The sequence below is a fragment of the Anser brachyrhynchus genome (genome assembly GCF_964034855.1).
Source record: "Anser brachyrhynchus genome assembly, chromosome: 1".
Classification (NCBI taxonomy): domain Eukaryota; kingdom Metazoa; phylum Chordata; class Aves; order Anseriformes; family Anatidae; genus Anser; species Anser brachyrhynchus.
The window spans coordinates 155,227,185-155,486,072 of NC_137694.1; the positions used below are offsets into that span (position 1 = coordinate 155,227,185).

Below are 258,888 nucleotides of genomic sequence, written 5' to 3' on the forward strand. Positions count from 1 at the left end.
GGTGGCTTTCCTGGGCCTGCGGGTCGCCTTCAGTATAAGGAGCCCCCCCCCCCTCCAAATCCCTCCGTGCTCCCGCTGCTTTCTGCCCCGGGCAGCGCGGCCTTGGGACGAAACCACCCCAAAATGGGGCCGCTCGGACGGGACCCCCCCGTCAGCCTGCCGGGACCCTCCTTGCTGCAGTTTTTTTGGGGGGGCAGCACCCACGGGAGGCGCCGCCGTGTCCCTCCGTGGGAGGCTGGGGAGTGCCCGTCGGGAGCCCCCCAGCCGCCTTTTTCTTAGCATCGCATCCTTTTTTTTAATTATTATTATTAAATAAAAGAAAAATAAAAACGAACTCGCTCTTCCCAGTGCTACCTCATCGCTGGTGGGTGAGCGGGTTTTAATTGAAAAAGTTGACGTGTAAATAGGCTGCAGAGGCACGTGTTTCTATAGAAACAGCAGGGAAATAGCTTTTTTTTTTTTTTAAATAATAATAATAATAATAAAATAATTTCCTTTTCCCATCCCAGTTTTGGGTTAAACCCCATGGGGGGGGTTACGGAGGGAGGGGAGCCGCAGCCCCCCGTCGCCGGCCGTCGCCCCCGGGGCGGGGTGGCTGTCCCCCGGGGGTGTCCCCGCTCACGTCTGGGTGCTTAAGCAGGTGTCGCGTGGGCTCCCCAAGCCCGACGTGTCCCCCGGCGCAGCGAGGGGATTAGGCGAGAGCTGTGCCAGCCTGTGGGCAAACACCAGCCCTGGAAGGCAGGGGCGGCGGGCCGTTTTGTTTGGGGTTGTTCATTAGGGCCGTAATGAACGCTCCTCGTGTGCGCCGGGGTCCTGCCGGGGGTGGGGGGCTGCGGGGGGGTTGCGGGGGGGGGGGGGGGTTGGGGGTCATTTTTGGCCGGTTTGACGGCTTGCAACACCAGGCGGTGAGGCTCCTCGGGGAAATCCCAAGCCCCCCGACGTGTCCCGGGTGCCCTGGGAGGGGGGGAAGGGGAAGGAAAAAAAGGGGGGGGGGGGGGTGAGGGGTGTGGGGGGGTCTCGTCCCGGTGCCGGGGGCCGTAACCACCCGGTCGCTGTTTGCCGGCAGGGGAGAAGCCCTTCAAGTGCGAGTTCGACGGCTGCGACAGGAAGTTCGCCAACAGCAGCGACCGAAAGAAGCACTCCCACGTCCACACCAGCGACAAGCCCTACTACTGCAAGATCCGGGGCTGCGACAAGTCCTACACCCACCCCAGCTCCCTGCGCAAGCACATGAAGATCCACTGCAAGTCCCCGCCGCCCTCCCCGCCGCCCCCGGGCTGCTACGCGGCCGCCGGGCCCCCCGACGGGCCGCTGCCCCCCGAGGCCGACCCCGCGGCAGAGCCGCCCCGTGTCCCCTTGTCCCCGCCGGTCACCAACCTCAGCGAGTGGTACGTCTGCCAGGCCGGCGGGGCCCCCCGACGGCCGCGCACCCCCTCCAGCCGCGCCGCCTCCCCGGCCTCCGAGGGGGACGAGCCCCACAGGACCTCGGGGGGCAGAGCCGCCCCCTAGGGCCGGGCCGGGCCGGGGCCGAGCCGAGCCGTGCCGGGCCGTGCCGGGCCGAGCCGAGCCGTGCCGTCGGTGCCCCGGCCCCGTCCCAGCCGCCTTGGCACCGCGGGCTGGCGTGGAAGCGCCGTCAGGTTTGACCCGCGCTATTTATTCCGTGTACGAAACCCTATGGTGTTTGTACGGTAACTAATTTAATTAAAGACACTCGGACCTTCTTCTTCCTTTTTTTTTTTTTTAATTTTTATTTTTATATATTTTTTATTATTATTTTTTTTTTTTCGAAATCTCTCTCCCGTTCTGCTGCGCACAGGAACGCCGCCACGCCGAGCCACATCCCCGGCCCCTGCGGAGCTGCCCCCGGCCGTGCCATAACGGGGGGGGGGGCGGCAGGGACCGGGGCCGGGCGGGGGTCGCACAGGCTGGGAGCGCCCCCAGCCCCTCCTGGGCAGCCCCCCGGAGCCCCTCGCAGCCTCCTGAAGCCGGCACCTGCTGGGGCCGCCGCCTGCCGAGGGCAGGGTGCGCTCCCCGTAAATGAACTAAAGGGGGGTTTGACCCCCCCCCCCCCGTCCCCGTCCCCGCAGCTCAGCCCCGGTGCGATCGTTGCCGAGGCGCTGTCGGTGCGGCCCCGTCCCTTTCCGCCTCGGCCGCGACCATGTGCGAGAGATTTGGGGACGGGGAGACAAAAGGGTGCAGCGCTCCCTCCCCGCTCCTCCGCGGTCTGTACGCTCACGGCTCCCCGGACACGGCCGGAGAATAAAATCAACCCGCTGCTGCTTGACAACTGTGATACTGTGATGCATTATTATTTTTTTTTTTTAGATGAAAATAATAATAATTAATAATAATAACAACAACGCGAAAGCTGACGGCGGTTTCCCGTTGGCTCGCTCCCGGTGCTTATTTCCCCTGCTGCAAAACGCAAGGTGCCAGCTCCCCTCGCAGAGAAGGACGGGGGGGCACCGGCTGGGGGGGGGGGTGCGGGTCCGGGGGCGTTTTTGTCATTTTTATTATTTCCCGTGTTTCAGAGTGTTGTTCCCCCCCCACCCCCGGCCCAGCCCCTGCCTGCTTGCACCCCTGCCTTCCCCCGGGGCTGGCGGCCGGGTCACCTGGGAGGGGGCACCCGAGAGAGCGGGAGGGGGGGGGCGGGATGGGGTCGGGGCTCCAGCCCCCCCCCCGGGACCCCCCAGGGGCTTGGGGGGGCGCAAATAACCCAAAGGGCGCTGGCTCTGCCCCCGGGGCTGCGGGCCGGGAAGTGGCAGCCTCTCCCCTCCCCCAGGGGCTGTGGAAATTTGTTTTGTGTGCCGTGAATGGTTGATGTGGTCTTGTCATTGTTAATAACGTGTACGCGAACGCGATTATTTTGTACAGTTGAATTAATTTATTTTCTGACATCATCCTTCTCTCTCTTTTTTTTTTTTTGTTCCCCCCCTCCTCCCGGAAGAGTACAGAGCACACCAAAGAAAATTCTATTATTAATTTTGGTGATGGATTGTTGTTTATGATGCTGTGGTTTGTACAAAAAAAAAAATCATTATATTTTTTAGCTTACTTGAATGAACAATGTAATGTGAAACAGACTCTTCCTGCATGTCCTCTGTGCGGTGTGTTGGTGATGATATATATATATAGTTCATAGAGCTATTATATTATTAGTACAGTGCATGGTGCTGTCACTCTGGAAGCCTTTAAACGTTGTCTTCGTATTGTGTTGGATATAAAGAAGCAGACATTACTTTAAAAAACAAAACCGAGAAAACTTGAATAGACAATAATTTTTTAAAGTTCGTTTGATTTGCTTCTTATTCGTTTTTTTTTTTTTTTTTTCCGAAGCCCATTTGAATAAATAGGAAATAATAAAGTAAGGTACGGACTTTTTAAAGAATAATTTATGTAATGTAATCTTATTAGAGATATTTTCGTGCTGATTTGTAAACGAACTTTTTAATTTATGCATTTTTTTCAACAACAGATTGCACTATACATTACTACATGGCAGGGTTTATAAAATACGGCTCTGGGGGATATAGCACTATTTTTATGTACTCGCTACACGTAGGGTCACACACTTGCCCATCCGTTTTCTGACACATGATACCTCCTGAATAAAACCGTAGCAATTAAAAAAATAAATAAATAAATAAAAAATTCCCCCTCCCCTCTGTAAACCCGACAAAAAGCAAAATATTTAAAAAAAAAAAAAAGAAAAAAAAAAAGGAAGGCGATGGTACAAATGAATAAAAACCTTATTTCTCTGTCTCGCACGTGCCTTACTGACAGGCGAGGGCCGGGCAGCGGCGAGGGCTCGCACGGCGGGGCCGAGGCGGGGGCGCAGCAGCGCGGAGGCGGCAGCCGGGGCGGCCCGGGGCCGGAGCCGGGGCCCGCGGAGCTTTTCCCGGCACAGCGCCCGAGACCCGCCTGGGTTTCCTCTTCTGGGCTTGCGGCCGTGCCCACGCGTGGGGGTTTCCCGCGGGGGCTCATGGACCGACGTCCCCCAAGGAGGTCGGCCCCGACGGGGGGGGTGGGGGGTGCGTGGGGAGGTGGGTAACACGCAGGGGAAAGTCAGGCATTTGTATTTTTCGTCTCTCTCAAGGACAGCTAACCGAAGCATCAGTACCGACAAATCCAGTCAATTACGGTGTTAATATTTCTGCCGGAAAAAATATGAAATAAAATCTTCCTGGCATCCGGTCTCCTCTCACTGACAGCGAGTTAAGTGTCTCTGGTTTCCGGGAGAAGAGACGGTGGAGAAACCGTATGCCAGAAGATGGTTCCGAAACACGTTTCACGCCAGGCTAGCAATCATGTCAGGAGATCGCGTGAATGAAAAAAGTTTTCAGGAGCTGCGAGAGAATACGCATTTCCCTGGCAGCGACTTCGGGAGGGAAAAGCTGAGGGAAACCTGCTGCTGGAAAAAGACTGGGCAGAGCTCTGCCAACGTCCTCGAGGATTTTTTTCCTTTCTTTCCCCTCATTTTCCTCATTTTCATTTTCTTTCTTTCTCTTTCTTTCTTTCTTTCTTTCTTTCTTTCTTTCTTTCTTTCTTTCTTTCTTTCTTTCTTTCTTTCTTTCCTTCTTTCCTTCTTTCCTTCTTTCCTTCTTTCCTTCTTTCCTTCTTTCCTTCTTTCCTTCTTTCCTTCTTTCCTTCTTTCCTTCTTTCCTTCTTTCCTTCTTTCCTTCTTTCCTTCTTTCTTTCCTTCTTTCTTTCTTTCTTTTTCTTTCTTTCTTTCTTTCTCTTTCTTTCTCTCTCTCTCTCTTTCTCTCTTTCTCTCTCTCTTTTCTCTCTTTCTCTCTTTCTTTTTCTTTCTCTCTTTCTTTCTCTCTTTCTTTCTCTCTCTCTTTCTTTCTTTCTTTCTTTCTTTCTTTCTTTCTTTCTTTCTTTCTTTCTTTCTTTCTTTCTTTCTTTCTTTCTTTCTTTCTTTCTTTCTCTATCCCTTTCCCTCTTTCTCACTCTTTTTTCCTTCCCCCCTTTCTTTCTTTTCTTCCTTCATAAAATAAAATAAATAAAACTAGCCCAAGATTTTTTTTTTCCACGTAATTTACAGATGCTCGAAGATGACTGGTCAAAATGTCAAGAACAGTTTCACCAAAAGGTTATAGTGTTTTTTAAGTCAGTTTTGTTAAATGTGGTAAAGGTGAAACAGGTTGCAAAGAGTTGTTTCAAGCAGAATGACAATAACCAACATACGAAGCAGAAAAACACTCATAAATGAGGGCTCCAATCAATGGGAAAACTTATAGCTCTCTAATGAAGTTTCTTGTGAAAAGGAGGGCGACACAAAGCCACCGAGACATGAATCATTCATGGGAAATATAAAAGATAAAAGATATCTGACAATGAGCAGAACCTTGTATAGAGTGTATAAAACAAGTTTCCCCTTCTTATTTTCTGCTTTAAACCGCACAATCTCCCGCTCCTAGTGTTCTCTGTCCGGCCTATAGAGTTAAAATTGACCAGTGCACGTCCTGCGCCACTTCAAAGTAATTTAGCCCAGAACGGAAGGCTTGGCGCTTGGACAATCTTCATGGTGTGTTAAGATTTCTATGGCAATTGGCAAGCAAGACGTTCCCATCTGAATATGGCTCAAAGAAAGCCACTTATTGACACTGAGTTGGCCATCATCAAAGACTTCATCTTTTCTAGGCAAAACGTGTTCCTAACAAACACTGTTTAAATCATCTACCTTTGTATTCAGGGCTGGGAGACATCTCGCCACACACTGCTGCCGGCGCCCGGCCCTCCAAAGGGCAGAGCCGCGAAGTTTGAAGGGGCTCCGAAATTTCGGGAGTGTGGGAAATGACTTGGGGGGGGGGGGCCGGGGCCCGGGGGGGGCGGCGGGCCGTGCCCCCCAGCACGCACGTATGCGCGGGGGGGACACGCGTGTGCGCGCAAATACACGCGTGCACGCGCACATACACACGTGTACACGCGTGTACAAGCATGTACACGCACACATCCACGTATACACTCCCCTCACACACCCGTATAGCCCCCCCCCCCCCCCCCTCCCCGGTCCGGGACACCCAAAGGCGGCCCCGCAGCCGCCGGCACACCCGCACCCACGCTCCCGCATTCACCCCCACAGCACGCAAGTGCCTAATCAGGCAGGGAGAAGTTCAAAGGCAGGTTCTTTGAAATTCAAACTACTGCTTTTATGGTACATCAACATGGAGCGTTAGGATTGCTATGGCAATGAGCGCAGCAAAAGCAAGCTGCATTTAAAATAGTCCACCTCGATTCGAGACACTCTATTAAGATACAGTTGCGGTGACCTTTAGTTTCATGCCGCGTTAGCGCAGTCAATTTTCACTTCATCAGAACGCCTCATATTTTTGGCCTCTCTCCCAGCCCCCCCCCGTTCAAAGCCCCCCCCCCCCCCCCCCCCGTTTCTTTTTTAGGACCCGTGGCGGCATCGCCCCCTCCAAGCGCAGCAGGTAAACAAACAGGCAGATACGCGGGGAAGAAGCTCCCGCTCCGGCTCTCCTCCTCCCCGGCCCCCCTCTCCTTTTCCCACCTAAGCACTTTTATTTGCAGAGCGATTGTTCTTTGTTTATTTAATACAAGTGCTGTGTGAATGGTGAAAAATAAACACGATGAAAAATAACCAAACAGATGATTCCGCCAAGTGAAAAAGCCCGGACTTAAAAAAGTGCGAGGCAGTCACCGCTGAATGAGAAACCCTTTGAAGTGGAACTTATTATAGGAAGAATACTTTTTGGTTTCCCTAACGACGCCGCTGAATTGAAAGGGCTCTCCTTTGTCACCGATTTGTTCTCCTTTGCCGGGATGCCCGCAGAAATTACTTCCATGGGCTGCCTTAACATGCAGCCTGCAAAGCGGGAACTTCCCCGGCGCAGACTCGCAGACGCCGCTCCCCTCGGGACAAAAAACCCGCAGCGCACCCCAGCCTCTCGCCCGAGCCCCCTCTTTTGGGGGCCCCTCGCCCCGTGCCCCCGCCGTGGGCTGGGGGCGCCGCCCCGACCCCCCCCCCCCCCATTCCCCGACCCCCTCTCCGGGGGTTTTCCCAGGCAGAGCCGGGTTTAATAAGGGCCGTTTATTACGGAGCCGCTTTGAAGGGTCGCCCCCGGAGCCCCCGCGCCCGTGAAAAACGTGGAGGTGACATTTGCACCCCGGTGTAAGAGGGGCTCGGGGGTAGCTCGGTGAAAGGCGACTCGTTTGTCTCGGGGGCTTGGAAACAGCCTCCCTCCTTCTCCTTTTGACCACATGGCATAACTCAAAAACAATAGTTCAAAAGTAAAATGGCATCGTGGTGTTCAGCCGCAGACAGGCACCCATCTAGCAGGAGAGAAAAGGGATAGTCCGCAGCACAATGTGCTTTTTGTGTCGGACTCTGTCACAAGGATTTCGTTGTTTGCTTTAGAGGCTGCGCCTGTTATACTTTCTTGAAAGTGCTTGTGTTAAACAAGAGTTATAAGTCATCCAAAACAACAAACATTTTGATTTTCTTTGCCTAAAGGGTTTTCCCTGGCCGTGGGCACCGTGAAAAAATAATGTACTTGCTGAGAAAGGAGCACCAGTAGTAGCATTACAAGCGCAGTGCATTAAATATTGAATGACACCAGGGGAAAAAAAAAAAAAAAAAAAAAAAAGAGCTTGTCGAGGGGCACTCAGCCTTAAAGTCTTTCTTCAACTTTGTCTTCAGCGCCTGTTGGACTATTTAAGACGGTGTTAATTAAGGGCTGCAGCTGATTCCCCCGGCCCGCAGCTTTGTCTCTGTCAATAGCCCCTCTGAACCCGGCTCTCTCCTCACGCCTTGGCTCGGCGGAGGCTGTGGCACGGCCCCGGGGCTGGGGGCTGGAGGCAGCCCCGCTCCCAGCCGGGGCAATATTTGGGGGGGGGGCCGGGGCCAGGCGGCGGCACTGGGAGCCGGGGCACGGCGCCGGAGTGAAAGCCTGTTTGCACATTGCCCGGAGCCTGTTTGGCAAACAAGAGGCGGGCGAGCTTAATTTGTTTCAAATTAATCGTTTTCCAGAAAAAAAAAAAAGGGGAAAAAAAAAAAGGGAAAAAAAAAAAGGAGAAGAAGAGGAGGCAGAGCGGCCCTCCCCAAAACCCGACGGGAGGAGCCCCGGGGGGGGGGGGGGAGCTGCGCGCCCCCGACGCCCCGCGTTGTGCCCACGCGTGGGGAGGCGTGGGGCGCGTGCCCGCGCGTGTCGTTGCGCGTGCCCGCGCCGCACCTTCCCGGCCCGCTGGGCGCGCGCCCGGGGCACCGCAGGGCCGCGCGTCGGGGCGGGCGGTGGCACTGCGACCCCCGCGCGGATTTTGGGGAGGGGGGCAACGGGACAGGCGCGGGTCGGACCCTCCCCATTCGCTTCCCCGTCCCCAAGGGCATCCGGGGAAGGGGGCGGAGGGGCCGCTTGTGCAGGTGGAGAGGGGCCGGAGCCCCCCGCACCTTCTCCCCCGGCCGGGACCCCCCCGTCCCCAAAGCGCAGGGGCCGGGCTGGGGGCACCGAGCACCGAGAGGGGCGGGCGGGGGGGGGGGGGCCCATGCTCTGCCCCGCCGGAGGGGCGAGGGGGGAAGAGCCGAGCATGGGGCTGGGAAATCCAATAGGCGGATTTTTCCTCTTTTTTTTTTTTTAATGTCTGCGTCCCCCCTCTCCTCCTCCTCCTCCTCCTTTCACACGGCGAGCCCCGGCCAAAGCGCTCCCAATGGCCTTTCAGAGAAGAAAAAGCCTCCGAGTGAAAACGGGCACGCATCCCCTTCCAGGCACCTTGCCAAAAGCTCCCAAGCACCCTACCTGGCATCCCAGCTTAAGTTTCTCGCAGAAGTGCGGGCGAGTGAGCGGGGGGGCCGGGAGGGGACGTGTTGGTGGGGGGGTGGGGTGGGGTGTGTGGGGTGTGGGGTATGTGTGGGGGGGGTGGAATTACAGCCGCCCCGCAGCAGCAGGCACAAGTTCAGAGCTCCGCTTCCCCCCTCTTTAATTAGGCTGGGGAGAGCCGCGGAGGCGCCTGGCTGAGGTGCGGCCGGGCCGAGCGAGTGAGTAGGGGGCTCAGCCCCGACGGGACGGGCACCAGGGGCTGGGGAGGGGGCGAGCGGCCGCCCCCCGGCCGGGGGACGTGGGGCGAGGGGTTTGGGGCAGGGTGGGTGGGGTGGGGGGACACAGGGGGTGTCCCCTCCCCGTCAGTGCCCTCCGGGCAAGTTTGGGGAGGCCGGTGGCGGTGCTGCAAAAGTCAGCCTGGAACAGCTGTGACTTCACCTATTAGCCCCGATGTCTTTCCGAGGAGATTGGCGGAGTTAAACATCCCACAATGGGCGCTCTGGGGCGTCTCCAGCCTGACCTCTACCCGGTTTTAATAGTTTCATAGGAACTTCATTAAATCAATTACTTAGTGAGCACATCATCATTTATTTGTAATTAGCACTGAAGAGCTTGATTTTTGCAGCAGCCCGCAGCCCGGTTCCCAGCGGGGTTGGCCATGTACTACAAGCACTTTTGTTTGCCGTGTGTGTTGACTCGTGGTATTATTATTCGGCCGCGACAATAAAAGTGTAATCTTCACGTCTTAATCTAGCGTTCGGGGGGGAAAGGAAAACAAACACGGCGAGGACGAGGCGCCGGCCCCCCTCCCCAAAATCCGACCCCCCCCCCTCCTTCAAGCTCTGCCCGGCGTGGGGCAGCGGCTCCCGGGGCGTGCGGCCCGGAGGGGGGCTCAGAGGGGCGGGTTTGGGGCCGGGGGCCGGGGACAGGGGGCGAGGAGGGATGAGGGTCGCGGCCCGGGGGCTGCGAGGGCGTGAAATGAGCGCTGCGGCTGCGCGACGGCTGCCCGCGGCCGGGCAGGGCGGCTCTGCGTGGCCGTGGGGGGGGTGGGGGGGGAACACCGCTTTTTTTGGGGGAGGTGGGACAGCAGCAAGCAGCCAGGCCTCCCCGCTTGCCCCGCAGGAAGCGCCCCACGCGTGGAGGTCCACGCGTGGAGCGCCCCACGGCTGCCCCCAGGCGATGGCCCAGGGGCGGGGGGCGACCCCTGTCTCCCACGGCCCCTTTCCCCCACGGCCCTTTCCTTTCCCCCACGGCCCCTTTCCTTTCTCCCACGGCCGCCGCGTCCACGCGTCCTGCGTGGGGTGCGTGGGGAGAAACGCCCCGATGCTCGACCCTCAGGTGCTGCCCACATGTCGGGCGCTAAACCTCCTGTTTCCCCACGGAAAACCGCCGAGGTGCGTGGGGTGAACGCGCCCCGGGCCGGGGGTCCCCACGGACCCCCCCCTCGGGTGCGAGGGCTGCGGTGCCGGGACGAGCCCGGGTCACGCGTGGGCTTTGGGAAGGGGCCGAGTGCGGGGCGTTCAGACACGGGGGGATGGCTCGGGAACCGTGCGGGTGCCGGTGGTGCCAGTGCGTCCCCAAATTAACTCAAAAAAGGGAAAAAAACGACAAAAAAAAAAAGCAGCTGGGACTCGGCGAGGCGCAGCGCTTGCGCCTGCTGCTCGCCGGCAGCGCCGACCCTTGCAAGAGCGGGGCGCGTTGCTCCGTATTTTCAGTATTAAAGCCCCTCACCGGGCACGCGAAGCGGATCAAATCCTTTCCGCTCGCAAAACATCTGCTGGGAGCCCGGAGTCAGAGGGGGCGAGCAGCCTTTTCCCTTCGTGGCACCGCGGCGACGGTCGCGGAGAGGCTGCGCGGGGTCTGCGCGGGGTCTGCGCGGGGTTTGCGCGGGGTTTGCGCGGCGGAGCCCTCCCAGGCGAGCAGGGGAAATGGGGCAGAGCCCAAAGAGTTGCAAAGAAAAAGGGCTGCCCTCCCGGACCCTCTGTGCCGGGGTGCTCGCCCGCCCCGTTCTGCCTGTCCCTGTGCATCCCTGCCCGTCCCTGCCAGCCCCTCCGGCCTGTTCCACCCCCCCGGCCAGCACCCCCTGAAGCTGCTGATGGCTCGCAGGGCGTTAATTCGCCTTTACCGGGGGCTGCACCCTCTGGCATCCACCCTTTCACCCTCGATAAGCAGGAGAAAAGCTGCCCCCTGGAGAAACGGGCAAGGAAAGACCAGACCCCCAGGGGCTGCCAGGACACCCACCACTGCCACCCCGAGCAGCAAAAAGGGTTTGAAAGTTGGGGGCCCGGCTGCTCCCACCAGTAAACACACTCCGAAATCTCGTACAGCAGCTGTTTAACATTTCCCTACCCAGTTATTAAACGCAAAAGGGAGTAAATTAAAACGGCAGAGTAAAATGAAATAAAAGCCCTCTTTTCATTTTGCTGAGAGACAACACCTAATTAAGGAATATTTGAATCCCACAAAAATGCAGACTCTCCGCGGTGACATAAAACTTCTCGTTCAAAACCGCAGCCGAACGCAAACCAACCCGATCCAGCCCAGGCCCAGCCCGGGTCCCAGTCCCGGCCTGGCACGGGTGCGGGCTCGCTGCCTTGATGCCACCCCAAACCAGATCCTCTCACAAGGGTCTTCCTTTGGCCTCCTAGGTTGTGATTTTTGGTCCAGAGCAGCTTTTCAGATCACAGCACCAGCCTCTGAGTTACACAGCCTTGCCTGACTCCCAGGGACAGCCCTGGGACCTTTTTTCCCCCCAAAAGAAAGAGTCTCCTACTGAAGGTGCCCATCGTGCATTCATCACTGGGAACCTTGGGGTATTTCCTGCCAGGCCATCACCCGACCGAAAGCTCAGAGCAATCCGTGGGGGATTTTACCATGATCTTCCTCCCCCCACCCATTTACTTTGCCAAGGCTGATGGTCCTTTTCGTGTTCATAGCCTGCCCCACGTGCATTTGCGTGGTGCTCACAGCAGGATGCTCAGAGGCAGCACCCAGGGGTTTCAGAGGTGCGGTTTTAGGGCTGGACACACACACCCCCACGTGAATCTGCTTCTAACCAGCCAGAAACAGCAAGCAGGAGGAACGGGAAGATCTTAAGGCCGAACACAAAGAGGGACCACGGGCGCAGAGCGCTTCCAGTGGGTAGCAGAGCAGGGAGGCGAACAGCCCCGGCTCCTCAAGACATCCATCAGCCGGCGAGCTGAGGATTTAGCAGCATTTTATAGCCATTTAAATGGGGCTGCATTCGCTGTTTTGTAAGCCACCATAAAGCAGGAGTTTATCCTCTCCTTGGCTGCTGCAGTTGTGCTTTGTGTCCTCCCCAAAGCAAGGCCATTTCTGCAATTGCAGCTAAAAGCCGACCTCGCGGGCGATGCGTGCCCGGCTCCCAGCACTCCCCTCCACACGGGCACCGATCCTGTACAAATACCCTCGGATCGTGCTCGTTAGAAGAATGAAACCCACAGGCATTTTTCCAGGACGGAAGGGAAAGAAACAACAACCTTGGGAGGAAGGCAGTGGTGGCGGCACGCGGCTGCCTTCTCCCCTGAGCTCTCCGAGGACACAGAGGCCATGGCGCAGGGTGACAGCAAGGTCCCTTTAGCAGCAGATGCATCTTTGCCTGTGTCCTGCTTTGTAGTACTTGCTTTATTTTTATTATGGCACCACTTGAGGGGCTGTGTCCCAAATTTGCTAGGAGTCAAGGCTTTGCTCCCTCCCTTTCGCGGTTGCCCGTCTGCTGAGGAACGAAGTGTCACACCGTGCCCGTGTGTTGGATCCCAGTCGGATTAAAAGGAAGGGGGGTGTGGTGGGGCATTTGATTTAAAATTCGACCCCGAGCTCCAGCAAAGACAGGGCCAAACCACGCCGTGTTGCCTGGGCTGAGCCCACCTTACCGACACGGGCAGCGGGGGGGCGACTGATGGCCGGCCTCGCAGGTGCGTGACACAAGCTCCGGCAAAACAGGGCTGGAAAAATGGGGGTCACCTCGAAACGGCAGCTTGCAACCACATCTAAGCGAGGTGATTGCTTCTGAGCACAGTGAACCCAGCCATTTCCTGATGCCAGCGCTGGATCTGCCGCCCGCATTTGCATCGGCGGGCTGCCCGAGCCCCGCGCGTTGGGGAATTTAAAAACAATCATTCTTATTTTCTCCCTCGTTTCTGAATGAACCGGGCTCCTGCAGGAAAATAGCAGGGGGGAATATATTTCTGTGCGGGGATATAGCATTCTCGTTGAGGCATTTGGAGAGTAAAAGCATAAATGTGCAAAGCTGTGAAGAGATAATACACGGGGAAATGTTTTTTAAAATATAGAGGCAAAACCAGGATTACACTTTTCCAGAAGCAATTTGCAGCCTGCGTGGCAATGAGAACCGGTGTGGCAAGGGAGAAACCTGGATGCGAAGGCATAAATGCCACGGGGCTCCTCCGGCCGCCATTTTAAGCAAATCACCTCAAACCTTGAGGGGCGCACGCACAGACACGGAGGTGTGTTCACGTGTCTTCGCAGCACGCTGCGTGGTCATTCCTTTGTTTGAGGAAGGTTTAGGCATTTTGAAGCCCTGATGATTCACACCTAGCCATGGGGTTTTGATGGTTAGGGTGGCACCCGGTTCATGCCCTGGCGATGGCGTTGTCAATAATTCATTTAAATGACCCGCGGGGACGTGCGGTGCATTAAGGACTCCTTACGCCCTCCATGCATATTCAGATTTTGACTCCTGAGGATCTGCAGGCTCACTTTGCCGAGGGACGCTGTCTCTCCGCCAGGTGTTACTAACTGAGGTAGTGCTAAAGCAGCAAGCGGGGTGACGGGGGAGTATCTCACGTAGCTGAGCAGGGCCAGAAACAGGTCGTGGACCAAACTCCGGTGAAGCTGACAGGCGCTCAGCTATCGGGATGTTGTCTTTCAGTCAGGGATTGTTTTAACCTCAAGTCTGTCTTTGAGTGCAGAGACTATAGGGGGATCTGCTACGCTGAAGAGGCAGATCTGTATTGCTGTGCTATAAACGTGCACACAGGACAGTGTTTTGGGGCGGTGTAGGCTGAAGTGGGTCTGTCTGGTTACGTGTGTGCAAATCACTGGATGCATACACCTGCCAAAAGCCAAAAGCAGAGCGGGATCACGTAACTGACTTCTTCCTGAATGATACTTCTTGCTGCTGAGCATCGTTTTGCAGTCCTGGTTATTCTTGCTTGTGAAAGCCTATGGTATTTTGGGTCTCTTTGGGACAACATTAGGTTTTAATTGACAGTATGGATTTCTAAACAGCCAGTCCTAACGGTGCCCCCAGGACCAACCAACATGGCACTGGCAGGAAGTAATAATTCCCTCAGTGGAAGCTGGAAGGGATATTTTCTCCCGTGTCAGAGAAATATAAAGTTTGCCTCCAGTCTCCTGCAAGAGGCACCGTCTGTGCACAGGGCAGGGAGCTGGACAGATAAGCACCGATCCCGACAGACCCCCTTTGGGGCAGATCTCTCAACCTCACTCCCAGCTCAGTGCCAAGTGGAGGCAACGAGGAAGATGCCCTGCCTTCCTCGGGGCTCAGCAGGTTTGCTCACATGCGTGAGGCTGCTGGAAGGCGGCCGTCCCGCAGGCGCGCCTGAGCACCACGATGTCTCCTGGATGCTGCTGCCGCCCTTTGGCTGGCATACATGCCACAGCAGTCCAATTTTCTGGGCCACCATGGGCAGGCGAGTAGCAGCCATCCTTTGTTTGCTTTAAATGATTTCAAGCACCAAAATAACATCTCTTTTCCCCAAGCTGCCGGCAAACCATGCAGCCTCCTGGCAAAAACTCTCCTTGTTCCTGGTCGGCTTGCCTTGTGCTCTGCCTGTTCACCTATAGATGTTTCTTTCCAAGGTGGGTGAGGCTTTGTTTTTATTTTTATTTCATGTTTTCAAGTGGAAAATCGCTACCTCTGGAAGCCCAGAGCTGGCACTGCCTGCGTGGAGCACTGGTGGTGCTGGGGGCTGCCCCTGGCTCATGGGCTGAGTACCTCTCATTGAAGGTCAGCATCTGCACATGAAGGGGAGAAAGAGACGCTTTTAGAGGCTTTTTTAAAATTTATTTTTTTTATAAAGCACTCAGCAGACCCCAGCATTAAATGACCATGAATCTGGGAAACCCAGAACCTGTGACCCGCACCGTCTCTGCTACAAAACGCTGAGCAGAGCCGTGCTAATCGTAATGTTTCATCAGTAAGGTGCAATTTTCTTCTCTGTCGTCCCCAAGAGAGCCATCTATGAAACTGTGGCAGAGAGGCGGTGATGGTCCTAGAGCCACCCACTGTCCTGTTACATCACCTTGGAGAAGCCACGATACCTCTCCCTCTCTTCCACCCCCTTCGTTTTTTAGGTCAGGATCATTCTCGCTGTTTGTGCCATAGGTAGAGCCAAGGGGGCTCCTAAATCGTGGTGGTGGTGGTAGGAGCAGCAGCAGTAAAAATAGTAATTATAATTATATCAAGAGACTGGGCTGTAGCCAAAACAAAATCCCTTTTCACACATTTCTATTTAGATGTAATCTATAAAACTGCATTTTTATGTCAACACATTGGCAATGCAATAACCCTGTCGTGGAGGCTGGAATAGGCATAGGCACAGACATCTGCATATTTATTCTATATCAGCTCATTTTTATGTGTGTGTATAACGACATGGCATGTCAGGATTTATTCTCCTGTGTTCACTGGAATATATATATATACATAGCAGTGTGTCATTTGCACAGTAAATGCTGAATGCCTTCTGTTTGTTATTCTGGGTGGTGCACAGGTAGCCTAGCCTTTTTTTTGGCCGTGTACAAGCTGGTCCAACTCTTTTATAGCACCAGAGGGGACCGCCAGGCTTGTAACTTCACAGAGGCAAGGAATTGGCCCTTGCCACTTGTAGCTTTGAAAAAATTAGACTAATTGCATGAGGTGCTACCACTTCCCTCCTCTGATCTGGCATCTCCCATGGCAGCAGATTGTCTCTCTGGCTCATCCAGCCCTGGAGTCAGGCGGTTGTCAAGAAATGACTTTTTCCCCTCTGGTATTTTGGCTCTAGATCTCTGGGTTGGAGGACACATTTTTCAGCACCTGCTAATAATTTTTTAACAGATGCTAGAAAGGAAAGTTTCCAAATACGGCAGATACAATCTGCTGTAGCCTGGGTCAAGCATGGACCACTAGGTTCATTTGCCCTAGAGATGGGGGACTAACAATAGCCATTGTCTTAGCGAAAATGTTGTCTTCCTTGACGATGATGGTCAAGGCACCACCTCTGCAGCAGAGTGGAAGCATGCTGTATGCAAGGTCTCCTCTTTCAGCTGTAACACTGACGGGCTCCTCCATCACTTACAGGCAGGAGAAATCCACGCTGCCGAGAACAATCATTTGCATTTATTCAAACAAACTTCTATTTAAAATCCAAAGGAAACACCGGGCTGGTACAACACGTGCAGGTTCAAGTTGCAGTACAGCCACAGGAGGAATTCAGGAGCCCTGGTCTTCACAGAGATCAAGTCTAAAACAACTTTTGAAACAAATACCCACTGCAGTACTTCTGGCAACTCGCAGTCCCATGAGTGCCACCACCCTTTGCTAAGCAAGTCCCCTGCCCCCTTCCCCGTGTTTTTCTTGTGATAGCGTGTGTGTTTTCATCCACTAAAACTATTTGGTCTCATGGCCTTCCCTGGTCAGCAGGAAGCAATGGGACCTCAGAATGACTCTTGAGAGGCAAGAGAAATAAATAAAAGAAAAGGAAATTGAAACAATAACAACGAACACACCATCCAGTGCAGTTTTTCATTAGGCTCGGAAGGCAAATGACAACAGGCATGGAAGGCTGCAGAAGAGACAAAATGTCTCACAAGGTTTTGACACTCTCACATGGTACTGTTTAGACAGAAATACTCGTTTCTCTCTTTCTCCTGCATTCAAAGCTGATGTAGAGCTCAAAGCAGGAGAAATGTAGAAGGCTGGGTATTGAGAGAGTGCTTACTACAGCTGGGGCTTCTTTTACCGTCTTTTCCCAGTGTGTGTGTACATAATGACATATGCATGATATATATATATGATGTTAGTTAGGCCTCTGGACCTTGTCTCCCTCCAAGCAGTCCTCACTCATCCTCATCCCAGCCCACAGGTGATGGGCACGTTTTTTCCCTATCTGAAGCTCAGAAGTCATCTGTAAGCTCTCTTTCTGCCCACTGTAAAAAATAATCACTTTCAAATATACCCAAAAACAGAGGGTCAGAGCCTTAAGGTGAAGTCAGAGTGCCCAGGTGAATGTAATTTCCCCAACCCACTTTTTATTTCCCCTTCTTGCGATACTCCTTTTCAAGTTTGGAAATTAAAGTTATTTCCCTGCCAATGTTTTCTGCTCCCATGTGGCAAACGTTCCCCTTTCCAGTGGAGCAGGAGCCAGCATGGCTGCCTTGAGCGTGCATCAGCTTTGTGTATCCTGTCAACTCTTCTGTGGACAAAGTGAACAGTCCTGAGATCTGTTCTGCTCTGCCATAGCCCACTGATGTGGCACCCCAAGCTGTAGTACATCATACAGGATCAGGAGGCAAAGTACTGACTGGCCGTGTTCCCTCATAAATAAGTTTTTGAGGATGTTTGCCTATTTTATCTTATCTATGAAATATTTTCTGACTTTTAAGCTGGGATATACTAAAAAGTGTGGCTTAAAAACTGAAGCACATACTTCAAAATTATTGCATCTCAGTGACTACTCATCTTCTTTGCTCAGATCATAGATGAAGGGGTAATTTGTCCTAACTGCTAGTTTGGTGCACCTAACCTGGGATCTGAAGACAAACTTGCCATCAGACAAGTCTTTTGGGCTTGTTCACCAACCTACATAGCCGAGGGTTGTGACCTGAATGGTGGGAAGTCAAACTGCCAGACCCATGTTTAGCTGCTCTGTAAATGCTGCACCTACAGAAAAGTTCCAATCCATGGGTACTTCAGTAATGAACTGGAAAGTAATTGAGGTTTTCTGACATCTTTCTCTTTGCCTCTATTAAGGGGCCTGCTTGTGGAGTCAGTAGCTCTAAGTCCCGAGGAAGCGTGGCAGATTGTTTTCCTCTCCCTTTAGCTTTGTTTTCATATCCTGCGCTCTGGAGAAGAACAAGTCTAATATTGTCTGTGTACTGTTCCTTTTCCACATAGCTTGAACGTCACAGCCTCTGCTGAACAGTCTTCAGCTATCGCAAAGGATGTAGAAAAAACACCCTCTTTGCCTCACATGAATACATCTTGGAAAGCTAGACCTTAAATGCGGTTTGGGTTTTTCAGTCTGAAGGTGTATTTTTGCATACTAAGTTAAAATAAATGTAAAACAAAACAAGATTTCATCTCATAGCATAGGCGAAGTGCCAGCTTCCAAAATCTGTATTTCAGGGTATGTTTTAAGTTTAGCTTCAGTCTTCAGATTGTTGTTTACTCTGCTGTCAGCAGACTTTTGCTTCTGCTATACTCCTGCCCTTACGATGCATGTATTGATGACTGCTTAACTCTTGCCAGAGCTCGTCTCCCATATTGTGAATAAATTGCAGCTTGAAGTTGCCACTTTTTGCTCACATCGAGTTATTGCTGTTGTATTTATTTTAGTGTTACTATGGCTCTGCCATGACGGACTTTGAGTTGGATTTCTGCTCCTCAGCAATTAGATGAAAAAATTATGGTGACTTGTCCTCTGATATGCCACCTATAAATGTAGTGATATGATTTGACATATAGCTAGTCAGGTAATCGCCAAAGACATATGCCAGTTGGGACAAGCCCAACGTGCTGAAAAACAGCTGAGAAACCCATGGCCAGGCATATAACTCGGGGCATCATGCACCCCTTCAACTCCTTTCAAACAAATCCGACAAGTATCCCAGGCTTGTGATATCAACATCATCATCCTCTCTGCCTCTGTTCTAAGCAAAACCTACAGCAACTTGTTTTGGGGTGGTGTGAGCTGGTCCTGCGCTAAGAGGGGTTACGCTGCACCCTGCCATGACCGGCACGCGGTGTGGGGCTGGGCCGCTCAGAAACATCCACAGAGAGGCAGGGGTCAGGGATGAATGCAAACCATCCCACACCGATCTTGAGACCTGATTGAAGCCAGGTGGCCATTTCTGCAGTCCTTACTCAAGCCAGGCTCTCCTTGTACCAGCGAGACTTTGGCCTGGGTGAGGACTGCAGATCTTGGCCTCTGATGTGCACTGCGGTGGCAGATTCCTGCAGAAAACTGCGGCTGCTGCAAGGCCGCCGCTCGGGGCTGTGCCAGGAGAGAGCATGGGGGAAGGGACACTTCCAAATGAGAAATGGACTTCTGTTTTTTTTTTTTCCTTTTAAATGAGCGATTTGTTGGCTTCAGGCAAATGGCAGAAGGTTTTACTGAAAAGGCTTCTTTATGGGATTGTGGTTTTGCTTGGGGTAGCTGCGAGAAGTCTGTAAACCCCAGGAGCTCGGGGAGTTTGACAGGTTTGACAGGCCTTCCTGCTACTTGTGAACAGGAGGCTGGGACGAGTGCTCCGGAGATCACCGCCCCGTTTTCCATCAAAGCGTGCTGGCACGGCAGAGGAAGAGCGAAGCTGCTTTTTCCCCCCACTCCGTTTGCTTATTTGGAGGTGATCTCAGAAATTTGCATTTCTGGATCTTTTAACCTCCGTGTGTTCTGGGCTCTCCTCAGCATCACATTCCTGTCGGCCTTCCTGGGCTTTGGATTAGAGCCTCCTGCCGAGCCCTGAGCACCTTGAAGGGGGCATGACCACAAGTATTAGCTACAGCAAAGGCTGGGGTATGCTGGCTCCGAAAAGCAGCCCTCTCACATGGATGCCAGCAGCACGGCCATGCCTTCCCGGGCCTGCTTATCCTGCCTTGCCCCACATGCTGCCCTGGCCTGAAGTGGTGGGCAGAGGGGAAAAGGAAGATGGAAATCATTACCCTCCTGTTCCACTCTGTGCCCTCAGTCCTGCCCTGATCCCGTGAACACTCGCTGAGCTTGCAGGGCCTGGGTTTCTGGATTTTTGTCGCTGTCGGCCTGCTCAGACCGTCACTGGCCAGCAAGCCGCTGCTGGGGTCGCTGCCCTGTGCTTGTGGCACAGGGGAAGCCTGGAAAGAATCGGTAGTTCATAGAAAATGTACACGCAAAGAGGAATTTCCTTTTTCTTTGAAAGGCTGTAATTTAATTTAAAAGGAAATCCAGAGACAACTTCCTGGGAAATAAATGGCTTTTTGTAAATCTCTGCGGTGAAAGGCTGCTTAGCTGAAAATCAGCTGAATTCTTCTTACTCTGCTTTCTAATCTGGCCTTAGTTCCTAACCCAGACCAAAGCTTCGGGAACTGCAGTGAGCTCTGACACTGCTGAGGGCTGACCAAACCCAGGAGATTAAGTTAAGCTCGCGAGCTGAAGCCAGCCTCCGGGCTGTATTGATCACACAAGCTGCAACAGCCCTAGGAGCCGACCTGATCCTGCTAATACCTGAGCACCCAGAGTCTCCTGCCTCCAGGACCCCCAGCCCTGGGGAGGTCCCTTTTGGGGGACCGTAGTTCCCTGCGCTTACTCCTGGCAGAGCCTGGTCTATCCCCCTGGTCTGGCTGACCCAGGTGGAGGCTCACAAGCTTTATTCAGCACCAGCTTAAAACACAGAAGCATCGATCCCATAGGCAAAGCACTGGAGAAGGCTGGTCGGGCTGAAGAAAAAATAAAAGCAAGGCTTTTGGTGCAAATCCTCCAGCTCCGTTCTGCTTTTCTGTCTCTTTCTGGTCTTACTGAGGCCTTGTAAATACCATGTTATTTCAGACATTTCATACTCATATAAAGCTAGCTGCTGGTTCTCTGGTCTCTTACCATTTCCAAATACTGTCGTGCGACAAGTGTTTCTTCCCCCTTCTGGACATTCGTGAAACTCTGGGGCTTCTTCCACACCACCTAGTCACCAGCTGGCTTCTCTGAGCAGGTAGTCTCACCCTTCATATACTGCTATTCAATTAGGGTGATGACCACAGGCCCCAAATGACTATGTTAGGGCTGTGCAAGCACAGAAAGAAGTGACCTATGCCCCAGAGTACATCAGCTGAATAAACAAGGCAGAGGAAATAATAATGGTCCAGTTGTACAAGGGGGAACCGAGGTACACAGAGTGTGCTTGGGGGAAGCGAGCCTGCCCCGGCGGTGCTGGAGCATCCCCACGTGCGAGTGCCCTTTGCTTGGGTACGGGGTGTCCGGCGCTGCCGTTCAATGTGAACTCGGCTCCCACTCCACAAGTCATTTTCATTTTGCTGGGGCACTGAGCTGCAGCTCAGTAACTGACGTTAAGGGGAACTTTTAACACCTCAGCAGCAAATGGAGGAGAGTGTTTCCCATTAGTGGCTGAGGAAGTAGTGCTCCCGTAACTTCAGCCTTGAAAGCTAATGAAGCTCAGATTGTGGCCATGGCCTTTGAAGTACAGATGCCTGAGGTCAGTGCAGTTTTCAGAGGTGCCAGTGCTATGCTCTGTCAGTGTGTTAGTCTGGGCGAGGGCCCAATAACTCTAATCCTGTAATCATGTTTCTGTAAGCAACAGCATTTATTGTGCAGATAGAGGGGGATAGCTGCAGCAGTAATTAAATCAGGGGTATGCTATGGAGGAGAAGCCAATCCAACCCTGGAATATCATTTCCAGTAGAGGAAGTTACAGCCAACTACGTCAGTAAATAAGTAGCAAAATATTGGAACCATTTTAGTGAGAGAGCGCGGGGATAGAAATGACTTGCTTGGCCATCTAATCCATCCCCCTGCCAGTGCACTCGTGCTGGTAGCGCGGTGATGTTAATGCACTGGCAAAAGCCAGGCAATTCAAAGCGGTGGCTTGACACTCCATCCTTGGCTCACACTAACACGCAGGGGGTAAGAGAGCACAACGATGAGCTTGGCACCTTTGGCTTTGGATTTAATTCCTTCTCTCGGGCTGTTACACAACCTCAGGCCACGTAATATGCGTTTTATGGCTTCTAATGTAGACCATTACCTGCCAGGTATATGTGGGTTGTCAGAAGGACATGAAGGCATATTCCACTTTAGTGTGGTGGGGAATATATATAGGTAAATATGGCTCATCAAGGAGTTGGGAAGAGCCTCCAAAAAGCTGTTCTGCTCTACTAATTACTATCTGCTTAGACATTTCTGCCTTTTTTTTTTTTTTTTTACAACCTACTCAACTCCATTATTGATAAATCTTATGTATAGGTTTTTAAATCAGAAATCTTGTATATTAAAGAAGCAGTGTATATATATACTACAAACAACAACTATTTTTAAAGGGAGAAGTGAATGGGAGTACATTGTACTCCTTTCTTATGCAGATCTCTCTAACTTCAATGGGGGCTCTGTGTGCGAAATGGCCGTAGAATTGGTGATGAAGAATCCATGCTGAATACCAAGGAAGAATGGAAAATGCTTGTTTAAAGAAAATCCGATGGCACGCTGCAGACTTCAGTTGTACTGCACAGATGTGCACACATGCACGTGTACCTCTACATGTATGTATGTAGGCAAGTATGTATGTATATGCATATATACACACCCATTTCCTTTAGCTCAGTGCCTGAAAGTTCATTTCTGGGAATCCTGATTCTTGATATATTATTTGTAAACAGAGGGCCAGGGGACTGGAGCATTTCCTTGACTTCAATGGATGATGAGGCCTCAAGCTGTGAGCTCAGATTGGGACCTCTAAGTATCCCGCTGCTCCCTAACAGCTTGCTGAAAAATGACATAATTTGTGACATCAGCAATATGCTGTTTTAACAGAGGTTTGTAAAACGGTTTCCACCCATGTGTGCAGGACAAAAACACCGATCCTCACTACACCAGGCAGGCCCCCTTCTCTACTCCTCACCCACCTTGCGTTCCCCGTACATTTTAGGTATACGTTGCTATAAAGTCCTGACATTTGAAGAGAGATGGGAGGTTGTTTGGCGATATCTGCGCGAGAGCTCCCACCCCGTCAGTGCCAGGCAAGATGTCACTTTTCAGAGGAGTGGTGGCTGCCAGCGGGAGGCTCAGCGATGCAGATTTTAATACGGAGATTTAATTTCAAATACAATTCACAGTTTGTGCATGGCTGAAAAATGTTTCCTACCACCTGGATGCTCAGGACACCATTTTGGGATGAAATAAATTTCAATTCGGACAATGCCTTTTCCTTCCAAGTGATGACTTTGAAGCGTTTCACAGCTCTGCCAACAAGATGTTGTATACAATTCTAATAGCGGGAGCAGAGAATGCACCAAATTAAAAATCACCCAAAATAATATAAAAAAATATCCGATAGCCTTGGATAGAAAGATGTTAGCCTGAGATTGAGTCAAATGCTAGAGTTTTAATGATTTTTGCAAAGGATGTTTTATACTACAAAGCGAAAAGAATGATTTGCTTCTTGTAAATGATGCTGCGGGGTAATTTATTTTAAAATAAGATGCAAACTAATTAAAAAAAAAAAAAGGGATTTAAATACTGTCAGTATCTTAACCACAGTAAGAGGAGCACGCCTGCAGCTGGAAGAGGCTTCGTTGCCAGTACGGTGCAATAGGTGAATTCTGTGCCTGTCGGGAAAGACCCCCCGAGGGAGGTCTCCTGGCACTGACCGACCTCCTGGGAGCGAGGTCCATGGGAGAGGCCCTGTTACTAAAGCTCCCTGTGGATGGCAGGGGAAGGTAGCTGGGGAGACGGAGCACCTCCACAAGTGACAGACAGGGGGATGAGGCAGGCACCTGCCTGTTTAGGAGACCAGTCCCTGTTTTTTTTCAGCCCAGCCCAATCTGCTCCCAGAGGCAAAGTGCGCTGAGATTAGAACATGGTAGGTGTCGGTAAGACTCCATGTGAAAAAGTAGAGGGTTTTTGCCACTCAGTAGCAGTGTTGTAGGCCTTCCTCACAGAAAGAAGGAAAATAAAATGTATTTTTCAAGAGGAGAAACAGTCCATTGCTGTGGATGTTTAGGCAGAAGACCACGGTCATGAGCACAGCTGAGGAAAGCATAGAAGTAGAAGTTTCCTATTCTTCCTAAGCTTTTAGGTTTCTCTTTTCCTCATTTCTTGCTGCACCCCTGTACATTTTATAGCATCATGAAACCATAAAACTAGAAAGAACTTAGGGGTTTACCTTACCTGGCCTGCTCCAAAAAACCCTCATTGATTTCCTTTAGTGATTTACCGTGCAACTGGTCTTCAATTAGATGGGTTTTGTTGTTGATGATGTTATTTTAAAAATACTTGAGACGTTTGCATTTCCATTTGCTGTGAAGTAAACTGTTTTCTGCCTACTCTTGTGCCCAAGGACAACTCCACCGGGGAGGACAGGCATGCAGCTGCCCCCTCCGCCCCCATCCCTCGGCCACCCCTCAGCCCCACACCCCGCAACCATGGGTTTTGTAATGCCAAGAGGGACTCGCTACAGCCCTCTGAGGTTTTTTTGAGGTGGCAGTCTTCTGCTCAGGTTGGTAACCGAATGCACCAGACGGCAAGAAGCACAAGGCTTGCACTGGCATCTTGCTGGAGAGAGCACGTTGTGTGAGCTTTTGCCGTGGGCAGAGAGGGTTTGCCGGTGTACTGGGGATGACTGGAAGCGTGCGCGGAGGGAGAGCTGGGAGAGGTGGAGAGCCAGAGCTTGGCTTGCTCTGCCCGCTCCTCTCCACATGCCCAGCTGGGGGCTCGGAGGACCACCACCATAAGCCGGGCGTGCAGGCAGTGCGCTTCAGCTCTTTCTGCCCATCCACAAGCGGAGAAGCAAATTACGGTGTGGAGACACAAAATAATTTCCCGCTTTTGCCCGTAGCACTCGCTGGTAACAAACCAGCCCCGTCTCTCTGGTGATTTCTGGATTTATGCACATTTACTTTGGACGGAGGGAAAGCACGGCTCCTATTTTCATACTGGGTTCTGACATGAAATAATGGGGGGAGAGGAGAAGGAGGAGGGGGAGAAGATGCAGCTGCAAAAACAGTCAGTGAAACATAAAAATCCCTATTGTTTTGTTGTAGCTCTCAGTGCCCTTCAACTTCTGGGCACAGACAGGGCCCCCCCCTGCTCAGGTTCAATACACAGGGGAGCCTTGGGGCTCTGAGCTCCCTCCCTATTTTCCCCAAGCCTTGCTGTCAATTGTGCTTTTGTTCAAAGAAAAAATTTAGCCCAATGCATGCTAATTTATAGCCAGGGAGGCAATTAAAAAAAAAGTTTATTATCCTTCCCTCCTGCCCCTCCAATGGAGTGGTTTTTTTTGGTAAACTCGGCACAAACGGATGTCAGTAAGGGGGGGGGAACAAGGCCAGGAACCAAGCACAGATCTCTGCATCATTGACGTGTGAAATGGGACAGCCTTCCAATTCGCCCTGCCTGCCTGAGCTCAGGAACATGCACATTTCATGAAATCATAGGCACAGAGGCACAATACTGCACACTTGCACTGTACACCTCTCGTTCACGTAACTAGTTCAACAAACATTGTTTAAACATTGAGGAAAGAAACCTCCTAACATAGCTGCCGCGACAGCAAAGTAACCGTATAGTCCTTGCTCACCCTCTGCCACCAGTTTCCCTCTCCCTTGCAAGTATTTAATTCCAGCCACGGGCTTCTTGCTGATAAAGCAGGAGGCAGGACTCAGATCTGCAGCGATACATGCACCGCTGACTCTATCCGAGCTGCATCTCTAGGTAGGACCGGGCATGCAGCGTTAACAGGAAGAGCTTCTGGTGGCACCCCACAGCGCACCAGACCTGCACAAGCATCGCTGTATCTCAGGGACTGCTGCAAAAGCAAGCCAAGAAGGAGATCAGGTATCGGGAAGCCTAGACCAGGTCTTGCCAGCAGCATGAACTTGTCTGCTGTATATCTGAGGATACTGTGGTCATGTGCCATGCAGGGACAGGGTTTTTACCCTTAGCAAGCTTCGCTTTGGAAAATTCCTGATGCGTGTGCTTGCTACCACAACCTGAATAACGTTAGGAGTGCTAGCAGAAGTAGGAATAAAATCACAGGCGTAAGACCCAAAGCTAGGAGGATCTACGTGTAGCACCTTATGGTATTAGTTTTGCCACACAGATGTGGGCGTTTCAGGGTTAGTACGGGAAGTGACAGCCCAAAACAAAGTGAGGATATCTGAGTTCTCCCCCATGGGGCACCCCATTCCCCGTGCCCCCAAGCGAAGGAGGAGAGCCCCCCCTTCCAATGAGGGATGCTCACAGCTGGGGGGGAGGGAAGGGAAGGGGAAGAAAGGGTGAGGACCCCTGTTCTCCTTTCTCTTCATCTTCCTCATCCCCTTCTCCCTTCCCCATCCCTTTCTCCTGACAGCAGGGAAGAAAAGCAGAAAGGAGCACCCCAAAACTGCCGCCAGCACCCCTAGCCCTTGTGCCCCCGCACCCGGCTTGGTGCTAAAATCCCCAAACCCAGGGTGCAGGGAGAAATAGCAAATAGGGTAACACACCGTCCCTGCAAGCTTTTTTTCCCCCCTTGCTGATATTTATAATGGGATCTAGCACCCCACACTGCCCGGGAGCCTGGCCGCTCGCTGAAGGGACCGAGGGGGGTGGCGGTGGGAGGGCTGCAGCGAGGGGATGGATGAAATGCAGCCAAAGCCGGGCTTGCTTTCTTTTTTTTTCTCCCCCCCTTCCAACTCAAAACGAGAACTTACTGCCTGAGGAGCAGATACTCTGTCTCACTGGCTCGTAAAAAAAAAGTTTTCGAAGGCTGCTTTCCACCAGAAACCTTTATTTCCCGTTGAAGGCAGAATTAAGCCGACACGCGTGAGTGCGTGCTGCCAGAGCTGCGCCGCTCTGCGCCGCGCGTCGCGGGGAGAGCAGCGGAGCAGTGGGCTTCGGGCACAAACCCCACATTTTGGGAAGAGCCGTCTCAGGGGGAGGACTGGAGCGGCCCCAGGAACAAGGAGGGACCCTTAGGAAGAGTTAAAGCTCAGTGTCGGGTTGCTTCTTGATAGTGCAGAGAACATGCTGTTCCTGGAAGGGGGCTGTGGCTGGGAAATGCATCCCTTGCTAAAATACCGTTTGATGCTTGTGTTGAGGAGGAAACCAAAACAATCTCTTCCTTTCAAGCCCCGGTTTCAAAACAAAACCAAAAGAGAGAGAGAGAGAGGAAAAAAAAAAAGCCTCTAAATTTCCAACTGCAGCTTTGAACAGCTTTCCTAGCGATGTTTTCTTCAAAGCTCGCAGGCGGACTGCCCCTGTGCTCCCGGGGTCCCCCTGCCCTCCCTTCCCCCGGTAGGCTCAGAAGCAAATGCTCTGCTAAATAATTGCTAGAATTTGGAAAAAAAAAAAAAAAGAAAAAAAAAAAAAAGAAAAAAAAAAAGGAGAAGAAGAAGAAGAAGAAGAAGGGAAAATGCGCACCAGCATTCAGGTGCTAACCTACTTATTTGAAAGTAATTTATTTTCCATTTTGCCCGTTTTCCCCCTTTAAAACAGAACGCTGAAAGAAAGAATAAGTGCTTTAACATTTCAATGTTGTGCTCCGGTAATTACTTTTTCACTTTTCCCCTAAGTTCCAATGTGAAAACCTCACAGGGGGGTCTTTGCTGCAGCAGGGCTACAGTTCCCAATCCCAAGCGCAAGATCTGCAATTACAAACCCATTCGGTGCCCTTCCCTATCATTAATATGCACAAAATCCTGCTGCTAATCTTATAATCTGTTTTGTTTCATCAATTGCTTGCCTAGCACCGGGCAGGAAAGAAAGAGAGGGAAAGAGAAAGGAAGAAAGAGGGAAAGAATAAAGCCGGGAAACACGTAAAGCTTCCTAAAGTAAACTGAAAAACAAATAAATCGGATTTTATTTCTTATAAAGCGCAGGTCGTTAGGACTGTTAAATGAGAGCGGGGTTTTCCGCTGCAGGGGGAGCTGAGAAAATCAGGGAGAAACCTGACCGTAAACCCAGCGCCAGGAACCAACGCAAAGGTTTGCGACTCCTGCTCCTCCTGAACGAAGTTGCTGCAGCCGGGGGTTATTCGGGACCCCCCCCCCCCCCCGGCGCTGCCCCACGCCCTGAAAAAGCTCCCGTGAAACAATGGAGACGCAGGATTTTTGGAAATCCGCTCCCCCCTGCAGCCCCCCCACCCCACCCCGGCGGGGTATTAAGGGAATAAAACAATCTCCGCCACACGGGTCCTATTGAGATTAATGAAAAAATTATGCAAAAAAGGAAAAAAAAAAAGAGAGAGAGAAAAAAAAAAGAAAACCCAACGCCATATCTCATTTTCCTCTCCCTGCGCCAGGCCTCGCCTCCGTCCTGCCTTGCACCTGATGATTTATTAACACAATCTGCGGGGATAGCTACAAACGCGCCCAGCTCCGGCTTGTCCCCCCAGCTCATCGTCTAAGTAATTGTTTCTCATTAGTCCCGATAATGTTTTAATAGCGTTATCCATAATTTAGCCGGCCGGGAATTAATAACGGGGGGGGGGGTGCCCTCGGACTCACGGGGGCCGTGGCCGTGGGTTCACCAGCTCAGCCCCAGGTGCCAGCACCGGGGGGAGCGCTGCAGCCCCGACGGCACGGAGCGGGTTCTTTATTTTTTTTCCTCCCCCCCCCCCCCCCTTTTTTTTTTTTATTTTCCCCTTCTCCTCCCCTTCATTCAAGCAAAAATAAGCAAAATGTTTAAAAAGTGCTGCTCAGAGACGGAGGGGAAAAATAATAAGCGAGCAGATGGGAGGAATAAGCCGCTGCGACTCCATACGTAAAATGGCCATGGAGGCGGTGAAAAATGAAACTAAAAAACAACTGTTTTCTATTTACAAATTTAAATAAACAGAACAGCCTTCCCCGCGGTGTTTGTCTAAGTGCAGCAGCATTGCTGCTGTGTAGGTCATGAAAAGGTTGGTGCATAGTTTAAAACTTCCCATTCTGTTAATTTCTTAAAGAACAGTCGTTCATAGTCTGAGCACAAAAGCTCATGATTTAATGAGGAACAGAAACAAAATCTCTGATTGTTGGTGTTTCAAACTTCATTGGAGTCCTCTGGCAACCACAAGTTGATCCTCTGCAGCTTCAATACCCTTTAGCCCTCCATATAAGAGTACATGCTGAATAGAGGACAATGCCTGGTTGTTATGTTTATTTACCCTTACTACAAGCTGGGTTAACCTCTTCAAAACAGCTTTACTAAGCCCGTTAACCACACGGCCCACATGACCTGTAGCCGTATCCCTAATGTGATGTAAATCTGACTCGAGACCATATGCACAAGTTCTGCTGCATTGTGCCTCCGAAAACTACAAGTTTATTGCCGGCCAGCCCTGCCCGGGCTCCGCGCTTCCAGGAGGCAGCGGTCTCAATAGCGACCACTCGAAAACCAGAGGAAAGTCAAGAGTCTCTCATTGTTGGGGCAATATTTTTAATGGCTGTTGCACATATACAGAAGGGGGGCGACGAGAAGAGCGTACAGGGTAATGATTTTCATCGCAATTATTTCAGCTGGTGCATAATTATTCAGGGCTTTGCCCTTTCTGACAGGACTCCTGCACAGGGACGGGAAGAAGCGAGGGCTGAAGAGGCGACTGACCCGGTTTCCACGTGTTATTTTAACGGAGCTCGCCGCTTATGGTGTGCTGTTATCCTTTCATGAAGTCATAATCCCAAATCTGCAGTAATTATCATGATGTCGCTCGGTCCGTGATGTAACTTCATCGCAGGCTATGAGTACAGGAGCGAGCGGTGCTTCGAGTCGGGAATACTTTTCATAATTAGCAATTCTGGCAAGCAAATTATGACAGATCTGCAAAATGTAAATGAATTTCTGCTTAAGCGTGATGTATTTAACTTTTTTTTTTCTTCCCCCCAAGTATTATAGTCATCTTTTAAAACAGCTACTGTGGCCCCATGGTGAGAGCTTCATTTACCAGATCATTTTTTCTTGATGGCTGTGGCAAGCGTAACAATGTTCCGTGCCTGCTTCAGTAATGGCATGTCTATCATGCTCCCGTGGAAAGTAAACGCTCCCTGGAAAAGAGAGAATATAAACTTCCTGGAGGGACCTTTGGAAATCATAGCTTGTCTTTTTCTTTAAAAACACATCCGCTAAGCCAGATGCTGAGATCCCCCAGGCAGCTGGAACAAGTTTTAGGAGAGAAACTAAACGTGGCGAGGCAAACGCATTTAAAAAGAAATGAGGTGGGAGCTGGTGCTCTAAAGATGAGGCAAAAAAAGGGGGGAGAGAGAGAAGTAAAGGCAGGGGGTGCTTCAGCCCACGCAGCCTCTCCAGGCTCCAGCATCACCCCGTGAGCTGGGCTGCGTGCAGGGTGCCAAGAGGGGGGCACAAAATGCCACGTGGATGGAGGGCACAGCCACGTAGCAAAGGGGGAGAACCATCATCTTCCTCAGTAAAACAGACATAGGGCTCTGGGGAGAGGCGGGGGGGATTTCTGCATTCGGGGTGTGCGGAGGTGGTGCTGCTGCGCCTCCCCGTTAGGTCTCCCCTGCCTGTGCTCAGAGCAAGGGGCTGGGATGAAATCTGGAAAAAAAACAACAAACAATTGCAGTAATATCACAATTAGTGCCATAATATTGTCCAAATCTTCTCTGGAAACAATGGAAGGCCCACCTGCATGCTGCATGTAGGGAATTTCCCAGAACTGACCCTGAACTAGCCTGTACACCTCAGCAGCTGTGGTCGGAGAGCCAGAGCAGATCTGAGCTTCACTTCGAATTTCTAGGGACTTTGTGTTGCTACCGTGCTGACAAGTTTAACATAATTAACTATAAATTGCAGTTAAACAGAAGAACGTGCATTAAGTAGGGCCAAACCTGAGTCGTTACCTTGGATGTTTTAATCTATGCTTGTGCTGAAGAGGCAGGACCTTGACCGTATAACACTGTGCATCAGGATATACCGAAGTTCAGTGGGGGAAAAAAAAAATCTTATTTGTAATGCTCGTAGTACTTTGACACATTCTTGGAAAAACAAACCCAAAGTTATGATACTGAAGAATTTAGGACTGAGGGCCTGTCTCCAGCGTTGCATCCCTGTGATGTGCACGGGGTGTGCAGCTCTTGGTACGCTGCTGCCACCGACATGGGACCCCCGGCCGGTCCTAGATTTGACAGCGAGCGAGGCGAGGCGAGGAGAGGGAAGAAAGACAGCGGCGGGTGTGCATGTGCATGCCCAGGAAGAGCAACGCAGAGCGGAGCGAGCAGCTTATTGTTGTCTATTTTTCTTGGAAGAATTGATAATAATTAAATAGAGGAATCTAATAAACCAAGTGAAAATATTGCCCATTTACTGAAACGTTTATGAAATGCGTTGCTCCAGTGGCATATTTAGTTTGACTGAAGCAGTATTAATTAAATACTAAATCACATTGCAGAACAACTAAAACAAAAATCCATCTTAAACAGTAATCTCATACAAATTGATATCATTGCATGTAAAGGCAAGCTGTATTAAACCCATTAACAACCTAATAGTTAAAACTCTCATTTTATTCTACATAGGATTTCATACTATAGCTTGCAGCATTTTGGGGGGGGGGGGGTTACAGAATAACAAGACTGACAGACACTCGGTCGTCGATGTTTCAGACTGAATTTTTTGTTTACAGAGCAACCATTCAAACCTACATTAATAACAACAACAATATTGCTATTAATATTAGTACTAGTAATAGTTACAGTAATAATGATAATGAAAATAATCCACATCATGCCTTTTCAACAAAGGCAACACCTCGGCCATTTTCATTTACATTTTTAAACACTCACAAAAAATGCAGCCTCAAATTGTTCCATTTATCAACTGTTGTGAAAACAAATTAGGATCTAAATAAACATGTTATGACATTATTCTCCAGAATAACTCAGGTCTATGCCATGGTCTAAAACTGCTGGTTGGTGCAAGATACATTTTTTCACTGCAAGAAAAATGTACTTTAATTGTGCCTATTTTTCTATGAGCATTCAGTATCACAATAGCTGTCTAAAAGCAAAATTCCGACGTGGCGACAGTGACAAGAGGAGATATGTTAAGGTCTGGAAGTATCCTTCCTAGCCTTGTGAAATGGCTGAGTTAGGAGCACGGCTGTCCGAAGTAGTGTTGCAAACAGTCTGCGGAAAGAGGTGGGCACCTAGCAGTGGCACTTCTGATGGCTGGAGGACTGAGCCACGGGCTGGAGGTCCTGCCCATCCCCCTGCCTGAGTACGGGATGCCCTGAAGCTAGGCACCTTTGCAGGTGCCCAGGTTGAGCAGGATGAATCTGGGTCAGAGCGCCTTTTTTTGAAAGCAGAAATTAATGAAACAACATGTCTGTCCCCTGCTCATTACAGTAACATGTTTAGAAAGGAAAACGGGGTAGCAGTGTGTGGACACGTGAACACCGAACCGCTTCAGATGCGTGGTGCGTTCTCTTGTCAGTATGCAACTGCAGTTTCGGTTGTTACCAATCTGAATTCTCAAAGGAAAAAAAAATGTTTATTTTCTAACAGCAACGAGTAGCACAAAGAAGTTGGCTTCTCTGCCTGTTCACTCCGAGGCTTAATTTCTCCCTGCTAATTTACAGTGTTGAGCTGAAGTCCAGAAAAAGAAACCAATTTTAATGCCATTGAATATACCCTATTCACTGCCTCTCTTTCCACCCACAGGTTTCAACAGATAGGAAATACCAGTAATTACAGCTTTGTCCCCATGCTCTCTTTTCCAGCTCTGGTAGATGAAATTTGCCCTTAACATTCTTTTGATTTTCACCCACACTAATATAAAGAAAACGAGACTTTCTATAAACACCATTTACTTTGATAGTGCCAATCTGGGGATCGATTTAGTCATAGATCTAAATTTTCTTTTGGGCTAATTTTCTCAATGGCATCACATTTCCAGCCGGCACTCGGACTTCCAGCGGTTAAACTGTTTGTTGCACGGGGCGAGAAGCTGGCGGTGTGAAATGCAGGTGCACGGTGCAGGGCTGGGCTCCGCACTGCCGTTTGCATGGCCTCAGCACCATCGCTGTGCGCCTCCATCAGGGAAGGTGATTGGGAAATAGCAAGGAAGGCAAAAGCAGGCAGTCCTGGGAGTCCTTCCCAGGCGAGGAGGGGCTCACAGGTATAACCCTCTGGACAGCCCTGGGACGGTACCCAGAAACACGGTGCAGGAAAGCCCATTAGCTCCTCTTCTCCCTACTTGCTCATCCGAGCGGCCTGCTGGGGCCTCAGAGGCCTCCAAGGCCTCACTCCTCCATTGCCATCTCTTGATGTGGCCGGCGCCATATCACTTGCTGCATCCCATGGGGACTGCACTGTATCTGAATGCAATACGTTCACCACAGTGTCCAGCCCTCTGTTATTTCAGTAGTAACACTCACAAAAATGTAGCAGCTATTTCCGCAACGCACAGGCCATGATAGTCTCGGAAAAAAAGTGGGCATGGTCAGCCCCCAGAGCCACAACGATCCAGCTCACAGGTGAAGGAGGTGGTAACGCAGGGTTGACAGACAACAGTCATGTTCCCAGGCATGGGTTTATGAAAAGCTGACGGTGCAGGCTTATGAAAAGGGGTTAAGTTATGCATTAGGAACTAAATAACGAGGTAAGTTTCCAGGTGACTGTGGAGAGGCTGAAGAGATTTGGAACCAAACCTGACACGCATGGGTTTGGCAGAGCTTGTGCTCGTACCTGACGAACCTCCTATTGAGTTATTGTAGCCACTACCGAAACCACCTCAGGTCTAACAAAGCTCAGTGTATAACTGGGGGGGCTCTTCACTGGCAACTTAGAAGACAACTCTGGCCATGCATTGCCATGAATCATGGACACAGCTCTTGAATGTCTCACATCTATACATCATTTCTAGAGATTTCCTTCACCTATTGGAAATGAGCATCACATAGCAGAAGGAGTTTCAGCATTGATCTGTTAAATGCCATGGCCCAAGGATGAACACATCAACGCAGTGGTTCCTGGAACACAAAGACCTTTTCTTTGTGCGTGTATGTGTGTGTGTAACGGCATCCAGGGACTTCGGCCCTGTGAAACTTTTTGGGGTAGTTAAGAGCTTGATAAATCCATACTACCATCTTGTAAAAGTAACATGAATTTTATGGCAAGAAGCATTTTCTCTTCCTAGGAAATAAATGGCCAGAACTCAGAGTTAGAGATTTCTGTATCTGCTAGGGATCAACATGTCCTAGGGGGACCAGGAAAGGGGAAGAAACTACAGAGCCAACTCTCTTGCTAGCATTTATCATGCATGGAAGAATTGTGCTAACTTTGTGTGGACAGGATCTCCAGTGAGAGATCCTTTCATGTTTTTTCAGGCCAGGGAAAGTAAAGTCTCATACTTCTTCACCTCTCCTGAAACCTTTTCATCTAATATGCAATGTTACGTGGCTCATGTTGTTTTACTCCCTCCACCTTTTGCTTCCTTGGGTACCACCGGGTAAACTAGAGAAACAAGCTGGCTAAAACTATCAGGGTACACAGCACTTCAGGGACCGCACAGCTATTTGGCACACTTGTCTCTGAGCAGTGGCTTGGATGAAAGACAATGAGTTAATTAAAGTGAAATAATAATTGTTCTGGGACATGTGGGACAGCGATCAGACAAGCAAGTCCCCCTTGGCTGACAAGATGGAAGAATTAGAGGTACTCCCACACCTGGGAATGCTCGTGGTGTTTTCCTCAGCATTTGTTCTTTCTGTGCCTCTATGCACGTCCATCTGGATGGCTGTGATGAGCTCTCTGTGAGGGCTACTGCAGACCCTCAGTTCTTAGACCACTGGAAAATATTAATAACTTGCATCAGTGCTGAATGTCGGGATCAGCTTTCCTAAGGGGTAGCAAGTACAGAAATTTCAAAGTACCAATGAAGCCCTAAAAGATCCAGGAAGTCCACTGGCCTGCTGTTCGGTGACAGATGTGACTCCAAACACGAGCACTGGTTGTGAGGACTCCGTGCTCTGTTTTGCGAACCACTGCTGTTGCTACTAATTACCTAGACCTTTGCTAATAAACCTTTGATTTGATGCCCTGTTCTACCAGACCTCATTGTACATGTAGCCAGCAACTTTAACTCCTGTCTGACAGTGGTCAGGCCTTTCTTAAAGATACTTGTAAAAACTACATTAATTTTGTGGTTTGCCTATAGCAGAAAACAAAACAATCATCTTGCATCACGTGAAAGAACACAGCCAATGCTACTATGCTTGGTTGTTGTGTGTGTAAAGGTATGGACTGCTCCGGGCAGTCCCATGTGGAGACAGCCAACTTTTTCAAAAGCTTTTTACTCTGGGAACTTTGACAGGAGATTTAGGTTTGGCTTGGAGGTGATAGGGGATGCTGGTGAGAAGGTAAAGCTTTGGCATGGAGGGACCTCTGGTACTCTGGCCAGTGCAATAAAAAGGAGAAAGCCAAGGTCACATTCCATGAAATTGTAATACTGATAAGTAAGCATACGCTGCTGAATTTTGAATTAAATGTAGGTCTAAGATGGGATTTTGAATGCCTGTGGAATTGCCAGCAAATCTCTGCGTCTAGTTAGGTGACTTGCTCAGAAGACGAGCAGACCCTTGAGCGAGGGGAAGTCCTCACCCTTCCTGGCTGCTTCCTGAGATGATGTGCACCTAGGGCCTAGCAGAGGTGGGTGCAGGGGGACCAGGGAGCTCTGGTAACATCGGCCAGAGACTGTGTGTGAACACAGCCATTGTCCAAATAAATAATTACGGAAGTCCCCTTCCCACCCCTGTGACCTGTGGGAGCACTCTCAGGCAGATGCCAGGCTAAATGGAAAAGAGCAGAAAGGGCAATGCCAGGTGGCCAAACCTTGTGTGCCTCTGGCAAGGGGAGATGGAGCGCTCATTCAAACAAGCATCCTGAAGTCCAACAGATGCAAGAAACATCTCTGAACCACAGTTATCTGACAAAGATTTGCTCTTTTCATTGTAATGCAGTGGATCTTCCACTTATAAATCCCCAAAATCTAGTTATGTCTTTTTGGAGACCACAAAAATAGGTGGAATAAGCCCACTAAAATCTACCCAGCTCTGAGGCCATTATCTCTAATCCTGCACAATGTTAAACTGTCCTAAGGAAATGAGAGCGTTCTGTTCTGGAAGAATGGCAGATTTGCTCTTCTGAGGAGGGAAGGAAGCAGGTGGATGGCAAAGGGTCCTCCTAAAAAGCACGGCATTCAGGAAGATAATTCCCCCAGGGATTAAATGAAAACACACATTCTTTAAGCGCCCCCCTGCAGAGGAAATGTGGAAATCTCTGCTTTGGGGCTTAAGAAGAAGGCTTGGGTTTGCTTACAGGTATATGGACAAAAGAAAAGGGAGAACAGCTCGCAGCAAATGGAGCTGGGTCTGTGCCTGGGGGAGGAGTGATTATCCTAACCACAAAGGAATGACTTTCCCTTGAAACAGAAGGTTGAAAACATATTTTTGGGGAAGTCAAGAGTAGGAAATAAGCTAACAGCTGTGATGGTGCTGAATGCAGGTTTAATTAATTTTTTTTCTTCCGCAAGTTGTAGCCAAAGAGCCATTAGAGAGAGCTCGGTCATAATTCCACCTTTTTTTTTTTTTTTGATGAACTTCCAAAGGTTAGTGAGCTGCTAGGAGATGTTCAATGATATCTGGGTCAACTGAGCATGTTTTTAGGCTATAACAAAATAACGTCTCCCACTCCTCTTCTCCCACTCCTCTCTGCTCTCTGCTCTCTGCTGTCCTGCCTCCAAATCAGATCATCATGCATCTCTTGGCCTTCTCCTAGCATTTTTGCAGTAGGTAGGAAATGACAAAATAACTAGTGCAGTCACACAGGACAAACGGAAGACTCCACACACAGCAAGCTATACAAGCAGAGCTGTTCTGGTTGCGTATTTCCGTATCCTCTCCTTTGATCTCTTAGACGTTCACCCCTTTTCTGCTGTAACATTTTGTGAGGAAAGGCACTTAGAAACAAAATCTTTGGGAAAAATTAATGATCCCTGAAAAGGTTTGTCAAAAATTTCTTTTTGGCAAGAGGATATGCCCAGGGAGTCTCTGTGACCTACTGAAGCAAGGGGCGGATGGGGAGGGAGTTCTGCAACGTATGTATGTACAACAGCAAGCTTCTGCAGCCTTCTTGCTGATGTGAAGAAAACTTTAAATATCACCACCTTTTGTTTCTTCTTACCTGTGCAAACTTCCACCAGAGTGGAAGCAGTTATCTGGTTCAGAGGATGTGTCGCTTTGTAATGCCAGACACAGGCGGCAGCCTGTTTGTGTGAGATAGGATTCTGCCTCTTGGGGAAGATGAAAGGACACAAAAGGTCAAGAAAAAAAGAGCAACGGCAAGGTGAAATAGAGATTAATTTTTACCTCAAATAAACCCCTAATAGCAGTACAAGAACTCTGACAGAAAAGTCCTCTCTAGAGCTCAACAGGTAGGAAGGACTTTGTGATCCCTCCAGTCCACAGTGGGGCAGGAGAGATGAAGAACAGGGACCTACAAGGTCCTTTACTTCAGTCTTGAATCGTGTAATCTCCTCTGCCTGACATTATCGTTCCCAGCCCAGAGACAAGGGTCTGCCTTGCTCTCTCTGTTTCCTCTTGTGTGAGCCAGGCAAGCTGTTTTTCCATTTTATGGCTTGCCCCAAACTGCCTGCACTGCTGGGGACGGCCATTTAGGCCAGGATGGGCCAGAGGATCCTGCTCTGTCCAGCCACAGAAACTACTTCAAGCCACCGAGGTCTCCACTTTGCACTGAGCTAACAGCCTATTTAAGATCCCTGAACGAATGGCTGACACAGGGATTACGTTTTCTCTAGGTTCCTTCTCGCTGTGCTTGTTGCCTTCCTGTGTGCTCCTGTAGAGTAGGAAAGAATAAAATTAAAGAAACAGAAGACAGTCCTAGGAATATTAGTGCTTAGTTTCCATCCTCCGTCTCTGAAATGGATCGGGAATGGAAGAAGCCTAGAGAGCACACTGATGGAGATGCTGCTGCCAAGGAAATCTTTATTTTATAGCACAAAAACAGCTTGCTGGACACACATCATATCCAGCCAGTGAGCATCATGGTTATTACACAGAAAAATGAAAAGTAACTAATATTAAGACTTCAGTATCCTCAGATGCCCTTAATTAAGTCATTTAAAATTAACTTGAGTCTTACTGTCATTGAAGCAATTTGTTAAATACAGCCTAGAAAATATAATCTGAAGGTAGGTGCCTACAGGACACACAAAAAGCATTTGATACTAAAGGGGAAGGTGGCCATAAAATACAATGCAGACAAGAAAAGTAATAACAGCGAAGCTCATTCTGTCAACGGGAACGGAATCACCATTATTTTTGTATTCTGTATTTTTTCTAATTTCAGGTTCATTTTCTGAATAGGGTTGAGCAGCCATCCCTCACTGCGATTCTCTGTTTCAATTGCCTGAGCTATTGCAGAAGGCTGCTCCAGCCCCGTGAGAGCGGCAGGCAGCACAGAGAGGAGTGGCGAGGCAGCGAGGCTGCTGCTGCTGAAATTAACCGAAACAACATTTTGGCTGTTCAGGCCTCTGAATTCCCTCAGTAAGCCTCAGAAAGTGCCATCTGGTCTGAACATGACACCCCGTGTCAGGCCCTGCTTTGGAAACTGAGAGGGGCGGCCTGCGGGCGCTTGCTTTACCTCATAAGCACGGCCGGGAAGGGCTCGTCGTGGCCTCCGTGCTCTGCTTAGCGTTAGCAGCTTTTGGCACCGTGACAAGCTTTTGGCACTGTGACCCTCAGGAGGGTCACGTCCTGGAGGACGGGAGCTGCCCCTGGATGGACAGGGATGGAGGTGTGCAGCCACCGTCCTCCTGCGGCAGGCCGGCAGGGAAGCGACGTGGCCGAGAGCATCCCGGCCCCTCTGCCCCTGCGCGCTGGGCACAGGTCTCTGACGGGTGGAGGGAAGCAGATTTAAGATCCACTGAAGGCAAGAAAGTGTTTTGCATGAGTTTCTGCCCTGCTTAGGAGCTTTTGCGGCCCCACACAGTTAAAATCTGTCTCCCGCTCACCCCACCTGGCACAACTCCCTCAGGACTGATTGCGCCAGCGTAGGAACTGGTAGAGCGCAAGCAATTAGCTAATACGACCCCTTCTGCTCTGCGGGAAGGGCTCAAAACTTGCCCCCAGATGGGTCCTTCTGAGAGAGAAGCCTTCAGCTGTGACACAAAGCACACTTCTAACATCTCTTTCAAATAATAACATTGTACAGATAAACTTTAAGCATTAATATGGGCTCTATCGCTATTTATTTATTGATTTCTCTCTGCACTTAGGAAAGGTGGCAATGTCACACAAATCACTGAACCCCCTCGTGCTGCCCACTTTATGCAGCCAACAGCAAACCCGGCAGTCAGGAGCATCCATCCCAGTGTCACCAGCATTCCCCCAGCCGGGATCCTGGCCTCTCCACCTCCAGCCTCCCCTGGCCGAGGGGAGCGGGCCTGGATCCGTGCAGAGACCCCGGACACAGTGAGCTGTGTATTGAGGTGACACACCACAACGTGCCACTGGTCCCCGTGGGCCTCAGGGGTCCCAGACTGCCCTGCTGGCACAGGGCGAGTGGCCCTGCACGAGGGGGATGCTGCGGGGAGGCAGAGACCTCCCCAGGCCCCGGTGGGAGCTGGATGCGGCCCAAGCGCGAGGGCGCATCGTCTCCAAGATACAGTGGCTTGGGGTAGCTTGTCCCAGACAAAGAGCATTATAAGGGAGCCACTGCTGGAAATTTCCATTCCTTTGTTGGGTGGATGCTGTGTAAATAAATGCATTCCTAAGATTTTTCATAATCCCGGAAAGGTCTGTAAAAGAAGCTCTGCAGCCTGTCAAATCGCTAGCGTTCATATATATTATTCCTCAGCCGCTGAGCACACGATATACAATGGCACAGAACATAATACAAGAAACGTATGCCAAAGGCTTTCTTAGAAGAAGTCTGTGCATTCGCATACGGCGCGTACAGATATTTCTCCCGTTTTACTTGCGGGGATCTAAAATATTCAACCCATAATACGGCTTGGGTTTGTGAATTACCAACCTTAACTCTAAATAATCCTTACCTGACAGGCAACTTTGGTGGCACCATTTAGCTCCCTATTCTCTGGTCTGATGTGCAGGTGCTTTGAAAACATTTATAAATTAGTACACGGTGTAAATGTGTAAGCAACCTTTTACTTGACACTTCAGTTCTTCCTTCTGTCTGAATCTTATTTTAAAAACGGATGATTCAGGAAGATCTGGTTACAATAATGATACTGTGCCTGACGTATTTACAAGTCAAATGGCTCAAAAATGCACTTCCAAAGTCCACTTACTTGTCATATGCAAACAGATAAAGAAGGTATAGTCATGTATCTGGTGTATTGGTACTGTAAACACGGGGGTCACACACACAGTAAAGAGCAGTACCTTCACTGATAGAAGCAAGACCTTTTTCTTGAAATAAAGCTAGTAGTTTCTCCTACTAACTCTGCCCCCTCAGACTCAGTTAATCTGGATTTATAAACTCACTTCTCATTTAATGCAGCACAAATACTTCAGAAATTTAGAACAGAAGTCTACCAAAACAACATTTATTACCTTTCTTCTGCATTTTTGACCACACTCTGATGTTTATCTCATACTTTCATTTTCCCAACAGCTACCCCTGCTTTCTTTAGGATAAACTTTTTAATCTTGGAAATCACACCCCTAATAACACAGTTCTGCCAGAAAAATACTGAAATGATACAGAAATAATACTTTTCAGCACTTTTCATTTTTAGATCTCAAAGTTCTACACAAAAGAGATCATTTGATAAGTAATTTTATAAAATACAGAATGTACTTTCTCAACTTGTGTCTTTTATTTGTCCGAAATACATCAGTACCATTCACTTCCTACATATGCTATTTTTCAGGTTACAAAATATATTAAAAAAATACAAACAAAACAGCCTAGAAGCCAAACCAAAACAACCCCCCAAATAGGACTATCTCTGTAATGTAAGCCCAAGTAATTTTGGCCAGCAAAGTCTCTAATTTCCTTCTGTTTGGACACTGTCACAGCATCTCCAATTCTGTCATGCTCATCCGAGAGTCAATTTTTTACTAACTTCAGTACTCACATTTGGGGGCTGCTCTGCCAAAGCATTTCAGCTTCCAGGATGAAGGAGCCTTATTCAGCCTTCTCTCAAAGAAAGATTATTATGGTAATTGTCTCTCTCAAACTGGAACAGATTATAAAAGCTTATTACTGCTGTACTTTAATATAAAATACTGTCGACCAAGGGCAACAAACTTTTAAAGCAATTAACAGCAAACTGTGATCCCAGAGACTGAAGACCAGTAACATATCTACCATGCAAACTGCCACACAAACCCCTCACATTTATTTTTTCCAGGCTTTCAACTTTGATTAATAACATGGCAAAAGCACGCAAGCCTCAACCATATTAACCGCAGCTACATTTTCAGTCTCAGTGACATGAACATTTTAATAAAATAAAAGGAAAAGGAAAACAGACGAGGTGTTTCATTAGGACATGAGGATTACTAAAACCACTGCGTGGAGTATTTGTCAGGAGGTGGCATGGGAAGAGTTATTACTTACATTTTAGCATGTCTCTAGGACGCAGAGCCAGAGGCTCCCTCAGTGAGATGTGTTTGCTTTGGAAAAATATTAAGTAATCAGGCTGCCCAAGCTCTTCTTACTGACACATTTATAATACCAAAATGCAAACCCAGCTAAGAAGTTTGCAGGGAACACTGCAAGGAAAACTATTTTTCCAATTTTGTTATAAAGAGCAGCAATACTGAAGCGATGCAATATCCAGAAGTTCACAGAGTAGCCCGCCAGTCGTTCTTTCCTGATGACTACATGTAAAAATACACAAACCATTCAACCTGTCTGGTTAAAAAAATGCCCCAAGCCACTAACCCCCACAAATCTTTACTTGTGCCTGATTGTAGAAGCTTACAGCCTATTTAAAAAATGCTTATTAAAAAATAATAAATAAATAAATGGGTGATCTAATCAAGAAACCAGTGTTATGTTAATAAAATGACAGCTTCAAAACAAATCAAAATAATACAGAATGCTGAAATTTTAAGCATCTGTGGCTTCGATACTATGTGATACTGGGACTTGTTCAAATGACGAGGGTATTCCTTAGATGAGACTCTGACATTAAATTCACAGTTGAATTAAAAGTATTTAACAAATCATTGTAAAGTTGAATATTAAAGTTGAATTAAAAGTATTTTACAGGCAATAAAAATAAGCAATATTTGGCTATGTCACTTGGCATTTTTCATTCCGCATCTACCTGCCTACACGCTTGCTCTTGCAGTGCCTTTATAAGGATGCCTTTTGTAACAGATTCAAGCTTTGTAAAGCAGAATAACGTACAAAACTGGTTATAGGTTTTCTATTTCCAAATAACCAACAGGAAGACAGCTACCTTTTGAAACTGAGGGAGTAGAACAAAGAGATACAGGCATATAACATAATAACGGTGACCCTGAAATAACCGCTCAGGACGGCACCCAAATACGATAGTAATGGGTGTATTCGAAACACCTCGATACCGCAGACGGGCTCACCCAGAGAAGGGCAGACCCACAGCAAATACCTTGCCACACTTTTATCCTGAGATGAAAGCATTATTTCTGCTTTGACCATATTTAGAATTTGTAGCACACAACATCTGGGGCAGCCGAGAAGCAGGGGAAGAGGGACAGGGCACGCTCCAGCCTCCTGCTACCCACCAGCAAGCAAAGAAACGCGCAGAAGACCTCTAAGCGACACCGGAGAAAGTGAGAACCTATGCACAGCCTTATGCATGAGCTTTGTTACCAGAGATAATTTTTTCCCACTTGAATCACAGACATGCACGTGTAAACCGTTTCTGCTCGCCCGCGCTACCTGTTCTGACATCGGGACTTTGCTTTTTGGCTATCCCGGGTTTGGCTGTCACTAAGACAAACATATTTCGCTGCAACTTTTTTTCGTTCAAAAAGAGGCAAACTGGATTATAGCAAATAACCTTTAAGATAATTAACTGACAATGCCGCAACTAGCATAAAATCTTCCTTCAGGCGACCCCTAATTTAAGTATTACTGGCACAAAGTGGAGACAGATTGTGCATCACCACCGCAATATTTACATAGCAGAAACCCACAGAGCAGGAAACGTGAGACTCAATGATGCACTAAATTAGGAACAATCATATTCTAGCGTTAATTTGCTTTCCACTCCATCCAAATTTCAGGTCCAGCAATTGGTACAAATGCACATAAAACATTCCCATTTTTAATGATTAAAACCCACAATCTGCAAGCACTTCTGCTCAAAAGTAAATCCACTCGCTGCTGGGGACGTTTGCAGGATCAACCCCCCAAAAGTGAAGCAGTTTTACCAACGCAGAGATTTTCTGAAAACCATGTCTTCCTCATCTGTTTATCCCTTTCCATAAATGATGTCTGCACAAGCAGTTTGAGTCTTCAGCCAGGCTACCTGCCTCTTGGTTGCAAATACTGTCCTTTGACTGTTGGACCGGGATTCTGCGACACAGCTGAAGTAGTTTTAACTCCCTGATGCTGTAGATATATGCGTGTACTCAAAAGGCTCTGTATTCAGAAAATTAGAGTTAAAACATGGGGAAAAAAAGACAGCCAGGCTATTTGTAAACACGCTGGAAAGTGCCAGATTTATAATAAATACGCACTCTGTAGTCTAGATCCAGATCCAGATTTCACGAACATGACTTGAATGCAGCACGCTTTGTAAGACAAATGCAAACAGCCATCACCGATCTCTCTAAATTTTAAATATTATTCAAATTTGGTTTCCACGACATTATATTAATAAAATATTTACCTTTCCTAATCGCTGATGTTCTTCAAAAGCAGAAATCAGTTCCTGCGCCCACTTTACTTTTTCAGGGCTGGGAGAGAACTGTTCCTGGACAACAGCAATTTGGTTAGGGTGAATCACCTGCTTACCTACAAAGAAGATTAATAACACCAGAATCATGCACCGACAAACAGATGTTCAAACAAAATGTTCCAACCACTTGAGGCTCTCCTATGCCTCACAGACTTTCTGATATTTAACTAATTATTTCACTCGTTTTCTTTTATTATTTAACTGGACAACACGCAGATAGCCCTTTGCCAGATTTCTTAAGAAAAAAAATATCCTGAGCAATCCTTGCATTCACTATTGTTTAAAGGAACCCAGAACTCTTTCTCCTCCCTCCCTATTTCAGTCCATGCATCTTCCATCAGTTGTCTCAGGTGGAATTGTTTGTCCAGGGCAGTCAATAATGTTTGGGTATAATGCACCCCTGAATTTTAGCTATATAAATAGCAGCTCCAGCCAATCGTAAATAAGTTGCATTAAAATAAGTTTGGAAAACGAGGTTTGCAGAACTGAAAAGTTACCAGTCGCATCAGGATCATTCTTAGTATTGGCTTAGCATCATGAAATACCCAACACTGCTTACATTTTTTGTTGTTGCAGCAGTTTGCAGGTGCAAGTAGGTCGGGATATTTGTTTAGTCACCGATATATTAAACAACTGCCAGAGGTGCCCTGAAGTGTTACGAAGCACTTTTTTTTTTTTTTAATCCTTTCTTGTATGAACACACATTAGGAAAATAAAAATAGGTGTTGCCTTTTTTACTAGAGATTTTCCAATGTGAATAGACAGCCACATAATCCGTTCTAATCTGTTATTGTACTTAGCTACATTAAAACAAATACATATCTAATTTGTTTGACAGTTTTAAAAGTGTGGCACTTGACATTATTAGTCCATTGCTAAGGGAATTTCACAGACGGCGTGATTGCTGCACAATTACCCGCGCCGTGCCGTAAGAGTGTTTTAATAAAGCGAGGCTGCCGTAACTCCCAGCTCCTCAAAACCTCGCCGCCACAGGAATTAATCCCCTCTACGCCACACAGCAGAACTAGTCCCAGCGACGAGCCTGATCCCGTGAACCTCTCGTGTCTCCCAGCCCCACAGCACCAGCTGCAGTGGTCCCACGGAGCCTGGGCACCACGGGCACGGGCGAAGGGCTGGCAGCTGCCCCTGCTCCTCCGCTGGCCCTAGCCTGGTGCCCAGGGACCCCGGGGGACCCAGGGGACCTTGCATGGGCATGTAGTGGGTGATGGGCACTCGTGGGGTGACCCAGGGTGCCCACAAGTGCCCATGGGGTGCAGCAGAGCCCGGCGAGGCTTCCTGCATGGTACAGGATGGTTTGGGATGTACTTGTTGGGAGCAAGCTAGAAACAGGCACACTGCTACGTGTAATAGGTCTCACGCCTCGCCACACATCTGCGCCTATTTTAAACGACAGAGAGACTGGGGGAAAAAAAAATCGGTCACTGGGATTACTTTTATCGGACTGCACCAGCTCTCGGAGATAAATGTGCATTACAACGGAGTTTGTGAGCGCGGGAGCACGATCCGCTTGTTTTTGGTAAACAAATAGTAACGTTTAATGCTGCTGCATTTCTTTAAAAAAGCCACAGATAGTTCCATTTTGTTTCAGTCCCCATTAAACAATTGTTAGTTTATGATCTTCAGGGCACCCAGATATTCTGTTTGCAATTTCAATGCGGAAACTACTTAAAAATAGTTTTAAAATAGCAAAAAAAATAAAACTCCGTAAGATCTGTAGTTTTTGAAAGAAATTACATTCAGACAAATTCCCTTAACTAATATGTTTTCCATTAATTCCAATCAAAGGTATTTTAGTCAATTTTATTAAATGTGACCATTAATAAGCTTACGATGATCCTAATTTTTAATATGACCTATTCTAAACTAATTCTAAAATTGAAATGTGCACAAATAATTCCTGCAAAACCCTGTAAAGCCTAACCTTCTGGGAAAAATATAGAATATTTTTAAATTATACTTAATCTCTAATTATGACAAAAATAAAAATATGCATATACGATTTTTTAAAGTGTAAAACATTTCTGTAAAAAGATTTTCTTTTGATACAAGTATCTGTAGCTGGAAACTACACTTTGTATCGTTAAACTTTACCAAACAATTTACAGAGTATAAAATCAAACCTTTGATTTACGGCACTCAGTTGATTTTTGTCACAGATTATGTATCCAAATAACTGTATAATAGGCGTAATGCCATGCAGGAATGAAGCAAATATTTTAAGTGGAATTGTTGTTATTGACAAGTTACTGAGAGAGTGCAAAATTGGAAGACATTAAAATTTATGACCATGAAATCCTTTTTACAGTACCACTTGATATATCGTGCTTTAAGTCAATACCTGTCAAGTCTTTTAGGTAACTGTATGACGGTGTCATTTTAGTCTTCTACAAAAGACTGCAAAAAGAGAGGAAACCTATGCTGTTTCGTATTTATATCTGGCTTCTCAGCATGTAGCACAGGACTTTCTATAATGACAAAGTCAGCTGTTGAAGCTTATCGCAAGGTTTCCTAAATTTTTTACATAAATTTTCCTAAATCTGATGACCATTTACACAGGCTGCACACTGACTTTTAAGTCCACAGTTTAAGGCATTATAAAATGTCTTGCCAGGTATGCGTGTGTGTGCGTGTGTACATGTATATAAATATACATACAAAAGATGAATTACTTTGGCTAAATTACATTTGAAAACATTCAATTTTATGCAAACACACTCACCGAAAAAAAAAATAGACTGTTCAAAAGATAGCTGGAAAAGAAAACTCAACACTGACAGAGTAACCAAATACATGGTAAATTCTTGGTTACATTATTTAGCTTGTTTCAACATCAGCAAACAGACTTGATTACCTTAAAGACGATTTTATTGGTCTAAGTCCAAATACAAGAAAATCTAAGGACACGTAACTTTGCTGAGTACTATGGAGTTTATTATTAGTTTCGAGGGTGGCGGATTTGTCCCTACGCATGCAAGTGTGTGTTTTGCCAGTTAACAGGGCAATTGGCCAGCCTTAGCTCATTTTAGGCCTGTTGATTTCAGTAATTTTGATTAAATGTGAAAAAGTAGCAAGATGTGATCTTCAACTATTTTAAAATAACAAGAATCGTGTGTTTACAACTTGTTATTAAGGCAAAATTTCAGGATTTTAATATCACATTATCAGACAACTGTCGGTGACAAATAGGATCTATTTTATAGAAGGACATGGATTAAACTAAGGCCCATTCATAAATTTCTGTGATGAATATTAAATTGTAAATATTAAAATGTTTCATTTATATAGTTTTGGAACTAAATGTTTTTCCTTTTAGTTTTGAAATGGCATTTTATTTTAACTAAACCAAGAAAAAAGGAAAGATTAAGTAAACTGAAAGCAAAAAAAAAAAAAAGAACAAGTGAAACATTTTGAATAGTCCTTTGGATAGACTAATATGAAAAACTCTGTTTTGTTTTGACTTGAACAGATTTTTTTTTGGTAATTTTTCTTTTTTTTGGGCACCAAATCAGAAAACTCGATGCTGACCCATCTCTAATTATGACTGGAGCGTTTGTCAGGCTGCTTGCTGCATTTCTGAGATGTGTTGATTACGGTTGCGGGGAGGCAGAAGGCAAAGAGCTGTGAGTTTGTGTTAATGCAGTTGGTAGCTTTTACACATTTTTACTTCCCGTACAGGCGTACAGAAAGGCAAGACATCTTTACAGTCAAGTTAGAAATGAATTTGATGCCCTAAATTGCCACATGTGACGTTTTTATTTGTCTCCTACCTGGGCCCTATCCTGATGTGAAACAACTTCCTACAGAAAGTCAGTGGAGTCTGAAACACCATCAATGCTGTTTATGCTTTGCATTTCTGAATTTTCCAAACTGTCAGCCTGAGCAAAGTATTTAAATGCACATTAAGCATTCAAAAATAGTGCTCTCAAAGGTGCTGGGCATCTGCAACTCCATCTTCTGTCAACAGGAGGTTCAGATGCTTCAATTTTTCAAAAATCAAGCCCTTCCTTAAGCTAGAAAATATTGGTCTCGATTACGTAGCCATCAGCAGGTGCTACCATTCAGGAGCTCCATTATTTCCCCCACTTCAATAGCGGGCGAATCAAGGGTGGAAGTCCACACGGACAGAGATAATGTTCTGTAGCTGTGAGGAGCTCCCAGTTCTGCCTCTGAAACGAGATCTGCTTTTGCAACTGCTGAAGCCCAGCAGACGGGAAGGCAGAGTTAGTGCTGAAGAGAATCGATGGCTATTCTTTTACTGCCAGGTCCAGACCACTTAAAAGAACACTGGCTGTATTTGATTACTTTACTTTAAGATATCGTATGCCATTAGTTGTAAAAATACAGTTTGCTAGACCACATCATCAGGACCTATTCCTTTGCTAACAAAAACCGAGCGGCTATACGATTACTGTACATACATCCCGAACAACAGTCAGAGACAAATAACGTAAAACGTCAGTGCAGCATCCCAGAATTCTATAATGCATGTGTCAAATGGCTGATTTCTATTGCAAAAACACAATCTTTGGTGGCTGCACTATCCCACCAGGGTGTCCGAGTGATCTGGTACACCAATCACAGGGTAACAGTCCGCATTACAGGGCTCTGTTGCAAGGAGCCTGCTGGTCTTGCTGTCTGCCAATACCCGTAGGTGTCACCAGCACTTACTGGGAGGGGAGCCAGGAGATGAAAAACAAATCAAAGAAAATAATAAGAAAATAACTTTCCTGTAGCAATTAGTGTGCAAGGTTTGCTTAACAACTCCTTCACCTAAAAAGTACTTTTTAGCAACTGCTGTTTAAAAAATATGCAAAAGCGATCCAAATATTTTAAAAAGTGACTGAAGAGTGGCTGATGCAAAGTACAGCATCACATCTCCCATGCTCAGTGATGGGAGAAATCATATCCTGCACATCCCCTGCCCCAACTTCTCTTCAAAACACAGCCACGTGCTTCAAGGGATGTAAGCTTTAAAAAGCAGCCCCTGACTTTTCAGGCAAAATTTCCAGGCACAATGTTACAGCTGCTAATAAATGTAGGTGAGCTTGAGATTATTTAGTTTTTCAATAACTGGCCTGAAATAAAAAACCAACTTATTTGTCAAAGTAACAGTAAGCGTAGCAATCTGCTTAAATTGAAGAATATAGGCATTATTTTGCAACATCGGCAGAAGCCCATACCAGTGAAACCCATCGAGGCACCTTCTCTTGACTGCCTGCGGAGTCCGTCTTCATCTCGGAAATCGATGTAAACAAGGTCTATTGCTTGGAGGCCAAATGCCTTTGCTGTGACTATTATCTTTTGCCTGGCATATAGAATATCATGAGTTTCCTTACTGCTAGTTGCACCTACGAGAAGAATGAAAACAAACAGACAAAAAAGATGACGAGAGTGCTTTAAACCTTTCTATCTTATATATTTCCTACTTCAAAAAAAAAAAAAGGAAAAAGAAAGAAAGAAAGGAAGGAAGGAAGGAAGAAAGAAAGAAAGAAAGAAAGAAAGAAAGAAAGAAAAAGAAAGAGAAAGAAAAAAGTTTGAGATTTCATTTAACTGATTTAGAAAATAAAGTGGGATGCAAGGCTGTAATATCAAAATGATACTCTTGGGAAAAAAAAATAAGCTGCTTTAGCAAAAGAAATAAATCTCTCTTTCTACACTAGCTTATAAAATTCAGATTTTGATTCATTTCAAATCAGAAGTTGTAAGCCCGAAGTCAATGGAAGTCCTGGCTGGTAAGGACAGTTGAGTTGGGACTAACATGCAGTAATTATCTGATTGTATTATTGCATGTGCAGCGAGAAGCATTACAGCACAAGAAGCCTTATACAAATCGACATACTGGCTACAACTAAACGGTTAAAAAATTCACACTGAGAGCAGAATTGCACTTTCCTTGGTTGTGATTCTTGTCACAACGGATGTCCTAAGCTGAATATTTAAGCTTTAGTATTTGGATGAAAAATGATAGTAGCCGACTTCTGAGAAGAACCAAAAGTATTCACAAGACTTCATGTGTTCGCAGTGCACCAGCTAAGCAGCATTCTCACATGAAGGCTGGTGTGAAAAAATAATAATATGTTCCCTTTCCTTAGGGTCACTATTTAGACACAGATTTCCAATTTGTAAGGAATAATTTAACAAATCAATGCTAATTTTTTACATTAACATATTTATTTTTAATTTAAACGTCAATAACTCTGAACTATTATCTTTAAACTAAATCAGATTAATGAGGTAAGTGGCTTTGCATAAAAATGATTCTGAAATACTTTTCATTTTTGAGGAAGATGAATAATGTTTTCACATGAATATATGTTAGAGATTGCTGTATTGACATAAAACATTTTTAAATTTATCATTGTAAAATGTGACAGGAGAGTATTTGTGGAAGATGTCAAAATTGACAATAAGTGATAATTGACTGCAAAACAGAGATAAAGCAGACATCAGAATTTTAGGAATTTCAATGTAGTTCTTAGAAGCATATTTTTTATGAGCACTGTATTTTTAAATAATTTCAGGGACTCAACTCTTTTTTTTTTTCCCATTAATTTTTGCTATTGCATGGCAAGAAGCATAAGAAAGTGTCAGTGCCCTGTAATACATAGGAACCACGTTTTAATTTCCCAGTCATACATCCTACATTGAAAAAAAATAAGGAAAAAAGGGAAAATATAAAATGCAGAATCAAGTGTTATCATCACTTTACTTATTGCTGTCGGTAAAGCAATGGGGATAAATCACATCGGGCTTCTCCAATGCAAATGCCATTAACCCTTGTAGTAAACAGACAGGTAACAACCTATGCTGGCACGGAAATCCTCTCCTCCAAAGACGACTGCGTCCAAATGAAAGCCAACCTGGGATCCTGCTCTCAATGCTTCTTCACAGACAGCCTTCAAATGAGAGCATATCATTAATTTCTACAGAAATGCAGGAAGCAGAGAGACTAAGAGGATATTACATCAACTCAGTACTACCAAAATCTAGCAATCCTTCAGCTAAAATTGCTCCTATTAAGCAAAGCCGTTGTAGGTACTCGGCTGTGCACAATGCTTTAAAATGACTCAGCAAAACAGCAAACATTATCTTGCCCTAAGCACCGATATGCTTGCGCTGTGGAAATGCAGGACATCATAGCAGATTCCCGGCCTCTTGGCCAGAGCTTACCATAATGCCCTTGGTATTACCGCAATTGGTGTCTCAGACATTTACGCAACAATATGGGACAAAACCCTCCTCAAATGCTGCTTAAAAGCAAACAAAAAAGTATTAACTTTGAGTGGTTTGACATGTAGCATCCCTGCCCGAGGAAAAAAGAAAGAAGGATCAGAATCTCTGTTATTACATTAATAATTTGAATGGTTGAAAATGATGGTGGATACCTGATTGGATAAATTACCAATTTAAAGCCCTCTGCAACATCTAACTAAAAAGTAGCTGTGGAGGTTAAAAATGCAACAAGTACTGTAGAACATAATTAAAGTAAAAGCAAGCAGAATTTTGGTACTGCAGATTTATATAAAGATGTGCGTTTCCAGAATATTGCTATTTTATATTGATGTTTGTAATATTAATATTTGTTAAGGAAAAGGTATGCAGAAAGGGGCAGATGTAATTACAAACTCTGCTAGTGGGTGTTCTTACATGGCAGCCGGTGGGGCACAAAATTATTATAAAGCAGAATGCTTTAAAAGGCAACTCCGCTGCCAACATTAAGGACTGCAGCATTAAAAAAATCCCCTATAAAATACCGTAAGCGAATAAAAACCCCAGCCAGTTGCAAAGGCGAGTTAATTCTGCGTATGCGCCCCGAACGGGAATGTGCCTGTCTGGTGATGCTTTATTACGTGTGGGGAGGTACGTGGCTGCGCCAAACCAGCAGGCTGGGGCTGCCGGCAGCTCTCGAGCTGCTTCTGCCCCGCGTGTCCTCAGCTGGCCCCAAACCTTCCCTGTCAAGCTTTGGGGGGAGCCCCCCGTCCCTCGTGAGTGCGGGGGCTCTGCCACTTTGTCACCGTGCTGCCTGTCCTTTCTGAAAAACCTGGGCTGGGTATGAAAGGCTGGGGGGTAATCCATGTTAAAAAGCACCATAAAAATAAGGCTTGGTTTAAAATTACTCTTCGGATATTTAATATTTTTAAAGTTAATTGTACTTCTAACCTCAGCGTTAAAACACCCCATCACACACACAAAAAGCCGTAACGTGAAATTTGGTTGAAGTGTAGAAAACATTATAAAGATACCACTTTAGCAGTAGTGAAATGAGGATCTTTCTTTTTTCTAATTAAATGTTATATCAAAGTAAAGTTCGACAGCTACTAAGTAGTCTTTTATTGCAACAGCGTGAGTACTACAGTCCTTCAGAGAAGCAAGTTTCCACTCTAAGTCTGTTAAAAATGCTGATAGTAATGCAGAGGGGTTTCGTTAGTCGGCATGGACTATCTGGAACTGTTCTTCCACCGAAATATTTTGGATTTACGAAGGCCTTTGCAGTACAAACATGAGAGTTAAGCATACGGGTGTTTTAGGGGACTGAAAAATATGTTCAGTATTTTTTTAACCTCTCTTCCTTCAAGAAATCATGCCAGGAGTATGGAGGGCTCTGCTTATCCCAGGTGGCTGAGGGGGGCAAAATAGGAACGCTTCAACCGCATCCAGACCTGCTTACCTTAAAATTGAGCAACCCCACAGCAGTTTCCACAAAAGGGATAAAATTCATTGGTTCTACAAGTGTTCGGCCTTTCAAGTGGTGCACGAATCTGTCTGCGAACTGAAACTAGACAGCATGAGGCACACGAGAAAAAAGTACACACACGCACATGCAGCACTTTAAATCTTGCACCTGGCTGCAACACCCCCCAAAAAAAACCCACCACGAAACAAACAAAACAAAACAAAATAAAAAAACAGACACACACAAAAAAACCCACAAAACTCGTAACTAAAAAAAAGGCAGAAAGCTCTGGTGCAGGCCTGTGGCTGCGCACCTCAAGGTTTCAGGGCTCACTTGTGGACGGTGGGCGCGTGCCCCTGGCCCAGGCTGCGCTGGGTGCCCGACCTCTGCGCTCATCTTGCCTTGGGTCAGGCACCAGTACCGGTACTGGTACCAGTACAGGCACCAGCACCAGCACTGCCACAGCGCGCCGCCGCCCAGGCATCCGCGTTACTCGTTACGGCACCGCTACCCTTTGTTCAGTAGGCTTTTCTTCATAATTTTTAGCTTACCTAGGAAGGCCTCAAAAAGGAAGTTTAATTCTTTGAAGACCAAAGCTTTCCAATTTTTTCCATGAGACCAGTTCACAGCTAGCTCTGAGCTGCCAGTGGGGTAGCCCAAATTCCAAAATCTATCATCTGGAAACATACAAAAGCTCTTGCACAGATTTTTCCCCTTTCAAAAGGGGGAAAAAAAAGGGGAAAAAAAAAACCCTCGGCCCTATATTGTAAATCTATTATGTCGGTCTAGATCTAGCAATTTGCGTGGATATAAACACATTGCAGGTATGGCAAAAATATTGTTGTAAATAAAGACAAAAATAACATATGCATATATTTTAAATTTAAGGAATATTCGACTATTAATGGATATCAAAGGAAAGGGAATTTTAATCATCTCTCCATTCAGTCTCAGTTGGGTAAATCATATCTAAGAGATTTGCATAAATATAAACCATCAAAGACTTTTCATCTTCAAAGGGGGTTTCAAGACCCTATAAGCTTTGTACTGTAATCATCGCAGGTCACAACCCTGCAGGAATAAGGCTGCTATGGCAACATAAAAAACTAATGCTTAAGGCTTAGCATAATATTCTGACTAATAGAAAGGAAACTCATTTTAAAAGCTGGCAGCCTATTTACCAGAAGCTGGATTAGAGGTGTTATTTCCCCTTTTAGCTTCCCCCCACCGCCCCTCCCCAAAAGAAGGAAAATCTAATCACCGAGATCTTTAAAAAGCTTTCGAGCAATTTGCAGTAACTTTACAATTAGGCCAAAATAAATCACAGCTTTCTCCGACGAAGAATTCTGCCCTTCCCGTCCCTGCTTTGCATCACCACCGGGGCCCTCTCTGTAACTTTTCCTTGGAGGAGAGAATTCCACCCAAAAACGTGCTAGCAAGAAAAAATCAGTGCAATTCACACGTGCGAGTGTATGGTTGGGCAGGTACCGTGGCAGCACAACACAGTAAACTTTATACAGGCAAACACAGAAAATGAGGTAATAAAATTACATCAGGGTATATTCTAAAGACTCCTATCTGTTTTTTATTTTTTTCAGTGAAAAAAAGTAAAAAAGTGCTACTGCGTTTATATTTTAGGTGCAAGTTAAAACAGTGGAGCTCTTCTTTTATTTTAAAATATTTTAAAAGTCACACTCCTGAGATTTTTGATGACTTTTGGTTTTTTTTGCAGGTAAACAAAAAATAAAGTTTAATTAAACATTGCCTCCCTTCCTCTTCCTTTAAAAAATTTGCAATAAGCACCGCTACAAAAGGTAACTAGTGGAGAAGTTTCAATTAATTTTTTTCAAAAGGAGACGATTAAATGTTTCCGGCCTGGTAAAGTGTTCATTTCAGGGAGAAGGGGGGAAAGAAGAAGGCGGAGGGAAGAAAACAAAGCTCGGGGAGGGGATGAAGTAGCAGGCCCCCGCAATTCTTTCAGTTCCCGTGCACACCCAATAGTGTGTTGGGAAGAATGCACACTGTTCGGGATTTGTGGGAGAATTGTCCCGCCACAAAGGAGGGAGAGTTACGCTTGTTATAGTCCAATAAGCCATGCCAGTCAAACAAGTACCCACACTAGGGACAAAAGGAGAGCAAGAGATTCTCACACAAAAGAAAACAAGTAAGCCCATCTTTTAGTTGTGCATCAGCCTCCAGGTTTTATGCTCCGCATAAATAAAAATGAGGGGGGAAAAATAAACAGCTTCTCTTAGGCTGGGAGCCTGGAAAAAAAAAAGCAGGCAGGAGCGAAGCCGCGGGATTTCTGAAACGAGCCCGCGTCATTAAGCGGAGCACGCTCTTTGTGCTCGAGGGCTCGGCCGGGCGGGAGGGGAGCATGGTGCCGACAGCAGGCATTGAGACAGCGGCAACGACGGCCGGCCCTGAGCCCCAAGGAGGGCTGGAAGGGGCCGGGGGACCCAGGGGTCCCACCTTCACCCTGGCCCAGAGCCCACTTCGTGGCAGCGAGTGCCCTGCCATTTCGAGGGCCCTGCCATTTTGGCAGCGTGAATTTTCGCGCGTGACGAGCTACGCCCGAGGCTCGCAGGGCTGGTTGAATCAAAAGTTGGGCCATGGGGACACTGCTGATGGCGGGGCTGACACGTTTGCTCGGGGTGCCATCGTGTATTGCCTTCAGAGTGCAACAGGGGCTCAGTACCACGCCGTGAAGAGGCCCTGACACATCTCACGGCCTGCCAGCATGGCCGGCCTTCCGGCTGCTCGGCCAGCGCCTCGCAAAAACAGCGGGCCCAAGCACGCAATGTTGCTCCTTTACGGGCACTGTGCAGAAATAATGGCATACCCAAACAAATGTCCCCCTTCTTGACAATTAAAACAATTACAGCGTAATTAGGCCTATTTCAAAGTTTTCTTAAGTAATTTGACATGCCAGCCATTTACATTTCAGGTTTTTATTGGCTGAAAAGTCAGTCATGAAACACAAACACACCTGTCAGCAATTAAAAAGGAAGAAATAGAGAACTGCTCAGGAAATAATATCTGTGCTAATTAAAAACACTAGTTAAAAGCTTCCTGTTTGTTCCTCCAGTTGCCCCAAGGAGTGACCTTCCCCCCCCAGCCCACTTTTTCACATGTTGCTAACATGTTTTCCCCATCTCCCGCTTACCAGGCATGTGGCTAAGGCACACGGCCGCAGACAAGCATTTCGCGTGGCAGAGTATCTAGACAAGAGTCAAGAGACCGATGCAGCCATTTTTGATAATATACTCTCTCATCAATATTGAGTCCTCATTGACTGCAGGAGAAATAAACCCCATGTTCTTTGCAAAGGTGAGATGCTCCACGTACACTTTTTGTTATAGCACATCTCACACACATTTAAACAGATGCATTTCCCAGTTACCTTACCCAAGCAACAACATTACATGGTATTTGAGTCACATCAGAGTCCTTCTCTCCACCTGGCTGAACTCTGCCCAACAGCTTCAGTCAAAAGCTACTACATTTTTGGTACACACATATTACTCACCCATCTTATTTCTTCGACATTTTCAACCTTTGGCAGCATCATGCTTGAAGGAAGGGTCTTGGACTGCAAAAGCGTCTCTAGATCTTCCTCTGCAAGGCCACTGGACACGGAGTTTATCCTAACACACTTCTCAGCATGGCCGAAGTCAAACTCTTCAAGTGTTTTCACAACTGTCAGTCTTGCTTCTCTCTGCAGTAAATACATATATATTTAAAGGCACCAAAAAAAAAAAGAATCTTATTTTCTATCAATGGAAAAGCATGCTGAGCAGAAAACTTGCAGAAGCAATGTGGAGAAAAAGCTAGACAGACAGTATATTTCTGTCCCCAACATGTCTGTCACTTCTGGTCTTTTATTAAAGCAGTCATCACCAGCACCTCGCAATTCTGCTTTTCTCATTTCTTTATAACTAGCAAATAAAGTTTTCATGTCTAAATATTTCTCCACCACCACTTGTAGAAAACATGACTTCTGTGTCCACTGTTACTGAACATGTCTAACAAATACAAGTCTGTATACTAACCATAATGTGTTGCGCTGTCTGTACTCACAAAAACAGAATGTTAATACACATGCATAAAGCAATTCATTTTTGTAATTCATCTTCATATTGCCTATGCTCAAATAGCATGGATGTCATTCCGTATAGATGTACATCTACTTCTATGGCTTTGCTACATAAATTTTCCTTTTCTACATGTATACAGAGCATATTAAAGCTCACAACAGAGTTCACAACTTGTCTGTGAAAATAACGCCAAAATAATTTGTAGATTTTCATGAACCATGTAAAAAGATATTCTCCTGCTGGCACAAAATAAAATCTCCAAAGATGCCTGCCATGGCCACTCACTATTTTTTGTGAATGTGAATTTGAAAGTCTGTTGAATATTTGATTTGCATTAAGAATACCTGGGTGCTTTTCTGAAATGCAACACTTTTACTGGCCTCAAGAAGAGGAGGGGCAGGGGCAGGAGAGCACTTGGGCTCCCCACTTCCTGCCCATTTCAGTTTCAGCAACAAATTCCTCCCACTTGCCAACAGCCCCTAACAAATTCTCATTGTCAAAATGAACGCTTATCAAAAGTAATTTCATTTGTGAAGAGCTTTTATGATCCTAATAAAACTTTAAAGCTCCTGAGTCGCAAATGTTAAGAAACAACTTTAACAATATGCAGTTGCTGGAGAGGGATTCTTTGCAAGAAAACAGGCAAACTCGGAGGGGAAAAAAATCATCAAAGTTAATACCCAGGCTAATACGAATCAGTGAGACAGCACATGATGGTAGAGTTAAACCAGACGGCTACAGATCTGCGCCTGCGGAGGGGCCAAAGAGGTTTCCAGAGGTGGTGGAAGCGAGGCAGTGGGAGGAACGGTGGTGTGTGGGTGTCGGGTCAGGGACCAGCGTCAGCCCACCCCAAACTCAGGGGCGGCTTGGGCTGTCCACAGCAAGGGTGCAGGGAGGCAATGGCAAGCACTGCACTAACTGGGTAAAGGAAAGGAATAAAGCCAATGAAATCTTCAGCTTGGGGCTGCTCTTCATGCTTCTCCAAAGGTTTGGCCCTCAATCGGAGAGACGCAAACAGCACATGTATGTACGCATCCCCGTGCTGCCATAAAGGGTTGTGTTTAGAGGTAATTTCTGTAAAATACAGCCCAAAATGTCATAACTGCTGTGAGTGGGCCATCAGGAAATACGTGCAAAGATGCCTGCAGTTCACTGCAACCAGGTGCAGTTCATCCGAATGTCGTGAACCAGCATGATGCTGTTGCTGCTTAGCACAAGTCCACCTCCTTGTCCTTCTCAGGTCAGCAGTGGCTGGTTCGGAGGCTGGGCCAAAAGTTTCTGCATGTGCTGCGGAGCGGTGGCTGAAGCACACTCTCCAAACCAATTTATGCTTTTAATTAAAGCCAGATTATCACCGTTTCAGCACACACTGATCCAATTTGCAAAATAAAGATCTCCCAAAATTATCCACTAAGGCAGCATCCAATTCCAACTGAAGGCACATCTCTAGAAAACTTGCAGTCAAATTCATTATGATTTTTTCAGATTATAATAATGAGCAGTAGACCATCTCATTAGCTATTTTTCTCCTCAGGCTGCAAACTCCCTTCCCAAAAAAGACAGATCGTGTCTTTCTAGGTATATTTCCATACAAAGCACTTATTAACAGGCTGTTGCTGTTATCAATTTACATAAACTAAATGTGCAGCCCTCTGGTACGTATCCCAAAAATAACCAACAACTTCACTGAATTTATACCAACCAACAAACATGGGGAGGGGGTTGTTGTTTTTTCCCATATTTTAATAGAAAATATGTTGCTATGTTAGTTAACACACCCATGCCATCTGTTGGGTTGAGAATTGATGCGGCTTCTTAGAGCCACTACATTTTAGATCTGTCTGCCTAGATACCCCAGGAACGGAAACGTCTCCTTTCCACGATAAACTCTTTCTAGTCGCTATAGTTTTTGAATCAGGATTCAATTGATATTTTCTAATTGTGGGACAGGCTGATAGGACCAAAGTCAGACCTCTTGAGGGGCCTGTCTCTGTGCCTCCCCTTCCTACAATGGGGAATATGCAACTGATGTTAGTGGGGTATATCATGTCCCCACCCAGGCTTCCAGTAAAACATATCATGGGTTAAAAAAAAAATAAATACTAAAACCTCTGACTAAATTAAAAATTTCCATGGATGAAAAGGAGATACCCTTTTGCCTCATTGTGCAATGAAACGTAGATGCTATTGTAATTGTAGGATGCACATGAAAGCCAAGATTTTAAACTAGTTAACCTACTTCAACACAGCAGTAGAGAAAAAAGCAGTAGTTGATACAATAACATTTTTGCTGCGGTAGGCACAAGAAAAAATGTATTTTCCAAACTGTGTGTAAGGTCCCTGATAAGACTGGTCAAATTTTTCAAGAACAGTAAAAGAAATAATTTACACCATTCTTCACCCTACAGCATCGGGCAACACTCTGTCCTGAATGGATAAAGAAATAAACCTGAATGTTAAACAAATGGGTCCACCCCAGGACAGTTGGGAACTGTGGCACCCCATTAGGTGCTGCAGGGGTTGGGCTCTTTATCAAGCTGAACAAGGGAGGAAGACAACAGGACTTCTATGGGAAACAGTGATGCCATTAAACTACATTCCGTTATTATATATCGTATGCTAACATTATTAAAAACCGCTAAATACGCTACTCATGCTGGAAAACCCATTGGGAACAAATATTGGTCAATGCGGCTCGTTTTGTATCTCATAGGAGGATGCAGGAAGATTTTCATTCCCGCGTGCAGCTACGCCAACTGGGGAAGACAGAAGCTTTGGTGATGCAGCATTGCAGACGAATCAACTGCCACCAGGACACACAGACACCAAAATTAAAGATGGGAATACGCGTATAGTGGGCTCAATTGGCACCCATTAAACCTAATCACTACTCATCCTCACGAGTTGCTAGCTTTGAATTATCAAATCTGCAAAGAAAACAACATCCGTCCACTTTTACACTCCAGTGGAAGAGGTGGTCCCTCGCGGCGGGGCTGCGCAGTCTCGCCATCTGGAGAATAAATCGAGTGTGAAGTACAGTATAGTTTGGGACCAAGCTCCGTGGCGGCAGCCCAGCAGCGAGTTCATTAGTTCCAAACTTGCAGGGATTAGTGCAGTGTCGGGGCTACTGTCGGGTGGGAGCAGGCAGGCAGAGCGCGAGACTTGGGGAAGGAGGCGGCGGCAGCAAAGGAGCCCCTCGGGCGTGCTAATGAAACAACGAAGTACAAGCACACCTAAATAGGTGCCTTAAGTTACAGCATCAGTATCTTCCCCTGGCATCCGAATCGGTACCTTTCCTTCTTTTTTATTTTTCTTTCTTTAAGTTACAGTCAACACACCGGAATTTCCGCTCTGAGACAGAAGGGATGGCACAGGAGCGGAAGCTCAGCCACCCACTCACCACAGACACGCTGTTAATAAAGAAATAATGAAACAAAGACATTCAGAATAATACCGTTTTTGGTACAGGAACAGTAGAGAGAAATTACATTTCCTTCTCTCTTTTCAAAGCGGTAAGACACCCCACAAACCAGTTTTTGAGCATGGTGCTTCCCAGAACTGCCTGATTTTGAGGAGAGTGGGGAAGAGGCGCACACACACAAATATCCCTTCTTCCACTTGAGCTGTATCTATTCCGCTTCATGTTTCTTGCATGTTCTTACCCTTTTGTTTCTCAAGACCTCCAGGTCTTAATGTAAAGATAGTGGGTATACTCAAAGGTATGCGTATGTATGGACCTCATCCTTCTAACATCTTTTCGTAATAACTCTTCATATAGAAATGTAAATACATGATGCGCTACAATGGCAGTCTAGAATATATCATCCCCATGGCCATAATAAGTTTGCATGTCTCAAATGGCAGAGGAAAAATTAATTACTATAATCACAATTCAAGTTATTTTTTGTGACAGGTCTGACATGATAAAAACATACAATTATGTGTTAATGTTACTTCCCTGGAGTGGTTTGTTTACAGAGCTTGACATTGCCGAATCTTTTGTCACTTATATTAGTGCGTACACTACAAATGCATCTCTCAAACAAGATTCTGCAAAAGTGCACATATATACCCACAAAGGATTTCTGGGCAAAATCGAGTTTTTGCAGAGGGAAATCCTGAAATATTTTACATTCTTAGTCTCCATCATGAATTTATGATGCCATAGAGAATGATATTTCATTTAGTTTCAAATTCACAAATCAGTTTGGCAAGAGAAAATAAAAAATACATTTGTTTTTAAGGAAACAAAGAAAACTGTAAATGCAGAACAGAATGTTGCTGAGAACAGGAGGTACTTGATTCATAGCTGTTTGCTACTTTATATGTATTAGATACTTGTAAGAACAAATCTTTAAAATGGCAAATAGTTATTTCTAGTTAGTCTTGTTAGACTGAAAAAAAATGTAAAAATACGTACATTGCAAATCCTTCAGGAAGCTGTTATTGAATCACTTCTTATGGTACCTTCTAGACCAGAGTATTACTTGAGTTTTTAAAGACTTATGAAGTTTTAAAACACATTTTATTTTGGTTCAACAGGGAACACTCCAAAACCAACATGTAACCCTAAAGGAAACAAGGGGCAGAAGTGGGGAGGGGGAATAAGACCCCCATCGTGTGTGCCTGTATTTCCCCTCTGCAGTTTAGGCATACATGCATTTTAGCATGCTGCAAGGGTCTGATTTTTCTGCTACTCTTTCCTGAAATCTTTGAATTCTTTCTTTAAAAATTATTTGGTCTATTCAAGCCTTTTCTTTTTTGCACAATCCTTTTTCACTTTTCTGAAAGAGAGACTCTTCGTAACATAATGAGTCATCTAACTCTGTGCATCTCCAGCATCTGCTGCTTTTCTCTCTGCTCTGCTAATTGTCTTTACATGCAGTACATGGTCTATCAACACTGAAATGAAGCAAACTACTTCAGCAGCCAGTGTTAGAAACCAAGCTGCAATTTAATTATGCTCTGCTGAGGAATATTAACTCCTTTCCCCGTTTTCCTAGAAGTTTTATTTAAGGTCTAGGAATGCATCACTGCACCTATCACCAAAATTTCTCCTGTATTTTCTAGAGGACAAGATCACTTTAAGCTGTTTATGAATATCTGGGAGCTGCTTGCTGCCATGCACCCTTAGCAAGCCTCTCCCCTCCTCCCTCTACCAGCGTGGACAATGTGGATCCTTAAGATCCATCATCTGATGTCCAATGTCATCAGAGTTGGACAACTTCCACACGCGATGACTGGGCGATGGCTTGGCTCCAGATGCCAGGAAGGTGGGGAACCAGAGGACCAGACCCTGAGCTCCCCCCAGCCAGCAGCCCCGGACCCAGAGCTGGTGACTCCCCGTAGAGCTTTACAGATGCGAGCAGCGCATTTCTGCTGTGCCGGGGTATCTGGGATGCATACGTTAGTGCAAGAGCAAGATATTTTTACAAGTTGTGTCTAAGATATTTTTGGAGTTGCATGTATCTTGCAGAAATTTAACTAGAGGCTGCTAGAATGAATTGGCGCGTAGGAATACTCATGTAATCTGAGGGCTTAGCGTAAATCTGTTTGTAGTAAAAATAATACAGCATGCTGTGTGTGTATACATAGACACAGAGACAGACTTATACCTTAAGACTATGTGTACAGAGAAGGTTTTTTAATGACAGTACCATATACAACAGCTCCAATAAAAGTAAATTTTGTGCATGTACGTAGGCAGCTATTCTTCTGTCTGCCAACTTTTATAAACACTTTCAAAAGATATGTAAACAACCTTTCAATTAAGACAAATCAAGCTAACACTAATTTAAGCTGGCTGCAAGATGTAGTCTCTTTACTTTTTTCCCTGGCTTTCTGAGGATTCTTTTTGTTTTGTGACACATTAGCATCACAAACGAAAATTCTTTAGAAGCATTAGTGTTAATTAGTCTTCCTGGACCGTCCGAATGAGCTATTGCATGATGAAATGAGACCACAAAATATCCAATCTGATGTAATCAATGAAAAAAAAAGAGCTATGTGTTTCTTTCATCCAGCGCATGAACTTAATTGTATGTTATAGCTATTTTTTATTGAAAAATATTTTAGTTTAAGATGCATTTTCTTGGTAATAAATAATTGTGAAAAATGTTTACAATTAAGTGTCAATTTTTGTATTTTTATAAATGTATCTTTTTGCTAATGCTGATAATGAAATACAAAACTGTCCACCAAAAGTATGTGACTTTAGCAAATTATCAATTCCTGTTCAGCCGCTGATTTCAGGAGAGGTGATTCTAAGTGAGATATGCATCAAACGTTTTGAAGATCAACAAATGTGTACCATCAGAAGTGTCATTTAATTATGGCTCCAATTATTTAATAAATTATTCTGAAAAAAAAATTAAGACAAATAAGGCAAATATCAAAAAAGAAGAATGTTAAAGGCAAGCTAAGGGAAAATAAAAGCTTATCAGGAAGAAAACAACTGAGAGCCTGTACCCAGAGAAAGGTGGGGAAAAGTCTTCTAGATTAAAAAGTACTCCTCAAACTGTAAGATCATTCTTGAGCAGAAAGAAAGGAAGGCCAAAGGCTTATGCCTGCTTGGATAGAAAGAGCCAGTGTCCATCCCGAGGTGCTCAGAGTCCCCTAGGAACACAGAAGGCATTAAGAAAAAATCAGGTAAACTGCATTATGGCTTCTCCATCCTTCCTCTTTTCTTGAAGAGACTTTAACGATCTGTCCACAGTCTCAATAAAAGGAGGGAGTTTAGAGAGAAAATTTGGAACATTTTTTTTGATTTATGCAAATACTGATTAACAGCTCTTATCTCACTTATCTGCATTAGTAAGCTAAGAAGTTAGTATTTTTTATGCGATCAGAATCCTACAGAGCTCCTGAAGTCCAAGAGTTTACAGGTCATGACCACAGTAAAATCATGCTTCTGTAAAAAAACTGTGATCATTTTCAAACTCCATCTTAAAGTTGAAGGTTGTCACTTTGTAGATGTGTGTCCATGCAATGCATTTAGCACAGGATTTATGACACCAACTGCTCTGCAGGTGTCATACGCTACGCAACACGCCCCCAGGAGGCCCTCCCACCAGGTGAGTTCTTGCACCATCTAAAAGAGAAGTCCTTAAACCACATTCCATGGGCAGCTTTTTAAAGCAGAGGTTACCTCATGCAGTCCTGCACTTCCTTGTGAGATCATGTGAATTGTCTCAATTTCTGTTTATGGACCCCCTGAGAAAATCGACACCATCAGGTAACTTGGCTCCCAACTCCACCTGAAGATCTTGGACCCCAACTGTCTGAAAGACAGAGCTACTCATTTATATCCATCCTCTCCTTTGGAGCAGCAAACCACGTCGTTTCTCCAAACCAAAATGAAGGTGTGGTTTCACAGATGGGTCTCTGCAGGGATCGTGCCCCAAAAGAAGTATGGGCAGGACTGCACCGAGTTCAGCTCTCTGCTCAGTCCTGAGGCGGTGCTCCAGCGAGGCCTGCACACCTCCAACCGCTCACACGTGCCACCTTATCATGCAAGACATATCCTCAGCTAAACAATAAAAAAATACCATGTTGATATGGCTCACTGCTCCTGCTACTTCAGCTGCTGGAACTGAGGAAAAAACACAGAACAGTGATTACACTGTAGGTCCCTCAAAGTCCCATCTTGCGTCATGGAGTGATGCAGAGCCACGTGCCACCGCAGTCAGCCTGCTCTGGAGGGTTGTCCCTACGCAAGGTGGCCCCTCAGCCCCACCAGGCGAGGGCACTGGGGATCGCTCCTCGGACCAGGTGCATTTAGCATTGTTAAGTAGCCCATAATTGCAGTAATGACTTCCATGGGAGAATAATGTTAGGAGAGCATGAACACAATTTTAGATGTCTTTAAGTTTAGAAGCTTGAAAGAAGTGGATGCCAGAAGCACTGAATAGAAAGCTCTCCATGGGGTTGTTCAACACAGGAAACTTTGATCTCACAAGCTTCGCACTAAATCGACACAACTCTTGCCTTCCCACAACGCAAACCTGTTTTATACACGTATTTCTCAGCCAGTACTTACCTTAATGAACACCCACCTCACTATCCTGGATTTTACCAGAGTTCCTTCCTCTTTCCCTACTAGAAGGGCTGCCTTCGCTTGGACAGGTGTCCGCGGTGAGTCAAGGAGCCCAAAAATCCCACTCCACCCCAAAGGCAGATTTTAGCACCTCCTGTAGGCAGCATTTTCTCAGATGCTCCTAATGACGTGAGGAAGCCAGTTACAGCTTGCTGTTCGCTCTTGGCAGCGTCCCCGAAGGATGGGCAGCAGTACAAAAGCAACTGCACCCCCTTCTTCTCACCCACCCCCCCGAAGTGGGAGAGGGGAAGCAGCGCCAGAATGCCACATCCCGCACGTCCCTGACTCGGCAGCGACTAGCTGAGACAGAGACTGAGCCCTCGTATATAAAATAAGATTATGACTCATGTATTCACGGCAAGGAGTGGGGACCTTTTGGAAATGACTTCAGTTGTTTTCTGTGGTCTGAACCCAATCCGAGGATGCGAATTTGTCCCTGCCTAGACCTATGATCAGTGTTAAAGAAACTGTGATTTTTCTCCTGTTTGAAAGAGGCACCTGAGGAGGTGGTTATTTTCTAGGTCAAATCTCCCCTGTGCTAATCCTATGGTCACAGTATTTGTACATTACTAATAGATGAATTGTACATTACTGGTGCAATATAATACACATCTTCATAGACACGTAGAGAAGAAACCTTAATTATTTATTGGTGTTCTTCGAAACCTTTTTAAGCTCCTCATTTAGATATTCCTGATTGCAGCGGAACAAATTACTGGAACTTGTGGCATTTCTTTTCCCTCACTGTATTTTTTTTTTCTCATGAAATCAATTATTTTTAATGCTGGGCTGGCTGAGAAGGTGCTCCGCAGTGGGGCTTCTGGAATATCTGCAAAATTTAAAGTCAGGTTGGTGCATATTTCCCAATCAAAGCATAAGATAAATCAATTCGTGTTTATTTCTGCAAGAACTAAGCAGTCCCTACCCTCTCGTGCTTTTTCCCACTCCATGCCCCATTTTTCCCCCATGCAAGAGCTTTCAGTGCAGCTGTTTCTCAAACCAAGACGCAAACTGGATCACAGAGCAATCACACTCGATAAACTTGGTTTTACTTTATTTCTGTGTAGGGAATTAGGATTTTTTTTAAAAAACAAACAATTTCAGCATTACCACTTACAGCATGGCCATACAAAAACTGCATTGCTGCAAGCAAGGGGGCTGCAAAGGATGACAATAAGCAGCCACGAGGGGCAACACGGAAACTTCTTTAGCTGTTTTTGTTTTCTTCCTGCAGCACAGCTGTCCTTGAAGAACCAGAGCCAGCCAGCTCATCACCCACGATTTCACTTCTTTCATGCTAATGAGGAGGGTAGCAGGTAGGATTCAAGCAAGTGCCTGCACCCCATAACAATCATCACTAAGAGCCCCCGTTCTTATATCCACACTTAATTACCCATACCATTACCTCAGCAGAGCTGATGCAGGGCACCTTGTTAAATCATTGATTACTTGACTACCACAACTATTGCCTTAAGTTAGGTTGCTCCTTCCATAACCTCTTTTCCAGACTTGAGCATGAGGGCTCCTTCACCTGTGTTTCCATCACCTACTGATAGATCCACCCAAGTCCAAGTCCCACATGGATTTAACCTACTTCAAGCAGTCTGTCAGGCTTGGAGCTCAGATCCTTTGTCTGGCTCATCACATATTTTTTTCTCACTTTTTGGACAATGATTCTGTCAAATGCAATGCCGATACAAGACTAATAAAATGGGTTCGGACCATTTTTAAATACACATAAGAAATGTTGGGGCCAGCCCGAACCCTGCCTTGGTGCCAATTTAGCTGTGAATTTAGTTAGCACCAATAACATTAAGTTAATGTAAAACTTTGGCATGCGTTTGTTTGCCAAAATGCTGAGAGCACTATAATTTCTTTTCCTGCGTGAATGAACTATATGGGCAACCAGGATTTTACGGCAGTATAATTGCATTTGTATAGTACATTCATATAGCTACTTTATTTTTTCTAATATTATTTTAAAACCATCAATGATAAAATGGCATTCAGTATTCACAAATTTGACACCCATTAAGTTATCATTTTTACTTGCATTGTCCCAACTTACTTTCCTGTTGTGTAACTGTCTGGACTAAATACGTATTCAGCAATTTTTTGCCCCTTTGATTTGATGTGAATCTTCCTGATTTGAACAGAGAACTACGAAAACAGATTCATGAAAGTGTGTCCTACTTACCTAACAAATACTTTTTAACGGAAACTGTTCTCTACTTGGCTAACCTGCTTACCCTTTTGACTGCCCCGGTCACAGTGTGCCCCAACCATCTCCAGAAGTGCCCCTGCTCCACCTGTTAATTCTGAGACACTGAGACACCATCCCCACGAGCATGTTTGTGGTGCTTGTGCTGTCTATTGCTAGTTAACGTGTCTTTGCTTTCACTTGGGATGGGGACATGACCAGTACGGGCCAAAGTGGCCCTCTAACCTCTTGTCAAGGGTTTGCTCAACATCTAGAGAACTTCACTTATTTTCTGAGGGTGAAACGCACAGTGACATTGGTGCTGTTCTCCTTTACCTATCAGTGAGTTCCTTACCCATGTCTCTCCCCACTCTGATGGCCAAATGGACTCCCTAGGAAGTCTCCTCTTCAGAGGCAGTAGGTTTCTGCAGCATGGGCACACAAACAGGCCTGTTGTCCCTCTTGAGCCCACTGGACTACTCCAAAGCCAAGGGTGCTGTACCAGGTACATCAGTACCAGGAAAGCATTGTAAAATGTGTATCTTACCAAAGTGTCTTTCTTTTCTGGTTCCTTATTTGAACTATCATCTTCCCAAGTGGGCTTCAGACCCCTGGCATTCTCTTCAAAACGATTAACAAGGTTTTAAAGTCCCCTCTGCTATTTGTCATAAGTCTTCAGGCGTATTAAAGCTTTCTACTTCCTTTTTATTTTCTTGAAAAATGTTAAGTTGCATTATTTTAAAATTACTGGTGTTCATCACTTCATTATATTTATTAATATTATATATTTTTTAAATCCTGTGTCCCTTCATGCTCTCAGCATCACCTTTTCCAATATAAACCTCATTTCCAACTGAGTGATTTGATCTTTGCTTTAAGATAATTTTTCATCTGTTGCTTACTTGGCTTAATTTCTTCTTGACCAGGTTTCACAGCTTCAGATTCTGTGTTGGCAGTTTCTTGGCCAGTTTTCATTTCCTGTTGACCAGATAAAATCTCTGCCAGTATGGAAGCTAAGTCCTCTATCGCTGCCCAAGCAAGAATCAAGCATGCTGAATCTACACTTAGTATACACTTAATATAAATCTACAGTAAATACAAATCTAATCCTCTTTGGAATTATCATCCACCCCAACATAAGCTTTGCCACATTTTGTGAGTGCTTATGAATATTAATTAATTATTCTAGCCCACTTGCATGCATGTTTGTAAATAGACGGCTATTAGGATAATTAAAATAACAAGACAACAGTATCAAAATGGCTTCAGTCCACTTGATCACCAGCAGCGGTATAAATACGTATTTTTAAGAACACTGCTTCTCCCTGTGTTTCTCAGGACAGGTGACCGTTCAACCCCATCTGCAGGCAGACCTACTTTCTGGCTATTATAGCTTAACACCTATATGCAGACTTGCCGCAGAGCCCCAGGCAGGTTGAGCCCCATTGTCCTACACACCATTCAACTTAACACAAACCCCTGATCTATCCACAAAGTTCAGCTCAGCATTTTTATCCTGAACAATGGGGAAGCAAGGAGGATAGCCGAATATTTTAACCTCTGTTTTGCCTACGTAGTCCTCGTCCACCAGTGGTTTGCAGCACTGGAGCCAAACCTCTTGTATGCGATTGCTTTCACAACACCTTCCCCCTGCTGACAAGGCTATGATGAGTTAGGGGCACTGTTTGCTGGTATCCTAATCTGTGTTTTAAATGGAGCTTTCTCTTGGGAGATGCCCTTTCTATCATCCATATAACTCCTTTTGCTCCATCTCTCCGTGCCTTAGGATGCTGTGGCACGCTCTCTGGGCTGACCACGGGACAAAATTCGTACAACGTGTTCTTCTGCAGTCCCATCTCCCAAGGATCACCTCCTCCTGTCAAGCTGTGGTTGCACTTTTTTCACTGCTACTAGTCAAACAAGTTATTGAAATGTTTTTGTTTGTTTTTTTTTTTCTGTTTCCCTCCCTCGCCTTCAGTCGATGTTTGTAAAGCATTTAACACTACACCAGGCGGGTTAATTTACTGCACTGGTAAAACAGGCTATTTGGAGTGTCTTGCAACACTGACATGTTTTCAGCTTGAAAATCAGATGTCTCCATCCCAAAGGAAAGAATTCCTGCCAAAGCTTTGTTTATATCGATGCCAGGTGCAATCTGGCCCAACAGTGGTAATGACATATGAACACTAAACAGTTTGTAAAAAACATGCTTCAAAATGAAATCTGAATCCTATATATAAAGACCCAGGTAAGGGTCTTACTATGAATTTGCCTGGTGTAGGAAAGTATTTCTTTGTAGAAACATTAATTTGGCTTCTGGGCTCCCTTTAGTGTTATTAGTGGCTTCTGATTTCAATTTTTTCATTACAGATTGTTTTTCTTTTGCTTCTGGTAGAGTTCTCAAAGCCACAGGTTTATTGTGTGGAAATATTTTAACAAAAATTACTGTAATTACTGTGTTTAATACTTTATTTTGTACATGGCTCTTGCACGTATGATTAACAAAGGAAACCTTTCCTCTTTTTGCCTCTGTAGAGAGCAACCCTGATTTGGTGCAAATTAGAAATACTGAAACACAACGTGCACTGCAGCACCTCATGAAACAGAGGTGCCAGAACTGAATTGCATCCTCTCCTTTTCAGACAAAGTTCAAAACCAGCTTTCATCCCCAAAGGAGATTTTTTGGTTACTGCTGGCTACACGGAGTGAAAAAAATTGTTAAACCTGTATGAGAATCGCGACCCTTAGATTAAGCAACTCCCTGCCCATAACATGAGAGCATCAGAAACCCTGGTAGGCTGTAACTTGCATATGCTCGCCTGAGCTCTGTGATGGCAACATCCTCATCGCCATTTTTAAACCTACGATCAGACCAAACTAGGGAAAACAACAGCATGGAAGGCAGCATTTCCATGGAGGAGTTTTAAAAACGCGCCCAGATTTTGTTTGCAAATATGTATAAAATCGACACTCCCACCAAATCAGCAGCCATTTACACAAAGATCTAGCCCTTGATATCAACGATATTTATGCAGCGATCAGATTCTTAATCCTTTCGGAGGGGCAACGCTAAACCAAACACCCATGGCTGCTGGTCAGTACGTGTGCAGCCGTAATGCTCATCGTGGGCTACGTTTCAGACAGACACCGAGCAAGTCATTTGCCCACAGAGCATCCTGTAACATCGCAGGCCGTTTTAAAAATGTGTGGGGAACGCCAACAATAAGGGACTACTTGACAAAAAGCTATTCATGTGCGCAACCCCTTGCCTCACCACATACCTAAGCGGGAGCCACTGGGTTTGGGTTTTGTCTTCAGAAGAGGGAAATTTTCGGGATGCCTTTCCCATGTGTTTGGAGCAAAATCCTGAGATAAGTATGCCTTTAAAATGAGAGCTAAACCACTTAATACTGTAACTCAAACTTCAGAAATCATGATTCTTGAATCGGTGCCTCAGCAGAAAAGGAAGGACTCAGATTTGCAGATGGCAAGTTGCTTGCTGCAATCTGAAAGGGTCTATACTATAATGGCAAAAAATATGACTATATACACTTTCTTCCTCTGTCCATCTGCCACTGTTATAGTCTAGTGTGGGGGTGATTTTATTTAAATTTGGACTGTTTGCAGGCTGATTTCTCATTTCTGCAATCATTAGGTTTGTTACAAAAAGAGTAAATAGATTTAAAAAAAAAACAACTGCTGCCTTGGTGCTGTGTGACTTAAATAGTGAAATCATTGCAATAGACTCCCACTGAAGAAATCTACATACATCTGCTGCTGGTCTGCATGGTATCTCATCCTGTGATTGTGTATGTGCGTCTACGTATGGAGTGCTTGGAAATCTTCACAATGCTTGTAACTGTTTTCTGAAATGGGAGATGCAGAAGAGCGGTAGTGACCAGAAAGACCAAGAAGAAAAGAATTAATAATAGAAACGGAATAATGAAAATGGATATTTAATTTATTAATATTTAAAGGTCATATGAAGAGTCATCTTGTTTTACTCTCTTATTATTCACCTTCACCCAGGCAAATTGCATCGTAGCTTGCCACGGTTTCCCCCGCACTCATTTTGCAAGAAAAAACGTCAGTGGGCAGAGGTGTGTGTTTATCAAGATGCAGAGGCACTGGAAAGTCATCAGGAACTGTGACTGCACTTCTCCCCTTACTCAAGACTTGCCAAGAACAGGACTTGTAGATGGATATTTGGTTTTGCAGAGGGACGAGAAGCCCTTGTGCCTTCCCCTTGCATGCCCCAGGCCCCACGTGGCGAAGCCTCTCCTGAGGGCAGTGCTCCTCACAGGCAAATCCCCAGGTCCAGGCTGGTCCTGCAGGCTGTCCCTGCACCTCTGGGCTCTCAGCGGCACTGAGGCACCACAGAGATGTCCCCACCGCCCCATAGGGTCACCCCCTGTTGTGCCCCCTCCCAGCGGCAAGCTAGCGGCTGCAGGGAACAGAAGCAGCTGGCGAAAACAGCCAGCTCTGCCAGGCTGGCGGCAAAGGAATAAAACAGATTACAACAAATGATGGAAATTGCCTCCTTAATATTTTACATTTTTTAAAACGGCCTGTGATGTTACAGGATGCACAGTGGTTTTAGGGCCTGTGGGCTGCTGGCTCAGGGGCTCTGAAAAATTAATAATCTGAAGGCAGACTTTTAAAGGGTTCATTTTCAATAGCTTAGTCTGTGAAAATTAGAAGGTATCAAATAAAATTATTAGCAAACATGGATTTCTCTCTCTTTTGCTTTGTAGAGAGAATGACAGTGTGCATGCTGGAAACTAAGGCTCACCAGGACAACAAAGATTTTTGATCTCTGTTTTCTGCACCCTGGAAAAAAACTGAGGCAACTACCAAGCAGGCTTAATTCTGCTTTTAATTGCACAGTAACCACGCTGGTGAAGGGGGAAGAAGAGTCTGGCTCATTGTTTGGCAGCAGCTTGCAAGGCATACATCTGGGTGTAAGTCATCTGCCCAGCCTAAACCCTAAGACCTAGTCACCTTCTGGATGGCCCATCTTACATATACATCTTTTTTCTTTAAAGTTTAATAGAAAATTTGATTTGTTTATAGTTTGCTTTCAATATTTTCCCTCCTTCAAAATGTTATTGATATAACATAGCATTCATGTTGTTCTGAATTCACTGAAAACAGTGCTAAGGAGGGACAGAGAGCATTATTTGCTGTGGATCTGTAAATATATAAACATTTAAGTATTTCTTTAAGTGAAGAAAATGAATAGGCAGGTGATATTACGTTACATAGTTCTAGAATTAGAATCTGAGCCCAGAAGTTATGTAAAAAATAAATGGGTTTTAAGCAAGATTTAAACAATTCAGCACCTTTGACACTTTTTACTGTGTCAAGTGGGTACAGACTGCAGCGATCCTGAGAAGGAGGCTTTTCACATTCACTTCTACCAGTAGTAACCCAAGACGCAGGAGGGTGAAGAACGAGGGTCATATTTATAATCTGGAATGCTGTAAAATATCTCTCTTCAAGTTTTCAGCTGAACTGAGATATTTATCTTAACGAGATCTAATTAGACCTAATTTCCATAGCATATCAATTATTTTCCTCATTAGAGTAGCTAATGCCATGTTCAGATATCATGGCAATCAAGCTTGTGATTTCTGGAAAAACTGGTTAGAAGGCTTAGTATTAAGCGTGTTTCCAACTGTGAAATTTATCCTTCCGAGCAATGCCTCCCAGTTTACTCACTTTGTTCCAGGATTCTCCGCAGCATATGGCCACTGGAACCCATTAAATAACAAGAAGTAAGACAAAGTCAGCGATGAGTCAAAAATAGCTGCACTAGTGAATCGCCTTTCAAAATTCTGTCTTTAACAAGAAAAATAATGAAGAGTAAGACATGCAATTAGAAGAAATTAAGGTCAATTTTCAAGCCGGGTTGCCTACACGGTGGTTTCTAAATCCACGTTGGGCACCTCAAATAAAAGCAGTCTGATTGAACACCTGCAGCTCTTGGCAACGCACTCAGGCATACAAGGCAGCCAGGCAATTCTTGTACACAAAGTCTCTACTTCTCATTTTTATTTTCCCGATTACCTAAAACTCCTAAAACTCCAGGCCCTAATCACCAGATCGACATGTTCCTTTCTCCTCCTAAGGAAGACACCCAGCGCATGGCCATGTGCGTGCCATATACTTGCTGGGCAAGTACCATTTGCTCAGCATGGGGTGAAAACACTTTCTTAGTACAATATATTTGGGCAAAACCCTCCTCTCTGCTTTTTACCACTACAGACTTCCCTAGCCAGGAAGTGGGATTCCTCTCACCCACCCTGAGTCATCTAAAAGTCAGGTGTCCACGTTTTTTCTAGGGTCTCGGTACAGTCAGTAGAGATGGGTTGGTCTATCTGGAAGGGGATTTACCTTACCCTAGAACATAATTTGTTCTTTGGAGGCACCCAGCTCCAGTTCCCTTGGCTGAGGACCCAGGGAGCCTCGGCAGCTGGTTCAAATGAAGTGCCTTCTTCCTAGAGAGCTGCAACAGGCAACATGAACCTCAGCCTGGTGTTGTTGGGGCCAGTGGTGCTCTCCTGGATGAGACACATGATATTTTGCTGGTATGAAAGGTCCAACACATGTCGCTAGAAGACTACCACACTACAAGTGGACCTGCAGGACGAGCTGAATCTGTGGATATATGCTGCAAGCCTGAGAGCAGGAGGAAGCTTTCATTCACAGCCATACCTTAACCAAACAAAAGGCAACCACATTTACCTCCTCTTCTTTAAAATACACCCAAGTGCTCCAGACGGGTGTGTTTCAAAGGAGGCAGAGCAAACAAGCAAGTTTCTGAATAAACTGAATTTTTTATATAATGCATTTTGGAGTTTTGTTGTCGTTACTCTTGTACCCAGTTCCCTTCATTTGCAAGTAAAAGGATGCTTCATCTGGCCATCTGAATAGTATATTCAAACAAAATGTCCCAGGAAATAAACAGTTATGCTCTTCTGACCTGTGTTACGAAAAATTGAATGTTATGTAGATTCCACAAACCACAAATACTGCGATCATTTCTGCCCCTACACAGTCCCCTTATACCTAAGCATTTCTCTAGATTTTCTGGGCATACTCAGGTATAACACAGCTCGGAATTTGGCCACACAACTCCTAATTGCTTTAAAACTATATGGATGGTAACGGTGCCAGAAGACAATTTAGTTTGCTCTCGTTCATACTGAGCTGAAGTTGTTTGGTTTTCTTAAAAGAAATAAAACTGATAATTGTCACTACAGTAAGTAAATATGTCTGAATACACGCAGAAAGCAGATCTATTGGGTAAGAAGGTTACAGAATCTCATTTTGTGGTCCATCTGCTCCCTCTTTGCTTCCCAAGCCAACAGACACTAATCTGGGATGAAGAAACTGACAGGACATGGGGGAGGAGTAGACGGTCACGATTACGAATAATTTCAGGCTTTTTGATACACATTCTCATGCCATTATGATATTACAACATGAAATTAATGCAATGGAGTCAGGAGGACAATTCAAACAATTACGCATTATGACAGAATTTTATTGTTCAAGACTTTCTTGTAATTTCAATGCAATTTATATATTTTACCTCTGATCCCAATTCGATCAAAATTAATGTTGAAGGGGAGAAAGGTATATTGCTGTAAAAGACTGTTAAGCAGACTGTGAGAAGAAATAAACGGTAAAATAATCAGATTGAGCTAAGAGAAGTGTCCAGGTTACTCCCTCCTTTTTTTTTTTCCCTTTTTGTTCTAATTTGCATCTGTGCTGATGGTCTTGAAGAAAATGTGAGCATCACCCCAATGAAAATTTTCTAGCGACCCTAGTGCGAAAAAAAAATCAAAAGCTGTGCAGGACTATGAGAAATAATACAAAAGAGCTAAAGATAAAAACAAAATTCAAAGCCACGGCTCATCAGCGAGAAAGACAAAGCAGAAGCGGCAGTGTGGCTAACCGGGGATGGCAAATGGGAAAGGGATGCACTGTGTGACATAGCGCGAGTGGAGACAGCCAACGGAGCTCCCTGTGCAGCCCTGCCACAACGGTACTGCCAGTATCTGGTTATTTTTAATTCTGGGCTCTTTCTCTTTAGAAAGACCGTAATAAATAGAAATATGGTCATGTGGAAGCAAGAAGGACCAAGGTTAAAAAAAAAAGGAGATGAAAAGAGATAAATACACATTGTTTGGCTTAGCTGTGATTAAGATGTAAGGCATCTACAAATAATTTAAGCACGTTAACACTGCATTGGAAGTGACAAATTACTGGATGCAGTAAAAAAGAAGCACCACTAGCATTTTGGATAAGTACCAGAAAGAAGTTACAAAAAGTAAAGCCATTGCCAGTGGGAAAGTGTGTCCCGCGGTTAAAGCACCTAATCCCAGGCTAAAATCATTTTGTCCACAGACACAGTGTAAGGTCTCTTTATCAGGGGAAAGCCATCTGTACCTTCTGGAAGGATAACTTTAGCCTAGATCAAAGGCTGGGAACAGGCACAAAAACAACCGGACTTCCCCCATGAGCTTTTTCTTGGGTCGCTTCTTACCCCCTTTCCACACCCAGTGCTCCAAAGCTCCCTGGACGTCCTTTGGGCCTCATGTATAGGCCCATGGTGATTCATGAGGAAATTTGCTTAACTTTGACCCTTCTTTGCCCACCACAGAACACCTGATCTGACTCAGTAACTCCTCAGATGCTACAGCACAGGCTGCCCACACCAAACGGCAGCATGGTGCTGTGGATCGCTGAACATGAGGGACAAGGCCTGGCAGCAGCGGTATTCCTGGGGAACAGCAGCATTCGGCCAGGGCACTGAATGCCCTTGGCTTGTGGAGGTGGCATCCACACAGGGATGACCGGGGGCAGCTCAAGACATCGCCGTGCACATGTCACGGGGCTACTTTGGGACACTGGAGCAGCAGACAGTTGAGGGAAAGCTCTGAGCTAAGCCTACCAGAGGGTCAAGGGCAATGGTGGGATCTGACGGATTTAAAGGCGCTTGCCTGTGTCCAGACAGGGACACAGACACAGCTGCGAATGTGACAGGAGGTTCTCTGGAGAAGCAGCCATCCTTTCACTGAGGACACCTCAGACCTTTCCAGAAGATGTCAGTGACAGAGAGGAGATGACTGGAAGGAACTGCTTTGAATCGTTGGTTACCCAAGATGTCCAGTTGGCCTGGACTCCCACATCCCTCAGTGTGGAAGTACTGTTTGATGACCCCTTGCCTCATGGTTGTTGGGTTTTGTTTGTTTATTTGTTTTTCCTTCTGTAGCAAAAGGCATCTTTTTGCAGCTCTGTTCACTCCCTCACCCATATTAGCAGTCTCAGCCTCGCAGACTCCCAGACAGCCCTGAGCCTGGCGCAGGGTCTGAACTTTCCTTTCCTGCTCCTGCTCCATGGTGGGCCTTTCTCCTCGCTGTCTTGCCCTCCCTAGGGTTAATGGTGATGAATCATGTGGTGTTGATTTTGTGAGACCCAAGACTTCCATATCGCAAAGCTCATGTGTTCCCTTCTACCTGTAACTGGAATGAGCGGCAGTATCTGTGTTTAAAAGCCTTTGATTGGATTCTGTCACAAATACCACGAAGCTCTACTGCTTTTTGGACTGCTGTACATTTCCACAACAGTGAGAGGGAAAAGAACCTAACTATGCACTGGGTGAAACAGCGCTGCTTCTGACTTGCTTGGAAGATACCACTTGATAATTTGTCTTATTTGAAGCATCTTGGCATCTGCGGCCAAAGCCAGACAACTCAAGGACACAGCTGGTCCTACAGGCTCTAGAGAAAGCCTGGGAACAAAAACAGGGCTGCAGTGGTGAGAGAAGACTCAGCAGAGTGAACGTGAAAAATCAGACTTGGCAGAGAAAGCCACCGCAAGCATGGAGCACAGCCAGGCTTCAGTGGGTGCCTCAGTGGAAAACCTAAGTGCCTTTGTCCAGGACACGATTACCAGAGGTCAGCTGATGGGTAACACAGGAACAACTTGCCCCTCCACAAAACCCCATGTCCAGCCTTTAGAGCCCACCTCGGTGCAGGAAAGCCCAACACAAGCAAAGACAGCTTTGACAACCCTTGTGCCCATCACCCATGGGATGCTTTGCTGGCTCTCACGTTGCAGCTCTGCATGTCTGGCGGTGTAGCAGAGAAAGCTCTGTGATCACCAGCTCCCAGGTGGCTATGGCATTCGCAGCCCTGATCTCACTTGTAGGGTCTTTGCATTCACCAGACACGTGCCCTACGTGGCAAAAGCACTGCATCATGAGCCCTGTCCTGCTTTGCAGACGTACCTGGCCTGGACCTGCTCCTGTCAAATCAGTGGCACATTGCATCAGGCAGTGCTGGCCTAGGACTGACTGGCTTGGGGAGAGTTTGCTACCCAGAGTGGTGAGAGCTGGCATGCAGCACACAGATGGAAAGGGTTAAACCTCTGTCATTTGCTGTTTGCTTTCATTGACTATAAATCCCTTTCTGGGGAAAGAAAAAAAATATCATGTCTTGTGTTAGATCAGAGATTTGGAAGATCATGAAATACTTTACTCTTTAAGTCCCTATAAGCACTAAACAAAAATAAAAGCTCTAGAAAAATTCAAATTCTACTTCTCCGCACTTTCACCTCAGGACCCACCTTTTGATACAGCCAAGCATTACAACTAAATATTAGGCGACTTCTTCTAACTTGTGGCAATTCCTTTCCTCTCACCTTCATGTAGCCACCTGCTATTGCGTATCGTTGTTTAGACGCAGGCATCTATGCCAAATACAAGATGTGTGGCTTCTAAAATCCAGGCAGGGTAACGCAAGAGAAGGAATTACTTCTCATGGCAAATTAACACATGCAGCAACTTTTTGAGATGGATGCAATGCCAGCCAAAATAACATAGGTGGCTGCGCTGAAGGAGCTAAGCCATCCACTGGGCAGACCTAGAAGAAACTGCTGCGAACCATACATGTAAGAGAAAATATTCACTGTTGTGAAACACACACTGAATATGGTAATGAGCAGAAGTAACACGCAAATACGGTTGTTCGTATTAATGAATCAAAAGCAACAGCAATTTCAATTTGTTCATAAGGAATGCAAGCTAAAAAGGGGCTTTCTGCAGATAGATCAAAACATGTTTTGTAAAGGAGAAACCAGATAACTTAATATATACTTTATTGGGCCCAAAGTATTTAGGGACAGCCTGATTTAAGAGATTTAATGGCACTATTCCTGCTTTGCACAAGTGTCAGAGAAGCACCAGGCCTCCGTGGGGCAAGTGCCATGCCCTGCACAGTGCTGGACCTGCACCCTTCCCACCAAACCAGCGCTTGCTTCCTGATGGCTCCGTCTCCAAAAGGTAAACACGCCTTCATTTGAGCTCGTCACAGATTCAGATTTATTCTTTTATCTTTGGTAATTTGGACATTTTTTTTCCCTACAGATAGTTTATGTGTTCCACTCGCTGCTATTCGATAGAGAAAGTCTCTTGGGCTTTTTGCCCTTTGTATTTCCTCTCTTCTTTCATGTGGAGAAGACTGCCAACGTGGGATTTGCAAACTGCTGCCAATATGGGATTTGTGCTGCTGCGGCTGCCAATCTTTAATTTAGCATATGTATAAAGCTAATTTTTGGACACGATGCTAGTGCCTGGCATCTCTGCAGGAATCAGCCAGGTTGTAATGTTTGTATTGTACTGCACTATAAAAAACAATAAAAAGAAAATATAAAAGAGAAAGCCTTTTATCTCTAGCTTTATAGATACAGATATGGTCTAAATACTTGTATTCTCCCTCTGCATCTAAAATTCACTTCCCCCGTTCGGTGCTGCAGTCCTTTCTTTTAGATTTGCTGTGTGTGTTGCCTGCAGTAAGAGCCAATGATAGGCTCTTGCTCCCTACTGAGCATATCTTCATATTAAAATGTATAAATGCAACTCTTTAGCGGGAGAAAAAAAAAAAAAGACTAGTTTTCCTTTAATTATATTTAAACTACACAGCCACATGTGCAAAGTAATACTTTCTCCTCGTTTTTTTTTTTATTTTAATGCAGACAGTCAGAGAGAGAAATCTAATCGTTCGGGAAGCATTTTTCTTACAGAAAGCATAAGCTCGAATACCCTACTTTGGCAAGGACATCTGCTGTTCAGAAGGAGGTTCCTGCAGTGAATCCTCTAAGATACAGTGGGGCCGTTCTGGCCCCCGGCCGGGATCGGGAGTAAGCCGGACCCCAGCTCCGGGAGCACCCCATGCAGAGGACCCCGTGCCCAAATGGGGGAGCCCCTCGGCCGAGCCCCAGAAGAAGGGGACAGGGTGGGTGGAGGAGAAGAGCTTCATGCTGTAGCAGGACAAGGGCTGCACCACCAGGAGGTCCCAGTGGTCTTAAATGTAACTGGGGTTTTGGGGAGAGCCTCTGGGGACAGCTTGTGGCTCTTCCTTGCTGAGGGGATTTATCCAAGGTGGTATCTGAACCTGCTCAGCCATTGCACTTGAAGGGTGGACGGTCACCTGAAGAAGCACAGACGTGAGGGGAACAGTGGTTTGGAAGAGGATGGCAGACTGTGACAACGGTGAACCGAACTAGTGGCTTAAAGCTGGGCCTGCTGAGTGCACTGAGTCCGAGCATCTGTCCCCAGATACCAGGATAAAATTCACCACAGGCACGGAGAAGTACCAGAATGGTACATTTGCTTTTTCCAAATGTTTAATCTTCTGCCAGGCTGTAGAAACTATTTTGATTTTATTATTTTATCAATAATTTATCAGATTATTTAATTTCTTAATTTCTTTTCCGTGATACCTATTAGGGGAAGGAAAACGGCATTGCACTGTCCTGGCATCACCTATTCGTTTTAATTTCGGCAGCGCCATGTGCCGTAAGGAGACGGGGTTATTGTCACCACTGCTCCCGAAGGCCTCTCTCCCCACATGGATGAAGAATCAGTGAGGCACGCAGGTGATGCGTTTGCTGTAACGAGAGGGACAAAACCACGAGAGGGACAAAACCGCTGCTGGGCAAAAAACAAATTGAGAGTATTTATATGTATACATTAAAAATAAACAAATAGAAAAACAAGGGCCTAATGCTAACAGACAGCCATGCAGGAAACCCAGGGGTTGGTTTCTAACCCTGCCCCCCCAGCCCCGGGCAGGAGCATCTCTCAGCAGCAGCCCTGGCTGCCTTGTGAAAGGAAGGAGCTGCCAGGCCCTGGCAGGAGACCCCTCCGGCCCGCCTTGGCTTGGAGGGATGACGGGTTTGGCACAGAGCGTCACGCCACAGGAGGGGACTTCTTCCCAGCTTTATACCCTCCGTCCTCGAGGCCCTGAGCCGCTGCCAAGTTCTCCTGCCCACGGAGGGCTGTCTTGGGCTCCCCCCGGGGCTCATCCGCCGGGCGGAGAGGCTGTTGTTGAGAAACACAGGATGCGCTTTTGCAGAGCGCGCCGAGCCCGGACCACCCTCGCTGAGCTTCCCGCACCTGCTGGCCCGGAGACCGAGCGCCAGGGCTGGGAACGGGCGCAAGAATAGCACCATTGATGAGAGGCAGCAGCAAAAAAAAACTATTTATCTTACCCGAGAAGTTCAGGAGGGGGGTATCATGCAAAGCCCTCTGGAAATGAAAAATTGGAAAAATGTGCTGGCAGGCACCTTGGCAAGCTCCTCACTTGGGAAGTGTTGAATGAGCGCTGGTGATGGCACCGGGGAGCAGCTCTTGACAGCTAAGGTCCAATTTCTACCATGAGCACCCACCATGCCTGGGATCAGCCATCTGACTTGACAGCACACAGGACTGGCCTCTGCTATGAGCCAGTGGCACACGACCCTATTGTAGAAGCAGAGAATGCAGCTAAGGACATTTCAGACCTGACTACCAGGGTAAAACCCACTACAGGTTTTGTTTCACCCACACTCGGCCCTGCCCTTCTGGTTAAACCCCATAATTCGTTACTTCTTCCTGAGACAGCCAGCGCCCACGTACCGTGTCAGCCCCAACGAGGTACCACACAAGCTCATGCAGGCTTCTCCGTCGGGCACTTTCCATCCCTAAAACAAAGGCATTACCCCTGGGCTGGAAGCCCAGGCCCCTGTCCGTGTGCGACCAACCACTGGCTACCCTGCTAACGCTGCCAGGAAAAGGACTGCCACTGAGTATTGCTGCTATCACACAGTTAAAATATTTGACAGCCCCGACCGGGAATAAATCTGAACCTCGGGACAAGCTCTGAAACCGTACGCCACGCTACAAAACCTATTCAGCAGCCTACACAAAACCCAACCACACCAAAACAACAACAAAGAGCTTTTCGGGAGGTCTCGGTATGACCTCATCATTGACCTGCTGATTCACCATTCAGTTCGGCAAAGGATTCATACGACACTAGTCTTTCCCAATCATGTGAGAAGGGTACCAAATAAAATGGAGTCACTGGTGTGAAACATGAAATTATCCTCTCACATTTCATCTGTCAATTATTTCACATCAGCAGTCAAGGAAAACAGATGTAATGAACAGCTCATCATTCAAAACAATCACCCACTAAACCCAATTCCCTCGCTAAATACATGCAGGGAGACCTCCGAAATGGTTGGATTTACACGCAGGGAATCTAGTTCACTGGCCTATTTTCTATTCCGAGCTCCACCAGCCTGACCACATCCCAGCACAATATGTCCTTGGGCTGCACGCCTCTCCCCACCTCGCTCTCAGAACAAGGCACCTTGCTATTTAAGGCTCCACGTCTGCGCAGTCTTTTCCTTGGAAGAAACAGCTCCTGGCAAGGATGTCTGCCCAGAATGGTTTGCGCTCGCTGAAGCTGCTCACCTCCGAGGGTCCACCACAGGTCAGCACCAGGAGGCAACCACCTGCCATCCCCACACAGCAGCATGTCCCAAGTCCCCCTGCTTGCCATGATCAGTGTCATGGGCATCCACCTCTCCCGGTACGCCAGTCCTCAAGAAGAAGTGTGCAGGGCAAGGAAACAGCCAGGGGAGGAGACCGTCACAGTACCATGACTGCGTCGAGGTAGATTCAGATCAACAGGGAAACTGAGGGCACACCAAACTTGAATAATACAGCTTCGTTTCAAAAATGACTGAGGTTCCTGAAAACAATCCATACTTAGAGGCAGAAGGACACCCTATTTTTTTTTTCTGTCCATTATTTTTAAGCCTAACCTCTTCACAACCTCTGCCATCCTACCCATGTCTGACTTTAGGACTCCTACACTGATGCTGCTGCCTGTGTCTCAGCATAAGAAATACCACAGAAATCGCACAGATGAGATAATTATCACCGAAGACCGCTATTTAAAAATGTGTTGCTGTGACTAATGGAGGAAGAAAAAAGGGCATTTATTATTTTGCAAAATCCTGCACACTTCCCTATAAAAGGTATCAGAGAATTAAACGCAGAGTTTTTTTATCTCTAGCCCTTCTCCAGTGCGAATATCAGCAGCCACATGCTATATCGTCCATGGAAGACTGCTTGGGAATGGGCAGTCACACAATGGTGACGTTTCTCATCTAATTACACAAACATGCCAACAAACTGCGGAGCCGCGGTGGTCTGATTCCTCACTGATATTTCAGTTGTTCAGCTGCCGCAGCCAGAGACACGGCGAATTCTGAATTAAACACCGCTTCTCAGTGATTCTGACGACCGCAGTCAAGCATATCTTGATGAAATTAGAGATGCAGAAAATATTTTTTGACAGGAGTGCACGAGCAAAACAGCCAGAAGTGAATCCAGGTCTGTGAGAACGGCTCGTGCAGAGAGAGGGAGACTGGGGAGATGTTGAAAGTTGGACTCTCCGATTTTGGCAGGAAGAGGCGAGTTTTATTAGCAATCCATGCTACAAACAGAACTTTCCAACTATTAACAGTTTTTAGTTGCCAAAAGAAAATCACCATTTCTAATTGCTTCTCAGCTTTTACATTTTATAAGGGAAAAAAAAAAAAAAGAGGGAAGCAAGCAAACTTACATCTCCATTATGTAAAATATTACATAGTGGAGAATCCAGTAGCGTTCCAGTTTAACCAAATCTTCACAAATGTAAACGCTTTACAGCATTCTGCCAAAACCATACTAGAAACGTGTAGGGAAAGTTTGCAAAACATTGGTAGCTAAATAAGAATTTGTTAAAAAAAAGACTGGTTATTCGTACTGTAGATGTTTATTATCCAGCATGTGGGGTATTAAGAGTCTAAGTTCATTTCCTTAGAGAAACACGTTGTGTTCTGGTTTTCCTTTGAATTCAACAGCGTGTGGATTTGAAATTAACAGTGCAAGAGACAGCAGGATTAGTCCCGATCTGTAAAGCATCAGAACCCACCTGATTTACTACGAGCACATACACCGTCCACTGGTTTTACTGTATTTCCTCCTATACCAGAAGGAGAACACAGCCTTTCAAGGGAAAATCTGGCTCTGCGAGTGACCACAGTCACTGAGCAGAGGGAAATTTCTACAAAGCAGTACTTGGAGTATCTCGGACTTAGAGGTTTAGATAGGCTAAATGAGACTTTTAAAGCAGTGTGTCTAAACCCCACTGAAAATTCCCTCGTTTTTTCAGAAGCTGCTCAAAGGCTCGCTATGACACAGCATTTAAAAACAAGTAGCTTGCTCCTTTGCAGGGAAACGCCCATTAGCCATAGCAGGGAGACCGGCCCCTGCGGAAGGGCCCAGATGGGGACTTGGCTCCCATGGCCAGCGATGTCACACAGCCAGAAACGCTGTGCTTGTCACTAAAACCAAGCCAGCTGTTCTCAGCCACGAGGTTATATGTCTATCCGTTGCAAAGGAGTCCTCACCCAGTGCTCTAAGAAGACCACACATTTCAGCCTTTCAGTTTCATTACAAAAGCATTGGGTAGGTGCTCCAGAGGTGAGCCGGGACATTTCCTACCCTGGCTTGTCAGAACACGGCTAGTACATGGACCAGCCTGCAGATGATGGGGTCTGGAAATTGACTTAAAAAAAAAATGACATAAAAACTCCTCGGATGTTGGAGAGAAGATAACAGAGAGCTGACCAGTGCCAGATGTGTAATGGTTTGAAGCTCACGCTGATGACAAAGCTCAGGGGCAATGCTGCATATGATGAGCACAAGGAGGGAAGGAAAGGCAAGGCTACAAACTCCCAGGACTACAAACCGCAAGTTGAAGCACACTGCTGCAGACAGCCAAGCTTTCTTGGTTGTCTCTGTGGCTGGGCACAGAGACACGTGTCAGTGAGGGCTACCCCACAGACCTTTTGGGGTGCTGGAAGATGCCCGCAGTGTTACTATGCGGTAGCCATTGGTCGCTGTGCTCTTTCCCCTCCACAAAATATCCCTAGACCAGAAGGGAAACATGGTTCAGGTCAAACAGATGAGGGGGAAGCACCCTGTCCTTGTGTGAGGAGCACCAGGCCCCAGCCCCAGCAGAGGACCCAGACTCAGGGGCAGATCCCCGTTCCTCCGGTGCCCACGCTCAGGTCCAGCGCAGCTCCTGCATGCAGCCCGGGTCCCTGGAGGAGCAGGGAGGGGAGGAAAGCCAGCCTTTGTCTCTTCCTTGGGCGAGACGGTGGAGCTGCCCCTGCACGTGCGTGAGAGCATCCTGAAGCCAGCCCCCGGGAGGTGCAGCAACCATGACAGCCTTTGCACGACGTGCACCGCCGGGCGCCCGCTGGGCCGGCGTGGCTCGGCACCCACCCCTACCGCTAGCCCCCTCGCAGTGCAACAATTTACCCTTGAATAAATTAGCAATAATTGGAAATCCACTTCACTGGACCTTACGCAGCATGACTAATGTGACTCACTTTTTAGCTCTGTTCCTTTTGTGTAGCTACTCAGCAAAGAGGGTGCCTGAGAAAAGAGAAGGACCAGTAAACTTTATGCTGTGGAAAAAGAAATGACAGTCTCTGAAGAGTGATATAAAGGTTTAATGGGTGCTTTGGATGCACAAGAAGCAACTGTTTTAAGAGTAGCGTGGGGCACAATGCTTCAGTAGATGTTTTTTTTGCCTTTGCATCCTTGTCTTTTTACCTTTAGCTGGTGCATGTTGATTTTGGTGGCACAGGGATAAGGCTCAGAAAAGTACATCACTGCAACAAAGGGAATACAAATCTGCAGAGCACAAATAATTTGGAAAAAACTACACACTTGTGCTATTTACTGGAAACATTTCAGGGACTGGATGGTCTGAGAGTCACCCGGATATCAGCCTTTGTCTTCGCCTAGATCTCTTATGAAAATGTGGTTAAGCCATTTAAATCCATCCTTTGTGGAAAAAAATACTAGCATTAATGGATATTTAGAATGTAAACACTTACAGTGAAAATACATATAAAAAGCTAACATGCCAGAAATGCAATTTTTAAAAAGTGAGAGTGTAAACATTGGTAATTCTGGAGCACCACATACATGTCATTTTTTTTTTTTTCATGACCCCATTCAAGCTCACTGTATTGAGCTAATTGCCAGGCTATTTTTTTTTCATAAAATAAAAAGAAGAATATTCAGTACATAAATCCCTGTGTAAGCTCTGTAATGCAGCACAGCTACAACATTTAAACAAACTGTGCACTTACAGTAACTTGCAAGCTGATAGATGAAGCAAGCCCTGTGAATTACCACACTGAATCGTGATGCAATCAGTGCAGGTATATTAATGCCACATGCAAACGCTGTGTTTAAATATTCATCTCTTGGTACCTGCCAACAGGTATTTTCCATTCTAGGGGGAGTTCTTTTCTCTTGATTTATGCACATAATTCCTATAACATGAAGCCTGGATACGTATGAAGAGGGAGGGAAAAGATGTAACTGATTTCTTCTAAGTCAATAGTAACACGAGTGTTTCATCATTTCTGTGCAGGATTCTTAAGCAGGAATCGTGGTGCATGAAACAATCCCAATTTCCAAGGAAAAAAAAAAAATTATAGCCTTTCATTCTCGTAGCAGCATGTAACTAAGGTTTAGATGAGTGAACAGATGCATGCAAAAATCAGCCATGAGAATGGAAAACATTCATTTTCACAATCTGCTAAATCTGCTAGGTATGCATGAAACAGAGCCAAAGAGATCTCCAGCAGAACGCAATGTCACAGTCTTGGCACAACAGGGAACTTTCTCAGTTGCTCTTCGTGCCAATACTGGCACTTGCATTGTACAGCTGTGTTTAGAGATCACTGAAATATACTGGAATACCAAAGAGTTAATAATATGACTTCTATTAAAATATATTCTATCCATTTCCCACTTTTCCAGGAAATTAGATATGATTTTTTCTCATTATTGCAACCACTGCTTTCCATGAGCTAACAAGTTCAATGGAGAGATTTTCAGTGCATTTACCCCTGCTACAATATAAGTCCCTTATCAAACCCTTTCAGTGAAAACTCCATGGTGTTGCCTCCACAGCACTTACATGACCCAAGCTCAGTGACCTCATGCAATGCTGAAAAAGATCCCAAATTTGGTATGATTTTTTAGATTACTATTCTTCTAAACTCAAGAAGAAATGAGCACATAATTAGACTGGGTAGATTAGATTGAATTAAAGAGTATAGTCAAATCTTCTCTTAAGTAGTAGTTTGTCGGAAATAGGGCTTCTGACTTTTCAAGGGTGAATTATATGTCTTATTCTGTTGAAATGTAGATCTTATCAATTTAACTTCACAGCTGGTGCCCGGTCTCCAAAAGCCTGACTCTCTAAAGCCCAAAGAAAGCGACTGGATTGAGCACCACCCTGCCTCATTTTAGCACTTTGAATACAAGGGAGGTGGGCCAGAAAAAGATATACCAAAAAGCAGGAAGGGAGGAAACTGTTCCCTTGCACAGCAGGCTTCGTGTGGCAGCTCCTTTGTGCCTGCTCTTGGTGTGGGAGGCTCGGACCCTCCCGTTCCCCCGGGCACTGGGGAGCTCATGAGACAGGCGCTCCTCAAGCCGAAACCCAGTGCAGCAAACGAGCTCCCAGCTTTAACATGCCGGATGGCACGCTCACTTCTCACGTTTTGTGTACTGCCACGCTGCCCTGTGCCCAAGTTAGCTGGGACACTTATTTCTGAAGAGAAGAAGGCACCTTTAATCTCCTTCCCCCTAACCCAGATTGCTTGGGAGCACTGTTTGGTTTTAGCAGCACCTTCAGGCTGGAGACTTTTTTCCTAAGTGACAGGAGAGGTTTTCTGCAGAGGTAGCACTGCTTTCTGGTCTTCTGACCGGATTCTTTTGCGAAAATCTGGCAGCTTCATAAGGGGAATTTCATAGCCTTTTGGGATCTTGGATCAATTTTAATGGGAAAAAGCATTAATGGGACTGGTCACATGGCTCCTGGAACCACATGGAGAGTCAAGGAAGTCTCTGTGCTCCAAGGCTGCCGCTCAAGCACTTGCATTTATATTTCTTGGCAAAAACCACATTTATGCACTCAGTTGATTTCCAGAACAGGGTGAATACCAGATGCCCTTCTCTGCACCATGCAGCTTACTCACTGGGATGTCTACATGAAAGACACTGTGATGATGGGGTTTATTTTAAGGAGGTGGTTGATTGGTAGCCCACAGTGTTGCCCTTTTCATGCCACACTCTGGAAGGAAGAAAAAATAACTATTAAAGGAGATGTGGAAGCGCCAAGGCACTCTATGAAGTATACCTTCGCTGTGATCTATGACCTGGAATCGGTCCCCAGAGGCAGGGAGGTAGATGCTGCCAGGACGGCCCTCGGACTGCTTACAAACTCTGCTGGAGTCCTGACATGAGGAGGAGGGAAATGAAAGGAGTAGTTTAGAAAAAATACTTTTGTTTAGGCCAGATCTATGACCTGTAAAGCTGTCTCAAAAGGGGTACACAGCCTCTATCCTTCCTTCAGAGGCTCCATCAAAAGGAATGCCTGGAATCTGCAGCTCCTTGCAGCGTAATATTTCACTGCATCCTCTTTCCTCTTTGTTAAGCTCCAGTAACGTGTGTTACATTTTTATCTTTTTCAATGATAAATTTGCCCTTTACTGGATTCTCTCTCTTCCTGTTTAAGAAATTTCCTGGTTACTTACTCAGCACCAGAAGAATGGAGAATTTATTTGTAATAGGTCAGATCCAACACTAGCATCTTCTTTTCTGGCTTGTCCTATAGTTGACAATAATGATTTTTAACAGTGCTTTAGGGAACAAGTACTCTGCATTTAGAGAATCCTAGTGATTTCTGCAAGTTTCAATATTGTAATGAAAGCACAGTGCCTTATCTGGTTTTCCTTCCATGGTGAACAGGATGAAAAAAAAACACGGATAAACAATCCTGATACATCACGGCTTACAGGAAGCCCTCATGTAAGTGAAAAACATGTAATTCACATTCTGTGATAGCTTACTCTAGCCACCTGAAAAAAAAAATGCAAAAATTTGAACTAGTTCACTGAATTACTGCAAAGCAGGCTCTTTATTGTCCATGCTGTGACGCTACCTTGGCATGCCTATTGGTTGCAAGCACAAGACTGACAAATGCTGGGCAGACAGTTTGCACGGTTCAGTGGGTCCACAGGAGAGAATATGGTGAGCAACTTGGGTAAGCTTTGAGAGTGCGAGTCAAAGAAACGTGTAAAGTGCCAAAAGGGAACCAGCAGAACATTACACTTGTGTGAAATGGGAGTAATCTCATTACCAGAGGTGATAACCATTGCACCCCTGATGGAAATGCGTAATTACTGAAAACAGCTAATCAACTGCAAGAGCAGCAGGGTAGCTAGAAGCTCCTCTCTATACCATCTACTGTGCTTAACCCAGTTGAGCTGCTCCTCCTCCTCCACCTTCTACAAAAGGATCAGTAAAACACACTGCATTTACAGACCCTCATATGTGGGTCAGCAAACTAAGAAAGTTATACAGTGCTTTGAAACTATAATCACAAATAAAGGATGCATCACTTCTGTGATGTTTCCTTCCTAATTCTATAGGATGTTCAAGCATGCCATATCTACAGCTGTTCATTTCACAGCTACATCTGTAGATAAACAAGGGTTTGGAGTAACAGTCTGACACCCAACTGCTCTTGAAAAAAAAACAGTGACAGCAAGTTCCGTACCGTTAATCCCTGACTTTCAGAAACCTATCCTTTGATTTACTAACTATACATGGCTATGGGGTACAAGTTGTAAATTCCAGGCTAATGGTAAAATAAGTTGAACCGTTTATAGGATCTGGAGCAGCTACTGGATGGGCTACTCAAGTGTGTGTGTGGGGGGGTGGGTGGGTGGCTGGCTGACTGGCCACATGTGTACGTATATATATGTATATGTAACTATGCATGTACACATACCTATGGGGAATACTTGCTCAGCCTCACCAACAGTGGAACCTGTGGATGTGGAGCCACAGCATCCTGGCTCCAATGGGCTATTGGATTTGGCAATGAACACAGAGCTTTTTCTTGTCTCATCCTTTGCAATCTCTGAAATATCCAGGCACTTCAAACAAAAGGAAGAATTGTGTTGTTTTGTTTTGTTTTTTAAACTTCAACAGGTAAGGAAAGAGCATGGAGGAAAAAAAAAAAACAGCTGTCATCAGTTATAAGTAGAAGATATAATTTTCTATTTAAAACTAGAAAAAAGTAAAAACAAAATTGATTGTTTTATAGTTTTTAAACAGACTGAGCTGGTAACAGAGGTTTCAGGTGGTTAACAAAAGGCACAAGTGAAAATTTCCCTAGTAGCATAGCAGTACCTTCATTGGCACCAACTTCAAGCCTGTTGAGGATGTGATTTCTTGATTAGATTAGTAAACTAGGACTAGAACCACAAAGGGACACAAGCACTGTGATGTATGGGGAAAAAAAAAGAAAAAAAAAAAAAAAAAAGAAAAAAAAAGAAAAAAAAAAGAAAGCCATAGGCTAAAATGTACAAGCTCTCCTTGGAGCACAGACAGAAATCTAGGTCTCTCTTCTCCTAGTTTCATGCACTAATCACTGAGCTAGAAAGTGAGCTTCAGGCCTAGATTGGCTCTCTGGCCCAGTTTATGTCTATTTATTTAAAGCAAGGTGGAATCATTTCCATGAGCAGTGTGGAGATGTCTCCACCACTGAGGTATATGCATACAGATGGTATATCACTGTTCTATTGAGCAAGCAGGGACAATGTAGACCTCTCCTCCATTCTTCCTGGACAAGTTTTCTAACCATTAGGCAAACCATGCCATCACATGGACTAATTAAGGTTGGACGACCTTGTCCAGCCACCTGCTCAAACCAGGGCTAACTTCAGCTCTATACCAGGCTGCTTAGGGCCTCATCCAGCCATCGTGTGAAAACCCACATGGAGGGAGGAGGCAACACTGCTGTGGAAAAACTGTGCAGGGGGAAGAATATTTCTCCTGATCTCCAGTCAGCATTTCCCCTCGTGCGGCTTGTGGATGTTGTGCTCTGCTGAGAAGAGCCTGGCTTTGCCGTTCATCTGGCTCCCTTTAGGCCGCAAAGCCCCCAGCTCCACCAAGGTCCTTTCAGCTGCCTCTTCTCCAGGATGTCCAAACCCCACTTCCCTCAGCCTTTCCTCCTGAGTGGCCCTTCATGGGCTCCCTCCTGTTCGTCTGTGTCTCATTTGCCCCAGGGCCCACACCTGGGCACAGCCCCACCACCTGCCATAAAGGTGAGGTGACCCCGTCCCTGGGCCTGCTTGTTGCACCGCTGCCACCACAGCCCAGAGGCAGCTGGCCGTGTTTGTGGCACAGGCCTACTGCCGACCCCATTCAGCTGCATGTAAAATAGTGCCCAGGGCCTCTTTGGAAGAGCTGCACTTGGGCAGTTGTGCCCTCAAGCCTGGTCTGTGGGGTTGTCCCAGCCCAACCTAGAGACTTTGCTTTTACTTTGGTTCTTGCCCACTCCTTTTTCCAGACTGCCAAAGACCCTTTAAGGGGCAGTCCTACCACTTGCTTAAAGTTAAAATAAAAGGCTTCCACTTGTCTCCCTTCATCCAAACTGCCAGACATCTCTGCCAGTCATCTCAGTCTTGTTTCCTTGCCTTCCTCATCTCCTTCAACATCTTGAACTGTAGCATCTCACAGCTCCTTCAGTCAGGGCTGCCATTGACTGACTATTCATTCTTGCTCAGGAGTCCAGCAAAACATCTCCCCTAGTTAGCTTGTTCAGTACTTGCATCAAAAAAATTGTTTTCCATGCACTCCAGAAATCTATACTGCTTGTGCCCCATGATGTGGTCCTCTCAGTAGATGCTGGCATGGTTAAAGTCCTCCATGAGAATCAGAAGTAATTTGAGAACTCCTTCTGTTGTTTAAAAATAATCTTGTCCATGGTCTCTGTCCTTGACCAGGTAACACCATGACATGCCTCCATTCTGGCTTCCTCTCTGACCCTGATCAATTAGCTCCCAGTGAGACTGTTACTCATGGACATGACCATTATTTCTTCTTTCCTCCCCAAGCCATTTTTTAAATAAAAAGGTAATGGTTGCTGTGCTTTGCATGTGTCTCTTGTCAGAGTTTGCTAGGAAACTTTTGATCTCATCTACTCAGGGGCCTCAGACAGAAGGCATTTTTCTGATAGCCTTGGCATGAGCGAGGCAACAAGCTGCCAGAAGAGCAGAGAGGCATTTATGAGCATGCACAAAAGCAGACTTTTAAGCACTTAGAGCACATGCAGGGATTAGTACTGTGGCTGGGAATCACATTTTCAGAGGCAGGTATCTATGTTCAGCTTGAGGCAACTAAAATTTTAATGCTTGGAAAGTATAGTACACTCCTGTGCTAAGGACACTTCAGAACACCTGACACTGTGAAGCTATATAATGAAACAAGAACAAAGTCTCTTGCTCATTAAGTCTATGGATTCTAGCTGGGTAAAAAAGAAAAGAAGGCAGAACAGGTTGCAGTCATGGTGTCATGATAACCACAGACAACCAAATCAAGAAGATGGATAAATCTGTGTGGGTTTGAGATGGGAGGAGGACATCTCTGCATGACCAATCTTACAACCTTCTATGACAAAATGACTGGCTACATGGACAAAGACAGAAAAGTGGGTGTAATACACTGTGACATTAGAAGGCATGGCATTTTAATCTGGAAGCAGAGAAAATATGGACTATAAGAATGGAATATTAAATGGATTGAAAACTGTCTGGACAGTTGAGCTTGAAGGATAGTTACCCATGGCTCAATGCCTGGTTGGTAGCTGGTAACAAGTGGAGAACCCCACGATTTAATACTGTGGCCAATTTTATTCAGCATTTTCTTCATCAACCTCAGTGATGACACAGAATGAACCTCCAGCAATTTTTCCAATGACACTAAACTAGAGGTATGTGACTGGTAGACCTTCAATCCAGAAGCACCATGAGAAACCCAAGGACCGGGCCAACAGGAACTCCAGAAAGTTCAGCAAGAAGAAGTGAGAAGTTGTGCAGTGGGAGCAGGATAACTCTGTGTACCTGCCCGGCTAGGGGGTGACAGGCTGCAGAGCTTGGCTACTGAAACGTGCCTGGGACTTTGGTGGGTAGCAGCCTGAATGAGGGCCAGCAAGGGAAGAGCCTGCTCTCGCTGAAAACAAGGCTGCAAACTGAATACTAGACTACATTAGGAGCAGCGTGCCCAGAAAACTAAGGAGGTTATTGTTCCCTTATGCTCAGCCCTGGTGGGGTCATATCTGCAGTAGCATGTTCAGCTTCAGCTACCTACTTCCAGAGAGGTATTGAGAAACTGGAGAGGGCTCAGTCAAGTGCTTCAAAGACGTGAGAAAGCTTTTGACGCTGCTGCACAAAAAAAAAAAATCAAAAGAAATATGCTACTGTGGAAACCTACCTTCATCTACCAGGCAGCTGGTAGAATGGGCATGGTTTCACTATTTTCAGTAACAACTTGAGTAGTGTAAGAGTGATTAGATTTACAGCATGTTCAGAGATCTGTAGTTTGGAGGGAGATGCAAAGACATTCTCGAATAGATCATTAGATATGAAAATAAAAGAACAGTATCACATATGAAACAGAGACATAGAGGCAGAAACAGCTGAAAATGCACTAGTAGTAAGTTGAAGTGAACAGGTGCCACCAGTGCAGTGTTATTACAAAAAAGACAAAGCTTATTCTAGAAATATATCAGAAGAAGCATCATACAGTATAAAATAGGAAGTAATTGCACAGTTCTATGTTGCATTTATAAGAACTCAGTTGAAATATCCAGTTTTGGGAACCAGAAATAAGGAAAGATTGGTCAGAGTACACAAATTTACAGCAAGATCAGTAACATGTTCAGGCAACTCCTGATTGAAAAAAGATGAAGGATATCTCATCACTTTCACTAAAAAGAGAAAATCTATAGGAGACATTGAAAACGTTTAAATATGCAGAGTAATGTTTATAGGAGAGGGTTACAGATTTCTTGTTTTCTTCCTATAAGGGGTCATGGACAACAAAATCCATCACAGTTGCTGAAAACAGCATTGACGTTAAATTATTAGAAAATCTAGAACAGACATTAGAGGGACCAGAGATATCTCTGGGCAGTCTCTACAATGGGTTAAAGAAACTTCCAATATAGTCATTTGGAAAGGTTTCATCATGCTTCGGATGAAGGGACCGAAGTAGATGGCAACAGCTCTTCCAGCTCAACACCTCTGTTATCCCAGAATACACCCCAACAAATGAGTCCAGATGGAGGTGTTAGTCTCCCCTGTCAGTTATATTTACTAGTAGAAGAAAAAAGACACAATTCAATAAATGCTCTGCCTCTCTCAAGGAATCAGGCTCGACACCACAGATTTACTACATGCTGTGCCTGTAACTTTCCTAAGCATTTCCAGAATTCTGGGTCTTAAAAGGTCAGTGTCAAGTCAGTTGGGAACATCATGTATGTAACTTGCCCGTTTACAAGGTACCACAAGTCCTCTTTTCTAGAACATCAAGAGTCTAAAAAAGGCCCACAGCAGCCCCTTGTGAAACCCCAGGCCAGACTTCTTTGAGCTGACCTCAGAAACCACTGCTTGGTGCCACTGTCCCTCAGTAGGGCCTTGTTTGCTTCACTAGCATTTCCTCAGAACCCCTCCTTCACTTATCAGCTCCTGGACTACACTGGAAAAGAACCTCCTTACCTCCAGCTCCAGCTGCAGCGTGCCACAACCAGCTCGCAGAGATGTCCTCTGCGACTACCTGGTCTTCAGTGCTCAGAGAGATGTTTTAAATTTGCACAAATACATTATTATTATTACTATTTTACCCCAGTCAGTATGGCAGGAGGCTGCTTGCCAAGACCATATGGCCTGGAAAGGTGACCCTGTGGGTCTGTTCTCTCTTGGCAGCACTGAGGGAGCTCAGAGCTTCAACAGTGACAGGAAGGGAGGTCTTTCGGAGACCTCTTTGACCCACTGGGTGTGCTTACGGCAAAGCGTCGTCACTCTTCCTACAGGGGACATCACCCTTGGGAGGGTGTGACCCACACAGTGCTCTGCCATTTGACACCAATTACACCAGTATGGAGACGTGGACATAGGAAGAAGTGACACCTGCTGACCAGGGACTGAGATGGCCATCACAGGATAAAAGCCAGTCACTCTTTCTGCTAGTGTCTGTCAAGTCAAATCAAGTGCTACTAAGAGGTTGCTCAGTATGTGAATTCCCACCAGCTACAAAATCAAGCACATGTGTGAAGGGAATGGAAAAATGCAGCATTTCAAAAGCACCAAACTAAGGATCAACCCATAAAACCACGTATTAGGTTTGCAAAGCCACAGTTCAATCTCAGATAGCAAAAGTCCAGTCTTACGGTGACTCAGGTCCAGTTCTGCTTTACTTGAGTCAAGACATTTGGAGGTTGGAAGGCAAAGTTAGAACAAATTGTTTCAGTTCAGCTCTCATTAGTAATTAATAATATTCTATATTTGCTAAGAAGGAAGAAATTTGTTAGACAAGATGGCAGCCAACAGATACTGTTACAGTAAAACCTGCACTGGATCAACAACACTGATTATGATGTTGCAGTCTGGACAATTGTTCTGTGTACATCAAGTGGATTCTTCAATACTCCACTCAACAAAATATACTTTCATTATTTCTGTGCTGCAGTTGTGACTAGGGACTCAGATTCTAAACATAGAACTTTTGAAATAATGAAAAGTAGATGTATACTTTGTAATTTTAAATAATTAAATGTTTGCTCTTCTACTGTGATAGAGATTTTTAATTGAAATATGACGTGGCATATACCATTGTCTTCAGCCTATCTAGTCCACCAATACCTAAAAAAAGATATCGCCAGACAGCAAGTTCAGTGACCCATTTATCTTCTGTTCTACCGCCTACAGCAGTTGTTCCATAACTGTCCTTCAAGGAAAGCTTGTAAGGATGTACGGAGAGCTTCCAGATATCCGCGTAACAGCTTTATGGGCCTATTAAATAAAGGGATAAGTGTTTCTTCTGCATTACTGCTGGCTCTGGGCTCTTACAGCACCCATCTGGAATGCAAAGACCTCAGGACAGGATAAAGCCTTCGTGGCTATTCCACGCTCATGTGGGACAACTGCAAGTTAGTCACAAGGCGTGAACGTATAGATCAACACATGGGCTAACACGTGAGGTACCAATTGTACAGCCTTTTCCTATCGTATCTCTTTGCATTTGAGACAGAACATGGCCACTCCCAGATCTCCTTTCTCATGCATATTTCACTCCATTTTTTTCCCTACTGCAGTATTTGTGCCATTTATCTTGTCCTATATTCACTCTCCCTTTTTTTCCTACTTTTGGGAAAAGCATCTAATATCCCTGTAGCATTAGTTTTTCTTTGTTAATGTCAAAAAATGTTAATCCGTGAAGACTTGCTTCCTAGATAATGTTAATTCAGCTGCCAGTTTTATAATAGGATTATGCTTTCCAGGATTTAAAAATCCCACTTGTTAGCTACAAAACAGACTTCTACTAACAGCTATAAAATCTAATTTAATCCCTATTGGCATTAACTAAATAGCTGAGGTATAATTTCTGTCTAGCTACACTTAACACCCTGCTATTGCCATAAATATATAAAATTCCCTCTGAAGTTATAAAAGAAACTGTTCAGTAGGATAAACAGGGTCTCATGAGTCCAATCATATGCTATCTCCAAGGCATAACAAATGTTGTTTACATATTGTAAGGATTTTGCGGACAGTTTATTTAAATAGATTCACCCATGTTTACATGCATTAATTTGCCCTTTTTCTCAAGAAAATGCATACTAAATTATGATCTAAATTTAATCTATTTAAAAATAATTGGTTAATGAGTGGAAGATTGGGTCCCTGTGGAATCAAAGTTTTAAATGTAACCAAATAACCTGACTAAGCTGGAAGAGAATACCAATTTGTTCAACATAACCCTTCATAATGCACAATTGTATTGTGAAACAGAAGATGAAGTTATCTCAAGCTTGGCATAGGAGCAGCTATTCTGAGGCAATCTCATAAGATACTGTAAAAAGTAAGGAGGAAAGAATGAACTAGCAATGTTTTATAATGATCCTAAAATAACAGCCGTGATCGTCCCAACCATTTGCTCCCAAATGAGGAACAACACCAGGATTTACGATCTTCTGGAGCCCAGTGATCAGAAATGACGACAAATATTTGCAGTTCTTTTCCCCCAGCCTTGAAGAGACAGTAACTGGGAAGTACATTGTTCTGGAGAGGGTAGTCCTAATGCACTGCTGTGAAAAAAAGACTGCAAAAAGTGCTATTACAATGATACACAGTAGATGTATCAAGTTATGCAGCCATTTAGGAGTTGAAACAGAAATCTCAGAGCAACCAAGCTCCTTTAAAGACAGAAATCGCAGTCAAACACAGAAAACAGTAGGATTTTATTTATCCTTTCAGAAATGATGCAAAGTGCTAATCAGACTCCACAGTCAACTTATCACTTTGTTTATTGATAAACAAGAAGCGAGATCAAAAACTCCCTTCTGGCACTCGTAGCCAAAAGGAAAGATGGGCAACCTCAGCAGATCAGCTTACAGTAACATCAAAATGTTCAGAAGGCTGGATTTGCAAATTTGTGCATTTGTCCTGGGAGACAGAAATACAATCAACTTCAATAGACTTCGGCCAACACACTTAGGTGTGCTAACAACCACACATTCACCATACGTACATGAAAAGCACTGCCGAAACAGCAGTTTTTGAATGCTGCTAGATGAAAGACTTACGTGAAACAATGAAAAAAAAAGGCATGGTTTTTGCTCCTTCGCAAAAGAATTCCCTGGTGGGAAGCCCAAGATGTGGGCATGGCAATGTGCAACCCAGGGACACATTAGGAGCTTTCTTGCTCCTGGAGCCTGTCACATGCAGTGCTGTGCAGGTTTAGGTGTGAGTAAACAAATGCTTGCACTTCCCTAATGTTCTGTCCCCACTTGTTATGGTTTTTTATGACAAGGACTAGAAAAATCTCAAGAACTGAGTATCATTTGTGGTATGTTAGTGTACAGTGTATTCATGGTTCTGGATGCTCTCCAGTTCCAGTAAATCCGAGGTATGGTCTCATAGCTATTTCACGTGGCAGCCCGTGCCATGGAAGTGCATTCTTTTGCAGTATAAAACCTTCTTTAATGCAAAGCCTATTCACAATTCAGAGAAGAAAGTCATTCACAGAATATTTAAAAAACAGGGCTTTAAGCAATTGTAATCCATGTGTTGTGTTCTGTTGAACAGAGATACATTACTCCACTCTAAACTGAAGGGATGTCATGGCATATGCTTAGTACACGGTGGAAATAAAAGGCTGTTTTTAGGTGGTTCTCTGCTTATTTTGGGAGTAGATTGTCCTGCAATTAGCAAAACACAAGTGCATACCAGAGCAGCAACCCCTGGCTTTGATTTCACAGAACATTTGAGGAATCATCAACAGCTGATAGAAACAGGCTAAATTTTGAAAGTTGCTTAGGAAACAAGAAACGTGACAAGGCTAACCAGAAGCACAAAGGGATACTGGGGAAGCTCAGGAGGTGGGAAGACCTTTACGTTGATGTGTAGCAGTGTACACTAGGAAGAAGCTCAAAGTCCTGACGGGTTTAATCCTGAATTACTCATTTAGACTCAAATGTCCTTATTCATTGAGAAATATTACCTGAATAAGGACTGCCTCAACTGTGACTGTAGAGATAATAGCAGAAAAATTTTACAAAGAGGGCAAGTGCTATATTCTCTATGTCTCCTACCACTTTCTGATCCATGTCACTGTTAATGGAGTCTGTGGGTTTCCTCATGCTTGGCTTACCTGTCTGTTTTCAGACTGTGGCCCTGGAAGAATAAGCAGGGTGGACTACTGGTTACAAGCACCATGGGGTCTTAGGTTCAAGACCAGTCTTCAGGATTAATTGCCAGAGAAAGTTGGACAAAAAAGTGTATTGCTCTGCTCATGGCCAACAAAAACGATGTAGAGCAAATGCTGAGTGCTGAGAATGCTGTTGACTGCAGTCTGGGCAGTACCTTCATGTTTTGCTCACCTCCAGCACCACTGCAGCCCTGTCAACATAACCTTATGCATGGATCTGCATACAAACAAAAGTGTGCCCAAATTTGATCCGATGGATTTCCATGTTACACATGTATACACAACTTTTTGTACCGGCTTGATTTTCAGTAGGACACTTGAAAACCGATGGCTCCCTTCGAACAGCGCTAGATGCTCACTGGCTGTGCAGGCAGGTCCCTCCTCTTATGAAGACACAGAAAATTCTGCAAAACCGTCCAGAAATGCTACAGAAATGTGTAGCAGTACACGAGCTCCAGCCCTGCAATTAGCTATCCTTCAGTACCCAGGTGTGCTGCTGTGCCTGAAGACACAGTACCGTAAACGTGAAGACTTAAAGTGCCACGAATTCCAAGTCTATGCAAGCACTGTGTACTCTAAAACATTTTCCCAGGTCTCTTAATAAATCCCTGCCTGAAATTCCTGTTAATACTGAGCCAAGACATTTTCCCTACGTTTCTAGACACCATTGTGTCAGCAGTAATAGTTATATCAGAACGTGTCCAAGTCAAACTTGGTTGGATACGTCTGAATCAGTGGAAAAGAAATAACTGGCAATTCAAAGGCTCAGCTCGAAGAGACACAGGCACTATTGAGCTCATTAAGAAGAAAATTGCTGAATATTGTGATCGTACTTATGAATCCTCATATCTTTATATAAGGAAGATGATTGGCTTCTAGAATAAAACAATAGGAACAAGAACTTTTATTGTCAAGCTACCACTCAGGAGTGGCAGTTCTTCCAGGACCATGGGGGGATTAATAAGGGCGTGAAAACACTTTACAGCTTCCATAAAAATGTATATTCATCAGAACTCTTCAAGGATCAAAAAGGCCTTGCAGAGTTTCACTGTACAGTTCAGCTTCCCTACTATAAACCAGAGAGACTTCTGGACTCCCCAATTCCTACAGAAGAAATTTCCCATGCTACTGAGACTTTTAATAATGGCAAGCCACCAGGGAAAGCAGCATTCCCATTTTAATTTTGTGCATCTTTTGAAGACAAGTCACCCTACTATGCGCCTGTGTACATTTAATCATTCTCTACACACTTTATCAGCAAGCCTTCTCCCTGTAGGAGGAATACAATTAGGTACAGTACTAATTTATTATAAATAAAGCAAAGACCTGGTAAAATAACCTAGTTATCAATGTTTCATGCAACTGTGCCTATGAAGTACTAGCTAACATTCTCGCTATGAGCCTAGAGAAATACCTGCGGCACTGATAAATCCTAACCAACTTGGCTTTATTAAAAAAAAAAAAAGAAAATGATTATCATTGCATAACACAGGAAAACTGTTGATTTTAATTGAAGCAGCTAGAGATTTATGGAAACCAACTGCAGCTTTTTTCCACTGATACTGTAAAAGCCTTCAATAAGATCAATAAGGAAACATTTCACTAAGGAAAGCCTAGGATTTTTTTTTTGCGTACCATGCTGACCCACTTTATGTATTTATCTCCACCCTCAAATTTAGTTGAAGTGTTATTTTGCATGCAAGAGCCTCTTCTCATCAGTGATAAGGAATAAAAAGGTCAGAAGGCCTCAGATTAGGGGGAAAATGGTAGGCAACGATGCTCTCTCTCTGGCGTGCTGTTTGTTCTGACCCCAGGATCAGATCGCTGGCACGATGGAGGAGGCATTCTCATGGGGAGAAATCTCCATAAAATCAGCGTGCATGCGGATGATCTGCTTTTAACTGTAATGAACTCGGAGTCATCTCTTACGTATGCGTTATTCATAACAGAACAGTCTGAAGAGTGGTCAGGCTTTAATCCTATTTTTAAAAACAGATGATTCAAAAGAATTAATTGTTTTTCTTTCCTTTTTTCTTTTTTTTTTCTTCCATGGCACAGCACAGCGATGATCTTTTAAGTGGCTGCTACAAGATATTAACTGGGAGCAAATTTATGCTATGACCCTAAGAGGCCGTGCTGCGGATAAGCCAAAATAGGTCCGTCCCTACCCATCTTACCAGCCAAACTGAGCTTCCCCTCACTGCCGAGGGCTGCAGGGAGAGCAGAAAGGCTCAGGGACTGCTGCTTGCCCTCTGAAGGCAGGGATGAGAGGAAAGGATGGAGCTGAGGCTTCCTCTTCCCCAGCTTCTGATGCTCAAGTGCTGGTGGAGAGAGCAGCTTCCTTCAAAAAGAGACAAAGTGAAACGATCGTGACTCACAGCAGAAAGGGCTGGAGAGCTTAAACCCTCATCAGTCCCCTATCAGCCCTGAATATTAATAACTTCTATTGGATGAAGGAGAACTCTTCAGTTCCAGAGGAACAACAACTTCATAATTGTAACTGAAGTGCTTCATGTTGGAGGACTCCGCAGCAGTTTCCCAGCCGTATGTATACTTCAAGGGATTGCTTTTACACCTCTGATATAAAAAACATGAGCAATATAACTTTTTGCATGCCATTTTTTTAATGAGAAAAAGTGATAAATAAATGCTTGTTCATGGATGGTAGGATTTAATTACCTGGCATGAAATTTAGCAGGGCAATTAGGTCTAACACCACTACTGGGGTAGCATCCTGGCAAATATGACTAAAAACTAACATTGAGAGGAAAGCTATTTATTAAGTGATAAGGCCAGAGGCTGCTAAACTATGACCCAGAGGCTGGAGGAAGGGAGGCCTCTGGGGAGTAGAAGACATGCACAGGCCGAAAGGGATCTGGACAGGGACTCCTGCTACAGGATGAGGAAGAACTGAGCACAGGAGGTTACAAAGAAAATGCTTTAATCAAAGGAGGGTATTTTCCTGATGGCTGCTCCCTGATCATTGAACTGCTCAGGATGCCACTGTCTCAATACAAGCAAAGACTCACATATGGCTTTACCTTCTGTGCAGATAATCAAGCTGTGATTTTGATACCCGATAGGGGTACCAGGTGTGGAGAAACAACCTGAACCCTGCAGCCCAGGAACAGAAAAAACACCACAGCTCCCAGTGCTGCTGAAACCATCAGTTTTTCTTTCCTGCAACACCCTTCTACCTGATGACGTGGAATAGGCTCTCTGCTAAATACACATTCTTGGGGCTCTGGGATGCCTCAGAAATGTATTTGCAGGGACCATGAGATCAAGACTGATGTTTAAACTGGTCTCATCACTTTGAGCAGAAGGACAGAGAGAGGTATTGCCTTGTTAAGGAAAAAACAGGTTTGATATTACAGACACATTGCAGTTCAGCATATTCAGACGAGAACCCTTCAGTTCTCATTTGGAAATGACTTTTCATTTTAAAACTTATTTGCTCTACAGTATTTTACAGAAGCCGAAATTGGAATGAAGTTTTCTGGATTTTACATAAAATAAGTATTTTGTCTGACTTTAAGTAATTATTTTGTAAAAACAATTCTCTCACAGTGAAAATTGGGCATGGCGGGGAAACATGGGATTTTGTTTTGATTCCTAAGCATAACACTGGCATTCCCCAGTGAAAGAAAAGTGAATTGTAGCCCCTTAAAAATTTTCCTGAGATGATTTTCAAGGGTCATTTTTGGCAGAAGGGACTGTGCCCTGGCTGGCCTGAAGGAGCACAAGAAATAGTAAGAGTAAGCCTGTGGAGTAAGGCTCTGTATATCTCAGTTATTCAACTGACCTCTGTGAAGATAAAGCCACTAATAGCATTGGTCTGGAGATATCAAAATGCTCCAAAACCTGTCAACAGCTCAGAAAGAGCCATAAACAGTCAAGTAGCAGCTCCAACTGGTCACTTTCTAGGCTGACCCAGCAGCTGACATTCCCTGGATGCTCTGAAGAAGAGCAGCACTGAAGACGGGATCCTACTGAAAAAAATGCTGGTCTAGAAAACATTCATGTAAGGGTGGCAACCTGAACCCTGCAGAACTAACAAGGAAAGCTTGGCTCACTCTGCCTTTGGAAAATTAAAGCACTGGCATGGAAATCTTCCTTTCTCCAGCAGGAGGAGGAAACTTTTCCACTAGATAATAGGTTCACCTGGCATGGAAGCACGGTGAGTAAGGCAGCTCTGCAGAGAAAGCTACACCAGGGAGTGCTGACTTGGCTGAGAGCCCTCGAGATATTTTCTCACAGCTCAGCTGCTACACAGAGACCTTTCAATGGCATAACATACGACTCAACCTACTGGCTTATATGACTTGGTCAAGTACCTGATGCAGCCATCTATTTTGTCTTTTTCTTTATTATAACTAAAATAGAAGAATATTCAGGCCTCCTCCTGCAAAGAACTAAAATGGGTATCTACCATTTTGTACCATTTTGCAATAAGTCTCTACAGTATGATGCACTTGCAATATATCAACACTGCAATCTGTATTATCTCTAATAGTTTTAGGATTTCTATTTGAACTGCCCAATAATATCGCCCACTCAACCATTTCTTTAAAATGGACAGCAACACTGGAGAAAGCTTATGCATACGTTAGTGGGGATGAGCTCCTATATTCAGCTGTGAACAATAGCTCAGGGATAGTAATTTCCTTTTAGCAGTATTCAAGTCCCCCCAAACTCTCAACTAAAACCCAACTATATCTTGTAGAAATTCCCAACATCCTACAGAGCCAGACACCTGGGAAGGCAGATGACGGTCCACACCATGTGATGTTATGCATCTGAACCTCTAAAACCACTGTATGGAGCCCCAGCCAGGCTGCGAAGCCAACATGGGCTAAGTTTAGCAAGGTTAAATCTAACTTTGTAAAAGAAGGCCAAAGTTTTCAGCAACACTGGGATATTTTCTTATCAAGTTCCTTATTCCAAATTTTTGAAGACCTCCTTACAGCCCTGTCTAGTCTCAAAGGCGTTGCAATGTCCCTCATGCTCTACTCAGAGCAGATCAACTCTCACTCTCCTTCCAGGCTTCCAGTACTCTGCACACTATGACTTTGCTTTTTAGCCATTTCTTCACCTTGTTTACCCTTAAAAGCTGAGAATTTTTCTCTTTGGGAACTTCTTGTTGCAAGATGCAAGGGTTTCTCCTGCTTGGACTTAATGCAAGTGAAGGTCTGTGTAAGCAGAAAAATTTGATGCAAGGTACTGCGAATCTTCAACCAGGTTCTGATTTTTGAAAAACCCAACATTTCAGCAGTGAGAAAATTCATAAGTAGAATTTTTGTTGATATAAAACATAGCAATAAATAGCAAAATTCATCAGTACTATTTGTTGTAAGAATAACGAATTAAAGGACAGACTCAACATTGCCATGTTTTCTGACGTTTTTTTTTCCCCTCAGTTTCAGATGACCCATTTGCAATGGGCCAGTGAATACTGTACTTCAGTGCATATTCTTGACACATCTTTCACACAAAGTCTCCAAACACCTCAGAAACATTAATAAATTAAGCAGCAAGAGCAGTAATAATTTCAGCTTTATATTCACAGAACCTAATTCTCAAAGTCTTCCTGAGTATCTGTGGCAGATCTAAAAATGAAATTCGATCTTCCAATCAGTTTGAATTATGCTTTGCTACTAGACCATGCAATCACACCGACTAATTCAGGTTGGAAGGGACATCAGGAGACCACCCTGTCCATCCTCCTGCTCAAAGCAGGGCTAACTTAAGCTCTATACCAGGCTACTTAGGGCCTCATCTAGCCAACGTGTGAAAACCCACACGTGTGAAGGGAGGAGACAACACTGCTCTGGAAAACCTCTTCCAGTGTTTGACTACCTGCAGAGGGAAAAACGTTTTCCCTGATCTCCCCAGTTTGGTGTCATCATGAACGTGGTGAGAGTGCACTCCCTCCCATCAATGAGGTTGTTAATGAAGAACATAGACAGCACTGGTCCCATAATGGGCAATGCAAAATCCATGCAACACGCACCATCTATGTACAGCCAAACTGCCACCCACTCTACAGTCTTTCCACCCAGTCCATTTCTTCTCAGGATAACTAACTACAAGGATATTATGGCAGACCATGTCAAAAGCCTTGCTAAAGTCAAGGCAGACATCCATTTCTCCCTAATACTCAAAGATGTTACTTCATTTATTCAGAGAAAGCAATCATGTTTGTTAGGCCATGATTTGTTCCTGATCAGTCCATTCTGGCTATGGCCTTGGGCACTCTGAAATACCTTCCATGAGAACCAGCACCATCACTTTCCCAGCCACTACTGTGAGGCTGATGGGCCTCTGTTTCCTCCTTCCTACCCTTTCTGAAGACGGCTGCAGCATTATTTGCCTTTCTCCAGGCATCAGGAACCTCCCCCAGTCACCACGGCCTTTCAAAGATGAGAGACAGCAGCTTCAGGATGACACTAGCCAGATCCCTCGGCAGCCTCCACTGCGGCCTGTCTGGTCCCATGGACCAGCCTATTTAAATAGACACTGACTTCCTCCTCTTCTACTGTGGCTACTTCCTGCTTCCCCAAATTATGCTTCTAGGAAATGCTTGGGAGCAGACTCACAGTAAAGACGAAGGTTTCATGGAGGAGTGGGTTCATACTACCCTAGTCTTTCTTCTCCTTTTTGCTGCTGATAAACTCGTGGTAGCCATTCTTGTCGACCTGCTCAAGCCTCACCAGTTTAGATCCCAGCCAAGCTTTGACCTTCCTCCTTCTGTCCCTACGTGCCCATACAGCACTTCTGTGTTCCTCTTTGGTAGTCTGCCTCCGCTTCTACCTCCTGTCTGCTTCTTGTTTGCATTTAAGCTCAGTCAGGGGCTCAGCTGTCATCTCCAGTTTGTATTACATAATTTTCTCCTAATTTTTTTGAAATCTTATACCCAGTGGCACAACTCTCCTTCACTTCAACAGAGCTAGAATTTTAACACCCTTTAGAAACTGCTACTATCAACTTTGTCAACTTGATCATAGAAATTTTGGTTCGCTGTCATCCTATATAACAAATAGATGCCTCTGCTTTAAATGATTTGTTTTATACAATTAAGCTGAACCTAAAAATGCAATATTTTAACACGCAATTGTGTCTTGTGTCATCTAACAGCAGCAGCCTCCCAGATATGAACTAAACAATACTAATTCACTGTGACAGCAAATATAATTATAGTCTCCCACACAGAATTTTAGCAACTGGAAAATGTTTTCCAACTGTCTTCAACAGTATGCATGAACATTCAGCTATGCTATTTTCACTTTTCAGAACTAAAATAAATATATGAAAACTCCATGAACTTTTTCTTTCTGACATACATGTAAAGACCTGAAATTTAAAGAGAGCACTATTAAATAGAGTCCTTCTGGACAGCATTAAATCCCCCAAAAAACAGAAAACAATAAAATTTCATACACATTTTTGAGATTACATGGGAAAATTTTCAAACCTGTTTTCATAACTTCCTGGACAACACATTCATACTCAAACCCTAAACAGCACTTGCTGTTGTTTGAGGCACTGTAAAATGAACAGGAAAACTTATAAATATGAAGATGATGTTATGGCAAACTGATGTTCCAGTTCAGAAATATTTTTCACTATGAAACATTCAAACCAGTTTTTGACATACGTGCTTTCAGATGTGAAACATTTTAAAAGGGAAATGGTTACTTTGAGATATTAAAAACAAAAATTGCTAGCAAGCATATCTGAACGCATGTTTAGTTCATTCTCCCTTTCAAAAATGAACATCAACAAAAACTTAGCACTGGTACACATGTACATCCATTTCTCACTCTGCTCTCTTTGCCTGCTTTCTTGCGGCTCCTTCAGTCTAAAATGCCCTCCAAATGCTGGTGCACTTGGGTTCTAACTTCTTCTTCCTTCAGAAACACCCCTACTGGCATTTCTTCTGAAAATCTCAACAAGTCAATCTTTCTAAACACCCAAAAGCTCAAGCCCAAACCCATCATCTTTTGCTCACAATCTGAAGATGCTTTTGCTTCAACAACAAAACCCCAACTTGGTGACTGTGAACTAACTCCACAAAGCCTATCACTATGTCTTTACTTTGTGTATCTTAAGATTTATCTCTGTCTCTCTGGTTGCCACTTCCCCAAGGCAAAGGTGATGTTTTTCCACACATTCTGTTTAACGCTGATTGTATTGCACAGATAATTTTTAATTACCTTTCTGTTCAGAGCCACGCCATCTTCACAGTCCAGCACCGCACAATCGACGTTTAGTGATGGGATTTTTCGTATCTTCTTTTCGTCATCCGCAGGTACGTACAGCACAGCTCGCCTGGGAACGTACTTGTGAGATGATGCAACGTGGTAACTGAGCTTGGGAACACCAGCTGGCAGAGGAGAATTCAGCCTGTGAAGGATATCGGTGAAATCAGACTCTTGGCTACAATGCTTTAAAGAATACTTGACTATATTTTAAAAAAGAAACTTTCTTATATAAATAGGAGCAGTTTGGGTTTATTTCTCAGGAAGAGCTCAGGTAGGGAGATATCAGTATTACAGTTAATTACAGTATAAAGCCCCCAAATCACTATGTTCAACAGAAGTTGCAAACTTTAACACCCAGAACTGAAGAAATGCCAGGTCTGAGGTTATCCATGTAGCCTTGATTACACTGCCTGTTCTGTGCACTGTGACAAATATTAAATACAGAAGGGCTTTTGGTTTTTACTCCCACTCTGTCACCGGACTCTTCTATAGGTTGGAGGCTGTGCTGGGAACAGATCAGGGCTGCTTTAGCAAGGAGGCTGCTATCTGCCACGTGTGCTCCAGAAGCTGGATGGCATGCTGTGAATGAAGCAGGGGTGTTGGTTAAAACAAACACCGTTTTGCAAGGTTGGTTTTGCAACCTTAGCATTATTTCAACAAACGTATTTGCATGCAAATTTTAAATAAGCAAAATGGTTGGAGAGGGAAACAAGAGAACAGCCAGGAATGAAAACCCCACATGATGTGGAACCTCACTAATCCTAACGTGTCCTCTCTGAAGCCTTCAGGCTTTCAGACCCACAGCACAGCCCTTGATTGACAGAGCTCCTAAGCTCACCAGCATCATCAGCAGGCTGTTGGCCACAGCAGCTTTTAGCATTTATAAACACTTCGTGCACTGCACTTGGGTGCAGGTGCGAGCCCATGGCACCACGGGGCTTGAGTGGGTTGCCCCATTATGGTCCAGAGGCGTCAGGTTTGCTGTGGTCTCCATCCTGCACTGGTGGTTCCTGGAGAGGAAGCAGCCAATCCACCTCAGATGCGGGGCTGGTGGGCCGGGAGGCAGTGGGGCTGCCGGGGGAGGCTGCCCTCGAGCGCAGTAGGGAGCTCGCCTTGCTCCATAATTACAGGCCCAGGGAAATAAAAAGCAGCCGGTGCCACTGTGTTTCTTGGCCTTCCAAAAAAAGCCCTTGCCTGTTCCTGTTCCCACCCATTTCATGGTGTAGCCCCCAGGCCTATTCTGCTACATCAAAAATGAGGACAAAATAATACAATTTGCCTTCGCATCCAGAGCACAAGTCACTTACACCACAAAATAATCCCACCATATAACACCATTACGCATTATCATGTATATTATTCAGCACTCTGAATAATGCAAAGCTTTTCTAGCACCACACTGAATATGTCATTATCACACCATGTCAGGGACCCATGCGTTCTCCCATGCCCCTCTTAATAATATTTCCCAAGTTGCTACATTTGGATGACACAAGGCTCCATGCGCGCATGGCTTTCCTTCAAAGTGAACACGACTAACCCTCTCAGACGCCTGGAAACGAGTTCAGTCAATCGAAATCGGAGCCAACGTGAGGCACTGCTGACAGACCGCTATGATACTTGCTTTTCCAAGCTAACCCCGCCAAAGCATCCTTAGGCCTGGCACTCTGAAAGCTGAATATCGGTCTTGGGTTAAAAATTTGAAGGCAGTTTTTATCACATTTTATCTTGGTAAACTAAGCAGAAAAGGACAGTTATTCAACTGTCTCCTCTGCCAGGTCCCTGCATGTCCTGTGTGGAACCATTTTATGAGCCCACAAAAAACCAAACACCAACTTCTTTTTGTAGTATGTCTGGTAATGCTTAATTCAGCCTAAGCAATGGGGCAGCTTTGCTGATAAAGAGAAACGACGCACTATTTGTTACGAAGAGCAGTGCTAACCTTGCTAATAAATCCTCATCTCCAACTGCAGCAGCTCCAAGACTTGGGCAGCGGAGGTCCTGACACTCAATACCAGGAGCCCTGCGCTGAGTCTCTCCTAAGCACTATCCTTGCCCCTCTCCCACAAAGCACTTCACGTCCCCTGCCTTGTGTTGAAGTGGGGACGATAACACAACTTGAAGCAACTCAAGTGGCTGCTAGTTAAATCCACTTAATCCCATTTTCTTGTAGCAGCACTCTTTGGGAGAGCAAGGAGGAGGTGGAAGAGTGGTTTATCTCAAATGGAAAGAGGAGGGTCTTTCTTCAGTGTGACACAGAGGTCAGTAAAGAAGTCCACAGTCCTTCACTAAACATATATGAGGGGACAAAAGTGATTAGTTTCCATTCTTCTTCTCTGATGGCTTCAACCCTGTAGTGCTGGAAGCACAAAGGAGCCAAAGAGCTCAGTCCATTAATAGTTAACTCCGGCCTACAGACAAGCAGCCCCCGGAGCACCCTTACTGTCTGCCTCCCACCAGCCCCTCAACCCGCACAGACTTGATGGAAGTGGCTAAAACCATCATCTCAGAGCACACCAAGGGGACTCATCTCCTGTCACACACACATGTCCCAGGGTTTCTTCAAGGGCTGAAGCCAGTTTCCCCTTCACCGCTGCAAGCCCTGCGAAGGCCACTCTGATTTGAGCACCACACACAGCAGCGTAGAGCGTCACGTACATGAAATCCTCGGTGCCCACAGAGCAGGTTCAGTCAGGTGTCACCTTTAAGGTCTGCGATCTTCTGTTTAGGTGGGGCAGCAGTGTGGCCTCCCCTCAAGAAGTGGTAGATTTAATCCACGATGCTACCACCTGGTGACTGCAGGTATTTCCTTCTCAGCTTTGTAGCCCCATGGGCCCAAAATGCAGGATTCTCAGGACACAGATTATTATAAACATATGCCATTTTGTCAAATTATTAGTCTTAGGAAACATTTTAGCAAGTCAAAGAAGTACTAATTTTTTCAAGAGGTGTGGCCAAAAATGAAGAGTACTGGAGGAATTGCTGTCAGCTGTCCAAAACAGCATCTTCTTTCGAAACAAAGAGCTCTAGAAATGCGAGTGTAAAACAAGGCTCTTCATCAAGGATATGTAGTTGTGACTGCAATAAATATTTTCAGGTGCTATTATTTTGCCAAGTATGCTTTTAAAACCCTGTTCTCGCTGCACACATATAGTCATATTTTGTGTTCTACAATGAGTGAATTGCAGAGTAAGAAGCACCTGTATTAAGAAGTCTATTTGCCCATGGACCTTTTGGAAACTGAGAGTGGCAAAACCCAGCATACTAACAGTTAGCTATTCTGGTAGCAAACACTATCAGGATTATCTCGACTTCTGTTATTTTGAAAGACTGAAAACATCCCCAGTGTGGTTACTTTTTTTTTTTTTTTTTGGGGGGGGGGGTGGGTGGGTTGGGGAACAGCACTGCAATCTCAGTTATATCATTAACCCCATGCTGTAAAGAGGAAGAAAATCTTGCATATGTTTCCTGACTGCAAGTATTTTAATGATTCAAACTAAGCTTGACTGTGCCTAAAACTAAACACATGGACATAAGCCAAGTGAATTTGCTAAGACAACGTTTCTTCCTCTAAGCACTGCAAGTTAAAATGAGGACTAGGCTATTGGGTAATGCTCATTAAATTGTTTTACTGCAGCTTTTCATTCACAGCATCCAGCAGCATGCTGCATGTTTGTGGGTCTTGGAAATGAAAGTAAATTTCTTCAGCAAACAGAGCGCTCCACTAAAGTCTTCATCAAATATGTAAAAGTAGCTAGCAAATTAAAGTTACTCTTGATCCTCTGAGAACAGTTTCACCTAAAAGCAAACAGCTCATCCTCAGGAAGGAGAAAACAAAACTGTTCTGATTACTAAGAGGCATTGCACTTTGCAATGGCAGCCATACAGTGGGACAGCAACCAACGAAACTACTGAAAATTACAGAGATTTCCCTGATGCATACTGCATTTTCACATTCCAGCGTTGCTCGTGCTCACACATTTACTGAACTGTACGCACCTGTGCCGTCTCGTTGGAGCCAACAACTTATAGCTCAGGAAGTAAAGTACTCCCATCAGTTATTTTCAGGATCAGCACTTTAACTTGAGCCTCTGCTCTATGTTTGTTTGCTAGATCGAGTCATGCTAGAAGAGACCCTACACCATCACGTGCCCAACACATGGGAAAATATCCATCGCTTGACAGTCCAAATCTCTACTTCTACCACTCTTGGCACAGTGCTCCAAAAAGTTTCTAAAGATCATACTTAGGCATTTAAAGAAAACCGTGAAAAAAGCAGGAAAAATTCCACACTGTGCATTTTTGAGCCGTAACTGGTACGTAACCACAATCCCAGATATCCAGCAGGGTAGCGTGGCAGAAGGACAGAAGTGACCCAAAATCTAAGACCCCACTGAACACAACACGGTTAATGTTTCAAAATCTCCCCCAAGCTAATTGTCTGCTGTGTGAAAAAATAAAAATAAAGATAAGAAATTAAATATAACGGCTTTACTATGTCTGATTTACTAGGGAGTAGCTCCCAAACATGCACAAATAATTGACCAAAGACAAAGGCAAGTTGCGGGAAATTACAAAGCACCCCAATTTGCATAGTAATTCTTTCTAATTAAGGAAAGAAGCTAGAAGTTGTTTGTTATAAACATCAGCAGGCCTTGTGCAAATACGACCAGCTCACAACCGAGCTAAGCATTCGTCAAATCAAAGCGACTTTCCCGAGAGTTTTATTGGTACAGCTGCAGCGCATGCATTTTATCACACATGCTAATAATCCTGGTTATGGCACTAACATTTTAATCATTTGTTCTGTGGGCTTGTTTCTCAAACAATTAGCACTAATGAATGGCCAAAATACCTCGGATCATATATGTCTAATTGCAGTCAAGAGCAGTTATTGTCTGCACGTACATTTCAATTCACCTCTGGGGATAATGTTTGTTAATTGTATTTCTTTATATAGCAAGTGAAAAAAGGCTGTTCACTCCAAAAGGGACTAAGTGTTCTCTTCTTTCCCTTTGTTCCCACAAGAAGCTAAAGTCACTTCAAGAGGCACTTAATCCCATCATCCATGGTTACAATTGCCTTACAGCATCAATCAAAAAGAATCTGAAGTAAAATGATGCAGCTATATTGTGTAATTAAAAGCAATTCAGGTAGTTATTGCTTGGGGCATTTTCCAGGTCCAAATACTTCAAATGGCACCGCGGGGATTCTAAATACTGTAGTGTTTTAAATTTGGTCAACGACAATATCTCACAGAGAAAGGGGAGGAATATGCAAAAAAAAATCTCCTAGTGTGTATTGTAAAGCAGAAGAAAAGAGGAGGAACAGCTAACGTTTGAAGTGACAAAATCTACAAGTCTCCATATAAAAGGGAAATAAAAATATCAAGAAGAGAGAAAAGGGGAGGAAAAAGAAAAGGACCGCACTTTTAAAGAAAAACAAATTCCCCACAAGTGTTGAAAAGTTAACATGTGAAAAAATGCTAACGTTTTCTCGGGCGGAAAACAAAAGATGGTTTCACCAGCTTTGCGGCCAGAATACGGGGCTCCGAAAGCCCAGCGCTTTCCTAGGGGAAAGAAATTCAAGGTAAACTGGTAAGTTCTGCTTTTTTTTGGGACAAAAAAAAAGGCTTATGTTAAAAGAGAAGACATATGATATTTACTTGTGTATAAAGCCAGAACTTCGCTAAGGTGCTTTACCCAACAACTGCCACTAACAGTGATCCAATTATGCTAAAATAAAAACTGTGGCTTTTCAACATATCAAACACTCTGCTTTACATTTTGATTTCTTCCTTTGTTCCAAAACCACTAAGGTCATCTCCCTGATGCTCCAAAGAAAAGAAAAAAAAAAAAAAAAGAAAATTGAGAAATCCTTCAAACCTAAATATCCACTTTCTCCCTCCTTAACGGCAAGGCAGCAGCCCCTTGCTCAGGCAGACAGGGGCGAGCAGGTCTCGTGGTTTAGGGCTTTTGAAAAGCAGCTTTGCTGATGAGTCAAAGCGCCTTGAAAGAGGCATTGTCTGCTTTTAAAGTCCCCAACAAGGCCGATATGATCTCACAGCGATGTACTGCCGAGATTAATGCCCCTGAAGCTGATGGAGTTATACAGGTGTGAGATGCCAGGAGCCAAGACGGGAGCGGGATCCCCTCTCTCAGGTCTCGAGAAAGTGAGAGAATAAACTTGGGCATTTGTACAAAGTCATGAAGGATCCAGTGACGGGGACGGGGGGCAGAGAAGCGCGGAGAAAGCCTCAGCAAAGGACAAGTCGTACCCTCCGCAATGCGTGCTCCAGCTCTCCGAAGGGGCCGACTGGGTCGGGGAGTGGCTGCTGCTGGAGAGCCCAGAGCAGGGAGCAGGGCAGAGGGGGCTTCCCAGGGACCCCGGGTCAGCGCTCGCTCCAGCGGGCAGGACACAGCCTTATACCCCAAAACCAGAGACAAATGACACGGGGAGGGAGAGCCCCTCTGATAAAAAAAAGAACACAACAACTGTGACACGGAGAAGAGTCAGTAGAGGAAAGCAGCGCAGTGCTTAAACGAACACTGAGTACCGCTGCAAAAGTTGCTGGCGAGTCGTTTTAGGGAAAATGTGTGTCTTCAGCTGCTACTTATAATTTTTCCTATCTCCAGTAAACCAATGTAAGCCCTGTAACTGGAAACCAGAGCCTTTCTGGGGCACAGATCGAGCGCAAACCAGTAACTTACTGACAAAGGCTTAAAATCACGGACCCCTAAGCCATAAAATGATGAAAGGCTATCACAGGTTAAATAGTTAACCAAACTTTCTCCTCCCACCAGCACTAAACATTAAAAAAAAAATAAAAAATGACCTTTTATTTACCCCACCGTGTTCTTTCAACCACATTTGACCCCGTTGTTTTGGTTCACTCAGAGCTCCACCATGGCTTGAATCGCTGTGACTGGAGATGGGGCTTTTCTTTTCAGTTCAGAATAGCCGAACTGGGGGGGGGGGACGGGGGACGGGGAGGACCTTTATCGGCTTCTCCGATTACTAGAGTCTGGCATTTTCACAGCAGCAAAAATAGTTTGGGCCTAAGGAAGATGCGAGTGTGACCGTTCTTCGATTTAATAGGGAAATTTAAGAAAGAGATTTAAATAATGGGTCAGGGCCACAAGGACTGCTTGCTCCTCGTGGCAACAGGCTGCTCGTAGCGGAAAGCCCGTCCGTGCCTGCGCGCGTTTGCCATCACCCGAGGTTAACTGGTGTCCTGTCTTGGGGAGCTCGAACACACGTGATGATGCCCTGTGCACGGCCTGCTCCCCTCCTCACGGCGCGGCAGCCTCGCGGCGGCCTGTCACGCCAACATGGCACGGCTGGGCCACGCCGCCGGCCCCGCTTCGCTCTGGGCATCAGCCAAGTTCCTGGCTCCGGGGGACACCTATCGCTGCCCCGCCAGACCCAAACCTCGGACAGACCATGGAAAAATTACGTGTTTGTCCGCAACACATTCACCAGGCCTCGCTCACCGAAGGAAGGTGTAACCAAGATAACAGTTCGCTTCCCTGTTTTCCTACAGATAGAGACATTTTGAAGTTTTAATTTCTATAGGTACATTTTAAGTGGTTTCATATATTTAATTAATGTTACTTCTCTCTCTCTTTTTAATCCACATTTTTAATAAACCGCAACACTCTAAAGAGATTTTTGAAAATTTTGTTTAGCCATATGATGTCCTGACAGAAGCTCGTGTATTATGTATTTTTTACAGAGTTGCAGCTACCAGCTGCAAAATAACATTACAGCAATTTTTAAATAACAAAAAGATCCCACAATAAAACCGAAGATTCAGTACTACGTCAAGAGGCTCAGAAAGGAGTGCACACAGAATTGCTCTTTTGAACATGTGCGTTGCAAAGTAAAAAGAGATTACTTTGGATGCATGGCATTGATTTATGATTTGTTTTGGTTTATCACTGTTGTGTACAAAGCAAAATGCACCAAGTGTGCTCAGGGCTGTGCAACACCAAGGAAAATGCATGTCTTCTGAGGCTGAGCATCCTCCAGTTTAGGACAATCACCAACAAGCTGTAACAGGGCACACGATGTAGAATTTTTCCTTAGGAAGTAAATAAAAAACAAAGTGCAAATCAATAACGGTGGCACCTTTATAGAATCAGACAGGTAGCCTCTGCAGAAAAGTTGAATCTTGAGGAGGTGCTCACTTCGTACAGTCACCACCAAAACACTTTTGCCTCTAAGGGAAACAATTTGAACTCTCCACTCCAGCCCATCCTGGGCCACTTTTTTGTCACTAGTTCTGTCACAACGCTGCCACATGCATACGTTGTGCACCCAGCCGCGTCCCTATACACACACACACACGCACACACACAAATTGATAAAAACATTTGGACAGAATTTGTTTCTCCCTGGATATGCTTCTCCCCACTTTTCTCCACTGTTTTCCTCTCTTCCCCCGTGCCGCCACTGACCCAACCGTGTGCATGTGTGGAAAGTGCTGCGTGGCCAAGAGCAAGATCAGGATTCAAGAATTAAGTGCTAATTACTCTGATTACTGTCTGAGGCCCAAACAGCTAAAGCCTCCAAACAGTAAAGGACTTGCTAACGAATTCCATGTAAAATAAGAAATATGCGCTTGACAAAATCAACCTCAACGAAGCCCAGCTCCTGCCTGGTGAGTGATGGTGCAGCTGCTCACGCCAAAGCCTGTGCAGGTCAGAAATGCGTATATGCACAGTGTGAGATAAAAGGAAAATCTGACCAGCCCTAAAGTTAGTTCTGATTCATGATGTAGTTACAGTAAAACTATGCTGAAGATGTGCCTGCTAATATTTAAATGAAGTAAAGGAATAAAGAAAAATGAGTATCGATATACTGGTGCGGAGGAAGCCATAGGAAGGAAGAAAATTTCCCCTCGCTTTGTGTCTTTCAGGATTTCTGATGTTTTATTACCAGTTTTATTCTAATTTCTGTTGTGGTGGGGAGATTTTGCAAAATGAGGTTTCCTTTGTACTTCTGAGATTTTTTTGCTAAATGGGCCATATTTTATGTTGGCTTGCAATTTACGGCATTCCACACTTGCCAAACACCAACAGCTCAGTGATTCCTGTACAGTTACTTAGAAGTGTATGCAAATTACGCTACTAAATAAAGCGCAGACATTTTTACTACTTAGGGAAAACAAAACAATATTGCGGTCTTCTCTGCACTTTGAGATCGCTCCTGAAAACCTGCTCAAGCATGTGCTTCACCCAGAGAAATCAAAAGGACTAGGCAAACACCTACAATTAACCATGTGCTTAAGTGCCTGCAGGACTGGGGATTAATTCGGGATTCTGAAACTCTTCCATTTCCCTGTGTTCTCAGGCTACACGTAGACCAGCCTCCTATTTTCGTTTTTTTTTGGCACAGAGACTTTGCAAAATTGAGACTCAGAAGCTTGCACATGCAATCCAGCTGGTGAACATCTTTTTAAGGCACTTGTTTTCAAATGGGGAAATAAACTGCATATTATTTTCAGAGTACTATGAGAAGCAAAAATATGATTTATGTTTAGCCAAGCATTGCAGATTGAAGAACTATTTTCTATTAAAGTGAACTTATTTAGAATGATTTCTGTGCCAAAGAGCTGAGCAGTGAAGAAAAATTCAGCAAGCAATTAGTAAATATGAAATCACTGAAGAACAGTCTGTGTAACCATAATTCTAAACCACATCGCAATTACATCCAAAAGAAAAAGGTAATTACATCAAAGCTGGTGTAGTATGACAGGAGAAAGAACGAAAACACACTGCTGTTAGTTCAACAGCAAATGTAGCTATACTAATTGGAAAACAATCACTGTCTGCTTTTGGATATCAGTATGGTGCAAATTTTAAAATATTTCCAAAACAGACGATAAAGAAGAACACCTGCAAATATTGCAGTGTTCCAGGCAATACTTTAGAAATGTCTACAGGCAGAAATACTACACTGCAGTACGGCTCAGGATGGCACAAACAAGCATCTGTGTTTATTTTTTAACTAGTCAGATTTATAAGAGCAATGAAATCCCTACATAAGCATTTTATATTGACCTGATATGGACTTACTGTTTTAACCAGCTTTTTAACTAACTCCACAAGTTAATAAAGGCAACTACATGAATCCTTATGGCCTATACATTAAGATAAGAAAAACATTCATTAAGCAATATCCAGACTGTTTTAATTACCGAAATATCACTCTTATTTGTAGTATAATGTTCGTTAAGTACAGTATAACATTTTCTTAAAATGCCCCAGAGGCAGTTAAACTCTTGATTAGCTATAAAAAAAAAAAAAAATCTCGCTTAACTTCAATCATGGGAGTTAAAGTCTACTGCAATGAAATTCCAGTACTTTTAATTATACAAAAATGTCATATGTAAATCTTATTAACCATGAAAACATTATATAAGATCAAATGAATTTTCTATGCCTCTATCACTATTAAATTTAAACAAAATGTGGGAATCTTTCTATGACAGTTATGGTAGCAGTAATAATAAGCCCAGCCCTATTGCCTTTGAGAGCGAAACCAGCTGAAAAACAGATCTTATTTTATTAATTTCAAAAGATAGCAGAGGTGGCCCAAAAATTCTGACTTCTAGGTTTTCATGCCTTTAACTATGTCTCTGTTCGATTAGCTAAAGTTAAAACGTACAAAATTAGTAGCAGCAGTGGGACTAAGTAACCTTATGGAGATTGCAAAACTTCCTCGATCTCCAGTAAATAAACACCTGGCAAAGCCTTATTATCCAATGTCTTTCCCTGTTCTTCTGTGTATTTTTGTATGCTACAAGAATTAAAATCATTACTGTTTTTGTACAGATTACAATGAAAAACCAACACATACATTTTCTTCACTATTTATCCCACATCTGCCCATTAATCTGTGTGCCTCTAGAAAAAGCCATTCATTCTATATTTGCTAACAACATCAAGAATTTAAAAAATCAAGAACAAAGTGATGTCACATTGTGAGACTGGATTAAAAAACTCAACACATTTAAAATGCACGATGAAGTATTATTTTCTGGTTCTTGTGTACTTGGCTTTGTATTTTCAAGCTTTTCATTACAAAAGTTAAACCCAGCTATGTTCTTTAAAAGTGGAAAAAAAAAAAAAAGAAAAAAAAAGGCTGACATTTTAAGAAGTTGGTCTTGAAGGAATACCAAATATTGTGAAACTAATGATAAAAAGTTGGCAGCCATCAATTTAACTTGATCTTCCCCATAGCCAGCTGAAGGATATTTTTATAACATGGGAACAGGCACAACGACACCTAACTCAGAAGCACACCTCCAAAACTGTCTCCTTGGTAAGGTCAGGACACTGGAGATACGAAATGTAGTGCTCACCAGTCTCTTTGGGCTCAGTCCCCTCCAGCCACCGAGCCCTCTTTCTCAAGTGGCAAGCTTTTGCAGAGAGAGCACCAATGCCACCCAGAAAGGAACGAAGCCCCCTCGCTCTACTGAGCTGGGGAGTCAGATCCTGCTGTCCCCAGGGACGTGTATTTGAGGTATGCGCTCAGAGCCCTAGGTTCACCCTCCACAGGGGGATTCAGCCACAAACCCCCTCCTCACCCACATGCGGGTCACTGAAAGCCTCGAAGGAGGTGACCACACTGGGATGAGATGGACCCCACCGGGGGCTGCCGACAGCAAGGAACTGCTCTGAAATAATGTGTTGGTCATATCACCACGGCCTGTCTTACCAAGGATGAACGTTGCTGTGTAGGCAAGCTCGAAGGCTGTGAAAGTGCCAGACCTAACAGCGTAGATAACATGAATGTGTGAAGGAGGAAACGGGCAAAAAAACTAAATGCAGAAGCCTGCTCTAGAAAAAAAATATATTTCTAAGCTACTTTGATTTAATTATCTCTAAATATTCTCACAGAACTTCAGATTGGCTTTGCCACACCTTGGGAGACTTAAACCGGTCATAAAACCATGACCCCGGCCTCCACTGCAGATCCCCCACACGGAAGCCCCATCCCATCTGATGGTCAGTCAGTCACTGGCCACAGGCTGGAGTTTAACAAATCATCATCATCAAGAGCGAAATAGAGATGAGGTGAAAAATCAAGTTTTCTGCAGAGCACCATGGTTTTATCTTCACAAAAGAGAAGTCCAGTGAGCAGCCAGAAGCCGCTGACGGGGCACTGGAAGCACCTGGTGGGCCTGGCTCCGCGCAAGTGCAAGCACGAGCGCTGACATTACAGGCTCTGTGGGGGCTTCTTATCTGTATTTCACAGGTGACATTGCTCGCGAGGCCGTGGTTGCCACAGTAGATATTTACTGGGGTCAGAAAATGCAAGAAAAAGCCAGCTGAAACTTTGGTAATGCTCAGGAGTCAAAGCCGCTCTCCTCCCCGACGGCCTTGCTTCACCGGATGACCCTTCCTACAAAACACCGTGGCTTCGTTCTGTGTGGATTCCCTACACATTACACACCACCACCAGCAGCCCCCCCGCCTGAACCCCAGACTTCAGAGAACAGCCCTGTCCCACGCTGCTGGCTGCGGGGGGGCAGAGCAGGGCCTGGCTGCAAGAAAAAGGATGGGATGGAAAGGTGGAGGGGTCACCGCCACAGCAGCGAGGATTTTGCTCCCCAAATTCATGATGCAGGCTGATTGGTATTTATTTAGTGATAAGCAAAGAAGAAAACCATACTGCCTGCCTTGCAGCCTGCACAAATAAAGGAAATTGCTTTTGGTTCCTAACGTTGATATATAATGGAGGAGCAAAAATCCTGGATTACATGGAAATAAAACCTATAAGGAGAAACAGGATTAGGCCTACTTGCATTTAGCAGTTTTTATGATGTTTTAAACGAGCAGCTCTGTTTCTCTAAGTAAATATTATAGCACTGAACATCTGTATAAAGACTGAACAACATACAGACTCTTTGAACTCACTGATATATAACCTCATGGAAAAAACTCCCTGTGAAAACATGTAGGGGCATCACGGTGTTTTCCTTCAAAGGTCCTCTTTAATGACCTCTGTCATGAATACAGGCTCAGACTTACGGAAATTAGATAATTATGTAACATATGCCTTCTATCCTGTACTGGAAAAAAAGGAAAAAAAAATTCCATTCCCAAATTTGTCGGCTTTTTTTGATTGGGCATCATCTGAGATATACTTTAGTACAAAAGTTTTTATATTGAAATTATCTTGAGATACATTTTAATTCTGCAGAGTATGTCAGTTAATCTGTACTAATATTAAGAAACAAAGAATTGTAAAGGAGGCAGTCCTACAAGTACTGAAATGTGCTGTGGATCAAATTGAAATGTTCTTGCTAAATATGTCTCTCAAAATTGATATTATATATATGTAATTTGGATGCTTTGAAACACCAGTTTTAGTCTCACATCACCCCTTGTTTGTCATCACCTGTTTCCTTGCTGATAGGAGGAATGTCATGGAGTTTCAATTTTTATCTTCCTGAATAACATTTTAGTAGAGCTAATGTCTCAGTAACAGCAAGGTTTGTTGTCAGAGATTAGCATCTGATGAACTGCAAAAAAATTGTGGCATATCCACTCACTTCTACAGAACACTTCCAGAAAGCAAAGGATTTCCTCCTTTTTGGGTCATTTGATTTTAAAGGAAAAAATGCAAAATAATAATCTCACTTGCTCTGGGTGCAAGCAAGAAAAAAAACACTACTTCTTAAGAGTCTTCTAAAAAAAGTATAAAGATGTAATTAACAATAAACCTACAAACTGTATTCCTGACAATATGAGAAACTGGAAATACAGTATGATATCCTGTCTTAAAAATAAGGTTGTCTTCTGGCTTGTAACCATGACAGTCAGCGGTGAGTATTTATTTACATGTATGCATGCTTACGCTTATATATATGTGTCCCTGTATAAATATATATATACATATGTACACTTTACTTATTTATGCACGTATAAATCTGCACATAAGTACACACACATATATATACCAAATATGACACAGTACAACAGTAGCATGTATCAATGGAAAGCGGCAAAAAGAATTCATCTTCCATAAAGCAAAGACATAAGAAAAGTGATCTTCCCCACAGATTTTGGCCTCAAATACTCCTGACACTTTGCTGGAATAAGCTGCTTTTCCCCACATCTCAGGCGATGTCATTAGTCTGGGAATTCTCCAGCGAAATATTCAGTCCCACCAGGCCCCCACACCCTAGGTGGAAGGCTGTCCCATCACTAGTTACCGATGCCAATGGCTTGCTTTCGCAGTGCTTCTGCACGCTGTGCATCCACACGCTGCAGGCATCCAACCTACCTTGCAAATACAGGTGTGGCCCTGCAGATTTACAGCTGCTGTGGGCTGAGGACGTATCTCACGGAGCTGAAGCAGCTCTGCCCTTAAAGTTACTGCTTTCCGTCTCTCCAAAATCCCCGCCAGAAGAAAGCGAGCAACCAGATACTTCACACGTGACCCTTCTTCGTTTCCATCTCTTAGAGCTCAACATTTTCAGACATAAAAAAAGTAAGAAGTATATTTGACCTTATATCCCTGCTCAGATCATTTTGGAAGGCAAGGAAGGAATTCAGGGCCTGTTTGCCCAATACTTTACCACTGTATGTTAATAGGTGGCAAGAAATACAACTTTTTGGCTAAAATAGCCAGACGATAGTGCTCGGGCAAAGGGAACGGGGAATTTTTGCTGGCTAAGTTCATGCTCGATGTTTGGGAAGCCCTTCTGGCAAGCTGTCCCCCTCCCCACGGTGTCAGCATCTCCCTGTCCACAGGACACAGTACTTTGTGGGACACCAAACCAGACTCAAGTCCCCTGAAGAAACAGTGAGGAGAGGCAGGTCCCTGGGAAGACTTTCACAGGAAGGTCTCACATACCCCTCTTAGTTACCTGAACCTGAAGAGATATGTGTTTTGTGTAGCTGAAAGGTAATCACCGCCACTGCCGGTGCTAGTGCTGTATTTAAATCATTTATTTCACTACCTCCTACAACCATTACTTCCTCAGAAGAAATGTTCGGTTGCTAGACATTCTTCATGCCTTATAAGATAAGGCCCAGCACACTCAAAGAAAAAAATAAATCTGGTGCAGTCTGGCCTGAAACACTGCTTTTCTTTTCAACAAATATGGCTGTCTTTGGGTTTATTAAAGATATGTTGCCTCTGTTCCTGACCAAGGCAGTCATAATGTAAACTGTTTTTCCACCATGATAAGAGTCATGCTCACTAACTTGAGCATTTCAAGGATGCCATTAGGTTTTGATCCACAAAAAGGATATTATAAATACTGGTTGTTAAATTTTATGCATTTTTAGATATACTAGTCCTAAAATATTCTGCCTTATTTTACAACCCCTGCAAAAATGCTGTTTATTACAACAACAACAAAAAAAAAGTGAACAAAAGACAGGTTTTACACCAGGATGGACTGAATCATGGAGAGTAAAGATAGAAGAGTATGTTGATTACTCTGTTATTCAACTACACATATGTATGTCCTGACTTCTCTGTACACTCTTTCTATTGCTTGGAAGCCAGCACCCAACAAACCAATGTTTAGTCCAGCACTAGGAGCATTAGGGCAACTTTGGATGCAGGGAGGATGAAGGAGGGAGGATGAAGGACTTTTGTAAGACTGTCCATGTTTCATGACCAGTAAGGACGAAGATTAAAAAGCATCTACATGCTTTATTCTCTAAGAAGCAAATAAAAGGGCAATCACAGGCTGCAAGAAGCCAGGTTTGGCAGAGGGCTGGGGTGAGGAAAACCAGGAATCTGGGCAGTGTAGACAAAAAATCCGAAGCTGGCAACATGCAGCAGGCAGCTCTAGAGGCGAGGCAAAGCAAGAGAGATGACTCTGGAGAGCCAAACTCTGGCCCAAACAGTGAGGAGACAGGTGACAAATGTGTAGGGTCCCTGGGAGGCAGCCCCAAGGGGAGGGATGGGCTTTGTGCAAGCGGTGAGGTCCTAACCGAGCCGCCAGGGGAGAAGACCTGGGGGGCCTGTGGAGACCTGCAGGAGAGACGCAGCAGGACTGTAGATGTGACTGTGAAATGCAGAAACCAAACCATCAAACGGGGATGCAGAGAGGGAGCCAGGGTGGGCACGCACTTAGAAAGCCAGAAGAAAACAAGGTCAAAAGCTTACGTAAAGGAGTAAGGTGAGGACAAAATTTAAAAAAAAAAAAAAAAAAAGACAACTAGGTCAGTGGAGATTTTGGTAAGGGGAGCATCAATGAAAAGCAGGTACTGAGGAACCTCTTAAGACCACCAGAGACAAGAGAAAATGCACGAACTCAGGGCAGCCAGCTGTATCACTTATGGAAGACGTGGGTAGCCTGGCGTAAGTCTTTGAGGATGAAGCAGCAGAAGGGGGAGGATAGGACAGAGACTATAAGGGAGGAGGATAAAGCAGAAAGGAGACAGCATGATCTTGGTTCGGCCAAGTAGCAGAGCACAATATGAAGGGCCTGAGCACTTCAGTAACATCACTTGACCAAGCACCTTTCCAGTCAAAGACCAGGGACGAAGCTGCGCAAACCAGGCAGAACAAATGGCGGTTCGGCACGGAGAGTGGAAACAAAATGGGGACTTCAGCGCTGAGCCCAGAGGAAGCTCTGAAATCCTCTAGCTGTGAGCTGTCACCTCACTTCACAGAGAAAGCAGAAAAACATTTTTACTTGCCATGCACGCTGATCTCCTGCAAACGAGAGATCATTTCAATTGAGGCCTCTGCGTTGTTCTGCCAGCACTTAACGTTGCATAGAAATGAAGTAACTTCATCTCCCCATGATGCAGCGCAAGTGACTGAACTTCCCTTCAGTAGCCAGAACTACATCCATTAAATGTGTGAAATGCTAAAGGTAACAGTGTCCAACAATAGACAATGAGGCAAAAGGAATTTAGACCGTCCTCAGGAACCAGTTTGCCAAAATTACGGGTGGATGATAGGGGAAAAGGACAATTAATACAGGGACAGATGGCTACGCAAAAACAAAAGCCATTATCTGAAAACCTGGCTAAGGAAAGCTTAGCAACTGATTGTTTAACAGAAGCAATTAAGGATACTCCATTAAATGTTGTAATATCAATAGTTTGAATTCCAATGAATAAGAAAACGGAGGGCTTGCCGCCATTTGTGGCAGTAGCAAGTACTCGCTCTGCTCATGTTAAATAGCGAGGGCCACGTATCTTACACATTATGGGCATTTACTACCCCTGTTGGGAGGTGGGCTAAAAAACGCAAGCCAACTCCAGACCAGCAATAACAGCTGTCACTGGCAGCGCTTTCTGGAGTGACCCAACATGTGCCACCTCGGCCACAGAGCAGGGCTAGGAAGAGGGAAGGAGCCCAAGAGGCACAAGGGAGATGTGTCTGCGTCCTCCGGTGGCTCGCGGTCCCATTGCCTGGTTGCCAAACCAAGGCACAGGCTTCAAAGTAATGTCCACACCTCTGCCCCTGGCTCTCCCAAGACAGAGTTTTGGGGAACAAAAATGTATCCTCTGGCCAGCTGCAGGCAGCACAAAGCGATGGCTGGAAGTGCCTGCCATCCCAGGATCTGAGGAGCAGTTGGACCCAACAAATCGTCTTTCCTCCTACCGGCAAGCAATGCCGAGCTCTTCTTCCCTACGTTGCCGGTACCTCAATTATGTGAGCAACTGGCACGCGTTGCCTCAACGCGTCGCGTCTCCGTGGTGGCACCATCGGTTTGCAATTAGGGTTTCTTTAGGAATGGAAACAGCTTCTTAATTTTTTTATTAAAAAAAAAAAAAGTTAATAATTGCAGGAACACTGACAGTGTTGCTATAGTTACGACTATATCAGCCTTTCAGTTACAACTCCCTGTTTTCAAGGGTCAATAACTCAGTTGTCAAAAATCCCACTGGGCAGGAGCCTGACACGCATTTCAGACACACGTTAAACAAATGCACAAATAAAAACGGGCTGTTTCATACTTATGAGCGTTTTGATTTAAACCCATCGTTCCAGATGCTATGTTGGGCACCTAAGCCGGGCGGCGGGCTTTTTTCCTTTTACCATCCTCTTTGGCAGGCCGATGGCCTTTGATGCGCCCCGTGTTTTTGGCTGCATCCAGGAGGAAAGGCAGAAGAGCCATGGCTTCCTCCTCCAGCCACCTCACCCCCTGTTAGGACGGCAGCGGTTCTGTCCGTGCCCACTGCGCTCCCAACAAAACTTCCCCGGGATTTTTAGGCACAAATCTTCATGCGCATGTGCAGCAGCTGGATTACCACAATAGACCATAACGGCCCTAAGAGCCGTTACGGTATATCAAGTGAGTAAACCGAAAACTAAGAAGGATTTACACAATGACCATAGTGGCTCCCTGGGAGCCGTTACGGTCTATCAGGTCAAAAATCCACTTTTTAAAGAGCGCCTAAGTATGTGTATACCCAACAGGGCCTGGAGTCTCCGGAGCGACTATCACACACGTTTTCAAAATGAGCCAGGAAAGAGAAAGAAGATTACACCAAACAACATGAAGATAGTAAGTTTTACAACGAATAAGTGACATACCACGCAAATTCTAAAGACCTGTACTTAAAGGGAAAAAAAACCTGCATGGTTAGTTGAGAAATTGGACATAAGGCAATTTCTTCATTGTCAGCATAGATCCTTTTCTTTTTTTTTTTTAATGAGAATTAAAGAAAAAACGAAATTTCCCACAACAGCTAATCAGCGCTTTAAATAAAAGTCAGGTTTCATGCAGTACAGAAATAAGAAAAATCACAGCTGGCTTCTAAGTTGCACATCTACCGCATTTCAAATCTCCAGCAACAGCATAAGTTGGCAATACAGCTTGGCTTTTTGCATTTCTTTACCTCTATCCCATTGCGCCACAAAAGGAACGAGTTAGTCAAGCCAGTGATTTTCCACGTAAAAGCCAACTCTATTTTCCAAAAACAAATCTGCAATAAATCATCAGCCTACTTACTTTTTTATTCTTCCCCTTCCTTTACACGCAATATTTGTTCCTGCAGCAAACCTGTAAGAGAACACTTTCTCTCTATGACCTGAGATAACGGTAATGTTGAAAGAATGGCCTCACTTGTCAAAGATTAGAGGGCTGTCTGCAGCCTACACTCCTCTTTACTAGAGCCAAATAGGCCCAATAAATGCTAATACTCAGCATGACGCATCAAGAACGTTAAGCCTCAACACCGACTAAGAAGAAAGTATCACAAATTTACTGAAATTATCTATAGCACAATAGAGAAGAGAAGGAATTAATCAAAGTCTCTCTCTTAATGCAATGCTTGATTGAACTATCCCAATCCCTTTTTAAATAGGATAACCTAGTGGCAAGTGACCCCGATGACACATCCTAGAGAGGTACACAAGTACCACTTGTTCGATTTTTTTTCTTTTATGACCTCATTAAGAAGGATTTTGAAGATTGTTCCTGAATATGAGAACAAAGTGTCTGGAGATATCTCTAGCTTTTTAGGTCTTTAGCCTTTTGCTGGCTTCTGAATGGGTGTTTTTAAACTAAGTACACGCACAAGCAAAAAGAAAAAAAAAACCACAACTTAAAAATCAAATCTACTAAAGCTACCTTCTCTTAAATGCAAAGACTTGCTGAGTCTCCAAGAAATGGGAAAGTTTTGCCAAGACCAACTCATGATCGCATCTCCCCCCTCCCCATTCCCTTTCTCCTTCCCTGTTATAGACCCCATTAATTAGATTTGGCGGCAGTTTTCCCTTCCTTATCAGGGAAGACACAGTCTGCCAAATCTGCTAGTGTGAAAATACTCCACCGCCAGTAACATTTTTTCCTAAGTGTTTGTTGATTCCACGCTTGGATTTAATATAGAGGATTATATTTTATAACCAGAAACAAACAAACAGATTTATAACTGAAGACTGAAAGGCAAACAGCAAAAAAAAGCAAGCCAAGTACTGAACCTAAATGTAGCATTTTTATTGACTTCTTAGAAACCAAATAACCTGGCATATTAGTGTGTGCATTCTGCAACAGACATTCAGCCCCATTGTACTACTTAGAAGAGAATAAAAAGAAACCCTACTGTTTGAAATCCAGCGGAACATCCCCACAACAGAGCACAACTGTTCCCTCATGCATGAATGGGAAGGAGATGAAAGAAAAGATGGACTTCTGAGGTACAGCAAAAAACAAAGACAACAAAAGTGCTGATCATGAGGGAATGACACAACTCATTGCTGCAAAGAGGATGAGAGAAAGGCGCTCAAACAATGGTGCAGACAGCTAAGTGACATGTAGAAGAATTGAAAAATCTACAGAAGTGTCTTTTCTTTCCACACTTGACGAGAAACAATTAAATGTTGGTACATCTGTCATAAAAAAGATAATTGAAACCTGTTACCATCATTATAGACGGTAACTTAACTACCAAAACTGTAACTGTCCAATTAAATGTTGCCCCCTCTGTTATCTACACCACTTGCTAAAATGAAAAAAAAAAAACTTTAATTCCTGTGAGGGTTTACCACCGCTATATCTCTTACAAGCCTCACAGCTGAACCGGCGCGTTTCCCAAGGTACCAACGTGAATTTGCACGCTGGCAGATGGGGGCAGGCACGGCCACGAGCACGTATGTGGGCTCACACGCGTGAGTGCACGCATTCACCCATGCGCTCTCGAATTCACGCACGTGAATTTTGCAAACAGATCAGGGTTTTGACAATGAATCTGAAAACCAGAGCAATTGCCAGAAGCCTCATTAGGTGTTTGCTGTCCTGAACATCCACTGGCCCGCAAAAATAACACCGTGCTGAAGCGATGTGCCGACTGTTGCTCCTTGCTTGGTAACACGCAACAACCCACAAAACCGAAAAGCAGTTATTGACCCTGTCAGAATACCTGATTAATGGATAAACGCTGTAATTGATTAGCAGAGAAGTGTGAATTAAAACAGAATACAGCATCAATAACGAGCCGCTGACAAAAGGTAGCCGACATAAAATGTAAAACGATAGCCTGCAGCAATATCTCATCAAAGACATGCATTTCTTAAAAACAGAAGAAAACACCACCCCCGAAAAAAAAGAACAAGCGCAGTGTCCTGTTCTCCGCATTCTTTAGCCTTTTCTCTTGGTAATGATTAAACCACCAGCAAAATGTTATGGGAACTACTCATGAAGCCACCTTCATACATCAAGCCAGGCAAGGCAGTTAAATGGCTCCATTGTGCCCCTAGGGAAACCCGCTGCTCCCCGGTGCGCCCGGGAGCCGAAGTCGGTCCCAAGGCCCACGGGAGAGCCATGCATGGATCTGGGGCAGCCCCGGCACGGCCCCACGCGGGGCAGCATCCTGCGGAGGTGCCCATCGCCCTGCTCAACCCGCCTTCCTTTCCCTGAAGGGCCTCGGGAGGCCAAATGGCCCCACTCCCGGTCATTCCCCGTTCTGGTTTAATCCCACCTAGTGTTACACGAACTAGGCAAACGCACAAAGGTGTGCGCCCAGGGGATGTTTCTCCACTGTAGGAAGACAAGTTTAGCAAAGCAGGCTAGGAAGCAATAAAACACGACTTTTTGCGGCACCTGTGCTGGTCTCCCGGTTGTGTAGGCATTGCGCATCGCTCTGTGCATTAGGCAAATCGACACACCTGACGTGAGACCATCAGACGTATCAGAGCTGCCCCGGTGCAAGCAGAAGGAAACATTAGCTTGAGCAGAGCACTTAATGCAATTACGCTGCTCCTACTTCCTGAGCCAGCTCACTTAAAAGTAATTCAAGTATTTCTACATGACATTGCATTGTCTCCAGCAAACACTGCCTCCGATGAAAGTGGTTGTTGGTACAGGGTAAATCTCTCGTAAGTCTCCCTATGTCCTTTTCCTCCTTTACTCCGAAAAACAAAAGCTGTTACACTGAAGATACCTGCTTGCCCCTTCCATATGGAAAATACAAATCATGAAATGCAAGAATGGCATCGCTAGCTTATAGTAATTCTCTCCAGCTTGTCTTTAATTAGATTTTGTCAATGTGATGCTTGTCCTACATTCCTCTGCAAAACACGCTGTACTTTTATTGCAGTTCTATATGCTCGTGGATATTCAGAGATACAGTCCTCTGGAAGTCCACATCTTCTGGGATCATTCAATCTTCTTTTCCATTAGCTAACCATGAGATTTCTTTTGGCTGCAGAATGATTTTTCTGCTTCCCCAGCTGCCTTGCGACAGCTGCCATTGGCAGATACCACTGCCTTTTCAGGGGCATCACCACTTTTTCAGTTTAAGTAACTTCCAGGTGATCTATTCAGAAGCAGATTTCATCCCACCTCACACTGGTAACCTAAAACATTACTTGTGTAGTTGATATCTACTGCCGAACAAGAGAAACAGATGCTTCCAAAGAACAGGTCATCTAGCAAGCAAGCTCAGTGTCTTTGGGTTGGAGGACCTGCCCTCCAGATGTGTCTCTCTCCCTTGGCTGACTCTAGAAGTTACTCAAGCAATATATACTGTAAAAGATACAGCTACAACACAAGAACTATGTCCAAACAATTTAAGGTAATTGCAATTAAGGAGGCTTTTAAGGAGGCCTTCCTATTGTATCGCATGGGCCAAATTAAGAGATTATATTTTTTTCCCTTGCAAAAGCATCACAAACATCACTTGGTTTCTACAAAGGATCAACTGCACTGTAATATTTGCTTTTCAGCAGAGATTCACAGAAATCTTTCCTTATATACCTGCTTTCCCTTCCACCCCTGGGAAATCCTCTGTCCTCAGCAGCAATTTTTGTTGACCAGGGGACGGAGAAACAAAGTGTGCTCTGATGGGACCCCACCTCCTTGCAGAACACTGCATAGATCTTTCGGCCTTATGAATAGCCATGGACATTTCTGTCTTGCTCAGCTTGAACAGGAGGAACAGGGGATCTCCCACCACAAACAGATCAAATGGGTGTACGGATAGGGCATTTTTGGAGTCGTGTATTTGATCCTGCTCAGGCTGATGGTGGGACTCAGCCCTGCTCTCACTTGCTGGGCAAGTGGGGTAGCACTAGAACATCAAAACGTTGGTGGGCACCAAAGCACTCCTACTGTAAAAAATAAACAAGGGGACATGCTGACAGTCCATTTATTCCCTGGAATAATAGTTTTACCTACCTGTCTTCAGAGAGCCTGCTGGCTGGGGGAGACCTGCCAACAGCCCCGGTACAGAAGCTTGCAAACACAAATGGGGGAGCCCACACTATCTGCAGCTGTGTAGAAAACAGCAACTTCCTACTGCTTATTATCAAACCAGAACAGTTTTTCAGAAATGAAATATCTTCTCCTTCCCTTAGATGTTTTTATATTGTACTGCAAAACCTGTTTTTAACCTGAAAACATAAAACATACTTCCAGCAGCCCAAAAGAGAAGCCTACCAAAAAAAAAAATTTGAAAAGAGACAAAGTTGCATCAATTTCAATGGCAGCAGGATTAGGCCCTTTAGCTTTTTTTTTTTTTTGAGGGACCAGAAGAGCCGAAGCTCTAGCAGCTGAACGTTCAGCTTGATCCCCAGAACTTTTAAAGAAGACATTCTTCTCCACAGCTATTGTCTGAGTTGGAGACAAAACAAGTATCTGCCTTTTCAGCTGCTGAACTTAGCCAAAAAGCCATTTGTGACTCCTGCAGAGTGGTGGCTTTATAGGTCAGGGCAAGCTCCATAAAGATTTCTCTCCTTTTCACTGTCTTTTGGAAGATCTGGTCTGAATCCAGAATCTTATCTCAGAAATAAGAAAAATTTACTTTGGTGTGTTACAAAACAGTCTGCCATGGCAGCAGGATCTCTCAGCCTCTTGTTTTAACCAAGTTTTCTGATTCAGAGTTATATTTTACTAGTCAGCATACCCATGTACAATGGTCATTACTTCCTCGGACACTGCTCTTCATGAATTTTTGGTTGTTCAGGTCATCAGGTATCTCGATGTATGGGTCAAATACAAGTTTTGTTTTTCTTTCAGTCCCCTAGCATCACGGACCTGTAGTTTTACCAAAAACATTAATACCAGTTAGGAGGTGCTAAATTCTTCTTCCTAATAAAATTCAGTCCAATTGGCCCAGATGAGAGGGGTGCAGGGAACTACAAAAGAAACAGCAATGTAACTACAGCCTTGCTCCCTTTGTGCATCCAACTACTGGGGCAAATTCAGTCTCGTGGAATACACAGTTTACCCCACTCTAAGGGCTGCAAAATAAATAAATGTATAAATGCCATCAGCTAACTTTTAGTACCTATTTAAAGAGAAGCATCTTATTTGAACAAATTTTCCTCCTATGATAATACACGGCAAAATCAGTGATAACTGCAAGGCTTTAAGGTAATGGTATATCTAAAGCCTGCTAAAACCAGAAAAAATCTCTAAGGTGTGCATGAGTTGATCAGCTATTTTGGCAAGCAGAGAGTCTGGCTGTCCTATCGCCAATTAGAGTAGATTAGAAAGTTTTCTTGATTTACTTTTTGCAAGGCAAAAATATATGCTTCGTTTCACCCCAAGAAGCACTTTTGAGTGTATTATTTTCTGTCAATCCAAAACTTAATAGCTTGCACGACATTTGATATATACTGTAATTTCTTTAAAACACTGAATATTACCTAAAGATGTTGTCTAACATTAATTCACACAGACAACTGATGACACGAAAGAATAGCTCCAGAGATAATGACAAGTCATCCATTTACATCCATTTACAGGCACTTCCAGCAGTAGGATGCTTCACAAACAATTTCATTTTATTATATTTTTTTAAATTTGGGGTAGGTAAATTAGGGTAGGTAAATCCTGCAAAATGAGTTCTGCTTCTTTTGAAAATCATCCAAAGCTCTCCATTCACCAACTGAAGTCAAGCAGAAATGAAGATGACCTTTTGGAAGCAGGATTTTCTGTTTCTACAAGATTGCTGTGGATGAAATCTTGCCCCTGCTGAAGTTGCCAACAAAACCTTCACTGCACCAAGGAAACCATCAGCCAGTTTAAGAAATTGATAGCATGTTCGTTAGTTAATCCAAAGTTATACAGGGATCTTTTCTACATGATATTAAGAAAATACATTCTGAAGAAGTATATATAACCTGAATTTATGAGCCTAAGCTAATAAGATTAGCTAATAAGTTTAGCTAATAAGCTAAACTGAGGTGTATGGCTAACCACAATGTTTATCCTTTGCAATTTAAATGTTTCAGGTAGCATGAGCCATAACCACTGAGCTTACTGCAGCAGTTCTAGCTTACCGATCTACACAGCTCAGCAACACCAAACACTGCTAACACAGAAATCAGTCATTCACATAACGGTGAACACAATGCACGGTTTCTTAAATAAAATCACTTTTTTACAGATCTCAGTTTTTACCATGTACCACGTAATCCTAATAACATCACTGACCTTATCAAGCATTGCTCTTGCACCCTCGGGCAAAATAGCCCAGCTACAGTACAAATCTAGCTAACGAGACAAAATGAAGTTTTCCGAAACCAGTAAAACATTCCTTCTTTACCTTCAGCTCAACCACCAATTTCACACTATAAAGTTTGGTTCATGAAAAACTTTTCTCCAGTACACACACACACAAAGAATTAATACACCAGTTTCCAAAAACACTAAAAATTTGGACACAATACAGAATAATGACCAGTATTTTCATGGATTTTTTATTATACAGATAAGATGACATTCTGCCCAGTGGAATTTATAGCAAACTCAGATGTTATAATTTTATCCTGGCAAATCTCTTTACTGTGTACTCAGTATCGACATGAGATGCACTAAGTTAAGAATCTTGTCCGGAGTTGTTTTTGTTTGGTTTGTGGTTTGTTTATTTTTAACACGCTGTGGGCCTTTTACTTTTGTTCTATAAGATTTATATCTGTATAAAGTTTTTTCCCAAAACAAGCAACTAGGAAACTTGATGACTTTGTTCTATCTGCCCCCCAAAATGCTTCTAGAAGAGTTTTTCTCACTGTGTTACTTAATTCACGTTTGTCAAACTCAATTCACTTTTGCCTCTGAAGAAATGCCAAAGACGAAAAAGAGTTCAAGAAGGCTTAATAATAATATCCTGTTATGATTCAATTCTTCGTAAGTGGAGTTAAAACGGTTTTCATATTTTGCTTGCAAATCAAAAATCCAAGCTTCCAGGGTGCAAGGCAACTGTTCAGTCCTCATTCAAACTTTCCTGCCGTCAGAGGGTGAGATCGGATGGGTATTATTCTCGGTGAGTGCCATATACTTCTTAATTTCCACTCAGTGATACTGGCTTTGAGACATACAGTCAATTGCTCTTACAGTCAATAGCAAGTTAGTATTTTTTTTTTTTAATCTTGCATCTTCAGGACAGCGTGCTCACATTTTTTGATGACTTGTGGTCATCTATCTACCTGTCATAATTAATATGGAAGAGCTAAGTGACTGTCACATGAGCAACAGAAACCTTTCTTATGTTTCTGTAGAGAAAACGAACCACACAGCACTCCAAATAAAATTGTGCTTTTTAAATTCTTCTGCCTTTTTGGATAAGACATAAAAATATCAAGTTGAAAAGAAATGCAAAGATTTTACTAAAAAGCACAAGGGTCGCAGACTGTTTCCTCTAAAAAGATGTGAAATTAGCGTCTCTCCACCCCTCTGAATATGTCACATACAACCTTGTGGTTCAGGAGTGACATTTTTTTTTCCTACCGTTTCTAACTTTTTCTACCCCAAACATACCAGATTATGACCTTATACCCTCATTTGTACCGGGTGCTTCCTAACAATTTCCAAGCAGTTTGGGGCAGGCACTCCCCGAGCCCTGTGCTGCAGGGCCGGCCCAGGGCCCGAGGCCTGCAGCCATGCCGGGCCGCTGTGGGCTGCGAGAGGCTGGCAAGGAGCCTCCCCTCCACACATCACCCCCGATCCTGGCACCGCCAGACCCCAGAGACCCTCGCCAGCATCTCCCCCGTGCCAGTGCTGGGGACCCACGGCCAGCAGAGCCGGGATCTGCCGCCCCGGCGGGGATGCGGGACGCCCGCCCCGGCGCTCCGGCACGCTTATTTTCTTCCGCGTGCGTGCCTAGATGCCAGCTCCGGGATACATAAAACCGGGTTACATCAAACAGACCAACCGCCGTCGTCTCCCTGCTATTACCCCGGCACAAGTTCCTACAAAAGGCTGCTGCCGAGGGCTCGGCTGACAGGCGGAACAATAGCGGCCACAAAGGCCTTTTCTGTCCCCGCCGATGACATAAATCTGGTGCCGTAGTGCCGGCGCTGCTTCAGCTCGCTTTTTTTTATTATTATTTATTTATTTAATAAGCCACTGTCATCCATCTCTGGAAGGTGGCTTCCAAACTCCAAATTAATCAAGCCACTGAATGTGAATTTCCATATTGCTCTGCCAAAGGTCTTCTCCACATCAATTGCTATGAGAAGGCCCCTGTTGTGCTTTGGTGTATTGTGTGCGGTGCTACTGCTGCCGCTAAAAGCCACTCTGTTTTTAATAAACATGCATTGTTCTTTTTGTAGTAAATCCAGAAAATAATGCCCAACTGGGAGTTTTGGTGAAGGCTTTTTTGTAGTTTAAGTGGAGCAGCGGATGAATTTTCATGTCTGTTAGCACCATGATGGCTCCATTTGTTATTGCTCGGAATGCACTACATTTTTCAAAAATACAAATTAAAAAGGTGCTGAGGGGATGTTTCCTTGTTTATCTTGGAAAACCCTACCCTCAGGCCACCGATGCAGGGTGCCTGCACTCTCACTGTCGGCGTTGCTTCACCAGAGGTTGAGCTCCAGATGCCCATGCTCGGCCACGTACCCAATGGTCACAGAGCTGTGTTTAAGAGCACTTGGGGTGAATTACCTCACCACAACTCCACTTGGTGAAAAAAAATGTCGCTGGCTTAACATAGCCAGGATTTCACCGTCTGCCGTTATAAATTCTGCTCCCATTGAAGCCAATGGCAATGCTTCCACCGGATTTGGTTTCAACCAAGGCTGGGAGTTTTGTGCTGCAAAGTACAACCTGGTATGTCCTCAGCTCTGACACCTTTCTTTGTGTTTCATTAAGGCTTACAGCCTACCCCCTTCTAGTGCAACATCTCTGAAGATGTCCCTTGCCCAGGATAAATATGGGTATCTTTTATCGGGGTGGTAATTTCCATTGTTTAAGTATCATTGACAGAACATAGGGGCCATGTTTAACTTTTTTTTTAATATCTACAGTCCACACTGGGTGCACTTTGTTAAACTTGAGTTGCCTAAAATTCAAGTCTTGAGCCCATGCAAGTAATCTGTTTCCTTTAAGCAGTCAGAGCAGAGGCAGCTTCCCGCAGGACAATTCATCACAGCTGTCTAGGATCCCTGTTTTAGGGATGGGCTGAACTATTTTGTCAAGGAAAATAAAAATTTCTCTCTTTTTAATAAATAATTACCACTTTGTATCATGTGAGCTGTATCACCTCTTCCGCTTGCAGAGAGGACAAACAGAAGGGTGGCAGCCCCAAGAGGGCAGGAGAAAAATGAGAGAGATGGCTCCTGGATGGGGTAGCGACCGGAGGGACCTCCTGCACCACATGCGGATGCACCACGACCCCAGGGATGGGCTTGTTTCACACTCCTGACACCTGAGGAGCGCTCTTCAGTGGTGTAACGGGGCAGGAAAACCAGAGGTAGGTCAGCATCGCCACAGGAACAGAAGGGAGATGCTACGCTTCTTTGATCTGCTCTACTTGAACGTATATTCAGTGCTTCCCAAGTCTTACAGATATGGGAACTGATCTTATCTCCCCCACAACAGGCTATTTCAATTCTTAAAGATGGAAGGAAGTCTCCTCTATTTTATTTTTTTAATTTAAAAGTGTTTATAGGAAGTTTTCACAAACAACAAGAAAATGAAGAAACACCTTTTCTTCAAGATGAGTGATCTTACAGAAGCAAAGCCTGTGAAAAGCTTTAATTAGTGCAATTAAAAATTCCCTCCACATTCAGCTAGTCAACCTCCTCTTTTACATAAAATTTTAGTAGTTTTCTACAATAAAAAGAAATCTCTGAACAGTTGGGCTGCAAGACAAACAAACAGAAAACTCATAATATGAATAGAGTTTGATGGACAATAATAAGCGCAATAAAAACTACTGGTGAACCAAGAGATGAAATACTTGTGTGATCAGAAAACAGAAAGGTGTTTTCATTGTGTTCTATGCATTTCCACCATGGGGAATATCAAGGCAATTTGTCAGCCAGATATTCTTTCTTGACTAAACTTTTCACTCCAAAAATACTACAGCTCTGCTCAGAACAGAAACTACAAAGTGGCAAAGTGGCCTGCATTTGTGAACATGAGCAGGGCTTGGAGAGGAAACACCTGGGTCACACCCTGCACTTTTGGGACTGCTTTTGCTTTTTATCCTATGACTCCTTTTCAGGGAAGAAATGACCCTTCTGTGAAAGCAGAGGGAAGGGAAACTGTCCAGCAACCTGTGTGATCGGGCTGGAAGAAGCTGTAGGATAAGCCTCAGGTGCAGGAGGCGACTCCAGGACAGAGCTAGTGTCAGAGCAGATCGCAGGACGTGGAACAAAATGATGAGTGAGGTCTTACTACCGAGTGGCATCTCCAACGTGAACAACTGAAATTACAAAGGCTTGTACTTTTTAACATCATCCAATGCTCTCAAGATGGACACATCAAAACGTGAATAATGAGGGGAAAAAAAAAAAAGCGAACATGAAAAATCCCTTGGCAAAATCCTACACGAGAAAGATGATTTTATTTTTACATTTCACTGCTTCAGTAGCTTTGTGAGGAATTATTTAACATTCAATTCTTAATCCATATTGAAGGCGACCATAAAAATATGTGCCTGAAAATACATTATAAATAGTTCTGGTCTTAAAATAGTAAAGTACCAAAATTAAAAAATAAATAAATAAAATTGTTAATTACTACTGCTAACTGTGCTACAGCCTTACTGATGAAGAGAAATGCGTTCCGGCTCCTAAAATGCCTGTCTCAAAGACCATCAGGGTTAGTTTCTGAGTGGCACGTTTTTAAAACATTTAATCAGTGATCTGAATATGTGTCAACACTTTCTGGTAGCGTGCTATAAAACGTGAACCTTGTCAACAGAAACATAAAAAGGCGACACACTTGGGACACAGAGCTTTTATGCTGACACACTGTAATAATATCATTTTAAAATTTATCATCTGTTTAGCCACCAGCAACAATTAATCTTTTTGACTAATCGTACAATGTTTTAAATAACACCTCTGAGAGAAAAACATGTTCCATTTTTACTTTCATTGCCTTCCCGATCTCGCCGCTTTAAAATACTTACAAAGCAACACACAATAAATTTTGCCACGAGGATAAAAACGTTAGCAAATAACATGTTTCCCCCTCCTCAGTTAATAAAATTACTTAACACCAAGCCTGCACGTGAAAAGAAAACCCCAGGAGTAATGCGAGCATCAGCAGGTTCATTTCTGTCACATTTCTGTCACGTTAAATGACATTTTATTCCCAAATCACTTAACCTTTGACTTTTATAACTAAACATGCAGACCCTGAATTGCTACCTTGGCGGGGACCGGCGAGCGACACAGCTCTGAGCGCTGACGCCAAGGCAGCAGCTGAGGGCTACGGGAAGGAAAGCCTTTGGTTTGCGAGAACCAAAGTTTCTACACAGAGCTTGCGTGAAAAAAAAAAAAAAGAAAGAAAATAAGGAAAAAAAAAAAAGCAAAAGGGGCTGTCCTGCATTTCCTCGCTGTTTCCACCCATGCTCCCCTGGTGCAAAGCCCAGCCCTGTGGCTGGCAAAGAAGATAATCATTGGGCAGAGGTGGGCCAAAGCACTTTATATCTAAGGCTAAACTTGTAGCATTTCATAATTCAGGGTAAACCCTGTGACGCAATGGGATGAGGGAGTGAGAAGCGCAGCTGGTGGCCGCCTCCAGCCATGCTACCAGGTGAGCCCTGGAGAACAGCCCTCCGCCAGGCTTTGGCACTCCGGGCTTCTCTTCCAAAAATGCCAGGCAACGTAGTTACATGGAACTATGTTAAGCCATACAGCCAACTCAGGCTTTTTTGTGTCATAAAAGCATCACAGACGGTTCCACACGTGTGCCTGTGCTGGCACTGATGACCTGCTTTACCTCAGAGCCCGATGCCTCCGGCTGGGTGCGCAGCAGCAGGGAGCACCAGGGGACGGCCCTGCAGCTGGGGCTGCAGTCTGTGGGTTGCACGGCTCGTTACCAGGCGTAAATCGCTCTCACCTTCCTTGGCTGAGGGCTTCGTCCTGAGCAGCTCTGGTCCACATGAGGGATTGCCCTGGTGTGAGGTGGGTGTCCACCTGAGGGCCAGGGGAGGCACCAGGCTGCCAGATTCGTCGAGGTGCTGGGCCAGCTGTGGCTGGCTGTAGTCTCCAAACACGCTGAAGTCATATCCTGAATTAATGCCTAGCATGAAACTCTAGGAATGGGCTAAAAACAATTCTCAGGTGCACTTGTTATCAGAAAAGGTAATGATGGTCAGCCAAGGAAACCAACTCCTAAAATCTGTTTAATGAGAGGGAGCTTTTCACGGCATGGAGTAGGGACACAGGCTTCCTGCAAAGCAATTTTCAGTTTACAGCCTGCTTGTAATTATTTACAGCATCGTTCCACGTCATGGAAGTTGCAGTTTAAAAGGCAGAGATACAGGTAAGGGCATCAAAAAATGGAAATAGAAGAAAAAGCATAACATAAATGGCGAGACGGATGAATGGATGGATGAAGAATGACATTTTGCCCCCTCGTTTCATGGCTGAAGCATCAAAATACTACCGCCATCTGTTGTACTTGCAGATACCCTCACGTCTCGCTGAATAGAAAAGAGAGTGTTCAGCTGCAGTTGTGAAGAATACGCAGGGGAAGTTGACCATTTGCAACAAATACCTTCAGGAACACTGGCCCTGGACCATAGGAAGTCATTTGTTCCCCATGCTGGACTACAGTTTGCAGTTTACTTTACAAATTGCAGAAGCATGGTAAGACTTCTGCAGAGCGGTGACTAATGTTAAAACAAATATAATTCCACTATGACAAGGAAGGTGTTCACAAGCTGCAGGAAGCAGTTTAAAATAAATTGATGTAGGTTTTGAATTGTCCACAAGTTGGGTTTAGCTTCCTTCCATTTACCTTTTACTGCATTAACATTTCTTTTGTGATGGCTGCTGCTGGGAACCTATTGTAAGTTTGGGCAATTAGGATTTTTGTTCCATCTGTCCCTCCCCTCAGTCAATACTGTAGCATCAAAAGAGGCCAATTCAGTGTAGGCTGGCTCCGGCTCTAAAGCCAGCTAAAAGAGATGTTAGAATTCACTACTGCTCTGTGTGGAAAGGATGGGGGGAAAAAAAAGCTATAATCATAAAAATGCTGTTTCAGGCTTGTTGAGTTCTTAAAATAATCTGACTTAAACCTCCTACACAATGCTCACAAGTCGGAGCATGGTAATATACTTCAATGTAGGTTGGCTCTCTCTCTAAATCCAAACTAAAATAGATGTTCAAAATCATTACTGCACGATGTCAAATACTGACTAGGACTGTAATCAGAGGGCTGAGGCTTCAGGTTTCAAGGGTTCTTAAAATAATCAGCCTTAAACCTTCTGCATGAATCAAAGCCTGGTCATTTATATTTTTATAAGGCTAAGGATTCCACAGCCTCAGGCTTCTCTCTCGGATAAAAAAGCAGCTTTTTTTTTTTTTTTCCCCCACTGGGATAACTTGTGCATGGCAGACATCGGCAGGTAGGAAGGCGGTGGAACCGAAGTACTTCATTTTTATCAGGAGGTTAACGCCACGCAGAGTTGGGGTATGGCCTCGGAGCACAACCAAAGTGCCTTGGCTTCGCTGGGTTTTCACCTGAGCGCAGCAGATGTGTATTAGCTTCCCGAATTCAGAACTGCTCTGCCAAGTGAAGACAATCCTTATGTCACGACGGAGCACCGCGTTAAAGCAGGGAGGTGAGGTTTGCTCCTTTCCTGAAGTGTGAACTGTTATTCCCCCTATTTGCATGCACATGAACCATGGGCTAGCTGATAAAATACAAAACAAACCAAAACAAGCAGAATGCAGGCTGCATGTGACAGTGAGCTTACTCTTTTTCCACTCAGCCAAGAGCTCCTTCTGTGGGACCAATTAGTTCTTCCTCTCTCTAATCCCACCCTGCCTCCTTATTTAATATAGGTTTTCTGTGGGTGCAGGTTATCCAGAGACTTATTTTCAAGCAGGAGTACTTCGAACAGGGAACAAGTTACTTGGGATGCAGGCTACAGACATTACAATAAAGTATTCTTCCTATTCTTTTGTAAATGTCCAGGAAAGAATACGCTTAAATTCATATAATAACATCCAGACGGGGGTGGGAAGAGACAGGGAGTGCTTCTGATGCTCCTGGCACGCCAACTCCTTCATTAAAGCTAAATCCATCCCATCAAAAGAAAATGGGCACTGATAACCGTACCCACAGGGGCATTTGCCTCCTCTAGTTTTGTCAACACTCCGTAAGCTAACTGTGCCCTCGGGATTTATCAGATTTATAAAATGCGGTAGGCTGTCTGTTGTTCGAGCTTCGTTTCTGAGAGTCCTGGAACTCCTTGGCAGTTTTAAAAAGAGAGTAAAACTCACGGTGGGCTGATTGCAGAGAGAAGTGTGGAAATCCGGGAAGCCCACAGTTGAAAACCAGAATACCATTAGTATTATTGTTATTATAAATGTTAAAGCCCCGTGTTTTTTAATGTTTCAGGTGGGGATTCATTAACAGCTCCTCCAAAAAGCAGTTTACAGACCCAGATGCTCCAGCAGGCACAGGACTGGCACGGGACAACTAAGCATGGTTATAGCACCCGCTAGGGCTAGCGGTCAGTGCCACGCACAGCTCGGCCCCAAACAAACTTTGCTCAGCTTTTGCGTGCTGCAATCAATGTATGTGTGGAGCAGAAGGCAGCATGTGGATAATGGTATTTGTGGGACTGAAATACAGCAGCTCATGGGAAGTCACTGAAATTTTGAGCACGGCATTAGTAGGAGACTTGTGCAGAAGCTCCAAAGATTTGTCTGAGACGCCCAAGTTTGTCAACATTTAAAAAGAGCTGCAGGTTTCCCCCCAGCTTGTTTTGCCCCTGTGACGACAGGGCAAGGCATCTGGACAGAGGTTGCTGTGAAGCCTTGCAATGGCCCCAGGCTCGCAAGGAAATAAGCAGCCTGTGGCTACCAAGCAGGGATGGGATTGTATTAGCACAGCTGGCAACTGGTGTAAAACCCACGGACCATAAATTCAGCTTTGGAGAAAATATCAGAGGAAGCCTGGCTCAAGGCAAGCGTGGTCACAGGATAAAAGAGAAGAGATGGTCCTGAGCCAGTTTGCACTGGCAACCTCTCCCGGATCAAGCCTTAGGCTGTGTCTGTTTGAAAGGGGAAAGAAAAAATAAGCTATTAAAGAGTTAATCCTAAACGAAAGGTTCCAAGTGCTAGGGGAAAGTGGCCACTGGTTACCCAAGCGATTTAAAGTACTTCAGGATATCTATGACACGTTGATCTTTCATGTATACATGCCACCTACTTTCCAAGTAACTTCCTTGACAAAAAGGCGGTAAGCTTGTCTCAGTAAGATAAAAGGTTTTTAAACTTTTCAAAACCCGGAGTTTTTCTGCGAGAAAGAAGCCCAGAAAGGAAACGTGCAAAGTTAAGTAGCATCCACCCACATAAAACAAGCGGGTCTGTGCAGAAGAAATCATGCCATAAACCTTGGAGTTTTACAAGCAAGTTTTATATTAATTCTTTAGAAACCCTTTGTGCTTATGGTTTCAGACAGAGTATAAAAGTACCATATAAATATCAGCACAATATAGGGGGCAGCTGTTAGGTACTTTAACCATTCCCAATCAATTATAATAAACAGGACTAGCACGCTGAATCGCATCAGAGCCCAGCGAAGTACCCTTCCACCTTTGTCTTCTCCTTCATGCCATATAAATCTAAGTGTAGAATAAATTACTTGTAAAATGGCAGAATATGGAATACGGGATCTTCGTTCTGGGTTATTTTAGATAGGCTGGGATGGACAGAGATACTAAAAACACTTTCTTTAAACAATGACATGAAGAGAATTTTCCTTTTTTAACCGTCTGCAGAAGAGCAGGGGAATAAACTAAAATGCTCCATTCAAAGCTGAAGGGAACCCAAAATATTTATCCCACATAAATTATGGGAAGCTGCACATTTGTAAGTAGCAGAAAAGTTCTGCTTATTTGGCTTACAACAGCTGGAACCACAAGAAATGCAGCCCCCAGAGCCTTCTGAGATTGCAAGAGGTGACAACAGAGCCTTCCCCCTGGGCAGCACGCGGGGCACAGACGGAGCATGCCTAGGACAGGACAGACAGACGTACAGGCAGCTCCTGGCAGACACGTGCATGGCTCATTGAGCAGAAAGTCATTTCTGAAAAAGAGAAGCATGCAAGCAGCTTCTCACGTGCAGGCATCAGCCACCTATCTCCGTTGCTCTGGGGATACCAGTGCTCATGCTTTTTTATCCACACCCACAACGCTATTCCAGCGTTCACAAAATAACCTAAATGGTGTGAGGACCAGAGGCAATTCTCATGCTGATCGCTCATTCATATGACGGGATCTGGCTGCGGACACCTGCACCCCGAGCACTCCTAGCTCTGGGACCTTGCTGCAGTTACACTCCTTTGTGAATCCCACAGGCCTTGCTGCAGTTACAGTCCTGTCCCCAGCATATTCTGACTCGTGCCACAGCGTTTGAAGCCTTGGGAATGTTTTTACTTACTGCAAGAAGTAACTTCTGGGCACAGAAGTGGTAACTCAATACAGACACCATTCTATGCATTGGAGTGCCTTACACTTGGAAGAAAGAAAATCAAAAGAAATCATGGAAGAATTCCTTTTCCTGTAGTTTACCTCTCTGTAGGTTAGCTTTCCCTTAGCACTGCTTTGTGGTTCCCCTCAGAAGAGAATGCTCTACCAGAAGAGACACCAGCAGCGTCTTCCGATATTTAACCATACAGGAACTTGACCTCTTGCTGATCCCAGTTCAACCAACGATAAGCTGAGGAAAGGGCATTTAGGAGAGGACAAGACATAACATGAGGTAGAAGTTAACACGGCCTATGACAATCAGAGCACTTTTGGGCCCCGGCAATGCTGTGACCACTGAGCCCTGTATTTGCCTTTCAAATGTGTCAGGGTCGGAGTGTGGGAGAGAACCTGCTCTGGCACCACTTCCTACGTGACAGAACATGGTACAGAACCAGGTATTTTAGGGGACAAAAAAAAAAGTCCTTCTGGAAGACCTTCCCTATTTTGTCAGCAAGCCCATCCTCTCCCACAGCAGCAAAACAAAGTCTGCAAGATTTGGGTTTGTTTTGGAGAATTATTTCTGATATGGCGTGAATTCAGATATTCAGAATTATTTCAGATATGGCACATCGTGAGGCAAACAAGGCATGCCAACATATTTTACTGTTAAATACTTGTTGCATGCTTGCAAATTGACACTTAAACTCAAGGTTAGATCTCACATCCAAAAAATTAACACTCGATAAGCGTTTACCTGTTATTTGTATCTACCTTTATATGTAACTACCCGTTCTGTGAAATTATGGTGCGTGCTTGAGTCACATCACTCCCAGGAACAGAGTTAAACAAACTCACAAAATCAACAGCAGCAGATTTACTGGTAAGTTTTCTTTTTTCCACACAATATCCTGCCAGGACCTAGCAATGTGGATGTCCCTTTCCCACCGGCATTTTTCTCACAACAAACACAGCAAATGCAATCAACATAAAACATCGTTTCATAAGGCAGCTGTGAAAGGAGAGCTACAATGGAAAGCCTTAAATGACCTGTGGTACTATTTCATTAGCAGCTGAGCTACAATATAAAGCAACAATATATTTCCAAATCACAGTGTTTTAATAAAGTTATAAAGTTAAATGGAGGAATAAAAATCTGAGCTTTATGAAACCCCCCAAAAGCAATGAAATGCTTGAAACAGGGACGAATCGTTCCAGAAGCAAGCAAATCCTCATCTACTGGAGTTTACAACAGACTTCTGGTAATGCACACGTTTTACAACATACCAATATCTATCTCCAGTACTTCTCATTTTGCTGCTATTTTGCAGCACAAGGATCCACACAACCCAAAATGCTGCCACAATGTTCACAGGCAGCCTGTCATTCGTATTTTGAAGACAACATGAGAGAAGATTCCACAGATAATTTAAAACAGGGAGCAGCAGAACCAGTGGTTTCTGGTTTCCAGTTGCAAATAAAATTTTCTGGGAAAATTTACTTTAAAGCAGCCCTAAATGAAAATCTATATAATTAAGGAAAAGACCATTGCTTCAAACAGATTGACTGTCTTCAACAAATTTCTCTCTTTCTAGCTACTCAGATATGCTATATTTCCTCATTATCACCTTTTAAGGGCCATCTGGGCCCCATTCCTCACCATCAGGGGGCAATTCCATTTGCATTGTTCATAGGCTTAGTCATGATCAAGTAGTCTGGTGGTAAAGTTCATTAGAAATTAGAAGAAAAGCATTAAACCTCACACAGTAAACCAAGTATCTGATACCTACATACCCACAGGAGAGATAAGCATTTAATGCATATTCTCACACGACTTAACAAGTCTTCAATGAGCATTTTTTTCCAAACTGCTTAAAGAATCATTTAGCCCGGTCCCTGAGCAGGTACATAATGAACATTTGTTTCAGTCTCTGCACACTTCAAAATATTTCTCAGTTAAAGAGAAACAAATAACAAAATCATAACCGATTCAACAAAATCGTAAGCTATTTACATCTTTAAATCTGAAAAGTCTAACAAAGCTAATGTAATGATACTATTATTTCTTTGCTTGTTCAGACGTGGTTCACTAGGCATCCCATATCAAGTGCAAGAGTTTTCTAGTAATTGAATTCAATACACAAATACAAACGCACATACACTGCGTTGTTAAAATGACAGAAGCACCACTGTGGATAAGCGTATGAGAAAAGTTGCTCTATTGCTGTATGGCGATACAGATCCCGATCCATTTTCCAACAGGTCGGTATAAACACGCATGGGGAAGCTGAGGAGAAAACCGAGCAAGTGCTTGGCCTTGTCCCTGAACCCTGCAGGACAGGTCGGCGTTTCATAAATACGGCCTTTTTGAAGGGCTTGAAAACAGCACTCACAGGAGCCAAGGCAGCTCGGGAAATCTAATCCAGAGAAATCACGGCCCCAAGGAAGGCACTGCTATGACTTCTGGCCAATGACTATGGCCATGACTTCTGTATGACTTCATATGGCTACGAAGGCTACGACTACGGCCTATAACTTCCGAACGCAGCTCGCTGCTTTGAAACGGAGATGCAGCCAAACACCTCTCTGATACGGACCTACCCTCCCTGCAGTCTGCGCTTTGGGTCACGGCGGAGTATTTCATGTGCTGAAATATTAAAGATGAATTACCACTGCTTGTCTCTGAAAACCCTGAGTAGCGCTTGAGCTCCTGGTTAGCTGCGGAGACTCACATGAGCAAAATTTGGGGATTAATATTAAGATCAGGCCGGGCACACTACCTGCTTTTTTTCCACGTTATTTAATCCTGGAAAGTTTTCAATCCATTTTCAGTCAGTTTGAGAAAAATGGAAATGATCAAACTAATGACGAAACACTTGATGCTGTAAAACTCGATACACTATTACTTGAATTCTAAATACGCTTGCCTAGCTGCCTGAAGGTTGCAGCATTACTGAGGTAACGTGGCACGTTACGTGCCTGCCACTTATCTTTGGTGAAAATATTTAATGTCTGCATATCACCGGCCATATTGAGAAGCTGTGTCAGATATTAATTGCTGGATTTATCTTCTGAGCATTGCAGGCTTCTTAGCGTGTTGTGTCAGTTAGAGACGAGCTCAGGCCCCAAATTCTGGAGTAATTATTTTCTGTTTTTCAGTGACACCCATGAAACAGATGGGATAGCTTTAAGTTTATTTCCCCAAGGACCTTTCGCGGCAGGGCTCCTCATCAGGCACCCAGCCCACCCCTGCCCGAGGAGCACCCTGGTGGACGGCCCTGGTGGAGGCTGGCCAGTTCAGCAGGTGGCTCCGGGACGTCCTTGTGAAATGCAAGACCTGGAAGCTTTAAATCCTCCTTTCTGATTTTAGGCAGGGTGAATAGAACACCTGACTTTTTATTTTACATCGGTGTAAATAAAACTTCACAGACACTTTAACAACTTGATTTTGTTGTGACTTTTTCAGAGGATGTTTTGGTTTGGGGCAGAAGGATGCAAAGGAGACGTGCTGGCTCCAAAGGTACTTTGAATTGGACAAAGGCCAGGGTGGACAAAGCACAACTTGAAGGAGATGAATGGAGCTTTGATTGCAGGCTCCTCTGAACACTTGCTCTTCTCCTTAAGTAGTGAACAAAGGAAAGATGACTTTGTCGGGAAAATCTGCAATTGACTTCTGCTTAAAGATTATAATGGCATTGCTCTCCAGTTTCTCAAATGCCGTCGATACTCCAGGATATTGGCAATGATTTCTAACTGGTCCCTGGTGTATGACAACCCTACAGATTTCTGCACAGAGCTCACAGACAAAAAGCATGGGCTTTTCGCGTGCAAAAGGGCAATTACAGTTTAGGATCAAGCCTCTGTGCACTTAAGTGAATCTTAGGACATGACTGGATGTTGATACCATTGCATTTTCTCCTCCCTCGGTATCATGTAAATCAGACTTCCTATATTCTTTCAGGAAACCCAATACACAAACGTTTCTGTCATCCAGAAAGAAATTTATTAGATGTCTGCAGAAGACGCTATCTTTTCACATTCCAGGCTACTTATTTGGTATAAATTTGGCTGGACCAGAGGTTTTCTGTAAAAAACATCTGCCCCCACTCAGATGGGCACTACAGCCACATAGTATCACGGGCAACAAATCTAGAAGAGCTGAAAGGTCGTTAATGAGGATGACCAGTGTCTCTGATTTTATGGGTTGCCTTTGCTACAAAAGACAAAGGGCAGATTATCACGGTCCACACAAAAGAATGTGATACAGCTCTTGTGCGGGGCAAAACCTTCTGCAGCGCGGTGTGGAGTACAATCAGAAGCTCGCATACAATATACAGAGATCTTTGACAGCCAGAACTCAAAATCTTACTGTCCTGAACTGGAATTGGAGGCGTGCTGCAGAAAACTGGTGATGATATTTGACTAAGATGTGGCGACAGGCTTCTTTGAGACCTACCCAGCACAAATCCTCAGGGAAATCCCCTAAATGCAAAGGGCTGGAGTTCCCCCGGAAAGTCCTGTCTTCTCGGCCCCTAGGTGCACCACCACCACCAGAGGCACTTTGCCCTCCTGGAGGTGCCCACAACCCCTCTGCCTTGGCTGGGGGAAGGTTCAAAGACTTCATGCCTGTTCTGTAGATACAGCTGCCAAATGTCGAGACATTTCAGACTGAAATAAACTGTATTCATCGGATCAGGATCTCTCCTGAATCGCTGTAGCCTGTCAGTCCACCTAGGATGTGCTGGGTCATCTTTCTCCGCAGACGGGGGCACGTCCCCATCCTCTGCCAGTACCGGTGGTGACCCAGGGCTGATTTTGTCCCTGGACTGAGAGAGCATGCAAAGTGTCTCCAGGTGCCTCCAACAAATGCCTGCAGCATGACCAACATGCGGGCAACGAGCTCGGGCTTCGCAAAAGCGGTTTTGCCATTTTTCCATTAAAAATATATGGAAGGCACCAGGTTTTCCCAACAGCTGTGCCTGTTACTAGACCAGCCTACACCTGCTTTTAAATATTCCTTTACTATTTTCACCGAACAGTGAAACTCCAGTAAAAATACAAGCCCTGAATGGATCTATAAAGCCAGCAAATGCAGTAAAATGTCACTGCCATGTCACAGAATTGCTTTACTACTTAACACTGCACAAGGAGAGTGTTTTCATAGTTGTGTTGAGTTTTAGCTACCTGGCTCCTACTGACTTTAATGGGAATCACACAGCTAAAACTCCATGTACCACTTCGATACTTCAAAGTAATTTTTCAGTCCCCTGGAGAAGGTCATAGAAATATTAAAAACTAAAGCATTCTCCAAGGATCTCAGATTAAAGACTTGCATCAGACTTTATAAAAGTGATTGGTCAAATATATAATGTGCTCTTAATGTTCTAGCTCCTGGTTTGTTTTCTTTATAAAAAACCTTTGTGATGCTTTCCACAAAAGGCAATATAAGCGTAAAGAACAGCACAGCAAGGCATAGCATGAACAAGAGGACACACAGACAAGCTACCTGATGCATGTTCATAGCAGTAAAGAATTACTTTTTTTTTTTTAATATTGTGAGCAAATTCAGGGCAATTTTTAATTAAGACATTAATTAAGACATTAAGACAACAACTCCAACTACACCATTTAATTACAAGCAATTCTGTGGCACAAATATTTCTACTCCCTTTGACATGCTCCCTGACCCCTTTGGTCCCCATAACATAAAACCTGGCCTTAAAATTCTGTTTTCACATGATTTCCCCAAAGTTGGTTGGCGTAACTGCTCTCCCGGACGCAAGCAGCCATCTCCTTTCCTCTGTAGCTGGCTACCAGCAATGTGCAACCTTTGTGCCTCTCAGAGCTCTGACATCTTCATAACCCCATTAGTCTTGCCCCTACGCTATCCACTATACACACTACGAGCAAAAGAATTGAAAGAGATGATGAAGAGATGAATTAATGATAAACATGAATTCAGGAACTTTGTATTAAATTTATATTTGGGTTGCTGAGGGCACAAGCAGCTGCCAACGTCATAAACTAATCGTTCATTTGGTGGTATTACTCCCCAGAAATTGTATTTATACATAAAATAATCTAGTAATACGATAACCTTAATAAAAATAAAATGCTTTAAAGAATGTAGCCAGCATTATCTTGCAAGGAACCTTCCTTTATGCTGAACCTGACATCTCACGTTTAAATTCAAGTCTACAAAAGCCAAATTAGAAAAAAGCAAATGCACATAAAAAAGAACATTTTAAACTTGCAGCAAGTGCATGCCATACTGCAAATAAACACCTTCAGACTTCGCCTGAAAGCAAACTGTGAAGCTCACTAGCCACACCAGTTCTCCCAAAATACTACATCCCACATAAAAGAACAGTCAAGGCACGTGGAATAAAACCATATTTTCTACTAGATAATCTGAGATACAATCTCAAAGAAACTGTGAATCAAAATAAGTACTCTATAAGCAAGTGCAAATACACATACACCCCTAAAAATGGATGGCCATACCCCTCCGACTCATGTGTACATTTAAGAAGCAGAAGAGGCATATAGATACACAGAAACGCCAAATTTTTTTAAGCACCAAATTTTTATTTGCCTTTCCATCATGCCTGCATACTCTTGCCAAGTTACTGAACAATTCAGCCTCTCACTAAAGGCCCGAGCGTCGATGACGCTAAGTAAGTGTTACCATCTTAGCCAAATCGCATGAAGAGTGACTGTGGCAGTATCATCACGCTATAGGTGTCCGAAAACAAAACAGGTCGCATTTTGCTTTTTTTTTTTTTTTGACACAGGAAAGGCAAATTGATGCATAATTAACAATTGGCTGATGCAAATTCTTTTACATCTTTTAATTGGTGTTAATTAGATTAGAACTACATTTTCTTTTATCTTGCCATTCTAATGCGAACTAATCTTCTCAGCAGCGTGTCAAAGTTTCCCTTTTAATTAAACTTTTCAGCTGGGAACTTCAGCAGTGCTCAGAGAGCAAAACGTATTATTTAAGGAGCACGAATTGTACTGGATTTTATGAATGGCACATCAAAAATGTAAAGCTATGATTAAAAAGCATCAACACAAGGTCAGAAATTTGATTTTTGTAAAGGCAACAGTAAGCTTTTAAAGCGGCACTGAGCATCTGACTGTGGCAGTCTCCAGCCGCTGATCTCAACCCGAATACACACTTTTACAATGGAAAACTACCCCAAATGTGAAACATCTTCTGTGAATTAACCTCCCCCTTCCATACTGCTTCCCCCCAAATATTGCAGCTCCTCTAAAATTGTTAACGTGCAGAATAAACCACAAAATACATTTAATATCTTTTATGGGAAGTTGACCTGAAATAAAATTTTATGTAGTTAAGGACTTTTGATAGTTCTTTGGCCAACTTTTTTCTCTCTCTATGGGGCAACGGTGATTGAAACCTGATGTCTACTGCACAAAAAGGCTATAAAATGTTTTATGCAGAAGTAAAACAGTAGCCATTAAGTTTTGCTATGATGTTTGAGTAGATATGCAGCATGAAAACATGATAAAACAGCCATAAACTGATTGTGATCAAATGCAATTACAATGACTTGTCTCAAATGAACGACATGTACTAAATGGAGTTACAGTTTCTTGCAAAATTACTTTGGGCAAAGGACCAAGAAAACACTATATCCTCTTTGCGAGAGGCAGTTTGCCAGAGAAATTGCAAACATGCAAGCTTTAATATCTCGGGCCAAACAGCACTTGGGAACTCATTATGAGGAGGTTAAAAAGGCTCCTTTGCGAAGGACAGCTTCTTTCTGATCACAGCAACATCCCGAGGAGTCCAGCACTGGGGGGTTAGGAAGACATGCTCCAGGGCGATGGAGGATCCTGCAATGGTCACCACCCATTTTTCCTCATCGAGTTTTGACTACGTGACGAATGTAAGCTGTAGAAATAAAGCAACTCCTTTGGTAGCATTAAAGTTTCACATAACGCGTGACAGAGGGCCGGTGAAAATGGGGATCCTAGCCTAGCCATGTGATTTTTTTTTTCTAAGATGGTCCTTCTGTGCTAGAAACAATTAGGCTAAAAGCTGATGTATTTCAAATCATAGAATCATTTGGGTATGAAAAGACCTCTAAGACCATCTAGTCCAACCTTTAACCTAGCACTTAAGTCCATGACTAAACCATGCTACCAAGTTCTACATCTATGCGTTTCTTGAAGACCTCCAGGGACGGTGACTTAGATGAAGTGGGATCTTTTTCAAAGGTTGGCAGGAACTGACATTTTGGGAGTTTAATCCTTTTGATTACATGTTTTTTAATTTTTCATTAGGTAACCTGGTTTAACTTCTACTCACCAAAAAGATTTATGTGTTGTGCCCAGCCAGGCCAGACACCTGGATGCCATGAGACAAGACACCCTCGGATGTTATAAGCGTGAAAGGCGTCAGGTCATTCTGCCGCTAACAAGATTTAAGGAAGATCGCATAGAGATATTCCAAGTAATCTAAGTGCCAACACCAAACACAGGATATCAAGGTGCCAACAGCGGTAATCTCCTCCTGGGTGAAACTGCCCTGAAGTCTTGAGCAAAGGGAAAACAGGGCAGCGTCATGTTCTGTGTCCACCTGGAAACAAAGGGACTCTGAACTGGGAGCTTCCAGTGGAATGAATACAAGGCATTTTGCTTTATATACGAAGGACAAAACAGAGTTGGAGATACAGATGTAAATCATACCTTAATTAATATAAAGGAGATTAAAAAACCCCAAGCCATCACGTCCATCGTCTAAGAAATTCTCATTTCAGGGGGACCTTGGAGGTGCAGAAGTAACTCTTGATGTTACTCATCAGTCCTCGACTGGGTTAGCAAAACTTAGGCGTTTGTGGACCCCGGAGCAAGGTGAGAAGTGACCCTCCTCAGAGTAGGGGTAGACCCACTGCACCATTGTGATCCACTTAATGGAGGCGTATGGCGCTTGTTACTGACTGCTGACACAGCTGCTACCAAGCAGAATTACTTACCAGAGAAAAAACAAAAATAAAAATTGAAATACTAACCAGGGTAATTCTGGGCTATTACTAGAAGACTGGCAGTGGTTGTTTTTTATGGTGAGACTTGGGTTAAGGGCTTATCAGTTCTTTTTGGACAAACTTCATGTTTACAACTTACATAAAAATTAACCAAACAACTCAGTGCTACAGAACCTGGCGGTGCAAGCACCCAGGAAAGACAGAAAGTCCCTTCCTAACTACAGCTCTCTCAGCACGTCCAAAAAAATGTCACGAACAGACACAAACATCACCAGAAAGAGTGACGAAACAAAACAATAACTACCTCAAGCTCCCTGTCCCAGAAAGCCAATAAACCCCCCTCCTAAAAACCAGAACCTGCTCCTGCCTTATTAAATCATAAACCGAAATCAAATGTCGAAGCAGTGCCACGACTTCTCCGAGTGGCTGTAGGACCTCCTCAGCTGTGTTACAAGCAGGAAGGGAAACGTGGAGGTGATGGTGGTCGCGTCCACTGCGTGGTGGACAGAAGGACAGTAGGATGGTGTTGAGAACTCCTGCGTGTTAGCTGCTTAATATTAATTATCCATTTCGCCACCACCAGCACCAGTCAGTAATTACTAACAGTAATTAAATGCAACTGAAATGTAACAAGGGAAATGCCTATACCAAGACGGAGCACCCTCAGAATAAATGCCTTTGACAGTGATGTGCTGCACTGAAAACTACAGTATACAACAAAATGGGATCATTTAGACAGGTAATACACACATTTATTAATAGGAATAGAGCACATTCTCTTTATTTTAGACACAAATTTGCTTTATACGTGTCTGTCTAAATCCAATTTTTAATACTTCTGTGCATCAGCACAATTTCCAAGCGTGTGCTATGCTGGAGCTAGCAAGACACTTACTTTTGAGGAAACGACAAAATCTCTGTAAGCCTTACCCCTGTAGCATGCATTGCTCTGAACGCTGTACTTCGACCGTTTGGTCCTTGAATACTGCCCCTGTTTCACAGTCAGTGCACTTTCATTTTAGTCGAAGGTATCCCTTAACACCTTACACCACGCATTTGGCCAGCGGTGTCTGATTATCTATTAGTTATCACTTATCCGATTCCATGCAGATACAGGGAAACTAGGGAGAAAAAAAACCTCCTTTTGCTTTTCTAGAACTGAAGTTTCCTTTGAAGTGTGTTAACACGGTGAGGAATGGTTCTCGAGGTTTTTCAGTATAACCGAAATTCAGCACTGCCAAACTTGTGCTCCTCAGATAACTGCAGATCAGTCTTGAACCGAACAACCCGCGTTGTTTATTTCCCGTGAACTGGTCCTCAGCGGTGGTGCGGATGGGGGATAAGGCAAACTATTCTAAGGTAAGCGTTCATGTCCATTGAGGGACCCACAGAGAGGCAGGCTTGTCTGGTTAGATAAGTATTATGCATCGCTTCATCACTTTGAGTCTCAGCAGCAGCAGCTACCACAATTCTCCAGTATTTAATGCTGGCTGAGCTCGTTTAAAACCTCCCAGGACAAACACCTCCTCGCAAACTTTCTGCGTAAGAGAGACAGATTTCCTTTGCCACTAGAGACTCCTCAGCTTCCTACTGCACAGAAGGGAAGGCAATTTCAGCCTCGGATAGGAATAATATCTCCCTTGCAAAAAGCAATATCCTTCCATTGAGACGGCATACGCCGCTATGTTTAACATAGCGGGCTTTTTTATTCGTGGTGCTAACAGCTAGGGCTGTACAAGGCACAAAGACCGCACGAAGGAGACACAGCCTGATGCTGCCCAGCATTCCCCAGTAATAGAAAATGGGTTAGATGTTTGCTTTGCCAGTGTTTAACAGTGCATGAGCATTACAATTCCTTCGCAAAGTGAAAAAAAAGCCCTAGGAACCCTGTCTGACCTCAGGCACCACAGGGGAAGCTCCCACTTGTTGGGAGTTTTTGGGAGCAGGAGCTCTACCTGCACAAAACTGAGGTGACCAAGCAGACAATATGTGGTGACGGCCAAAAATAACCCCCAGGTGGCTGGCAGTCAGTGCGCAGCCAAAGGGAAGAGCAGCACAAGTTCAAGGATTTTGTTGGGCTATATGATATCTGCAGTAAACCTGTGCTACAGCATGCACCACGCAGCATCCCTTCTCCCCTTATTTCCAAAAATCGAGGAATTGATAACAGCCTGCTGCCAACATGCAAATTAAAGCAAGCGTCAGACACATAGATAGATAATCATAGAATCACAGAATGGTTTGGGTCGGAAGGGACCTTAAAGACCATCCAGTTCCAACCCCCCTGTCATCGGCAGGGATGCCACCTACTCGATCAGGTTGGCCAAAGCCCCATCCAGCCTGGCCTTGAACACTTCCAGGGGTGGGGCATCCACAAGATCTCTGGGCAAAATAATAATTATATTTAAACTCTTTGAAAGGAATGATCACTTGAAAATAAAAATTGAAAAGTAACCACCAGAGAAACAACTGGATCTAAATATAGTAATTTGATCATTTCTTTCCTGAAACCTCTGGGACAAGCTCTGCTTCTTGAAGAAAACCTGTCAGTTTTCTCTTCCTAAATAGCTGGCCATTACAATCTTGGACATGCCACTAAAGTCCAGGTTTAAATGAAAACGTTGCCATTGTCAGGCATCAAAACCTTCCTTTTGCTGTTACTCCCAGCATACGGAAGATTTGGTGAGACTGAAACTTACACGGCAATACTGCAAATCCTGCACAGAAGCTTTACAGTATCAGTGTGCACCAAAATTCTGTTTTACTGAGACAAACTTTTTGCTAATCCACTGCAGTCAGAGAAGGAAGGCACAAACTGCTCTGCACAGACACCTCCACTACAAGGTATCTGCTGGGGAGTCTCTCAGCGCCTGCTTAGCCCTCACCAATCTAACTTCTCCAAACGAAATGATCTTTGGCACATGCAAGTAAATTGCGGCAGCACAGACATATCTGGACAGTAATTAATCACTTAGAATGCTCAATGTGTTTGGATATAAAATTAAGAAAGTAGGGTTGTTAAAAAATGACAGATTTAAGCACCATCTGGGCTCTGTGGTCACAGTGGCGCGAATTCCAAAGGAAGGCTTAACAGTGCATGATCCGAGAATCCCATCTGTCTTAGCTGAAACGAAACAAATAAATAAATAAACCAGCATCCTCATTTACAAGGTTTTCCCAAGTTTCCCAATTTAAAAATCAACTTGCCATGGGAAAGCATACGTAATTAAATGTGCTACATCTTCAAAACACTTCTTGCGTCTTTCTCTATCACATAAATTATTACTGCATTATGCTTCTACGGAAAAAAAATATGTATATGGATACATCTATATAGATAGAACACCTTGAGATGGCATTTCCTAGTAAGAGTGTGCATTCATAAAATACAGCGTTAGTATAGAATTGATGTGATAGGACTCATCAGCTGACTGGTACGATTTGGGGAAGTCCAAACCCCTTTCTGGCACCCAGTCTCCTTCAGTTCCTTCCCCAAACCACCACTTATCTGCGCCAGGGATGAAGTTCCTTGTGTTTGGACAGACCTCCACCCAGACACCTCACTTTGCCTCCCTCTGAGGCCAGAAGTCCGTAAAAAAAAAGTCCCCTGCAACTGGTTAACCCTCAGGATATCTTCAGTAACACTTGTTTGGCACGGAATAGGTGAATAAATAAATCTTGCAAGACGAACGCCAAGTAGCATATGAATACAACTAAGGCCTCTGAAAAGGTAAGCCAGGTGAGTGCTAAGTTTAGGGGTGAACCTCAGGAATACTCCGGCCAAGTCCCCGGAGCTCCCACAGCCCAACCACGCCTCAGGTGGGCAGCAGCCTGCGCACCCTGGTTGTGCAGACGATGCCTGAAATGACTTCGTGCCCCTTCAGGACAGTGCTTTCCAGGTCAAGGGGCCTGGAAAGGTCAAGGTTTTGCTCTATGGGAAAGAAGGATTTTCCATCCTCGGACACTTCTGCCCGTGGCACGTACTCCCACTCTCGCCCTTCCCTGCTCCACATGCGGCTCACCCAAAGGAGCAGAAGACCACAGCTCAGCTCCTGTCCAAGTCCCCTGCTCTCCCGTCCTGCCCCGAAGCCATGCACTTGCTTCTCCTGCAGGTGAAGGCAAAGGAAAGACAACCACGGGCACCTGCGGGCCTCTCCTAAGGTCTCGGGTAAGTCCCCTCCACGTGGTTTGATGTGTCCCATCCCTGCTCCAGCCTGCAGGGAAGACGGGGGGGCAACCCTCTCGCGTAGCCACCTTTAACTAAAACTGAACCCTCCTTCCCGTGACGCCCACCTCCACCAGCTGACGCGGCACCACCCAAGTGTCAGCAGGAAACGCTGTGGAGAGCTGCTCATCCAAAAAGCACTAGTTTTAGACTTAAATAACCGCATCATACCAGAGTTTCTTTTGTACAGAGACACCTCTGTCGAGGCCTAATCCTGTAAAGATTTTTTGCAGTATCTTGATTTTGCCTTCGAAATAACTCTTTGCATTCACAATATCAAACGTGTTTGGACATTTTTTTCAGGTTCATAACATATATATAACCTCTCACTTAAAATTGCTTTTAAACCAGTGTCTCCAAGCCTGCTTATTTTCACCCTTTAAAAATCTTGTTGTGTAGTTTGAGGGGCTCTCCCTTCAGAAAATTCAGATGGCTCTTGCACATATTATTGAGAGTTCACTGAGAAGATGCATTTAATGAGCACCCACATAGCTCCGCATACAAAACTGCCGTTGGTTAAAAGGGAACGGACCGTGCCGTTTTCCACGAAAATACAAGTTTTATAAAGGATTTTCCTTACATAGTATAAGTAATAGAAATAAAAAAGGGGAAAAGGTGATTATTCTTAAATCTTTCAGTAGGGGTTTAGCAGGGATGTGAACTCTGCGTAACGATGGCAATGACAGTAGAGGTGAAGGAACCTGGAAAACTCGCGTGTTAGAGCGAGCGTGTACAACATAAAACCACCTAAGGGCTGGACGCTGGCCCAGGAAGGTCTCAGCAGCTCCGATGGTCGGGCTCTGGGGCCCCGCAAAGCAAAGCTGGTGAGGACTGCCTCCTGCTCTGCTCTCCTCGAATGCCGCACATGGGCTTCTCCATCCCGGCTGATGCGCTGCTAAAGCAAACAAGGCTCGAGGAGCGATGCTGGAGTGCCGGACCTCGGGGAGAAGGGCTGCTCGTCCGAGGCACACCCGGCTTCTGCAGGACGACAACGAAGGAGAAGTACTAGCGTGACGGCTGTATTTCCACCATCAAAAATATTTTCTTAGCAAGCGCTACACCTATTTGTGAAATCCGTAGTGATTAGACTAAAGGTCTCTTTATTATCTCAGCAGATGTTGCATAAAAATGAACGCACTTCCCCACACCGGGCATTTAATTTTTTATCTATAAAAAAACCAGCACCTAGTTAACAATTGTTCTTTCTTCCTCACTTTCATGGACTTTAAAGTAAGATGAAAATATCTCTTTTTATGCATAGAATTTCTCAGTGATGTAAAAACTCTGCACTGTAAAAATAGGCACAAAGCTTTTAAAACAAGCTGAATTGCGGAAAATTACTGGATCGCCTATTAAGCACAACATTTTCACAACACAGTAAAGTGATCTGTACTATAACTAACACACCGTTGATCCCTCTATAATTTAGTCTTTATCAGCCTGGTTCTTTCATTATTAAGAAATGCAGACTAGATACTGATTTTATAGTCGTAAAACCGGCACAGGTTTCCTTTTGAGAGGGCTTTTGTACCCGCTGGGTGAGAAAATAATATTTTCGACCTAATCCTACTCACTGCACACCGTCTTCAGGACGTGATCCTCAGAAAGGTGAAATGTTTCCAACTTCTGTCACTGCAGTGAGGGTGAGCAGTGCTCAGCGGTCACCAGAAGGAAGCCAAATGGCCTACAGGCATCCTTGATTAGCTTGCACTTCTTTTTTTTTTTTTTAATGTGCATTTGGAATATTATCTTCTAGGTTTTCAGAATAGCTGTGTAAACTGAAGTTTAAAAACAGTAACTAGTGGTATTGAGACTTACTTCTGAAGACTAACGAAAGAGTGGAATTAAATCTACAGATGACCCCGAATGCAGATGCGTGGAAGACGCAAACAAATATCAGCGGATAAAAAAGTGCAGGGGAACGAAAGCTGTTCAGCAAGCAGTGGAAGCTGCCTTTTCAGGCGACGAGCTAACGAGTGGATACAGGTGGAAGGCAGGGACAACAGCATGCATTTATGATGCTGCTTGAGAGATGCGCACTCAGCGCCTGAGATGACGCTTCGAAGCGCCATGACCCCACTGTGGTGGGGCAGGCGATTTTGGCCAAAGCGCTGCTCTGTGTAGTGACCTCCGGAGCGGGAGCGTGCCCGTTTCTGAGCGCTGGGGTAGCCAGGCGGGTCTCCTCCAGCAGGTAGGTCTCCAGCGGGTGGGTCTCCCCCAGCAGGTGCTTTTGGGGCACCCTGTCCCTCCTGATTTCTGCTGCTGGTGGGGCACAGCCGGAGCAGGGCGGGATGCTGTGAGGGTGGGGAGCTCCGGGGGGCTCCCGCATGTCCGAGAGATGCCAAAGACATGTGGGAAGCAGTTTTGGGCACTGGAGGCACTGTTATTTCATCCCTGTGCTCCTGCCTCCCACCCCCACAAACACCTTCCTGCACACCCACACCTTGCAGCATCACTCGAGGATATTTACCTCAATTTCATGGCACTAGCGGCAGGTAAAAATCAGCGTCCTGAACGCAGCACTGCTACCGATCGCATCGGTGCCCAGGAAGAATTTGTTTTGTGCTTTCCCTGTGTGTCACTTCAACAAATCCGATGCGGTGGCTACGGAAGGGACTCACTCCTTTTGCCATTCTTGGCTTGCCACTGTTTTGCAGTCCTTGGGCAAACTGCAGCCTGCCTGCGACTTGCAGTTTTCTGACTTACAAACGGGGATGAAATGCCTGCCCGCCTTGTGGTGTTATGCAGCTCTAGGAGGAATTGTAAATACTTTGAGACTGTTGGATGAAAGGAGTAAAAACGCAATTACCATAGCTAAAGCAAAGCACATAAATGTTTTTCTTATGGGGAATGCTTCTCATTTCACATAAATTTTATATGCAAATTAACCCAGCGTTACTCTAGCCACATGAAAAAAATTAGACCTCATTAAATGTTCTTTTTACATTTAACACTGAGATGTGACGGGTGACGTTTCTAAAGATTTCAGCAAGGCTGCAAGAAGTAAACTTGGGAGACAAGAACGTGAAATAAAAGTCTTCCCTTTGCACAGAACCCCATCACGGTGAAATCGCATTAAAGAGCAGCACGTGCTGGTGTTAGCTTCCCCTCTCAGGGGCAAATAATTTCAGAAATATCAAAACCTGGCTGTAGCGATCTGGCTGACGGTAGCTGTGTAAAATTCACCACGACGTCGTTCCGCAGGCGAACCTTCCCAGAAGCAGCGCAGCCACCGGCGTTATGAAGATGAAGAGAAACCTAACCCGAAATACATCTTAAGTAAACAAAAGCTTTTGTAGTGGCACTGAAAGGACCATAAAAGTAAACTACATCCTAGGAAAAGCCTTTTAAACCGCCAAAACAGCGAGGCAGAGGTCAGGGAGCCCGGCAGGTCAGCGGAGCCCTTCTTGCCGCGTTGGGGTCGCCCTCCCCTCGGGCCGGCCGGCCAGCCCGCCGCAGCGGCCCCGCACAAACGCCCGGGCTGCCCTTCTGCCTGGACAAAACTTTGGTTTGCTGATTGGGACCGAAACAAAAGAAAGACAGCGGGACACGATTTATAAGGGGGCAGGGTAGGCTGACATGCTATTGTGCTCCCGAGGTATCCACAAGCTGTTAATTCCATTTTAACATTGTTAATAAGACTGTTAACACATCTGACTTTGTTTAGAGACTTTGAAAACATCAACAAACTATTAAAAAAAAAAAACACCACACAACAAAAACCCAAAACCACCGCCACACGGCAGAAGCAAAACACGATCGAGTCAAACGGCATCAAACACCTTCGCGCTACGCCTCTGCCTGCTCGGAGCTGGCACCGAGGAGAGGGACGGACAGAGCGGGCGGCCGACGGACGGACGGATGGACGCCCGCTGAACTCCTCACACGGCACTGTCTGGAGAATGACATTTTCCAGGTTCAACCCGAAAGTGCCCGTTTCCAGCCCTGCCCGCCGCTGTTAAGAGGAAGCGAAGTGCAGCCGCCCCCCCGCCGCACACCTCTCCCTCTCGCCCGCTCGCACCCGTGCACACGCACCGGCAAATGTGCAGATTTAATCAGTCAGGAATGTTTTAAATGAATAATTGGGTCTGACAGATTTATTGCAGTTAATTTCGCAATAGAATGGAAAAATGTTTGGATCCCAGCCTTTAAAGTATTAGGAAAACAATTAATCCATCACATAACGGAAATTCCTGTATTACACCCTCACGTCCAATTAAATAATGTCAAGTAATTTTACATTGTAAAATACTGAAAATTGAAGCTCAAAACGTTGGGGAAACGTGCTTTAATTTTTCAGGAACCTCTAAAAAAATTACATCAAATTAAAATCAGATGCTTCAAGAAAAGCTTTTTTGCCTTGTTTTGTGTTAAGGAGGAGGGTTAGTAGAAAAAAAAAAAGGCAACGAGAAAAACTAACTTCACTCCAAAACCTCGATTTCCCTTCTTCTCTCCAGCCGTCACATCCCGACCACCGTCTTAGCAAGGCAATCCCAAAGAGAATCAAAAGTGCTACGATGAAGTGTGCAACTTCAGGAAATATTTCACGCTAGATAGCAAGTACGTGTATTTTTCACCAGGCAGAGGCTCTCGTCCCGGAGTACTTACTCAGGCACAACTGTCAGAGGCTTCAAGCCGTGTTTTGCTTGAATAACGTCCTGTAGGATCAAGTCCACAGTTTATGAACAAATGACAGCAAACTTCTGAGACTGAAAGTAATCACGATTCGTTTGTCTTTGTTTACAGCCAAAAGCTGCTAATGCTGTAAAATTGCTTAATGTCACACTCCATCTCCTTTTTATTAAAGGTAAGTTAAGAAAGCCTGCAAGTCAAATAACTTTTCCAGAATAACAAAAACACCAACTTACAAATGTACTGCCTTGCCCCTGAAATTTGAGACTTGGCAAATTCATCCAGTTCGGATGTGGGACAAAAGGTTCCCGAAGCGTGTTACAGTACAGCCCCGCGCACGTTACCAAATATTTCTGCTGTTTCTAAAACAGCGCGGGTTGGGAGTACAGTCTGCAGTTTAATGACCGAACTGAAAGCAGCGGCGAAATTTTACCATTGCAAAGAGTTAAGAGGAGCACATTCAGCTATTTTTGCTGCTGACAGTCCTGCAGGAGGGAAGGTGGAGAGTTCAGAGACAAAAAGGGATCGGAGCACGTGTCCACGCAGCAAAGTTACAGGTTCCAAAAAAGGAGTAAATATAAAATAGTGCAAAACATCACCGTGGCAATGTGGCAATGGCAAAAACGACAAACTTAAACCTCAGGTTGCATGGAAGGGCAATAAATATTGCAGTGCCTTACTCACACCTTCATTATAGCACCATCGTCAGCACTGGACATATGAGCACAGGGACTGCTGTACTAATTGCAGGCAGCGAATGAGAAAAGTGGAATATGTGGCTAGCACTGCTCAGTTTGTTTTTCCAACTACAACACCGTGCTTATTTTGCTGCTTTCTTACAATCTTACGCTCTGGATACACACATCGCAACCCGACTATTTCTGTTGCCATAACAACATCATAAATTTGGTCTTCGATGTCCTTCTTTAATAAAATCATTTTGGAACTGCGGCGCTTTCAAAGCCGGTACAGTTCCTCCATTTAGGCAGCTCACACCTTTCACAAGGACCCTATTTGTTTCTGTTTCCCTAAAAATCTCATGATTTGAAAACGGCGTGTCCCCCCGCTCCTTCTTGGCATAGGAAATAGGCCTGTTGCTATAAACAGCTTTTCCTGAGGATTTTGGAGAGGATTTTAAAGAAACAGGCAACCTAAAGCAGCCAGCGGACCACCTCCTAAGGCTTGCGAAAAGGAGCAAAGCGCTGTGCGTGCAGCCCCTTGTGTGAAGCACGGCAAAGTTTGCTCCACGTATTCATTTGCAAAGCATCTGGGAGCAGCCGGCGTGCTTGAGTATGCTCCAAATTAAACGCAACCAAAAACTAGATGCTACCTATTTGTGTGCAGCCACTCCGGAGAGCCTCGTCCCTTACGAGAGGCTAGTGCAGCAATATGCGGTGGCTGCACATCGGCATCTCTGCTATTTCTGTTTCCAGTGTGCTTTCTCAGATCATCTCACCATCGCTGGAAAAAAAAAAAAGAAAAAAAACAAGAACTGTCTCTTTACCATTAAATAAATTGGATTCGCACCACAAACAGCAAAACAATGGACAACAGGATGTGACTAACGAATGCCGAGGGAAGAGTCAAGCTGCACTCCCTTTGCATATGCAGTGAAACAGAAGTCATTGGGTGGTTTTTTTTTTTTTTTTCCTATTTAACATATCTGTGCATTTCAATAAGTTCAGAGAAACAATGAGTGGCTTTCAAAAGTTGCAAATTACTGCGAATACATCGCAAAAGGACAAAACGGGGACACGGACAGCCCGTAACATTGGAAGATGTTAAAAAAGTATTTATCTTTTTTTTTTTTTTTTTTTTTTTTTTCTTAAGGAAAAGATCGGGGAGAAATCACGATCCTAGCGGGCAAACGGTCCTGAGCGGGGAAGGCACAGGGCTGGTGACCCACGCGAGAAACTTCTCAAGAGAAGTGGCTGGAGCGTGTGCTTTTAAAGAGAATAAATCCACTTATAGCCAGGGAAGTACTCCTGCCGCTGATGTTCACTGATGATATTCGGCCAAACGCCATCCCGCTACATGTAAATATCTATTTCTTCACGGTGGACAGCACGAAGACACCTACATGCATATAATGACAGTGAAAAGGGGGAAAAGAAGAAGAAGAAGGAAATAAAAAACTAAACCAAAAACCCTGCTTTTTCGCTTTTACCGGCGGCATTTCGATCGCAAGGGGATCGCCGCCCTCCCGCCCCGCAGCGCCAGGCCGGGGGCCTCTCCTCCCGCCGCGGGGAAAAAAAATAATAATAATAAAAAAATGCACCGAACCCAACCCAAACGAACCCGAACCCAACCCAAACAAACCCGCTGTTCCCTCCCCGCGGCGAGGAGCCCCCGGCGGCCCGCTCCCGAGCGCGACGCCCCCGGGCCCCGCCGAGCCCAGCGGCGGGCGGCAGCGACACCCGCCGGCGGGCAGGGCCGCGCAGGGACACGGGCAGGGGGACGGGCAGGGACACGGGCAGGGACAGGCAGGGACACGGGCAGCGGGGGCTGTGGGGCCAGCAGGGCTTTTGGGGCCGTCAGGGTGCGGGATGGGGCCGGCGGGAAGGCCTTGCTCCCCTCAGGCTTGGGGCCTCGCCCGTCGCCCCGTTCCCCGCCGGGGGCGGCTGCCGTGAGGAAACGTCCCGCGTGAGGGAGGGACGCAAGATGCCGTCCCTCCGCGCTGGGGCTGTTATTAATACTTCAACGCTCTGCGTCTTTTTTTTTTTTCTTTTATTTTGTCAGCCTGCTAATGAAGCTGTTGCTGCTGCTGGGGAAACGAGGAGGCGATGCGCGGCGAGGGATAACTCCCTTCCCAATTTGTTTTCCCCCGAAGAAAACGGGAAAATATCCCTGGCGGAGGAATTGGGGAGCAGCTTTCCCCGTCCGCGTCCTCGCCCTGTGGGTTCCTGAGGCTGCCCAGCCCCAGGCCAGCCCGCAGCACCTTCTAGCACCTTCTGTCGGAGGATTTCAAAGGGCTGCACGAGCTCTAATTAATTACCCGTGCTCCGCACGCATGCAAACGGAGGCGCGGGGATCCATTTTACAGATGGGGACCTGCTTGTACGAGGAGGCCGGGCGAGTCACCCCCACCGGCAGGTGAGCCAGGAATTAAAAAATATTAATTTTCTGACTCTGAGTTCCCATGCTTTAAATACAAAACCCATCGATCACTTCCCTGTGCCACCACACCGACAGAGGCGGGCTGATCACAAAATTAATTCCCTATCGCCTCGCATTCAGCCCAGAGACACGTACACCCACACAAAGGCATGTAACACTGTGCCCTCCTTGCATTCACGTGCATACCTGTTGGTACAGTCTCCTATCCCCAGACGCTTTACAGAGTCAAAACAAGACAAAGAAAGAATTAAAAAATAGTAGAGAGGGAAACTAATTTGAAAAATATGGGCAGGCTCAGAGCTGCTCGACCAAGCCTTTGAACAGATGAAGAGCCAGTTTGGTAGACAGAAAGAAGAGGGATGTCCCTGGAGTTAGGAACTACAAAGGACGAGGCTCCGGCATCAATGCAGGCCAGAGTGCAGGAGGCAGAGACGGGAGACAAATATTTATGTGAGAGCAGGGATCACGGCGATGGATGGGGACCAGATTTTCCAGGGCAACTGAAGATACAGACAGGCACCTGGCAGGATTTTCAAGAGCAAGATAGGTACCTAAATCCCTCCGATTTCAGTGGATGCTGGGATGTCTAACCTGCTTATGCTCTTTTGAAAATCCAATTAAGTGCCAGCTGCATGTTTAGGAACCTAAACACATTTGAAAATTTATTGTAAGTCTCCAGGACAAATAAATTTTAAGAGCAAAGCACTGTCGTGCCAATGTCAGGAATTACAAAACGGAGTGCAGTTCCTTCCCTGCCCAAAAAGGAGTTGGTTACCCAGTGACGTTCAAAGAAACAATTTTGCATTTGCCTTCTGAGGTTTGCACATTGAGCCCTCCTTGTTTCCATCTCCTCTCCTCGTCTTTCGTAATAAACCAGTTCATGTAAAAAGGATACCCCAGCAGGACTCCTGACCCACCTGAGCGAGTCGCAGTGCTGCCGGTGGACGGGTAGGTGCTGGAGCACGACGCGAGCCAGTGGAGCTGTCCGGTGACGCTGCTGGGACGGCGATGGATGTGCGGCTGCATACGCTGGGAGGCTGGGGACAGCAGGCAGGCACCTGGGAGCCGGTCTGCCATCCTGCTCAGGTGCAAAGCGATGTGGCCAGAGGCACCAGACTGTGGCCTCTTGCTTTCAGGGGGTGCTTTGGGACAACTTGGGAAAGACAGCGTCTTGTTATGAAATAGCTGTGTATTACACACACACCACTAAGAGTTACATTAGAGCACTAATGACAGGGATTATTTTTTCTCTGAATCGAGTCTGTTTTTTAAGGTTATTCTGCCAGCGTGGATTTGCCCGTACGTTTTGATGCTTTCATTCATGTTTTTTAGAAAACTGTTAAAATAGGACTGCTGACGGAGTGCCAGACTTTCCCAGGAGTTCACTTTAAATATGTAGGTAGCAGATGTCTCTTGATCACTGATGAACTTTAAAGCCCACAGAATAAAATCTCAACAAACAACAGTGTAAAGAGAGCAAGCTTCTGAAAGGCTCTTCAGAAAACAGTATTTCTAAAGAATTTTAACGCTAACAGCTAAACTGACACAGCAAAACCATTGTGTTTCGCCAGTTTTGTTTTGCTATATACAGCTGTGTTTTCACAGATGCAAAACCATGTGTCTTCAGCAAAAGGTCTACTCTTCCCTTCAGATGTGAATGAAGATCAAAGGTTCAAACACAGAAATACAAGATCCTTTTCCCTTTGGAACATGTTTTTATTTTTTGCAGTGGCTCTAAACCAGAATTTCCATCTGTTGTCCTTATGCAACGTACAGGTTAACCTTAGCAGTAGGGTCTGCGATGCCATTATCTCAACAGAGAAGTGCGGAGATGAATCACCCTTGCATGTATGCTCTGAATATCTCACCAAGAAGCAAAAGCGGAGCTGCATCAGACAACAAGCCGTCATTTCACGGAGACTAGGGCTGAAATAGACTCGTTTCTTCCTTCCTTCACAGCACAAAACACACGTTTCCTGAATGGTATGTGGCCACTGCCACGCTGCAAATTCTCCACTCCCATTCTCTGCTGTAACAAACTGGTGTAATTCCTTTGGATTAAATGGCTCTGGTTCAATTTACAGCACGAGAGACTTAGGCCGGCAGCTTTTAGACAGCGTTATTTTACGTTTTGTCTTCCTGTTTCTTTCCTCATCAGGCAGACAGTCTTTCATGTTTTCACAGCTGGCTGCAAAAGTGCAGGTATCGTGACAGAGGCACTGAGGCTAGTTGCTGCCATTGGTATGACTGTCATCTGCGACCGACTCGTCCGTGTGTAAGGGCTCTTTAGAAGCGCAGTACCTGCAGCAGCTATATGAAATGCCGCCCGCCTCGTGTGCCCGGCGAAAGGCCCGCCGTGCCCGAGAGGGCCAAAGCAGGGGCAGGGCGAGGCGCTGGGCAGGATGCCGACAGCATGGAGACCCGGGGACCCGGCGGGGCCTCGGCCTTGCGGCCCGCCGCGGAGGCCGGGCCGGGGGCCGGGTTGACCAGGCGGCCGGGGGCCGGGTTGACCAGGCGGCCGGGACTGGGTTGACCGGGCCGCCCCGGGCCCTGCCCGCTCCGCCGGGGCAGCGCTGCCACCTGGCGGCCGACACGGAGCCGGGCCCGCAGGGCAGGGCCGGGCCGAGCCGGGCAAGGGCCTGGAAAGACGGCCTCGGCCTCCTTCAGGCCGCCCCGGCCGGCTCGGATCTGCACGCTTTATGGAGCCGCGCTCAAGCCCCACAAGGCTTCGGATGCGGCTTGCTCAGTGCTTTAACGGGTGTTAAATTGGCTTCGGCAGCAGCAGAAAGCCCCCAAAGCGTGCTACGCTAACTGCAGTCTCCTTGAGAAAAACACATGGCGATGCTGCTATTGGAGAAGCCGGCGCCGTCACGGAAGAATAGCTCCCCAGTTTGGGAGCTCTTCCGCTGGAAAAAGTCTCCAGTGGGCATAGTTGGATTTAATTTCTACTTCTAATTGAAAAATAATCAACAGTTAACAGACTAGCTTTGCCAAAGATAATTGCCGAGAACAGCTTCTGTCAAGTTCAGCCTCTTTTTTATTCTTCTCCGGCCTAAGTCCCTCTAAATGTGCAGGGCAAAAATGGTGCTGCAGGTTCGGAGCAGAAAGAGAGAGGAAAAGAGCGTGCACTGGAGAATCAGATACACACCTGCGTTTTTGCAATGTTCAAGATTTTATACACCCCTTAAATTAAAAAAAAAAAAAACAAAAAACAAAAAACCACAAACAGCAGGTAGCACCGTTTGCCAATTCAAATCAAACCCTTGCAAGCCTAGCAGAAAAGAAATTGCAAAAAGTCTAATCTTTCCTTGCTCCGTACAGCTTCAGTTGCCGTTGCTTTTGCTCCTTAGAGAAACACCAGAAGCTGGCAACACCAGCAATTGCACAGGGCATGGTTCAGCACCATGTTCTCACACGACCTCTGTCTGCAAACCACCAAGACACAAGCCTTCATTCTGCAGCTACAGAATTTCATCGTGACTTACTGCTGCTGCTCACGGGCAACCACAAAGAGCACTGTGAAGATGGCACTCACTAGAGCTGGTTGATGTTTTGTATTAAAGAGTGAATAAACAAATCATAGTCAAAGCTTTGACATTTCATTATTTCAGTCAAAATTGGAAGGCAGGGAATATGGCATAGCCTGGTCTATGGTTTTCATTTTACTGTCCCTCTATTTTTGCAAAAGCAAAAAGAAAAAATGAAGAGAAAGTGAGGAACAGAAGCAAAACAAAATAAAACTTTGTTCATTTGTCTTTAAACAAGAAATATCAAGTGTGAAAAAATATTGTTTTCCAAAACTCTGGATATTTGCCTTTACATCTTGCAACCAGCTCTATATTAACCTGAGCAGAAGCTTAGTAGAGATGTAGCCCATCAAGCAATGGAGGAATTTACTCTTCACAGAGAAGACAGAAAATTAAAAACAAACAAACAGAACAAAAAACAAAAAACAACACTTTTACTAAAATGATTAGGCATATGTTGCCGTTGACTGAGTACCAGTGTGGGAAGAAAGCCTTTGTAGTTTAGCGAGGGAGCACAGGAACATGAAATGCCTTCTAGGGCGCTGTGCTAAGCAGCAGCCGTGACGCCTGTGCCAGCAGGACACGTGCTGCTCCCAGTGATTTCAGGCTGCAGGCAGATGTCCTCTTCTGAACGCAACCTGTGCTGGTACCAACCTGGGGTGCCTGGGATCACCCAGCAGCCAGATGCAATCGTCTCCGCAGCCCTTCTGGTGGGAAGGGGTTGCACGAGTGCCCCCAGCCCTGTTCCAGGCAAAATGAGCCCCATTAGCGCCTATCGAGCTTCTCCGAGGCAGACCTCTAGGAGCAATCGCCTCTCCCGGAGCGGCAGTGAGACGGGAGCAGTGCCACTGTCAACCAGCACAGCTGGTTCCAAAATGCACATCTACGACCTTCCTCCAGCTACTCACTGCTGGCAAGAGCTAGCGCGCAGAGCTGTTTCGGGACAGCACTTCCAGTTAACAGGCGGGAGCCACGCATCGCGCTCCCGTGCCGTGCTTTTGCATTGCCCAGCCACGTTTTGTGTACTTACTCTGTAATTAGAATTCAGCCGTGAATTCTATTCCCTTGCACTGATTAATTTTCATTTCAGAACCAATTAGTGAAGGCTAAACTTTAGGGCTCATACAAGGGAAACTGTTGCGCAGCCTAGCACCAGAAGAAATTACTCCATTTATTCTATTTCAAACAGAAAGCTTTAATGCCTCTTTGTTGTGCGAGCAACCTAGATCAGAGAAGTGACAACTCATCTTCACAACGACAATAATGTGAGCGCCCACTATCTGAACACAAGGTTGTAATGTAACATGATTAAACAGCCTTTTTTGCCGTAGAAAGATGTAAACAATAGCTAGAATCATGAGACCTGAGTTTCTTTGCAATTGCAGATTTCCTCTGTGCTAATTTGTTAGTCCAACACTTCTGGTGTTCCAATAGCAGGGGGTCTGCATTAGCAACGTTGGTCTTTTTGTTAACGAAAACCTCAAACCTTCACATTTAGTTCGATCTGCACCCGAGCACCGGAGGGGGATGTCTGCACTCCACGTCTGCTTCAGGCTGAAGTCCTGGGAACGTTCAGTAGTAACAGGTGATTTCAAAGAACAAGGCTCTCCTCCAGACTAAAACTACCAGGGCGTTTACATATGTTCCTCTTCAAATTTCTTTAAACTTAGCATAGAAGACCGTGAGTCTTTTGTATTATGTCTTTGCCGTGCTCATTGAAGTCACCCAAATTTGGACAAGTTCAAAAACTCTGAAAAGCTGCGGTGCTACATAGGCAGGGAAGATTTGTTTCATCTACGATGGTACTAATCTAGATGTTTTGCCGTGCTGCTTCCCCTCGCAGCCCTTGTTCAGACCAGGCTGTGCAGTATCGCAGCCCCTCGAGGGAGCTGCGTGGGCACAGCTCCGGCACAGCCCCCAAACCTGCCTCTGACTGTGGCTCCCAGCAACTCTGGGGAAGCATGGGAACAGGGGGGTCTCTTGTGCGTTCCTGCAAACATTCCCCCAAAACAGACGCTAATGAGAAGCCCTTGGGGGATAATGGGACTGGAACAAGGCAGCGAGGACAGGACAGAGCTGTTCTCCCATCTCTTCCGCTGTGAGGACGAGGCTCCCACCTGCTGCACCGACCCAGAAGACGCCGGTAGCACCACGCACCTCGATGTAATACCTGTGTGCTGCTCAGCCTGCCTGCGTGCTCTCCAGCTGCCATGCCGGTGACACCAAGGGGCTCAGTGCCATCTCACGCTAAAACACCCTCTGGGCAACCTAGCAAAACCACCCTAAGATACAACCGCTAAGGTTGCAGGACAAACTAACAAAAAACTAGGAAACAGGCAAATTCGCGTTTCGGTGTAATCCAAATTCAGCCCGTGGGGCACACAGCTTATGAAAGCGTCTTCAGTAACGTACTCGCAGAGATGTTTCATAGCACAGACCTGAATCACGACTGGATAAGGAAGAGTACTGTCTGTAGGAACCTGGGAGGCCTTTTTTGTAAGTAAGAGGGCGCTGCCATCAACGTTTTTGTATCTACCCCCTTCTGCTAGGGTCCTACATAATTAAATCAAATCCCCAAATGCCTTTGGAAGAGCTTAAGATATGTGACTGTAATAAAGGGCTAAGAGCTCTGAATCTCGAGCACTTTCCTGAAACCCCAAGTAAGGTTCCTAAATCTAAGAAAAGCCTGTGATTTAAGGCATGGTATTTCTGCAGTATTACTCCTGGTTTGAGCTTAGGTGGCTCCCTCCTCCCTGCATCTTTCAAGTACTTCCAGCTTTCCTCGAGTGGAGCTGCAGCCCTGATGCTCTATGGGACTCTAGGAGTTTATACTTGGCACAGAATTAAAATTACTTGGACATACAAAAGTAAAAGAGTGCAGGTGAAAAGGACTTGCATGCTCAAAGCTTCTGGTTTGGTTTGGTTTGGTTTTGGTGGTGGTATTTTCTTCCCCACATAAAAGCAATAAGTGAAATAAATGGTATTATTATTCCTTACACTGCTCAACTCCCTAGCACTTCTAATAATAGCAGAGGAAGCCTATTTATCTAACCTAGCACTGTTTTTCTGCTCTGATGGCCAGGTGCCTCACAGTTGCATGCTGAAGCACAGATCTCTACTTCTTTAACCGTAAGCTGACAACTGAGCACCCGGATTTATGGGACATTCGTGATCCTCAGCTCGCTATGCCTCAGCTCCCTGTTCGTAAAACAGCAGCAATACCAGCCCTTTTCATCGTGAGGGCTTTCTGTAGATAAATTAATTAATGTTTGTTAAGCATTCAGATATTTATAGCAATAAGTGCCATAGAAAAGCTCATGAGGAAATTAACAATTCTGTCTTCACAGCAGGGTTTCAATAGTGTGCAGTAAATAAGGCCTAGGGCTACACATTGAAAAATTAGGAGAAAACAAAATATTGAATAACTGCTCATTAACTCAGCATCGTCCATCCTGTTCAGTAACTGAGGCAGGGGTCCTGTGAAAAAAACTGTGTATGATCCTGAAATTAAAGACGATGCTCTCATGTGAACGTGTAAGGGGGCTGAACTTGGATTGCATCAGCTATCTTAATTCTGACATTTCCTAACCTGAGCATTTTGGCCTTAGTAAGGCTGCTTAGTAAGCAGCTGCATGTCTTTGCAGTCTCCCATTATGAGAAAAGAATTATAAGAATGCAGCGTGTATGGAGGTCTATAGGCTGAATGAATGTCGTTATCATAAAAGAAAACAAAGTTAATAATCAAAATAAATAAATTAAAAGAGAACTGGAGCAAAATTTTGCTCCAGTTCTTGACAGGGCAAGAAAATACTAGTGTATCTGCATTATTAATATGCAATAATATGCAACTGATGGGAATTTTCAGGGGAAGTGGGGTCAACGAGTGTATTTACCCACTTAAACAAGATGCGATCATCAACACACGACAACACAGCCTTCAGCTCAATTGCTCTCTCCATCACAACGTCTGGATGTGAAAGCTGGAAATCCAGTGCCTTAGGAAACACAAGGTGCTCCACTTGGTTTTAAACAAACACCCAGAATATTCAGAGCTTAACAATTCCTCATTTGAAAAATTTCGCGGAGAAGGAGAGTGGAATATCAAGGATGTGTTAAGAGCAGAGCAGGAACATTTGCCTCGGCGAGCATGGGAGGACGGCACGAAAGGGGCCGCCTGGCAGCATCCCTCCAGCAGCCTTCCTCAGAGAGGGCAACTCATGAGGAGACCCAGCAGCAAAGCTACCTGCCTGTCAGCACAGACAGGCATCACCAAGCCGTTTTGGTGACTGTAGCAGCATCCAAAGTGGCCGTAGATTAATATGTGACACCTTCGTAGTTAAAATAAAAAAGCATTTTTAAATAAATCAAACATATAGCCTAAAAAAAAAAAAAAACGGCTAAAAAAGTAATGTGTATTCAACTACTCGCAAAGTCCTGTATACTTTTCATCCGAAATTTAATATCATGATAAGCTATTTGTTCAAAAATTAAAAGAGATAGTTTAGGGGAAAAAATCAAAAAAAAAATCCATCAAAATGTTAGGTGTTGAGTTGCTTAAAAAAGGACTAGGGTAGATCACAACTTGTCTTGATACAAGAAAACAAACTCTAAAAATAAAGTTTGTAGTAACAAAGATATGAAAAGAAGGGACAACAGGAAACTTTTTCATTTCTCAGCCACTGAGGATCTAAATTCATTAATGGAGATTTTATATTTTTAGTGTCTACTTCTTCCTTCCACTACAAAACAAAAGCAAATGGTGGGGGAACCAAAAGATACTTGGCATGACTATAAAATGTTGGATCTGCCTGAAACATGCACTTATTCTTTGAAGGGTAGCTTTCTAGCTTGAATAAATAAACCCGAGGGGAAAAATCTTGAGGCTATTTTTAAACTGTGCAGCAACATCCATGCTCAGACAACAAACAACACATCCACAACAGACGACAACATTTGCCTGGTGGGGAGGTTTTCACAGTGAAAAGTTTCTCTGGAGAGATTATTTACTGTACTAATTTAAGGTCCTGTTTTGTGGTTCTTCCTCCTCCTCCTCAAAGAAAAATAAAAATCCCATTGACTTCAGAGCAAGCACATGGATTGCTAATGATGAGACGGCTGGGATGCAGATTCAAATGATACACTTTTCCCATCCATTGTGCTCCTATTAAACTACCTCTACAGAATTACACTAATTGCGTACTTAATAAAATGCCTACTTTCAATTAATTAGCTCATATTCCTCGTTTAAGATTAGCCCTTAAAAATAATTAGGTATTAAATTCGAGACCACAAACACCAGATTCAGAAGCCGGGCTGGAGCACGCGTTTCCTTGTGTACGCTGACAGGCGCACGCTGACTGCATGCGCAGTGCTGCCGTCCATGTCTTTTCAGGGGATTATTATTTCGGTGGTGTTGTTAGAAGTAGGTTTTCGTGGTGTGGCCGCAAACTTAGCAGCCGTAACTGGGCTTTGAAACCGAAGGGGAAAATGCCGGGGCTGCTGAAGGCAATGGGAATTCTGCATTGCCTTCAGCCAGCCCACGGTTTCCCTCCAAGGCTTTTTGCTTCAGCATACGCAGCTCCTGGTAGCACCGGCCACAGTTCACGACCACCAGACCGTCACAAAAGCCAAGACAGCGAAAACCATGTTCGAGATTTGTTCAACCAGGCTGCAGCCTTAACTGGTGTGACCGTCCAGCTTTTCTCTGCACTTGCGCCCATTTGTAAGCTCGGCTCGATGCTTTACAAACCTGCACCTGGAAGCAAGCGCTTGCAGCCGGCCACCGAGACCGCGAAGCACGACTTTCACAGGCACAGTCAGCGCCGGCACGCCATTGTCTGGAGCTGGTGGCAAACTGGCAGGAGTGTCAAATAAAATGCTGTTAAGAGTACGGCGTGCAAGGGGGAAACTTGACTTGGGTTGCTTTGCAACACATGCACACGCGCGCGCGCGCGCACACACACACAGCCTGCTCTGCGCTCAGAAAATGGACAGACTGAGTAGCATCTGTGCTGGGGGGGCCGTGGAACAAATAAGTAATTGCTGTTTTTACTAAGTAAAGCAGAAAATTACAGCATATCAACAGCCAAGCCTGTTTGTTGCCTGGGAAGAACCATTTGTGTTCCAGTTCGGGCTTTTTACTCATTTGAAGTCTGTGCCTCCAAAGCACATTAAAAGCATTTTAATTGTTGTTATGAGTTTATGTCCTTGTATAGATTTAAAGTCTATAAACATTACGGGGGGGCAAAACAAATAAATCCAAGCAAATTTTCCGTATTTTCAACAGCGAAATCTGGAGGAAGGAGCAGCTTTAAATTATCACCTTATGTATAAAACGTGTAATTCTTTTCAGAGAGCACATCCTGTATTAAAAATCCGTCTTAGTCTACCAGAAAAGCGTGTGGCTATATGCATGTTTTCCGAGCTACATTCAGCTCTCTTCAAAAAGACATCCTCCAGAATAGCACTCTTTAGGGACAGTGTTTCAGGGTTGACAAGAACATTAAACCATATTATAATTATCTCTTCAATGAAAACACGGCTTTGTAGTGGAGGCAATGCACCGTTCTCAAGGCGAGTGTTATTAGGCTGTATGTGTTTTCTTGGAAGGAGATTCATGGAAAGAAAAAAGCTTTATAATTTACTGCAAGGAAAAAAAACACAGAGTACATGTCATGCATAGCAAAAGGGATTTTACAAAGAAGCTACTAAGTTGAGTGCCTCACTTATCTTCGAGAATGCTTGTCCATAGTAAGTGTGGGGATCGGTTTAACACAAGCTACAATATACATATAACATACATTCAATTTTCTGTGACCATTCAGAGGGATAACTGCAAAAAATTGTCTTTAAAGTAAGGGAAATAAAAAGCAATCGCCTCCTATGCCATAAATGAGTTCTGTCTCATTCTTTTCGAGGTCACCACTGAACAGCACGCATTCTTATCGCAGTACAGATAATAAAATCTTTTTCTTAACACGAATACAAAGATTTCCTAACCCTTTTTTCCACATCTTATATATGCCATTATACTATTTTCTATTATACTATTTATACTATTTTCTCAAATGAATCTGCAAATTAGAACACACCAGTACTGAAACGGTGAGCAAAGTTGCAAACTCCACCAAGAAAATCCTAACACCTTCTTAAATGACCATATTTAACACGCGTATGTATACACATTTTTCACACATGCACATTTGTTTTCTTCTTTAAAAAAATAATGTTACTGATTTACAATACTTGTGCAACACCCTGAATTATTTTAAAATAGGAATTTTCTTCTTGCTTGCAAAAACAAGGCTGCAACTTTTTTCTTTATGTTAGGAAATAGATAGACATTTCCGATTTGAATCTTAAAAAGGAATGAACTACAGGAAAGAAACAAATGATGTTAGCCAACAGTTTAGGTACACTCTGGACGTGGCAAATGCTGACAATATTATGAAAAACATGTGCACAGCGTGCTAATGGAGAATTGCAAAGCTGTGGCATTTCAGTTGTGCGCATGCAAGCACAGGCGCACGCAGGCGTAATCACAAAAGACAACAGCCCCAATAAACAGCTACCAAAAATATACCCCGTTGGCCTAATACTAGACACAACAGCTTGAGCATTCTTATAAAAAAAAAAGTCAGAAACTCACCAAATCCTGGTTTTAAAAGCAATGATAGGTATCCAGAGAGAGCGCATTCTGAACAGTCAATTACTTTCACATTTTGTCCCAGGACTTTAAAAGTTAAAGGCATAGTTCTGCCAATTGTGAGATGCCCCATCCAGCACAGACCACCCACAACTACTGATTTTCCATCTGGTGAACAAAACAGACATCTCCCTAATTATTTTTAAAAAGGTTTTTTTTCCTAACATACTTCCTTTATTTGTCTGTGACCTGGAACTTAATGGAAAACCTGGTAGATGCCAACCTCATTTCTTGTAATGAAGCATCTTATTTTCCCTACTTTAAGCATGCTTATTTAGAGGCTGTTTAATAGAAACTTATTGCCGAAGCTGATCTTTGATAGGACCTAAATTACAAAATAGTTTGAAATTAAAACAACTTTATATCTAACCCTAAACAGTCTACTTAAACATTAACCATTAGAAGTTCTTCCCTTAAACCAGTATATTAAAAGAGAATGCAACTGGGTTTACAGTCTCTTACGCTGGGTTCCCATATTGCCAGTGTCAAAATTTATGCCTTTTTTCAGCAATATGGTTGCCATTGCCAGCACCACACTTATAAATGCCAACTGTAATTAAAATCTGGCACCTTATACAAGCATTAAACTCGCTTAAAGATTTTAAAAAAAAAATCTTTATTTTAAAATATTCCTTGCAGTGTATGCAGGCGTTAAAAAAAAAAATAACAAAAAAAAAAACACTTCTTAGTCTGCCAGTTTTAGAAACATCACAAAAAATGGTCCAAGTTGTCCAGAAAATTGGTCTGGAAAAACCTATACACGGTGCTCGTCTTTCACAGTAGATGGACGCGGGGGAGAGATGGCAAAACCTGGGTTTCACTTGAAAAAGACTCCAAAGAGGTAGCACCCCCAAAAATCTGGAATCCAGGCAGACGGATGGGGCAGGTACCACACAGCCTTTACACCAGCCCTATTTGCACTGCCTGTTACTGTTCAGTCAACGCCGCAAGTCTCTCTGCTCTCACGGTGAAAGACAAGGGAGGCAGACGACCGCCAAAGGGAATGGAGGCCAGGCCGCACCCAGAGCATTTTCGTATTGATTGCGGTATTGAGGCAAGAGCCTGTCACTGGGCTTCTTCCTTCTTACGTGCCCTTTGCCCCGACATTGCTGTGCCTGCAGCAGCGGGCAGAGGCTCCCCGCCACGAAAACCCTCTGCTGCGTGCCCCAGCAGGGGAGGAGTGACCGTGAGGAGGCTGAGGACATACAGGAAGACACAGAGTTGTCTTGGAGAAGGACTGCGGGGTAGAACGGGGAATGGGGAAATGTCACATCCAGCAAGATTTCCAGCCGTATATTCAGTTTGTTTTCTCACGTACAAAGCTGGCTTACTGACATCTGCCAAAGATGAAGGACCTGTTTTTTAGAAGCTGAGACTCAGCAAAGCTACCCCGCACGGCCTAGTGGGCAGCGAGCAGCGAGTGTCTCAACTGCACGGCACCGGAGCACCCACACGTCTACTTCTTGGGCTGGCGGCACTGGGCCAAACTCGTCCCCACTGCCTGGTCCTTAATCGGTCCTTAATCCTGGCCAGTCAGCAACAGAAAGCAACAACGTGCTGTGGGAGCGCCTCGATGAGAAGGGAAGGATCGGCCTCCGCAGGAGCAGCGCCAGCCGAGACCGGGAGGCAGGAGGACGCGCGGTGGTGGTACCAGGCCAGGACTGAAAATGTTGTTTTCCCCACTTCCCTGAGTTCACATCGTTGGCTGAACGTCCGGATCCTTATGTCAAACGTGCACTTAGGTTCATTTTCAGTCATAGGTACCTCAGTTATTGATGATTTGCAGAAGGATGAAGTCTTTTAGGCCACTTACTTCAAAATGACGAGTTAAACTACCAAGCAGGAAACCTTGAGTTAAATAATTAACTTGAATCTTGTTTTCCCGTTTATACATTTTAGTTATTTTCTTGAAGAAAGGTTAATTCTCAGTTTGTAACCACCAAAGTATGTTGCTTTGTAACTAAATATAGCTTTTACACCAAATTTGGCACTTCTTATTGCTCGCCAGAAGGACAGAGTAGCTCTACTGATATCTATTTAAGCTTTTCTATACCTCATTATACATTTTTTCAGATTTTTTTTTGTTTGTTAGAAAATCATGGATGGCACGATTCCTATTTACTAGCTGATCCCTTTGTGCTCATGTATGATTTACGTTTGAATGCAAACTGGAATGCAACTTAAAATGTAGAGACATGGTTTATCAGTTGCATTGCACTGTTGTAAACAGGTTAGCCTTAATGAGGAAAAATATATATTGTGGTTTGATTTTTCAATTGAGCTATTAAAATAACTCAGCATTAGCTGGAATTAGCACAATCTAGAAATTGGTCATAACATCCTTCAATTCTGTAGTATTATAAAATCTAATCCTCTCATAATTACCTTTTATTCACAGATTGGTAGAGAAGAACAAGCTTTTCTGCTTCTTTCAACTCCCAATTGGTCAAGTTTGAATGAATTAATCATTTAATTGAGCTAATTGAATATACTGAAGAAAATATTCTCTTGGTACTTACCCAAGAGACAGTGGATCTCAAAAGCCACCTCAGTACTTCAAACAACTCAAGTATCCAGAGTTTAGGCAGTGACCTTCAGCAGTTCAATGGCCTGACTTGCAGCTTGGAAGCAAGAATGTACTGTTTCCATTTTGTTTATTTTTTTATGATTTAAGCAGATTACAGTAAGCTTAGGCCTTGCCACCATTTTAATAGATACAGTTTTAAGAAGAAAAGAATAATTTTGAAAACTGTTCTTGTTATTTATTACTTGATCGTTGAGTTTTACCCATCTCATTGACTCCGGGTTCAGCTCTCTGCTTATCATTTAGTTCAAGATTTTTATTTTTTTTAATGGAAAAAGGTGCCAGCATCACCACTGCTAGCAGTAGAAAGCAGCAAAAACTAATCAGAAATATTTTATGGAAAAGTGCCAGATAATACATATTTTTATCAGTTGTGGAGCTGGCAGAAAGTGGTCTGAAACAGCAACTGGCACTGTCTAAAGTTTTAAAAATCTTTTACATCCTTCTCTTCTGCCCTAATCTTCCTTCATGGCTGTAGAGTGAAGACATTCTGCAGCCTGCCCTCCCCATGCTTTGCAACGGGTGTATCAGGAAGGTGGTGAATGTTTCAGCCTCTGAAGCCAAGGCCTCCAAACATCTTTGAGACCTACAGTACCACAGAGGCCCAAACTGCTGCTAGCCATCCCCAGAAGTTTGCATTTGGTTTGAAACTATTTAATTTTGCCATTAGTATTCCCTAATGAATAAGTGACTAAACCCCACAGCTGCCCCAAGAAATGCAACCTATACGGTATCATATTTGTTTTCTGGTTTATCTTGTTCAGAAACGTCAGTGCTGAGCTCCTGCAGGACAATCACCTGCTAATAGCATGCATGTTAGACACAATACTGACCTTAAAGGCAAGTTGACTTAACTGAACTCTTTATCATTTCAGACATACTCAAAGGGAATCTTTCTTGCTTGTGTAAGTACAACAGTAACTTCAATTTCGGGTTTTGGAATTCAAAATCTGGAAATGCCAAGTCACCTTCCCCACTCCTAGTATGCCTTTTTGCAAGCACTTTTTGATTTTTAGTATGTGGAACAGGCTTTTTTATCCATTCCAAATGTTTTAAATCACTAAATCTGGACAAGCTTTTCTCTATTTTAAGACTCCATATCAAAACAAGGAAATTAGGAATTTCCACACCATGTTTTGATACATAATTTTCGTTTCTTTCCAGCAGTCCTGTGAATATGGGTTATCATGAAGCAGGGCAGGAGCTCCAGGCTTGAGAATGTTCAGATGGGAAGGAAGAAGCACTACGCATGCTCCTATGTATTTGTCAGAAGAGGTAAAGTATGTGGGTGGAAAGGAATGCCTTTAATTTTTAGCCCTAGAAAGCTCTACAGTGTCAAAAGCTCTGCATAGGGTTTTGTAATTTCAGACAGATGCGATCCATTGCAACCGAACTTCTAGAGAGCTGAAGAGTTTACGTGGACTCAGCCTTGCTGGGAAGAAAGAAACTTTTCCTCTGAAAATGAGATTCTTCTTCTGTCAGTATGGAGATGGGGGAAGAAGACCAATTCCAGTGGTAACTTTTCAGAGGAGAGCCACAGCCTTCACCGTGTGACGGGCACTGTTTAGTACCCCTGTGCTCCCAAGCAGAACTTGATGTGCTACAGAAGTTACGAAAATAATTAGTGTAAACTGGTGAGCTGACAACAGAAAAGGCAAATTCTCATTGATGCTGAAACATGTTGATGTACTTAAGGCATGACAAAAGTAAACAAACACATAGTATGAGAGGGGTTCTCAGATTAAACGAGTACCACGGGTGAGAAAATGCAGTTAACCAACAGCAAAAACCAAAGAGGAGGGGGAAAAAAAAAAACAAGAGCAGAGACCAACACGCTGCTGCAACACAGAGAAAGAGATGCTAGGAGATTTTTGCCATCAGTCTGAGTTTTGCAGAGCAGTGACTGGAACCACCAAAATTTGGCTGACCAGCTTCCAAATGGCACGTGAATGCACCTGCGCAACAGCCCCGATGGGATGATGGATATAAGAGTGAGTGAAAGAGCTTAAGGGAAAAAGAGTCCCGAAAGAGATGATTTTTGCTGAAGAAAAGGTTTGCTGATCCAACATCATTAACTTTCAGAAAAATGAAAAGAAATAACTGCGGAAGTCTCTTGCAAAGACAAAACTGTACTCCTAGGAAAGGACCAGCTCTGGAGGGAAACACAGAATTACGCTGACCAGGCTAAACTAGCTGCAGTTTCCTTACTTCATCCTGAGATAATGTGTCCTGCAAGAGGCCACCGCAGGAGTTTATTCCTGTAGTGCTAGAAACACCAGAGCCACAAAACATAACAAAACCTCTCATCATAAACGTCATTAGGTATTTTCACTATTTATGGGTGTGATGAGATGTATCTATCTCAGCAATAAGTCAAGGTACGGCACAGAAGAAACAAGCGGTTATGGAAAACCATGCCATATGACCTCTTCAGTACGAAACCTCTGGTGAAGCACTGGAAAAGCCCAGCAGCTTGGGTCCTGGAAAGATCTGGTTGATGAGGCTGGGAGCTCACTACCCAACACTGATAAAGTGTGATGCCACGTGTCTTTTCCTGTCAGTTAAGCTAGAGTAAAATTTACTCCGTGTTTTGAAATCTGCTGGAGGAGAGAGGAGCTCCAGGTCACCAGCCCACAGTCTGGGCTCCCTGTTTCATTTGATTGTTGCAGGTAAGCAGCAACTGTGATTTTTTACCATTCAACAGATGTTTGCTGGTCACTGAAATCACCAGAAAGGTCAAAAACCTCAATGTGCTTACAAATTAAACTGCCTTCTTATACCCTTGATTATTACTCATCCGGTTGAGAGTTGAGGCAGGGTTATGTGGAAAAACACTGAATTTCCATTGTCGCTGTAGCAGCTGTGCCACGAGCAGAAAACATCAGCCTTTGGGGTGCCCATCTTTTACAAGCCCTAAAAACCTCACACTGTACATAAACTAAAAAAAATGAAGATGAATTATATGTTTTACTTTGCCCAATTCCTGTTTGAGATATATTCTACTTCTAAGACTACTTTAAAGCTGCTTATATGAGCTTATTCCTCTTCTCATGGCAAAGCACACCTAGAATGATTAGAATCTGAATAAACCTTGTAAAGTTCCGTAATTTCCCTATTTATCTGAAATGATGTGTTCCTCTAGCAAGGAGAAACGCCAACATGTCAGAACCTTCCTGCCCAAGCGAAATACGATGGATTGTATCGCATTATATCACAAACTTTGGTACCTAGTGTCTTCCTTTCAGGAAAAAAAATGCACGTCGCCCCCCACCGTTAAAGGGAACACATGGGTTCCAACTGGCTGCCATTAAATTTCACATCTTAAAACCTGCAAGCAGACATATGGTAGAAGCCGAATTACACGGTACTTCTGAACTTGCTGCGTGTATTCCAGGAGGATGGGCTGAAAAAACAGTCTCAACAGTTCAACTTTTAAACAAAAGAAAACTAACAAAAGACAAAAAGGGGGCACCATTGTGAGAATGATTTTTTTGCCAGCTACATTTCATTTCTCCATGTTTAACGACCTGTCTATACTAAGAACACTGCGACCAGACGAGAATATAAGTGCATCATATTAGTGAGATAAATCTCAGGACACAAACCAACACGAGCCTTTCCTTTATGTTCTGGGCAATAAAGCTGCTGCGGGGTGAGGAGGGAGCAGGCAGCAAAGTGAGGGGGTGAGAAGGGAACTGGCCATTAACTTATCAATTCCAGGCCTTGGCTTTCTAATTGACAACCTCAGGGCTACTTTCATCACTTGTCGACTTCAAACCCACACTCAATTTTTCCTTTAGATAATGATGCAACTATAGCATAACGGTGTTTCTGACATATTGCAGCATGTAGCGGGAGGAAGATTTCCTCGGTAGCTTAGTTTAACAGGAAAGGAAAAAAAAACAAAAACACTGTTAAATGTTTTTCACATCTATCAACTTCTCAAGGAATCGGTAAGACAGATTTTATACTTCTAGTAGCTGAAGTGAGCATTTTGTATTGGCTCAACCCAAAGTGCCTCAGAGTGCTTCAGTATGGTATAGATTCAACAATAAATAAGCTGATGCTTAATACAATAAACCCACAAAGTATTTGTGTTTAAAGCCTGAATAAAAAAGAACCCACAAAAACTGGAAATAAATACGCTACGGATCAGAGAGCTTAAATTAAAAATACCACAAAAATAATACCACCGTCAAAACGCCACCTAGAAATATGTTTTTCTCAAAGAAAATACAGAAGTAGCAGAGTTGCAGGAGTGCTGTTACAGGCACGTCCTTACAGACAGCTGGAGAACCCTGACGCGAGTCCTGCAGGAATCAAAGTGGTCCGCTGAAGGCAGCCAGTCCCTTTGTGAAAAGTAAGGTCCGATCCTAAGTAGGTTTATCATATTTTGATGACAAAGAAAAAAAAACAACAACTAAATTTTGTCAAGTAACAGCATGTCCACAGCCAACAAAGCACCTGGCTCTAACATAAACAGTCACATAACTGCCTTTTAATAGTGGATATAAAGGTTTGAGTCCTGCAATCAACTCTGCGAAGGCCCCGGGGTCATACTAAACTCCGTGCAGTATCTGGGGCCCCAAGCACGTCAATAGAGGCAACAAAAGCAGCGTAAGAAAACAGAGTAATACAAACACACCTCCAAATATCGGCTGCTTCTCTGGATCCTAAAAACTAGGTACAGAGGGGTGGCAGCTTGGACACTATGCCGTATCGCCCCTTGCTGCTGAAAACAACGCACGTGAACGCGTAGATGCTGAATTTGTGCCGATTAGCAAAACAAAGGTGCTGCCGGCAGCCGTGACGCGCAGTCAGCTCTTGTCTTCGTTGGAATTTATGTTCTGATTGTGCAAATTGGCACCCACGTAATTGCAGTCAAGGAACTTTAATGAGGCTGTGAGTAGTTCAGCTTGCATTGGCTGAAGGAGAAGAGTTCAGCCCCAGCAATTTAGGGTTATAGATATGGATGGCTAGTTCCATAGCATACACTTGGGAAGTTTTCAGCCTTGACCCTAACTGAGCGAACGACAAAACGAACCAACCAAAGTCCTCCGCCACCACAACCGACATCCCAGGCATTAATTGCTCCGCTTTTGTCACGCACACTTGAAGCATACCAGGGGAGCACGCTGGGAAAGCAGCGCCTGTTGTGAGGACCAAGAGGACTGGGCTTCACAGTTTCCTTGGGCTGCCGCGCTAGCACCTTTCGGGGTTTCTACATCCATACGACTGCGGCGTGTTCCTTATCCTGCAGAAGGCATTCATTGCCTGCTGGGCACTGTAGCGATTCATTTCGTGCAGATTTGATGCGCTGGCGTTATCAACCACGTTGGTGAAGACCTCCTTTCATTCCAAGTGTTGGGCACGCTGCCGCTGCTGCTCCTCGGACGATAAGGAGGTGAGAGCTCTTCCTACAAAGTGCCTGGCCCACATCATGGGCAAAGTTGACCGCCCTACAAAGTTGCAAAATATTATTGAAAAGTCAAGGGAAACGTATTTTATGGCCAAATTAGCAGCTCAGCAAATGGTTGGCTATAATGGGAAGGCCAATAAGCCCAAGAGCTGCGCACAACAACCAATGGGGTTTTTACTACAATCATTCCCCATTATATTTTGGGGCAAAAGACGTACGAACCCAAGAAGTACAAAAATTCAGGCTACTGTACCAACTCTTAGAGGCAGGTGTTTCTCAGTTTTTTAAAACCAATACCAACCACCTTTGCAATTTTGACACTGCAGCCGGCAGTACGAACGGGTTACCTTTCAGAGTGTGGAGTATAAGTTTTACAAGCCTGTTTTGCCTTCCTGCAGGCGCTTTGAGCTTATAAATGGCACCTTTCAGTGTCCTGAATTATGAAGGGCAGCTAGTCCTGAATTCTCCTGTCGCTTAATGATCTCACATAAAATGAGGTCCACAAAACTTTTATTACCACTGCAGTTCAAATTCACAGGTGAAGAACCACCAGGGAAAGGATGCGGACGTGTCTCTTGCTTTTGCTCCCCTAATTTTCCAGGTGCAGGAAAGCTCCCCTCTCAGGCTTTAGCAATCAGTTAACTCTCAAAGCGTAGCCTGACCTAAATAAAAAGCCTAAAGTCTGTTACCCCAAAAAGCACCGGAGGATATGAGGGGAAGGCACTTGAGTGTGACACACACTAGCATCAAATTTAGGTTAAAGACGTGAATGTAAAATGTAATCTGTTCCTCCAAAAACTATTTAAGCATTTACTTACGATCTTTTGCTTTTTATTTAAGCATTTACTTACGATCCACATAATTTTATTCACTCGTTGCCATTTAGTGTATTTGATGCTCAAGAATTGTAATAATATTTAATTAAATCTTGAATTGGTTCCTTCCCTGTTCTTGAATTAACACCCAACGTTTGGAAAACATGCTGGACCTCAGCAGTCAGACTGAAAATTCAAAAGAAAGACTTTCCAAAAAAATAAAGGACTTTGTTTGCTACAAATTACTTCTGCATTTATATAAAGATTTAACGATTCATGGCATGCCAAATTCAGTGCTAATGAGTTTTGGGTTGTGTTTTTCATTTTTGTTTGAATTTTTTTTTCTTGCTAAAAACAATTACTAGAGGCCATTCAAATGCCACTGCATAAACCAGGAAACCTAGTAAAACTGTAGGTAAAATTGGCATTTTGTTTCAAGCGTGGCTCAGGAGTCCAATTCGCTTGTTGGCGAGCTGCATCTTACAAACAGCTCTTGCATCTCCTCCAAAAAAGAAGCAGGGTAAGATGCTTTTCAAAGAACACATCCACAACACTCTTTAATTAAAAGCAAAAATTAAAGAGCAAAACCTCACCATTTAATTCCAGCGTTCCAAGGATGAAGGATCTTAGCCTTTCTGCCTCCCTCTCCACTTTCCAGCGAAAAGTAGATAAATTGGCAGAAACATAAGCTCTTCACTCTCAGTACCTCTTCAGAGAATAGACGTGCCCATGGGAGCTTAAAGACCTTCCTGGAGAGCGTTATTAATCTTGCTCCTAACAGTGTTAGTATATTTAAAGCCTATTAAAACACTATCTAGTCATACCAGTGCAAGCCTTGCTTTTTCGTGACCTGGTTTCAAGAAACAAATAAAAACTCAATGGAAATTATACCCAATTATGTTTCATCGGTCAGTATACAGACCCCTGTCCACCTACGGTAGGAAATATATATCCAACATGGGCATTCCCCACCAAATGGTGCCATCCACCACACGTTGGCGCTTTGGTCTAGTGGAAGAGCTCTCTTTAGCCGGCTTTGTTCAGCCCCTCTATCTCTGCCCACGGGCCTAATCACCCTTTCAGAAACCTACAGATAATTCAAACCTGATTTTGCACTGGGCGTACCATTCCTGCCCGGCTGCGGAGGAACTGCTCCCTATTGACACCACTGCAAGTAAAGTCACAATCAATCCCTTTGACTTCAGCCTTCCAAGTAACACATGCACTACTCCAAAGGCTTTCCGATGACTTTTTAAGTGAAAACATCCAGGATGTTGTGGGTTTGAACACATCAGCATAGCTATTTCCTAGCAGCTGATAAGACGAAAGTTAATTATTATCGCCAGGAAATAGAAATCTTTCTGTGATGAGCTAGTCTCGTTATGCATATATTCAGTATTTCCCCTCCTTCTCCAAATAGCATTCACCAACTTAAAAAGAAAAACAAAACAAAAAAACATAGAAAAGCCACCCCCACCCAACAGACTGAGCAAATGGGAGATATACACATTACCCAACCCCGCTCTCCAGTTCACCCCCAAAAATCCCGTTGACAATTTCAAGAGCGGGGAGTGAAACCCCTTTATTACCGAGCCCGCAGCAGATAAAGCAGTAATTGTAGTTATACAGTATTGGAAGTGTAGCTACAACATAGCGTGACAGCTTGTTAGTGTTGAAAATATATAAGCTCTTTGTAATTGTGCCTTTGGAATGCCATCTGTCTTGAATTAACATCCACCTGGGATCATGTTTCGATGACCAATATGGACAGATTACTGGAACTTTAAAACCTCGCTTTCTTTGTAATTGACATTTAAACTGTTTGAAGTTTCTCATTAAGTCCTTTTTTACAAATTAGGTGCAGATGTATAAAGCTAAATGTACAGTACTAAGGGAAATTAGGTCACCTGAAAGCTCAATAATAAAATGTATCTATTAACTGTTTAAATGCAACGAGTACATTAAAATTTAGAGATCAGCTTTATGCTCCAAATTCTTCAAAGTTTCATCATTTCCCTTTCATCGCTGCAGAGCCCCTCATGCCAACCATTTTTAATTAAAATGGCAGAGAAGAAAGCAGGTTTGGCTGCTCAGCCACGACAGCAGGTCAACCCGGGCCCGCAAAACGGGGAAGGCAAGGCCTCAGCGGTGCCCGTTTCACGGGGACAGGTGAATCCTATTTACGCCAACGGCACCGGGAGGGTTGCAGGGCACAGGGAGAAGTGAGGGGCGACCAGGTGTGTACGGCCAAAGGCCTGTTAGCCCTCTCTCCTAGCCAGAGGTCTCTCGGGATAAATCAGGACGCAGCCTACGTGAAATGCACAGCTGCAGGCCCTTCTGGCACCACAACTAGCGCATCGTTTCCCGACGTTATGCCAAGCGGCGTAGCCGAGCTCGGCCCCGCTCCTAAGGATGGAGCGGAAGGATGTGAGGGAAGAAACTGTCTTCGTCTAAAGGCTGGTAAGCAAGATGAATAAGCTGTGAACCAGACCCTTTACGTGTGCTTAGACTAACTTATTTCCTCTCAAGCGTACTGTCCTCAGTAACACTAGTTATTACAACGATTTTCAGAGCTTTACTTCTTGCATCCCCTTACGAGCCTATTCTGGGAAGCTACTAGAGCTCTTTGCAAAGGAAGTGTGAACTTTCAGCTGGCCACGTTTCTGCTGCTTCCAATCAGCAGCCAAGCAACTTCTCTGTGACGCCAGCTGTGTACCTGCGTGAGGTGGGCAAGCGTGTCATGAACGGTGCCAGAACAAGACAGATCCCAGGTCCCTCATAAACAGGGTCTTTCTCCGTGCTCAGCTGCACCTCTGTTCAAGGGGGAATTCAGAGAGAAGCGATGTGCGTTTTTAGAAGAAAGAAAAATGAAACCTGCCTGTTTGCAAGCAGGCAGCAACAGCTGGGAGAGAACAAACCAACCAACACGTTACAGCCAGGTGACGTTCTCCAGGAGGGGACAGCACAACTCACTTGGAAAGGGGAACAAGACAAAGGAGTAGCTCATTTGCCACTCACACCTGATGAGAGAGACGAAGAAGTGTACCTGTAACTAATTCCGTTGTGCTCAGACACTTTATGACTGATGGCTTCCGTCTCGCTAACACATCCCCAGAGGCGGGTAGAGGGCCAGGCAGGACCTCTGAGGACTGCACTAGCTTTACGCGGCCTAGTTGGGGTGCCAGTGGTGATTAGCTGGATACGCTTGGCTTTGCACCCTGCTTCTCATTAGCATTAATTAGCCAGCATCATACCTCTGCTGCTGCCAGGAGGAGAACTGGCTCAGGCAGTAGTTTCACAGCCCTTGATACTGAATAAGGAATTGCCAAGGTGCACACCGGGGCATTTATGTCAGCCCCATGTCTTTCTGCCAGCTGCGGAGGAGAGCAGAGACTGGCTCAGCGTAAACTCAGAGCAGCGCAGACACCTCTAGGTGCGACATATACACCATGTATAGCCTCCCTAAGCCTCGATGTTAGAGAGCTCCATCGGGTCTGTCCTTAGAGAAGAGCATCACACCACCAGGGACTCGATTAGTGGTGTTGGAGGCATCCCTCCCCTCCCCGATGTGAGGCACGATCACGTTCTGCCTGGGCAGCAACGAGACAACGCCGCTTTAGGTGAACCAAAGTGACCTTGTAGTAAAGCAGATGCTGCAGATGCTTCTGCCTGACAAAGTGTTTTTATCACTAGAAAGTCATGCTTTCAAATAAAATTCACCTCAAGGCCATCATCTTGAAAGATACACTTAAAAACGTGTAGAACGTGAAGTGATTTTTTTTTTTTGGATAAAGGTTCAGGAAAGAAATCCCTCGCAGACTTAACACTTTATTGATATTCTTGGTTATAGCTCTACACACGCACCGTGCCATCAGCTGCCGGCGAGGACCGTGATTCGTGTCTTTCCATTTAAATGTTGCAACAAAGAATAAAATTATTTCACAAGTAACAAAGGGGAACCCTTTAATTTGCTAGAACAATTTCAGCTCCCATTGCATTAGCACCCTCCAGTGTCCAATCCATGAAAAGCATCACCACTACTCATTTGCCAAGCAGTCACAAACTTGTCTTGCGAAACCCAGCACGAAGCAGCAGTGGGCTCCTGGGAGGGAAGGTGAGAAGGAACTCCCCATGCTGTAAACACTTTTTATTCCGAGGGTAGACACTGTAGGTGACCAACGTACAATCCCAGAACAAGAAGCGATGTGGGCTTATTACTAATCCTGTATTATCCCCGTGCAGACGTCCGGTACGCCTCACCACACCACGGAGATCCGTTACACCCACTTTAGTGACGCAGCGACTGGAGCAGCGCTCCGCCAGCGGCACTCCTGAGGCTCCTGTGTTGGTAACAGCCGTGCTCGTGCCTGCACCTTCGGACGACACCCTGTATGCGTCCACGCAGTATACTCCACGCTCTGCAGTTCTCCACCAAGATGCAAGCTCAGCGATGCCGCTTTCACTTGACCTGGCGCAGGCACATGGGTATAATCCTGCCTGAGTATGCCATGTAAAGAAATACACGTAAAAACACCTCTCGTACACGGGTGAAAGATGCAGTCAGGTAGCTGAGGGCAACCAGGTGATCGTGCTTACGTGTGCGATGTCCTTCTTTCACATCAAGAGTACCTAGCACAGAGAGAACCCTTCATACAGGTCTGTGGTGAAGAAAGTTTTCATATTCGACGCTTTACTGCAGCATTGTCTGTAAAAGCACATTTAACGTCTTTAGGAAAAGGAGAACAGCTGCGTTTGTTATTCCAGAACAGCTGGAAGGAGGGTTTTTTGAAGTTTTCCCCGAGAAGAAAAGAATCTTTCAAAGGCAGGGAAGCTCAAAAGGCTCTGGAACGTCACAGGTGAGCAAAGCCAGATCGCACCAGCTCTGGGTACCGCAGGTTTCATCTCCCTGCTAGCAGTACACACACTCTGACCACATCCTCAGGCAACTCAGGGCAGTGGCTTCGCAGGGATGGTAACATCCAGAAGGGAGGGAGGTGGCAGCTGGAAAGGCAGCCACCCCAGGCCAGTGGTACCTGCTGTAGCAAGGGCCCGGGCCCGACGGTGTGGCAACAAGCGCAGCGGGGTCCGGACCCGGTGGCACCTGCCAACGACCAGGGAGCTGCTAATTAAATCCAACCAACACGTGCCTGATGCACGCGCCCGCCTCATCTACGCACGCTGTGGACTCCTCATCTCCCCACAAGTAAATACTCACAATTCCACACCACCAGAAATAGCGAGCAAAGCTTGGCATTTATGATCCTGCACCAGCACGGCGGAGGGGGGAGGAGGAAAGGCATTTGCATGTATGCATCTCCTCCAAAAGCAGGCTCTAAAAATAAGCTGAAGGCGGGAGGCTGGCAAATGACCCTGGGTGCCCTGTGGGACAGTGTCACTGTGGGCAAGAAAGCCTGACACCAGGATTTTATGGGCTCAGGCACAGCACAGACAGCCCAACTGCCCCTGAGCTCCCCAGGAACACCAGCATCAACAGTGCGCGTTCACAGCAACATCTACACTACAATTATTAGGCTGCACACTCTTCTGTTAGTCAGCTATAAAACATTTACAGTATTATGGTCTCAGCAGAGAACTGCAAGGATTTAGAGCTTTTAATACTAAGCTGAACTAACACTTGAATGCCTGCCTAACGCGAGTACTGAAAATCAGCTTTCCCTCTGGAAGCACTGTTGAAAACCCCACCGAAATCAGCACAGACACAACCATCAAGCACCGTGGCACAAGTTGTTCCCTGCCTTGTGGGTAACACCTGCCAAGTGGGAAGCCTGGCACCAAAACCACGCCGATCCCCAGCAAAAAGGCGTGATGGAGGCCTCACCTTACGAAGCGTGCGCCACTCAGGGCCTGGTTCTGCAAACTGACCTGTGCAGGGACCGGCTGCTGACAGCACAACCCCGCTCATCGTCCTGCCTGAAGCCCGTTGTGCTCCAGCAGCCACCCGCCCACCAGCCCAGGCTGCCCAAAGCCGCACCCGGCCGGGCCTCGAGCACCTCCAGGGATGGGGCACCCACAGCTTCTCTGGGCAGCCCGTGCCAGCGCCTCACCGCCCCCGCGGAGCAGGATTCCCTCCTAACCTCTAACCTAGACCTCCCCTCCCTCCGCCAGGCTCCGAGCAGAGCCCCCACCCCGCGCTGCTCCCCCCCGCTTACCGGCGGCACACGCCGGCCCCCCCCAGCCCCGGCCCCGCCTCACTCACAGCCGCCGCCGCACCGCCCGCCTCGCCGCCGCCGCCGCCGCAACCGCCGCCATCGCCGCCTCGCCCCGCCCCGCCGCCGCCCATTGGCCGCCGAGCGCCGCCGCGGCGCGGTGATTGGTCGGGAGGAGGGGGAGGAGGCGGGAGGGGGCGCGGCCAGCGCCACGTGGGGGCGGGGGGACGCCCCCCACGTGCCGGGGACGGAGGGGAGGGGAGGGGCGGGGCGGGGCGGGGGGCGGGCGTCGTGGGGGGGGCGGGGCGCGCCGCGCGGCCGTTACTGGCCGTTACTGGCCGTTAGTGGCTGTTAGTGGCCGTTGGGAGGGAGGCTCCGGCTGCTCCCGCCCTTCAACGACCGGGGCAGTGCGTGGGAGCAGGGGGGGGCTGAGCAGGGGCCGAGCTTCGCTGGCCCAGTCAGTCAGTCAGTCACACAGTTACCCAATCAGTCAGTCCGTTGTCCAGTCAGTCAATCGGTCAGTCGGTCTGTCAGTCACCCAGTCAGTCAGGCAGTTACCCAGTCACGAAGTCACCCAGTCAGTCACCCGGTCACCCAGTCAGTCAGTCAGTCACCCAGTCACCCAGTCTGTCATCCAGTCACCCAGTCAATCAGTCAGTCAGTCACCCAGTTTCCCAATCAGTCACCTGGTCACCCAGTCAGTCAGTCAGTCAGTCACCCAGTCTGTCATCCAGTAACCCAGTCAGTCAGTCACCCAGTTTCCCAATCAGTCACCTGGTCACCCAGTCTGTCACTCAGTCAGTCACCCAGTCACCCAGTCACCCAGTCAGTAGTCACCCAGTCAGTCACCCAGCTCACAGACTCATAGAATCATAAGACTATCCCGAGTTGGAAGGGACCCACAAGGACCATCAAGTCCAACTTCTGGGTCCCCCAAAGGACCACCCAGAAAATCAGACCATGTGTCTCAGAGCATTGTCCAAATGCTTCTTGAACTCATGGAGCAGCCTTCTTATTTTCCAGCGTCATTCAGTTTTGCCATACAGCTTGGTTCTTTCCCTGACACCCAAATTGCTTTTTTTTTTTTTTTTATCTGTGCAAAGATTTTCCCATCTGGCTTAACATCACCTTGCTGGGGAAGCAATGCCAGCAAGTGTGAATTTCCCCTCCTAGCCAAATGCAATGTGCTGTTTTCAAGAGCTGTGCTGAAGCATGAAAGCGACCTGCGCTCAACTTCCATCCCCTCTGTCACCTCCTGTGCTAGTCAGGGGTGATACCACTCGGATCTGACACAAGGTGATAACAGCAAAACATTTCCTGGTGCCACCAGTTACACGACAGCGTTAACCCTTTTCGGTGTCAGGTCAGTGGAGGCCCAGCAAGCTGTGCGTGGCAGAGGCTCTTCCTTCTCCATCCACAGCTAACGCCTCCCCCACTGCTCCCTCTCCTCCAGCCGATCTCATCTCCCTGGGGAAGCTTTCCTCTCGATGGGAGATACGGCACGAGGTGCTGGAGGAGAGCCTGTCTTACCGCCACGGGGATGGGCAGGGGGTGCCCTTCCCTTCTCTCCTCTTTTCCCTTTCCAGCTCTAGGCCTCCCGGGTGTACAAGCCAGCAGCTTTCATCAGAAGTCCCAGCACCCTCTTTCCAGCATCAGTGTGTGTTTTTTGCGTAAACCAGTGTCAGAAGGCCTGGAGAAGCCTGGCCTGCTCATTTCCAATTGACGTGCCCCTCAGACTTGTGAATGATCACAGAAACAGTTAAATCTCATTATATCCTTTTTCATTCAGTATTCTGCGAACAGTACTATTCACCTTGCCCTTTAGAAGTTGGAAGCCTCTTAAAGATGCTCTTTTCCATGAACTGGAATAGGGAGTGGATTGCAACGTTGTCCAAGATGCTCAGAAGGTATTTGTGAGCCTACCCCCACCAACATCCTCCAGAGTTGGGCATCCAAGTTCTTATGGGGATTTGGGCCTGACAGAAGTAGTACCTCTGGAGGCAAGTTTAGGAAAGACCCTAGGGCTGTAAGTACATGAAGAGTACATGAAATAAAGTGTCCCTGAGCGCAGCTGAGACTGGCAGTCGGTATTAGGGTACTTCTGCCAGTGCCAGTGGTTTTGTATCTCCTTCCCAAACCTCTTCTGCACAAGTGTTTCAGCTGAACATGTGGTAACTACACAGAGAAATTAACCAGAGAGGGCAATCCTGCAGCTTCTCCAAGAGAAAACAGTTATGCGTATAGGACGGCTCATAGAATGCACTGCTGAAAGTCCTTTAGCATTTTTCATCAAATATCCAAAATATAGCATTTTGTGAGCCTCTATGAAAAAAATAATAATAATAAATAAAAATAAAATAAAACCACCACTGTCCCAGCCAAAACCATGACACTGTATTTCCAACACCTTTTTGTAATGGTGGTCCTAGTATCTTCTGAAATGTTGAAAGCATGAAGTAGCTATGAAAGCGCAAAACAGAAATGTTCCAGAAGAAGAGATGGTTGTCATTATTCTACACCCATTTTCTAATTTATTGGTGATAAAGTAATGGTATGATTAGTGACTGAAGCAGGTATTTTTGCACAAAAAAAAAAAAGGGAAAAAGAAGCATTGTAGAACAGAAGCACCGTAGAACTATTAATGAGCCCCACTGATACAAATAAATAATCTTTTATTGGAGCCTGTGTGGAGTCCAAGTAGAAAAAAAACCCGTGCTGCTGCCTGAAGCTATTGCACGTCAGTGTCCTCTTGACACTCATTTACTCTGATTTTCAGGAGAGAAAAGAGCAATGTAACCGTCGAGGAATGGTGTGCCTTCTTCTTGGTGTTGTGAACACAAAGGGGTGTCCTCTCCTCCTCAGCTCACTGTGGACAAGTGGGAAACGAATACCTGTCAGTGCCGATCTCGCAGAGGTGCCCGTGCCTCACTCCGACAGGAGGATGTTTTGGTGGCCGGCCCGGTCAGGGCATCTCTGCGGTGAGAACACGGCTGCGGCCCTAGCCGGGAGCGTTGGTGGGAGTGCTGGCCCTTGTCCCGCCTGGTGGGGCCTCACTGCTTTTCTGGAGGAATTATGGGGTTGGCTTGGCCTGGGCAGCTTCTTCTGCCCGGGTGGTAACAGGAGGTGATAGCAGAAAAGGTGGTAATGATATCGTGGCTATGCAAGGGCAAGGGAAGGGAGAGAAAGGATATTGAGCCAGGCCCCCCCAGAACTTTACTGATGTAAGAAGAGAAAGAAGCCAACAAACGCCAACTAGTTTTCATGGGTGAAAATTGAATTTTCCCAGGTCTCTTCTTTGCGCCGTTAGGTTGACAGAGTTGCAGCGTGTGCCACATCCCTGCAGCGCCCAGAGTCTCAATCCACCACAAAACCACATACAGCATGTCATCCAGAGCCAACTGCTGCCAGCCTGGGGACCCAGGGGAAATCCGCAGCCTCGTGCCTGTGGATCCTCCCCAGCTCACAGGAAACCCCTAAGAAAAGGTAAATACTCCCTACTCTTATCCCGTCCCTACCTCTCCTTGAACACCCCAGGGATGGCGACTCCACCGCCCCCCTGGGCAGCCCATCCCAGTGCCTGACTGCTCTTTCTGAGAAGAAATCTCAGTAGTACCGCGGGCACAGCCACAAAGGCTGCTCCCTGCCTGCCTGCCTGTCTGGGACCTGTCCCCTCTCAGGGCCACAGCACCCACAGAGTGACGCTGCCCACCGGCTCCAAAATGTGTACGGGCACTGGCAGCTGGGGAACCTCTCGCCACAGGGCACGTCTATTCACCACCATTTTGAACGGCTGTGGGATGAAGAAGCTCTTGGAGACGCAAGGGATGGAATCGGTGCATGACACCACCAACGGGGGGGGAGGAAAGTTAAAAAAGGGAGAAGCATCTGGAAAGAACGAAGGGCCAGTAGCTGAGGTGAAGCTACGGGGAGCAGAGGCTACTAGAGCAGGCCCAGCGATAAATTAAAGAAAATGCTAGATAAAAGGTATCGAGTGTGGGAGGGCTACCTTCAGACATCAGGAGGATATCACACCGAATGCGTGTTGCCATGCGGTTCGGATAACGCTGTGTACTGCGCAGCTTTGGGGGAAGGTTACCGAAATGTGTCTGCCTGGAACCACTCAAATTCAGAAAAGTCAAATGGTTTCATGCTGGGAAGTGGCACACACCCTGTGCTCTGTGTGCTCTCTGGGAGAAACTGGTGGGAGGGAAGGGGAAACAAGTGGAAAACAGCTCCTAAGAGTTTGCGTGGGGGGGTGTACTTGCCTTTCAAGAAGTGACGTGGTTTCAGTGCCCGTTTCCTTTTTCATTCCCTGCACATCCCCATGCTCCAGGACGCGAGGAGGGAAGTGCGACGCACGTGCAGATGAGGAGGCGGACAAGAAAGCAGACTCCCCTTTTTAACGTCGTTATTTTGACGCATTTCAAAACTCAACACATTCTGTGTTATCTCGCAGCAGATCAGATGTAAATGCTTGTTGGTATTTATATGCCCTGCGGTTTTATTTCATTTAATAGCATTTTCACCTTGAAGGAGGTTCATTAAACTTGATTTGCCGCAGTTTGCAACCCAGTAGATAATCTGCCGGCTGTTGGCACCGTAATACGGTGATGGTTTGTATGCCATTAAAATGGCCCAGAAGTGTCCGTCTATAGATCCTCAACGCAATACATTGTGTCAGTGTACAGTATAGATCCTTTAATCCATAGACTATTATTAAAATAGTGGATTAAGGAGTTGTTTGGGATCAGACCCTGCTGTATATGTAACAAAACAGTTTAGCTGAGATTAGTATTTATTACTGGACAGAAAAATTGATTGAAGGATTCGTAGACGCTGATAATATCACAGCCTGGCAGACATTAATGTATTTGATTATTGTTGTGTTTTTTTTTTGCCATACGAGTCCTTGTTAAGGCCTGAGAATAAAATAGTAACTTTTAGTGAAAATGTAAAAAACTAAATAACTGGAGTAAATCCATTATGTATTAAAATATTTTTACTTCATGCTAATATAAAATACGGTGCTTAGATGCTTTAAAACACAGCGTATGAGAATGTGCATGGAAAGGACATTCAGACTTGTGAAATACTAACTTAAAAAAATATTTTTAGAGTTCACAAGATGTTACATGAATCACATCAACTTAATCTAACCCAAAGCGAACTGGAAAACATGTATTTTTCCGTGCAATTTTCTCCTGTCAGCAGTCTTTCTGAATTTGTCAGAAAGGGAAGTTTTATCCAGCCATGTGTTAAAGTTTAACTGACTACGACGGCCGCAGTTTTACAGACCTACCTCTAACGCAACAGAAGGTTGTCAACAAGCCTTTTCAGTGACATCTCCACATTAGGATGGCAAGCAGATGATTTGAGGATTACCAGGCTGCTGGACAGGTCAGCTGGGATCTTAAAAATCTCTTCTATAAAGGACCAAATCTGCAGCCAGAAGCTGTTTACTGGGTGGAAGGGGGGAGGGAAACGGGGTGGGTTTAAAAGGCAGAGCCCCTTGGTTTTGTTTACGTGTCTGCCACGGATCATTGTCTTTAAAGCTCCCTCTGTATAATGGAGAGCTGAACTCTGGTTGACACTTGTTTCAAGTGAACCACCAGGAAAAGTAAAATTTCAGCATTGAAGTGTTGAGATGAAAAAAATGTCTCTAAAACATACGGTATTCACTGGCTGGTAAGTAGAACAGCACATCTTTGCCTGAGGTGGAAAGCATTAGCACCCAATTTCAGTTATACTGAGTATCAGATTTAAAAAATTGTTTCTAATTCCAGTTTTAGGATTTTTTTTTTGAACATCCCATTGTTGATGGCTCAGGTCCCTATTGTACATAATAGCATAATTTGGGTATTTCTGAAGGGACGTGCAGACACTTCCACATCAAGGAACTAAGACTCTGTCTGCCATTGTGCCTGTGCTGGAGATCTCCCTTCCACGGACGTCTCAGCAAGTCATATCTGGTTTTGGGTCCACTTTCTGCATCTTTGCAGCCCCTGGACATACGAGGAGATGGTTTGTAAGAAGCTTATGAAACCCCACGCACAAGGGCACAGTGAATGGAGCTGGCACAAGGCATCCACAAAGGCATCACTTCGGGAGCAAGCGCGAGTTGCATGTAAGGAAGACGCAACGATGGTTGTGCCCAGAGGGGGGCTGAAAACCTTCGTGGTCCAGAAAGTGGCACCTGAAGCCACGTGGATGAAACGACAGACCTTCGGCAGCCTTTCAGCACAGCTCTGAGAGCTGCTGCAGTTGTGTTCAAAGAACCAGGGGTAAAAACACATAGAAAAAAGCTGGTGTGCTTTGATGAACCAACTTCCTTCCCCACGCTACTCTCTGTGAGACAACGTTCAAGGAGCATCCGATGTTTATCTAATCCGAATCTGAAAGGTCTGTACAACGCAGCTGTTACTTCTCATTAATTTTATTAAAGTCCTTTATAATTTAGCCCTGTGGCACTAGCAGTTTGGATTAGCTTACTGCTAGTTTCAGAAGTTATACTCCACTTTGTTGTCATAAATGAAAGAAACACTTAAAGAAGACTTAGAGAAGTTCAATCTAGCCTACGCACAATTCTCACAGACCTTCCGTAATTTTTCACAATTCTGAGTCCTAACGTAAAAGGCTGCACTATTTCATGCTTTCAATGGCAGAGGGAAAAACAAACAAACCAACCAAAAAAAAAAACACAAAAACAAAACACGCCCAACCCCAAAACCAGGGAATAGAGCCTTGCCTGATTTTTACTAAGACTTTCTCAGCCAGTAAGTTTGCCAGAATCAAGAGGTAGGAATAATCATTGTAAGTATAGTTCATATCCTGAATATAATCTCTGAAACATCATTTAGATGCTGTTGACTTCCGTCATGTCAGAAAGCAGCACATTTCAAAATAGAGCGGTTTTTCAGAGGCCATTGAATATCGAAAGGCTAACATTGAATATCAAAAGGCTAACATCTCACTTTAATGAGGTCATTTTCTCATTTTTATAAAGAGAAGAAAAGGATTTGGCAAGTGTGATAAGATTTCATGAGCAGTTTTGATGTGAAGGGAATCCGTTCACTACAATTCCGGCTATTTTGGGTTATCCAAGGATAGAAAAACGTCCTACCTTAGAGCCCAGCCGTGGAGTGACCAACAACATAAATGCAAGTAGCGGAATGCTATCGGGTGCAGAAACATGCCAGTTAGCCATCCTCCTACACCACAGGGCTTCTTTACAGTGAAAACAGACTTGTGCTTTAACTAAAGCAACGCAGAGACTCACTTTCAGGTGGCTTCACGCCTATAAATGACCTACTGCTAGTTGAGAACCTGCTGAACTGCCGAGTGACTTGAGAAAAAGGATCACACAATTGACCCTACAGCTCTCCAGTGAAATTCAGCTGGTTTGAGCACGAGATCCTGGCTAACCCGGTATGTTTGAACCACCGTGAGTTTGGGATGGCCTTACAAACATTTCAGTCTGCAGATCTGCCAGGAAAATAACCTCCGAGATGCCGTCCTTGGCAGTGCTGCTCCACAGCCTGGGTGGTAACCTCCTCACAGCCAAAACGGGAAGAGGACCCAGATTTCACGCTCCAGGTAAAGCTCTGGTTTTACCAACATAACAAATGGTTAAACATGCTCAAAGGGAGAATATTTACCAATATACCAACTGGACTGAAAAAAAAACTGGATCACTGATCCATATTTCTGTCTGTGCTAATAATCCAGCTGAATATAACGGCGACCCAGCTAACAACATTCATTACACTTGCAGATTAAGCTCACAGACCAGTTACGCTTGACAAAAATACTTCTGACAAGGAGGTGTAATGCATTGTTTAAAATCACTGAAATGTGTTTTATAACTGTTAGTCTCTGGCATTCATCCTAGTGGCAGCTATTGCTGCCTATCCAGCTGCTGCTGAAGCCAGAGAACCCACTGCAAACACAGAAAGGCTGAGCGTAAGACACAAACATGCTTGTCAAATGTTTGATATAGTATCTATCGCTCAAGAGTTCCCTCTATACGTCACATTAGCCTGAAGTCCTGTTTTAGTTTCACTCCTATTTTAGTTTCAGTCCTAATTTTAGTTTCACTTTCCTAATTTCAATCCATTCAAGCAACTCTGCCTCAAACGTTGTTTTTTTTCCTTTGAAAACCCACTGCCATATGGAGGAAACATTAAAATTATTGGATCCAAAGTAAAAACAAAAGCAGCTTAGTGTTAGTGCAAGAGGCTTAAATCGAGACAATTAAACCTATGTTAAACTGAAAGTAAAAATTACAAATAATTTTGCCGGCAGATAGATGTACACCATACATCACATGGCAAGCCGTTATCATCTATAGGGGCAGCAAGCATTCCTCAAAAAATAGGATAATCTAGAGACACACCCATGCAGGCTTCAAGAGGAACACCCAGCAGCAGCATTTTTGGGAAGAGGCTGCCGTCCAGCGTCACCAGGGGGGTGCGCACTGCTACGCAGCCAGCGTGGTTTTCTCTGACTACCACTTTGTGAAGGAGGTCATGCGGTGCTTTCAGCATGGACAGGGCCCTGGATAATCCTTCAGCAGCACAGCTTTCCTTTTTTTTTTTTTTAAATATATTTTTAAAAATTTTAACACTGGTTTATATTTAGTGCTGCTGTGAGTGAAGGCTGTTGTGACAGCTACCCACATAAACACAGCTGATGACACAAAAATTCTAGTTCAGCCCCTGAACCGAAAACGGTGTCTCTCCCTGTGACGCCTGGTAGGAGCACCAAGCCTGCTGTGAGGGAACCCCCGAGTTTTAGTGCTGGAGGGGACGGTGAGAGCAGGAAAACAGCTGGCATCGCACCCAAGGAGGCACTGAAGGAGAGAAGGCCAAAGGGATCGTGAAAACCTGAGACGTTATCAGATCACAGGCTCACAGAAACGCAGAGCTTGGTGGGGCCAAGGGGATGATTTCCGGCTTCCCACTGTCTTCTAGGATCTGTAATTCAAGGAAGCAATCGCCGTGTAACAGCATGCCTGCGACTGGAGGTGCTGGAGGGTCAGCTCTGCACTGGAAGGTGGCCTTGCCCAAACTGGGTTACGGCAGCAGTTTTCCTTTTCTTCTTATACCCTGCCCTGGTTTTGATCCCATTAACAAGAACAAACTTCTTTAGTATCAGTTTCTGCATTGCGACTTTTTGAAAACACCCAATTCCTTGATATTCCTAATATTTACCAATAACTTTCAATGAATTCTTTGCACCAAAATGATTTTAAATACAATTAAAGCTTTGTATTACCTTACACTTTCAATTTTTTTCCCATTTTTTTTTTCAAATTCTTTTTCCTTCATTCCAGCCAGCTCAGACTTTCTGTTAGAGCTTGACTTCCGTAAATTAAGCTCTTCTGTAGACTTTCTAAGCGCACATTTATTTGTTCTTCCCCAACTATCTTTCAGCGCTATAAATTTCTGCAACCCACTGTATAGGACCTAGCTGTGTCACAGCCTTCTCTGTATTTACTCAGGCTGTGAGATGCAAAGGTGATCAGGAGTTGAAGAGGGAATATTTTTCTTTGCTATCACCTACTTGCAGCCTTAGAACTCTGATGTTTTTATTGCCATTTCCATTTTCTATTTCTCCCCTTTTCCTTCGGCAGCGTTTTCATGAAGGAGTCCAGGGCTACAATTTTCCCTCCCTAGCGATGGTCACACAGCGATGGTCGATGTCTGTCTGTAGGGGCTTCTGCTGGATATTTGTCTGAATGTTGAGCACTGGGACTCATCTTACAGCATGCAGAAGTATATTTCTGCATCAAACGACCCAGTGGATGGCTTACACAGGAGGAGTGCTGGTTAAAAAACAAACAAGCAAAAAAAACACGTAAGTAGCAGTGATGAAATTGCCCTGGAAATGGCTTCCTGTCCAACAAAACTCTGAGATTCAAGTTCTACCCTATTCTGTATGGGAATTGTCTTCAAAAACCTCAGTCTACAAAGCTGTTTCAGAGACAGAAAGAGAGACCCATTAACCCCAAAATAATCCAGTGGTCAAGGAATTCTCTGGGGATTTAGGCTCACTTTCCTAATCTCCCTAAATTTGTCTGTTCATCTTGCTCTCTTCAGAAATTCAGTTCTGGATGTAAGAAGACTCCACCACCAAAAAATATCCCTGCTTGAAACTGGTAGCAGTCCGACAGAAAAACACTTGGTTTTGATAAAGCAGCATTGTCCTGGTAACATCGAGCAGTTCTTTGTTTGGGCTTTGCCCCCCGGGTTTGGACATTGCCCCTCTTGAAGGGAAGGAAACCCCTTTCTTCCTCTCTGCAGTTTTTGTCCAGAGCTACTGCCATCACCCAGCCTCCCGGGATAAGCTGTCAATTTAAGGCCCCCTGCTGCTTCCCTTTGCCTTGCGCTCCACCTGCCTCGGCACTGCGCTGATCTGACATCATGCAGCAGGAGAGCACGCGTGACTGTGTAATTTAGCCCCGCTGCTGTCACTGCAGCCTGGGGACAGCAGGAAAAGGGTGACAGAAAGCATCCATTTCTTCTCTGCTGTCTCGCTAGCCTTGCTGCAGCGAGCAGAGACAAGCGGCTTCCAGGGGAGGAGCCTTCAGGACTCCTTGTGAGAACCTGCAGGAAAAAAAATGGAAAAAATGTAGAAAAGAGGTCTGACCTTTTGGGCACAACAGGCAGGAGCGGAGGGTGTCCCACCTCATAGCACGCCAGTGATGGGCGAGCTTCCCTCTCGCTCTGCCGCTTCGGCTACAGCAGGGGTAGGCAGGGGCTGGGCAGTGCAAGTGCCTTGGGAGGTCACCGCGTCCGCTTCTTCCCTCCGGTCGCAGCTGAGCCAGGTTGCTCTGTGGTTGCAAGTACCTCAGTTCCATAGTTAATTTCGAACGAATCAAAAGATAGTCATTGAAAGATGGGAAAAATAGAGAAAATGTTTTCTCTAGCAATTATTTTTCCAAAGTTAAGAGAAAATTAAATCATCCTGACCTGATCCTATATGATCAGAGAAAGCGGAAAAAAAGAAAGCAAGACAGAGTAAACCTTTGGCCAGCAGTAGCACAACTATACTCGTGCTGAACTGTTCAAAAGTGATGACTTGACACTATTGAAAGCATGAAGCCAGGAAACAGCAACCAACCGGCCTCACAGCAGGTAAGCCTGTCAGGACACCTGTGCAAGGCCCCCTCCGAGGCATCCCCTTTTTAGTGGGCTTAGAAACAACTGCTTGAAGGTATCAAAGGTATCTGGGTGGGAGGCCTAATCCTCACAAAGAAAGGCTGTGTGTCTGAAACAATTCATTCTGAGGGATTCTTTCCAGAAATATGCCCACAGTAGGTACATGAGACATCTTCACGGATAACTTATTTGAATGATTAAGATTATTGTTCTTTATCCTCGATCATCCAGAAACTTGGAATTAGCATGCATAATTAAATATATTGCAGCAAGGACAAGCCCTCCCCGCCCCTCCAATAGTGTGCTGTGGAAAAAATCATCTTATCATCCCCTTAACTCTGCTCCTACGCTCGGAGAGTTTATACGTGCGGTGGCCAGCAGGTGATGCTAAAATACCTCCGAGGGAAGGGAGCTTAAGCTGCGTTTTCATGGGAAGCGCAGGAATCCCGTGAGGCTGCAGGAATGTGCTGTCATCCAAACACGACAGGTTGCGTTTGCAATCTTCTGGCACGTTTGATTTACAAGCAGTTAACTACTCCCATCTCACCAACAGCGAGCTCCAGATGTTTCAGATAAAAGGAAAGAAAACCTGTGGTGGCAGCTATGCGATAATCAACTGATAAATTAAGTTTTCCTGTAGACCCCGCAGATTTATGCCGTAAGTGCCTGAAAACTGAAGTGTCGTGCACTCGTGTACACACACGTACCCGAAGACAATGTACAAGGTAATTGGAGAAGCATTTCAGGAGTCAGCTTTATGTAGCTACATAAACGAGCAGATTGCTGTTAACCATCCAGTATAAGGAGAAACAGCCAGACACTGAGAATAAAGGTGAAATTGGAGGTGAATTTTACGAAACTACTGGGGTGAAGACTAGAACGCTTCTGCACAAGTAATCTGTCCTGTGGGAAAATACTCAGTTGTGATGTGCTCCAAGAACAAGGGTTGGAAATAAAAACAAAAGCTACTTTTGGAGGAGCAGTAACTGAAAGGAGGAAAAGGATGTAAAAGCAGAGATGAAATTGCTCAACTTGAGAATACGCATCATTCTCTAACGATGACTAATAATTAACCCAAGGGGACAAGCAGAGATTTCAGAAAGTACTAACTTGGATGAACAGATCACTTGAGAAACATTAAGAAAAGTTATGAAGAGCATAGAGCTGCCCCCAGGAATGAAGCTGTTGCCCGAACTGGTAAGGCACAGAAAGAGGACCGGGTACAACTCCATGAAGTCATGGTTGCATGCGTCCCACACCAGCTACGCTTATCAAAGTTCTAGCTCATACAATATGACAGTTGAGGTAGCTGCAGCAGAAAAACTAAATCCAACATCACTGCAATATTCAATTACAAATTATAAAAAAAGCTCAGGACAATATTTATCAAATACATAATTTCTACCAGCTTGTAGAATTTACCAGACTTTTATTGTAGGATTACACACAACTTACTCCTTACCTGTAAAAGTCAAGATCTCTATCAGCTAACAACAATTTAATGAGTAATAACAATTCACTGAGCAACCCATTTTTATTTATTGTGCACTTTTGGTGTAGCCAGGATAGGCAGCAGCAACCCCACAAAGCTCTGCAGAAGTACTTGGCCACAATTTCAAACTCTACTGACCAAAGCCACATCCTCTAAATCCCCACCACTCCTTTTCAAAGTCCTCCCATCCTCACTCCTCCCCGGCCTTACCTGAAGTACAGATGTTGTCCAGCCCATTTTTCTTAATTTAGGGGTTGCCATTTTTGCCCTTTAATGTTAGTAAAATGGTGTTTCTCATCCACATTTGCTTTGTATCACATCAGTTCTGACAGACAGAACCCAATTTGTGTCTCCTGTCCCTTCTAACATGTTATTCAGGTGATCATAATTCTGAGCCTCAGATACCTGCCTGAATTTCATCCTGTTCTGCCTTCTCCTCGCTTCTCTCCAACACTCACTTTTCCTGAAGGAAATGTGGGAACCACCTACGACAAGACTAAAGTACCCACTTAAAGCATTTTTCAAGCAAACAGAGAAACTCCTGGGCCTCCCTTCTACCTCAATATCCAACAACCAGACAGCTCATCTGCCTCTAATCCCACATAGGCTAGGCTTTCTCCTCCATCCACAAATATTAACGGACATCTGTGCGAAACCATCGCTCTTCCCAAGTCCCAAAGGGACAGTAAGTGGCATCACAGAAACATGGAAATGCACCTACAGCTCCCACGATGCTGCCTACGTGCCTCCTCTCCGTGCTAGTCGCTACATCTGCGTCACACGTTCTGGGCAGCTGCGCTTGCAAACACAAAAACACGGTGCTATTTGCAAGAGCTAGTTAGGGTAATCACTGCTCTTTGCTTTCATGCGAGACAGCGGGACGAAACACGGGGAAGCCTGGTTCACAGCTACCCTGGGCAAAGCTGCAAAATGGGAGAAAGGAAGAAGAAAACAGGAGACAGCAGTAGTGGCCACAGCCTTTCCCCCTCAGTGTCTTTTACCTGAACACGGTACAAAGCCTGCTAGCACGTTGCCCATGACTAGCTCGTACTCAACCAGTAGTTGTGATTAGCCCATTTCAAAACCAGACTTGGATGATTACTTTAGGACTGAATTTGGCAATGATGACCAGTTGGTTCAAACTCTGAAGAACCAGCTTTTGAATAATTTACCAACCACCAAAAAACTGACACTGATCTGAAGCATTATTCTTTGTCTAAGTTTGCTCTGTCTTCATGCTGCTCAGCACTTTGCTCCTACCTCCTCATCTTCTTATTCATTCACGTTTTCTTAGATATCTGTGCCATGAATGCATTTTCAGAAAGTGTTGGCTAATATAGAAATGTTTTGGAAGAGGCTGGTATTTTTCAATGTTTAGACAAGCCCAGGCCTCCCAACAGACGTAAGGTACAGATATAGTACACAGCAGAATATATTGTTGCCCTAACATGCACCAGAAGCCAAAATACTACAAGAACTTCTAACAATCTGAGGCATAGATGGATTCCAAGAGAGGTGACAACTTCAGAAAAGCCCTTCTGTTAAATCTTTCTGGACCTTCTCAACTACTGCACACTGAAACTCAACCATTCCAAATTCCACACCAGCTACTATTATGAAAATGCAGGGCTGCTTGGAAAAACTTGTTTGCAGTCGGTTTGCATTCCAGAAGATAACATTCCAGGAGATAATGAAACACCACAGTCCACTTAAAGGTAGAAATTAGATACTTAAGAATCTGCCATGATTTGTCAACTAGTTTTGAGGGAAACAAAGGGAAATATACCTGTTTCAAACCCATATATGTACCAGAATGGCTACATCTTACTTCTAGCAATCTGACTCTTAAACAGCAGTTGGAAGTCTCAAAAACCTGTTTTCTTAACACCACGCTGAAATTCTTGAGCACCTATTGCATTTTTATTTCAATAACAGACAACTGATTCATGTTTCTCAAACTAGATGTTAGCATTTGTGCAACTACTGATGATTTTGAGCAATGGATATCCACACAGTAGGTAATGACAAAAACAAGGATACTAAGGTTATTCAATTATATACTTTCTAAAATTTTAAATCAAGCCACACTACAGCTCACTGCATTAAAGAACAACCACTCAACCCTTTCTTGTTTTGAATATAAAACATGGAGGATTTATCTGAAATCAGCATTACACAATGAGTGTATGTAGGGAGGGAGGGGCATGAAAACAATTCTGAATTCTGTCCACAACTGAACACAGCTGGGGATGGGGATAGGCAGAACGTGAGAGAAGTGTGGTTCATCCAGGAGGGGTTGTGGAGCACAACAATTGAGGAAACATTACCTGAAGTACTTACATGCCAACTTCTAGGAGGTTAATAATGACAAGTTACCTTAACCAAAGATATTTTTATTGGGTTCAGTATTCAACCATCATTAGGTTAAGGTCTTTTAGAAAAGCAAACCAGTAAGGATGAAGAAAGCAACCTTATGAATGACAAGTGATACATGATGATTAATTTTAAATAAAATTTTATCAGGCTTGTGAAAAAATGCCAAAAGCCAAATTGTGTTTTGAATCTAAATTACTGAACAAAGTATGAATAAAATATTCCATTTTCAAAAAAAGCAAATATAGGTTTAATGATAGTCACCTGAAATTGACTTTAGTCTCTTAATATAAGGCAAAAATAGTAATTTGCTTTTATTTTTTTTAACCTACATCAAGTACAATCGGCAATAGTTGCCATATAGAATATGCATCATCAAGATCTCTTGAAAGCATGACCAGCAGAGGATGCTGACTCATGCATTAAGATCTTCTCAACATATTGACAATTCCACAGCAGTCTCTGGACTGGGTTAAGTACCTGGGTTAAGGACTGAAATAATGCTGTAGAGGTTTTTGGCCATTTGTGTGTATAATTTCGTTCTCACATGCCACAATCACATTGTAGCGTTATAGCCATGTAACGCAAATAACATGTCTTGCAGACCTAAAGGTGCGTCAATACACATAAAACTGCAGAAAATGCCATAAAATACTCTATGCAATCTTTAAGCATCCCTCTTCAATATAATTGTATTTACAGATTTTTATGAATTTATAATAGGTAATGACCCACTGAAGACATTTTTACAATATTTATTAGATTATGAATTTATAAATTCAAGGACTCAGAGGCACGTAGTTTAAAAGGCCAAGAACACTGAAACTAATGAAGTCACAGAAATCAGAATATTTATGGACATAATACCAGTAAAAAATAAAAATCACATCCAAACTAAAAGCAACACTTCTTAAGAGTCATCCTTCAAAGTTAGCATAATAAAAAGTTCTCATTTCCCTCAAAGAAAAATAATTCATCCCACCTACCAAGCTAGAAAATCCTATTTACAGTCGTACTTTAATCAGAAGTATCATTAAGTTGTGTAATACAGCCACTTCTATTCTGCCATTAGAATTTAACATTTCTTTTGAAGTATAGTTGTATTTACAAATGCATAAATATTGTAACTCTGATCTTCATTAAGATCTGAATGAAAACAGGTTGTTAAGTCACAATACAAACGTGTTAGTGGAAAAAAGTGTTTGGGGTAGCTGCATATTCAGTATCATTCTCAAAAGAATAGGAAGCCAATACTTCTGATAAAGCTCAAGTTCATCGACTAGACCAGGTCTTTAAGTTACGTTAATGAAGATTAAGCCTCTTCTGTGTTAATTCTTTACATTGGTTTCTTCAGTCAACTTTCACCACACTGTAGATTTTGGTTACAAACCAAAAGCATGCAAAGAATCCAATTGTCCCTAGAAAAAAAAAAAACATACATTTTAGGAAACCTTACACAACAGATGAATTTTTATCTATAGTTTATGAATCAGGACTTATATGCAATCTACTATCTGTAGTCTTCAGTACCATCTATCAAATAAAGTGATAGACAGAACCTGGTCTTCATAGGCATCAACTACTATAATAAAGTATTTAATTTTCACAATCAGAAATGTATAATCTGAAAGACTCATTTTAGGTTGTGTCATTTCTCTTTCTACATATTTGTTCTTTGCTGTTCTCATTATTCCCCAGTCCAACCCCTGCATATTGCTCCATTTCACCCTTCTTCAGTGACTAACCACGAACGCTTTACCTGATCTGCTCAGCTGGTTGGAATATTGTTGTAAATTTAACAAACCAACTAGACTGACAGCATCAAAAGAAGTTCACGTATCTTAGGTGTATTTTAAGGTCTTGGAGAATTAGAGCACTACATTTATTTCTGCATAAATCAAGTTAATAAAAAATTAAAAACATGGAGCAGTTCCTAGGCAACTTGTATGTTCTATTGAAAACATGTTACATACCTTAAAAACAAACACTTTCTGAAATACATTTTCACTGCCTAATGCATAAGCAAACCTGAACTGAAATTTACGGACAAAGACTGTTTCCCTGATAATTTTAGCTGAAGGAGAACTTGTTCTGAAGCTCCAACAGATAGAAGCTTTTAATAAACATATTTTTTTGAACGGAAAATAGGTAATGCAGTTGGACTTCATTAATCTAACTGTATTGCTTCAAAATGCAGCCTCAGTCAGAATGATACTGGACTTAAAAGCAGCTCAGAACAGCTGTTACAGGAACCTTCGCTTCCCACAAAAACTAGGACAGGAAAAAAGCATTGAGGATTATCTGATTTTTGCCTGACTACCTTTTATAATGTCACCTTCCAAAAAATCACCTGTATTTAATATTTGCTAAGAGGCACAACAGAAGTTGTGTACTAACTTATTCAGCATACAAGCTTGTAAGGAACCATGAATGATATCACAGTGATTTTTTTTTCTTTCACGCTTGCTAAACTACTGATGTTTAACTGACTCATTTACTATGATACGTAGTTGTGGTCCCAGCTGTGAATCAAAGATTTGTCATGTAGCTCCCGGTATTTTGCCTGCTGAGTCTGATCAATGACCTGGAATGCAGTATGGAAGCAAGTGCCTGAAGCATGTGTTACACTGACATAGCAGCAGGGCACCATCAAAACCCTTCCTGATACTGACAATTTTTAACAGATGAGTAAGCAGCAGCAGAATAGATTTGATACAACAATTACGATTTTCTCTTTTTAGCTTCTTTATCATCCTGACACAGGAAGTCAGTTGCCTTTAGGAGCAGTTTTTGCTAAATTGTTAGTACGGTTTTTCATATAATAATCTGGAGAAGAACTGCCTACCCCTTTAACCTGCCTCTAACTTTTGCTATGAAACCTTATCTCAAAGCATTTCAATGAATCTCAGAGAACTGAAAATATTCACCTTTGAATGCAATTAGCATGCCAAGCTAAATGGACAAAAATATTTTTGGATGTTAAGAAATAGGGCTGTTCTCTTGAATTATGGGTAATTTGCTCTTAATCTCATGGGAGGTCAATAAAAAAAATCATTAAGCATATAATGCTTCGAAGTTCTAACCCTACGGTTAACTTTGCATATTCTCCCCCAATTTCAATACAAAAATTGAAAATTTCTAAGAGCTTAAACATACAAAATACAGAAGTTTAGCTTGAGTTAGACATCATGACTTGCATCTCCACTGTCCCAATTACATACGAATTGCTACTACAGGAATCATCTCAAGAGGTTGGAGAGCAAACCGCCTCTTCTTTGCATCCTTGTGAGCCTATCCCAAAAAGGATTCCCCAAATTGACTGGCAGGCACTGCACAACCCATCGTTAAGAGTCAATTGAAAGTGAATGTGTGAGCAAAGGAAGAGGGAGCACACTGGAGCACACTGGGAGCACATCTTAAAGCCTCTAGAAGATGTCATGCAACATGACTGGCTTGACAGAACAAGTGCAGTGAAACACGGAAATTACACGTGTAAGGTGCAGAAAGGCAGCTAAACCTAAAGCAGGTCTCAGCACAGAAAATTCACTGTACAGTCCCCTCTATCTTGTATGCGCACAGTCCACAATTACTACATGCATCCCAAGTAGAACAGACTGAACAAAGCACGCAGGGTAAATGCAATTCTGGTTTTAACCCAAGCTGTTCACTGTTATGGCAGACATACCAAGTATCTGCTAGGAAAGCTAGTGAAATTGAATTAACTGATCTTACCCTTACACAAAGCCTGCTTATTTTTTCACGTTGCTTTGCGTTTGCATCACATTTAAAATTATCTACATAGAATCATAAAATCATTTAAGTTAGAAAAAACCTTCCAGATCGTCAGGTTCAACCATCAACCTGACCTGCTTAGTCCCAGCACTGAGCCACATCCCTTGGTGTCACATTTGCACGTCTCTTAAATATGTCCAGGGATGGGGACTCTACCAAATCCCTGGGCAGCCACTTCCAAAGCTTGATGACCCTCTCTGTGAAGAAATTCTTCCTGATATCCAATCTAATCCTCCCCTGGTGCAACTCGAGACCATTTCCTCGCATCCTATCACTTCTGTCCGATCACTTTATCATCCTTTTCACCTAAGATGACAGACCAACGCCCTCCCCACTGCAACCTCCTTTCAGGTAGTTGTAGAGTAATAAGGTTTCCACTCAGCCTCCTCTTTTCCAGACTAAATCACCCCAATTCCCTCAGCCACTCCTCACAGGTCTTGCTTTCCAGTCCCTTCACCAGCCTCACTGCTCTTCTCTGCACATGCTCAAGCAACTCCACGTCCTTCTTGTTGCATCCTTCTTGGAGCGAGGGACCCAAAACTGAGCACAATAGTTGAGGTGCAGCCTCACCAGTACTGCATACAAGGGGCAATCATTTCTCTAGTCCTGCTGGCCATTCCATTTCTGATGCGGGCCAGGAGCATCAGCATACAGCAGTACACATTTATTCCTAATTGAACAACCATACATTCTTAAATTCTAAACATTGATATGACTTCTAGAAAACCCAGATCAGAAATAAAGGTTAAGAGAAAGTCAGAGCAAGAAATCAGAGTGAGAAAGGAAGGCGGAATCTCTGATCTAGGTATTCAAAACAGCTGACTAATCAACACACAAAATAAATAAAAATAGAGATGATGTGCAGTTTGCAAAACTTATGCAAGCAAGGCCAAAATATGTTAGTGTAGCTTTTTAAAAGATGCATGGATGTAAAACCACATTTGCAACACAGCTGTTCAGAAGGGTTTCATAATGTTGCATTCCCTACTTTTTAACAAGCAATAACCCAACAAACATGTAGTTTGTTCCTTTTCATCATCTGTGTTCGGCTGTGGACCAGAAACTGCTTTCATATTTCCTAAGTTGAAGTAGCGAGGTCTTTGAAATTAGTATTTGGTTACTCTTAAAATAAGCATAATTCACCAGTGTCAGTTCTCTTTTCCTATTGGACTTCTTTTTCCTTCTCCTCTGCGCTATGTGGAACATTCTACTTACAATTATAGTGAGATCTGTATTAAAAGCTCTGATTGAAAGCCATTTGTGTTCCAGGAGGCCTCAAAACACAGCCTTTATAGCTGTATATATAAATCCAAATCAAAGCCTTTGGAATCATTAGAGTTCTTCATAAATGTGGAGCCTGAATCATTTAAAGCATAGCTCAGTTCAAAAATCTCAAAAATATTGTTCTGTAGGGTATGCTGGAACAGAATTTAGTATTTTAAAATACTTTTAGGAATTGGCAAGTGCTACCTTTTTGCATGACCTTGGAAGGAGACTTCTTGCATCCTCCAACCCCAAACAAGGGATAAGCCTATCTGACTGAAGATTCCCTTTTAGTACTGAAGATGACAAAGGGAAGGTTTTGTCACCTCAGCTGACATACTGAAGAGGAAATTGAAGCGCAATACTTAAGACAGGTGCTTTCCCAGAAACTCACAGTAAAGATGACAAGGTTCTAATAAAACTGTATCAAAAAATGGTTAAGATCTCCTTCCCCTGCCACTTCTTAAATGCAACAGGGGAAACAAGGTAAAAAGTTGCAGAAGAGAGCAAATAGGAAAAAAAAAAAAGTATTGTCAATCTTTATTCCTCTTTCTTCCTTCCTCCTACTCCACAAAAGCTGCATTTTTTGCTTAAGTGCCACTGCAGCTTCAGACGATGTGCTTGAAGTGCATCTTCAAAAACAATTAATTTAAAAAATATCAAAGTTTAAACACACAACTAACATACGAATGAAAACTGGAGAAATATTTATCAAGTTTAAAGCTTTTATATTTCAAAATCTAAATGTAGGCCACACCTCAACTTAGCAGTCCAGTTTTGCCTCAACCTTATTTCATCTTTCATTAGAATTTGTGATGACAGAGTTGGAGAATGAAACAAAACTAGCTTGGCAAAAATCAAAGACTATATATAAATTTGATTCTGTATCAAGATAAGTTTTGCCAAGGCTTCTCCTACACAAAGCTAAAGGCAGAGTCAACATTTAAAATCAAGGTTCAATATACTTACCTGTGAAAAGGAAGAAGATCAAAACCATAATCATGGTATAACCAAAATACAAAATGGTGCTAGCTGTTCCTGTGATTTGCAGTTTTGAGAAAAAATAATGTATTGCATATATTAGGAAATAAACTGCAGTGAAACCACTCGTGAGAAATGAACGCCACTGCCAGTGATAGTCCTAGAAGTGGTGGGGAGAAAAAAAAGTGAGTAATATTTCATATGCCTGTAGTACATTGACTCTGTTACTAAATGCAAAGCTAGAAGTGAACTGTTTTCTATTATTACTTTATCCCAAAGCGAGCAGTTTTTAATCTACAGAAAATGCTATATATAAAATCAACACTGCTCTAACTACATCATTCACAACTAGAGATAAGAAACATAAACATCAGTATCAACTAGGTAGAAAACTTAACACCCAAATAAGCCCAATCTACCACTGTGAGCCAGGAATTTTTTTCCCCCCTTCCGGTTGGGCGCATGCAAAAACACTTTGACTGAGGAGAGTTAATGGATGGATCGATCTTCAGAATACAGGAAGTTAAGACTCTGACGATGTATCTGACTTAATGGTACTCAGTGCAGGGTTCTATTTATTTATTTACAAGCTTCGCTAAAAATAGCTTGCTTCACTTTCTAAAGTCATGGTTGAAAGACATTTAGTAACCGTATTTATGCTGATTTCTGTAATACTTATTTCCAAATTACAGAAGCCTTAAACTTTTTGAAGCATCCTTAAAGCAGTATTAAGTATGAGTACTGATGAATACTTCTTACCTCTGCACATAGATGGAAGTAGCAGAGCAGTATTGTGGCCTCAGAACATGTAATAACCAAAATAATGAATACCAGAAACAGGAAGCCAAACATGTAATACATCTGGTGAGACCTATAAAAGAGTTTCCAAACAACAAAAATTTGTGATCAACTCCGTGCTAATATTATTTCTTCCTATGCAGTAATATCATCTTCATCTCACGTGTTCCCTTTCTTATCGAGGTACTTAGTTGTGCGGGCCTACAATTGACTGATTTGTTTTCTAACTGAAGAACAAGAGCCACCAGCTCAGTCTGAAAACAGTGAGAAAACAAGCCCAAAGCGTCCTCCTGGTGTTTGGGATTTTAGGGAAAGAACTGACTGGACATAGAGTTCCAGTGAAGTCAGCTTGACCTCTTCAGCTGACTCCAACAGAACTTGGATTTCACCTCACATTTCAATCAAAGGGGCAGAGCTGCAAAATAACGAGATGTCAAATGCTTTAGCTGTGTATGCTGAGTAGAGGCACCTATTCAAGGTTCAGAAACAGTTTAAAGATATCCAATAACTAAATTGCGCCAGAAGGAAGACAAACTCCTCACAGTAGATTAGTTTTTCAGTGTGCTATAAGCTCACTGCAAAATTCACTTACCCTGGACTAGTTCTTGGTGCTTTATTTTTAATATTTAATAAATTTACTCACTGATGCCTTTGAAACAACAAATTTTGTGAAATCTTTGGTTTTTTTCTCCCAGGAATAATAATGCTTTCTAGCCCAACAACAATAAAAAAACACCCAACACCCTCAAGTCAATTTTAATATGCTTACTCCTCTCGAGTTATACACCATATGTCAGCTTCAGAGCCACTTCCACATCAAGCCAGAGGAAAAGCGTGAGAAACCTAGCTATCTGAATATCGTCGGTCAGCTGTAAGCTGCTAAGCATATCACAGCCCCTTCTCTACACCCCTCGACAAACAACACAGGCACTGAACTTCTTCTAAACCACAAAACGCTGAAAATATTTTAACATTTAATTTTTATTGAAACAGTATTCCGGTAAGTCTGTATGCCTTAAAATCAGTCAACACCTCTTGAAGAAAATAAGCTTTCACAGAGAAATCACCACCTTTGATGACTGAGAAGGTTCACGTAGGTTGTAGCTAACTTACCAAATACTGTTCAGAATGAAGAACAACTGTATAAAGATACACCCAAAAGGCAGAATCCCTCCCATGATAATTCCAGGTAATGGTTTTGTATAGAATGATTGCTCAGGAATCTGACGAGGAATTTGATTCGTGCGAACGGGGTGTTCAATAGCCTTCAAATGAAAATAAGAGATTGCTGAATAAATAACAAGTCAAACTACAGCACCACCTTTTTGCTTTCTTTTGAAATGAGTGCTGGCGGAAGTCTTTTTATTTTGAGTATGCACAGGCCCACCTACCACTATGTTTGCATTTTCTACCAGTCTAGCAAACAACATTTGCAAGGCAAAACAGCTAGAAGAGTTCTTACTGAGAACATTGCAACAGATGTTTTGGGCTTCCCTTTTTATGATTGTCTGTGACCTGTGACATAGCTGGAGCTCATTTCTCACTTTTCAACTTGGGAGTGGTGGCAGTGCAGACTTCTGGTTTCCCCTAAAAATCTCTGTAAGATGGTTTTCAGGATTTACTCCAAGAAACACATTAGGGTAAACTTACAAGGTGACAGAATTCAATCTGGCAATTAAGTCCTAATTTAAGCTACTTGCATAAGTCAACATGGCAGGAAAAAAAAACCTGAAGGCAGACAGATGCATACTTTGCTATCTTTCCATTTTCTTAAAGATTACCATCAAAAGCATCAACAATTTTAGCTCAGTACTTGCTTTCTTGCTTTTATTTTAACAGACTTGTGACACATTTCACATTGCCTTACAGCTCATCAAATCCTCCTTTGTTCAAGGAACTGTCTCTGTACAATGCAGTTGTTTTTCTCTGGAATTTTAACCTGGTTATCAGGGGAAAAACAACACTGACTGTGGTTAAGAAAAATGGGCTAAGTACAACTGACTTAAAAAGCCTCCTAGCATACTTAAATATTCTCTGAAGGCATTGCATGAGAACTACAGAGAGATGGAACTCTGGCTTCCTGTATAGGAAAGAAACCCACAGACATGGCTGAACTTAAAAGACCTATACGTTTGTGTGGCACAGCAAGCCACCTTTTAAGCAAAAAGGGAACCACCCATTTTAACATTTAAGGTTTGGTCACCCATGTCACGAAGAACCCTCATCTAAGTAAAAAAAAATTGTTCAGTTTAGGAGGAAATCTAAATTAATTCAGTTAGTGTCTGCCAAGAAGTGATAATCATTTACAGAACACTTAGATGAACAGGATTTCACAAGTCTAGCAACTTGATCAGAAAATATCCTTCTGAAGTCTCGGTGTAGACAGGGGACAGGAACAAAAAAAACACGGGAAAAAACCAAAACCACACAAGTTGCTTTTCTTTATGCTTGGCTGGTCAACAAAATTTTCTGGTAATGAAAGAAATACTAATTAAAATAAAGAATGCCCAGATTATTGTTTTATCTGGAGCAGCTGTTCATGATCAATTACAATGATAACTCTAATCACTGCAGAGAAACACTCACCAGCTGAATATCAAAGTCTTGGAATAAGATCAAGTACGTAACACAGTTCTAAAGCAACAGACCAGAACTGGAGCTAACAATACCAACTAGCTTAGGTTCTACCTTAGTTATAGAACTTACAGTGATTTTTTTATATATATGTATATCAAGAAAAACACTTACATTTTTCTTAAAGCCAAAATAGGCACCAATAAACGTCAATGGTACAGATATGCAAAACCAGAGTGCCAAAATAGCAACCAGAGTACCAAACGGAATAGCTGCTGAAGAGCCTTCTCCCCAGAGAATGAGGTTCATGATAAAAAAATCTGCAAATACAATTCTGAAAAATACATAACACACTTAAGGCACAGAAATACTCGTTATTTAAAGGCATTAACAAAACAATAGCACCGTATTACGATTTTAGTGTAAATCTGTTAAAATCTGTAGACAAAAAAAAAACAAAATGAAGAGGTCAAGCTAGCAATTCTTTCATAATTTAGAGGGACTGAACTCCAGCAGGAGCTGACGTTCCAACTAAGCAGTTTCAAATATATGCTTGTCTTAACTACACTTCAGGGTAAGACTGCTTGCTGTGATTAAGTAGAAAGACTTAACGCAGTGGTTATACAGTATATGACACCATATGAGACCAACTACAGTGTGGTCAGAAAGATAACCTACAGAGTGAAAGATAACAATGAAAAAGTATGCCTGTCTAAAACTTAGTAGTATTACACTGCTCTTTTTTAAAATCAACCTTTTCACATGGTGAGAGTAAATAAAAAGCTTACACTGAAAAAAATTAAGTATGATACGTCATTAACATAGTCATCCTTGTCAAATGTGCCTTGATATTGTTATACCTTCTGGAACAAAGGGACAACATAATAAGATTTGCTTATACAGCTGAAGCTTGAAAATTATCTATACATGTCAGAGAAGCAATTTAATTCTTTTAATCGTGGTTATATTCTCAACTTACCCAGGACAAAGGAATGATGTCAGCAGGACATTTGTTTTCCATTTCTCACCTCCAAATGCTATATTAAAACATTTGACATTAATCAAAACATGCATTAAGCTCACAACTATTAATTTTCCAGTCCATTTAGATGTTATTTAGCTTACAAGTACTCAAATAATGTGCTATCATGCTCAAATTTCAAATACTAAACTAAATCTTTACTAATAATAAAACTAAATTCCCACATCTTACATTTTAATCACAGAGCTTCAAAGCAAAGAAAACACTCAGACCAACGACAGGAGAAGGATTCAAGTAAATAAACCGGGCCTCTGAGCACTTTATCATAAAAGGAAGAAACAGATTTGCAGTACATTTAAGTCTTAAAAAAACATTCAAAGTTCTTAATCATTTCAGGCTTAAGTTTTCTAGCATTTGACTGCAGGTTTTATTAGAAAAAAGTGAAAAGCAAGCTTAACTATTTTCTTGAAATAATTCTCATCCAAGAATCTTAGGAGAAAGTTAGGACTAATGCTTACAGGAAGCAACGATGTTCTCTTAAGTCTTAACAGCATTATGCACTGGTGATACCAAAAGACCAAGGACAGCTTTATTAAAAATCCTTATGAGCTTGTAGTACACTGATAAAAATTCTAGTCAGAGTACTTTAAAATGAAAATAACCCACTGGAATTCAGGGAAGCTGACAATTTAATCTGAGCAATGCCACAATGACATGCTTTTTTATTTCGGGAATCAGAAATGATTACGGCTAGAATGATTTTAATTAAGTTTCTATTCCTTCCTAAAATCTTGGTAGAACACAGCACTGGTAATTAATATTAACCAGTTATTTTCAACTCAGGCTCCACTTTATAACTGCAATGTTGAAAAAAGGTTTAAAACCATATATGTATTCCAGCTGCATTTTTGCTTTACATGTCTTTCAGCACTTTATTTGCATACTGTAAGGAAAAACATTTGTGTTGGCATTGCTCTATACGGGGCCATAGAGCATGGCCCTCTGTACAGGCCACCATTTGTTGTAACAAGAGCATGTCTGGAGTAGTCATTTAATATCTTACTAGTTAAACTAAATGTCAAGTATCAACTAACGTCACAATAAATATAATAGGAGATATAGCTATTGTTAACAACATCCTCACAAAGAAACAGGACTCAGTTCACCATTAACAAACTTCAAAATACAAAATACCCAGCATGATATACAGAATACTACTACTTTCAACAATGATTTTGGTTCTAACGTCTCCTTCCATTTAAGTCTAATCAGCTTGAAGAGAAGTTCACCACTACTTCACTATCTTTGTTGACAAAATTCCCTACAAAATGAAAACCCTCTTTCCCCAGTGGTTGTTCGCATATGAGAATTGTAAAAGCACCAGAAGAAAGTAAAGAACTCCAATGCCTGTTGCCAGATTCAAATTGATATAAATTCTCTCTAGCACTGTATGTTCAGTACTAAAATAGTCCAAAAGTTCCAGCTTGCTCAGTCATGAACAGTCTTGTACTTTAAGTAAGGTAACTAAGACAAGATACAGAATGGCATGTAAACCCTAAAATAAACCAGAGGGTACAGGAACAAACTATTTAAGGTTAGTGGGCAGGCCTTGAAATGATGGCTAGCTGAAATGAGTTGAGGAAAACAGTATCAACCAACTACTGGCAGGTGCCCAAACACCACTGGGTTGCCACAGCTACAGAATATCTAATAATTCATTCCCACCTCCAGACCGATAAGCACCATTCTCCCAGAAATGGCACTAACAAAAAAGAGGTGGCAAAAAATTTAAGGCATGCAAGAACAGAGGTTCACCATTTGGAAAAAAAAAGTGTTACCAAACAACATTGACAGCTACAGCTAAAAGGAAGTTAAGGGTCCCCATTCCTCCATCCATAGGAAAACATAACTACTAAACTATCAGCAGTAATTAGTATTAGTAAAACTGAATTTGTTCCTAATTCCATAAATACATAGCAGCAAGAGCAATCCAAGGCCTCCAGGCATGATACATCAGAACTGCTTTAACTACGTCAATATTCTATATGTATTTTCTGTTACGGTAAGTATATTTCTCCATCTTCCCTGAGGTAAATTACAAACCATAACATAAAACAAACAAAAGAATCGGTTCTATGATGATAATTTACTTTAATGAACTTCAGCTCTGTCATTTTAAATAACTTTTACTTACATTTGTAGAATCTGGCAGCAACATAACCTGCTGGAGTTCCAAGCAGCACCCACAAAACTACAGCACAGGTCATAAGAGCTCCCCGGTTAGCAGGTGACAAAAATCCCAGGCAAGCAAAAACTACAAAGCAGAGACGCACAATTTCAGAAATTAATTACACGTTTGACTTAAAGCCAGTACAACACTCAGTGTACATGGACTTTAAGATAAAAAGTTGTACATCCGCTATCAGCTCAGCCGTTTTTAATCTTTGACTTTTAAGAGATTTCTAGACAAAACCATACTGTTATTTTAATAGTACCATGCAACCAGCAGTGAAAAGCTCTCTACTAAGCTAATTCCCCACAACTTGATTACTTACACAGCGTAACAAAAGTCATTATTAAGATCTGTGTGCCAGAGCCAAGAAAAACAGACAACAGCATTCCTTTTCTTGGGGGCCTGAAAATATCACCATGAACCAGCTTCCAGCCAAATTCTTCCTGAGCATCCTCCTGTTAGGGAAACACACCTATTTTAAGATGCTAGATTGCTTCAAAATAGCAAAGATTGTCACAAAAATACTTTCAGCTGAAAATAATACATAATCCAAATGCATTTTAGGATGCACGTTTCAGACTTACGGTAGAATCCATCTGATTGTATCTTGCAATGTCTTTATGCAGCGTCCTCAGCATAATCATAGCTACCATTCCAGACAGAAAAAGGACAATCACCAAGGAATTCATAATGCTGCATCGGTTGAAAAATGACAGTAAGTCATTACTCAAATTGCAAGGTAAAAACAGTTCATTACAGTACAACTGAAGATAGACTTCCTTCTCACCTAAACCACTGAATGTGAGTGTGAGGCATGGATTCCAAAATATAATCCCATCTTGATGCCCACCTTATATTTTTTTCTTCCTTAAAGAAAAAACACATCAGTTTCAGACCTAACCAGCGCCCAACTAAAATTTAAAGTTGATTATCATACAAAGCAATCTTAAATACCATGATTAATTAAAAAAAAAAATGTTGCATTGATCAGAATACCTCAAAGACTGCGTTTCTTTATTTTCTTCCAGAGTAAACATGAAAAAAATAGTGCCAATCAACCTGAAAATTACTATTAAATAAACCATAAACACCAGTGTCAATGAATAAAGATGGCCAGCTGTTTTTCTGACAGGATGCTATTTCAGTATTTTACAACAAACAAGAGCAAAAGCACTTTCCAGTAAATTTTTTTTTCCAGACTATCTAGACAGACATGGAAAGAGTGATTCTTTTAAAAGCCACATATATCTTTTACAGGGTTTGTGGGGAAGTATGCAAAATATATGCTTAGGTCCCAAGACACTGCCAATATTCTAGTTCAAATAGTTTCTAAAATACAGGTTTACTATTCTGAAGTCATTTTAGCTGTCCGGCTTTAAAACTGTTATTATTAATACAAGTTTATCTTAAGAGGAAACTACCACAAAAAATTTTCCACTCACTTGAAAAGAAACTGAGTATGTGTAAGCAATTTTGACTTCTCCATTAGCCTTATTACTTATATCCATAGGAACTCCTGAACAGTCAGGGTTGTCTGGATGAGTATGCTTGTAACTGCGGGAAGAAAAAAACACAGAAAGAATGCTCCTTCACTAACAACACTATTAAAGATATCCTTCATTCATCTTACACAAGTATCGGTTTCCTACACAACTTTTCTCTTACATATCATAATATACAATATATATCGTTGTTCTTAATGCCTCATAACTGTCAGTTCATAAGGAATGCGTCACAAGCGGAGAACTTTTTGACACCTGAACTTTTTAAACAAACATTCTCTTCTAAAAAGAGAACTATAGAATAATTCACTCTCTAAAACAGAATGCTATCAATTAAAGAAGTGTGAATACTGCCAAGAACCTCCACAACACAAAAAGTTACAACAGAATTACTAACTTCTGCCAAATAGGTATCAGGAAAAAAAAAGTACTTTCATCATGAAGCTGGACCAACAATGCAACAAGCTCAGTTATATCAAGATGACAAGAAATAATAAAAACAGACATCAGTTGTGGAAAGGCCACAGAGACACGAGAACAACTGACTAGTGTACTTGAGAAAACATCGCATTCAAATCCCAACTGCTGAAGACATCAAATGTCGCACTCTAATTACTCCTGCCTCAGGCACTGAAGGCTTATTCTGTCACAAGACAGAATGTTCTCCAGTAGGGAAGGGAGGGCTGCTTTACTCAACGCACACTGTTTCCAGCTTTCATTTTATCTTTTTCCATCCAAATAGGAAATTGTGCACAAAGATCTATGGAATTCAGAACAAGATGACATTAGACTGTCCTACATTAGACTCTCCTACATTAGACTCCATCAATCAACGGGAAAGCTAACCCACACGCCACATACCTGAAAACATTTCTGACTAGCAACACAACTCCAAAACAAAGCACGTATCTCAGGATGGACCACTGTTTGAGGACAACTTAGTTCTGAATACTAACCTTTTTGGTTCAAGTTTAGCAGCAACAAGTCTTGCTCCCAGAGCTTCATTTTCCACAACATGGTAATATATTTTTATGTCAACATGATTGAAGATATAAAAAGTATCTTTTTCATGAAATTCTGACTGGAATGATTAAAAAACATCAATAAGACATACAAAAGCTTTACACAGAAATTTACAAAAAGTAGTTTTAGACTGCATTCAGATTTCTTGTCATGAAGTTCTTTATAAGATGAATGCACAATTCTAGGAAAACAGACAGAAAAATTAACGCTAAGAACTACATTTTAAGAGCAGAACTTCACTTTGGATGACTGAGGAATCGAGGATGTTACATTTTATTCAGCTGAAGTAGCAAACTGAATAGATAGCTATGCAGCAACTTTCATAACCAGAAGTGTTTCATAAACAAATAGCTATTTTAAAACAGCGTGTATTTTTCACAGATTAAACCAAACCTCTCAAGAAAGACAATGCAAATAATTGCTGTCTGTGACAGAACCGCTTCCACGTTTGAAAAATGTGCAAAGATGCACTGCAAGCAGCAGCCAAAAACTCTGAATAGACATTTCAGGTGATGGGACATCAGTTTGAAAACTAGTCCATTAAACAAGTTATTAAACCAAAAGCTCTACGTCTACTGAAGTTCTCCAAGCACTTCTCCAAGGTTCTGTCCCTACCCCCCTTTCTACAAAAGGCCCTAACTATAAGGTTGCTTTTATAGATAGTGTTCTTCTACAGTCCTTCAATTACTCCTTTAGAGACTATTTTCCTTTTTACTAAAAAACAAATATTTAAACAAGGTGAAAAATATTGCCAGCTTACTTTTTAGATCATAATTGTGTTTCGAGAAATATATTTATAAAGAGTATTTGAAAACAATTCATTAAGCAGGAAAGGAAACAAAAATAGAAACTGACAGGAACCGTCATCTTTGGTAAGTTCCATGAAGTGGTAGGTAAAACCAAAAACCTCAGGTTCTCGGTCAACTCTCCATGGAAGAGGTCTGGGGAAATCTGAAGAGACCGTCTAGGTTTCCTAATGCATTCTTATTTCCATAATGCTTACAGTGCATTTATCTGAACCTCCACCAGTTAATCCAAAAGACCTGTCTCTCCCACGAGAGGCTTAATTCACTCACGATTCTTGTATTTTGCCTTCTTTTATTAGCCCATATGGTTTTAGGGAAAACAATCCTTCAAGAAGTATTAATTTCCATGCAGAGATACAAACATGTCTATGAAAACACTTCTATCCCACAAAAACATGAAGTCCAAGCCTTCAAATGTTTGCACTTCATAGCCAACAAAGGACAACACATTTTTCTCCTCCTACACCCTTCATATATAAGTGCCATGCACCTTCATCTCTTCCCTCTATCTTTTTGAGCCCTCCTGTATTACACAACAGAGGAAACAATTCCTAGACAAACCTGGATGAGAGTTACAAATTGCAGTATGTGCAGAGGTATCAAAGCACTTGCCTAGATTTAGGGAACAAGCGTTCTTTTAAGATAGTGAAGACTCACCACAGAAATATGATATAGAAGAAATGCAAGTTTTTAAATTAGCAAAGAGAGGATACTGAAAAAACAAACTCATAAACATACGTTAATAACACAGGCATCTTTTGGACGGCCATCTTCTGTAATATAACAGCCAATGGGAAAACCAGGATTGCAGAACCGCTGGCCATCTTCAACATCATAGCACCAGGTCACAGGCATGTTGTCCACAATCCTGTAAATTACACAATGACATTTCACAATCTTTTAACATACACAGTGTAATGCAAATAAAAACAAATTCATCTAACATTGCAATATTCATTATTGGAAGACTAACGATAAGAATAACATTTCTTCCAGATTTTAAGCCACGGAATCCAGAATCATACCACAGACTGCCACTCTAATTTCCAAATTAGATATAAGCATGTCACTGTTCAACCTTTTTTTTCTTTCAGAAAAGAATTTCTGCACAAGGTGGGTAGAAAATAGGTAGCTTACTCGAAAAACATTCCATTTACTGGATTAGATTCTCAAGCCCCCTTACATATATAGCCCAAAACATAAAGTTCTTACACTGAAGATACAAGAATTAACTGTTTTTTTTTTTTTTTTTTTTTTCCTGGAAAAATAGCCCATATCATATATTAAAGCAGCTAAAATGAACCAGATAATTTCAAGTTTCTTCAAGACAAAACACACAAAAATGTGCTCACACTATTAATTCTCCATCTTTATCGTTGCTCTTTAATTACAAAACATACCTTTATTTTGATTGTTTAAAGTTTTATTTTGCATTAAAATATAAGTTTTGGGGTTTTGTTACATGTGAATTTCTGACCACTGACCTCAATTGCTGTTCCCCGAGAGCATGTAATATTTAAACTAGATGCTTTACACAAGCAAAGAATTGTAAGCCACCACACCACTGCGTGGTGCAATGTTTATCTGCTGCATTTATTATCATCTCCTAAGATTTACATTATCTAGAAGTCCTGAGTCCAGTAGGTTTACAGTTCAGTTTCAATGGAAAATTTGTAGAACTCCAAACCTCTGTGAGGACTCACAGAAATTCACAGAATGGTTTAGGTTGGAAGGAGCCTTAAAGATTACCCAGTTCCAACCCTTCTGCCATGGGCAAGGACACCTCTCACCAGACCAGGTTGCTCAAGGAAGATCACATCCAACCTGGCCTTGAACACCTCCAGGGATGGGGCATCCACAACCTCTTCTTCCTAATGTCTAATCTAGATCTACTTTTTTTTTTTTTTTTTTTTTTTTTAAAGTTTAAAGCCATTACCCCTTGTGCTATCACTTCAACTCCGCAATGAAGAGTCCCTCCCCAGCTTTCCTGTAGCCCCCTTTAGGTACTGGAAGGCCACAATAAGGTCACCTCCGTGTCTTCTCTTCTCTAGACTAAACAACCCCAGCTCTCTCAGCCTTTCCTCACAGGAGAGGTGCTCCAGCCCTCTAATCATCCTTGTGACTCTTCTCTGGACTTGTTCTAATAGGTCCATGCCCTTCTTATGTTGGTGGCCCCAGACCTGAATGCAATGCTCCTTATCCACTGAACATCAAATCAAATTCCAAACATCCATCCATCCAGACAAGGATGTTGCATGGGACCATTACACAATAAATTGTAAGACAGTAAGAAACAAATATAATCCAACATGCTACAAATAGTACAAATGTCAAAAAACAAAGATAATACTTTTAAACAGAGAAAGACACTCATCATGCTTCCATCTCCCTTTGTAGAAAAAAAAGTAGTAAAAATGTGTTTGTTATGAAGTGTTTTAACCAGCTGAAAGATAAACCCAAAAAGAAAATCAGAGAAGATTTAAAATTCAACAGCTTCCCTTAGAGCATCGTTAATTGCTCCAAGATATGTTTTTACAGGTCTGTTACTAAAGGACACACATGAAGACATGGGAGAACAGCTTTTTGTGCATTGCTAAACCAAAAAAAAAGACATCCCACTGAAACTTAACACTACAAGTTTTTGTAAACTTTATCAAGCTGTTATTCTTTACAATTAAATATCTCACAATTACAACCACTAGGCTACTAATGTTAAATACCTGATAAAGCCTCACAGGTACTTCTTAATACCTAATAAACCACAGCATTATTACTTCAGACAACAACAAAGACCTACTTAAGGGACTACTTAGCATCAGGAAGTCTGCATCATCTCTACCGTTAGCCAACATACAGAAATAAGCAGCAATACTGACTCGTATTGACACAACGGAAGAAAGTTAAGAAAAGTCCTTCCAAAAACACAATTTGAAGGTTCTCAGATTCCAGTCTCTCGCAGAGCTGTAAACAGCAGCAGCAACAACCAAATCTGACTTCACCACGCTACTATGGGGCACAATAAAGATGCTGATTAGGAGCTATTCCAGGTGCAGATTCATTCCATTTGGTTCTTATGTGGACTCTTACTTCCCTAGTGTATGCCAGAGGTGGTTCTTGGTTTTGCTAGCACCTTCATTTCATAAATCAAAAACCAGGTAAAGCATTAACCTATTGCAAACAACTTTGGTTGGGATAAAGGTTTTCCCTTGCATCTTCTGCAAAGACGTCCTAAGCTGCCTTCAAGCTGCAGTGCTGGAACAAATTGATAATTTAAGAAGCAAATCATTTTTCACAGTTAATCTTCAAATTTAAAATGACGTGAAGAGATTATACACGAGGAGCAAATATGCTCTACAACAGTTCTTACACGTCTCTCAAGAACATCTGGTGATGAACATTGTCAGCCAAGATATCAATCGAGCTGTTGAGTCCAATTCAGCATGTCAGTTACTAATCTTATTAAGTGGCTGTTAAAACCTTAGAAGTACTTTGCACCATCTGTGTTCCCCAGGAATTTTACGACACATGGAAGCCCGGTAATAAAACCTCTACTAAATCCTCACTTGTGCTACCTTGCCAATCCCCGTACATCATAACCCTATACCACACCCCTGGACTGTGCTACCATTCATCACAAAATCCAGCCACTTCCACTTTGCAGAGCTGTGGCTGAGGGTGGGGGGGGCGGGGGGGTACTATTATTACCGTAACAGACATAAACAGGGATTCTTCATGCCACTGGTTCTAAAGATCCAGGGCAGAGACCTAGCACTTCCCCCCTTTATTTTTTGCTATTAAAAGAACCAAGAATCTAAGAACAGCGAGTACTCTAAATTTAAAGGGAAGTTTTCCCACTAAAAATGGAACTACATCTTGCTTGAATCAAAACAGCCAGTGTGTTTACATATACTTTTTAGCCTGTACCACTAAGTATATTTGTAAACCAATGTAATCAGAGGGGGAAGAAAACATTCTACAATAATTTTGTGTGATTAGCTTTCACAGTTCTGTAAAAAATAAAAAAGTTTCAAAGAGTGAAAGGGTCACAGCCCTGGGAAATTTTTCGTTTACATGAATTTTCATTTATACGCTAAAACATACACAAACTTTAAAGGTTAAGCCTTAGGCCACACCAACATGTATCAGTGAAATTCAAAGTGATGCAAATATTATAAGCACATGCAATATTTAAAAGGAATATAACCAAATGAAACATCTTTGAAGCTTCACTTATTTCAGCACTAGACATATACACTCCAAATCAATGCAGAAGTAGCTGCACCTTTCAGAGCTTTTATTTACTCCCTGGTTCACTCACGTAAACACACAGCTATTATCTGCAAACCACTCTCACCTAATCTATCAACTTCCAACTTCGATAATTTTCAAGAAGTTTCGAAAAAGATTTAATTCAGTGAGCCATCATCTATCCCTAAACATGCCACATCAGCTTCCAAAAACAGCAGGAAAAGCACTCACTGCCTAGCCACTATGGGGGCTGCATTAAATACAAAGAAACAGTGTGGAATTTGAGAAACATTTAACGATGGAGGCAACATTCACCATCTCACCTGCATTTTTACTAATACATGAAAACATTCTGGCTATAATGTCTGGGCAATTAGTTACGTTCATGTATTACTTCCGAAGACATGACAAAGTAAACAACTCTGACAATTTAATGCTTAAGTTGTTCCTTCTACGCTGATACCCAAAGGCTGCTATCAGCGCAGAACACCACTATACAAATACAGATAGCAAGGATGGATGTTCCTAACGTCAAGACAGAACCTGTAGATAGATAAGCGTTTCCCAGCTCTTGCATACCAGTGCAGAGCATAGGTAAATCCCAACTGAAAACAAGCACCAGATTCATCATACACCACGAATGCCCTGCCCCACCCCCTAACGCCTATTAGAAAAGAACCTCAACATCCAAGCAGAAAGAGTCTCAGCATGTTCCAAGGTAACCCAGATGGTATAAAAACATTTGTTGCAGAGGGACTGAGGGAATAGAAAAGGACCAAGTGTTTGTGTTCCTCAATTTTAACAAATCATCGTCACTGGCCACCATTCATTTGCACATCCTATAAGAAAAACACACTTTGCCTAAAAAAATTCCTCAGAACTGTTGATCCCATCTCCCAGACACAACACTCCAAGGAGAGTGCAAAGGCTCTTGAGGAGAACAGAGGCAACAAAGCAATAGAATGGAGGTGTCTCAAGAATTTTCTCAAACTCAGGCAGGATTAACTTCTACATTTACAGGTACAAAGAAACAGCAGTATTTTACAGTAAGCAGACAGGCAGCACAAAAATCACACACTGTATTTGGGAACAGATTTGCTTCCATGAGATAAGCACTCTTTCCTGGTGCTTGCTCTCTTCAAGCAAGAAAGAAATTAAGACAACAAACAAAACAACTTTTGCAAAAACAGCAGGGTAATGGATTTAGTGCAAATACCTACTGTTGAATCTGCATTAATATGCAAATACGAAGCGATAAACTAAATTAATTATCACCAACACAGCCTAACCACTTTATGAATCGATATCAACTTACCAATGATGTTGATAATTCAGTAGCATGCTTTTTTTCAAGAAGTCTAATTTCTGCTTATCTTCTGGCTTTTTGGTATCATATGTCTTTGTACAAACAGATTTACATGTCTCCTTCTTGTTGAATGTGAACTAAGAAAATGAAATACATGTCAGCAAACAAATTATTAAAACGGTTGTATAATTTCAGAACGTAACAAGTTTTCCCACATACATTTATAACTGTCTACACACTAATATAAATAAAAAACAAATTATCAAGACAACGTATATTAGCATTCCAGAGGAGGATTTCATATTGGCATGTACAAGATCAGAGGAGGGTTTTTACAGAAGTACACTGTTAGATCCCTGCACTAAGAGTTACTTGTTATCAATTAAAATCTTTTTTTTTTGCAACAGTTCAGCAGACAAATCATTTGACCTCACAGCAGCAACACTGTCCCAAGGCAGATTCAATGGAGAACTTTCCCTCTTACAACATGTGCTGGAGAAAGTGAGAGTTTCAGACAGGCTGGCTATCGCCATTGATGATTCTTCTGCTATACAGCTGCAAAACATTCAGACCTCCACAACATAGCTGGCCAAAGCTTCATGATGCGAGGTATAAAGCTACAATTAGGTTAAACTGACATACTTCATTATGTGGAATTTCAGATGTTGAAGTTCTTTGAGAACTTTGAGCCCTCGTGAAGAGGATCTTCAAGTTTCTAATCTCCTTTGGTTACATCAGAACATAAGTATTACTACAAGCCCCTTGGCAGAGAACAAACCCTGTAAGGAGACGGTTCTATCCTCTCTCCAAACAACACTTGACCAAGGTTTTCAGAGGGACGCTTCTTTCCTTCTGCTTGACAGAAATCAAACCTGAGTTAGAAAAAAAGATAGGAAATAAAGTGTTTGCAGATGCAAGTGTTAAACCCCATACAGTGCCCCCAAATCAACACGCTCATCAAAAGGAACTATATAGTTTTCCTTCCAGACAACGGTTTCTTACTTGAATATACAAAGCGTAAAAACCACAGGCCCCTTTGGGGCATGGGGGGTTGTTACAGGACAGGACAACAAAACAGTCACATCTCTTCATCAGATATTTCAGAACTCTGTATAAACAGGGTAACACAAAAGTTTCTTTGAGTTACAAGTTTCCAATTTGTACAGGAATTTTAGCCAGGAATTAAGTCTTCACATAGAGTTTCATGACAGTCGTGAAAGAAAAGGACATAAGCCAGATTCTTGGGGGGAAAAAAAAAAAAGTAGACAGCTGCTTTACAGTAAGTGCCATTAAATAAACAGGTCATTACACGTTCATTCATCAAACCTTTTGATAGCATGTCCTCCAAGTTTTTTTCCAATCTAATTGCAAATATACCACATTTGTGTTCATTAAATCACAGATATAACTAGTGCTTGATCTCTTCAATACTAACAATCAAAGTATTTTTCGAAGCAACAACTTTACACAGTTGTACCAGGCACTGACATGTTTTGTGCACTCCTATGATGTGTATCTATGTGTACCTAACACTCATTAAGACAACTGATGGGAAGTTCACACCTCGTTACCACTTCATTCGTTTGGCTATAAGCTCCTAAAGACAGCAGTAATACTTTGATCTATAAAGTGACAACTAATGCAGAAGAGTAAATATGGATGTAAATAAGTACGTAACATTAAGTTACTCTAAGGAGTGTTTTTCGACCTACATGAGAGCCTATGAATCCATGCACTACTTCTAGAGAACCTGCAAAGAAAACTGAGAAAAAGGAAGCAAAACAAACAAACAAAAAACACATTCATCCCCTTGTTGGAAATTCTAGGAAAGATAAACAAATGGACATTCCTCACTGGGAAACTACCATATCAAGACACTGATAACACTTTTCAAGTAAGTTTCACTTTTTCAAGATAAAATAAATTTATCTTACTGGAAGAACTGACACCTAAAATGGTCTAAAGAGCATGATATACTTACGCAGTATATTCATAGGGAAGGACAGACTCTACAGAGTCAAGCCTGTTCACAAACAGCTCGATTCCAGACTGCAAGAATCAAGATAACCAGTGGTTATATTTCAACAGTTCTGACATACATACACATGTGTTTATGCACAACGTGTAAAAGTAAGGCAAACAAAAGCCGCAAGCTGAACACATAACATTTGTGCAACTGTACGTCTTGAAATGCAGAATCTTGTACAACGAATAATATCTGCTGAGACCGTAAGTTAAACTATCTAAGCATCAAAAAACCAGACCATATGACAAAAACACTGTGAGGCTAACGTAAGAATTCAAATCACAAGATAGAAAGTTTATCACAGTTGCCAGAGTTTTAGCTTAACATAGTAAGCTCAAGCTGTATTAGTCATCATCATAACTTTTGTGTAATAAGTCTTAAAAGGGCATGGATAAAAGTATGGATGAGATCAGTACTTCTCCAGTAAGCAGACTGGTGCACAATTTTCTTTATGTGGCAGCTGAAAACTCAACGAGGGGGATTCAAACAATGTATTCAAACTAATGCGTTATCTTAAGTTTAAATAGAAGCTCTTTCCAAAGAGAAAGCAAGGATATCCACATTTACCTGCTCATAAAAGTTTATCAATAACTCCAAGAAATTCTGAGCACGAACCTGAAATGCTGTGGTTTCAGACTACAGTTTGGCAGTCTGAAAGGGAGCAAGACCTCTCTCTTTCAACAGCAAGCCACCTATTTTCTCACCTGAATCAACAGGAGAGCCTTTCCTCCTTTTGAAAAGTCACTCGCATTTAGCCAGAACAAGAAATTCTGGAGAAATAACGTGGAATTGATCACACGTCTCTGTAGCTCAGACGCTTCAGTCAGGTACACTGCACCTGTCCACGTGCAAGTCAGGATGCGGTTCCAGGAGAGGGAGGCAGCCGAGAGCTCTTATGTTGACTCACTAAGTAAACACATGTTACTGCTCCTCTTTTCCCTGCCCTAAGCCATGCCGACCTGCTGCTTACCCGTGGCTCATGCTCTCTTGTCATACCTCTGTAAGCTGCTGCAAGTCACTAACACTGCAGAAAACTAGCCTGGTAAAAAGTTGGATAGTCTCCTGGCACGTTAATAAGCTCACGTAAGGATTTAACAAGAAACACAGCTAGAACAACACAAACAAAAACACCACATTACGCTGAGAAAGACAGAAATGAAATTTCACTTGCAGCGGCAAGGAATTAGACTGCCTCTGCTGCTCACAGAACCGTGGCCTTAGATTACCTACTTGAAATTGCCAGAGAAAAATTACTTGAACGCTCCAATTTTCCATAAGAAGTTGCATTGGTTTTAAATGGCAAGGTTCTGGTAGCAGACAGACTGCATCCTCTGCGAGCAGAGCCCAGCAGCTGCCCCATGTCAGATCAGAGCTGGCTCCAGACGGCTCCAAAGGGAGCCACCGCTGGCCAGGAGCAGGTGGATGTGGCCTGGAGGAGGCTGCGGCCCATGGAGAGCCCCCGCAGGAGCAGGCCCCGGGCCGGAGCTGCAGCCCGTGGAGAGGAGCCCACGCAGGAGCAGGGGGCCTGGGGGGAGCTGCCGCCCGTGGGGGACCCGTGCTGGAGCAGTTTGCTCCTGGGGGATGGACCCCGTGGTACGGAGCCGTGTGGGAGAAGTTCTCGAAGAGCTGCTGCCTGCGGGCAGCCCCCGCAGGAGTTACTCATTAAGCCTGCACAGATCACCTTCCATTTCTGACAACATTCCAAGCAGAAATAGGAAAAAGCAGCCAAATTGAGTTTGGCCAAGCAGGTTAGTTGACAGCTTAGGGGAAGGTGGAAAAGTCACAAGTCTTGTCATCCTTGTGTTGCTAGCTAGCTGCCCCACTACCAGCACCACATCCCACCTCACCTAGAGAGAGCAGGGGATCCTTACAGAAGGTGACAGACAAATGGGACCATCTGCAAATCTGGTCTGGGTACCTAAATCCTCAAGTAAGGGAGAATTCCGTGTTATCACTGAAATGACAATCCTAAGAACTCAGCTGAAACATGGGAAAAAATAAAGCCACTCGAGGAAGCTTAATTTCACCCACTTACACGAATATTATAGCATAGCAATGATCTGATCGCTTATTATCTATTCCTCACCAGTCACTGGACTAAATGGAGAGAATTATATCTGAGGAACAGTTTAGACTTATCTGTATGCCTATGCCTCACTTAGTACATAAATTGGCTGGCACGAGGCAGAGGAATAACAAGAGGTGGCTTATCTCAGAAACAGGCTGTCACAATAACATGCCTGTTGAGGTTATCCTAAAACGTTCAGCTGGCCAACGGTGGTAGATTCACATCGACTGTCTCATTTCACATTTACAAAGTGATAAATTCTCAGGACATGGATTCAAATATTCTGCAGACAATGCATAAAAGAAAAAAAAAGTAAACATGTCTAATAGAGACCATCGCATAGATGTCTCAGGCTGGATGAAAAAGGCAGCAGGCAGCATGTTTTATTTTACTTAAAAATCTTCTGATGTAATCCTAGCTTGAAACAGGAATAATTCAAACACAGCAACGTTTCTGAGGGATGCTCTGAAGAGCAACAAACTGCAGCTGGGAAGTCTTAGCCTGTATTTAAAGAAAAGTTTCCCCAGGAAGGTAGTACAGCACTGTAACAAGTCATGCACAGAGATGGTGGATGTTCCATCCATGTAAGTTTTCAAGGTTTGCTAAACAAAAGCAGAGCTGATCTGGTCTAGTGCTGGCAACAGCCCTGCTTCAAGTGTGAAGCTGGCTTATGGGACCTCCTGAGCTCACTTCCTAACTGTTTCTGGAATCCTATAAAAGAACATCCCCAGAGTGTTTCGATACTACCGCAGAAACAGCATGGAAGCAAGCGAGGAAACCCACGGTTACGCGTTTAGTAAGGATTTGGGTGGTCTGAATCGAACGACACAGTCGAGAAAGAAAGGGAAACTATAGCACGAAGGCCCTAGCAGCTGATAAAGTCAGAGGAAGGCATCTACCACAAGCACGTGATTTAAAGAGACGTTCATCCCGAGGAACTGGGGAACACTGTTCCATGTGGTACAGAAGCTGAGCGAGCAGGAAGCCCGTGGCCATTTCCAGCAGCAACAAGACAGCGTACGCCATAAGAGCCAGCGGTCTTGAACCTTCCTGAAGGAACGGCCAGGTGTAACTTCCATCAGGGCAGAGGAAACGTCTGAAGCAGGGGGGCAAAGAGGGTTTTCCGCACCGAGCCCCGTCCCCCAGCCCCCTCACTGCCACCTAACCGCGCGACGCCGGCGTGACAGGAGCTGTAACCCCCCCCCGCCCCTCCCCGGTCCCACGCCGCCCCCCCCCCGCTCACCTTGCACTCCGCCGTCTCCCTGTCGGCCTCGCAGAAGTTGACGGGCGCCAGGCCCGGCAGGTAGAAGGCGACCGCGAGGGGCGGCGGCGGCACGGCGGCCGACAGCGCCAAGGCGACGAGGAGCGGCCGCAGGGCCATGGCGGGGCGGCGGCCGTTAGGGTGAGGGGGCGGCCGTTAGGGGAGGGGGTGACGGTTGGGGGGGGGGGGGGGGGCGCGCGAGGCGGGGCGCTTCCCGCGGCACCAACGGGCGGCGGCGGCGGCTCGAGCGTCGCCCCCCGCCCTCCGCGGCCGCCGGCTTCCGGCTTCCTCGCGCCCGCGACACGTCACCCCCACAGCGCCTCGCGGCTTCCGGGCGGCCGAGGCCCCGCCCGCCACCGTGGCCATGGCAACGCCAGGCCCGGGGCGGGGCTTCCGCCTGCCTTGGTCATGGGGGGGCGGCACGGGGTGCCTCTTAGCTCACTTCTGGTTTATTTCTTACTTTTTATCTATGTATTTACCTTATTTTATTTTATTTTTTTATTTTATCTTATTTTATTTTATTTTATTTTATTTTATTTTATTTTATTTTATTTTATTTTATTATTTTTATTTTTTTATTTTATTTTTTATTATTTTTATTTTATTTTATTTTTATTTTTATTTTATTTTTATTCTCATTTTTATTTCATTTTCACTTTTTACTTTTATTTTCTTTTTAATTCTTATTTTGTTTCTTGATTTTATCTTGATTTTATTTTGATTTAATTTTAATTTATTTTTTTATTTAATTATTTTTATTTTTAACTATTTATTTTTATTTTTTATTTTATTTTAGTTATTTATTTTTTTAAATTTATTTTTTTTTTCAGTGGATGACCCAGTTTTTGAACCGAAGGTGCGAAGTGGCGCTGGGTGCTGCAGGATGCACAGGAGCCATGCCCCCTTCCCACCCCGGTGCCCCTGCCTGCCTTCGTGTGGGACAGGCCACTAAAAGTAAACAAGAAACACGCACAGAAACCCCATAGAAGGGGCAGGCATAGAAACACAGTCTGTATGCCCTCTATAGAACGAGCAGTTATAGAAACACAGTCTGTATGCCCCCCAAAACAGGAGAAACACACACAGAAACCCTATAGAAGGGGTAGGCGTAGAAACACACAGCCTGTTTGCCCCCGAAAACAAACGAGAAACACACACAGCCTGTTTGCCCCCGAAAACAAACAAGTGAAATACACACGGTCTGCATGCCCCCTATAGAAGGGGCAGGTATGGAAACACAGACGGTCTGTATGCCCCTAACAGAACGGGCAGGCAAACACACACAGGCTGTTTGCCCCTGAAAATAAACAAGTGAAACACACACACTCTGTGTGCCCCCTATAGCAGCCATACAGGCTATTTATACAAAAAAGATATGCTTTGATAACAGAGAAGGGACACGGCTCAGATCCTTGTTTGACCTTTCCTGCCGTCCTGCAGCGCTCCACCAGTTCAGGTTATTTGTGCAGCTCTGGAAACCCCAAGCAACGGCCTCCAGGGAAAGCTTGCATTTGTAAATGTTGGGGTGTTTCTGCTCATTTCCTTGATTCTCGGGGTATCTTTGAGCTCCTATTTCTTGAAGGGCTTGAGGGGAGGAGGGGGTGCCCCTGTGGTTCGCAACCTACCACACAGCCTCGGTCCTTAGGCAGGTAAGGGATTGCTGGTCGAGCTCATAGAGCGGGTAGGGAAGGGACAGGGCTGGCTGAAGGGCGGTCTGATCCACACTCTGCCACACGATGCGTGGGCACCTGGGGCAGCCGTCAAGGATGGACACCCAGCAGGATGGGCCAGCAGGTGGGTGACTTCACCCAGCACCTACCAAACGCAGCGCTGAGCACTTAGGCCACATAACGTAATCCTTAGGTAGGGCTATTTTAATTCATTTTTATATAGTTTCTACATTATGTAAGACAGTTCCAGCTTTATATAAATATATGTTAATTTATGGCAAAAATACTACATATTAGATATTTATGATCTCTATATATTTAAAATTTAAGTTGTTCATCTGTCTTTCTTATTCCAAAGTCTAATTCCTACTTGTCTCATCCCGTAGATATCCTAAGAGCACAATTATAAGATCAAGGCTTGTGACAAGCACAGCTGGAGAAGAAATCCCAGTTCGCTCTTTTTATTTAAAATTACTCATGGTTAGGGTAATCAGGTTGTAAATGACCCGGGTTCAGTTTCTTTTCTGCCACAAGGGAGTTCAAACATATCTCCCATTTCCCAGGTTAATATTCCAAGCAAATTACTTTTGTGGGCCTAATTCCATTCCTTTGCATGAGAGAATATTTAAAAGCCTTTGCCCATTTAATCCTCATCTTCCTTGAGAACACTCCAAAAGCTACACGATGGGTAGGAGTCATGGTGTGCTTTGTGATCTGTATAAATCCCTCGTCTTACTCTGCCTTCGGGACTGCAAAACCTGCTGATTCAGAGGAATTTTAGCAGGTGCTCTGCCTGCCACTCTGTCCCAAGAACATTTCGGTGTGTATGATGCTGTATTCTGTGATGCTCCCTATTTTCTGGCTCAAAGGTGACATGTAAAAACAGTTTGCGGGCTGCATAATTCATTCACTACAGTGGCTTTTTTGGAGCAGCTATAACCATGGATTATAACCCAGGAATGGCCATGGTCAGTGAGATCCAATATTGGCCTGGGTGAAACCTACCTTTATCTAATTTAATGACAACTCCGGTGGGAATTTGGTTGAGAATTTCACTTCTTGGATTCCCTTGCTGCAGGTTTCACAGCCATAGGAAACAAAGCATTGGGTGTGTTTTTAGTACCAGAAGAACAAGTATCACAGGTTTTATCAGCAGAAATTCCAAGATTATGCAAGACACCGGAAACACGACTGTTTCAGAGATCAGTGAATCAACAGAAGCTAAAGCAAAAGAACAGCCTGTGGCTTTTTTACTGAGAATTTCTTGTGATAAGAAAATACAAAGAAAAGCATGCAGAGTTGTCACAAACTGCTGGGAAAATGTGTCACTCACTGAAAAATATTATCCCTTTTTTATCAGAAACTCTTCAGAATACGTTTTGTTATTGTTGTGGTTGTTCTCAACTTTTGCTGCTAATGTCTGGGCTGGGAGAATTGCCTCTATTCAGGGATTCACAACTACTATAGTGTAGTTGATAATTTTGGAAACAAACTTTTAAAAGGCCTTTATATGCTACATGTTAGTGGCTTATACATTCTCCCATTATGTTTCTTCCTTTGCTTGGGGGTACTGAAACCTGCTTTTCTCACAGTGGTGCCTTAGATGCCAAGCTGTAGGGAGGCTATTCCACTTTGTGTGGAACAGATAAATATTACTTGCTGTGGAGAGTGCAAGCACACAGTTAAGGATTACTCTCCTGCATAGTGTTTAGGGCACTAACTGGAAGTAACATACATTTTAGTGCTAATAATCGTTTTAACTTTTTTTTTTTTTTAAATACTTCTTAATACAGCATAGGCAAACAGCAGAATTTGCAGCAGAAACCCAAATCTACCTTCCTGCAGATGAGTTCTCCTATATAGAAATACATGAAATGTAGAAAGTGTGTTGTAAATGAATGCTCTATTTATTTATTTATTTATTTTTCTCTTGAAAGAATCTGCTCTAGTAACTTCATGATGAATTTCATTTTGGGGAAAAATACCATGCTGATAAGTATTTTATATATATACCCTTAGACTGGTAGTTTGGTCTTTTTCTAGAACTGAGAGGTATGCATGAGGAGGTCCTCATCAGGTAGAGGCAGAAACTGATTAAAATTTTTCCAGATGAGCAGGACGAGGCAGGTGATCGTACCCTTGTACTTTGCTCTGGTGAGGCCGCACCTCGAGTACTGTGTTCAGCTTTGGGCCCCTCACTACAAGAAGGACATCGAGACCCTGGAACGTGTCCAGAGAAGGGCTACAAAGCTGGTGAAGGGCCTGGAGCACAAGTCCTATGGGGAGCGGCTGAGGGAACTGGGGGTGTTTGGTCTGGAGAAGAGGAGGCTCAGGGGAGACCTTATTGCTCTCTGCAACTACCTGAAAGGAAGGTGTGGGGAGCTGGGGGTCAGCCTCTTCTCACATGTAACTAGTGATAGGACTAGAGGGAATGGCCTCAAGTTGCACCAGGGGAGGTTCAGGTTGGAAATGAGGAGACATTTCTTCTCAGAAAGCGCAGTCAGGCACTGGGACGGGTTGCCCAGGGAGGTGGTGGCGTCACCGTCACTGGGGGTGTTCAAGGAGAGGTTGGACGTGGTGCTTGGGGACATGGTTTAGTGGGAGATATTGGTAGTAGGGTGATGGTTGGACCAGATGAGCTTGGAGGTCTTTTCCAACATTAATGATTCTGTGATTCTATAATGACCACTGGTAACAATTTACCCCCTGCTCCCAGCAGGTATATTAACTCTGCCTGAGCACTTCTTGGAGATAAAACAGGTAAGGGATTATGGTTTGTGAAGGCTGATGCTACCTTGCCTTGAGGAGATCTGAGCAATGCAGTACTGCTGAACATAAGGTACTTCTGCAAATGACTGGAGGCCAGTTTTTAGAGAGCTCTGATCCTAACAATGGAGGGTGCTGTGTGCCTCCTCAGTAGGATGACAGCAGAACAGGATTACAGCTGAAGGGGAAGGTGAGCACATCGAGTGCCTTCCTCCTTCTGTAGATCTAAAACTTCCTTGGCAACAGGGACATGTCATTGACCATGTTACCTGTGGGACTGGTGGGAGCGGAGGCATGGCGTGAGCTTCCCTCAGCCCGTGGTGATGGATGGCAGCAATGCCAGCAAGGTGCCAGGGCAGAGGTCCTGCTGGCTTTGTGCCCTCTTTGCCGAGGCACAGTTCTCCTGTGGGTAGATGCGGCTCAGGATCATTGCAGCAGCTGTGCTGCAACCTGCAAATACACCGTGGGGCACGGTGGCATGTGACGTGTGCTTCCCCTCCAGGTCAAAGCATGGCAGCTGTTCCAGGAAGAGCCTATCCTCTTGAACAGAAGCCAATTCACCTCCTAAGTAAACAGTCGGTGCAGTATTCGGACTAACCACACAGCACGCAGAAACTTAGCTGGTTGTGCCATCGCTGTGCTTACTTGGTTTTATTACTTGCACATCTGTTGGTTGCTTTTTTTTTTTTTTTTTTTTTAATCTTTTCTCAGGAACTAGCTTCAGTACCTCCCGTCACTTTATGAACGGCCTCACGTTAACATTTAACACAATTCCATTCAGGCTTTTGGTACGCTACCAAGAGACCTATGTGCTTTTTCACACTATTTCAGGTGGTGCTAGAAACGTGCAAGAAGTCTGATAGCTGACTCACCAAATTAAAAGGGAATGGCTGAATGACATAAAAAGAGATCTGTCAGGTGAAGACTAATACTAAATCTACAAAGAAAATGCTGAAAAGATTATACAGCTGTCACAGTGTATATAAGGCTAAATCGGGCTTAAATTTACCCCTTAGCCTAGGCAGTAGAGCAGAGCCTTCAGAGAGGGAAGTGTGCCAAGGGAGATGTGGCAATGCCTCACAGCAAACATAAAACAGGCTCCTCTAGGAGGAAGAGGGGGCACGTGGCACCGGCTAGCACAGACCAAGCAGTAATGGCCTTGGGAGCAGCTGAATTTATGACCGTTTTCAGCAGTTGCTATAGGTAAGGTTTCTGTGGGGTCCCTGGTGAATTTTAAACCAGCACAAGAGAAAGCGTGGGAGGGTTGCTGCCTGCCTGGCCCACGTCTGCCATGTTTGGAGCAGGCCTGGTTCAGGCCGCACCAATTAGTCTGCTCAGCCCTCGGGGCGTAATAATGCGATTGTTGTTATCATTAGTACCAATTACAGGACTTAGAAAGAAACAAACCTTTATATTAGGAAAAAGTGGAATATGTTTGTGGATGAAACAAAGGGGAGTGCTTTCTTTTTTTTTCTTTTTTTTTCTTTTTTCTTTTTTTTTTCTTTTTTTCATAGCTCTATGACCCCCAAATCAATTAAGCTGGTTACTAGTTCAGCTGTCAGCATGGTTAGTAATTAGTAGCTTCACTGTAGTTCCAAGCTTAAGTGTCACTCTTGGTGGTCACTGTTTTTTGAGAGCTTTCAGATCAAGCTAATCTGGGTACTGACCTATGCTAGATGCATCCTGGAGTAGATTTAAATCAGTCAGTAGAGGAAGTTTAGTTCTGTCCAGAGGGTATCTATGAACTGGCCAAAGAAGAATCTATCTATCTATCTATCTATCTATCTATCTATCTATCTATCTATCTATATTTTGTCCTGAACAGTCTTTTCTTGGATCTTAGATAAGAGTTAAACTAGAGTTTTGAAAAAAAAAAAGCTGGAATATATATATATTAATAATCTATATTAAACTGATTCTATTCTGTAAGTGGAAACACACAGACAACTGGCACCATTTGGTTACTACCAGTTAATCTGTGGTCAAATTTCTCAAGTATTCTTGCCCAATATCCTGTGGCAACTCATGCAGAAATCTGCATTCATGGACAAAGATTTACCCAAGTCTAGCTCCTGATGGTGAATTTTGTGCCATTGTAAAACAAATCACGTTTATGAAATTCAGATTATGGGGAGCCTTCTGGAACAATGCTGTAAAAGCTGTAGAGCCAATTTGGGATGTGGCTGGTGGAAATCTAGACAAGATCTGTGAAGGAATTGAGGCAGTTAAATACTTTTGAGACTTCAATTTTTCCCTGGATTTAAATTGGGAATTATGTGCCAAATTAGGAGCGAAGCATTCAGATATATTGAGTGTGCATTGTGCTTCTTAGTTCTTAATTTCAGTCCTTGAATTTTGTAAATGGGTATTTCTTGGCTCGTAGAAATAAAAATTCCCCCAGCTAGTACTATAGGGATTGCTCTACCAGATGTCTGACACTGTCCAGTCTTCAGTCTCCAATCAAGCTCCACAGGAAGTGCTGCTTAGAAAGGGAGTTTCTCAGGAGTCCCTTCACTTCTGGAATTTTGTGCTCTGAAGTATGAGAAAACTTAACTCGTGTTAGTTTTTTATCCTGCCTTATCAATGTGATCTAATTTCAACCGTGACTGTTTACCATAAAGGATTAAGCCTTCCTCGATTTCAAAATACTTTGGTGTCGGATATGAATTGTTTGAAAAAAAAATCTGATTATTTATTTTAAATATGGAGCTTTTAATTTTCATCCTCTGCTCTCAGTATTGGAAACAGGAGGAGATGTCAGAGTGCAGTTTCCCTTCTCTGCATTGCCACGTTTCTCTCGTGACTACTTACACTAACCAGTCTGAGGGAAAAGTCTCAACCCCAGTGCCAGTCAAGCTCATAGACCCTGATTGTGAGAAATATTCCCATCAAAATAAAAAAAATCCCAAACTGGTGAAAAGTCGTTCTCTAATACGCTGGATTTTCAAGCAGCAGAGGAAGTGGGATTTGGCAAAGTGATGCCTGAGCATGTTGTGTTGTCCCTACCTACCCCTTGGGACCTGAGCTGTGCTGAAATAGCACTTTGGGAGCCACCAGCTAAAATGATATGTAGGTTGTCCTAAATTACACTGGGCACCAGGCTGACACCGTCATCAGATGCTACAGAAATAGCCACAAGTCATCCTTATCCCATCAAAGTGCTCTGCGGCACTCTTGTGGCACCCAGAGAGGCCGTAGGACCGCGGGCGTCCTCCCCAGGATGACGTTGGGAGGTGGCCTGCAGAGGGCTATGGCATGTTGCTGGTTCGTGCCTCTTGCTCTGGGGTCAGAACAACCAGGGCCTGGCAGGAAATGGGTGAAAAGATTGCGAAAGAAGGAGGTATCAGCTGGTGATTTGTGCTGGAAGGTGGCAAGCGAGTAACCTTGCTCCATTTTATGGCAGTGCTTCACCTCCAAGTGCCCGCTGTGAGTGAAATTGCCTGGGCTGGTGCTGCACTTTATCAATTTCACTCTCAGCAGGCTCCGCAGGTGAAGCCTTTCATTGCGGGGGTCGGACTTTGCTCTCCCCTTGGCAGCCTCAAATAGAAAGTGGGGAAAGGAAAGGAGGCAATAAATAGCCGGAGAAAAGCAAAAACAGGACAGAGAGCGGCAAGAAGCAGAATGCGTGTTAAATGGCAGCGGCAATTCGGTGCGCCTAACCCCCTAATTCTGGTGGAATCCGACACTTGAAAGAGCTTTACTTTGCTGCTTTAAACTTTACACTTCGAAATAAAAGCAGTAAAAGAGCTTTCTGGCTTGAAGTGAAAATAATGGTCAATTTTATATTGCCATGTTTTAAATACCATGTAAGATGACGGTAAAACTAAAAGATAATTTTCTCAGCCTTCACCCTAACAGAGACATACGGTCTCTGTTTCTAGGAGAAATCCAGGAAAAAAAAATCCTGTTTTTCTAAATTCTGCATTTCAGAATTTGTATGCCTTGATTTTTTTTTTTTTTATTGTTGTTGCCCTTTCTTAAGAAAACGTGTGACTTTCAGCCTTGGCTGGTTCCACTTCCCTTGACTTGAGAGAGAAGTTCAGCATCCAAGATCAGAACCAAGTAAAATTGGTAACCACATCTGAACGTTTGACTGCTGGTAACTGGGGAAAGAGTCCCCGGACAGGGACGTCAGTGCAGCCTTGAAGTTCACAAACAAGTCTGTTTCCAGTCAGTTACATCCTACAGCTTACAGGAACAAGGGACAGCTCAGAGCTGAAGCGTTTGAGCTGGCTTCCAGCTCCTATGGGAGTTTTCTGCTTGGAGCTCACTGCAGAGCCGCAAGCCCATCGCTTCAGCTGCAGTGAGCTGATTCCCTGAACCAGATGCCGGCGCGCAGCAGCCTTGCACTCCGCGGCTTGGGGAAGTGATGCACATCACCTCCTGCAGGATACGTCTGACAGCATCAGAAATTCGGTCAGAAATATGTGTCTGGGGGGTAACTGCTCCATGCAGCCTGTTCCTGAAGTCCTGGGGTTAAAGAGTGGCTTTTTGTTTCAGTGCCTGCCCAGTGGCAGGAGGCTGTACCTGCCTGCTTTAGCTTTGCTGCTGGCTAAGGTGGGAAAACTGCCTGAAAGGAGGGCGACCTGGGTGGAAGTGATCACAAATCAGCACAGCTCTCGAGCTTCAGGAGAGACTGGAGTGGAAGCAATGGCATAATGAACTTAAAACAGAAGACTTCAACCCACTCAAAGAATTGGTAAATGCAGTCTTGTGGAAAGGAATTTTAATGGGAAAAGGGACCCTGGAGGACTGCCGGTTCCTAAAAGAGGCGCTGAAGATCCGATGAAAAACTGCCCCGATGCAGGAGACTCACAGCGAGAACGGGGAAGAGACCACTTTGGCCGCAAAAGGTCTTTAATGACCTGCTGATAAAAAAAGATAGTGCAAAAGGTGGCTTCATTTTTGCAGGCAGGCAATACGAGTAAAGCTTTAATACTGGCCCACATGACGCTCTTATGGGCACACTAGGGAGATGCGTTCTTCATTAAACTACTAAAAGGTCGGAAAGAGGAAGCAAGGGATCGGGCAAGCCTGTGGAAGACAGAAGAGGAAGAAAGAGGGGTGGAGAGGGAAGACAGCACAAAACAGAGTACTTTTTTTTTTTTTTTTTTTTTAACTCTGAGAATATCAAAATGGTCCAAATTTAAAAACCATATAAGATTACACATCTGGTGTTGTAGTTTCATGCAAACTCCTTTGTCTTCACAGCAATGGTGTGTGATTGTAAATGGAACGGGATTTGCAATATCGATAAATACAAACACGACCTGTGCTAATGAAAAGATTAAGATCCTTTGCAAGAAGCTCTTTGTTTTCTCAAACGAGGGAGAAAAGCAAGTAAAACCATTGCAACTGCTCCGACAAAGTTCTTTTACATTCTAAAGGGCATCTGAGTACCGAAATTTGAATGATGAAAAAAATCACGAGGTGCAATTTTATAATGGGTAGGCTGTAGGGATTCTGCAATATGTAGTTTTGTCAGCTCCCACCCACAAACGGTTTTAATAATGTTATTTGCCCTCGTTTGCAATCAAACCTCTTTCATAGGTGCCGCCGTTGCCCTTTGCAAAGCGGTTTGCCGGGAGCGCTGAGATGACTCAGGGGAAGGAGAGCACCAGGAGTGGGTGGTCTTCCTATTGGCTTTTGTGTAAGATCTCCTTTCAGAACTTGGCGCAGGCATTGCTTCACATGCATGTAATACCTTTATCAATATGTCCCAATCAGTAACAAAATGGAGGTTACTTTAAAACTTAATTAAAATAACAATCAGTGGGATTAGGATGACAAAAATTTATGTAAAACATCAGCCAGGGGAGTTATCATCTCTGTAATTGTTTGTAACAAATACACCACAATTCAGAGGAATCTGGAAATTTCAAATTACATCCTGATTTATATCTTCCATACCCACCAAAACTAGTAAGGTTATGTGGATTACAGATAAACACAAAATTGCTGCTTTGGTTTAAGACCGGTGGGAGGAAGGTTGATCAGATGTGAAAATATCAGAGCGTGTAATTTACATAGAGAAGAGACACAAATGTTCAGAAAGTTTTGGCGAAAAGTTAAAGGTGTTCTCAGTGACCTTTTCTCTGGAAATCGCAGTACATTGCTTTCACACGATCACCATGCAGACGTGTAGGAGCAGAAAATAGAGGCTGTCGAGAAAAGAATCTCACTTGATGTGTTAGTTTGCTAACGAGGCAAATCTCAGGATTCTTACAATGAAAATCTTCTGTAAACACTCCCACGTGGCGGGTAAGTAAAGCTTACTTTGGACTGCTCAGGATGAGGCATTTTTGTTTTCCAGTTTTAGATTTCAACATGAAGAAATACAGTGCAATGCCACCATGAAGAAGGTAACACAACCCCAAATCTGCCAGGGTCAAGTTTCTCACAAATCAGCTTCTTCTTTTTTTTTTTTTTTTTTTCAGATTAAGCAGTCTCTTACTAGTGTGGCTTTGTAATGTGCAGAATACTTGAATTAAAAATAGAATTAAAATAGTAGAAAATTTAAGTGTGGAAAGAGTGGTTACTCTTCTGATGTTATACAATGCTGGCACCTGCCGTGCTGTATTCGGAGATACCAAAACTGGATATATATGGATACTATATGGTACGTTTGAGAATGCTTTTTCATCATGGATGAGTATTTATACTGTTCCCTCTTCATGTAGATGAGTGAGTGCAGAAGGGTAGTCTGATAGGCTGACAGTGCACCCAGTCCACGGGTTCACATGGACCACAGTGCCCGTTAGTGCTGTATTTGTGACTGGAGCACATTGTGTGCTCCGAGAGCTTTGCAAACCAAAAGAGCAATCCCTGGTAGCTCGGCCTGCCAAGAATTGGGAATCTGGAAGCGATTACAGACAATCCACAGATGAGTCCGCTAGTGCCTCAGCAACTCTGATATGGTGGGAAAGACTCAGTAAAGGACATCTTTACATTTGTGTGATCTGGATGAATGAAAAATGCATGCGGCTGAATACACAGCCCATGCATTCATTGCTCTGAGTTGTGTGATTTATTTGGATTGCAGCAAGTCCTGTCTGTATCTTGTGCTGGTGGCTGCCGTTGCGTTGATTTTATGTGGCTTCTCTCAGATTTCATCTGTGCTAGCAAAGTAGGCCAGTATGTAAATTGTTAAGTTTTATGGACAGAAATAAGATTATAGAATCACAGAAATGTTGTTTGGATGGGACCCTGGCGATGACCCCACTCAAAGCAGGACTACCACTAATCACAGAAAAACTGGATGGTTTGGGTTGGAAGGGCCCTTAAAGACCACCCAGTTCCAGCCCCCTGCCATGGGCAGGGACACCTCCCACCAGACCAGGCTGCCCAAAGCCCCATCCAGCCTGGCCTTGAACACCTCCAGGGATGGGGCATCCACAGCTTCTCTGGGCAATGTGTGCCAGGGCCTCACCATCCTTACAGTGAAGAACTTCTTCCTTATAGCTAACGTAAATCTCCCCTCTTTTAGTTCAAAGCCCTTGCCCCTTCTCCTATCACCCCACTCCCTGACACAGAGTCCCTCCCCAGCTTTCCTGCAGCCCCCTTTAGGCACTGGAAGGCCGCTATAAGGTCTCCCCGGAGCCTTCTCTTCTCCACGCTGAACAACCCCACTGGGACTTTAGCCAAGGACCTCCAAGGAAGGAGCCTCTGTCACCTCTCTGGGGCACCAGGTGGAGAAGGTTTTCCCAATATACAGCCTGAATCCCCCCACCCACCATGTGTGGCTGTTGCCCCTTGTTACATCCTGTGGCACCACCAAGAAGATCGTGGCTCTGTCATCTTTGTAACCGCCCCTCAAGCAGCTGCTAATCTGTTTGATCAACCTTTGGGCTCCTCTTCACCACATGGACCGAGCCCAGCTCCTTCCCCCTCTCTCACACCTCATCTGTGCTCCATGCCCCAGACCATGGCAGCAGCCCTCAGCTGGACCCCTCCGGTTTTCCACATCCCCCTTGAAGTGGGGTCCCACCAAAGGATGCCGAACTCCAGCTGCAGATGCACCAGTGCCATGCAGAAATCCAGGTCAGTCTGCTGGGCACCATCCTCCTGACATTGCTCCTCCTGACAGAGACCCCTGCTGCTGTTGTAAGGGTATGTGGTTCATGGGCTTGCTCTTTTTGTAATTTTTCATATTTTTTCACAGGGTTTTGGTGACATTGTAACATAGCTCCAGGACCTACCAAGTCTTCCAATTGCTCACAGCCCCCAGTAATCCCTAAGCCTGTATCTCTTGATAGTACATGCCTTGATCTCCCAGGGACACCAGAAATCTCTGTTCTTCTTTCTCTCTTGATTTCCCACACCCACCTTTGTTTTTCACAAGCCTCACGTATCCGTCTTCCTTCATTTCTCTTCTATCCACATGTTCTTCCCTGAATGGTGCTCTCATTATGCACCGCTGCTGGCAAGCCAGCCCTGGCCCTCTCTCTGTCACTAACACGGAGCATTAGGGCTGGAAGTTTCAGGAAAAAGCAGCTCCTGTGGGTGGGGAAACACCAACGAGAGGGCATGGCCATGGCCCACTGCCCTCTCCGCTGCTCTTTGCTACCGCACCGAGCCAAATAACGAAGCATTTGTTCTTGACAGCAGATGGGGGGGAATTGGCAAGGAGCCCGGATTCGTATATCTTAATCTCTGTCTACTCAGCTGTAAGCAAGGAGAATTTATCTCAAAAGAACATCATTCCTTTGACTTTGCCACCAAATATTTGCTCACTGATATCTTTTTTTTTTTTTCTCACACCGTTCTCCTAAGGGAACAAATGGAGTGTTATATTTCCAGCTATGGAGAAAAAAAAATTATCTGGGGGCAAATTATCTGAGTGTGGAGGTATGGCCATTCACTAAAAGGCAGATTACTTCTGATGAGGGTATCGTGCCCCGTACAAGCTCTTATGTCTCTGTAAAATGCTGTGCTGCTTCAAGTACTGTAATAGAAGGACAGCCAGGAATTCGAGGCACAGGGAAGTGTGGTCTCATGTTTGCTCTGGGGAAGCCACACTGAGGCAGATGAGCTGAGGAGTTCCTGGGTAGAGATTACAATCTCACATGGGAGGCTGCTCCTCTGGGGAGTCCTGGAGACTATCCTGGACTTTCATTGCACTGGAAAGCCTATTTTGTTATGGATGGACAAAAAAATGAAATCAAAAAAAAAAAAGTAATAAGCTGAGTGACGTTGTATTTCAACATGCCAGAGATCACAACCATATTCCTTTATGTAGAGTATGACAGCAAACCTTTAAACACCCATAACATTTTTATTTTTAACCTTTTTAAGCTTCATGCAGCACCATGTAAGTGCAAATGTGCATTTAATTTTTCTCCCTTGGCCACCTTTTCCATCCCTTGTGTAACTGGGAAGAGGGATGGACAGGTGAAACTCCTGCAGAAGCTGGGATGGGATATAGGCAAAAATCCCCACCGTGAAGCCGTGTTCCTTCCCTCTTCTGTGTTTGCCCACTATTTTGAATAAATTGCTGAGCGAGGGAGGGACTGCTGGCTGGGAACCAGTGGGACCCATCCTGGGCAGTGACTGAATGACTCCTGCTAAAGGGGCCAGGCTTTGAAGTCCTGAGTTTACCCACGTCTGCCAGCGCTTGTCGGGGCTATATTTAGACTATAGCATTAATGAGTAAAAGATACATCAGGAAATAGCAGCTAGTGCTGCGTGCCGTGCCTCAGGCTACCCCAAAACCACTGTTTTCCCACTCCCGTGCTGCTCCGAGCGGAGCAGCCGCACACGTGTGTACCGTGCCGCCGAGCAAGAGGCTGCAAACCCGCTCAGGACCTCGGGCTCCCCAGGAGAGCTGCTAAGCTCTCCCCGGCTGTCTGCTGATAAGCTTTGGTGCTTTGCAATTCCCCTTTCCAATTACCAGCCCTGCTCCCTGCGCCGGCTGGGCCTGCCGCGTGCTGCTGGCTCTGCAGCTACGTGGGGGCTTTTGGACCGAGGGATGGAGGAGAGGGGATGCACGGGGGTGCGGAGCGGGGATGTGTGCCAGGTGTCCAGGTGGTCTCACCTCACAGATGTCTTCTGCAGCAGCCCTTGGAGTTGTCCTCACGGCTGGAGATTGACTGACCTCGATGAACGATGCAAACACGGCCCCTCCATGAGCCACCTGTTGGAAAAGTGTTTGTAGCTGACAGGGGGGTGACTCACTGGAGTACCCGGGTGAGGGATGTTGTGGTGTGACCCCCCTATCACTGGAGGCCAAATGGGAGAAATAACCTTCTGAAACGGCTTGGGTATAACTAACCTGTTTGGGTACCCTTAGGTTCCTATGGAACCCCCCCCAAGCTTCATTTTACAGCAATACAGTCAGAGGGAATTAAAATTAAATACTAAACCCGTGATTCCAGCTATGGTGGGCTTGATACTTCCCCTTCCCATAGGCACATTCTGTTTTTTGTAACATCCCCCTAAAATTATTCGTAGCCCCAGTAATTGCCACTCCGGTCTCCCAGACACCAAGCAGCCATCCTGCAGCCACCAGTGAGCTGCTGCCTCACCTCGTTGCTGCACTGCATCCCATGGCATGCCTGGTGGAAACCCCAGCTCGTACAAGGCTGGAGCTCTCCTCTGGTGTAGGCAGGGGACTGCCAAGTGCCAGGCATCCCCACGGCATGCTTTGTACCCAAGACTGCTCAGCAAGCAGGATGGATTATGGCTGAGCTTCTGCAAAGTAGCTCACGAGGGATGGATGAGCAACCAGAGGACTGCAGAGGGCAGAGAACAAAAGTGGGGAGCTGGTATCTTTGTTTCCTCCCTTCCCTAAATTTCCTCTTCCCGGGGGCTGGGCTCATGACCCAGGCTGGTACCGAGGTTTTATTGGTGTGAGGCTGGAGTCAGTCTCAGGCTGCCACTGCAGGGAACACGCTCCGCAATTAGCTTGGAAAAGAGGTCTCCAGGGGGACAAAGGGTTTCTCACCAGGAGAAAGAGCTCTCTATTAAAGTGTCAGCTCAAAAGCGAACCTTATCTGAGTTGAGAACAAAGAGGCTGCAGGCTGGGTTACAATTTTTAATATTTTAAAGAGCTGCTGTTTTGAAAATGCCTTGTTTTTTTTTTTTCCCTAAAAGCATCAGAATGAATGTGTGTGAATTGCGAAGATCTAGTCTCAGCCTTGAAAGAAAAGAGGCAACAAGCATGGCTCGGCAACTATCCTGAGACCCCTGTGGAAAGCAATAATCTTGAAAAAGCCAGCGCAAGCTATGTTTTCAATTTATAAATTAAATGTATTTAAAATTTATGAACTTTGACTGCATGAGTAACTACTTCATTAGACTTTAAGGCTGCATGTTTCCTTGGCTTTTTTCATGGTAAAGTAAAACACATTTCTAATAAACATGGAAAGAGATTCCAAGATAGAGTCACTACTTTTATGTAAAGGACCCTCCAGACTCATTAAAAAAGTTTACCACCTAAATAAAGCAAGCACATTGTAATTCTTGAACCCATAAAATTGGTAATATATACATAATATTAGCCTTTTCTTGCATGTACACTGCTTGATATCGATGAACGACATATAGTAAGGGTTTTACTGTAAGGAAATTAGCATATAAAACTGTGTTTTGGTACGTCTTAGGCTGTAACATGAACTCGAGAAACAAGAGAACGTAAGTCGGGCGCTGCTCGAATTTACCGAGCAAGTACGGCTAATTGTATGCACATCCTTAGGAGGGAGCGCTGTGGTGCTTTGACACCCAAGCTTCAGCTGTAACTGAAGCTGCCCTGCTTCTCCTAGAAGCCTGTCAGACATTTAGACCCACTTTGACAGCCAGCGGTGGGGATGCGGGTGGTGGCATGGTGGTGAGCACCGTGGATCGGCCTGCAAGATGAGGCTGAGGCTCAAAGAGCTGGCACCGTGTACTTTCACCGTGTACTTTTCCCTTCCCTGGCACTGGCATGTCCACAGCTGGAGTACAGTGTGCTCTTTTGGGACCCCAGTTCAAGGGGGATGAGGAGAACTGGAGGGGTCCAGCTGAGGGCTGCCACCATGGCCTGGGGCCTGGTGCGGTGTGAGAGAGGAGCCGGCCTTGCTTCGTGTGGTGAGGAGGAGCCCAAAGGGTGACTGGAGTGCAGGTTGGACTAGGTGACCTCCAGCACTCCTGTCCCACCAGCACTTCTGGGATCCTGTGCTCCTTCGCCCAGAGTGAGGGAGAAGCAGGTCCCAAAACACCTGTCAGTCCATCCCCTCTGAGGGAGTGCAGCTCTGCCCGCTCCTCACTCCTGAGGGCTGGTCCCGGTCTGGCTCCTGCTCACGTTTGTGTGTTGGGTTATGCTGGGGTTCAGAGACGAGTTCGCAACAAAACCCGTCACCCTTCTCCAGTCTGTGTCCTAAAGCCACCAGTGTCTGTCTGACTTCCACATGGCTGGGCCTTGTAATGCTCACAGCTCAAGCTAATTGAACATCTCAAGGTAGCGGAAGAGCAGTAAACCCCCCAAACCTATATACTTGTTGTGGACAAAGGCACAGGAGAATCTACATGAGGCTGAAAGCTGTACCTTCAATTTCCAACCTTTATCCTTTCCTGGCAAGCTATTTGTTTTTAGTCTCTGACTCTGGGAGCAGCCAATGCAAGCCATCTTCTTACAACAAAACCTAGTTTTGTGACAGCCTGAACTCGGCTTGATTCCAACAATGGAGCTCTTCAGCAAGGTGCATCTTTTTTTTTTTTTTTTAGTGGGCAGAAGTTATCCACACACTAGTAAAACACCAAACCCATTTCTGAGGAATAACTTGCACCTCCCTCGAGTTTACCACCTTTCCCTTCCTTTTCCACCCCTTTCTTCCCTAAATCCCTGCTCCAGCTCACACTGCTTCCTCCTGACACCCACAGGACTCCCAGACCCCCCTCAGCGCCCAAATCATGGCTGACAGTCCTCAGGGCTAGAGGAGCTCCTGGCCTGCCCTCAGCCAGAGCCAAATTCATCATTGGCTTGGCCGCAAGGCATTTTCACCTGGATGAAACAAAAATTCCAGGGGCAAGTGGGCTCTCGTGGCTTTGACTGCCTCCATGCTGCCGTGTGGTGTGGTGCATGCGAGGCTTTGCCTCATTTTCAAGCCTGGTGGTGACAAATCCCTCATCCTTTTTTTTCTTCAGACCTCACCTCTACTTCCTGGCTGTCAGAGTGAGCCAGACTACGTGCAGGAACTTCTACTCTGCCCTAGCAAAGCTGTCTGTTGGAGGATAATCCCTACCTTGTTTTTTATGTGAAGTCTTCTTTGTATGATTTGCAGCTGGTGCTAAATTTGCATTCCATTCTTCTTCCTCAGGATTAGTGGCACAAGAATCACAGGATTTGCTTTTTCCAGCAAAAACTCCCCTCTGCACGAACCCTTTCCTCAGACAAGTGTCCCCAGCCTTCCCCTAGCCCCAGGGCTGACACAGCCAGTCCTGTCCCAGCCTCCCAGCTCCCTGCCTTTGGGGCCACTGGTATGCTCCAAATAGCACGGTAAATCTCACTTCACGGGTTCTTGCCTGACAGCAAGCCACGCAAACCACCCAAAAGAGAACTTTTTCCGAGCCAACTCTCACACATTTGCAGAAAGGACGGGGTTGCTGAGCAAACAGACCTGCTCCACCTCCGAGTTCTTTGATACGGACACCATATGGGCCACCGAGCTGGTCCCCGCTCCCTGGAGCTTTTGTTTGTGTATATTGCAAGCTCCTTAAAAAAAAATAAAAATAACGAAAGCCCCCAATGAATTCACTAAGTGAAACAAGCAGGTAAGGTAGTGCTGCATATGGTGCTAGTAAAACTGTAATAGTGAGAGTTGGCAAGAGCCAAGCGGCCTTTGTATTAATTCTCTGGAGCTTCAGGTATAGCCTAATGTAATTACTTGCTCTACTTTGTAGCATTTTAAGAGAAAAGTGTGTGTTTTAAAAAGTTATATTTCCAAATAAAACAGTCAGGCCTGAAGCAGACAAAGTGCCTGATTCTGGTTCCTCTGAAGTCAATAGCAAAACTCCCGTTGACTTAAATCAGAGCAGGATTATGTCCCAAATCTCAGAAATAACAGCAAACAGAGCTGCACTCTTTTTAAATTCACTGACCAGGCTACCAGATTGCAACCAATATCGGTCTCTGATTCACTTTTCCCTACTTTTTTCTCCAGCCAAAACTCTGGAAGGTCCTAGCTCCCCTGTTCGGGTCTCCATAGACAATACTACAGTTTAAATTTGTTTCTCACATGAAGACACCTGCTTTGCAGACACGAAGTGTAGGTGGGTGAATCAAGAGATCAAGGTTCACTGTACAAATATAATGGTTTCATTCAAGAAACAATCATACTGTACTTCTGTATTTCAAAGCAGTCTATCAAAATGTCATCTATTTCATTTTCCTGGGTAATGTAGATACAGAAGCCCCGAATGCTGAAGCCATTTACATCTCTGCAAGTAAAATAATTTAGGGTGGTTGGAGGATTTCTAGGAGGAGCTTGTGTTTCTTTCCGATGATTTATTTTTGCAATTGATTAAGGTGTTTACTCAGCTAACTTCCCTGTTAAGGGGAAGTCAGTGATACTTAAAACCCACCTCTAATTGATTGAATGCTTTCCACATTGTTTGTAAACTCTTATCAAAAGTCACCTGAGGCTGTAATGTATCTAACCAGCAGCTCCTTTCCAACATGCAACTGATAATATCAGTAAAGCCCAAACATTTAATCACCAAATTAAATAAGAATATGTATCTGATTGCTTGTATTTCTTGGGTTTGCTTGGGTATCCATGTAATGGATAAAGCTTTATGGGAACTAATTTTTCCCTTGGATGTCCAAAATCATCTCACCATACCTATTTTCTTTAATTATTTTTTCATCTCAAAGTTTCTTGAAAGTACCTATTTTCTGGATGGAAATGTGTATTCCAGATTGCCATTAATGCCTGAATAACAAGGATGAAAACCCGTGCTATCTTTTTGTCTTTTCATGGCTTTGATCTTGCCACACTGGTTGTCAACGGAGCAGCCAGAAGTGATGCAGAGCTGAAATGCATCAAGACCCTTGCGTTGCATGAACATTGGCTTAAGAATTGCTCCCCAGACCTCACTGTGTGCCAAGCAGCCCTGCCGTAGCCATCTGGTGCTGGAAGCAGCCTTGTATCAGCTTGCAATTCACCTTCTCGTATGGTTCCTAAGAGCAACGCGCTTTCCATCGCCTCGGCTCGCCCCATTATTTCACTTCAGGTGTTTATGGTCTCTAATCAGCACCTACCTCCCCGTACTGGAGTTTGTCCTATACCTGCAGTGGGTTTTTCATTCGGGCTTCTCCTGGCCTGCTTTCAATCACGCTGGTCACGTGCCTCCAGAGGTAGATGGAAAGCAGATTTTATTAAATTGGCATGAAATGCAGTAAAGCTGCACTGACTTTTGATAACTTCAGTCTTGTGGTTCGCAGCGTTTATTATCAAGGTTTTCCTCTTGGTTCTCCACAGCCGCTGTAGGAGATCTCCCCACAAGTGCAGGGAGGGCAATAACGTGCCTCCCAGCTCCTGCAGCCCCATGCGGGGCAGGGGGAACCAGTGGGTACCAGCCCTACACTGGATTGCAAGGGCACACTTGAGTGCCCTGAGGAGCAAGAGGGACTGCTGTGTTCACACCCGGCTGGACAAGAGGGACACACGGACAGGCTCTGGCTCCGGACCTTCATCTCTCTCTGCTTCGTGTTCCCCACCTGCCAAGGGGAAAGTCATCAGTATTTTCTCTGGTTGTGAGTCTTGGGCTTTCAGGTGCTGCATGGGCTTCCTCCTCTTGGCACCTTTCCCCCTGCCTTCTGCCCGTGCCCACGCCTGTGTAACGAGGACTATCCCTGACAATAAATCCACCTGCACCGGTGCCTTTTTACCTACCAGGAAGCGACGTTCACTCCCTCGATGAGTAACGTTCAGTGAGGTAAAGAGTGACGAGTGCAGGCACACGCACCACGCTCTCTGTGTCCACAAGTACGCACACAAGTAGAGAGTTAAATAAAGATTTAATGGGAGAATATTATAAGAAGATAGGACAGACTGTGGTGATCAGGCGCAGGGCTCAGCCAGACAAGCACACCAACCAGCCTTGTTTTACACGCGACCAGCCCTTTTATGCCCTTTTCTACCTACCCCCATCCTGTTCCTCCTGCTCCTCCTTCCTCCCTCACACCCCCATGGGTTTGCAGGGCTCTGCAGTTTATTTTTCACTCTCCCTGCCCAGGTCCCCTAGCTGACAATCTTACCAGCTGCGAGGTTCATCCTCCCTGGAAGTGGCGCCTGCAGCTCATTAGCCCACCAATTAGTGTGGCTGGGAGGTCTGTTTCTGGTCATTGCCTCCCGGCTTAGAAGTCCTCCATCAGACAACCCCGCTGGAATAAACATTCCCACATTCCCACATGTTCCTAAATCAGCGTGACTGGCCGGACTTGGTTCCCATCACCGCCTCCCTTTCTTCTGATCCCTTCTTGCCTTGGAAAGGGCCCTTGACCAGGTGCCCTTAAAGCAGCAGTCGCTCCCCTTCTACCTGCCCCTACAGCTAACGGGGTGCCAGGCAGCTGGGGAAGTGCCTGCGGCCGCCTGTACAGACCCAGGTCCTTCAGATGTGCCTGCAGAGCTCATGAGGGTGATGCTCTGGGGACACGGAAGAGCCCTCTGGACCCTGGAAGAGCGGTGGGTTGGGCAGGGGGCATCAGGGTCCCTGTAGAGCGGTGTCCTCTCCTGGATGCATCTCCTCGTGCTGCATGGCCCCGGGCTTCTTCCTCCTCCTCCTCCTCCTCCTCCAGCAGGTCCCAGCAGATGAGAGCGGCTGGAAACCAGTCAGGGGTCTGCAGCACAAGGACCCCCCAAACCCCCCGGCCTTACACGGGGTGCTATGTCTGCCTCCTCCCCGAAAAGCGGCGTGGCGAGGGCTGCGGGAGGCGCTGGAGTGGAAAGCGAGAGTGGGTTTGCTCGATGTCGGCGGTGATCGCCGCCGGCATTTCCGCCAGCTAAATAAGGAGCTAGCCACTAAAAACAAATCCTGCTCTCGGTTTCACCGCTGAGATCGAGGGTGTTTCATCTGGTTTCTAATGGGAGCGATAGCTGGGTGAAAGGGCTGTGAATAATTTCGCTCTAGCAATAAGTGAAGACGCGTGACAGTCCAAGGCCTGAGATCATGAGAGTTAGCCCAGGGCTTTTTCTCAGTTTTGCTTTGAGGTAACCCAGATATTCAAAGCGAAACCTGGCTAAAACCACGGTGGGGACTTACTTTTGAATTTCACCCTACCCAAAAACATTTGAGGCATGCAAATGAGAGCCCTCCATCCCCAAAGAGGCTGAGGCCTGAACCTGAGGGCAAGTGAAAGCATCAAACGGAGGAGGTTGGGGAAGCCCTGGGGGGAAGACAAACTACCTCCTGATTGTGGCTGGTTCCCTCGGGCAAATTTAGCAGCTCTCGTAGGTCTTTAACTCCTGCACGAGGAGGGGCAGAGGTTGAGAAGCAGCGAGGGGCTTTCAGTGTGGTGGCTCCTGAGCTGAGACCTTGTTTGTGCCCTCACCTTGCTGCCGGGTGGCGGTGAGGGTGCGAAGGTGCCCGTGGCACCTTCAGCTTGCTGAAAAATTCAGCATAGGGTGGGACAGCAGGGTCCCGTGTCCTCCAAAAGCCACCTTGGGTTTCAGAAGCTCAAAAAAAAAAAAAAAAAAAAAAAAAAAGCATTTTCTGCCTGACTGCTTTTAAAATCTCTATCCAGGTAGGTAGATTGAGATTTTATCACCACATTTAATTATTATACACATGACGAGATGGTACATCAAGATCTCCACAAAGCGAGTCAAGAAGTCGTTGCTCTCAGAGGACAGACCTCTGAGTTTTCCCCCCCTCGCTTGCACTAAGCAGCAATTTCAACCCCGGGAACCTTTCCCGGAGCTGTTTCAAAGGCAGGAGATTTGTGCTGGCTGCATCTGCGGTGGCTCCCGCCCTTGCCGTGCATCCCAGCCGGGTAATTCGTTGAGACGGTGACCTCTAGTGGCACCAGGGAAGCTGCTCTGCCCACCGGGCCGCTCCTCTCCCAGCCCGACACCCCCAAAACCAGTGAAATTGTGGTTCGCCAGCACCTCTGGTAGAGTGAAGAGAAGAGATGTTGCAGCGAGGTGGGCATCCAAGCGCCGGTGAGCAGGCACAGGGTGCCTGTCCTCTGGGGTGGAGGTTTGGGGCATAGATGTTCCCGTGTTTCCCATTAAAAAAAAAAAAAACGTAATTCTTTCACTAAGTGGAGTTTAATCCCGTACTCACAGTTTCTGCTTAATCCCGAGATGATGTTTCTTGTGTTCATGGGAAAGTACGCCTGCTTTCCAGGGATCACGGAAAACTGCAGATTGAACCTCTAGGAATCCTAAAAATAGCATTTGAGGATTAAGAAATATTTTTGCTCTCTTCCCCTTTTCCCAACTCCTCGCTATAAATCACCGTTTCTTCAGCATCCCTGATTTTGGAGAAGATGTGTCTTGGGATCCAGCACCCCCATCTCCCTCTGTGCCCTCTCCACGCTCCAGATGTGTTCAGGAGGAGGAAGAGGAGGAAGAGGAGGATGTCTCCTCCTTCTCCTGCACTTCTTCCTGCTTCCTTCCAGCACCCTGCTGGCCCTCTCACACAAGACCAGACCCAAGGGCAGATCCAATCCTCAGCCAACAGGGGCTGATGTTCTCCGCCGCATCAGCCCATCCCCTTTCTGGGCATCCCGGGGCATGGAGCCAGCCCCGTGTGCCCCTGTCCCACCACCTCCCCAGTGCAGGGAGCCCTCCCGCTGCCCAGGCCAGCTCCCCGCCACCTCGATGTCCCAGGGCTGATAGATGCTGTGCGGAGAAGAGCCTGAGCTGGCCTCCACCACGCTCGGTCTTCACGGAGCAGGGCCATGGCAGCTGGTCTCAGGCCCACAGGTGGCGCGGGACGGCTGTTTTTTCTCCTGGCAAGGATTGCTTTTCTTCCCTTCTTTTTTCCCCACTAACTCCTCATCCCTCCTTGCCTACACAGGGCGAGCGCTGTCGCGTGCCTTGTACAAGGTCCTTTGGTTTAAGCGGGTGAGGAGGTGCACGCTCGGGACGCAGCTCGGTCGGGAAGGCTGAATCGGGGCTGAAAAGGGGGTTTGTGGGGGGTCAGCCCCTGCTGCACGTTGCACACGGGCATGACAGCAAGCGTGGTCTCTGCTTGGGGATATTCATCTCTTGATTTAAACCTTGGCACTGTTTGCTCAGTGGACCTTGCTGAGGGACCTCAGTGCGGTACCTCTCTTTTACCTCAGACTGACTTCTGATGAACAACGGGGTCATCCCAGTGGAAGTACCCTTTCCTTGTTCAGCTTAGTAGCTTTTCAAAGACTTTCTCCTTTCACAACAGCCTTGTCTGAGTGCACACAAGTTTCTAGACCCAGCCAGCAATATGGAATCCACCCCCAGACACTCTGTACCTAGATTAAGAAGATGTTCGCATCTCAGTCAAGAATAAAATGTGTTTCTGAACATAAAATCACCATCACCCCCATCCCTATCCCAGCTTACACCCAATTACAAATGCTAATCCCACTGTCAACATGCATTGCACCAGAAAAAAAGTGTTTAGGGTTTTTGATTCATACATCAGTTGTGCAAAATGAAGAGTTGAGAACAATTCTGTGCAAAAAAAAAAAAACCATGAAATTAGGAACATTTTTGGCACAGGAGTTGGACCCAGCAGCGTGTAGCCACCCTATGAACACCCACCCATCTCTGCGGGTCTGGTGTTGGTCCTTGATCACGTGCATGGAGCCCTGCAGTGAAAAGAGGCTACAAAATGGTGAAGCATGGCAAGGTCACAGGAGCTGGGGACAAATTTGCAGCCCTAGGGGTCCACAGGGTCTGCCCAGCTCTTGGGGAGGGCGGTGGGACCCACAGGCATCCCGCCCTGGTGGCAGTGGCCAGGGTGTCCCGGAGGAGCCAGATCTTTCGCTCCCTGTTACGAGAAGGAGATGAGTACAAAAACAGCTTTTTCAGAGAGACGTTCAGTCTGACAGCCATGGCCATTTACATTAATATGTAAACCCAGTGTGGGTGGGGAGACGGTGCGCATCCTTATCTGCACCTTCCGAAGAGCGAGCCTCACTGTTGAAATGACACAGTCTTCACTTCTAGTAAATACTAATTTTACCCTTCTTAGGAGCTGGTGCTTAAATCAGATTAGGATGATGACTTTATTGTCATAGCCCGACTGAACGTATTTTTTTTTGTTTTTAAAAAAGGGTAATATAGTAAGTAACAAGGCCATGGCAAAGAGGTAATTTCATGTGAAATTCTATGTTTAGTAATCAATGGTCAAGGCCAACTGAAGCAATCTGGTGACTGTCATGGTGGAGAGATGGGAAACTACTGTCTCCCTCAAATGTCCCTCAGCTGCAGAAAAAAATAAAATAAAATACCACCCTCCATTTCTTGTCCTTTTAAAAACACTCAGCGTTATTCCCACTTTCTGTCAGATAAGCCGTGACTCACCCTGACGCCGACCGTCAGAGCAACCCCACCGTGGCTCAGCAGACCCGAGGCACGCACACACTTAGGGTGAGCCTGCCACCAGATGTGTCCAGGGACGAGAGAGCAAAATCCTCGAGGATGCTGCATGACGAGGGCCGGGCACTGCAGGGGATTGCACCGAAGAACTGGTGGGACGCTATAAAAGCGCAGGCACGGTAGCTGTTTGAGGACAGGGACATGTTCCTTGCATTTTGAACGCTCTTTCAAAAGCGATCGTGATTTTAAACAGCCCCGAGGTCGGGCTTTGATCGGGGCTGTGGAGAACAAAACGCTCCCCTCCGACCGAACGTTTCAAAATTACGCATTTTAACAGCTCACGGCTGCGTTGGTTGCTGCAGACAACTAACGCTGGCAGGCAGCCAAGCCAAAAAAGAAGAAAGAAAAAAAAAAAAAAAAAAGAAGCTAACTTCCACAACATGCTAAGCCACACGGTACTTTGTCACAGACAAAATATTCACTGAATAACAATCATGAAAGCAAATTCACGATTTTAAGAACCTCTGAAAATTTCCAGCGTGGCTCACGGGCAAGGTCCCTCTTCAAGGCTTCCGGCTGCGTGGTGCTGAACCGTAAAACCCTGACTGGTAGAGAAGTCAGATCCCTACCTGCGAGGTGCAAAGCGTTCGGTATCTCCTTCGGTATCTCGTGACAGAGGTGCGGATGCGAGGGTGGGTGCAGTGGGAGGCACATCCCCACCCCGGCAAGCCACGCCACCGAGGTTTCTGGCATTCCCACCTGTGCAAAGCCTCGACAGAGGGAAGGGGCTTCGAGCAAGCCCTTGGCTTGAATACGCCAGTGGTGAGTGAAACCCCAGGAAGCAAAATTTCCACTAGGAAGAAAAAAATTTGGTAACCGCACTCCTGCCTGGGAGCACAGAGAGGAGACAAGCCACAGGTTGGAGTCAGGAGACAAGCATCAAGAAGCAAAGGCATGTAACAAATGTATTGAAAAAATATTTAGCCAACAAGCCCAGAAAACTGTGGTCCTTTAAGGTGGTAGGGTTTAAGATCTATCTGTCTGGTCTTTCAAGAAAGCCTTAAAAAGAAAAATTTGCCAACTGGAAAATAAATCCTTATGGATATGGATAAATTTAGATATAATCCAGACATTTAAAGCATCACCAAAAATCAGGCTGATGAAATGTACAAATTTTAAATCGCTGTAGTTTAAATGGGGCATTTTCTTGAGCTGATGTGCAGAGCCATGAGACAGCCCTTACTAAAAGGAAGGGACAGAAGTTGTGCTGGAGGTTCAGTGAAGCACATTGCCCACCTGACGTGGTCTTCAGGTCTAAAGCCCAGTCAGGAAAGTGAGCTGCAGAGAAATGCAAGACCCACACAGGGTTTGCTACCATTTTATTGGGGTAGGACTCTGACACCGTCACGTCATTTCTCCATGCAACTGAAGAGTGCCAGAACATCTCCCTTCCTTACCCCCAGTGACCTTCAGCCTTTCTGAGGTTATGCAGTAGCGCAGGTAAGGGAGACAACCCTGCAAAAACCCTTGTAGCCCATGAGAAATAACAACTAATTTATCTTGCAGCCTTGAACAAAATGTTACTTGCATGAACATGGTCCTCCATGGGGAAACTGCAAAGCAAAGCTGAGGACGCACCCGGAGATGTTGCTCTCTACTTATTGTTTAGCTCCCAAAGTGTTTCTTCTCTGTTCCCAGTTTCCCAACTCTTTGTGAAATCTTCTGCTACTTGGAGATCTCAGAATCACAGGATGGCTGAGGCTGGAAGGCACCTCTGGAGGCCATCTGGTCCAACCCCTGCTCCAGCAGGGCCACCCAGAGAGGGTTGCCCAGCGCCATGTCCAGGTGGCTTTTGAAGATCTCCAAGGAGGAGACCCCACAGCTTCTCAGGGCAACCTGTGCCAGTGCTCCGACACCCGCACAGCACAGAAGTGCTCCTGGTGCTCAGAGGGAGCCTCCTGGGTGCCAGTTTGTGCCCAGGGCCTCTGGTCCTGGCACCGGGCACCACCACAAAGAGCCTGGCTCTGTCCTCTCTGCAGCATCCCTTTAGGTGTTAATTATTAAAAATTATTATTGTTAATAATTAATATCAGTTACTATAATTAATAAAAAATCATTAATAAGAAGCCCCCTGAGCCTCTTCTTCTGCAGGCTGAACTGTCTCAGCCTTTCCCCGTGCCCCAGTCCCTTCAACGCCCTCACGGCCCTTTGCCGGACTCCCTCCAGTAGCTCCAGTCCTCTCCTGTACCGGGGAGCCCAGGGCTGGACACAGATGCACGGGAGCATTGTGTGCACGTGCAGGAGCAGCCTCTGGCTTGGAGCAGGGCAGGAGGCTGGGCTGGCAGCTCTCTGTGAAGTTACATCTCCCCAGCACTTTCTGTTACGTGACGTCTTTCAGTTCTTGCCCAGCAGGTACTGTTTGGGTTGGAGCTGTTGTGGAAACACTGCCTCAGGGCGAATGCTGCTGGAAAATTCCACCTAACAACAGATTAGCAATTTCTGACAGTAAAATTCACGAGAAACATTCTGTTTTCGTAGATGAAAACAATAATGCTGTGGGTGCCCTGCAGAGAGGCGCTGGCCCCCGAGGGATCACGCCTTGATGGGGCGGTGGGCGTATGAGGAGGCGGCCACCAGCGTGTCACGGCCTGCTCTGGGAAGAGCCGAGCACGGTGCCCCTGTCTTCAGGGGGCACAGAGAGCAGCAGCACCACGACGAAGCCACGTTAAGGTTGCATTTGGCGTCTTGCAAACGAG

General features: G+C 44.5%; 3 protein-coding genes and 3 long non-coding RNA genes across 8 annotated transcripts in view; 2 read left to right on the top strand and 4 right to left on the bottom strand.

Annotated features, from left to right (window-relative positions):
* Window positions 1-2,444, top strand: part of ZIC5 (Zic family member 5) — a 6,488-nt gene extending 4,044 nt beyond the window's left edge. The window contains 1 exon segment of the mRNA XM_080580075.1: window positions 1,067-2,444. Coding sequence (XP_080436201.1) covers window positions 1,067-1,509 — 443 coding nt within the window. The 3' untranslated portion in view covers window positions 1,510-2,444.
* A 26,681-nt stretch (window positions 2,445-29,125) lies between these two features.
* Window positions 29,126-189,443, bottom strand: CLYBL (citramalyl-CoA lyase). 3 transcript variants are annotated; one of them, XM_080575943.1, is made up of 9 exons: window positions 189,356-189,443; window positions 106,228-106,417; window positions 55,888-56,076; window positions 52,353-52,454; window positions 50,487-50,580; window positions 48,865-49,032; window positions 43,595-43,719; window positions 29,646-29,745; window positions 29,126-29,521 (listed from the first exon to the last, which is right to left on the bottom strand). In XM_080575943.1, the coding sequence occupies exons 1-8, from the start codon at window positions 189,406-189,408 to the stop codon at window positions 29,650-29,652; spliced, it is 1,017 nt and encodes a 338-aa protein (XP_080432069.1). In that variant the 5' UTR covers window positions 189,409-189,443; the 3' UTR covers window positions 29,126-29,521; window positions 29,646-29,649. The 3 variants fall into 3 exon arrangements, with proteins under 3 accessions (XP_080432069.1, XP_080432070.1, XP_080432071.1); XM_080575944.1 differs by lacking the exon at window positions 189,356-189,443 and adding an exon at window positions 113,111-113,160; XM_080575945.1 differs by lacking the exon at window positions 43,595-43,719 and having other exon boundaries at window positions 189,356-189,440.
* Window positions 189,444-194,371: 4,928 nt separating this feature from the next.
* On the top strand, window positions 194,372-205,767 carry LOC308187729. The gene is made up of 2 exons (XR_013944886.1): window positions 194,372-194,702; window positions 195,305-205,767. It is a non-coding gene; the product is annotated as an uncharacterized lncRNA (long non-coding RNA).
* TM9SF2 (transmembrane 9 superfamily member 2) lies at window positions 205,069-231,527 on the bottom strand. Its single transcript, XM_080575927.1, has 17 exons — window positions 231,175-231,527; window positions 227,819-227,886; window positions 226,616-226,709; window positions 225,847-225,974; window positions 221,022-221,151; window positions 219,411-219,535; window positions 218,395-218,506; window positions 217,740-217,819; window positions 217,537-217,645; window positions 217,275-217,407; window positions 216,914-217,033; window positions 214,717-214,774; window positions 213,912-214,071; window positions 212,277-212,428; window positions 211,125-211,236; window positions 210,354-210,525; window positions 205,069-205,747 (listed from the first exon to the last, which is right to left on the bottom strand). Exons 1-17 carry the CDS (start codon window positions 231,310-231,312, stop codon window positions 205,680-205,682), a joined length of 1,959 nt encoding a protein of 652 aa, XP_080432053.1. The 5' UTR covers window positions 231,313-231,527; the 3' UTR covers window positions 205,069-205,679.
* Window positions 231,528-243,745: 12,218 nt separating this feature from the next.
* On the bottom strand, window positions 243,746-255,199 carry LOC308187724. Its single transcript, XR_013944881.1, has 3 exons — window positions 254,064-255,199; window positions 253,890-253,989; window positions 243,746-245,760 (listed from the first exon to the last, which is right to left on the bottom strand). It is a non-coding gene; the product is annotated as an uncharacterized lncRNA (long non-coding RNA).
* On the bottom strand, window positions 249,255-252,536 carry LOC308187723. The gene is made up of 3 exons (XR_013944880.1): window positions 251,750-252,536; window positions 251,498-251,578; window positions 249,255-251,322 (listed from the first exon to the last, which is right to left on the bottom strand). It is a non-coding gene; the product is annotated as an uncharacterized lncRNA (long non-coding RNA).
* Window positions 255,200-258,888: the final 3,689 nt, after the last annotated feature.

What these genes read in the sequence shown, in the direction of transcription:
- CLYBL (XM_080575943.1), bottom strand. Translation starts at nt 189,408, where the DNA reads ATGGCGGCGGTTGCGGCGGCGGCGGCGGCGAGGCGGGCGGTGCGGCGG. An exon ending in GGATTTCCGTGCCAGCATAG is followed by an intron (nt 49,033 to 50,486) that starts GTTGTTACCTGT and finishes TTCTTCTCGTAG; the next exon opens with GTGCAACTAGCAGTAAGGAA. An exon ending in AACATCAGCGATTAGGAAAG is followed by an intron (nt 29,746 to 43,594) that starts GTAAATATTTTA and finishes TCTCTTTTCCAG; the next exon opens with GGAGCGTTTACTTTCCACGG.
- TM9SF2 (XM_080575927.1), bottom strand. Translation starts at nt 231,312, where the DNA reads ATGGCCCTGCGGCCGCTCCTCGTCGCCTTGGCGCTGTCGGCCGCCGTG. An exon ending in TAGAACCGTCTCCTTACAGG is followed by an intron (nt 225,975 to 226,615) that starts GTTTGTTCTCTG and finishes TCATTTTCTTAG; the next exon opens with TTCACATTCAACAAGAAGGA. An exon ending in AAGATGCCTGTGTTATTAAC is followed by an intron (nt 219,536 to 221,021) that starts GTATGTTTATGA and finishes TAATCATTCCAG; the next exon opens with TCAGAATTTCATGAAAAAGA.